Source organism: Bufo bufo, chromosome 7 (genome assembly GCF_905171765.1).
Source record: "Bufo bufo chromosome 7, aBufBuf1.1, whole genome shotgun sequence".
Lineage (NCBI taxonomy): Eukaryota > Metazoa > Chordata > Amphibia > Anura > Bufonidae > Bufo > Bufo bufo.
In genome coordinates, this window is record NC_053395.1 from 86,867,708 (window position 1) to 87,156,065 (window position 288,358).

At 45.3% G+C, this 288,358-nt stretch overlaps 3 protein-coding genes across 4 annotated transcripts; 2 read left to right on the plus strand and 1 right to left on the minus strand.

The window, feature by feature from the left end:
* Nucleotides 1-43,422: 43,422 nt before the first annotated feature.
* ARPC1B (actin related protein 2/3 complex subunit 1B) lies at nucleotides 43,423-91,728 on the plus strand. Its single transcript, XM_040439899.1, has 10 exons — nucleotides 43,423-43,577; nucleotides 50,714-50,779; nucleotides 62,583-62,687; nucleotides 74,500-74,722; nucleotides 75,236-75,343; nucleotides 76,638-76,844; nucleotides 79,197-79,272; nucleotides 80,659-80,855; nucleotides 88,500-88,590; nucleotides 91,303-91,728. Exons 2-10 carry the CDS (start codon nucleotides 50,716-50,718, stop codon nucleotides 91,339-91,341), a joined length of 1,110 nt encoding a protein of 369 aa, XP_040295833.1. The 5' UTR covers nucleotides 43,423-43,577; nucleotides 50,714-50,715; the 3' UTR covers nucleotides 91,342-91,728.
* A 1,513-nt stretch (nucleotides 91,729-93,241) lies between these two features.
* Nucleotides 93,242-172,924, minus strand: ZC3H15 (zinc finger CCCH-type containing 15). Of its 2 annotated transcripts, none has more exons than XM_040439900.1 (10): nucleotides 172,756-172,924; nucleotides 159,562-159,663; nucleotides 152,583-152,694; nucleotides 142,331-142,483; nucleotides 132,681-132,772; nucleotides 129,825-130,007; nucleotides 126,012-126,158; nucleotides 125,822-125,923; nucleotides 124,542-124,668; nucleotides 93,242-93,630 (listed from the first exon to the last, which is right to left on the minus strand). In XM_040439900.1, the coding sequence occupies exons 1-10, from the start codon at nucleotides 172,828-172,830 to the stop codon at nucleotides 93,452-93,454; spliced, it is 1,272 nt and encodes a 423-aa protein (XP_040295834.1). In that variant the 5' UTR covers nucleotides 172,831-172,924; the 3' UTR covers nucleotides 93,242-93,451. The 2 variants fall into 2 exon arrangements, with proteins under 2 accessions (XP_040295834.1, XP_040295835.1); XM_040439901.1 differs by having other exon boundaries at nucleotides 124,551-124,668; nucleotides 172,756-172,923.
* Nucleotides 172,925-234,567: 61,643 nt separating this feature from the next.
* On the plus strand, nucleotides 234,568-240,750 carry ATP5MF (ATP synthase membrane subunit f). The gene is made up of 4 exons (XM_040439441.1): nucleotides 234,568-234,693; nucleotides 235,821-235,928; nucleotides 237,141-237,257; nucleotides 240,641-240,750. Exons 1-4 carry the CDS (start codon nucleotides 234,678-234,680, stop codon nucleotides 240,667-240,669), a joined length of 270 nt encoding a protein of 89 aa, XP_040295375.1. The 5' UTR covers nucleotides 234,568-234,677; the 3' UTR covers nucleotides 240,670-240,750.
* Nucleotides 240,751-288,358: the final 47,608 nt, after the last annotated feature.

Consider the following 288,358-nt stretch of genomic DNA (forward strand, 5'->3'; position numbering starts at 1 on the left):
CCAGAATACAAATAGATTGTGAGGGCTTTACTGAACTAGATTTTTTCAAAATCTTCTCTGAAGATTTTGTAAATTTAATGGTGGCCCAAACCAATTTATACGCCCAACAATTCATTGCTCAAAATCCTACATCGCCATTTGGTAGACCCCTAGCTTGGACCCCAGTAAAAGCTGCAGAGATTATGAAGTTTCGGGGACTCGTGCTGCATATGAGCCTTGTTAAGAAGCCAAACGTTAGACAATATTGGAGTTCGGACATTTTCTACCAGACTCCAATTTACAGTAATACCATGACCCGGGTGCCCACCCCTTAACGACCCGACATTTGACCGTCTGTTCAAGGTATGGCATTAAGATTTATAAACTTTATGAGAGTAGCTCTGGGTACATCCACAAGTTCCGCGTTTACGAAGGAAAAGATTGCCGGATAGATCCCCCAGAATGCCCCCCCCCATCCTAGGAATTAGTGGGAAAATAATGTGGGACTTACTGCACCCACTGCTGGATAAGGTTACCACCTCTATTATACCAGCATCCTCCTATTCATGTCTTTAACTGCCAGAGGTACTGTGGCTTGCGGCAAAGTACGCAAAAATCAGCCCCAGTACTTAAGGAAGTCATAGTGCTCGTGTGGTACCAAGGCAACATTTTCCAGGTCAAGTCCCCCAGACAGCAAGAAAGGGAAGGACCCAAAAAAGATGCAGGGTGTGTTCCAAAAGGGGTATAAGGAAGGACACCATTTACTACTGAAAAACCTGGCCTGTGCATGCAGGATTGTTTCCGAATGTACCACTCATCCATGGAGTATTAATTTAATTTCATCTTTTATGTACCCTGTACTTTTACCACCTTATATCTCTGATTTAGTCCGAATAGCTTACATATCCACTTTTCACCAACCACTACATTTCCACCCCTTAAAATTTTTCGTACAAGAGTGCACTTTCCAAAACTGGGTCACTTCTTGGGGTTTTCAATTTCTGGGGACCTCAGGAATTTTTTAGATGTGACATTGCACCTAAAATCCATGTCTGCCAATTCAGGCCTGCAAAATCCATATTTTGCAGTTTGCCTCTAGTTCCCTGCTGTGCGCCCATACATCAGTTTTTGACCACATATGGGGTGTTGCCGTATTCAGGGGAACACAGGGAACAAAATGTGAGGTGCATTTTGTCCTGCTACCCTTTGTGAAAGTGAAAAATGTGGGCCTAAACAAGTTTTTCTTTAAAAAAAAATATTTTTTCATTTTCACTTCCAATTGTTTGCTAATTCTGTGACACTTTTGATGTCAAAGTGCTCACTACATACCTTCAAAGATTTCTTGAGAGGTGTAGTTTCCAAAATGAAGTCACTTTTTGGGGGTTTCCAATGTAGGGGTACCTCAGGGTGTCTTCATATGCGACGTAGCTTCCAAAAAACATTCCATCTAAACCATACGGCTCTCATTGCATTCTGAACCCTGCTGTGCGCCCATACATCGGTTTCTGACCACATATCATGTCTTTCTGTAAACTAAAGTATCGGGGTAATAAACATTGAAATTCAAATGGAAAATTTGCCAAAAAAATAGAAATTTAGAAATGTAGTCTCCATTTTCCTTTAATTCTTGTGAAACACCTAAAGGGTTAACGAAGTTTGTAAAATAAGTTTTGCATACCTTGAGGGGTGTAGTTTCTAAAATGTCATTTTAATATGGTTTCTAATATGTAAGCCCCACAAAGCAACTTCATAACTAAACTGGTCCTAAAAAAGGTTTTGGTAATTTGCTTCTAAAATTCTAAGCCTTCTTAATGTCCCAAAAAATAAAATGGCATTTAAAAAATGGTGGTAGGTTGTGGTGGCTCACTAGCAAGTAGTTAAGGTATGGTGCTGCAAGCTCATATAGAGGGAATCACCCCACCCTCTCTTAAAGGCAAATGTAGTAATAGGAAAATGAGCGAGCACTCATACACTTGGCAACCAGATTGACATATGCAGAAAATATTTATTAAATCCCCATAAAATACAAGTAATAAAATTTATAAGAACAATGTAGCAATAATATACAACATTACAGTCACATATATTGTGGTAGATATGATCGACACTATATTCATATGACTCAATAGTGTCGATAAATTCAATAGTATATATCTCACCAAAAAACTTCAAGTATATGCTGTTATTTGGGAAGAGGGGGTATTATCTTCTAGCGCTCTATCCCAATTTGGGAAACTGAATGTCACTGAAAATGTTGTAGGTGTATTCACTGGGAGCGCAACATGTTCATAAAGTGTCCACAGGAATCCTGATAATGTGAAAAGTCTCTTATAGCATATCCTTTTAGGCTCGATATGAGCTTTGGATTGAAGAAAACTTTAAATCGATGTTTGGCTTACCGTCTAGCGTCTGCTGTCTCCCTATTGCTTCAATGGAGCTTTAAATATTTGCCGGCTTATTCAGTCGCTCCATACAGCAAGCTGGTTTAAATTTCGCGGGAGTTCCAAAGATCGCAGGAGTTACCACTCTGTTCCGCAATTTCCTTTGGTGCAGCTTTCGACGATAAGAATAGTTAATCCTTTACTGTAGAGATTTTCTTCTGTATGGCCACACAGTATTATTGGAGGCTTTTCAATGCAGGTACATCACTTGTTTCACCATACGCGTTACGGGTAGATTCACTCTCCCTTCCTCAGCTGAGGAAAGTAAAGTTTTCTTCAATCCAAAGCTCATATCGAGCCTAAAAGGATATGCTATAAGAGACTTTTCACATTATCAGGATTCCTGTGGACACTTTATGAACATATTGCGCTCCCAGTGAATACACCTACAACATTTTCAGTGACATTCAGTTTCCCAAATTGGGATAGAGCGCTAGAAGATAATACCCCCTCTTCCCAAATAACAGCATATACTTGAAGTTTTTTGGTGAGATATATACTATTGAATTTATCGACACTATTGAGTCATATGAATATAGTGTCGATCATATCTACCACAATATATGTGACTGTTATGTTGTATATTATTGCTACATTGTTCTTATAAATTTTTACTTGTATTTTATGGGGATTTAATAAATATTTTCTACATATGTCAATCTGGTTGCCAAGTGTATGAGTGCTCGCTCATTTTCCTATTACTACATTTAAAAAATGACCTACAAATGAAGTAGAGTCACTGCCTGTCCAAAAAAAAGTCGCCACAAAGAAAAAAATGTGACACCGCCTTTAGCTTTGATTACGGCACGCATTCGCTGTGGCATTGTTTCAATAATCTTCTGCAATGTCACAAGATTTATTTCCATCCAGTGTTGCATAAATTTTTCACCAAGATCTTGCATTGATGATGGTAGAGTCTGACTGCTGCACAAAGCCTTCTCCAAAACATCCCAAAGATTCTCAATGGGGTTAAGTCTGTGAAGGTTCTCATTTATCCAGGTCATGGTATATCTGTAAAGAATAAATCAAGGCAACTGGACTTACTGTAGATTTCTTGAAAACATTTCACTCGTTCTTCCAACGAGCTTTCTCAATTCTGAGTGACTTACACTCACATACAATGCTATCTTGACACCTTTTTCTGGGAGGTCATTATCACCTACTGACTCCAATTAGGATAATGGAATCAACACCTTTGACCCCATGCTGGGTATAATGACCTCTGACCCCATGCTGGGTATAATTACCAGATTCAGTTACATATTTATTCCCAGAGAATTCTTGTGCAGTCACTCAGAAGTGAGAAAGCTCGTTGGAAGAACGAGTGAAACGTTTTCAAGAAATCTACAGTAAATCCAGTTGCCTTGATTTATTTTTTACAGATATCAATGGGGTTAAGGTCTGGACTCTGTGGTGGCCAATCCATGTGTGAAAATGATATCTCATGCTCCTTGAACCACTCTTTAACAATTTGAGCCCGATGAATCCTGGCATTGTCATCTTGAAATATACCCGTGCCATCCATTGATGGAATAACCTGGTCATTCAGTATGTTCAGGTAGTCAGCTGACCTCATTCTTGGAGCACATACTGTTGCTGAACCTAGACCTGACCAACTGCAGCAACCCTAGATCATAGCACTGCCCCCACAGGCTCACTTCATCTGCCTCTCTTCTTACCCTGATGTGCCCATCACTCTGGAACAGGGTAAATCTTGACTCATCAGACCTCATGACCTTCTTCCATTGCTCCAGAGTCCAATCTTTATGCTCCCTAGCAAATTGATGCCTTTTTTTCTGGTTTGCTTCACTGATTAGTGGTTTTCTTACGGCTACACAGCTGTTCAGTCCCAATCCCTTGAGTTCCCTTTGCATTGTGCGTGTGGAAATGCTCTTACTTTCACTATTAAACATAGCCCTGAGTTATACTGTTGTTTTTCTTCGATTTGATTTCACCAAACATTTAAGTGATCGCCGATCACGATCTTTCAGGATTTTTTTTCTGCCACATTTCTTCCTCGAATACGATGGGTCCCCACTATCCTTCCAGTTTTTAATAATGCGTTGAACAGTTCTTAACCCAATTTTAGTAGTTTCTGCAATCTTCTTAGATGTTTTCTCTGCTTGATGCATGCCAATGATTTGACCCTTCTCAAACAGACTAACATCTTTTTCCACGACCACGAGATATGTCTTTCGACATGGTTGTTTAACAAATGAGAAGCAACTCATTGCACCAGTTGGGGTTAAATAACTTGATGCCAGCTGAAAGATAATGGCCCATGCAGAAATTATCCAATAGGAGGCTCATAACTATTTACTTAGTTAAATCCAGGTGGCGACTTTTTTTTTGGACAGGTAGTTTATATGTGAAATGTAAAGTAATAACTATTTTTGGAGGTATCAATATCTGTTTTAAAAGTAGAGATTTAAATTTGGAAAGTTGCATATTTTTTAATTTTTGGGGTAAATTTGGGATTTTTTTTATAAATAAAAGTGAAATATATTGACTCAAATTTACCAGTCATGAAATGCAATGTGTGACAAGAAAATAATCTCAGAATGACTTGGATAAGTAGAAGTGTTTTAAAGTTATCACCACATAAAGTGACGCATGTCAGATTAGCAAAAAATGGCCTAGTCCTTAGGGGTTAATATGTGTTCTTTTTTTATTTTATTTTTTTCCTGATGTACAGCCTCAGTATGATTTTATTACAAGCAGTACAATTTTATAAACTACTTGACTAGACAGTCAGGCACGAAGATCATTTCTTTGTAAGTAGCGGATACAATGACTAGGAACAACGATTGCGCGACGCCCACCTCACCCCCCCCATCATTGATCTCCCCTCAGATGCCACATTAATCTCTGATTGTGGCATCTGATATCCATATTCAAACTTTTGCCTGTTTGCAAAAAAAATATATTACCTCATCCATTCGATCACAAATACTTCACAGTGCATGAGCTTTTGCACTGGATCTTCAAGCGAAATGGCTGCAGGGGTCTCTACATCTCAAATAGGGGAAGTATGATTTTTTAAAATTTTTACCGCCATTTCAGAGAAAATCGATTTACCATGAAGCACAGGAAAATTTGGCTGTGAATTCCACTTTATCAGCTTCGTTTTGCCCAACACTAGTACTCACCCTTCAGTTAGCCTGGGTTCGAGGAAACTAAACATCTCTAATAAGATAATACAGTAAAGTGGTCTTTACCTATAAGAACATATCTTGCGTTCGGCCCAAGGAACTTAAGCATATATCTAGTTGCTGATGTGATCTTTACCTATAGGACTTGTTCTACTATTTGACTTGGCTCAAGGAAACACATCAGTATTACCTCTAAAAAGGTCAGTCAAGTATATCAATTATATTTAAGGAAAATTAAAATAGTTCTCAAGAGCATAGAAAATAATAAGCTATACATCGATTGGAAGAAACCAGAATTGTCAAAGCTCTGGTATAAAACCTAAAAGTGAGACAACCCCGATAAACACATCTCTAATAAAATAATGATGTGGTCTTTACCTACAGGAATACATCCTTCACTTGGACTGAGCCCAAGTAACATAAGCATGTCTCTAGTAAGTTATTGACACGATTTTTACTTATAGGACTTATAGGAGAAAATTATGAGTGTGGCGAAACCAACCTCGCCACTGTGTTTTGGAGAGGACTGGCTGCTGGCCTCTTGCCCCAGGATTATGGGCCATATACTAACTTTTAAACCCCTGAACCTATTCAAGTGAATTTTGGATAGGTTTGTCCCAAAGTTATACTGTTTAAATTGATGTTAGATATATGTATGGCCAATGTAAACTCACAAAGTTGTAACAATTTATAAAAAGTGTAACTTGTCAGCTTGGGAGGAAAATGCTGGGTGTGTTTCTATTGTGCCATTGTCCCATTGTGTGTTTAAATGGTGATGTCTGTTCTGTTGTCCTCACATGTGTATTGGCGATCTCCCTTTGTCCTCAGAGATAATTGGATTGCTCCTCAGGTTGTCTCCGGGACAGAGAGGAGGAGACCATGATGCATTGTGGGGATATGTTGTATCTGTCCTATGTCACAGTCTTCATTCTGGTCCTCTAGGGTCGTGAACGATTGGTTGCTGTAGTTACATTGTATGTGTTGTAAATTACTGATTGGTTGTATTTCAAACCCCTGTGGGCAGTACTATGTTTGTGGTTTATGAATAAAAGAGGCTGTACGTGAAGTACAGTCAGACCACTGCTTGACCCTCAACACGGAGCCTTGTCTCGTTATTGGGGGGATCCGCTGTATGCTGTTAGAAGACCGATTGCCAGAAGTGTAAGCTGATTCCTGTTCGTCTGCTAGCAGCTATTCGTGAGGTTCCAGTTTGGAGTGCTACTTTGTATCCAGTTCGGGAGTTTGGTGTATCCTGCAGTAGCTGTGCCTGTCTCTCAGAAAGGGGCTTATCGCCTAAACGGATTTTAACCCATTGTCTGCTGAAACGGTCCGTTACAATGAGTACTACAGATTCATTGGAAGAAACAAGCATTGTCAATGTTCAAGTATAAAATCTTGATACTGTTCAAAGTTTCAAGACATTGGAAAAGATAGACGTATGAGCTACTTTTCTTAAATTATAAATAAAAAGCTTCAAGTTCACCTATTAAAAAAATAACAGCCTCCTCACACGCCCCTACAGCTGTCCTGTCCAGCACCATTATAGGTCATATTTCTACCAATTAGGTAGAAATAATCTTTTACCAATTTGCTTATAATTTAGGCAAAGTAGCAGAACAAACTCTATATTTCTGGATTATACACAATAAATTGAATTCTAGGTAAAACCTTGCTATTTCACAACCATAAGATTTTTCTAAGCATAACCTCATGTTTTTCTTTCTAAAAGGTAACCGCTATAGAGATATAGGAACCCATCCTTTATTTGGACTGTGTCCCAGGAACTTAAAGCGATTTTCTCACTTCTGCGACTCACATTTATCTTATAGATAAAGGCATTATAAGTCCTAATGTAGTACAAATAATCATATTGCTTCCTTTTGCTGCATTAATTTTCCCATCATATTATACACTGCTTGGTTCCACTGTTACAAACACCCTGCTATCCATCAGCAGTGGTCTTGCTTTTACACCAGGCATGCTCAACCTGCGGCCCTCCAGCTGTTTCAAAACTACAACTCCCAGCATGCCCGAACAGCCTACAGCTATCAGCCTATAGCACGGCATTGTGGGAGTTGTAGTTTTACAACAGCTGGAAGGCCGCAGGTTGAGCATGCCTGTTTTACACTATAGGAAAAAGCACTGGCCTCTCTAGTGGACAGGACCATTGGAGCTCAACTAGGCCTGTGTTTTGTCCGATATTGTACAAGCATGGCCACTGCTTGCGGATTGTAGGGTTTTTCATAACCATGGAAATGAGCACTGTATAATGTGCTGGAAAAATGAATCAAGCTAGCAAAAGTGGCAACTTAAAAAGTCACCATAAAATAGTAAATGCCTTTTATTAAGTTTACAATGCATGATAAATGCTCTTTGCTAAAGTGAGACAAACCCAATACATGTCTAATATGATAATGATGTGGTCTTCACCTATAGCACGGATGGCCAACCTGCAGCTCCCCAGCTATTGTAAAACTACAAATCCCACCATGCCCTGCTGTAGGCTGATAGCTGTAGGCACTAAGGGCATGCTTGGTGTAGTTTTGCAAAAGCTATAGAGCCGCGGATTGGCCATCCCTGATCTATAAGAATATATCCTTAGACTGGCCCCAAGGAACTTAAGCATGTCTCTAGTAAGTAATTGGCACGATCTTTAATTATACGACTTATTCTCCTCTTTGATTTTGCCTCAAGTAATTAAACATATCAGTTTTACTTCTAAAGAGAAGGCCAGTCAAGTATATCAAGTGTATTTAAAGAAAATAAAAATATATCTCAAGAGCAAAGAAAATGGAGTACTACAGATTCATTGAAAGAAACAAGCATTGTCAATGTTCAAGTATAAAACCTTGATACTGTTCAAGGATGCAAGGTTGGAAGATGAGGGGGATGTCAGTTCTGGGAGAGCACTGCTGCAGCCGGACCCTTCCTCTGCCAGTCAGGGGAATGTCAGCTCCAGTAAGCAGGGGACCAGGAGAGCAGGGCAGGCCAGACAGGTGCTGGTAGTGGGAGACTCAATTATTAGGGGTACAGATAGGGCGATCTGTCACAAAGACTGGGATTGTCGAACGGTGTATTGTCTTCATGGCGCTCGAGTTCGACACATCGGGTTGACAGATTACTGGGAGGGGCTAGAGAAGACCCAGCAGTCATGGTCCATATCGGAACTAATGACAAAGTTAGAGGAAGTTGGAGAGTCCTTAAAAATGATTTTAGGGATTTAGGTCAAAAGCTTAGGGCAAGGACCTCAAAGGTAGTGTTTTGCAAAATACTGCCTGTACCACGAGCCACACAAGAAAGGCAGCGGGAGATTAGGGAGGTTAACAAGTGGCTCAAGAACTGGTGTAGGATGGAGGGGTTTGGGTTCCTGGAAAACTGGGCTGACTTCTCTGTCAGCTACAGGCTCTATCGTAGGGATGGGCTGCACCTCAATGGGGAAGGGGCAGCTGTGTTTGGGGGAAAGATGGCTAGAAGGTTGAATGAGTGTTTAAACTAGGGACGGGGGGAGGGTAATTACGTTATAGGATGGGAAGATTTAGAAAATGTTGAAAGGATCGTCAAAACCGGAGAGGGGGAGGGGTCTGTCTTTTTGTATAATATATATTTATAGATATAAGTGAGGGACATGAACATGTGGAGTCACTGTTGGTAGAAATACATGGAGGCAAAAATAATAATAAATTACTAATAGGAGTTTATTATAAACCACCTAATATACCAGAGCCCACAGAAAATCTACTACTAAAAGAGATGGACAAGGCGGCAAATCATAATGAGGTGGTTATTATGGGGGACTTCAACTACCCAGACATAGACTGGGAAACTGAAAGCTGTACATCTCATAAAGGAAACAGGTTCTTGGCAATAACCAAAGACAATTACCTTTCCCAACTTGTTCAGGACCCGACTAGAGGGACGGCCATACTGGACTTAGTATTAACCAATAGATCTGACAGAACAACAGATGTGCAGGTTGGGGGACACCTGGGAAATAGTGACCATAAATTAATAACCTTCCAATTATCCTTCAAACAAGCGTTTCTACAGGGAGGAACAAAAATACCAAACTTCAAAAAAGCAAACTTTAGCCGACTAAGAGAGGCCATAGGCTTAACTGGGACAAAGTCCTCAAAAATAAAACTACAGCCACAAAATTGGATATTTTTAAAGCATCCTAAAATCTAATTGTGAGAGGTACATACCTTATCGGAATAAAAGGTTAAGGAACAAGAAGAAACCAATGTGGATAAACAGAACTGTAAAAAAAAAGCCAATAAATGACAAAAAGAAAGCATTTAAATGACTAAAACAGGAGGGTAGCGAGGAAGCACTGAAAAACTATAAGGAAAAAAATAGAATATGTAAAAAATAAAAGCCGCCAAACTAGAGTCCGAGAGATTAATTGGCATAGAGAGCAAAACTAACCCTAAAATGTTCTTCAATTATATAAATGGTAAAAAGTATAAATCTGAAGGTGTCTGCCCTCTACAGAGCAATGAGGAGGGAGTTGCAGAGAGCGACGAGGAAAAAGCAAAGTATTTTTTTCTCCACGTATTTACTGAGGAAAATAAACTGTCAGATGAAATGCAGAATATAAAAGTAAATTCCCCATTAAAAGTGCCCTGTCTGACCCAGGAAAATGTACAACAGCGACTTAAAAAGATTCAAATAGACAAATCGCCAGGGCCAGATGGCATACACCCCGGTATCCTAAGAGAATTAAGTAATGTCATAGCCAGACCCTTCTTTCTGATATTTACAGACTCTATACTGACACGGAGTGTTCCACAGGATTGGCGCATAGCAAATGTGGTGCCAATATTCAAAAAGGGTGCAAAAACAGACCCTGGAAACTATAGGCCGGTAAGTTTAACATCTGTTGTGGGTAAACTGTTTGAAGGTTTTCTAAGAGATGCTTGCTTAGAGGATCTCAATGAAAACAAGCAAATTACATCATATCAGCATGGCTTCATGAGGGATCAGTCATGTCAAACTAATTTAATCAGTTTCTATGAGGAGGTAAGTTCTAGACTTGACAGCGGCGAATCAATGGATGTTGTATATCTGGACTTCTCCAAAGCATTTGACACTGTACAGCATAAAAGGTTAGTATATAAAATGAGAATGCTCGGACTGGGAGAAAACTTCTGTATGTGGGTAAGTAACTGGCTCAATGATAGAAAACAGAGGGTGGTTATTAACGGTACACACTCAAATTGGGTCACTATCACTAGCGGAGTACCTCAGGGGTAAGTATTTGGGCCCTATTCTCTTCAATATATTTATTAATGATCTTGTAGAAGGCTTGCACAGTAAAATATACATTTTTGGAGATGACACTAAACTGTGTAAAGTAATTAACACTGAAGAGGACAATATACAGCTACAGATGGATCTGGATAGATTAGAGGCTTGGGCAGAGAAGTGGCAGATGAGGTTTAACACTGACAAATGTAAGGTTATGCACATGGGAAGGAATAATGCAAATCACCCGTACATACTAAATGGTAAAACATTGGGTAACACTGACATGAAAAAGGACCTAGGAATTTTAACAAACAGCAAATTAAGCAGTAAAAACCAGGCAGCTACTGCCAAGGCCAATAAGATAATGGGTTGCATTAGAAGGGGCATAGATGCCCGTGATGAGAACATAGTCCTACCACTTTACAAATCACTAGTCAGACCACTCATGGAGTACTGTGTACAGTTCTCGGCTCCTGTGAACAAGGCAGACATAGCAGAGCTGGAGAGGGTCTAGAGGAGGGCAACTAAAGTAATAACTGGAATGGGGCAACTACAGTACCCTGAAAGATTATCAACATTAGGGTTATTCACGTTAGAAAAAAAGACGACTGAGGGGAGATCTAATTACTATGTATAAATATATCAGGGGGCAGTACAGAGATCTCTCCCATCATCTATTTATCCCCGTGACTGTGACGAGGGGACACCCTCTGCATCTGGAGGAAAGAAGGTCTGTACACAAACATAGAAAAGGATTATTTACGGTAAGAGCAGTGAGACTCTGGAACTCTCTGCCTGAGGAGGTGGTGATGGTGACTACAATAAAAGAATTATAGAGGGGCTTGGATGAATTTCTGGACTGTAATATTATAGGCTATAGCTAATAGAGAGGGGTTGCCTTATTGGAGTCGGGAAGGAAAATTGGCTTGTACCTCACTGGGTTTTTTGCCTTCCTCTGGATCAACTTGTAGGATAACAGGCCGAACTGGATGGACAAATGTCTTTTTTCGGCCTTATATACTATGTTACTAGATGGTCAGCTCAGCAGCAGGCCCTCGCCAAAAATGTTTTAGATGGTCAGCTCAGCAGCCAGCCCTCGCCCATTATTTTTTAGATGGTCAGATCAGCAGCAGGCCCTCGCCCCTAATGTTTTAGAGGGTCACCAGCAGGCCCTTGCTTTTAATGTTTTTGAGGATCACCAGCAGGCCATCAATCATAATTTTTCAAGGGTGTGTTATGTGTAATAAAGGTTGTATTGGAGTGCCGGTTCCTTGTAATTTTTGACTGACCTTTCACTTATTGCATAGGCTTTATGAGTGTAGGAGTCCCACTACCTGAACAATTGTACCACAATGTGAATGAGGCCCTCCTTTATGTGATATACAGGTTGTATTGGAGTGCCGGTTCCTTGTAATTTTTGGCAGCACTTGCACTTTATATACAAGTGAATATACAGGAAAGAATGTTTCCTAACTATTTTCCCTCTAAAATAGATTTTATCTTCGGTTTGGTGCGTATTATTGTCAGTCTGTAGAAGTGGCGTACTACTCGGACAACATCGTTTCCAGCAGCGACCTGGGAGTCCAAGATGCATCCAGACATCCCCCCATGCTGTTCCCAAACCATTTCAGTGGTGTTTCCATCAATTTCTTACCTTTTCCTATGAACCAGACACCCTCCCCTCTTCAGAGCAGGGGGTGCCTGGTTTAATGCTTGGGTGCTCGGTAGAGCACCCGAGCTTCCCGAGGTGTTCTACTCGAGCACCTGAGCACTTTGGTGCTCGATCAACACTACTTGGTACACCTTTGCTCCTCCGCTCTGCTTAACTGGACACTGTCCCTCCACCTAAATGCATAAGGAGAGTCCAGGGAAGCAGAGTGAAGGAGGAACCCTTTTTTGCGGCTCAATACGATTACGTTGATGCCAAACTTGTATACAACTTTTTGATGATTAAGGGAAGTATAATACCATATTTTCCCCTCTCTGCTACATCGATGGTGTCATGGTCTTACCTGCTTGCTGCTCTCCTTCGTTTGACATGTGCTGGCGGCCATCTTGGTTTCTGGGTTTCTTGTAGCCTTCCACCCTGCGGCTCCTCCTTCCCCTGGGAGGAGCTGGATGCCTAGCTCATATATATAGGAGGTCCGTGGCTTCAGTTCCTTGCTTGGTCCTCTTGTGTTCACATGCTTCTAAGACTGCTGCTGCTTCTGGTTCCTGATCCTGGCTTCGTCTGACTACCCTGCTGGTTCCTGATCCTGGCTTCGTCTGACTACCCTGCTGGTTCCTGATCCTGGCTTCGTCTGACTACCCTGCTGGTTCCTGATCCTGGCTTCGTCTGACTACCCTGCTGGTTCCTGATCCTGGCTTCGTCTGACTACCCTTCTGGTTCCTGACCTCTGGCTTCGCAAAGACTCTGCTCGGTTTCACCATCCGTTTGGACATTTGCTTTACAGCTTTATTTTCAATAAAGCCTTCTTATTTTCACTTATCTCTTGTTGTACGTCTGGTTCATGGTTCCGTGACATTAGGACCAAGCCATGAATTCTGACGGTACAGGGCCATCCTCGCTACCCACGCTGGTTGCCAGACTTGATCAGCAGGATCACCTGTTGGGTCGGTTCGCTGTGGCGTTGCAAACCCTGCTTGAACGCACGGCTCATTTCGCTCCCGTTGCCGATGGGTCGGTTGTCGCTCCTGGGCTCGCTCCTACTGCCGCTCCGGTTGTTGCGCCAGAGTCTACCCCGACACCTGTTGTTGCGCCTGCGGTGTTTCGGGGTATGACCGGTTCTGCCCCTCTTCCCACAGCGCTTTGGGGGAGAGCCAACTCAGTGCCGAGGTTTCCTTAACCAGGTGGGCATTTATTTCGAGTTGCTGCCACATGCCTTTCCTACTGAGAGATCAAAGGTGGGCTTCTTGATCTCGCTGCTCTCGGACAAGGCCTTGGCCTGGGCCAGCCCTTTATGGGAGAACAACAATCCGGTGGTTGCCGAGTTTTCCGGTTTTGTTGCTTCTCTTCGGAAGGTATTCGAGGTGCTGCCTCTGCTGCGAAGCTCCTTATGTCCATCAGACAGGGTTCATGATCCGTAGCTGAATACGCCATTGAGTTTCGTACCCTGGCAGCAGAGGTGGGCTGGAATAATGAGGCTCTGGTCGCTGCTTTCTCTCATGGTCTCTCGGATGCCTTGAAGGATGAGGTTGCAGCTAAGGACCTACCAGTTGAGCTCGAGTCTCTTATTTCTTTCCTGATTTTGATTGACACCAGACTCAGGGAGAGACCTTCCTTTAAGGAGAACCTGCGGAGGTCTTCTAACAGATTGGTGCCTACGTTTGCTGTCCCACCCGTGCCTCCCTCTCCTCCCACGCCTCCTGGGGATGACTTGTCTGGGGGTGAACCCATGCAGCTGGGGTTTGCTCGCCTGTCCGAGGGGGAGAGGGCACTCCGGAGACGCGAGGGCCGATGCATGTACTGTGGTCTCGGTGGGCATTTTCGGTTGGCATGTCCGAACCGTCCAGGGAAACGCTCGTACCTGAGATCCTGTCGGGGGCAGATCTTGGGTGGAGTCTCCTCGTCCCCGGTTTCCCGTGTTGACAAACCACTGATCACTGTTGTCCTCTCCTGGGTCGGGGGCTCGGTGACGACCCAGGCGTTGGTGGACTCTGGTGCTGGTGGTTTGTTCATTGATAGTGTGTTCGCTGCCGCCAATTCCATTCCTCTGCAGGCTCGAGGTTCCCCACTGGCTCTTGAGGCGATAGACGGCAGACCCCTTCTGCCGCCACACGTGACTCATGAGACCCTTCCAGTGGGGATAGCCATTGGTGCCGTTCACAGAGAGTCGGTCTGCCTCCAGGTTATTTCGTCTCCACACTACTCGGTGGTCTTGGGGTACCCCTGGCTCCAGAAGCATAATCCGACTTTCGATTGGAGATCGGTCGAGATCCTCTCGTGGTCACCGCAGTGTGGGGCTAGTTGCATCCATGGGTCTGTCAAGTTGCTGTGTACTTCCTCGGACTCTCTGTTGCCTCCTGAATACAAGGAGTACCGGGATGTATTTGATAAGGTGCGCGCGGTTGCCCTACCTCCGCACCGCCCATACGATTGTGCCATAGAGTTACAATCTGGTGCCGTTCCTCCTCGTGGCAAAGTCTATCCACTGTCGGTAGCGGAGAATGAGGCCATGGAGGAGTACGTGAGGGAGGCGCTTTCACGCGGACACATTCGCAAATCTTCGTCCCCGGCAGGGGCTGGATTTTTCTTTGTGAAAAAGAAGGGCGGTGAGTTGAGGCCTTGCATCGATTACAGGGGTCTCAATCGCATCACGTTAAAGAACGCTTACCCGATACCCTTGATTTCCGAGCTGTTCGATCGCCTTAAAGGGGCCACGGTCTTTACCAAACTCGACCTGAGGGCGGCATATAACCTGGTAAGGATCATTTGGATGTGGTAGTCTATTTGGATGACATCTTGGTATATTCTGAATCCATGGAGGCCCACATTCTGGATGTCAGACGAGTGTTGCAACGGTTACGAGAGAACAAGCTGTTCGGTAAGCTTGAGAAATGCGAATTTCACCGATCCCAGGTAACCTTCTTAGGTTACATCATTTCCGCTGAGGGGTTCTCCATGGATCCTGAGAAGGTTTCGGCTGTCTTACAGTGGCCCCAGCCCAGTGGTCTTCGTTCCCTGCAGCGCTTTTTGGGCTTCGCCAATTATTATCGGAAGTTCATCAGGGACTTTTCCATGCTGGCCAAGCCTCTCACGGATCTGACCAGGAAGGGCAGTAATTCCCAGGTCTGGCCGCTCGAGGCCATCCGAGCTTTTGAGGCCCTAAAGTCCGCCTTTGTGTCGGCTCCGATTCTGTCGCATCCCAACCCTGGGTTGCCCTTTGTCCTCGAGGTGGACGCGTCTGAGACGGGAGTAGGCGCCCTTCTGTCTCAGCGTAGAACACCAGAGGGTCCTCTGCTTCCTTGTGGGTTTTACTCCCGGAAACTGTCTTCCGCGGAGTGCAACTATCAGATTGGTGACAGGGAGTTATTGGCCATCGTGCAGGCCCTTAAAGAATGGAGGCACTTGCTCGAGGGTTCGGTGGTTCCGGTTCTCATCCTGACGGACCACAAGAATCTGACCTACCTTTCTGAGGCCAAGAGATTGACACCACGTCAGGCCAGATGGGCTCTGTTCTTGTCACGTTTTAATTACGTGGTCTCCTACCTACCCGGTTCCAAGAACATCAGGGCGGATGCCTTATCACGGCAGTACTCCGAGCTGTCCAGGGAGGAGTCGATTCCGACTTCGGTCATACCTCCGAATCAGATCCTGGCCGCCATTCGCACCAGCCTGACCTCTCCCCTGGGTGAGCAGATTTTGGCGGCTCAATCTGGTGCTCCCTCTGGGAGACCCAACGGCAGATGTTTTGTGCCTGAGGAGTTGCGCACTCGGTTGTTGCGAACCTACCATAACTCCAAGACCGCGGGGGATCCTGGAAAGAATCAGCTGTCCTGGGCTGTTTCACGTCTGTTCTGGTGGCCTTCCCTACATTCCGACATCGCCGCATATGTAGCGGCATGCTCCGTTTGTGCCCAGAGTAAGTCCCCCCGGCACCTTCCGTTGGGCCTTCTGCAACCCATAGCCACCGGGGAGCGCCCATGGTCACACCTGGGGATGGATTTCATTGTGGACCTCCCTGCATCCCGAGGCCATACGGTCATTCTCATGATTGTGGATCGGTTTTCCAAAATGTGCCACTGTGTTCCTCTCAAGAAGTTACCCTCTGCACAAGAGTTGGCCACGATTTTTGCCAGGGAGGTCTTCCGGTTGCACGGTTTGCCTAAGGAGATTGTGTCGGATCGGGGGAGTCAGTTTGTGTCCAGGTTCTGGCGCGCCTTTTGCTCCCAGTTGGGGATTCATCTCTCCTTCTCCTCGGCCTACCACCCTCAGTCCAATGGGGCCGCAGAACGATCCAATCAGGCCTTGGAGCAATTCCTTCGTTGCTATGTCTCCGATCACCAAGACAATTGGGTTGACCTCCTGCCTTGGGCTGAGTTTGCCAGGAACACGGCGGTGAACTCTTCCTCTGGGACGTCTCCCTTCATGGCCAATTATGGGTTCCAACCTGCCGTGTTACCGGAGGTATTCTCTCCCCAGGATATTCCGGCTGTGGAGGATCACCTTTCCGTCCTACGTGCTTCTTGGGTACAGATCCAGAAGTCCCTTGAGGTCTCTGCACAGCGCCAGAGACTCCAGGCTGATCGCAGACGAGCGCCTGCTCCTTCCTACCAGGTCGGAGACCGTGTATGGTTGTCCACCCGCAACCTCAACCTTCGAGTGCCCACTCCCAAGCTGGCGCCTCGCTTTGTTGGTCCCTTCCGAGTGCTTCGCAGGGTAAACCCGGTAGCCTATGCCCTTGCGCTTCCTCCTGGCATGCGGATCTCCAACGTGTTTCATGTCTCCCTGTTGAAGCCACTGGTGTGTAATCGTTTCACTTCCTCGGTTCCTCGGCCTCGTCCGGTCCAAGTGGGCAATCGTGAGGAATATGAGGTGAGCAATATCCTGGACTCACGCCTGGTCCGCGGTCGGTTGCAGTTTTTGGTCCATTGGCGTGGTTATGGTCCAGAGGAGCGTTCCTGGGTTCCCTCCGCAGATGTCCATGCTCCTGCCTTGCTCCGAGCCTTCCACGCACGCTTCCCTCAGAAACCGTTTTGTGCTCCGCGGAGGAGGGGCCCTTGAGGGGGAGGTACTGTCATGGTCTTACCTGCTTGCTGCTCTCCTTCGTTTGACATGTGCTGGCGGCCATCTTGGTTTCTGGGTTTCTTGTAGCCTTCCACCCTGCGGCTCCTCCTTCCCCTGGGAGGAGCTGGATGCCTAGCTCATATATATAGGAGGTCTGTGGCTTCAGTTCCTTGCTTGGTCCTCTTGTGTTCACATGCTTCTAAGACTGCTGCTGCTTCTGGTTCCTGATCCTGGCTTCGTCTGACTACCCTGCTGGTTCCTGATCCTGGCTTCGTCTGACTACCCTGCTGGTTCCTGATCCTGGCTTCGTCTGACTACCCTGCTGGTTCCTGATCCTGGCTTCGTCTGACTACCCTTCTGGTTCCTGACCTCTGGCTTCGCAAAGACTCTGCTCGGTTTCACCATCCGTTTGGACTTTTGCTTTACAGCTTTATTTTCAATAAAGCCTTCTTATTTTCACTTATCTCTTGTTGTACGTCTGGTTCATGGTTCCGTGACAGATGGTTACTTTGATTAGCCTTTCCTACATTTATTCCAATTTTACTTATACAGCCATAATAGTACTATCAGTAGTTAACTGGTCTGCGGTATACTTTAAAATGGGGTGTGTGATTCAGATGCATCATATTTGGTCCCACATTTGTGGGAATTGTTATTCTTTTTGGCCATGAGAATTTCCATTATCATATGGACATTATTACAATAGTTTAATCTGATTCGCACACATATTATTGCCTCCATTGTTGTATTGTTTGATTTGTGGAGTTTTTCTGTTATATGTGGGGTCCTGATGAACTGACCCCAGAGAACGGTTCAGAGAAACGCGTCGGGACAAAGTTTGCATTCCTGGGACACATGGTATGTGCTCTTTTTTTCCACTGGTGATCATATTTGGACGCCACTGGTTTATTTGGGAGCATATACGTATTACATGCGATTATTTATCTATGTTGTGACTTTATTATTTTCTGATACATGCATTGACCAATGACATTACTGTTTGACTGTAGTCATAATAGGTCGCTTCTTGGGTGGCCGGTATGTATCCCTTGTCAGGGACATATAGGGCCTGTAGGCAGGGCTTGTAGTTTAATAGCACTAGTATGAGGGTTAAATATTTTTCCTTTCCTTGTTATGCCCAGCCTTATTGCCAATTGCTTTTATGGGCACAATCTGGGTGAGTTTTAATCATCATCAGTAAAGGTTACGTTTTGCACTGGTGAAGGTAGTCTGTGATTATGTTAATTAAATTACACTAGTGACTACCTGACATCTGATGTCTATATCTATCAGAACTGTGACAAAAATGCATTAGCCAATAGAAGCCTGGTAACATGACCCTTATCAGCCATTAGAAGCTTGCAGGCCCTTAGTCTCCACATACACACAGTTTTACACCAGGTTTCCATAACAACCCAGCCATTTTTCATCACTGTAGGTCAGCTTTAAAAGGGGCAGGGCGCTGTGGATGACACTGTTAAGGGAACGGAGTGCTGTGGAGGTCACAGTTAAAGGGGCAGGTAGGGTGGCCGTTCAGGCCACCCTCAAAAGATGGACCTAAAAACCCTGCCCCAAGGTCCTGATAAACCACGCCCCCGATATGGTTAGGCCATGCCCCCTCCCAATCAGCAGCCAACGGGGATTGAAAAAATGAAGGTAAAAATAAACTTCTGTCAGCTGCAGGGGAGGGAGGGTGACTTTCTCCCTGCAGCTCACGCTCAGACAGCACAGTGCTGCTGTCTGAGAGTGAACTCTTCAAAAATACATCCATATGTCCTTCCAGGCCTTGCGCCAGACGGTGGACAGGGAGTCTCTGCTGTGAAAGTCACTGATAAGGAGGCGGGCTGCTGTGGAGGTCACTGTTAAGGGAGCGGGATGCTGTGGAGCTCACTGTTAAAGGGGCAGGTGCTGTGGAGCTCACTGTTAAAGGGGCAGGTGCTGTGGAGCTCACTGTTAAAGGGGCAGGTGCTGTGGAGATCTCTGTTAAGGGAGCAGGGAACTGTGGAGGTTACAGTTAAAGGGACGGTCTGCTATGGAGGTCAGTGTTAAGGGGCGGGATGCTGTAGAGGTCACTGTTAAGGGGGCAGGGTGTTGTGGAGGTCACATTTTAAGGGAACGGAGCTCTGTGGAGGTCACTGTTAAGGGGGCGGGTTATTGTGGAAATCACTGTTAATGAGATGGAGTACTGTGGAGGTCACAAATAAAGGAGCGGCCAGTGTGGAGGTCACTGTTAAAGGGGAGGGGTACTGTAGATGTTATAGTGGATACTGTCGATATATTTTAACAACACACAAACATTAAATGAAATAGATGAAATATACCCATGCAAAGCCGGGTCCTTCTGCTAGTCTGATATATAAAGCTGTGTGTATGTATGTCTGCTAAAGGAATCCACGCAGTCGCATTTACAGTCACAAAATTTGGCACACAGGTACATCGGGGGTCCAGGAAGGTTTTAGACCGGGTCTCAGCTCTCTAGCACGTACTGTTCCTGAGATATTCCCAAAAAATGCATTAGCCAATAGAAGTCTGGTCACATGACCCTTATCGAAGCTTGCAGGCACTTAGTTTCCACATACACACAGTTTTACACCAGGTTTCCATAACAACCCATCCATTTTTCTTCACTGCTGTAGGTTAGCTTTAAAGGAAATCTGTCACTAGGATAATCACTATTGAAGTAAAGCCATAGCCTAATAGCACTTAGTACCTTATTTCCAGATGTGCCTTTGTTCCAGCAATAGATGTGTTTTATCCTCTGTAAATCCAGTTTATTTGGTATGCAAATGAGCTAGTAAGTTGCTCAGAGGGGCGTCATTCATGCAGGAAGGAGCCCAGGCACGCCTCCTGCCACAATGTGTCCAGCCACCCTCCTACATCACATTCAAGCCATAACTCTGCCTCCCTTTCCCCTGCTCCCAGCATGAGGGCAGGCTTGGGCATTAGCATGAGGCATGCCTGGGCTATTTACTGCAACAGTGATGCCCCTCTGGGCACCTTACTGGCTCATTTGCATACCAAATAAAGTGGATTTTCAGAAGATAGAAAACATCTATTGCTGAAACAAAGGCACAGCTAGAAATAAGGTACTAAGTGCTATTAGGCTATGGCTTCACTTCAATAGCGATTATCCTGGTGACAGATTTCCTTTAACCACCTCAGCCCCCCTAGCTTAAACACCCTTAATGACCAGCCCACTTTTTACACTTCTGACCTACACTACTTTCACGGTTTATTGCTCGGTCATGCAACTTACCACCCAAATAAATTTTACCTTCTTTTCTTCTCACTAATAAAGCTTTCATTTGGTGGTATTTCATTGCTGCTGACATTTTTACTTTTTTTGTTATTAATCAAAATTTAACGAAATTTTTGCCAAAAAATGAAATTTTTCACTTTCAGTTGTAAAATTTTTCAAAAAAAACAACATCCATATATAAATTTTTCTCTAAATTTATTGTTCTACATGTCTTTGATAAAAAAAAATGTTTGGGTAAAAAAAAAATGGTTTGGGTAAAAGTTATAGCGTTTAGAAATCTATGGTACAAAAATGTGAATTTCCGCTTTTTGAAGCAGCTCTGACTTTCTGAGCACCTGTCATGTTTCCTGAGGTTCTACAATGCCCAGACAGAAGAAAAACCCCACAAATAACCCCATTTCGGAAAGTAGACACCCTAAGGTATTCGCTGATGGGCATAGTGAGTTCATAGAACTTTTTATTTTTTTGTCACAAGTTAGCGGAAAATTATGATTTTTTATTTTTTATTTTTTTTCCATACAAAGTCTCATATTCCACTAACTTGTGACAAAAAATAAAAACTTCCATGAACTCACTATCCCCATCACGAAATACCTTGGGGTGTCTTCTTTCCAAAATAGGGTCACTTGTGAGGTAGTTATACTGCCCTGGCATTCTAGGGGCCCTAATGTGTGAGAAGTAGTTTGAAATCAAAATGTGTAAAAAATGCCCTGTGAAATCCGAAAGGTGCTCTTTGGAATGTGGGCCCCTTTGCCCACCTAGGCTGCAAAAAAGTGTCACACATCTGGTATCGCCGTACTCAGGAGAAGTTGGGCAATGTGTTTTGGGGTGTCATTTTACATATACCCATGCTGGGTGAGAGAAATATCTCGGTCAAATGCCAACTTTGTATAAAAAAATTGGAAAAGTTGTCAATGTGTTTTGGGGTGTCTTTTTACATATACCGATGCTGGGTGAGAGAAATATCTCGGCAAAAGACAACTTTTCCCATTTTTTTTATACAAAGTTGGCATTTGACCAAGATATTTATCTCACCCAGCATGGGTATATGTAAAATGACACCCCAAAACACATTCCCCAACTTCTCCTGAGTACAGAGATACCACATGTGTGACACTTTTTTGCAGCCTAGATGCGCAAAGGGGCCCACATTCCTTTTAGGAGGGCATTTTTAGACATTTGGATTCCAGACTTCTCACGCTTTAGGGCCCCTAAAATGCCAGGGCAGTATAAATACCCCACATGTGACCTCATTTTGGAAAGAAGACACCCCAAGGTATTCAATGAGGGGCATGGCGAGTTCATAGAATTTTTTTTTTTTTGGCACAAGTTAGCGGAAATTGTTTTTTTTTTGTTTTTTCTCACAAAGTCTCCCTTTCCGCTAACTTGTGACAAAAAGTTCAATCTTTCATGGACTCAATATGCCCCTCAGCGAATACCTTGGGGTGTCTTCTTTCCGAAATGGGATCATTTGTGGGGTGTGTTTACTGTTCTGGCATTTTGGGCAAGGCTAAATTGTGAGCAACCCTGTAAAGCCTAAAGGTACTCGTTGGACTTTCGGCCCCTTTACGCACCTAGGCTGCAAAAAAGTGTCACACATGTGGTATCACCGTACTCAGGAGAAGTAGGGCAATGTGTTTTGGGGTGTATTTTTACATATACCCATGCTGGGTGAGAGAAATATCTCTGTAAATGACAACTTTTAAAAAAATTTTATACAAAGTTGTCAATTTACTGAGATATTCCTCTCACCCAGCATGGGTATATGTAAAAATACACCCCAAAAGACATTTCTCTACTTCTCCTGAGTACGGCAATACCACATGTGTGACACTTTTTTGCAGCCTAGGTGCGCAAAGGGGCCCAAATTCCAATGAGAATCTTTACGATTTCACAGGGCATTTTTTACGCATTTGGATTCCAAACTACTTCTCACGCTTTAGGTCCCCTAAAATGCCAGGGCAGTATAAATACTCCACAAGTGACCCCATTTCTGAAAGAAGACACCCCAAGGTATTCCGTGATGGGCATGGCAAGTTCCTAGAATATTTTTTTTTGTGGCACAAGTTTTTTTTATTTTTTTTCTCTTACAAAGTCTCATATTCCACTAACTTGTGACAAAAAATAAAATTTTACATGAACTCGCCATGCCCCTCACGAAATACCTTGGGGTGTCTTCTTTCCGAAATGGGGTCACTTCTGGGGTATTTATACTGCCCTGGCATTTTAGGGGCCCTAAAGCGTGAGAAGAAGTCTGGAATCCAAATGTCTAAAAAATTTTACGCATTTGGATTCCGTGAGGGGTATGGCGAGTTCATGTGAGATTTTATTTTTTGTCACAAGTTAGTGGAATATGAGACTTTGTAAGAAAAAACAAAAACAAAAAAAATCAATTTCCGCTAACTTGTGACAAAAAAAAAAATCTTCTATAAACTCGCCATGCCCCTCAAAAGTGATCTTTTTATAGTGCCGCAGCGATTTTACTGTGTTTTTGCAGTGATCAGAAAAAATAAAATTCTGTCAGTGCGGTGGGGCGGACTGAACGCAAGTGTGCGCACAAGATCAGGCCTGATTGGGCGAACACTGCGTTTTTTGTAGAGCCTACAGAACATGTCCTATTCTTGTCCGCAATTGCGGACAAGAAAAGGCCTTTTCTATATAGTTCTGGCAATGTGCGGATCCGCAAAATGCGGAAAGCACATTGCCGGTGTCCGTGTTTTACAGGTGGGTGATCAATGACAGGGGGGTGATCAGGGAGTCTATATGGAGTGATTACCCCCCTGTAAGGCTCCATTTAGACGTCCGTATGTGTTTTGCGGATCTGAGGATCCGCAAAACACATACGGACGTCTGAATGGAGGCTTACAGGGGGGGTGATCAGGGAGTCTATATGGGGTGATCACCCCCCTTTAAGGCTCCATTCAGACGTCCATATGTGTTTCGCGGATCCGTGGATCCGCAAAACACATACGGACGTCTGAATGGAGCCTTACAGGGGGGGTGATCAGTGACAGGGGGGTGATCAGGGAGTCTATATGGGGTGATCAGGGGTTAATAAGGGGTTAATAAGTGACAGGCGGGGGGTGTAGTGTAGTGGTGTTTGGTGCTACTTTACAGAGCTGCCGGTGTCCTCTGGTGGTCGATCCAAGCAAAAGGGACCACCAGAGGACCAGGTAGCAGGTATATTAGACGCTGTTATCAAAACAGCGTCTAATATACCTTTAAGGGGTTAAAAAAATCGGATCTACAGCCTGCCAGCGAATGATCCACTCGATTACCTGCAGTTCCTGTGAACGCGCGCGCCTGCGTGCGCACGTTCACAGGAAATCTCGCGTCTCGCCCACTCGGAATAACAGGGCCGCCACAAAGATGCAATCCTGCGTACGGCGGTCCTGTAGTGGTTAAACAGCTAACGAGCAGAACCTGTGGAGAGGGTGGTATCCTGCCCACAACAACAAACAGAAGGGAAACACAGAAAGACCTGTCAGATAGACTCACGTGCTGCAAGTCTATCTGATCTTCTCAGATCTCTCACAGGGCAGGCAGTGATAGTACCCCCCCTTCTACGGGTGGCCTCCGGGCACCCAGGACCAACCTTATCCGAGTGCGCCCTGTGAAAAGCCTTCAGAAGACACCTAGCACTGATATCAGTTGCCGGAACCCACATTCTTTCTTCTGGACCCTAACCCTTCCAATGTACGAGGTACTAAAGGGAACCAAAAAGAATGCGCAAGTTAATTATTCTGGAGATCTGAAACTCCAGATTACCATCTACCAAGACAGGAGGAGGTGGCAAGGGAGATGGTTCAGCAGGTTCCACATACAGTTGTGTTCAAAATTATTCAACCCCCAATGCTGTAAAGGGTTTTAGGGAATTTAGTGTACATTTGTAATTGTGTTCAGAATGAAATCTTACAAGGACTTTTTAAAGAACCAAATGCAACTAAAATTGCATCAATTGTTTTTGTAATACAGTATTAAATGTTTTTTTTGTGATTTCTTCATTGACACAATTATTCAACCCCTTAAAGACTACCACTCTTAAGAACAGAGGTTCATTCAAGTGTTTTCGATCAGGTATTGAAAACACCTGTGGATGTCAAGGAGCAGCAATCAAGCATAATAAGCACCAATTAGGCAAATTTAAAAGGACTGTGATACTCAGCTCCTTCTAGACATTTACTGGTGTGTTTACAAACATGGTGAAGTCAAGAGAATGGTCCAGGAAGACAAGAGAAGAGGTGATTTCTCTTCACAGGAAGGGCAATGGCTATAAGAAGATTGCAAAGATGTTAAACATACCAAGAGGCACCATAGGAAGCATCATTCGCAAATTCAAGTCAAAGGGCACTGTTGAAACGCTACCTGGTCGTGGCAGAAATAAGATGCTGACTTCGACTGCTGTGCGCTACCTGAAGCGCAAAGTGGAGAAAAGTCGCCGTGTGACTGCCGAGGAACTGAAAAAAGATTTGTCAGATGTGAGTACTGAAGTTTCAGCTCAGACAATAAGGCGCACACTGCGTAATGAAGGCCTCCATGACAGAACTCCCAGGCGCACCCCCTTGCTGTCTCCAAAGAATAAGAAGAGTCGACTGCAGTATGCCAAAAGTCATGTGGACAAACCACAAAAGTTTTGGGATAGTGTTCTGTGGACTGATGAAACAAAATTAGAACTGTTTGGGCCCATGGATCAACGCTATGTTTGGAGGAGGAAGAACAAGGCCTATGAAGAAAAGAACACCTTGCCTACTGTGAAGCATGGTGGGGGATCAATCATGCTTTGGGGCTGTTTTGCTTCTACAGGTACAGGGAAGCTTCAGCGTGTGCAAGGTACCGTGAATTCTCTTCAGTACCAGGAGATATTGGATGAAAATGTGATGCAGTCCGTCACAAACCTGAGACTTGGGAGACGTTGGACCTTTCAACAGGACAATGATCCCAAGCATACCTCCAAGTCCACTAGAGCATGGTTGCAGATTAAAGGCTGGAACATTTTGAAGTGGCCATCGCAGTCACCAGACTTAAATCCGATTGAGAACCTCTGGTGGGACTTAAAGAAAGCAGTTGCAGCGCGCAAGCCTAAGAATGTGACTGAACTGGATGCTTTTGCCCATGAAGAATGGGCGAAGATACCCGTAGATCGCTGCAAGACACTTGTGTCAAGCTATGCTTCACGTTTAAAAGCTGTAATAACTGGAAAAGGATGTTGTACTAAGTACTAAGATTGAATGTCACTTGGGGGTTGAATAAAACTGATAATGATGTGAGCACAGAAAAGACATTTGTGGTTATTTCATTATAAATGTTATGTTATATTTGTCTGACTTACAAGTGCCTCTTTGATTTAATTGTAAACAAGATGACTGAAATGATCAAAATTAATGTCAAACTGGCCAAAACAATCAATTTCAGTGGGGGTTGAATAATTTTGAACACAACTGTAGTTTTTTAACAAAGACCTGTGAAACACATGGATCTTCCAAGTCTGCGGAAGTTCGAGACGAAACGCAACCGGATTAATAATGGCAGAGATCTTGTAAGGACCAATAAATCTTGGGCCTAACTTCCAAGAGGGTACCTTCAACTTAATGCTCTTAGTGGACAACCACACCAAATCACCCACACACAGGTCCAGACCAGTCATACGTCTCTTGTCAGCCATATGTTTATATCTTTCGCCCATTTTTTTCAAATTGGTTTTAATCTTCTGCCAGATAGATGACAATGAGGAAGAGAACCTTTCCTCTTCAGGTATACCAGAGGACTCAGTCCCAGAAAAGGTAACAAACTGAGGATGAAACCCATATGCCCCCAAAAATGGTCACTTATCAGTGGACTCCTGTCTACGGTTATTTAAGGCAAACTCAGCCAAAGACAAAAATGAAGACCACTCTTCCTGATTCTCGGAGACAAAACACCTCAAATAAGTTTTGATTCTGGTTAGTGCGCTCAGTTTGTCTGTTCGAATGAGGGTGGAAAGCCGAAGAGAAGGACAACTGAACTCCCAGACGAGTACAGAATGCCCTCCAGAACCTGGAAACAAATTGTGTCCCCCTATCAGACACCACATCAGAGGGAATTCCGTGTAATTTAACAATGTTATCAATAAACACTTGAGCGAGAGTCTTGGCATTGGGCAAACCTGATAATGGTATAAAGTGCTCCATCTTACTGAAGCGGTCCACCACCACAACGACCAAAATCACTGTCTTCCCAAAGGAACTAGGCAAATCAGTGATGAAGTCCATGGACAAATGCGTCCAGGGACAGAATAGGATGGACAAAGAAAGAAGAGATCCTGAAGGCCGAGTATGAGTCACCTTGGCACGTGCACAGGTCTCACAGGCTGCCGCATAACCCTCCACACCTTTACGTAAACCTGGCCACCAGAATCTCTGGGAAATAAGATCCACAGTGGATCTGCTCCCAGGGTGTCCCGCAAGGACAGTATCATGATGTTCCTTGAACACCTTGTGCCGAAGCCCAGAAGGAACAAACAACCTTCCTGGAGGACAGGAATCAGGTGCCTTACCTTGAGCTTCCAACACCTCCGCCTCAAGTTCGGTATAAATGGTGGAAACCACCACCCCATCAGCCAAAATCCGAATCCCACCCCCGGGAAAGCTATGCGACAAAGCATCCACCTTGATGTTTTTGACCCCAGGGCGATAAGTGACCACAAAATTGAATCTGGTAAAAAACAATGACCATCTGGCCTGCCTTGGGTTCAAACGCTTCGCCGATTGCAGGTAAGACAGATTCTTATGATCAGTAATTACCGTAATGGGATGAATCGCTCCTTCTAACCAATGATGCCATTCTTCAAAGGCCAATTTAATGGCCAGCAACTCTCTATTACCAACATCATAATTTCTTTCGGCAGAAGAGAGTTTTTTTGAAAAAAAAAAGCACAAGGGCACCATTTGCCAGAAGGACCCTGCGACAAAACTGCTCCGACTCCCACTTCTGACGCGTCAACCTCCATGAAAGGCTGAGACACATCAGGTTGCACCAGAATGGGAGCAGAAGCGAAACATTTCTTTATTGCAGAAAAAGCATGTAATGTCTCTTCAGACCAGACTGACTCCTTTCTTGGTCATATCGGTCAAAGGCTTGACAACAGTAGAATAATTCAGGATAAATTTTCTGTAGTAATTAGTAAACCCCAAACACCGCATCAGCGCTTTCTGATTCCCGGGTCGATCCCAGTCCAATACTGCACGGAGCTTTTCGGGATCCATATGAAAACCTTAGGAAGAAAGCAGGTAACCCAGGAACTGCAGCTCCTGAACAGCAAACACACATTGTTCTAACTTAGCATATAACTTATTCCCCCGGAGGATCAGTAATATTTGTCTTAAATGATCCTGATGAGTTTCCATATCGGGCTATTAAATTTGTATGTCATCATAAACAAACCTCCCCACCAAATGATGAAAAATGTCATTGATAAAGTGCTGAAAGACCGCCGGGGCATTAGTCAACCCAAAGGGCATGACCAAGCTCTTGAAGTGGCCCTCAGGGGTATTTAAGGCCGTCTTCCATTCGCCCCCTTCCCTGATTCTTCTCAGATTATAAGCCCCTCTTAAATCCAACTTGGAAAACACCTTGGCTCCGAAAATCTCATCTAGTAAATCCGGGATCAAGGGAAGGGGATAAGGATCACGGACAGTGATACGATTTAGCTCCCGGAAGTCTAAACATGGTCTAAGGGTCCCACAGCCACCGGTGACTTAGATGGTCTAATATGTCAGTTTGCCAAACTCTCGTTAATATACTCTCGCATAGCTACTCTTTCGGATTGGGAAAGATTATACAACCGAGACTTTGGCAATTTAGCTCCGGGAATAAGGTTGACCAGACAATCATACTCTCGGTGAGGGAGTAACTCCTGATCTCCACCCTCAGAGAATACGTCAGAAAAATCAGAAAGAAACGGGGGTAACATCTTAGTGGATACCACAGAAAGTGACGCGCCAAGACAGTTGTCTATACAGAAATCCCTCCAATTACTGATCTGTCTTGCCAATCTATAGTAGGATTATGTCTGGTCAACCATGGTAAACCTAGCACAAGAGGGGCAGGCAAACTCTTCAGTACAAAACAAGAAATGGACGCAACATAGGAATCACCCACCGTCAAATGAATATCATGCACCATATGAGTCAGACACTTTTGCGAGAGAGGGGCGGAATCAATAGCAAACACAGATATCCCCTTGTATAATGCGCTTGTTTTAAAACCATGACTCTGAACGAACTGATAGTCCACAAGGTTAACCCCTGCCCCACTGTCAAATACTTCCTGTAAGATCCTCACCTGTCTCGCACTCCGGTGTGACCAAAACGGGTCCTCGTGGAGCTGCGGGACAGGTTACGCGTGTCTCCATTGATACACCAGCTCCGACCCCTTTGCGAACCAACGCAGGGATGCGTTCGCATGTGCGCCGGAGGCTCTCGCAGAGCTGGTCACGCATCCGCATTTACGTTTGAAAACGGGTTCGCAAGGGGATACGCAGTGGCACTTCTTATGCGCTTTGCTGACCAGCTAATGGAATAGCACCTGGCCGCAAGTTCAAAGCAGATTAGGGGGCCGGCATTGGTCTAATTGACTAATGACCAACCAAAGCCTTGTACAGGGTGGGCCATTTATATGGAGACACCTTAATAAAATGGGAATGGTTGTGGATATTAACTTCCTGTTTGTGGCACATTAGTATATGTTAGGGGGGAAACTTTTCAAGATGGGTGGTGACCATGGCGGACATTTTGAAGTTGGACATTTTGAATCCAACTTTTATTTTTTAAATAGGAAGAGGGTCATGTGACTTATTGGGAATTTCACAATAAAAACAATGGTGTGCTTGGTTTTAACGTAACTTTATTCTTTCATGAGTTATTTACAAGTTTCTCTCTGTTTACAGCCATTGACATGTCGCCGAGGTTAACACGTGAGGAGCGGATAGAAATTGTGTTGATGTCTGGTGAACGCAGTAACTGGGTCATTGCAGCAGATTTCAATGCAGGACACCCTACAAGACCACCCATCTCCCATGCTATAGTTAGCAAACTGCTTGCTAAGTTTCGTGAAACTGGTTCAGTGTTGGATTTGCCAAAATGTGGACGCATGAAATCTGTCTCTAATGAAGAAACATCAGTGGCTGTCCTAGCTTCATTCAGCAAGAGCCCACAGCGTAGCACTCGCCGCATGTCACTGGAGAGTGGCATTAGTCGAACATCCCTTCGGCGGATATTAGCTACTCACAAATGGCACCCTTACAAACTGGGCAGAATGGGCAAAACAAAAATTGGAACAGGACCCTTAGTTTACGCAGAAGATTTTGTTCAGTGATGAGGCAAACTTTTATGTGAATGGTGAAGTTAACAAACAAAACCACCGCTATTGGTCTGACACTAACCCACATTGGATAGATCCCTCCAAGACTGTTGGAACAAAAAAATTGATGGTATGGTGTGGTATATGGGGTACAAAGATAGTGGGGCCATTCTTCCTCAATGGAAACCTCAAGGCCACTGGATATGCGAAATTGCTGCATGATGATGTGTTTCCCTCTTTATGCACTGAAGCTGGCACGTTCCCTGAGTTTTTCCAGCAAGATGATGCACCACCACATTATGGGTGTCAGGTCCGAGCATTCCTAGATGAACAGTTTCCTGGAAAGTGGATTGGTCGTCGTGGGCCAGTTGACTGGCCCCCAAGGTCTCCCGATCTGACCCCCTTAGACTTTTATCTTTGGGGTCATCTGAAGGCAATTGTCTATGCTGTGAAGATACGAGATGTGCAGCACCTGAAACTACGGATACTGTAAGCCTGTGCTAGCATTTCTCCTGCAGTGTTGCTATCAGTGTGTGAAGAGTGGGAGAAGAGGGTTGCATTGACAATCCAACACAATGGGCAGCACATTGAACACATTTTATAAGTGGTCAGAAACTTGTAAATAACTCATGAAAGAATAAAGTTACGTTAAAACCATTGTTTTTCTTGTGAAATTCCCAATAAGTTTGATGTGTCACATTACCCTCTTCCTATTGAAAAAACGGCCGACTTCAAAACGGCCGACTTCAAAATGGCCGCCATGGTCACCACCCATCTTGAAAAGTTTCCCCCCTCACATATACTAATGTGCCACAAACAGGAAGTTAATATCACCAACCATTCCCATTTTATTAAGGTGTATATAAATGGCCCACCCTGTACAAGGCTTTGGTTGGTCATCTGATGGATCTATTGAAGGAAAGTGAATGCGAGACAGGTAGGCGTCTATTCATGCCGCGTAAACCGTCCATTATCACTCCAACACTCAATCTCTTTCCTAACATCCAACTATTCTTTCAGGTCATGGTGGCGGAGATCAGGAAACTCCAAGTGAATAAGATCCACAACAAAAATCTGACCAAGGCAGAACTGGTGGCCATCCAGAATTTACAGAACAACGCAGATTTTGTCATCAAGGAGGCCGACAAAGGACGTAATGTTGTATTGTGGGAGACTGGACCATATACAGCGGAGGCTAGGAGACAACTAAATAATCATCATTTTTATACCCCATTGCCTACAGGCCCCACCATTACTTTCAAGAACAAACTAGATAGACTTCTTACCTCTGCATGACAATTCAACATTATCACTAAAAAAGAAAAGGAGTTCATGGAAGTCAAATATCCCATAATCCCAACCGTCTACATGCTCCCTAAGGTGCACAAGGATTTGACTGTACCTCCAGGACGCCCAATCGTGGCAGGGATAGGTGGGTTATGTGAACAGGCGTGCATCTATCTTGACTTCTTTCTACAGCCTTTTGTCTTAGGTCTTCAGTCATATCTCAGAGACTCTATGCAGCTGGTACAACATCTACAAGAGATCCAACTCCCCCCGGGCACAAGGATACTTACATGTGACGTGGAGTCCCTTTACTCGAACATCTCGCATGATGATGGTGTACAAGCCACCCAATATTTCTTTCAAAAATCAACCTTTGGAGATCCGGCACATCACACATTTTTGGTGAGCCTATTGGAGTTTGTCCTCCACCATAACTATTTCGTGTTTGATCGTGTCTTTTACAGACAGGTTTCGGGGACCATTGAGTTCGTCAGTATGTTGAATAATAATCCGTACAACATCTCCCTCACTTATAGGATCTCGGACACCACTGCTGACTTTCTGGATCTACGATAAAATTTAGATGACCAGAGTATCCGTACATCGTTATTCCGCAAGGAAACGGCAACTAACAGCCTGCTACACTTTGACAGCTTCCACCTGGCCCACCTGCGAAAAGGGATCCCCAAGGGACAATTCCTGAGATTGCGCCGCAACTGTACTACCACTCCCAATTTCAGTGAGGACTCTTGCGATTTGACAACCAGATTTCGAGCACGGGGTTACCCCAAGAAAGTAATTTCAGGGGCATTTGAAATTGCGAAGGCGGCTGATCGTCTGGAATTGTTGAAACCAAAATCCAAGTCTCGGAGTACCCAGGTACATCTCATCACCAAATACAACAACCCATGTCGTGATTTACAATACTAAATGTACGCTGGCATCTTCTACTGGCGGATCCCAAGCTGAGCGGGCATGTTAACCCAAGTCCTAAGATGATCGCACGCAGAGCCCCCAATCTACGGGACAAACTGGTACGTAGTCCTTTCCAGACGCCTACACAGGGGTTGGGGAGGGGTGTCAGGATGCGTGGGACATACCCGTGCGGGAACTGCAATATTTGTCAATATATGATCTGCACTGACTCCTTTTCCACTTGCAGGCATCCGGCCGTGATTCCCTTGGGTCATTACATTAATTGCCGGACTAGGAATGTGATCTACGCACTCATCTGCGAATGTGGAAAAATATATGTGGGCCAGACCGGTCAGGAGGTACGGAAGCGTATCCAACAGCACCTATCAAATATTGCCTTGGCCCGTCGGGATCGAATCCAAGCCAAGAAACCGCTGACTTCAGTCGCTGCGCACTTTCTGGATTGTCACCAGTGTATAACTTCTGGACTTAGGATTGCCGGCCTTGACGTGGTGCGCATGAATCTGAGGGGAGGGTCGCCCACCTCCCAGCACTACGTTTGGAGTCCAAATGGATTTTCAATTTGGACACAGTGGCCCCACATGGACTCAATGAAGAACTCACCTTTACTGACTTCTATAATTGAATCTGTGGTTCCGTATTTGAATCCCGTATAGGTGAGAAGTCATCTCTTCGTTTGAGGTCTTTGGACATATTGTCATCCCAGGAGGGATGGGGCTTGCATCATAATGGGCAATCAGCTCTGTGCTGGTTGGGTACCCGCACTGTCAGCTAACTCACATATACAATGACGGGTTGTGCGGTCTGGAAACAGTGTTGATGTGTGCAAGTTTTAGTGCTTTACATCAGCAGTCATCTGGTGTCGGCGAGCTCATGTTGACACAGGGGTTCAGGCTAAGGACTGCAGATCATATAAACTAGGCATGGCCGTTTGGCCTGCTCTCATATCCTGACTTCTAATTTAATAATCTTCTCATGTACTTATTAATTAACCAACTAATTCATTCCTCACAGGTCTCCTTTCTTCTATAGTTTTATTTTCACACACGTTGTGCACCTCTTTATCCACCATACTTTTCACTTCCACCGTGGTCTTTCCCACGTTATATTTTATTTAGCAAGTCTTCACCTCACTATTTCTTGTATTTCAGGTTTATAAACAAACACATCTTGGATCATAGATTAGGGTCCTCTTACGCTTATATCATTGTTCTTGATTATTTATTATCAAATTGTCCTGTAGGAATATATGTTGATGTTATGGATACAATATACATGTATATAGGTATTTTATCACTGATGACCGTTTCATATTTTGTATATAGGATTGGTATTATGTATCTGCTGTTCATTGCCTGACCCCTGACATATATGTATACACTCTTCTATCTGTATTTATGTCCATGCAGCTATATGGTTGCTCTATTATCAGCACTTGTGTATCTATCTAGGTACAACAAACACGTTTTTCAGTGTAGGCACATTCACACTACATCACACTGCATGATATTACATCATACATCACATTTATAACTTGGCCCCTTCATCTAATATGCCCTCCTGCATCCCTTCTGGCATACTGTGTTTCCCAGGCCCTCCCACCAGTGTGACGAACGCATCGTGCGCTCCACGATCCTCTGTGTAGCGCATCATGCGTTCCACTGCGGCATTTCACTTCCGGTCATGTGTTTCCACACATCCGGTTCACGATCCCTGCTCATACATGTCAACCAACTCAGTTGGTGCATGTGTTCTCTAACTGTGGGACATAATTTTCACATTTATACATGTTCATCGTTCTTTTTATTTTTTTTATTTTTTTTATTTTTTGTGCAGCTGTGATCTGACAGGTGGAACGCATATGCGTTCCACCTGCCGATCATGTGACCTCCACACTTCCGGTTTCCGGTCATGGATTCTTTGATATGCCTCCACACTGCTGCACAGGTGAATGTAATTTTGCTCTATTTATCATCCTATATAAAGTGATACCCCAACACATAGCTCCTTACCCCTGAGGAAGCCGGATTGCTCCGGCGATACGCGTTGGGTGTTCTCTCACTCTTCCAGGTCCACTGGACCAGCAGGTTTATGTAGGTTTGACTCTCCAATTTAGACCTCATCATGGTCTGTCTGCATTTCTAGTGGTCTCACCTCATTTCATATTTGCTATATGTTTTGTATCGGATTTTTATATGCTGGTTTATAGTGTATATGCCCATTCTGTGGCAACCCAGTGGACCTGTATGTGTCGGTTACATATATTATATTGCATACCGCACTTTGTTCTAACTGTATACAATTTTTAATATGTATCTGTTGGTGTGTCCAATATACTTTATATATATTTTATATTGACTGATTGTCGGATGTGCATATATGGGGTGGTTCTTGCGACTCTCTCTTGGGTCAGGTGATATTGTTTCATGCTTTTTTCACCACCCTTTGCACTCCGCGTATTATTTGGTGTGCCCCCTGTTTTCTCAATCCACCCTGTACACAGGTGTAGGGCAGGATCATGACCTATGGGGAGTGGACACTTGTGCCCTGGGATTTGTTAGCAGGCACATAAAAGGTGGTCTCCCAGGTCGGTCAGTGCCCACTGCTATCCTTCCTTATCCAGGTGCAGGTCAGTACTGCTAGCTACTGACTGAAGTTTGCTGGGACTCCGTCCGTTCCAGTGGGACCCAGGACCCGGGACTTTCCGTGACGCATCAGTTTACCTGGCAAGTTGCACAGAGACTCTTGCATGTATCGGGACTACTCCTGACTTTTTCTTTTTTTGTTTGCCCCCGTTGAAGTTTACCTGGACTTTGTTTATGTTGTTAATAAACCCCTCTTACTTCATCCTCACTGGTCTGTTTCGTTGGTGCCTTGCATTACACTTCCAATTCAATATTTTCGGAGTCTAGCGCCACCATGGCAGCCAGGAGAAATCGGGTACTACCGGTAAAAGACAAAAATACCTTCTCTGACTCCCCACCCACACTGCAAAGAGTAAGAGAACTGGACCCATTAGTTACAACCTTTTTTTTTTTTTATTATTATTCCTTTTTTACCTTGAGGTTTAAGATAAGGACATACGTTAATAAAAGGTTCTTCTTTACCACAGAAGAAACAAAGTCTTCTCATAACCCTGAAGTTCCTATTACCAGGGCATGAAGAGACCTGTCCCAATTGCATAGGCTCATCACCAGACACGAGCTCGAGTGTGTCTGTACCCCGCGGGACAGAAGAGGCTGTTTCCACATATGGTAGTGCATCCCGAGTGAGGGGAACCTTGCGCCTCTTTCTCAGGCGTCTATCAATCCATACGGCCAGGGACATAGCCGCCTCCAAAGAATCAGGGTTTTCGTAGAATGCCAGGACGTCTTTTAGTCTCTCAGACAGCCCTTGACAGAATTGACTACGGAGTGCTGGGTCATTCCACTCTGAATCAGTCGCCCATCTCCTAAATTCAGAGCAATATGACTCTGCAGAACGTTCTCCCTGACTCAAACTATGCAGCTTAGATTCGGCCAGAGAAACCCAGTCTGGGTCATCATAAATAAGGGCCAGGGCCCTGAAAAATGGGGTGTTGAGAAGGTGGGGAGGATAATGGAAAAGTAAGAAAGTAAGATGTCCGTTTGTTAAACTCTGGTCTGAAAGGAGAAGAAGATGAAAGAGAATATCTACATCAGAGGAGATGTCACTGGATGTGAGAGGTACATATGTGGGGCTGTATTATCCTGCATGTTCTGTAGCGCTGTATATAATGTTTTCCAAGTATGTCTTTAAAGGGGTTGTCCGCCTTTTTTTTCGTATGAGTACTGCCTTCTCTGCTCTGTTTACCTGCTCAGAACTGCAATTGCAGCAGTGAGCAGGTAAATAGAGCAGAGATAGCAGCTCTCAATTTTTGCCTCAGGCAGCAGAAAGGCTTGGTGCACCCCTACCCCTTGCCATAAAGCGCTGGTGGGGGGGGGGGGGGGCAAGCTAAACTGTTGCACGAAGCCCATGAGCGTTTAGCTATGCCCCTGTCAGTAATGGAATTTAGACACGGAGTGAAAAGTAGATTCATGTCTGGGTGTAGAAAACTGTACAAAGGAGTTGTAGTGGGTGTAGCTGCTGCAAACAGAGCAGTGTGGGTGCGTGGCCAGGCTGTGACTCATCTCTGTGCAGTGTAGCCAGGCTTGTGTATCAATAAAGTTATGTATTCAACAAAACAAGAAGGGGAGAAAGTAAACAGATCTGCCAGGATAATCTAATGCCCAGACAGGCAGAAGAAAAGCTCAGACATGAAAAACAGGTATTGGGGCATATGTATGGATGGTTTCACGGTGGGGAGTGGGTGGAAAACTCCCCACCGAACACCGATGTTAGCAGGAGTAGAAACTAGGCCTGGATTCTGGAATAAGGGAGCAGGTCACCTACTAAAGCATCCCTAATCCTTCCCTGACTCCTATCCGTATGAGCGAACCCAGATGGTAGGAGGGCTCATACACAGGAATCTCAGACACCAAGTCGCCCTGGAAAAGAGACAGGGCTGATACGACCTGTTCTTCCAAGACACGGAAGAACAGGAGTCTCCACCGGCTTAGATGCAAGGAAAGGGAAAGACAGAGAACAGCCACTGTATCAGCAGGTAAGAACCCAGAGCAACAAGCACTTACCTGCCACAGCAACAACGACTGGAACCCATGCATCTGTACTGGAACCCGAACACGAAACAGGATGCAGCACAAAATAACAAACACGGAATCCAGCAAACCAGTAACTGCCTGGACCCCCATGCGGACAGGGTGCATGGCGGCCCCCGGCAGAGCTGCTCACTGACTTGTTGTTCCCCTTCCAGGGAACCCAGTAACCCTCTCACCGAAGGCACAAAACAGACAGGGAACATGTCTAGCATCCATGCAGGACTATACACACCAAAGACAGACCAAACATGGAACAACAACTAGACATACAGCACCAACCCGTACATACCACACCACAAATAGAATAGGGAAGGTGAGATCGATGTCTTACTAGGTGGCCCTCAAGGACTGGGCAGATGGAACACCCAGGACAGGAGCATAGCTCCAGCACTAACAGAGGCCAGAGGACAACTGCACTTTAGGCTACCAGCCACAGGCAAGATGAGCACCTAGTGACCACACCCAGCCAGGTAGTTAACCCCACACGAACCAGACAGAGAAGGAACCAGGAGAAAGGAGGAAAGCACACACATGCTCCAAAACAACACATTGCCCTTGGCAATCATGGCGCACAACAACAAGACCATGACACAGCCATGACAGATGGTAAGGGGTGTTAGGAGCACATAAAAAGAATATGAATTTTTATACTGGACAACCTCTTTAATTTATTTAGGGCAGCACAATGGCTTAAAGGGTTAGAACTGATGCCTTTCAGTCCTGGGTTTGAATACGACCAAGGACAATATCTGCATGTTCTCCCCATGTTTGCCTGGGTTTCCTCCAACAATCCAAAGACATAGTGAGAGAACTTAGGGCTCTCACCACGCAAAACGTGGATCCGCAAAACACGATTCCCAGTCCGTGTGCATTCCGCAATTTGCGGACCGCACATTGCCGGCACTATGATAGAAATGCCTATTCTTGCGGACAAGAATAGGACACGCTCCATCTTTTTTACGGGGCCATGGAACGGAACTACAGATGCGGACAGCACACTATGTGCTGTCCGCATCTTTTGCAGCCCTATTGAAATGAATGGGTTTACACCCGTTCCGGAAAAAGAAAATTACTTCCTCGGGCACTCTGAGTGCCATACTGAAATCTATGGCAGCTCGGAGATACTATATATTTCAGTCATTATTTGCACCAGTTGCTGGCATAAATAATAATAAATGTGGCAGGGCCATTGGCCCCAACCATGCCTGTCCTCAACATGCTCCTTTTTTCGGAAGCCTCGCAGGAGCAGCATAAAAGTTGCAATTGAAAAAAGTCACAGTGGCATTTAAAAAGTCACAAAACCCGGTTTCATGACTTTTTGACACCAGAAAACGGGCGCTGGGGGAATGATAAATTCTCCCCATAATATCTATTTATCTCTTGAGGCCATGTTGATCTGTTTTCATACTAGTGATGTATTCATTGAATGAAGGAAGTCACAGACTATGACAAAGCCACACTATGCACTGACTGGTACTCCAATATTAAAACAATGACAGATTAGCCTCCTCTACACAGTTCACAAAGCTAATGGCACCAACTATGTGGTCTCAGGTGGTTTTTACATTGTCCCACTATGTTCCCTTCCATCAGCATCCAATAGCTATTTACTTTCCCAATCCCTTTTCTATCAAGTTAGCTTATCTCACTCAGGAGGCAGTATTATCTATTTGTCCTTCTCTGCTTTCTGCATGTCAAGTCACTGAATCTCTTGCTTGTTCCCATAACTTCATTTTTCATTGCGCTTGCTTAGCCAGTGCCCAGATAGCCCTCATACTAGGTATGTACAGTTGCAAGAAAAAGTATGTGAACCCTTTGGAATGATATGGATTTCTGCACAAATTGGTCATAAAATGTGATCTGATCTTTATCTAAGTCACAACAATAGACAATCACAGTCTGCTTAAACTAATAACACACAAAAAATTAAATGTTACCATGTTTTTATTGAACACACCATGTAAACATTCACAGTGCAGGTGGAAAAAGTATGTGAACCCCTAGACTAATGACATCTCCAAGAGCTAATTGGAGTGAGGTGTCAGCCAACTGGATTCCAATCAATGAGATGAGATTGGAGGTGTTGGTTACAGCTGCCCTGCCGTAGAAAAAACACACACCAGTTCTGGGTTTGCTTTTCACAAGAAGCATTGCCTGATGTGAATGATGCCTCGCACAAAAGAGCTCTCAGAAGACCTACGATTAAGAATTGTTGACTTGCATAAAGCTGGAAAGGGTTATAAAAGTTTCTTCAAAAGCCTTGCTGTTCATCAGTCCACGGTAAGACAAAGTGTCTATAGATGGAGAAAGTTCAGCACTGCTGCTACTCTCCCTAGGAGTTGCCGTCCTGTAAAGATGACTGCAAGAGCACAGCGCAGACTGCTCATTGAGGTGAAGAAGAATCCTAGAGTGTCAGCTAAAGACTTACAAAAGTCTCTAGCATATGCTAACATCCCTGTTAGCGAATCTACGATACGTAAAACACTAAACAAGAATGGATTTCATGGGAGGATACCACAGAAGCCACTGCTGTCCAAAAAAAACATTGCTGCACATTTACAGATTGCACAAGAGCGCCTGGATGTTCCACAGCAGTACTGGCAAAATATTCTGTGGACAGATGAAACCAAAGTTGAGTTGTTTGGAAGAAACACACAACACTATGTGTGGAGAAAAAGAGGCACAGCACACCAACATCAAAACCTCATCCCAACTGTGAAGTATGGTGGTGGGGGCATCATGGTTTGGGGCTGCTTTGCTGCGTCAGGGCCTGGACGGATTGCTATCATCGAAGGAAAAATAAATTCCCAAGTTTATCAAGACATTTTGCAGGAGAACTTAAGGCCATCTGTCCACCAGCTGAAGCTCAACAGAAGATGGGTGTGGCAACAGGACAACGACCCAAAGCATAGAAGTAAAACAACAACAGAATGGCTTAAACAGAAGAAAATACGCCTTCTGGAGTGGCCCAGTCTGAGTCCTGACCTTAACCCGATTGAGATGCTGTGGCATGACCTCAAGAAAGCGATTCACACCAGACATCCCAAGAATATTGCTGAACTGAAACAATTCTGTAAAGAGGAATGGTCAAGAATTACTCCAGACCGTTGTGCACGTCTGATCTGCAACTACAGGAAACATTTGGTTGAAGTTATTGCTGCCAAAGGAGGTTCAACCAGTTATTAAATCCAAGGGTTCACATACTTTTTCCACCTGCACTGTGAATGTTTACATGGCGTGTTCAATAAAAACATGGTAACATTTAATTCTTTGTGTGTTATTAGTTTAAGCAGACTGTGATTGTCTATTGTTGTAACTTAGATGAAGATCAGATCACATTTTATGACCAATTTGTGCAGAAATCCATATCATTTCAAAGGGTTCACATACATTTTCTTGCAACTGTATGTGGTCTTAGAGGGTAATTTGTAAACATATGTGAATTGGCGTATATCTATCAAAGATTGCGGCACAAAGGTTATTTGAGCCGCAGTCTGCAACTTTTTACACAGCTCACGCCAGGTCTGGAGAAGGGGGCATGGCGTGGGTGGGGAAAAGGGTGGGCCAGCAGGCCCGTATCATTTATCATTTTCTACAGCTGTTTAGGCACAGAAAATGGTCTAAATCTACACCAGCAAGAGAGCTGCGGTAGATTTAGACAAATGTAAAGTCTGCCTAAATTATATAGAGGCTGGTGATGATATGTAGACCTGTATAGATATAAAGCTATACAGGCATACCACTGCGCATAACTAAGTAACTACCTGGTCTTCACTAGAGCCTCTGATGGTGAGGATAGGTTTGGGCTGTTAGGGTAGTTACCAGGTACCACTCCAGAGCAGTCCCCGAGTCAGTGGCAGCTGACCTGGGGGTTAGAGGTACCGGTGCAAAGCTAAGACAGACCTGGTACTTTCAAAATTTTAATGTCTTTATCGGATTTGTGGTCGGATAGGCTATCAGAAAGGTGAACCTAACCTATCTAACCCCTATTTACAACAAGCAGTGGAGTTATGCCATGACTGCCATGGTAGGGCAGCCTAAAGGGGGCCACCGTAATGTGAAGTGACTGTAAGAAGGTGTGGGTGGGTGGGTGGGTGAAATCAGCTGAATCATCGTCAGCCTGGGCCCACAGGTGCCTATAAATAGCCTAGTAATCAGCCAGCCTGGGCCCACAGGTGCATGTAATTAGCCTAGTAATCAGCCAGCCTGGGCCCACAGGTGCGTATAATTAGCCTTGTAATCAGCCTACCCTCCCACAAATGCAGCAATATATTTGCTTAATACTTACGTGCGGTTGGCCACGTGTAAAACATGTCCTGCTGCTTGCAGCTGCTTGGTGCATGGAGAGTATAGTTGAGTAGCCGATTGCAGTATGTGTTTAACATATTTTACCATGTGTTACTATCTTCAAAATGTTAAAGAACCATAAAAATTCACAGCAGTTTAAAAAGTCCATAAACAATTGTGGATAAATGCACTATTACGCATGTGGTAACTGCACAGGGTCGGGCAACTGCGTTCCTAACTGTATCATGAACTCATCATGACTGCGCCGCGTGGTCGTACCCTACTCATGCCCATGAGCGCTAGGGCCCTGTGCCCGTATTGCAGATCATAAACGGTTGTTCCGTGATCTGCAACATTTGACCAAAGATAGGTCTTTACTTTTACTTTTCTTTTTGCGGAGTGGAGGCACAGATCGGAAGCCCACAGAAGCACTACGATTCGCTGCCATGGACTTTCGGGTCTGTGCCTCCTCACCACAAAATATAGAACATGTTCTATTTTTGGCCGCATCTTGTGGATCGGGGACCAATTCAAGTCATTGGGTCCACCTCCCCAAACAGTGTGCACACAGACAGTGCCCATGCATTGCGGACCACTATTTGCGTCCACAGCGTGGGCATGGTGCCCTTACGCTCATAAGCCTGAGCTCTAAGTTTATATTTGCCCAGCATCAAGAGAGGGGAATTAGTGTATTGTGATTATAAATTAGTTTTGGGAATCAGAACTTAAAGGGAGTCTGTCACCAGCATTTCACTTTTTTAACCTTTACCACTGCTCTCTAGCATGCTTACAGTTAATCAAAACGTTACCTCTGGCATCTTTCCTGCTCTTATAAATCCATCAAAAACGATCTGTATAAGATATGCAAACGAGGGCTCGCAAGTGCCCAGGGGCGGCGTTACTCTCTTAGGTGCCCTGTTTGCTCAGCCTTTTCATTGCGTTCCCCCGCCCCTTCCTACCCTCCGCCCGCCCATCCTTTCCCTCTGACCGCCTATCTACCAACTTGTTATTCCGCTGAGATCCCGCGTCTGCGCACTCATTCCTTTGGCCGGCGCATGCGCACTGCGATGCCCATACCTTGTATGGCATCACAGTAACTATTGCGCATGCGCCGGCTGACGACGCGAAAACACAACAAAGGAGGCGGTCCATCTGCGCATGCGCATTAAATACTGTGATGCAATACAAGGAATGGGCATCGCAGTGCGCATGCGCCGGCCGGAGTGCGCATGCGCGGGATCTCGGCATAATAACAAGCTATGAGAAAGGCAGTCAGAGGGACAGGATGGGCGGGCGGAGGGTAGGAAGGGGCGGGGGGACGCAATGAAAAGGCTGAGCAAGCAGGGCACCTAAGAGAGTAACGCCGCCCCTGGGCACTTGCGAGCCCTCATTTGCATATCTTATAAAGATCGTTTTTGATGGATTTATAAGAGCAGGAAAGATGCCAGAGGTAACGTTTTGATTAACTGTAAGCATGCTAGAGAGCAGTGGTAAAGGTTAAAAAAGTGAAATGCTGGTGACAGACTCCCTTTAAAATCTGCAAAACAGATCTTTTCAATGCAGCATTCTATTGACCTACTACGCGGCATTTCTATAGGCAAAATTGTGTACTGGTCACATAGCCCTGAAAAACTCCTGATCATGAGGAGCTGATGTCTGTATTGTCGTGTACTGAGACACTGTCAGCAGAATTTAAAATGCTGAGTATTTTCTCTAGTAGTCAGCTTTGGCAGTACATAAATAAATGAGCAAACCACAGGAATGTACAGAGAGAGTTTTCACCACACAAAATGAATTTACTTTAATAAACCAAAATTATATTATTGCTTTAGAATCCTTGAAAATAAAACCTTCTCGGGATCTCAAATCTGTTTTATCTGTGAGTAAAATACAAAGGGAGCACTGTTCAGAAATGTCCCTGGACCTCCTACCCCTCCCTGTTTGCTGACACAGAAGCCATTCTTTTTCTAGGAGTTTGGGGAAATTTGGTAATTTTAAACATCCAGATGTGAATGTGAATACGTCTGAGCTCAGTCTAGGAAGGAGCACAACAGAGAAGGGGGAGGGAGAAAATGTTGGCTTATTTCTGGTAATTTTTTTTTTTTTTTTTTTGCTTTAAGCACCTCCGCCCACATAAGGAAGTGGCTGCATTACTCAAAGAGGAAAAGAGAAGTTTTATGAAACTCTAACAGACTTTATACTTTGAGCTGCATCAAAATCTACAGTCAACAGACGGCACAAGGGTTGTAGGTAGGTGTAATAAGTCTAGAAATATATCTAGGCTCTGGAATAATTGTTACCTTCTTTACTATATAACATTTTGAGTTGGTTACAGAAAAATATTTCACAGTTTATGTATCACAAGTCAATTGTTTGTTAAATTACAGTTAAGCAGCAAATATGGCATTTGTAGTAAGGTTTTATATCATTTGTGCTGTCTCTTGCAGTGCTACTCAAGATATTTCCTCAGAATGTGGAGTGCTGTACCTGCACTATAGACACCACTAGCTCGAACACAGCGCACATTCAGATATCCACAGGAAGCATGGGGCATCACTGCCTGATACTCTCTGAATCATGTGACTGCAGCAAGTCTTGTGCAAGTCTTCCCTCCACTCCCTGCCTCAAACATTCATTTTTAATATAAATCTGTCTTATGGATCAGATGTATCAAGCTGCATTCCTTGAAAACAAACAAAAATTGCCCTCAAGGGAAAAAATGTATGAGAATATCTCCCCAACTACCACAACTAATTCAAATTGGAAAGACTGGTGATAGTTATCTATTCAAACATAAAGTTTATGAAATTCAGAGTTAAGAGAGCACAATCAAAAATATATTGCTAGATATGTGCACACCCCCAACCGTGCAACAAAAATCACCAACAAAAAACAGAATATTGCCATGGGTGCCCAGAGTTAACAGCACCAACCACACAGCAAAGTTACAAAACTTTGCAATCAGGTATGAATTCCGCAATATGTAAGGAACGGTCTTACCGGTAAAGGGGAGTAGTCTGGATACCGTCTTGAAGTTCCAGTGGTCAATCTTTCAGCAAGGGCAGGATCCTAATAAAAACCTCTGTCCCTGGAATGCCCTGTCAGGTCTAGAAGTCCCTGATGACCAGGGGCGTAGCTAAAGGCTCATGGGCCCTAGTGCAAGAGTTCAGCTTGGGCCCCCCCCCTTCCCTCAGTGCTTTGTGGCCAGGGGCAGGGAAGCACAAACCTTTGTGCCGTCCAAGGCAAAAATTGAAACGGCACACCCCCATGCCAAATTCTTGACCTAGCCCCTTCCCTCCAGCCAGAGGTGTAACTTGACCAGCATGCACTTTCTATAATGCTGGTGTCTTCTTATGCAGCACAAGGGTCTTTGGGCCCCCTCAGGCTCCTGGGCCCGGTAGCGACTGCTACCTCTGCACCCCCTATAGCTACGCCCCTGCTGAAGACCTCCTAATACGGAGTCATCACCCTGACAAGGGCGGCCCCATCCGGAACCTCTCCCTAAAATATTAGAGTCCATGGACGTCCATGCCTCAGGATACTAATAAGTAAAGGACCCCTAGAAGCAGAATAAATCCCTGCGCGTTTCGTCTACAATATTACTAGCCCTAGACTCATCAGGGGATTAAGGGCTGAGAAAGGGTTGGCTGTCTACAACTGGTATATATTTAGAGTGCCAACCACAATTAAGGTTAGATAAAAAGGATGGTGCCTAATGTAGAAATACTAGATTAAATGTACCTATAGATAGACTATGTTGAGACCAAGAGGGGTTAATTGGGGCATATGGCTCCCTAAAATATTCCCACCAGTGGCTCCAGATGCAGTCTTCTATCAGCTGGAGGACAAGCCTCAGTCTGTGTTGAAACAATAAGTCAATCAATCACACTTTGGTGATGCTAAAAGATGAGACGGCAACCAGACAGGGCTATGTATAAATGTGGGGTAATGTTAAATTCGAATACCCTCCAATGATGGATTAAAAGTATCAATGTGGTATACTTTCATCACAAAAAGAAAAGGACCGAGAGGATGGGAATAGATGAATGAATATAATGACAGGTGTCATGTATGTCATTATAACAATCAAAAGACAGAGTGAATATTCACAGCGCTCAAATAAAACAGCTAAAGTTCAGCTGTTCATTTAGTCCATTAGGACTAGGGGTATTCAATTTAAAGATCCACCAGGTCTCCCTCTGTAGGATACGTCTATCCCAGTCACCTCCTCTGGGTGACCTGGTGACGAGTTCAATTCCTTTAAATTTAAGCACATTCACTTGACTCTGACTCCCTCTTGTTTCGTACATCGTTGAGATGTTCACCAATATGACGGCGGAACTCTCTCCGTGTTCTACCGACGTATTGTGATCCACACTCACAGGTAATCAAATAAATGACTCCTGTGGTGCGAACAATTGATGAAGCTATTTATGTAATAGGTGAACCTTTTCTCTCTGTTAGTAAAGGTTTTACCTGTCTGTACACAGTCACAAAAGCTGCAATTGCCGCACTTGTAACACCCTTTTAATGGGTTATCAAGCCATGTTCTCAGGTTCTGTACAGTTGTAAAATGGCTATGCACCAAACGATCCCTTAGGTTCCTGCCCCTCCTATAAGTGATAGCCGGGCAGGAGCTCAAAACATCGCCTAAATCAGGATCCATCAACAACGTCTCTCAATGTTTAGAGATGGTCCTACGGATCTGAGTAGAGGCAGTGTCAAAGGTTGAATGCCTCTCTGAATGCCATCAGAGTCACGTGAATGATGCTTAAATTTAAAGGAATTGAACTCGTCACCAGGTGACCCAGAGGAGGTGAGTGGGATAGACATATCCTACAGAGGGAGACCTGGTGGATATATAAATTGAATACCCCTAGTCCTAATGGACTAAATGAACAGCTGAACTTTGGCTGTTTTATTTGAGCACTGTGGATATTCACTCTGTCTTTTGATTGTTATAACTAGTGTTGATCACAAATATTCGAATTGCGAATTTATATCGTGAATATAGGTACTTTAAAAATTCGCGAATATTTAGAATATAGTGATATATATTCGTAATTTCGAATATTCAAGATTTTTTATTTTTATTTTCTGAATGCAAATTTTTATCGTGAATTTTTCAATTGCCAAGTAAAAACATGATTTCTCCCTGCTTCTTGCTTGTGGACCAATGACTCATTGGCCCACAAGCAATAAGCAGGGAGGAATTATGACTTTAAATGGGAAAAATGATGAATATTCTAAAAAACAAATATATAGCACTATATCGAATATATTAGTTTTTTCGAACATTCGTAATATTCTAAAACAAGAATATATAGCAATATAGCGAATATTCAAAAAAAGCGAATATAGAGCAATTTAGCTAATATAGTGCTATAATACGTGACACCTGTCATTATATTCATTCATCTATTCCCATCCTCTCGGTCCTTTTCTTTTTGTGATGAAAGTATACCACATTGATACTTTTTAATCCATTATTGGAGGGTATTCTAATTTAACATTACCCCACATTTATACATAGCCCTGTCTGGTTGCCGTCTCATCTTTTAGCATCACCAAAGTGTGATTGATTGACTTATTGTTTCAACACAGACTGAGGCTTGCATTTTCTATTACTATAATACATCTTTTGTAACAAATGCCTCCTTTTTATACCTCATCTGTTATTTGTATAGCCTAACTGTCACCCCATTGTTTTGCCATTTGGGGATACAACAGCCTTAAATGTCCCTAGTTTGACATACTTAATAGATTATGACACTCTAAGTTGAGTAACTATCTACGGTAATATTACATCGATGTGCAGTTCTAAGCGCTAGTAATACAGCGCTCCCTGCACATCGCTGAAGCTGCGCCCCCTTAAGCACTTTCCCCGACTCTGCCCATGAAACTCTGATGACGTTACGGGGACTCCCGGCGGGGAGGAGGGGTTCGCGTCTTCCTTGTGCGCTTTTACACGCCGAGTGGCTAGACGCGCCGGCACACACTACACGTGCAGAAGGCAGGCCATACGCTGTCCTCCAGCTGATAGAAGCAAACTGCATATATATAAAAATGATTATAAAATCAAAACGCAAATTGCTTATATAATATGAATGAATTCAGAAAAATAGTGAGATCTATAAAGCTATTCTCTAATACAGTACTGCCTTCCTGTACAAGGCAGCGCATGTGGAGTGCCATTTGCCAAGTTAAAATGTCCTTACTATTAACCTTTGATCCCCCCCCATTTCATTATTAGTATATGAACCGAAAATAGGCCAGTGAGTTTTCTCATATATTTTATACCCATAATCATATTGTCTTTTACTATAACCTACATTTAAACATGTATAGGTAATAACTCAATGATGGCACTTCCTGTAAAATTTCTAAATGTTCATGACAACCTGTGTCTGGGAAGTAAAGCTGGAGGAGTGACTGCAACCTGCTCATCTCCCAATTCAGGAGGAACATTGAATATGTTCCCTGGAAAAACAACAAACTCTTCAAGTTAGTAATTAAATGTGCTTGTAAAGCTTGTCCTGCCAAATTAATTGTCCCCTAACCTGCTCACATCCTACTCGGCTCCGAAGTCAGCACACAAATTCTTAATTCAGACATTCCAGTGAAGAAAGTAAGTGACTTAGCTGGCAATGCCCATGGGCAGTATTCTCTCCATGTATTCACACCGAATGTTTCCAGGGTTAATGTGGACTATTATATGACTCAATAGTGTAACTACCATTTATGGGGCTGCAGGCCCTGGCGTTTACTTCAAGGGCTGCCCAAAAATTCTTTTTCCAAAATACAAATGTTAAAAAGTTAACAAAATGAAGAAAAACAGGGTTTATGACATGTTGCATATGGAAATGGACACAAATAAGAATTGTTAAATAGGGGCTGTGCAAAGGTGTCAAGGTTTCATGAAAAGACAGCATGTTCTGCTATATATTTTTTGCTTTCATTAGGTATATAGCTCCTAAACAGTGTGAATGAAGCTATTGTGTAATAGGACACTGAGCTATGGCTCAAATTTTATATCAGGGACCAACTTCAACTCACACCTGGGATTTACTCAGAAATCTGCTAAATTGCTATCAAATGTTGCAAAAATGAAATGCAATTTTGTCACAGCAATGCTATTATAAAGGGATTGTCCTAAGATCGACACATCCACAGACTATGCGATAAGTGTTTTATCCCTGGGGGCCCCATTGATCACAAGAACAGGGATCCTGTGTCCCTCATTTGAATGAAGTGGCAGTCAGACATGCATGCAACCTCTTCATTCAAAGTCTAAGGCTCAGTTCACACCTGAGCGTTTTACAGCGCGTTCCTACGCGCTGTAAAACGCTCAACAAGGAGAAACCAATGCTTCCCTATGGGAATGGTTCTCACCTGGGCGTTTAACAGCGCGTACGATCGCGCTGTAAAACGCCCGACGCTCACACAAGTACAGGAGCGTTTTTTTGGGCGCTTGTCGCGCGTTCCCGTACATAGACTTTCGGGAACGCGCGACACTGTGTGCACACTTGTCTCTGTATGCGCGCTTGTAAACGCCCGTACAATCGCGCATACAGAGCGCTCCTTTCAGAACGCTCAGGTGTGAACTGAGCCTTAGAGACTCATAGGGATAACCATGTAAAGCACTCAGCTATCATTGCGAGTTTCATAGACTTAGAATTGAGCAGCATCGTTACAAATTGCTATCATCCTGGTCTTGTAGGTTATACCAATTATGACATGTTGAGCACCATCAAACATGAGGGTGGGGGTATTAAATCCCCCCCCATGCCAGTTTTCTGGAGTAAGTCACAAACCTTGTGTTTGCAAATGTATTAATGTGCAGGAGGGTATTTTTTCAGACAAAAATACACTACTAAATACCTGTCTTCCGCTCTGCACCTCTGATACAGGAAAATGGATGAAGCAACATGCGAACAGGTTTATTTTTGAATGTTTCATAAAAAATTTAATAAATGACCGTTAAGGGGGAATGCCCACCCTTTACTGTTAATAACATTTTTTTTTTAAAGTAATACTTTCCTAGTCTACACTTCCTGGGCTCCCCAGCAGGTACATTGTGCCTGCTGGGCTCTGTAGGAAGAATCCACGGCCAGATTTAGCAACTGGGGAATGATTCCTGGCCTGTGCTCTCCTATACAGTCCAACAGAGATGATGTGTCACAGCATTATGCCTGCAGAGGATCACTGACCAGTGAATGGCGTAGCAGAGAGATGACGGCCCTCTGCTTCACCATTAGATTCAACTGTCTCTGCATCCTCAGGACACAGACACAGTTGAAATCGGGACATACCTCAGCCATTCAGGACTGTGGGACAGCCACCAAAATTTAGGACTGTCCTGCTGGATCTGGGACAGTATGCATGGAGTTATAAGAATAGATGCTCAAGAATTGTTATTACAAAGGGGGTGCAAACAGTTCCTACAACGGACATGTCAGGAGAGGTTATGAGTCATATTTAAGAAGGCCATACACTAAAGATTTCAGTTGCCCAAAAAGGCCAATTTTAGTCCCTTTTCTGTCTTCTATCTGCGTCATTTTGTGGTGTGAATAATCATGAAAAACACTGGTGTTCAGAAATGCTGACCTGTTATGTTTTTTGTTTGCCAAGGGCAATACTTGAAAGTTGTTCAGGAAATCAAAAGAAGCCCAGTCATACATAGATCAAGAGATTGCCGTTTACATATGATGTTGTTTAGAAATAGGTAGCTTTAGAGTCTTTATCCTGGAAGAGGCCTATAAGGCTATGTGCATTATACAGGGGTAACATAACTAAGGAGTTCTATCCTATCAGGGACGTAGTACAGGGGTAATGTAAGCCAGCGTTTCCCAACCAGCGTGCCTCCAGCTGTTGCAAAACTACAACTCCCAGCATGCCCGGACAGCCTTTGGCTGTGCAGGCATGCTGGGAGGTGTAGTTTTGCAACAGCTGTATGTAAGCTATATTACTAATGTCTGATAGCCCTCCTCAGTTATATTACACCCAATGTACCCTGATACCCCTTAATTATATTACCCCGGCACCAGGGGCGTAGCTGCAGGGGAAGCGGCTGCTTTAGTTTTTTCAGTAGTATGATTATCTGGTGAAAATTATTAGTGCCCCCCCCATTTTTGACTGTGTAACTTCTGTGCCCCCCGCCTATATATTGATCCTAGAGTTGCCACTGGATACAACATGCTATGACGTTTCAGTACAGCATGGGTCAGTGCTCAGTCCAGGTGCTGTCTGTTCTAGACTTGGACACCACCCGCTGGCATCATTGCTCATGTGAAGGCAGCCTAAGTGAATCTATTGCTAAGTCAACAATGAATAGGTGCAAGGTTTTGTTATTTCTTGTTTTATATCTTTTTTTTTTCTTCACATAGGAATGGCATTTCACAGCTTCCTCTTGGAACCAATAAGCTGCCATGCTTGGAATAAAGATAGAACTCGTGAGTTCTAAAATTACTATAGTACACAATATAGAGAATAAGTTTTATGGACTAGAACTGATGGGAGAAGGAAATGGAATACATCATCAATGTGATTTGCACACAATGAATATATAAATATATATAAGTATATGGTGTTGAAAAAAATTCTTCAAAATAAGTAAATTTACATTTTAAGCAGGATAATTGCATTAGTAAAGATGCCTTTTGGGTGTACAATATCGATGCTAGGATCATCAGAATAGGTCATCTAACTCTGAGTGCTGAGGCCTCCTCCCAGCTTACCAAGCAGTGCCCTGTACATTGGCATTGTGACTGTGCTTGGTATTGCAGGTCAGGTCCATTCACTTAAAGGGAACTTGTCACTGGGATTTTGTGTATAGAGCTGAGGACATGGGTTGCTAGATGGCCGCTAGCACATCCGCAATACCCAGACCCCATAGCTCTGTGTGCTTTTATTATGTAAAAAAAACGATTTTATACATATGCAAATTAACCTGAGATGAGTCCTGTCCCTGACTCATATCAGGGCCAGGACTCATCTCAGGTAGTGTTGAGCGAACTTGTGTTTTAAATTCGGCGTCTAAAGTTCGGGTTGTCGAAGGATCGCGTTATGGATTCTAAATTCCGTTATGATCCGTGGTAGGGGAATCCATAACGTGATTCTTCGATAACCCGAACTTTAGACGCCGAACTTAAAACACAAGTTCGCTCAACACTAATCTCAGGTTAATTTGCATATGTATCAAATCTTTTTTTTTTTTTTACAATAAAAGCACACAGAGCTATGGGGACTTGGGGACTGGGTATTGCGGATGTGCTAGCGGCCATCTAGCAACCCATGTCCTCAGCTCTATACACAAAATCCCGGTGACAGGATCCTTTTAAATGGGACTGAGCAGCATGTTGGCCCTGTGACCAATAAACGTGACATCACTGCCTAGGACAAGGCAGCAGTGCACAGGAACGCTGCAGCTTCTACAAACAGCAGATATTTAACTCCTGCGGATAGATCGTTGATTTTTTTTAACTCTCAGTAACCCCTTTAATTATAATAACCTGACATCTTACTGCATTTTCCATATAATAAGAAAATATAAGCAAAAATGTCTAACACAGCATCTTATGGGTGGGCAGGAAGTTGGTTTCTCAATGTATTCTCTCGGAAGCCTCAATGTTAGGCCTCTTGCACACGACCATATGGCTTTTTCAGTATTTTGTGGTCCGCAAAAAACAGATCTGCAAAAAATACGGATGCATTCATTTTCTTTCGGAACGGAACAGCTGGCCCCTGATAGAACAGTACTATCCTTAATAGGATAATTATCCTTAATAGGACATGTTCTATCTTTGAACGGAAAAAAGGAAATATGGATCCATTGAAATTAAATGTTCCGTATTCGGAACGCAAAAAACCCTGAACGGAAACGCAAAAAAAATGGTTAGAGTGCAAGAGGCCTTAGCCTCATAGGAATGAATAAAGAAGTAACTGACTTCCTGTCCTGTGTCAGTTAGAGATCAGAATGTTGGTCCCATGACACAGCTAAGGATCAGAATGGAGGTTATAACTCACAAATACAGTCACTGGTAAGAAGATTACCTTCACTACAGTTTACAACATATACCTTTCTAACAGGTCAGAGAATAATTTTTTTTTGTTGGAGTGCTTCTTTAACCACTTCAGCCCCCAGTGCTTAAACACCCTGAAAGACCAGGCCACTTTTTACACTTCTGACCTACACTACTTTCACCGTTTATTGCTCGGTCATGCAACTTACCACCCAAATGAATTTTACCTCCTTTTCTTCTCACTAATAGAGCTTTCATTTGGTGGTATTTCATTGCTGCTGACATTTTTACTTTTTTTGTTATTAATCGAAATTTAACGATTTTTTTGCAAATAAATGACATTTTTCAATTTCAGTTGTAAAATTTTGCAAAAAAAACTACATCCATATATAAATTTTGCTCTAAATTTATTGTTCTACATGTCTTTGATAAAAAAAAAATGTTTGGGTAAAAAAAAAAATGGTTTGGGTAAAAGTTATAGCGTTTACAAACTATGGTACAAAAATGTGAATTTCCGCTTTTTGAAGCAGCTCTGACTTTCTGAGCACCTGTCATGTTTCCTGAGGTTCTACAATGCCCAGACAGTACAAACACCCCACAAATGACCCCATTTAGGAAAGTACACACCCTAAGGTATTCGCTGATGGGCATAGTGAGTTCATAGAACTTTTTATTTTTTGTCACAAGTTAGCGGAAAATGATGATTTTTTTAAATTTTTATTTTTTTCTTACAAAGTCTCATATTCCACTAACTTGTGACAAAAAATAAAAAGTTCTATGAACTCACTATGCCCATCAGCGAATACCTTAGGGGCTCTTCTTTCCAAAATGGGGTCACTTGTGGGGTAGTTATACTGCCCTGGCATTCTAGGGGCCCAAATGTGTGGTAAGGAGTTTGAAATCAAATTCTGTAAAAAATGACGAGTGAAATCCGAAAGGTGCTCTTTGGAATATGGGCCCCTTTGCCCACCTAGGCTGCAAAAAAGTGTCACACATCTGGTATCTCTGTATTCAGGAGAAGTTGAGGAATGTGTTTTGGGGTGTCTTTTTACATATACCCATGCTGGGTGAGATAAATATCTTGGTCAAATGCCAACTTTGTATAAAAAAAAATGGGAAAAGTTGTCTTTTGCCAAGATATTTCTCTCACCCAGCATGGGTATATGTAAAATGACACCCCAAAACACATTCCCCAACTTCTCCTGAGTACGGAGATACCAGATGTGTGACACTTTTTTGCAGCCTAGGTGGGCAAAGGGGCCCATATTCCAAAGAGCACCTTTCGGATTTCACAGGTCATTTTTTACAGAATTTGATTTCAAACTCCTTACCACACATTTGGGCCCCTAGAATGCCAGGGCAGTATAACTACCCCACAAGTGACCCCATTTTGGAAAGAAGAGACCCCAAGGTATTCGCTGATGGGCATAGTGAGTTCATGGAAGTTTTTATTTTTTGTCACAAGTTAGTGGAATATGAGACTTTGTATGAAAAAAAAAATAAAAAATCAGCATTTTCCGCTAACTTGTGACAAAAAATAAAAAATTCTAGGAACTCGCCATGCCCCTCACGGAATACCTTGGGGTGTCTTCTTTCCAAAATGGGGTCACTTGTGGGGTAGTTATACTGCCCTGGCATTTTCCAGGGGCCCTAATGTGTGGTAAGTAGGTAAATGACCTGTAAAATCCTAAAGGTGCTCTTTGGAATATGGGCCCCTTTGCCCACCTAGGCTGCAAAAAAGTGTCACACATGTGGCATCGCCGTATTCAGGAGAAGTTGGGGAATGTGTTTTGGGGTGTCATTTTACATATACCCTTGCTGGGTGAGAGAAATATCTTGGCAAAAGACAACTTTTCCCATTTTTTTATACAAAGTTGGCATTTGACCAAGATATTTCTCTCACCCAGCATGGGTATATGTAAAATGACACCCCAAAACACATTCCCCAACTTCTCCTGAATACAGAGATACCAGATGTGTGACACTTTTTTGCAGCCTAGGTGGGCAAAGGGGACTCAATATGCCCCTCACGGAATACCTGGGGGTGTCTTCTTTCCGAAATGGGGTCACATGTGGGGTATTTATACTGCCCTGGCATTCTAGGGGCCCTAAAGCGTGAGAAGAAGTCTGGAATATAAATGTCTAAAAAATTTTACGCATTTGGATTCCGTGAGGGGTATGGTGAGTTCATGTGAGATTTTATTTTTTGACACAAGTTAGTGGAATATGAGACTTTGTAAGAAAAAAAAATAATAATTCCGCTAACTTGGGCGAAAAAAATGTCTGAATGGAGCCTTACAGAGGGTGATCAATGACAGGGGGGGTGATCAATGACAAGGGGGTGATCAATGACAGGGGGGTGATCAGGGAGTCTATATGGGGTGATAACCACAGTCATTGATCACGCCCGTGTAAGGCTTCATTCAGACGTCCGTATGCGTTTTGCGGATCCGATCCATCTATCAGTGCATCCGTAAAAATCATGCGGACATCTGAATGGAGCTTTACAGGGGGGTAATCAATGACAGGGGGGGTGATCAGGGAGTCTATATGGGGTGATAACCACAGTCATTGATCATGCCCCTGTAAGGCTTCATTCAGACGTCCGGATGCGTTTTGCGGATCCGATCCATCTATCAGTGCATCCGTAAAAATCATGCGGACATCTGAATGGAGCTTTACAGGGGGGTAATCAAAGACAGGGGGGTGATCAGGGAGTCTATATGGGGTGATCACCACAGTCATTGATCATGCCCCTGTAAGGCTTCATTCAGACGTTCGGATGCGTTTTGCGGATCCGATCCATCTATCAGTGCATCCGTAAAAATCATGCGGACATCTGAATGGAGCTTTACAGGGGGGTAATCAATGACAGGGGGGTAATCAATGACAGGGGGGTGATCAGGGAGTCTATATGGGGTGATAACCACAGTCATTGATCATGCCCCTGTAAGGCTTCATTCAGACGTCCGGATGCGTTTTGCGGATCCGATCCATCTATCAGTGGATCCGTAAAAATCATGCGGACGTCTGAATGGAGCTTTACAGGGGGTTGATCAATGACAGGGGGGTAATCAATGACAGGGGGGTAATCAATGACAGGGGGGTGATCAGGGAGTCTATATGGGGTGATCAGGGGCTAATAAGGGGTTAATAAGTGACGGGGGGGGGGGTGTAGTGTAGTGTAGTGGTGCTTGGTGCTACTTTACTGAGCTACCTGTGTCCTCTGGTGGTCGATCCAAACAAAGGGGACCACCAGAGGACCAGGTAGCAGGTATATTAGACGCTGTTATCAAAACAGCGTCTAATATACCTGTTAGGGGTTAAAAAAAACACATCTCCAGCCTGCCAGCGAACGATCGCCGCTGGCAGGCTGGAGATCAACTCTCTTACCTTCCGTTCCTGTGAGCGCGCGCGCCTGTGTGCGCGCGTTCACAGGAAATCTCGGCCATCGCGAGATGACGCATATATGCGTGACTCTGCGCAGGGCTGCCACCTCCGGAATGCGATCCTGCGTTAGGCGGTCCGGAGGTGGTTATAGAGGACCTGTCACCATGAAAAAGCAGTGCAATCCGCAAGCAGCATGTTATCGAGCAGGAGGAGCTAAGCAGATTGATAAGTGGAAAACATTCAATATAATCTGTATTTTATTCATTAAAATCTCTGCTCTTTCTATCAGTGATTGACAGTGTTTCCTTTAAATGTGCTTACAGATAGCTGTCAATCACTGTAAGACCACCCACTTGGTTACCAAGCTCAGAAAGGGTTTTACTGAATCTTTTCCCACAAAACTATATATCAGTCTGCCCAGCTCTTCCTGCTCTATAACATGCACTGCATTTTAATGGTGACAGGTTCTCGTTAATGGGAATTAGTACCTTCAGGGATGTAACTCAGGCAGAGAGAGTAGTAGTAGTAGAAGAGATATAGCCATGTACAGTCTGGTCTATAGAGCCTGACAGATATACAATCATACAGTACACAAAATAAATTGAAATCATGTGCAGATTTTTGTGGATCTTCCTAGGCCAGGCTTTGGAGAAGGAAAACAAGGAGGGAGATTTTTTTTTTTTTCTGTTCCTCCACTAGGAACGCAGATGTTTCATACTGTCTACTCTACGGCATCACTCTCTGCTTTCTCATGGTCTGTGACTGGGCACCGTCATGTACTTATTCAGTATTTGATTGCATCAGTGATGATTACGTGGAACATAAAACATTCACATGAAAAATGCACCATGTCGGACTTCCGGTTCCGGCGCCAGCATGAGCAGCAGCGTGTAGCAGGAGCTACGTGCCTGAAGCACCCTAGATATTGCTCCCCTCATCTTCCCGGTTGCAGGAATAGACGTGCAGCTGGATACAAACGCCACAATTCTAAATCCTCGGTCTATGGACCGATTCCTGATTCCCATTGGGGGCAAAGCAAAAAGAAATCCGGCAAAAGCTGACAAACAACACGCGGACCCCAAGATGGCGGCTCCACTAGCAGAACACGAGAGCGCACGATCTCCGGTACTCCCGGCAGACAACCCCGGCGATCTCCTACATGAAGGTGACAAGCCAAATATTGACTACAAACACCTGGCACTGGAAGTCACCACCCGCATAATACCAGATCTCTAAGAGGCTCTCTCCTCCACTGTGGCTCAATCCCTTGGGGCGCTTCAGGCTGAGGTCAAGCAACACTCGGCACACCTGGAGGATTTGGAGACAAGGCTGGTGGCGGTTGAAACAGATAACAGTGATTAAAAACCACCTCTCCCAGGCGGTGGAGGAAAGCACAAAACTATGGGCAAAAATTGACGACTTGGAAAATCGCACCAGAACGAGCAATTCGCGCATCGTGGGTCTGTCAGAACAGATCCCGGCAAAAGAGCTCATATCCATATGTGAACTGGAGCTCCCCAGGGTCCTGGGACTAATATCCTGCTGCAAGGTTGAACGAGCACACAGGGTGGGCCAGGGGATGCCTCCAGAGCCCTCAGGCAGATCAAACAGATCGCACTTGCATCCAGACCGCAATACAAGACCCAGACAGGTCATAGTGAAGTACCTGGATTACTCGGACAAGGCCGCACTGTTGAAAGCATATCAACAAAAGGGTACTGGAGTAATGTTAAGAGGCCAGCGCATTTTAATATTTGGGGACTTTTCAGCCGAAGTTACAAGAAGGAGACTATTCACTCCAATTTGTTCTGCGCTGTACAAGAACCAGACCTGCTTTGCTTTACTATACCCGGCCATCCTCTGGGTCTCTCTACCTGATGGTACATCTATATCCTGACAGCCCAGAAAAGGCGAAGATGCACCTTAGAGAAATTCTCCCGCAAAAACTACCCGCATTGGACTACCCGAAGAGGCCCTTAACTCCCAAACCGCACAGGCAGCCTAAGAAGGTATCAAGAGATGAACTATCTTCTCCTCGCCATAGTGAACTCCCTGCCAAAGAAGATATACAAGATTGGGGACAATCAAACACCTGATTCTTTATAGTAGGGCTCTTTGATTAGCCCTCAGGCTCAGCTCTACTTTTCCCCTTATTATTATGGGGTATTACCTACTCTGACCCAGAGTCTTCAAATTGACGGCTGTCGAAGTTTTCACATACCAAGCCATTAGTGGCGGGAACCACTCACACCCGCTCAGATCTTCATCCGAACTGTAAGTGTTCAATTTGACTCATATATTTTGGGGCTACGTTAAGATGGAGATTATAGTGGTTTCCGTTTACACCCATTCGACCCACCTCGTACACTCTGAAATAAGGGGGGAACAGATCGCTACGAGTTGTTACCCCCTGTTATATTTTATGGGGAGATCACCTTTAAATTGCCTTATGGTACACTGTTAATGTCACTATATTGTATTATAATATATCGTTATTAGCTAAAAGCCGCCACCACATTGAGCTCCTTGGGACAGTAATTATTAGTCTCATATGCATTTGACTTTCAATGCATGACTTATAATCTGGTGATGCTGGAGCAGTAGGACCACGTGACATTTCGATCCGGTTGCAGGTGGGATCGCGGGAACACCATTGGCTCCCTTTTTATGTTTAACCTTTGGTGTCCACGCGCATGACATCTTAGTTAGTAGCTGGAATTTAACCTGATTTGTATTATGATTGCTTCTGGGTGGAAATGTCTGTTTTTTTTCATTTAACTAACACGCATACTGCTATGCTGGAAAAAAGTGAAGTTCGAATCTTTAAGATATTGTTTTCTATCTTAGCTGTAATGGATGGGTTCGTCTCAGACAGTATGTTTTTGTTATGGTTAGGGAACAAAGTTTCGGGACTGGGGAGGGGAGAAAATTCTGGTGCCCACTTCAAGATCACAGGATTATACAATATATGAACCAGATGTGGGTTTTTTCGATGCCTTGGGTCAACGTGTATCCCAAGATCCATTGAGGCTACGAATAGTGGGGGGAGACATGAATGCTGTAGTAAGCCAAGTAGAAGATAGAAGGAGGGAAACAAATCCACAAGGCAGGAAGGGAGGGGAGAATCTAAATCTAGCACGCCTACTAACAGATGCTAACCTTACAGACATATGGCGCCTGATCCACCCTGAGGGGAGAGAGTTCACATTTTTTTCTGCCACCCATAAGTCCTGGTCCCGCATAGATTATATTTTGGTCAACAGAGAAAGCGTGGGCCATTTCACAGAACCAAAAATCGAAGATATGGTGATTTCAGATCACGCCCCGGTCTCGATATTATTTTAGGACAGAATACCCAGGGGATCAGATTTCTTATGGAGATTTCCAGAATGCTTGATAAAAGATGAAAACTTCTGTGATATGCTCCATGGCTAGTGGCTAGAGTATAAACAGGACTCCCAGTTGTTGTGGGATGCGGGGAAAGCTGTTCTCAGGGGAAAAGTCATGGCATATACGTACAACCAAATTAAAACTCACACAAATGATCGACGAGCTGAGGATATCCTATACAGCCTCCCAAAACAAACCTTCTACACTTTCACAGCATAAATGGCAGCAAGCCAAACAGACATGCGATACATGGCTTCTCCACTAGGAACAGCTGGCACAATCTAAATGGGAAGCTCATCTGTTCAAATATGGGAACAAGGCTGGCAAACTCCTGGCTAGATTGGCTACTGGCCAAAAGGGTCAAACGTACATTCATGGCCTTAAGGATGATACGGGCAAAACATGTTCACACCCCAAAGAGATCAATGGGATTCTAAAAGACTTTTACGCCAAGCTGTATGATACCTCAGGTTGCCAGACTACGTGTGTTCAGGACTGGTTAGGAGATGCTACTCTAACAAAAATATCAGAAGCAGATAGGAATACCCTCAATAACTAGCAATGAAGTTCTCCATACCATAAAAAACCTTTCCTTAGGAAAAGCAACAGGCCCGGATAGGTTTACAGGGGAGTTTTATCGTATTCTGGCACAAGATATAGCCCCTACGCTTTCTTGTATATACACCAATTACATGCAAGGTAAAGATATCCCTACCTATACGAAAACAGCCCATATCAAGGTGCTGCCAAAGCCGGGTCAAGACCTTACTCTAGCCTCCTCCTATCGCCCGATCTCACTAATAAATGTTGACCTGAAATTAGCTTCTAAGATCCTAGCGCACAGGTTGGCAGCTGTTTTGCCTAAGATAATCTCCCCCAGTCAAGTGGGGTTTGTCCAAGGTAGAGCGGGGATCACCAATATTCGTAAGGTGTTGGGGGTTCTGGATGAGGTAAAGATGCATCCGACAGCCCATCCGTCCCCAGCAATTGTAGCTATAGATGCAGAGAAGGCATTTGACAATGTGGACTGGGGATGGATGGGTACCGTGCTGGACTATGTAGGAATAAGCGGCCCCTTTAGACAATATCTGTCGGCCCTCTACACTAACCCACATGCTAGGATTCACACTCTGGGATATATTTCAACTCCTTTTACCCTACGCAAAGGCACTAGACGGGGGTGTCCACTTTCTCCCCTACTGTTGAATCTTGCCATAGAACCCCTTTCCCTTAAAATAGCCCTTGCCAAGAATATAGACGATATCAAGATAGGTAATATCACTACCAAACATGCGCTTTTTGCAGATGATCTTTTATTGTTTTTAGAGAATCCAGGGAGAGACCTGAAACATGTCTTTCAGCTATTGGGAGATTTTGGAAAGGTGTCAGGATATACAGCCAACCCTGCTAAATCAGAACTTCTCCTCTTAAACAATCGAGCCAAAGGACGTATTGCCCCTCAATTAGGTACTCCCATACAAATAGCCTCCACATCAATAAAATACCTAGGTGTGCATATTGGCAGGCGCCCGGAATCCCTGTATCTTCTAAACTACCCCCCACTCTTTAAATCGATTATGGCGGATCTAGATAGATGGAAGAAATATCCCTTATCTCTTGGGGGGAGAACTCAACTCTTAAAAATTATCAGCATCCCAAAATGACTGTACCATATACAAAGTATCCCTCTCCTACTTAAGCATTCTGACCTAGCTAAGTTGGAATCAGCATTCCGCACCTTTTTATGGGCAAATTACAACTACCTAAACAAAAAGGTGGGCTAACGTTTCCTCACATTCGTCTTTACAATCTGGCTGGCTTGTTGAGACATTGTGTGGATTGGATTTTTGAAACCAGTTTCTACACTAACAATAAACTAGAATCTCAACTGGTTCGCCCCTGGTCCCTAGGAGCATTACTCCATACTAAACTAACTGCTGCCCCCTCCTTGATAAAAACTAGCCTCACGATACGAGACACTCTGGCTGCCTGGAAGGAGATATGTAAAATACTCAAACTTCCCTTCATATTTTCCAAACACATGCCTCTCTGGGGCCACCCAGAATTGCCAGCCGGAACAGATTCCCATCATTTCACGAAATGGAAGGAAAAGAACATTAATAAGGTACAGGATGTATGGAAGGGGCAGGAAGGCAGTCTCTACTCCTTTTTGGAGATTAGGGAAAAATACCAGCTTGCACATTGCCAACAATTATTTTCTTATATACAACTTAAAAGCTTAATTGCTCATAGAATACAATCTCCAGTGGCAGTAATGGTTCCCAATGTCCTAGATCGTTTGTTAGGTCAAGGCAAAGTGAAAAAGTCCCTCTCAGATTTCTATAAAGAGATTAGAGAAATTAAACAAAAGCCCTTAACAGAATCCCTATTTGCGCATTGAAAAAAAGATTTCCCTCTTATGAACCTAGATAGCACAATACTACCAGGATGGGATAAAATTAGGAAAATAGTTTCGAATGAGGGATGGAGAGAGACGCACTTTAAGGTGCTCCATAAAGCCATATATGGCTTCCAGTACTCTGGGAAAGTTAAGGATCAGTCAAGACTTACTGCCTGCCCGAAATGTCACCTTAAGGGATTGGATATGTTAAGTTCTGGAAGATGGTGAAACACCATATCAAAACACATCTGAAAATAGTAATACCAATTACGCCAGAGCTCATCATCTTTAATGTTCCACCGGAACATAAACATATCTCACCGGTGTTACATATAGCAATCTTAGCAGCTAAGCATTGCCTTCTGAGGAGATGGCTTCATCCCCAAGTCCCAACAGCGTCTGAAGTATTTCTGCATATAAAGAAATGTTTTAACATGGAGAAAATAGAAGTAGAGCAAACTAAAGGGTTGTAGATCAAGCAGTTCTTCAAAAAATGGGAGACGTTTATTTCCGCGGTATCTTCAGACTCAGAACTAAAGATACTCATGAAACCATTTTTAAATTCCGAGTGGTACCTGAAAAAGAAATTAGCAGGTACTTTGGGGAGATTGCTAGTGGATTAGTTTACAACTCTTTCCTGTGTTTGAGGATTGGCACCAGGATGTGTGTGTGTGGGGGGGGGGGGGGGGAGGCATTGAGAAGTGATTTGTGTTATCAGTTGTGTAACATGATTTATGCAACATTCTTATGTCTTCTTTTCTAGATGATACTTACCAATATTATGTACACAGAACCCATGTACAACTTTTATGCATGATATCATACTATTTCATATGAATACTCAATAAAAATTATATTTAAAAAAAAAAAATGCACCATGTCACAGATCTTCTTACAATTTTCAACACATAATTATAATATGGTATAACATAGATGATATATGATATAGTATAATTATGAACCTTCTTTATGATGCAGCAGCATTGCACACGTCATTGTAAATATCTATAGATGTAGTAAAATGTTACATTCTGTGTGCTTTCATTTTTCCAGAAATTGCGTTTTGTCCGAACAGTCATGATGTTCACATTTACAAAAAGGATGGAGATAAATGGACCAAAATTCAAGAGCTGAAAGAACACAATGGGCAAGTGACAGGTAAGACTAAGGACTTATTCAAACGGACATAAGGGCTCTGTGCCCGTGCTTCGGACTGCAAATAGCAGTCCGCAATATACAGGCACTGGCCGTGTGCACTCTGTTCTCTGGATGCGGACCCATTGACTTGAATGGGTCCACAATCCGCAAAATATAGGATATGTCCTATCTTTTGCAATGTGGAAGCACGGACCCAAAAGCCCACGGAAGCACTTAGAGTGTTTCCATGGGTTTCCGATCCATGCCTCTGCTCCACAAAATATAGGACATGTGCACACGGCCAGCAGTGACCGTATATTGCTTTTGCGGCCCACAATACTGGCACGGAGCCCTTACGTTTGTCTGAATGAGACCTAAGGCTACTTTCACACTTGTTTTTTTTTTTTTTCACAATTCTTTATTGATTTTACATTTTTTCCTTATGTATGACATCATTGACATATCAATAATCATGTCAATTTTACATCAATATTTGACACTTGTATCAAGGAATTCAATAACCAGGTAACAAGCATATTTATGCTTTAAGTACAATTGTCGATGTAACAATATTGAAACATCCAATTACATGACCCCACCCGCCCCCTAACCCCCCCACCCTCTAATCCACCATAACCTATCACCTCCCCCCTCCCGACCCTCCCTGACCTCAGCCCAATACGAAGGATTCTACCTTGAAGAACAAGCCTAACTACCCTAAATACTTCTGTCAGGTACCAGGAGGTTAATTTGAATGGAGACATGATTCGAGGATATTCTGAAACAGGGATGTAAGCAGTCAGAAACTTCCTCCACCCCTGATAAAGTTTTCTACCTAGAAGTTCCTTGTTATTTAGTGCTTCAAGCCATTCTAGGTGAAATACATGTTTTAATTGAGAGACGACCATATCCCGTGATGGGACTGTCGATTCCAGCCATAACTTCAATATGCAACGCTTTGCTACCATCAAAAGTTTATGACCCAACAAAGCTAGATGAGAGATTCCACCTTCTCTGCTATCTCCCGTGGTTACAGTTGGCTGGACAATTGTGTGTGTGATGGCCAACATTGGAGAGATTTTCCCTTTGAAGCCGCTGACGTCACCTAAGATCTTACTCATCTGTGACCAAAACTCAACCAGTAAAGGACATGCCCAGAGCCCATGAAACAAGTCTGACCCCACTAATTTACACTTGGGGCAAGCCAACAACCTGCCTGTATCACCTTGTTTGGCTGGGATGTTAAAGCCATAAGTTGCATGGTGCAGTATTTTGATCTGCGTCTCACGCCATTGCTCATTAGTAACCGCCCGGTACAGGTCAGCCAAACCTGAACATATGTGCGAATATATATCCTCCTCACCCAACAGAGCTTTCCATTTGTCAAATATCTTTTTCCTATCCTTAGCTCTCCATTTGTCCCTTAGCAGATGATATAGTGAGGACATTGTGGGCCTGACTGAAGTTTTGAGGAATACATCAAACTCATTCCTGTTCCACTCCCTGGACAAATCACTAACAAGACTTTCGCTATAGCTCCTAATCTGCATATAAGGTAGGAAGTTTAGTTCCTGCAAACCCCACTTCTCTTCTAATTCCTGTAAGGTAGCCCAACGGTTCTCCCCTTCCTTGAACAGGTCTCCTGCCTTAGTTATCCCTCTCTGAATCCACATATTTAATAACCTACTGTTATCACTCGCTTGAAATCCTGGGTTATGAGATAGCGGGAGATGCTTGGAAAATTGATAAGACAATTGAAACAGTTTCCTCAAAATTTTCCATGTGAGGATCGTGTCTCTCAACATTAGCGACTTCTTGACAAATGCAGGAAGCTTGGGTATACTTGTGTGCACCAACGCCATGAGATCCCAGGGTGAAGCCAGTTGCATTTCTAATTTCAAATTGGAATAATAGGATGTTTTGTTAGCCCAATCGAGCAGATGACGACTCAGGCACGTTAAGTTATAGCCCCTAACATCGGGAAAATTCAGTCCCCCATGCTCCCTTCTCAGCTTTAACTTGTCTAGGGAAATACGTGGTCTCTTTCCTCTCCACAAGAATCTTGAGAAGCCCCTTTCTAATCGTTGTATATCAGCATGTCTAAGCAAAAGAGGGATGGTTTGCAGCGGGTATAATAATCTGGACATCCCCATAATTTTTATAAGATGACAACGCCCTACCAAAGAAAGCGGGAGGTTGATCCATCTATCCAGGTCTGTTAATATCTTAGTGATCAATGATGGAAAGTTCAGCTGATACAAAGAGTGAGGCTGCTTTCCTACTTTGATGCCTAAGCATGTAATATGTGACTTGGCCCTGGTGACAGGAAGTGTTGCTACCCAGTGCCGTGAACCCTTGGTATCCGGAAACAGCTCACATTTTGCCATATTGACTCGATACCCCGAATATGCACCAAACACCTTCAGTTCTTCAAAAATTTTCATTACACGCTCCTGTGGTTTGTTTAAAAAAAAGAATAATGTCATCCGCGAATAATGCTGCCTTCAGACATTTTTCCCCCACTCTAATCCCCTCAAAGAGGTCGGACTGGCTCAATCTCCTGGCCAGCGGCTCTAAAGCCAAATTAAAAAGGAGAGGCGATAAGGGGCACCCCTGACGTGTGCCTTTCTGTAGAGGAAAAGGATTCGAAAGAAAACCCTGCGTAAAAACTCTAGCTTTGGGGTTTTCGTAGAGCTTGGATAAGAAGTTCCTAAAATGCCCAACAAATCCCATTCTGCGCAGCCATGCCCACCTGACATTGTCAAAAGCCTTTTCTGCGTCAATGGTGAGCATGGCTGGGGTCTCTCCCTTCCCCAAATCCTGACTAACCCTATCTAAGACTGTCAACACAGTTCGTAAATTTGTGACTGCAGATCTCCCTTGCACAAATCCCACTCGTTCAGGGGCAATCAGGGTAGGTAACATGGTCGCCAAGCGATCTGCCATCACCTTGGATAGTATTTTTGTGTCCACATTAATGAGGGAGATGGGCCTGTACGACCCTGGATCCAGTGGATCTTTCCCTGCCTTTGGAAGCAGTTTAATATAGGACATGTTCTCTCTATCAGGGAGCTATTTTCCCGCTAACACCGTATTATAAAGACTCAAAAGAACTGGAGATACCTGGGCGAGCAACGCTTTGTAGTACTCCCCTGTGTAGCCATCAGGGCCTGGAGCTTTGGAGTTACCTAGGCTACGGATAACTGCCTGAAGTTCTTCTATGGATATTTTCGCATTCAACTGCGTTACCTGTTCTTGCGTGACTGATAGTAGTAGTACCTTATCTAAAAGGGTATCAACCAAACTAGGATTAGTCTGATCCACATACAAAGATTTATAATATTCTCCCACTATTCTACTAATCCCTTCCGGGTCAGTAATCACTTTATTATCAGAGTTTTTAAGAGCCGAAATGAACTGTGGGCGCTTCTTCCCCTTTGCCAGGTTTGCTAAAAGTCGACCCGCCTTATTGCCAAACTTATGTAAGATGGCTTCAAAAGCCGTGAATTGTAAAGATTCCCTCTCTTTAGTGAGCATGTCAAAGTCACGCCGCGCCTCCACCCAATTGTTCTTATTTGCTTCAGTGGGGTTCCCTATGAAAATTGTGTATGAGGTCCTAACTCTCACGCTAGCATTCTCCTGTTGACTCATTATCTTCTTTTTCATCCCAAACACATAATTCATTACCCTTCCCCTCATCACTGCCTTAGAAGCGTGCCAAAACAAACCTGGATCCTCCATATGTTCCTGATTAGCCTCCCGGTACTCCTCCCACCACCGTACTAGCTTATTCTGGAAGTCCTCACAGGATAATAACTGGGAAGGGAATCTCCACAAGTAGTCCGGGCCCCTTGGATAACCCTCACTTACGACTAATTCAACAGGCGCATGGTCTGCTATCACCAAATCTCCCACACTCGCCTGCTCTACCTTCCCTCTCAGAGAATTGTGCACTAGAATATAGTCTATTCGTGACCACGAGTCCCTCGCATGCGAATAAAAGGAATAGCATCTTTCATCAGGGTGGAGTTGTCGCCAGGGATCTACCATCCCAGTAGTCTGCAGCAATTTTGACATCACTCCATCCCGAGGACCGCTGCCTAGCCTTCCATTGACATTGCTCTTCTTGTCTTCCAGTGTATTGAGGACCGTGTTGAAGTCTCCTCCTACAATCTTATTGGGGCAATCATCTCGCAATATACGTTCCTCCAGCTCCCTGTAAAATCGTGTATTGCTATGATTCGGACCATAGATATTATATAAGCTATATTGAGTTTCCTGAACCTTCAACAACACATGAGCCCACCTGCCCTGATTATCGGACTCAGAATTCAGAACCTGGCAATTGAACTGTCCATTAATAAGGATCAACACCCCCGCTTTCTTGTTAATCGCCGGTGAACCCAGCACCTCCATGACCCATAGTTTTTTCATCCTGAAAAAATCCTCTTGACCTAGATGTGATTCCTGTATTAAGACTATATCGGGTTTCATCTTTTTGAGGTGCCTAAGCACTCTCCACCATTTCTGCGGTGAACGTAGGCCATTAACGTTCCACGACACCACCTTCATTGTATCTGGCTGAAGTAATTAGGGTAATAAATCTAGACTGAGCACTGCTTAAGCTGTTCTACTAAACTAAAATGAGTTTTCCCCTAACCTCTGAATATCAAAATAACACAAGCGTAAAATTATAGCACAGTTATAACCAATGCTTCTCCCCCCCCCGCACAACTATAACTTACAACTCCCTTTTTTCTGTACTGCAGGATCGTAACCGCCACCTCTCAGCAGCGTCTCCACACTTGTGTATACCCCAACACCAATATTCCCAACAAGAGCCGGTTGAGTCTAGCCTGGTCTCCCAGACCTCTGTCTCCGTACTTTCCCGCCTCCCTTCCCTTCAACACCCATGTAACTTATAACACAATACTGCATATTATCAGCAACCACAGATCATAATTATGCACTTATGAGAAACCTTGATTTTTGAGCTGTTAAGTCCCTCCATCACATCATAAAGCTCTGGACATCACGGCGGCATGTTGTATCACACTACATAGCTTCTCATACGTAGCACTAGCAGGTATGATTAGCTCTTCCTCGCCGCCATTTTGCGACTTCCCGGGGGTCTCTGATCCCTTGGTAGGTTTGCCCCCTCTTGTGCGTCCCAATTCTGATCAGGGGATGAGCCGTCCTCCTGCTTGCCCATGGAGTCTTTTGGAGATCCAGATCGAATAGACTCTACTCCCCGCCGATAGTCCCGACTCTCCTTGGAACGTAATAACATCTGTTCTGCCTCCTGGGGGTCACTGAAGAATCGTACCGAGCCATCACGCATAGCTACTTTCAAGCGAGCCGGATATTGCAGTTGAAATTGTATCTCCCGCTTGTATAGTTCCGAACATATTCGGCTGAAATCTCTGCGTTGGCGGGCAACCGCAGCTGAGTAACATAGTAATCAGCAAACAGAAGGAACGCATGTCCCCGAATTTTGAGAGGCCGTTTACGGGTACGGAAAGCACACAAAATCGATTCCTTATCACAATAATCCAAGTACCGCATTATCACTTGACGTGGCTTGCCCCCCGCGCCCGCCATATTGCTCTCCCTGCGATTCTTGCTGTCCGGCATTGGGCCAATTCGGTGCGCTCTCTCAACTTTATGCTTGCCCTCAAGACCAAGAGCCTCAGGCAACTCCCGCTCACATATTTCCATCAGGTCTTGGGGTTTGACACTTTCAGGGAGGCCCAGGAGTCTCAGGTTATTCCGCCTAGACCTATTCTCGAGGTCTTCTAGGCGGTCTTTTAGAATAATGTTCTGTCTAAACAGCTCTTGGGCCTCGCCATCTGTTCTTTCAAGCGCTTCTTCCACCTGCACTAACCTCTTCTCCACCTCCTCTATGCGTGAATCGTGCTGGGACAATGCCTCCCGGATCTCATGCAGGGATTGTGTTAAAGTCTTAGTCAGGGTCTCTCTGATATCTGGCGCCAAATGTCTCGCCACTTCAATCGCCAGCGTCTGGTAATTAATTGCCGGATTGTCCGGCTGGGATAAGACGGGTATTTGTTCCCCCACTTGTGAGCTCAACAGAGTCGCTGGTGAAGCTGAACGGGAATCCTCCATCTTGTCCAGGGTAGTCACCTCACATGTGCCTTTGCCGCCAGTCATAATTCTGCTCCCGCTCCGTAGAAGATAACGGTCCATGGACCAACTTGTGCCAGTGTGCAGCAGACTGGACCTCTCACGTTCCAGACCCTGTAATATGTCTCGGTGATGGAGCAGGGGCTCGGTTTCAGTGAACGGTGTCCGGAGCTCTAGCACTCCGTGTCCTGCATCACAGCGCCGAAACCGGAAGTCCCCACACTCGCGTTTTGTGCGTTCAGATAATACAACCGTCTGCATCCGTTTAGAACGGATCCGTTTGTATTATCTTTAACATCGCCAAGACGGATCCGTCTTGAACACCATTGAAAGTCAATGGAGGACGGATCCGTTTTCTACTGTGCCAGATTGTCTCAGTAAAAAAGTATCCGTCCCCATTGACTTATGTTATATTTTTTTTGCGGGGCCACGGAACGGAGCAACGGATGCGGACAGCACACGGAGTGCTGTCCGCATCTTTTGCAGCCCCATTGAAGTGAATGGGTCCGCACCCGAGCCACAAAAACTGTGGCTCGGATGCGGACCAGAACAACTGTCGTGTGCATGAGGCCTTAAAAGTAGGCTCAGAATGTGATGTGAACTTAGCCTCAGGGCTCATGCACACAACCGTATTTTCTTTCTGTGTCCATTCTATCTTTTTTGCAGACCATATGGAGAACAATTAATATCAATGAGTTCGCAAAAAAAATAATGGAAGTTACTCTGTGTGCATTCCCAGTCTGTCCTGCAAAAAAAATAGAACATAACCTATTATGGACAAGGATAGGACTGTTCTATTAGGGGCCAGCTGTTTCGTTCTGCAAAGTAAGGAATGCACACATCATACGTATTTTTTGCGGATGTGTTTTGCAGACCGCAAAATACATACGGTCGTGTGCATAAGTTGTAAACATTTTGCATAATTTCCGTCAGACAGCAGTTATTTTTGATAGGAGAAAAAGTCCTGTATACTGCGGTTCACCGCTGGAGCCTATTGACTATAATGAGAAACTGCTGGCATCTATGCCGAGATTCGGATGGACCACAACTGTTTTGTACAGCTATATCTATCCAGCCAAATCCCAGACATTACGCTGGGGAGCATCCAGACTTCTTCCAGATCCCATTAGAGTCTATGGGGTCTGGATGGCAAGTGGCACTACCCGGAAGCCTAAGAAGGATCAGTTATTTTTTCTTTTTCTGTTCTTCTGATGGATGTGAAATGCAGATGTGAAAGAGCCTTACATATCTGAAATCATAGCTGTAGAATGTGGGTGGGCACAGATAAGGACTACTACGTACACCTTTCAGTTTATAGCAAAAGATCCACATTAATGTTATCAAGTTAAATTTGTGTTAAACGACAAAGGTCTGCTATCCTGGCCATGTTTCCTACATAAATTCAGTGCACACGCAAATGTGAGTCAAAATTATATCCTTTTTAATTTTTGGCAAGTTATTTGTACATAATTTTCATTGTCTCCGCAAAAAGAATAAAAAAAAAAAAAGGGAGAACATTCATAATTTCAAGAATCGTTTCTCAGCATGATGATGATGACGACGTTTCGGTCATGGTGACCTTTTTCAAGTCTCATCTGTGCAAAGGAAAGAACTAAAAAATAAGGAGCATGGAAAAATAAGAACAGTACTGAGAAAACAAAAGAAAAATAATAGATAAAATTACTGGAGAGAGAATGGAAAGAAAAAAAGGATAAAAAGGGGAAAAATACTTCAATTACTCTTACCGGTAATATGTTTTCCATGAGCCCATGACAGCACCTGTGAGAGATCCTCCTCCTTCCGGACAGGAAACAGGAACTTCCCAGATCTTTAAATTGGTCCCATGCCTTCCACCTTCAGTATTTGACAAGATTCCTGGGACCAGCAACACACCTATATATAGTGAAAACTAACAACATAGGCGAGAAAACATAATAGAAAAAAATCTGCGCCAAATATATGCCAGGCATATCTCTTCTTTGGCACCATACTAAAGAGTAAATTTCTCTCTTTTTCTTTTTTTTTTTTTTAATTTAAGGGAGGGAATTATGTAGGTGCTGTCATGGGCTCATGGAAAACATATTACCGGTAAGAGTAATTGAAGTATTTCCATTACGCCCCATGACAGCACCTGTGAGAGACTAGACTAGATAACTATTAGGGAGGGACTACAGCCTGCAGCACCTTTCTCCCAAAAGACATATCCTGCACAGATGAAAGGTCCAACCTGTAGTGCTTGTAAAACGTAGAGGGGGAACTCCACGTTGCAGCCCTACAGATCTGTTCTATGGTAGCACACCCTTTTTCTGCCCAGGAAGAGGCTACTGCCCTGGTGGAATGGGCTGAAAAATCTGAAGGGACCTGACAATCTGATAGTGAATATGCCAAACCTATCGCTCTCTTGATCCATCTGGCTAAGGTACAGCTTGTAACCTTTGAGCCCCTGTTCTGACCCTGAAATTGAACAAAGAGTTGCGGGGTCTTTCTAAAGTCCTTCGTAGACTCTAAATACGCACAGACACACCTTCTAACGTCTAAAGTATGAAAGGATCTTTCTCCTTCATTCTTTGGGTCCTGACAAAAGGAAGGGAGAACTATCTCCTGAGACTTATGGAATACCGAGACTACTTTGGGCAGGAATGCAGGGTCTGGTTTGAAAACAATCCTATCCTCCAGAATCTGAGTATATGGTGGGGAAGAGGACAAGGCGGACAGCTCTCCTACTCGTCTGGCAGATGTAATGGCCACTAAAAATACGGTCTTATAGGACAACATCTTTAAGGGGATGTCCCCCAGAGGCTCAAACGGAGCCTTGGTTAGAGCAGAAAGAACCAGGTTAAGGTCCCATGGGGCTGACTTAGATTTAACTATAGGACATAGTCTAGAGGCCCCCCTAATGAACCTTTTGACCCAAGGATGAGTAGCCAATCGAAAGTCAAACAGGACACTCAGTGCTGAGACCTGCACCTTGAGAGTACTGGGTTTAAGCTTTTTGTTAAGGCCTTCCTGCAAAAAGTTCAAAATTAACGGGATGTTGGGTGAGTTCAAGTCTAAGCCTGGACCTGCAAACCGAAGGAAGGTTTTCCATACTCTCAGATAGATTTCGGAGGTGACTTTTTTCCTACTTGCCAGGAGAGTCCCAATGACTTGTTCTGATAGGCCTCTAGACCTGAAGAATGTCCTCTCAAAATCCAAGCTGTCAGGTGGAGGTTCTTGACTTCCGGATGACGTAGAGGGCCCCGATATAATAGGTCCTGTCTTTCTGGAAGCACCCCGGGATCGGCTATTGATAGTCTCCTCAACCAAGCAAACTAAACTCTTTTTGGCCAGAATGGTGCTATTAGTATCACTGTAGCCTGTTCCCTCCTGATCTTCTGGATCACTCTGGGCAATAGGGTGATGGGAGGGAAAGCATAGACTAGGCCCTTCAGATTTATCATCAGCCTGTTGGGCTTGGGGACCAGAAATGGGGTTGAATAAAAACCCTCTCCTTGTTCGTCCTTTGGGACTGGAACAAGGACTACCTTCTCCAGGAGGTTGTTTATTTCCTCCGAAGGTGCCACCTGTTTTGGAGGATTTTGGTTTAATGAAGTAATTTTGAAAGTCCTGGGTGGTAGTCTCTTGAAGTCTAGGCGATAGCCTTCCCTTATAACATCCTTTATCCAGGCGCTTGCGGTAATATTTCGCCAGGCCGGAAAAAATAAGGAAAGACGACCGCCTACTTGGGGTCTGGCGTCATTGTTGAGTGGAACTTGATGTTTGAGGTCTGGATTTATACAGCACACCTTTGGATTTATCAGAACTCCACTCCCTCCTTATCTTTTGATCCCTAAAACTTTTCCTTCTTTCATTGATCCGAAATGGCTTCCCCTGTTTAGGAAAGGACGGTGCTGGAAATCCTTTTTTCTTATCAGATGCCTTATCCAAAATATCATCCAAGGCTGACCCAAACAAAAAATCTCCTTGGCAAGGGAGGGCACAGAGCTTAGATTTTGAAGCTACATCGCCCTTCCACCCTTTCAACCATAACGACCTTCTGGCTGAATTGGACAATGCAGCCGCCCTAGCGGAAAGCCTCAATGCATCAGCAGAGGCATCAGAGATGAAATCCACTGCACTGGACATAGTTGGTATAGCCTCCAGAAGCTGATCCCTAGGAGTCTTGTTCTCTATATGAGACTCTAATTCCTCCAAACAGAGCTTTAATGACCTTGCCACCGAGGTAGTCGCTATATTTGGTTTAAAGGCAGAAGTGGAAGCTTCCCAATTCTTCCTTAAGTACGCATCAGCCCTTTTGTCCATGGGATCTGTAAGGGACCCTAAATCCTCAAACGGGAGAGCTGACTTTTTATTTATCTTAGCTACGGAAGCGTCTACCTTCAGTACCTCCTGCCAAGCTGATACTTCTTGATCGTCAAAGGGGTACTTTCTCCTGACCGCTCTAGGGATAAAGAATTTTTTATCGGGCTTCTCCCACTCGCGTTTAATCAGGTCCTTGATACAGTCCTGAATGGGGAACACCGTAGACTTTTTAGGCTTTAGGCTCTCAAACATTAGCTCTGGTCTAGACCTGGACTCCTTTTCTTCCTCAAGCTCCATCGTGGATCTAACCGCCTTCAATAGTAGATCTGTATTTTCCGCTCTAAATAACGGCTTCCCTGTCAAATCCTCAGAGGAGGAATCTGAGTCTGCAATAGCGCCCTCCTCAGACCCAGAGTCCATAGAATCCTCCACTATCGCCTTTTGGGCCCTCTTATGCCTGGATGAGCTAGGCAGGGATTTTTTAAACTCCTCCACAGAAGAACGTACTTCATTTTTAACTAAATCTTGGATACTTTGCAATAAAGATGGCGACTCCTCTGCCACTAACTTATCCAGACATGATTGACAACATGTTTTTGGGTAAGACGGATCCAACTTCCGCTTGCAAATTCCACACTCCTTAGCTCTTTTGTGGGACGCTTTCTTTGGGGCTTCTTTAACCTGCATTTAATAAAACAGCCCAATCAGTCTAACCCCTGGAAAGAAATCCTCCTGTCCCTGGACAGGAAACAGGAAAGAACTGAAGGTGGAAGGCATGGGACCAATTTAAAGATCTGGGAAGTTCCTGTTTCCTGTCCGGAAGGAGGAGGATCTCTCACAGGTGCTGTCATGGGGCGTAATGGAAAAGAAAATTAGACATATTGTTTGGCAAATAGTGTACATAACTCAAAACTAAAAAGCACCGGCAGAATGTTCATAGCAGGTAGGTAGTCTGATCAACAAATGGTGGCCGAGGGGCAGAGTAAAGGTGAATGGTGTGGTGTTGTATGTAAAAGGATAGTATAATGAAGTAAAGTAAAGGGTGGATGGTATGCTATGTTTATGTATCAGTGTATGGAGGGTGTATAAGTAGCAGGTAGCGTATGTCGGGAGAGAATACTATAGGAATAACATAAGAGGCATAAGGAGGAGGCCTGGGAATATGAGGAAAATGTGGAAATTATGTACAAATACCTTGCCAAAAATTAAAAAGAATATCATTTTGACTCACATTTGTGTGTGCACTGAATTAATATATTTGTATAGGGTTAAAGATCTCCTGCATGTGTCCTACAGTAATATTCCCAAATGATATCATCACCAAGTAATACTGGCTATGTACATAGGACTTGACTTTTAAAGGCATTACTCTGACACTTTACCCTAGGCATTGATTGGGCTCCAGAGAGTAATCGGATTGTGACTTGTGGCACCGATAGAAATGCCTATGTCTGGACTCTGCGGAACAACACATGGAAACCAACACTTGTCATCCTCAGGATAAACCGGGCTGCTCGATGCGTGAAGTGGTCCCCAAAGGAGAACAAGTTTGCAGTCGGCAGTGGTTCAAGGCTCATCTCAATCTGTTATTTTGAGCAAGAAAATGATTGGTGAAAATATTTTACCTCTTTTTATTTAGACATACATTTGGTCTTCCTTGTCACTATTCACATATTGTATAATAAAAAGTTAGGCAACTGATGCTTTCTCACCACTTTCAAGATCTCTGCTGGTCCCAGTAAATGGAAACCTCTTTTACATGCAGCGGCTGAAAACCTCTTGATTATGTCTGACACAAAAAAGAGGATTTCGGCTGGACAAGGTTAGATATTGCAACTGAGCCCCAAAGGTCTAAGCAGTGGTAAAGGTGGTCCATTGCCATATTTCACATCGTCTGCAGGGATATCTGTGCTGTACAGCTCAGAAGAAAAGACATAAGACCCATACACTCACATACTATATACCGGAGTTCCAATGGGGTATGCAGCAATATAATGAAGTACTGTGATGAAAATGTAAAAGTAAATGCTACCTATATTAATGTGAGAGACACACAGTAATGAAAAAAGTAATTTTGCAGTACCTGTGATTATATCATATTCTGTATTTTTTTGGAATCATAGGTGGGTCTGCAAACATATCAAGAAGCCAATCCGCTCTACAGTCCTAAGCTTGGACTGGCATCCGAACAATGTCCTTCTGGCTGCAGGCTCCAGCGATTTTAAGAGCAGGTAACAATCACTTTGCTGTGAAGTCCAAGCTGCATGTACTGTTAACATTTCATGATAATGCCCGGTCATTTTTTTTTTTATATTGGAGCAATTTGATTATAGAGATATTTGCATTTGATTAAACATATATAATATACAGCAAATAGTGAAAATGTTCGCTATTCAAGGGTGATGACTAAACTATCTGCAAATGCTCAGGTCCCCTCCAATGCTCCAGACCACAAGTGTCTCCATTTTTAATGATTGTGGCATAAAGTTCTGATATAAAATACAGTTTTTCAAACTAGTCTAAACCATAGGCACTTCAATAGATTTAATAATTCCTCCATCCCTAAAGCAAGAACTCTCCACCTCCTCTTATCACATCCCAATATTGTAACAGGCCATAGGGTAAAGGATTGTGTTGAACTTAAAGGGGTTCTGCAGTTTGTTTAAACTGATGATCTATCCTCTGGATAGATCATCAGCATCTGATCGGCGGGAGTTCGACACCCAGGACCTCCGCCGATCAGCTGTTTGAGAAGGCAGCAGCGCCGCGGCCTTCTCACTGTTTACCGCCGGCCCAGTGATGTCCCGACTAGTATCAACTGGCCTGGGCACGGCTAAGCTCCATTCAAGTGAACAGAGCTCAGCCCCGCCCAGTGATACTAGTCGTGACGTCACTGGGCCTGCGGTCAAACAGCTGATCGGCTGCCCAAAACAGACCTTTATCGCCGTTCAGATGCTGATGATCTATTCAGAGGATAGATCATCAGTTTAAACAAATTGCAGAACCCCTTTAAGTGATGAACAGTGATTTACTGTCCACAAAAAATCATATACCATTTACATTATTTATAGTTATAACCAATCAAGAAAGCATTAGATTACTTGCAAATATTGAGTTTCAATTTGAAAGAAAAATATGCAGGAGCAGAGTGGCCATAGACTCTACAGAGAATTTTCCCAGTGGGCGATACCCAGGGGACCACCCGAGCCCTCCTCACAGCCACCAGCCAGGTATATAATGATCACATACTCTCAGCATTAATTAATGCTAGTATGGTACAAAAGCACCCGTGCCTTCCTGAATTCAATGATATCACTATCCTCACAGTTGAACACTGATGTGGGGGCGGCAGTATTTGGTTCTGCAGGCCCCACTCCCTGCCTACATGTGTTGGATCCGCCTACTTGTGTTTTGACACCTTCTGTCAATTTGGACCCACCTACACCATGGGGCCAATTTAAGTTTTTTTTTTTCAGGGCCACTAAGTTCTTAGTCCGCCCCTGAAAATATTTCTCTCTTTCACAGGATTTTTTCATCATACATTAAAGAGGTAGAGGAGCGTCCAGCTCCTACCCCATGGGGTTCTAAGATGCCTTTTGGTGAACTGATGTTTGAGTCCAGTAGCAGCTGTGGTTGGGTGCACAGTGTGTGCTTTTCTCACAGTGGGGACCGTATGGCCTGGGTGAGCCATGACAGCACCATTTGTATTGTCGATGCTACAAAGAAGATGAGGTAAGAATATGACATGCTCTCTGGAACATGGCTGCTCAATGTGATGTTAGGATAGCACATCAACTTGACTGCACTGAATACATGTGTATGTGTATTTCCAAAGCTGGAGCAAAGGGGCTAAAAATTAAAATACAGAAAAAAAATAATAATAATCGCTCATGAGCCTAATAGATTCACTGTCCAAATACAATAGTACGCCATTATGCATTCAAAGTAAACGGAGACAATAATGATACCAGATATGGCAGCTTGTGGGACTGCCCAAAACAGACCTTTATCTGAGCTCCCACAATACACTCTTCTCACCATATTGGTGCATACGTTCCACATGTGGGCCCGGACGATGCCTCCAGAATGTACCACAGAACTCTATAGACCCCAAGGATGCCAAATCAGTGTCCTTTTGACATCCATTGGGCAGGTGTATGTCAGTGTACCTTCTTTTTAATTGTACAGAGAAGAGTGCATAGTGTGCTGGGCTTTCCTAGTTGGTTACTGCTAAAAGAATATATACACATGTATAGCCTGTTATCGTGACATACATTGGGAAGTGTCTGCATCGTGTACACTGAACGTAAAGGGAGAGCATGATGTAAAAAGAGCCTAACAGGAATACAGGAGAATTCTGAATGTATCTTACTGACTAAATAGCCATTAAAGGGGTTTTCCGGGATTTTAATAATGATAACCTATCCTCAGGATGGGTCATCAATATCACATCGGTGGTGGTCCGAAGCTGGTTGAAAAGAAGGCCAATGCCATGTTAGTGCAGGATTCCCTGCATTGTATACCTGCTCACCAACAGCAAAGCAGTGGTGAGCAGATGGAACTACAAGCCATCCCATTCATTTCAATAGGACGGTTCATCCCTATTCAAGTGTATAGGAAGGAGTTGTTCCGTTAAAGTGAATGGGACCCGCTTGTCACTGTGACGTCGATGGCGAGCAGGTAAACAACGAATGGAAGGTTGTGCTGGCATGCAGCCTTCTCTTCATCCAGCTGGGGTGCTAGGTGTTGGACCCCCGCCTATCTGATATTGATGACCTATCCTGACGATAGGTCAGCAAATATTAAAATCCCAGAAAACCCCTTTAAAGTATCATGGTACAAGATAAGTAAAGCAAACAGTTTACAACAAAGTGGCTCTTATTTTTATGTAGCATTAAATAGATTATTAGTGATATGTTGCTTTAGAGCAGGGCTGGCCAACCTGTGGCCCTCCAGCTGTTGCAAAACTACAACTCCCAGTATTCCCAGTCTGCCTACAGCTATCAGCCTACAGCAGGGAATGGTGGGAATTGTAGTTTTACAACAGTTGGAGAGCCGCAGGTTGGCCATCCCTGCTTTAGAACTATGTTTTCCATTTATCATTGCACAAGGGAAAGTTCTCACTTACTTTGAGTTTCAATTCCCAACCCTTTTCCAGATCTATACATTTATTGCTTCTGGATCCTTATTAGCCAAACTGTAGAGAGAAGACATGGATTGCATATCCACGAGCACTCATGTAATGTCTCTCATCACAATTTATAAGCATGAACATGTGATCAAAATGCACAGGTCCGCTCACTGTGTCAAGGTGGCTTACAGATCAAAGCTGACTGGGAGCAGTATAGTGTGGACGCTCATGCACACGACCGTAAGTATTTTGTGGTCTGCAAAAAATATGGAGGACGTCCGTATGCATTCTGTATTTTGCGGAACAGCTGGCCCTTCATAGAACAGTACTATCCTTGCCCGTAATACAAACTATAATAGGACATGTTCTACTATTTTGCGGAACAGAAATACGAAAACGGAATGCATACGGAGTAACTTCAGTTTTTTTTTGCGGACCCATTGAAATCAATGGTTCCATATACAGTCCACAAAAAAACTGAATGGACACGGAAAGAATATACGTTTGTGTGCATGAGGCCTAAGACTTTGCCTTGTTCACATTTCCATGTTCATTTGACGTCCGTGGAATATACATCTTTATTTCATTCATAATGATGTCTGTAAAGGATGCGTGTTTGATTCTTGTGTCCATTTTTGCCCTCCATGTGTCATCCGTATTACACGGATACTGCTCAGCTGAAAACTAATTACCAATGGTCCATGAAAAACAACTGACATAACATGGATGCCACCCGCGCTGTGAGAGTGTTTTTTTACAGACCCATAGACTTCAATGGACGGGTTTGGTCCACATCACGGAACAAAGTAGTGCATGTCTCCGTGATTTTTCCACTGTCTGTGAAAAATGGAAATGTGAATGAGCCCTGATTGCGTCAGATGAGAATGCCAAATAATTTGGGGGTTAGATTTCCCAGTATTTAATCTATGTTGCTGTTTTGGCTTGTTTTTCAGGGTCACTACTCTGATAACGGATACTTTACCTCTGCTGTGTGTAACATTTATCACTGAAAATAGCTTAGTAGCAGCTGTAAGTACATTTATCTTCTCAGTCTCTTCAGACAACGACCATGGGTGTACCATATGTAGCTGACCAGCCAGTGACCAGACCTTTTACAGCATCATATCCTGGTCCATGCCATATTTGCCCCATATTTTGCACCTTTTTACTTCTCTCGCCACTTTTCTAAAGTGGTGAGAAAAACGGGTAGGGCTTAGGCCTCTTTCACACGAGCGTGACGGATTAGGTCCGGATGCGTTCAGTGAAACTTGCACCATTTTGCAAGCAAGTTCAGTCAGAAAACTGAAGTTTTACAAACATCTCTTAGCAACCATCAGTGAAAAACGCATTGCATCCTCACTTGCTTCCAGATGCAATGCGTTTTTCACTGAAGCCCCATTCACTTCTATAGGGCCAGGGATGCATGAAAAACGCAGAACATAGAACATGCTGCATTTTGTACGCAACGCAGAACTGATGCGTGAAAAAAAAGGCTCATGTAAACAGACCCATTGAAATTAATGAGTCAAGATTCAGTGCGGGTGCTATGCATTCACGTCACGCATTGCACCCGCGCGGAAAACTCGCTTGTGTAAAAGGGGCCTAACACTGTATGCGGAAGATAGTGGATCAGCTGGGGACTCTACCAAAATGAAATGTACATAACAAATCCAAACAATTGGGGTCATTTATCAAACTGGTGTAAAGTAGATCTGGCTTAGGCTACTCTCACACTTGCAGTAGCTTTTTCCAACAGGCTGTTCCAGCAGGGGAACAGTGTGTCGGATCCGTGCTACCGCTAGCCCACCGTGCCGCCATTAGTCTGCTCCGGCCCCATTCACTATAATGGGGACAAGCCGGAGGTCCGGCCACAGCACGGCAAACAAGCAGAGAGGCGGCCGGGCAAAAACCACAGCATGTTGTAGTTTTTGTCCGGCTGCCTCTCGGCATGTTTGCCGTGCTGTGGCCAGACCTCCGACCCACCCCCATTATAGTGAACGGGGCCGAAGCGGACTTCTGGCGGCACGGTGGACTAGCGGTAGCACGGATGCGGCAGGCTGTTCTGGCGGGGGGGGGGGGGGGGGGGAAGGCTACTGCAAGTGTGAAAGTAGTCTTTCAATCAGATTCCACCTTTCATTTTTGACAGCTACTTTGGAAAATGAAAGGTAGAATCTGATTGGTTGCTATCGGCAACTAAGCCAGTTCTACTTTACACCAGTTTGATCAATGACCCTAAATATTTTTATTGCAATAGTACTTTATTTTAAACGCTTTATTCATTGCACATTAATACTTTTTGTGGGATTATGAAAAAAACTAATAAATAAAAAAAGGTTGGTCACAAAGAGGTTAAATATAAGGTGTTTTTTTTTCGTGTGTCAGTTAGAATGCTAATTCTATCCTTTGCCATATCAGGGCCATGACTGTTATCCTATCTTGTACACATATAATGAAGCCCAGGGGACCCTGAGCTTTGGAGGAAAACTGGATATTCCTAAGCAAAGTTCACAAAGAGGGATGACCGCAAGAGAAAGATTTCAAAATCTGGACAAGAAGGCCAGCTCTGATACCAACAGCTGTGCCCTCGAGTCCTTGCACAAGAACAGCATTAGGTAAGCAGGTTTCTGTTTGTTTTCCTGTATTAAACGCTAGAAGGTTCTGCAAATTGAGGAATTAGAAGATGTCAGTAAGATCTGCAAATGATCAATTTTTCAAGCGCCTAGCTCCAATCTGTGGCATGCGGGAGGAGCATAAAAAGCAGATTTAAAGCAAAGTTTTTTGTGGGATGAATAGTAATTCATATATATAATACCTAAGCCTACATAACGTTAAGAGGCTGCTATTTATGCAGGGAAACCATTACTAGTCTACTGTAACTGTCTTCCATGCATAAATAACACATTTTGACCATTTTAAATTTCACAGAAGACTCAATCCCTACCTTTCTTAAAGCACCAAATCTGTCAGAGACCAGAGCAGTACAGTATGCAAAACCAGGGCTGTGGAGTCGGTAGATAAATGTTCCGACTCCGACTCCTCTGTATTAATATGCGAATGTATTTTATACATTCCTTGAGGGAAAGAAACGCAACCTACCACAGGACTACTGGCTGGGAAACCAACAAGTTTTTATAGCCTTAGATAGTTTTTATAGCCTTAGCTAAATGACAGCAGTTTTTCCAATGGTTTACAGCTTCAGTCTTGAACTATTGGCCCTCCATTCCCTTCACTTATACAAGTGTCTCACTCTCTAGTCCTGCAAAAAACATATTTATTTAATCCCTTATCAGTGAGAGGCTAGGTTACACATGGACGCTGCGTTCCCTGTAAAAGCAGAACACAACACTATGGAAAGTATAAGTATTGCCGCTCCTAATTGTGCGTTGCGTGCCATATAGTGAAGCACATGAAAAGCATGCTTCTTCACGGTCACTTAACGTGTTCGTTTTGCGGTTACGTGAGGCACTGCATGCATTGGTCTTTATTCTTACAGTAGAGAAGTCATTAATTATAACTTTTTGTGAATTGGGACATTTAAACTTGCTTTTTTTTATTTTTATTCCAATCTAAATTTAGTAGGAGTCGGAGTCGGTGCATTGTTTGCCGACTCCAGGTACCCAAAATTTCCCCCGACTCCGACTCCACAGCCCTGTGCAAAACCGAACGCAATAAGGGCTCATAAACATGACCGTATGTATTTTGCAGTCCGCAAAACACAGATCCGCAAAAAAACTGATGACATCCGCGTGACATACATTTTTTTTGCGGATCCATTGTAACAATGACTGTCTTTGTTCACAAAATGGACAAGAATAGGACATGTCCTATTTTTTTCCGGACGGACAAGGAATGCAAAAGGAGTAATCTCTGTTTTTTTTCAAGCTCCATTGAACTGAATGGTTCCGCATACGGACCTGTATAAAAACGGAGCGGAAATGGAAAAAGAATATGTTCGTGTGCATGAGACCATAAGAATTTCATAGAGAAATCTGGTCTGGCAGGGAGAAGTGGTGGCAATGGGTTGCACTCTGGAAGACAAAATCAGAGTGGAGGACTGGAGGAAGCAGTGGGTGGCGTCTGGGGTGAATGCAGGCAATTATGGCCAAGTGATAAAGTACAGTCTCATACACTATATTGTGTCCCAGTCCAATATATTGTATATCTGACTCCTCCGTACTTTATATTCGTGAGTCCTCTCCTGCATAACAGAAACCGGACGGATCCATTATGCAGGCCATAGACTTCTATTATGACGGAATGCTTCTAAAGGCATTCCATTATGGAATTGAGTTATGGTCCGTGGTAACGGAATCCTTAACGCAATTCTGCTTGTACCACAACACGAACTCGAAGTTCAAAATATGAACTTCGCTCATCCCTACCTGTCACTATAAGGTCTCAAGCACACAACCATATCCGTTTTGATGTACACATATCATGGATGCGGTTAGTGACGCATTTTTCTGCAGACCCATTGACTTTAGCGGGTCTGCCAGAATAGGACATGCTCTATCTTTTGCTGCACATGGATGTCCTTATTTTGCAGATCTCAAAATGGATACGGTCATGTGCATGAGGCCTAATGGGGACAATATGGCTGTCATATCTGGGACAATCTATTGCCTATTTGTCAACCCTCCTTGGTTTTTCTGGTCTCCCTAAAAATGGAAGCCCTTCTTAGACCCCAGAAGCAGATGAAGGTAGCATTTCCTTGGCTGGCACTATTTATGGGGGTACACTCTCTAGCCATAGGTCAAGGTGAAAAGGGGGACCCCTTATATGGACAATGTAAACCAGTTATCTACTCTGATTGCTGGCAGGGGCACAATGTGGCTCTAATACTGTGGTGTAACTGGAGGATACACAATGGACATTGCTCACCTCCAATGTCACCATCATCTCCAACATAATCCCCAGGGGAACTCACCGTATGTGCTGTTTTCAGGGCCATTACTAAGCACAATCTGACCCTGTAGTCTTTTCTGTGCACTCCATACACACATCCACACTGAACAACCAGCAGCAGACAGAAGCCTGCAGGGCACAATGGGACTTGTGGTCTTACATCACCTGGGCACAAACCTGTCACTTTCTCATGGACTTTGCGCCACCAACCTTTCAGGGTGCCCATCAGAGGCTCTGTTCCTGCCATGCTCTCTCTGGCACTTCTGTCAACGGGCCAGCATTGGTGCGTGCTCCCTCATTTTTATAAAATTAGATGATCCACAATAAAGCAAAAAATAATATAAAAAGGGTGTTGAGTGCGCAGAGAAAAGGGGGGGGGGGGAGGTGTTAGAGGAGCGCCGAATGGTCCAGCAGCCTGCTCACTAATAACAAAGCTCTGTTCTGTACAGTGCTGCGTTACTGGATCTTTCATGCACCAGCACCTGCATTATTGCAATCTCTGGTGGAATGATTGTGCAATGCCTCCTGTTTGTTGATATGCCAGTAATCACCACGTGTCACAAACTGAGAGGTATAGAATCCTTGAACTGAGAGACCTTGGCTTATTACGCCGGCAGACCGCTACATGTGTAGGCCGAGATGTCAGTACTGTTCAGTGTTGTGTGTCGCGGTGGTTGGAAGAACAATGTTGAACTGGAAAGACAGCAAGAGGCACACAGAGGTGAACCTCTGCCGAGATAGATCTTCTGATTAGAAGAATGCTGCGTAGTGATCCATTCTGTACAGTAAAGGAAATTGGGCAAGATAGTGTCTACACAAACCATCAGAAGGCATTTGCACAACAGACATCCAGCTACAGACAACAACCGGTCGCATGTTGCTCATGCTGCTGTCAGCAGCCTGTGTGGCCTAAACATGCTACCATGGGCTGCAGTGTTTCTGGACTTTCCCATCAAGCACAGCTGGGACATCATTTGTCAGTAATTGCAAAGGGAGCTGCAAGCAGCAATCTTGATGATTTGCATGGCAGAATATTCTTCAGACTTGCATTAATAACCATGTAAGCGCATGGCGTTCATACTCTATACTGAATAAATCAAAATGTTTAGAATTTTTTCTTCTTTTTTTTTATCATTTGCATATCATTAACATGTCTATGGATCCTTGTGTTGCAATTTCAATGTTGAGGATATGATAAGACTGCTGGTATTTTAAAAAGGGAAATAACACAGGATATAGTCTATCATCTGTCTGTTGAAACAGCTTTATCTTCTCTATAGAAATTGTCACATCCTGGTCCCATTAAAGGGTTTCTGTCAATCAAGACAGAAGGGCGTTGAAATTAGGTGGGCGAACGGAGCCTCTAGGAGCAGGTGCAACGCCCCCCCTGCTCCTAGAGGCTCATTTGCATATAATAAAAGTAAAAATTACACAAAAACAGGGGCATACTTATAAAAAAAGAAACGCAGAGTTAGGCCTCATGCACACGACCGTTGTGTGCACCCGTGGCCGTTGTGCCGTTTTTTTTCGCGGACCCATTGACTTTCAATGGGTCCGTGGAAAAATCGGAAAATGCACCGTTTTGCAGCCGCATCCGTGATCCGTGTTTCCTGGCCGTGAAAAAAATATGACCTGTCCTATTTTTTTCACGGCCATCGGTTCACGGACCCATTCAAGTCAATGGGTCCGTGAAAGAACACGGATGCACACAAGATTGGCATCCGTGTCCATGATCCGTGGCCGTAGGTTAGTTTTTATACAGACGGATCCGAAGATCTGTCTGCATAAAAGCTTTTTCAAAGCTGAGTTTTCACTTCGTGAAAACTCAGAACCGACAATATATTCTAACACAAAAGCGTTCCCATGGTGATGGGGACGCTTCTAGTTAGAATACACTACAAACTGTGTACAAGACTGCCCCCTGCTGCTGGGCACCCGATCTCTTACAGGGGGCCGTGATCAGCACAATTAACCCCTTCAGGTGCGGCACCTGAAGGGGTTAATTGTGCTGATCACGGCCCCCTGTAAGAGATCAGGGCTGCCAGGCAGCAGGGGGCAGACCCTCCCCCCCTCCCCAGTTTGAATATCATTGGTGGCCAGTGCGGCCCCCCCCCCCCCCTCTATTGTAATAATAGGTTGGTGGCCAGTGCGGCCCCCCCCCCTCCCTCTATTGTAATAATTCGTTGGTGGCACAGTGTGCGCGCCCCCCCCCCCCCTCCCTCCCTCTATTGTAATAATTCGTTGGTGGCACAGTGTGCGCCCCCCATCGGCCCCCCCCTCTCTCTATAGCATTAACAACATTGGTGGCCAGTGTGCGGCCTCCCATCCCCCCCCTTCCCCCATCATTGGTGGCAGCGGAGTTCCGATCGGAGTCCCAGTTTAATCGCTGGGGCTCCGATCGGTAACCATGGCAACCAGGACGCTACTACAGTCCTGGTTGCCATGGTTACTTAGCAATAGTACAATAGTAGAAGATTCATACTTACCGGCTGCTGCGATGTTCGTGTCCAGCCGGGAGCTCCACCTACTGGTAAGTGACAGGTCTGTGCGGCGCATTGCTAAATGAACTGTCACTTACCAGTAGGAGGAGCTCCCGGCCGGACACAGACAGCGCAGCTCCCAGGTAAGTATGAATCTTTTACTATTGTACTATTGCTAGTAACCCGCTGCCACCAATGATCGAGGGGGGGGGGGTAGATGGGAGGCCGCACACTGGCCACCAATGTTGTTAATGCTATAGAGGGAGGGGGGGCCAATGGGGGGCGCACACTGTGCCACCAACGATTTATTACAATAGAGGGAGGAAAAGGGGCACACTGTGCCACCAACGAATTATTACAATAGAGGGGGGAAGGGGGGGGCACACTGTGCCACCAACGAATTATTACAATAGAGGGAGGAAGGGGGGGGGGCCGCACTGGCCACCAATGATATTCAAACTGGGGAGGGGGGGGGGGGGGGGGGGGTCTGCCCCCTGCTGCCTGGCAGCCCTGATCTCTTACAGGGGGATATGATAGTACAATTAACCCCTTCAGGTGCGGCACCTGAGGGGTTAATTGTGCTGATCACGGCCCCCTGTAAGAGATCGGATGCTGCTAGGCAGCAGGGGGCAGTCATGTACACAGTTTGTAGTATATTCTAACTAGAAGCGTCCCCATCACCATGGGAACGCCTCTGTGTTAGAATATACTGTCGGAAATGAGGTTTCACGATCTAACTCATATCCGACAGTATATTCTAACATAGAGGCGTTCCCATGGTGATGGGGACGCTTCAAGTTAAAATATACCATCGGATTGGAGAAAACTCCGATCCGATGGTAGAAAAGGGACTCCAGACTTTACATTGAAAGTCAATGGGGACGGATCCGTTTGAAATGGCACCATATTGTGTCAACGTCAAACGGATCCGTCCCCATTGACTTGCATTGTAATTCAGGACGGATCCGTTTGGCTCCGCACGGCCAGGCGGACACCAAAACGACTTTTTTTTTCATGTCCGTGGATCCTCCAAAAATCAAGGAAGACCCACAGACGAAAAAACGGTCACGGATGACGGGAAAACGGAACCCGTTTTGCGGACAGCAAAAAAATACGGTCGTGTGCATGAGGCCTTAAATTGACATTTTCACATCTATAATGTCAGCGTGTTTAATAGCGAAAATTGGGGTGACAGAAAACCTTTAAAAAGCTATACACTGACTTGAAAAAGTATTCATACCCCTTGAACTTTTCCACATTTTTCTTGTTACACCCACAAACCTAAATGTATTTTATTGGGATTATATGTGATAGACCAACAAAAAGTAGCAAGTATGTGTGAAGTAAAAAAAAATAAAAAATAAATGATAATGGCTTTCAAAATTTTTAAGAAATAAAAATCTGGAAAATGTGGTGTGCATTTGTATTCAGCCCCCTGTAGGACCACCTTTCGCTGCAAAGTATTTTGGGGTATGCCTCACACAGCTTTGCACATCTAGAATTTGTGCCCATTCTTCTTTGCAAAATAGCTCAAACCCAGTCAGATGGATTTCTTCTGGCCACCCTTCTATAAAAGGCCAAATTTGTGAAGTACACGACTAATAGTTGTTCTGTGGACGGATTCTCCCACTGTGGATTTCTGCTGCTCCTCCAGAATAACCATAGGCCTCTTGGCTGCCTCTCTAATTGGGATATAATAAAACCATATACAACTTTAGCCCTGACTTGTCTGGTGTGTTCCTTGGTTTTCATGATCCTTTTTGATCTAGGGTTGTTTCGATACCATAAAAAAAGTATTGAGATACTCTATACCACGCAGGGGGGAAGGGGGAGGAAAAAACAAAAAATACACACACCCCCCCCCCCCCCAAAAAAAAGCCGCGTGCATTCCGCATTTTATGCAATATCCAGCTGTAGCGCTGGCTAATCGAAGCACAGAGCTCACAGCCTGGGAGGTTTTTTCTCCCAGGCTATGAGCTCTGTGCTGCAATTGGCCAGCGCTACAGCCTGGGAGAAGGAGATGCCCAGGAGAACAAGGCCAGTGTCCGCCCAGTGTTCCCAAAGACACTGGAGGACATAGCGGGAGAGCGGAGCGGCGCCCAGGGATAAAAGTAAGTGCAGTGAGATCCCTGGGCGCCGCTGTACATATCATGATACTTAGTTTTGAATTTTTTTGCCAGATGAAAGGTCGTACACTTCCTTTCATTGGTGGTGCAGTGCGCCCGCCCCTCTCTCATCTTTGGTGGCAGCAGCATGGGGGTGAGGGAGAGAGTGCTTCCTTCTTCCCTGTGCTGCTAAGGAGAACATGGAGCACGCTGAGAGGAGCACGCTCATGTTCGAAGCCTAGTATCGACAGAAGGCAAATCCTGGTATCAAGGTCGATACCAGGCAAAAGTATTGATTGGGGATTGAAAATCTGATACAACCCTAGCTTGATCACTAATGTACCCTCTGATGCCTTCACAGAACAGCTGTAGTTATACTGAGAATAAATTAAACACAAGTGGACTATATTTACTAATTAGGTGACTTCTGAAGGCAATTGGTCACACTGGATTTTATTTAGGGGCATCAGGGTACAGGGATCTGAATACAAAGGCACTACACCCTTTTCAGATTTTTATTAAAAAAAATTGAGAACCACGTATTATTTTCTTTTGACTTACACATACTTGCAGCTTTGCGTTGGTCTATCACATAAAATCCCAATGAAATAAATTTATGTTTGTGAGTGTAACATGAAGAAACATGGAAAAGTTCAAGGGACATGAATACTTTTTCAAGGCACTATAGATCAAAAATATCTAAAACCAAAAGGTCAAGTATGAACTAGGTACACACTAAAAACTGAATGTATTATGTGCTTTACAGTCAACTCTCTGTGCTGACTGGAGGAAAGGCAAAATGTACAAAGTTCTGCACCACTGGGATGGATGGCGGCATGTGCATTTGGGACATCAAGGTAAGGAACATATTGCCATATCGTAGTATTAAAGTCCTATATCCTTATACCTTCCCTGTAACATAACATTAAAGAGCTTGTCCCACTATAATAACTAAGGGGCGCATTGATTAAGACCAGGGTACCTTGGTGGGAGTCTGACTGCTGGGACCCCCACAGATCATAAGAACAGGAGTCCCAATTTCCCCCAAGTGAACACAGTGAGGGTAACACACTTGTGGTGCATTCATCTCTATGGGTATAAGATAGCCAAGTATAGAACTTGGCTATTTCCAGCCGTCCAAAAGAAATTTAGGCTACATGCATACGACAGTGAAAAACGGCCATCACACATCCATTTTAAGATCAATGGTAGTCTATGGGGTTATTAACTGCAGTTTTATTTTAGTTTTTTACAGCCAGTGAATAACGGACTTCAGAAAATAGATCATGTTCTATCTTGTCCGTTTTTCGCTGACCAATTGCCCCCATATAATTGAATGGGGCAGTTTTTAACATGTTTCTCAGGAAGTCATCGGTGAAAAGAAAATGGCCGTTAAAAATGGACAGTTTATCAGTTTTTAACAGATTATTATATTTTTTTTTTAACTGTCATGCGCATGTAGCCTAATGCAGCAGCGCACATGCATGGCTGTCACCCCACTGAATGGGTGATAAGTTGTTATGGTGAGACAGCCTAAGCAGGAATGTTATTGGCTGGCTAATGGACCAAATTGTTGAATCATATAAAAACACCCTAAGATCCTGTAACATGTACCATTTGGAGTCAAAAGTGTCATATATAAAACACATAGGGGGAAATTTATCAAGATCAGCATGTGCTACGCCAATCTTGATATCCCCTGAGGTGCCGGAGGAAGTGCTTAATTTATGAAGAGGTGCACGCCTCATCATAAATTAAGTGCATCCTCTTGAAGTTCGTGCGTGTGATTTAAATCAAAGCCTGCTCACAGCAGGCAAATATTTCAGTCATCACTCAGGCCAGAAAATGATAAATGTACTGGGGCAATGGCTGTTCCCTACATTATTTATTAAACTGGCCAGGGAAGTATAGATATGTGAAATGCAAATGAGCCTCTAGGCGCAACAGGGATGTTCCTGTTAGGGTCCATTCACACATCCGCAAAATGGGTCTGCATCCGTTCCGCAATTTTGCGGAACGGGTGCGGACCCATTAATTGTCAATGGGGCCTCAAAAGAAGCGGACAGCACACTGTGTGCTGTCCGCATCCGCACTTCCGTTCTGCAGCCCCACAAAAAAATAGAACATATCCTATTCTTGCCTGCAGCCATGGACAAGAAAAGGCATTACTATCATAGTGCCGGCCATGTGCGATGTGTGGTCTGCAAAATGCGGAAAACACATGGCCGGCGTCCGTGTTTTGCGGATGCGCAATTTGCAGACCACAAAACAGTTGCAGACGTGTGAACAGTTGTGGACCCTTACTCCTAGAGGCTCAGCTCTCTGCAGTTTGATTGATCAGGCCAGGAAGTGTAAATGTAATCACACCTGGCCCTGACACCTAAAGTCTTGCGCTGCACGCTTCAGTATCCAGCACAGGCGTCGTACAGAAGAGAACTGCCGGCAAGCCTCTTTCCTGTACTGTGCTGGATACTGAAGTGCACGGCACAGTGCGAGACTTTAGAAGAAACCACGGTCAAGCGTGTTCACATTTACACTGCCTGGCCTTGTAAATCAAAGTGCAAAGGTCGCGGCAGTTGCAGAGAGCTGAGCCTCTATGTGCAATGCCTATTGCTCCTGTAGGCTCATTTGCCTATATTAACCCTTTCTACCCCAGAGGTTTTTCGTTTTTGTATTTTCGTTTTGCACTCTCCGCCTTCCCAAAGCCATTAATTTTTTCTTTTTCTGTTCACATAGCCAAATGAGAGTTGTTTTTTTGCGGGACAAGTTGTACATTCCAACGCCACCATTTAATATTGCATATGATATAGTGGTAAACAGGAAAAAAGTTCCAAATGGGGTGGAATTAGAATAAAAAAAAAAAAAATAATCAATTCCACCAGTTTTACGTTTTTTTAATTTTTTTTATTATTATTATTTACAATGTTCAATGTGGGATAAAACTGACCAGTTACTTTCATTCTACAGGTCAGTACGAATCCGGTGATACCTTATATGCATCATTTTTGTTGCGCTTTGATACGGATAATAACAACCTTGGAAAAAAGCTGTTTTATATTATTGTCGCTATTTTCTGACCCCTATAAAACTTTATTGTAGTTATGTGTATTGGAGACCATAGGAAACTAGTACATTTCTCAGAGTCCTGCTACATACAAGGGCTCCATAGGAAACATGATCACCGCCGTAGCTTCCGAGTTTGCACTCGCTCAGATGCTGTGGTCAGGTTTGACCACAGCATCTGAAGTGTTAAATGTCCATGAACGGCATTATCGCCAGTCTCGGAAATGAGCCGCAGGTGTCTGCTGTATGAAACCGCAGGCACCCTGTGGCTATGGCAGCCACTCCGCTCAGGAGTGAGCGCCATCTTTAAAGACCTGGCCAGCTAGCAGGGCGCTGGTTGGGAAGGGGTTAAAACTTCATTTCTCTCAGCAATGCGGGCACATATGAACACGGGTCAAGGTACAAATCTGCTGATACTCATTAACCACAAGGATCCAACAACTGTAGTCTGTATAAAACATACCTAGAAGGCTTTGTACAACCATATTTTCTGCTTTCCTCTTCAGAGCCTGGAGTCTGCAATGAAAGATTTGAAGATCATTTAGGCACCAAATGCAGAATATGAGCCACCAGCTTTTTACATCATCTAACTTCTATATGCAGCGCTTCAGTTGTAACTTGAGAATTCGATCAAGTCAGGCTAAAATGCTTTGTTTTTACTTAAAGGTTGTATGCCGACCAATGGGAAGTCAGCTTCTAATAGTTTAGTGTGGGGCATTTCAACGCATCCTCAAGGACCTCTTGAGGCAAAAACCCACAATAAAACCACCTGGAAATGCAGCAGCCAAACAACCGAAAATGTATTTTCACTATACTACCTTGAATGCTTCCTGTTCATTTTTTTCTTTGCTAAGCCTCAATTGACAGATGTTTACAAGCATTGCTACAAACTATAAATGTGCCAGTTAGAAATAAAAAGGCTGATGAAAAAACAAACACTGCCTGGCGTCTGAGTTTAGAAAAGAAAATCCGGGAAACCAAATCTTGATGACTGAATAAGGCTACTTTCACACTTGCGTTCAGAGCGGATCCGTCTGGGGTCTGCCCAGACGGATCCGCTCATATAATGCAGACTTGGGATCTGTTCAGAACGGATCCGTCTGCATTATATTGTAGAAAAAATTCTAAGTGTGAAAGTAGCTTCCGACGGATCCGTCCAGACTTTACATTGAAAGTCAATGGGGGACGGATCCGTTTGAAAATTGAGCCATATGGTGTCAAATTCAAACTGATCCGTCCTGACTTACATTGTAAGTCTGGACGGATCCGTTTGGCTCCGCACGGCCAGGCGGACACCCGAATGCTGCAAGCTGCGTTCGGGTGTCCACCTGCTGAGCGGAACGGAGGCTGAACGCTGCCAGACTGATGCATTCTGAGCGGATCCGCATCCACTCAGAATGCATTGGTAGCTGGACGGATGCGTTCGGGGCCGCTTGTGGGAGCCTTCAAACGGAGCTCACAAGTGGAACCCCGACGCTAGTGTGAAAGTAGCCTAAGCTGTGTTTTCTGCTGTACGGAGTGGACTTGTGGTTGTGAATGGATGGCTCTTTTCACTCACTTCTAGGGGAGCTCCGAAAATAGATTACTGAGGCCGATAGAACACTAGAGAGAGTCATACATGCACAAACCCTTTTCCATTCCAGAAGACTGCAATGTGATAATATTTTTCTGTGATTTGTCCACTTTCTTACAGCCAAATCACAGCTCTAAAATAGTTATGAAACAGCAAGCTTAAAGGGGTGGTCCAAGTTCTTTGTTCTAAGCCCTTTTCTCCTGGTTAGCTGAGGGTCACCTGCCCTGTGATGGCAGTTTCTTTCCCTGCTCTGATGACATTCCATGCACTAGCCTGAAGGAGCAGGTCTGTGGATGGAACGTCACTTTAAAGGAGCAACAAGCCACGCCCCCTGCTGGCTGAGGCGTCTGCCCTGCGTCTCCCCTCGCACTGGATCCTTCAAAGTTTAACCCCTTCTATCATAAGCAGCACAGACACAGGGTTGGAGTCTCTGCCTCAGGTACTGATATTGATCACCAATCCCAAGAAAATAAACTATAAACCAAAAGGTCGGAACCCTCCGCAATAAAAAAAAAAAAAAAAAAAACTCATCGCCATAGTTCTTCACAGAATAATAAAAATAGAGTGGAAAACCAATCACCCAAACTGTAACATATACATACATAGTGCACTTTATCTTACCTGTACTTGTGATCCACTAATTCTCGATTTACCCTTTTGCAAAATGGAATACAAAAATTAAGAATAGAGCGAGTCCTATAGTTAACATAAAATGCACAGTTATGAGACCTCCATATAGTCTACATAATGGGGTATCAGATTTACTTTAATACATCCATTATGAGATGTTGCCTTAGGCTTTTATTAAATCAATACACAATGTCACATGATAGACATAACGTATTAAATAAAGCAGATCATGTACCACTACATCCAAATAAGAAATTTATTTCTCATTCCTAGAGAGTCTGACCAATTTACAGTTGTCAAAATTACAACAGGAGAAACGGCTTTGTAAATTGTTTCTGATGTGCTCTGTAGAAGCAGGAAGGGAAAGTCATGTTACCCCATTAAAAAATCACGTTGAAAAGGCATGGCAGTCTGAATACCCCACTAATGATGTGAGGGATGGGCAGCAATGTTCATTCATCAAGGATATTCAGCTGTTCCTCAAGTTCATCTAGATCTTCTCCCGTAAAAAGATTTTCATCAACAGGGACAGCATCCTCAAGATCTTCTTGGTCATCTTCACTGTGTTCTTCGGAATCACTCTGTTCCCCATTTCTCATGTCACCTCCTGATGCTTCATTGAGCTTTGCATCTGTAGACAAAATAGGGGCTGTTAAGAAGTAACACATTACCAGAAGGCTGTATATTTATGGTCAAGTATTCCATGCACAGCATTAGGCTAGGTCTACACGACGACATTTGTCGCGCGACATTTTGTTGCACCAATGTCGCGCGACAATTTTTATAATGGCAGTCTATGGTGTCGCACTGCAACATGCGACATGCTGCGACTGCGACAGTCGCAGAAAATCCATTCAGATGGATTTTTCTGCGACTGTCGCGTCGCAGTCGCAACATGTCGCATGTTGCAGTGCGACACCATAGACTGCCATTATAAAAATTGTCGTGCAACATTAGTGCAACAAAATGTCGCGCGACAACTGTTGCGCCCTATCTGTCGCGCGACAAATGTCGTCGTGTAGACCTAGCCTTAAATTGGCTCTTCATAATTGCCAAGCTTTAGATGTGGACTCCATGTAATGCAGTCGACTTCCATCCTGACAATCTGCTGCTCATTGGTACTTAGAACTGTACCTTAAAAGCTGGCGGGGATCACTTGATGAACGAGCAAACGCTAGTTCATCGGAAGAACCTGTGCTGCATTGTTTCTGTGGAGCAGATCGTGCTGCTTAGAGAGTAATTAAACTTATTTTCTTTACATTTTTCTTTTAAACTGTTCTAAATAGCCTAAAAATCTTTTTTGTAATATACTTAATAATGCTGTTTTCCATCTTGAAAAAGGACCCAAAGTCCTGGATTTTACCGCTTCTTAAAATTCTGGTACAGGGCTGGCTTGTCAGCACTGTAACGGGATTACTGGCTGCCATGGAGAACGCTGCATAGGAAGGAGCACACATCACAGCATCTACCTGTGCTCCCCTCAAGCTAATTCTGACACAGCACATGGGTACAGGAGCCTTGAGCAGAGAGAAGCAGGCACAGGCAGGAGCCGGCTCAGGGCAGCAGAGCTTGTGGGGAGCACAGGCAGCCTTCTCTACGGCAGACAGTTCAATCTATACACCAAGCCAGCGCTGTACAAGAATGAGGATTTTAAAAAGCAGTAAAATTCAGCACTACGTCCTTTTTTTTTTAATATGGAAAACTGCATAATTAATTAATACAGTATATTATGAAAACTATTTTGGGGCTTTTTGGAACAGTTTAAAAGAAAATTGCTAAAAGGTTTAGTTACTCTTTAAACAGCAATCTGCTCTCCCAAAATAATGATTCTCCTTAGGGACAAGCAATCACTGTATCGATTGCTTGTCCCCATACAACAGAGGTGATTGTTGCATGTAAACGTATAGGGGGAGATTTATCAAACTGGTGTAAAGTAGAACTGGCTTAGTTGCCCATAGCAACCAGTTTCCACCTTTCATTTTTCACATCTCCTTTGGAAAATGAAAGATGGAATCTTCTTTAAACCAGTTTAATAAATCTCCCCCTTAGTTTGTTCCTGATAATTGCCTGATATATCAGGCCATTTAACAGGGCCTTTTTATTGTACAGCCCTCTTATTGTAATAAAGGAACATGCAGGGAGCTGTAACAGAGGCAATGTCTGTAAGAGGGAAGATGAATCATAACAATCACCTTTTACATAGTAATCAGACCCATAGCAAGCCATAATGGCATCAAAACAAAGGTGCTGCACAGACCTGGGAAAGAAAATGAAAAACTACTTCTGATTCTGGTGGGCATTAACACACTTTGTGGGGCTCACATAATAGAAACCACCCATAAATTACCCCATTTTAGAAACTACACCCCTCAAGTTATGCAAAAGGGACTTTACAAACCCTTTAAGTGCGCCACAAGAATTAAAGAAAAATGAAGATGAAATTTCATAATTTCACTTTTTTGGGCTACTTTCTATTTTAATCCTTTTTTTTCCTGTAACACATCAAGGGTTAACAACCAAACAAAATTCAATATCTGCTACCATGATTCTGGAGTTTACAGAAACACCCTGGTGTGGTGGTAAACTGCTGTATGGGTACACGGCACGGTTCAAAAGGAAAGGAGCCTCGCATGGTTTTTGGAGGACAGATTTTGCTGGACTGGTTTTTGACATTCGAAGACCCCCTGATGAACCCCTACAATAGAAACTCCCAAAAAGTGACCCCCATTTTGAAAATTACAGGATAAGGTGACCGTTTTATTAGTACTGTTTTGGGGTACATATGATTTTTGATTGCTCTATACTATGCTTTTTTGCAGCAAGGTAACCAAAAAAATAGCTGTTCTGGCACAGTTTGTATTTTATTAATATTTTTTTAAATGTTTACCTGACAGGACAGATCATGTGCCATTTTTATTGAGCAGGTTGTTATGGACACAACGATATTAAATGTGTCTACTTTTATTTTTTGTTTTAGTTTTACATATTAAAGGGCTTCTGGGGGAGGGTGGCCCTGTATGTGAAAGATAACCTAAAATCTAATTTGATACAAGTTAGTGAGAACAATTTAGAGTCAGTTTGGGTTACCGTGCAGCTTGATAATCATAAGGCAACTCGTGTAGGTGTGATATATAGACCACCTAGCCAAGTCAAAGAATTAGATGATCTACTAGTTGAGGAAATAGCTAAAATGACATTGAAGGGGGAAGTTATCATTATGGGAGACTTCAATCTTCCAGATGTAAACTGGAAAACCAAAATAGCTAGTTCTGCCAGGAGTACAGATATTCTAAATTCCCTACTGGGATTATCTCTACAGCAAGTAGTGGAGGAGCCAACCCGGAAGGAGGCCATTTTAGATTTAGTATTCACAAATGGGAATTTGGTATCTGATATTACTGTAGGGGAAAGCTTGGGATCTAGTGATCACCAGTCAGTGTGGTTTAGTACAGTGACTGAGTCACACCACACAAAAACAAAAGTTTTAGATTTTAGAAAAACAGACTTTTCTAAAATTAGATTAGTGGTATACAAGTCCCTATCAGACTGGAACAGTTTCATTGGAGTCCAGGAGAAATGGGACTACTTAAAAGTGGCACTATTGAAGGCAACAGAAAATTGCATTAGGCTTGTCAGTAAAAGCAAAAAAAGGAAGAGACCACTGTGGTACTCAGCAGAAGTGGCCAAAATCATTAAAAACAAAAAGATAGCATTTAGGAATTATAAAAAAAAACAAAACGAGGATGGACAGACAAATTTATAAGATTAGGCAGAGAGAGGCCAAACAAGTTATAAGAGCTTCCAAAGCACAGGCAGAAGAGAAATTAGCTCAGTCAGGAAAAAAAGGCCAGAAGGCATTCTTCAGATACATAAATGAAAAAAGGAAACTAAAACAAGGAATTACCAAATTAAAAACAAAAGAAGGAATGTATATAGAAGAAGATAAAGAACTAGCTGACTGCCTCAATGAATATTTCTGTTCAGTTTTTACAAAGGAAAATGAAGGAGAAGGACCTCAGTTAGGAAAGAAGTCTAATGAATCTTTTGATGCATGTGTCTTTACAGAGGAAGAGGTTCTAAGTCAGCTGTCTAAAATTAATACAAATAAGTCACAGGGGCCTGATGGGATACACCCAAAGCTATTAAAAGAGCTCAGCGTTGAACTAGCAAAACCATTAACAGATTTATTTAACCAATCGCTGGCAACAGGAGTCGTCCCAGAAGATTGGAAATTAGCAAATGTTGTGCCCATTCATAAGAAAGGTAGTAGGGAGGAATCGGGCAACTATAGGCCAGTAAGCCTGACATCAATAGTGGGGAAATTAATGGAAACCATACTTAAGGAGAGGATTGTGGAACATCTAAAATCCCATGGATTGAAAGATGAAAAACAGCATGGGTTTACTTCAGGGAGATCATGTCAAACTAATCTTATTGATTTTTTCGATTGGGTGACTAAAATAATAGATGGAGGAGGTGCAGTAGACATCGCTTATCTAGACTTTAGTAAGGCTTTTGATACTGTCCCACATAGAAAGCTTATCAATAAAGTGCAGTCTTTGGGCTTGGACTCCCATATTGTTGAATGGATTAGGCAGTGGCTGAGGGACAGGCAACAGAGGGTTGTAGTCAATGGAGTATATTCAGACCAAGGTCTTGTTACCAGTGGGGTACCTCAGGGATCTGTTCTGGGACCCATATTGTTTAATATCTTTATCAGCGAAATTGCAGAAGGCCTCGATGGTAAGGTGTGTCTTTTTGCTGATGACACAAAGATTTGTAACAGGGTTGATGTTCCTGGAGGGATACACCAAATGGAAAAGGACTTAGGAAAACTAGAGGAATGGTCAAAAATATGGCAACTAAAATTTAATGTTGATAAGTGCAAGATAATGCACCTGGGCCGTAAAAACCCAAGAGCAGAATATAAAATCAGTGATACAGTCCTAACCTCAGTATCTGAGGAAAGGGATTTAGGGGTCATTATTTCAGAAGACTTAAAGGCAGGCAGACAATGTCATAGAGCAGCAGGAAATGCTAGCAGAATGCTTGGGTGTATAGGGAGAGGCATTACTAGTAGAAAGAGGGAGGTGCTCATGCCGCTCTACAGAGCACTAGTGAGACCTCATTTGGAGTATTGTGCTCAGTACTGGAGACCATATCTCCAGAAGGATATTGATACTTTGGAGAGAGTTCAGAGAAGAGCTACTAAACTGGTACATGGATTGCAGGATAAAACTTACCAGGAAAGATTAAAGGAACTTAACATGTATAGCTTGGAAGAAAGACGAGACAGAGGGGATATGATAGAAACTTTTAAATACATAAAGGGAATCAACAAAGTAAAAGAGGAGAGAATATTTAAAAGAAGAAAAACTGCTACAAGAGGACATAGTTTTAAATTAGAGGGGCAAAGGTTTAAAAGTAATATCAGGAAGTATTACTTTACTGAGAGAGTAGTGGATGCATGGAATAGCCTTCCTGCAGAAGTGGTAGCTGCAAATACAGTGGAGGAGTTTAAGCATGCATGGGATAGGCATAAGGCCATCCTTCATATAAGATAGGGCCAGGGGCTATCCATAGTATTTAGTATATTGGGCAGACTGGATGGGCCAAATGGTTCTTATCTGCCGACACATTCTATGTTTCTATGTTTCTGTCATTTTTCATTTTTGGGCTAATTAAAATCCTTATAGTGCGATTATTCAATATATAGTGCTCTTACCTTTTTCAGGGGCTTAGTTTCTTTAAAAACTGCACTTCTATAATATGTTAATTACCTCGCTACCAGCAAGTAGGGTGGTTACTTGCTGGTAGCCGCCGCATCCTCCTTTCAAAAAAACGCCCCCTCCTCCTGTTGATTGACAGGGCCAGCGAGCGCTCTCCTCCTCCAGCTGGCCCGGTCTGCAATTCAAATCCCGCGCCTGCGCCTTACGTGTCTTCATTCGGCACACACGCTCTGAGAGAAGGACACTCGCTTCCTCAGTGCGCCGATGACGTCTTCTCTTTCGGGTTTAGAGGTGACGTCATCGGCGCAGGCGCACTGAGGGAGTGCTGAGGAAGCGAGCGTCCTTTCAGAGCGCCTGCGTCGAATGAAGACACGTAAGGCACAGGCGCGGGATTTGAATTGCAGACAGGGCCAGCCGGAGGAGGAGAGCACTCGCTGGCCCTGTGAATCAACAGGAGAAGGGGGCGTTTTTTTTAAAGTAGGATTTGGCGGCTACCAGCAAGTAACCGCCCTACTTGCTGGTAGCAAGGTAATTAACATATTATAAAAGTGCGGTTTTTAAAGAAAACTAAAAAACAGAAAAAGGTAAGAGCACTATATATTGAATAATCGCACTATAAGGATTTTAATTAGCCCAAAAATGAAAAATGACTTTTGGGGGGTGACAGAAGCCCTTTAAAGCGTTTAAAACAAAAAATGTTTGTCTCCATATTCTGAAAGCCATATTTTTTTATTTTTATGCCAATCATCTTGTGTAGGGACTAATTTTTTTGAGGGAAGAGTTGACATTTTTATTGGTACCGTTTTTCGGTACATAAGATTTTTTGATCATTCAATACTACACTTTATGGGGCAAGATGAGAAAACTTGGTTGTGCGGGCGCAGTTTTTTGTTTACCTAACATGTCTACTTTTTCTTAATTTATTTGACTTTTACACAATAAAAGCATTTTTGAAAGAAAAAAAAAATCTTTTTTGGGTCTCCATTTTCTGAAAGCCATGTTTTAAATTTTTTGGGGCAATTGTCTTATGAAGGGGCTCTTTATTGCAGGAGTACTATTTTGGGCTTTTTGATCGCTTGGTATTACACATTTTGTGATGTAAAGGTGACAAAGATATAACTTAAGTTTTTATGATTTTTTTTTTAAACAAGTCCACCTGCGGGGTGGATTATGTGATATTTTTATAGAGACAGTCCTTACAGATGTGGCAATACCCAATATGTTAATATTTTTTTACAGAGTGCACGTGCCGTCTCCCTTTTCTCTTCCTGCTCACCGCTGCTGTCTATGGTAAATCAGCGGTGAACAGAAAAAGAGAAGAGAGACCGCACGCACGTGGGCTGTCTCCTCATAGAGCTGATCCTGAAGTAGATCATTAATATAGGAGATCCTAGGGAATCCTTTTAATAGTCATTAACTTTTTTCCCAATAAGACGGGCAGACGACAGTTCACCAGATAGTCAAAAGAACATAACGGTTCATTGAACTGAACCAGAAAATTTTATATATTAAGGCTACTTTCACACTGGCGTTTCTGGGTCTGCTTGTGAGATCCGTTTCAGGGCTCTCATAAGCGGCCCAAAACGGATCAGTTAAGCCCCAATGCATTCTGAATGGATAAGGATCCGTTCAGAATGCATAACTTTGGCTGCGTTTGGTCTCAGTTACGTTTTTTAGACGATCACTAAAATGCAGCTTGCAGCGTTTTGGTGACCGTCTGACTATGCGGAGCCTAACTGATCCGTTTTCAATTGCACCATATTGTGTCAGTGAAAAACGGATCCATTTTGACTAAGACTTTTTTTTTTATGAATAATGCAAACGGATCCATTATTAACGGATACAAGCGTTTGCATTATTTGTGCGGATCCGTCTGTGCAGATACAAGACGGATCCGCACAAAACACGAGTGTGAAAGTAGCCTAAAAAAGAAATATATATATATATATATATATATATATATATATATATATTTATATTTGGGGTGCAAATGGGCCGAAAATGGGCCTAATCCATTTCGGCCGATATTGGTACATATCGGCAGAAAATATGATAGCCCCGCCGCTCCGGTATACTAATATAAGATGTCATATTCATTTATTGGTTATTAAACATGCCCCCTCAGTCCCATTACTACCTTACATCCTAATCGCATCTGTAGAATTCAGGCAGGCCAGGCGGGCGGCAGCGTAACTCTTGTCATGTGCCTGAATGAAGCCGGCGGCGCAGGCAAGTGACGTCAGTGAGAGACGCGCCGGCCGCCCGGCTTGGGCTGCCTGAATTCTACAGAAGCGATTAGGATGTAAGGTAGTAATAGGACTGAGGGGGCATGTTTAATAACCAATAAATGAATATAACATCTTATATTTGTATACTGGCGGCAGCAGGGGGGGGGGAGGCGGGGGCGATCTGTGGATGGCACAGTTATGGGCTGGGGGGGTCTGTGGATGTCACTGTTATGGGCTGGGGGGGGGTCTGTGGATGGCACTGTTATGGGCTGGGAGGTCTGTGGATGCACATATATAACAGTGCCACCCACAGATCCCCCCAGCCCATAAGAGTGCCATCCGCAGATCCCCTCCTGTAACAGTGCCAGCCACAGATTCCCCCCCCCCCCCCCCCCCCCCGTAACAGTGCCAGCCACAGATCCCCCTGTAACAGTGTCCGTCATCCACAGATCCCCCCGTAACAGTGTCCGTCATCCACAGATCCCCCCATAACAGTGTCCGTCATCCACAGATCCCCCCCATAACAGTGTCCGTCATCCACAGATCCCCCCCATAACAGTGTCCGTCATCCACAGATCCCCCCATAACAGTGTCCGTCATCCACAGATCCCCCCCCATAACAGTGTCCGTCATCCACAGATCCCCCCCATAACAGTGTCCCCCCCATAACAGTTGTTTTGTACAATCACTTGTGTATGAGGAAGCACCATGTAATATAATATGATTTATTAAATTCATGAAAAAGAATTATTAATAAAATCATTAAAAAAAAAGTATTTTAAAAGTATTTGGGCAAAAAGGCAGTTTCGGTTTTCGGTCAAGGGCATCCTGAATTTTCGGTTTCGGTACCAGAATTTTCATTTTGGTGCACCCCTAATATATATATATATATATATATATTAAAAAATATATAAATATTGTGACGCACAGGAGGAACCAGAGATCATATGAGGTGCTCAGTAGGCAACCACTGAGGAAGGGGTTATCCAATACCGCGAAACGCATCTGGTTTTAATCCCCCCAAAGGATCTCTTGCCAAGTGTGATGAAGAAAATCTATACGAAAGTGCCCACCTAATACCGTCTGCCGCACAGTAGGTGAGTGACTAAAATCTTGTTGAATTAAAGACCGTGTACAACTATCGAGGTCCACATGCAAACAAGTCACCGGCGTGGGAGTTTAGACGGAAGAAAGTTCGTAAGACTACGGTCGATTACACTTAAAGACCAACGTCCAGAGCAATTTTTGGGCACTTGCTCCATCAAATGGTAAGATCGTTTGATTTTTTTATGCCGGCTTATGTGTGCTGGGAACACACAGTTAATTGATTCAGCAGGACGCCGCTGAGATTTCAACATAGCGGGAGGCCGCTAGTACTGCTTGTTGGGGGAAGAGTTAATACAAGTTTTCATATGCAATTGAATTCCCATTAACCAACCTCATTAGATCCAATAGCGATTCTTATGGGATTCAGATTTCTCTTCATGCGTAGATTCATAATCGAACAAGCATCAATCCTCAAGATCTTGAGTTTTTTTCATTCCACACCATTGATTGCTGCTATTGTGTATGCTGTTTTACCAATTGTTCGAGTTATCAGTATATACACTTTGTTTCATACAGCGATTTTTTTATCGATTAGGTTATCGATTTTATTGTAGATGTCCTTGATTTTTATGTTCTATCCGATATTTTATTGTTTTTAGTTTACCCCCCATTTGGGTAGTAATAGGTATATCTAACAAATTCAGTATTGGTCGAGATATCAGAGAGTGCCCAGTCCATTTTGTTTATGATATATATATATAGATAGATATATATAGATAGATAGATATATAGATAGATATATATACAGATATATATATATATATATATAGATAGATATAGATAGAGATATATACATACACACACACACATATACAGTATACTACAGACCAAAAGTTTGGACACACCTTCTCATTCAAAGAGTTTTCTTTATTTTCATGACTATGAAGGCATCAAAACTATGAATTAACACATGTGGAATTATATCCATAACAAACAAGTTTGAAACAACTGAAAATATGTCATATTCTAGGTTCTTCAAAGTAGCCACCTTTTGCTTTGATTACTGCTTTGCACAATCTTGGCATTCTCTTGATGAGCTTCAAGAGGTAGTCCCCTGAAATGGTCTTCCAACAGTCTTGAAGGAGTTCCCAGAGATGCTTAGCACTTGTTGGCCCTTTTGCCTTCACTCTGCGGTCCAGCTCACCCCAAACCATCTCGATTGGGTTCAGGTCTGGTGACTGTGGAGGCCAGGTCATCTGGCGCAGCACCCCATCACTCTCGTTCATGGTCAAATAGCCCTTACTTTCAAAGTTTTCCCAATTTCGGCTGACTGACTTTAATTTCTTAAAGTAATGATGGCCACTCATTTTTCTTTACTTAGCTGCTATTTTCTTGCCATAATACAAATTCTAACAGTCTATTCAGTAGGACTATCAGCTGTGTATCCACCTGACTTCTCCTCAACGCCACTGATGGTCCCAACCCCATTTATAAGGCAATACATCCCACTTATTAAACCTGACAGGGCACACCTGTGAAGTGAAAACCATTTCAGGGGACTACCTCTTGAAGCTCATCAAGAGAATGCCAAGAGTGTGCAAAGCAGTAATCAAAGCAAAAGGTGGCTACTTTGAAGAACCTAGAATATGACATATTTTTAGTTGTTTCACACTTGTTTGTTATGTATATAATTCCACATGTGTGTTTTGATGCCTTCATAGTCAGGAAAATAAAGAAAACTCTTTGAATGAGAAGGTGTGTCCAAACTTTTTTGGTCTGTAGTGTGTGTGTGTGTGTGTGTGTGTGTGTGTGTGTGTGTGTGTGTGTGTATATTATATATATATGTGTAAGGATTGGGATCCGAAACGAGTAGATTTTGCACTTGTCTTGCACTGTATGGATTTTACAGCATCAAATAAAGGATATAGTTTTATCAGAAGTTGGATCCTCCTACTTTTTGCACGGTTTATTTCGGCCTTGTCCTAGCCACGTCCGTGCCTCAGATCTGATAGTGAGCGCTGCATGTCTTATTACTAGGGCTGCAACGATTAATCGAAGTTATCGATAATATTCGATAACGGGATTCGTTATCAACGAATCCAGTTATCGAATAATCGGCCGATTCGTTGCTATGCGGGGTGGGAACAGGCGGTCAGGGTCCTTAACCAGCAGTAACTTTTACTTCAACTTTAAATCGGCGCATCTTTACTAACTTACAATGAAGCTCCGGTAACAGGCAGAGCGGGCAGCGTTGTTACGTCACTTACTCACATGACGCGCTTGCTCCGCCTGCTTCATTCATAAAGTGGACGGAGCAGGCGCATCACGTAAGAGTGACGTTACGCCGCCTGCTCTGCCTGTTACTGGAGTTTCATTGTATTTGTAAGGTAATAAAGATCATAGAGCTGATTTAAAGTTCAAGTAAAAGTTACCGCCAGTTAAGGAATAGTCTGAATACTGATGTGGCCGGTGTATTGGGAGATCTGTGGATGGCACTGTTATGGGAGGGGGATCTGTGGATACAGTGCCATCCACAGATCCCCCTCCCCATAACCGTGTGCCATCCACAGATCCCCCTCCCCATAACCGTGTGCCATCCACAGATCCCCCTCCCATAACCGTGTGCCATCCACAGATCCCCCTCCCCATAACCGTGTGCCATCCACAGATCCCCCTCCCCATAACAGTGTGCCATCCACAGATCCCCCTCCCCATAACAGTGTGCCATCCACAGATCCCCCTCCCCATAACAGTGTGCCATCCACAGATCCCCCTCCCCATAACAGTGTGCCATCCACAGATCCCCCTCCCCATAACAGTGTGTCATCCACAGATCCCCCTCCCCATAACAGTGTGCCATCCACAGATCCCCCTCCCCATAACAGTGTGCCATCCACAGATCCCCCTCCCCATAACAGTGTGCCATCCACAGATCCCCCTCCCCATAACAGTGTGTCATCCACAGATCCCCCTCCCCATAACAGTGTGCCATCCACAGATCCCCCTCCCCATAACAGTGTGCCATCCACAGATCCCCCTCCCCATAACAGTGTGCCATCCACAGATCCCCCTCCCCATAACAGTGTGCCATCCACAGATCCCCCTCCCCATAACAGTGTGCCATCCACAGATCCCCCTCCCCATAACAGTGTGCCATCCACAGATCCCCCTCCCCATAACAGTGTGCCATCCACAGATCCCCCTCCCCATAACAGTGTGCCATCCACAGATCCCCCTCCCCATAACAGTGTGCCATCCACAGATCCCCCTCCCCATAACAGTGTGCCATCCACAGATCCCCCTCCCCATAACAGTGTGCCATCCCAGATCCCCCTCCCCATAACAGTGTGCCATCCACAGATCCCCCTCCCCATAACAGTGTGTCATCCACAGATCCCCCTCCCCATAACAGTGTGTCATCCACAGATCCCCCTGCCCATAACAGTGTGTCATCCACAGATCCCCCTCCCCATAACAGTGTGTCATCCACAGATCCCCCTCCCCATAACAGTGTGTCATCCACAGATCCCCCTCCCCATAGCAGTGTGTCATCCACAGATCCCTCTACCCATAACAGTGTGTCATCCACAGATCCCCCTCCCCATAACAGTGTGTCATCCACAGATCCCCCTCCCCATAACAGTGTGTCATCCACAGATCCCCCATAACAGTGTGTCATCCACAGATCCCCCATAACAGTGTGTCATCCACAGATCCCCCATAACAGTGTGTCATCCACAGATCCCCCATAACAGTGTGTCATCCACAGATCCCCCATAACAGTGTGTCATCCACAGATCCCCCATAACAGTGTGTCATCCACAGATCCCCCATAACTTGTCTTTTTTACATTGTAGTGCAAAATTGTAATAATTATGTAACTCCTAAATTTGTTTTAATATGGCCTTTGAACAGAATTTTTCAAGTAAAATCATATAAACCCCTTTTTTTTGTCATTTTGGTGTTTTTCCCCGATTAATCAATTAAATTATCGACAACTAATCGATTATTCAAATAATAGTTAGCTGCAGCCCTAATATATACACATACACACACACCTATACTATAATTAGATTCTTGCGCTTACCGTAAAATCCCTCTCTCGTTCAATTCATTGGGGGACACAGCACCATGGGTATATGCCCAGCTACTACTAGGAGGCGACACTAGAGATATCAAAAAGGTTGGCTCCGCCCATGTGGAATATACCCTCTCCACAGCCACTGGGCTAATCAGTTTGTACCAATAGCAGTTGGAGAGAGAAACAAAAATCGAAGAACCAACATGTCCTGGAACCAGGAATGAAACTAAAACAGCATCCCGGTATCAGGAAAAGAAATTAAAACAAGGGGTGGGATCTGTGTCCCCCAATGAATTGAACGAGAAAGGGATTTTACAGTAAGCACAAAAATCCAATTTTCTCGTTAATGTCATTGGGGGACACAGCACCATGGGACATCCCAAAGCAGTCCCCGAGGGTGGGAAGGAAAAGTTGGACGCACAGGTGCTGGAAAACCCTGTGACCCAACCAGACCAGGAGAGGCCATAGCATGAAATGGTTCCAAAGAAAAGAAAAAAATATGGGAGACAGTCAGGATCCCAAGGACAAGTGCCTGGCAAACAAGACCTGCAAGAAGGAACAAGGTAAACATCCAGCTCCACCCAAGGTGGGAAAAATAAAGCGCTAGAGGATAGGGAGTGGGGCTGGATGTCCTGCACTAGGACCAATAACTGAACAAGTGCGCACTAGAGAGTCCGAGGAAGGATCCGGAAGAACCAGGGCTCTCCCTGATGAAACAGGAGAGCAGCACAGCAACATCTGTTGTTAAAGACCTAGCACTCTGCATATAGAAGGATGCTCCAGGAGGAGAATCCATAAGAAGACAGACCCAAAAGAAAAAATAAATAGACTATGAGGGTGCCTGGCAGGAGACAAAATGCCTGGAAAAAGGACGGAAGCAGTCCTTAACCAAGGAAAAAAAACTTCCTGGAAACAGGCTAAAAGACCCTGTGGACCACCCCTCGGCAAAAGGAAGGCGATTCAGAAGGTCTGGAAGCAAAGGGACCCGACCAGTAAGAGGACCCAGCAGGGAAAAACCCTAAATTGTCTCAGTACCAAAAACACAGCCTGTCCGTGGCCAACCCATGTAAAGGCCAGGGTAGAGAGGTAACAAGGAAGCACTGAGGCTAAACGATTAAGAGAAATCATAGCAAGGACTCACCATGGGTAGGGAGCAAGCCTCCTTCCACAGCAAGGCAGGTGGGAAAAGAGAAACACCTTATGAGAAGGTGGAAACTCCATCCTGCTAGAGAAAGCAGCCAACCCCTGGGGGAGGAGGGGTCCTAGGTAATGGCCAGGAGAAGGGAACGTAAAGACCTGCTTCCCATAAAAAGGAGGCGAGCATCAATCCTCTGAAAAAACTAACAAAATATCGCTGTGAAATGCAAGACCAGAGATATCCCTGGCCACATGAAGTCTCAGGGAAAAGTAAACCTGTAGCAGGCCCTGGTAATACAAGCGGAAACACACTAGTCTGAGAGATAGTGGAGTAGAAGGGAGAGGACTAAGGAGGAACAGTTCTCAAAACTAGGGAAAGGTCTATCTCAAAAGTGACAAATACGATGTAAATTGTAAACCGTAGCAATAAACTCCCAGATACTAGGTACTTAACCTGGGGGAACGGGAAGAGAGGAAAGAATCTCAAGTGGGCAACAAGCCTATGGGGACCCAGGATGGAAAAGAACCAAACCGGGCCCAAAGAAGTAGCTGTCATACAGAGCATGTGTGGTCAGAGATGCTGTGAGTAGCTTCCTCAGAGGGAACCGGCCAGCTAGATGGTGGAAGAATCATTGGGGCAGGTTCAAGAAGGGTCAACAGAACTGGACCACCTGAGGACAACAATAGCTAGAAAATCAACCAAACCTCCCAAGTGTAGTGACTAGCAATCTATATAACTGTCCCAGAAGGGGCAAGTACAGCACCCTGTATTTTGTAAAAGAAGCACCAAAAATCCATGTCAGAAACTATGCAGAAGTCGCCAGGGAAAGCCGGGAGAGACTACAACTACATGTAGAAACCAGCTACCAACAGAGCACAATGAAACCCCCAAGGAAGGGGGAAGAAACTGACAGGTGCAGACAACGACCCAAGGGAACGGCATTTCTGTCATATAGAAGCACTAATCAGAAAGCATAAGGGCGTACCAGAACGCCTGGACCATGGGAGAACCACATGACCAAATCAGATACCAGAGCGAGCAGCGGAAAATTACACCCACCAGGTAGGTGTGTGGCGCTCACTAGTCCTGTCACAGCCATATCAGAGAGGACGTCCACCGATGACCCGAAATCTGCAGTAGCGACTGATGTCCGCAATGCTTCGTACCCCTGCAGAACAGAACATACAGTGGTGATCCAGGTACTCTGCCAAGACTGGGCCAAGTAACTCTGTGAAAACAAAGCAGAGAGGCAGTAACAACAACGTGAGTACTCCAAAGTGAAATGGAGTAACGCGGCTGTGCGAAATACAGTAGCACTTTATAGGGTTGACAAAGAACGAACTTAGCATGACAGCCAACAACCTGCCCATGGTGGAGGGAGTGTGGTTGTCTGGTGCATAACAGGACTGAGAAGTCTTGTTAAATAGTGCGTCAAGCAATAAAGTAAAAATCATGCCTGGTATAGAGACAATTAGACTTTGTGCACTCAGAGGGCCTGGTTCAGGAGGTACTGCACCGAGTGTCAGATCTGAACAGGCCAGCCATATACTGGATCTAACAATTGCAACTCTACTCCACCCAGGAAGGGGGGAGAACATATGGTTACCAGGTACATACTACAAACAGGATGGTATGTTGTAGACAGCGCGTGGAGATAGTACGAGTACACTGCCGAGCACGACGGTAATGGGGTACTAGATGCATGCCATAACCAGAAAAGAGTGATTAATACAGCGTCTGGGGAAGGAATCATCACTCCGCAGGAAGGGGGGGCCACATGATTGTCTAGCACAGATTAGAGCCAGGGAAGGGAATGAAACACCCAGTAATGCAGAAGCCGTATGGGCCACAGACTGTACCAATAGGGCACAAACACTTGGAGATACTACAAATACTCCGCCTATAAAAGGAGTAATCTGGCGGCGTGGTGCACAATATAATGAGTGGAAACATAGCTACCGCATCTGGAAATGCTACAGTATTTGGAGATCATAGAGGTACTCTACCTAATAAAGGAGAAATACAGCTGTCACCAGACAGGTTTAATGGGCACACTAGAACTAGAGGGGTGCAATGACTACCGCATTTGAAGATGGCATCTATACTTCACCTGGTAAGGGAGAAATAGGGCTGCATGGTGCACCATAGAACCAGACAGGTGTAATGACTACAGCATCTGGAGATTGTACAGGTACTCTACCTATAAAGGGAACAATATGGCTGCTTGTGCACACTAGAACCAGGCAGGTGCAGTGGCTACGGCAATTGAAGATGGCATCTATACCTCGCCTGGAGAGGGAGAAATACGGCTGCATTCACTCTGGTGAACCAGGGCTCCCCCTGTAATATGGTTGCGTTTCGCACGCTAGCACCAGAATAGTTGTACTGGGCACAGCATCTGGTGGGAACACTCTGACTAGGAGGGTGTGTTGAATATAGCCCCTGGTAAAGTGAAATGACTCCAGCTAAAAAGGAGAAACATAGGAACCAGGAAAGTCTGCCGGGTACAGCATTTGGCAGTGGTACAAATATCCCCCCCCCCCCCCCGTTAAGGGGAAGACTTACGTACCTGGGACACCACATAGGTGTGCCAGCATGCTAAACACGTGGCGGGCTGACTTACCTGTGTGCAGCCAGGGGAGTGCCATCCGAAAATCCACTAGAGAGGATACCAACCCTGGAGAGGAGAGGTTCCTCAGTGGACATTTGTATGGTGGAAGACCGCATGATGCTCTGTTCCGAGAGAGAATCGGTGCAGAGGTGTCCCCCGAAGTAGCAGATGGTGCGGCAGGGAAGGATTCGTCACCAGCCTCAGACCTGTCCTGGGAGTTACCCGAGGATGTCGAGGAGGAGCGAGACACAGTTGTGACAACCCGAGGTCATTTGCGGAAACTAGTGTCTGAACGTGAGCATGCCCCATTCGCGGAGAGGTGGCGACCCCCGAGGACATGAGGGCTGAGAGGGAGCCTGAAAAAGAAAGCAGCCAGCCGGAGGCTGCCCTACTGGGTCCCAGGTGCCGAGTCCCCAAAGAAGTGCTGCAGCAGCTGCAGAATCGTCCACGGAGGTTGCAGAGAGAAAGGACCCCCCTGCTGGCAAGATGGAGGCTCTTTCTTCTAGAAACAGAAGTTAGGTGAAAACCAGCACCCACAGGGTTAAAGCCTGCGCTTGGCTGGCAAAGGAGGAGGGGGTAACCCCTCCCAGAAGCAGAGAGGAGTGGGGAGGGGTCAAGCAAAAGCCCGGGAAGTGAGGGAAGGGGGCGAGAGAGAACGCGGCCTAGGCGTGGAAGAAGCCGGGGCCTTGATTAATGAGGTGGCCAGAAAAGGTGCACCGCCGGCAAGACGGAACCGCGGGAGTCCAGGGGCCCTCAGGAACGGAAAAAACGAGGCAAAAGGAGCACCTGGGGCCCGAGGACAGGCCAGAGAAGATGCGGCCTAGTCCCGGCAGAAGCCGGAAACTAAAGTAGCTGTGTCCCCAAAGAGGTGAGGGAAGGGACGGGAGTGGCATGGGTGGCCAGAGAGGAGAAGGATATCCAAGGGAGAAAGGGGAACCTACCCAGGTCCCTCTAATATAATGAATTCCATCCCCGGATCAGAAAAAAGGGGGGGCTAACCCAGGGACACAGGGGAGATACTTACCATGCGGCATCTTCAGGCGCCGCAGGGCCACCCCTTCGGCAAACTCAACACTTGCGTGGGATTGCTGGCATGCCACTGCGGATGCAGTAATGGGGGACTGGGTGACTGGCGAGGTGCTCAGAGTACGTGCCCGCAAGGGGTGCAACTAAAGTGGATACCCACGATGGTGCCCCATCCTGCAGCAGGCAGAGACCTGCAGAAGAAATGAAAACCAAATTACTTACCGGTAATTCCCTTTTCATGAATCCTCCATGACGGCATACCATGAGAGATGACCCGCCTCCAACCAGGTAGGGACAGGAAGTATAAATTTGACCCTCCTTCGGCTCTTCCTCAGTGTCTTTCTGGACCGACAGCCTAGAGAGTCTTATCCTCACATATAAAGGATTATTATATATCTATATATTTTTTTTTGCATTCACACTAACACTCCTTCACCGATTTATTGACCTATATGTGTGTCTCTATATACATATCCCTACATATATATCCATATACGTACTTTTGGGTGGGAAATCCGTGCCGTCATGGAGGATTCATGAAAAGGGAATTACCGGTAAGTAATTTGGTTCTTCCCTTTCATGCTCCATGACGGCATACCATGAGATAACAGAATAATACTCCTATTCAGTTGGGGACTATGGCCTGAAGCACCTTTCTGCCAAAAGCGAGCTCCTGACTAGCTCTAGTATCTACTCCATAATGTTTAATAAATGTATGAGGACTTGACCACATTGCTGCTTTGCATATCTGTTCTAACGAGGCGCTCGCCCTCTCAGCCCAGGATGCTGCAACAGATCTTGTGGAATGTGCCGTAAAGGATTTTGGTGGAGGAATATCTAACGCTTTATATAACTCCAAAATCGCCATTTTTATCCATCTGGATAATTCGTTTTTTGTGGCTTTCTGCCCTCGATGTGCTACACTGAATTGGACGAATAAATAGTCTGTTTTTCTAAACGTTTTTTTTGTAACCTCTAGATAGAGTAACACGGCCCTACGTACATCTAACTTGAGGAAATTCTCTTCCCCTTCTGTTTTTGGGTTTGAGCACAATGATGGGACAATAATCTCCTCCTGTCTGTGGAAGTTTGATACCACTTTAGGAAGAAAGGAATTGTCCAATCTGAATACAATTCTGTCTAGGAACACGATGCAAAAGGGTTCCACTATTTTTAGAGCTTGAATTTCACTTACTCTACGCGCTGAGGTGATTGCCACCAAAAATAAAGTCTTTAGTGACAAATATCTGAACGAGGTTTCTGACAAAGGTTCAAACGGGGCGTTTGACAGACCTGATAGTACCAAATTGAGATCCCAAGGGGAAACTGTAGGTCTAAGGAATGGTCTTAACCTATCTGCCCCTCTTAGAAAACGGATAACCCATGGATGCTCCGCAATTTTTTCTACAAATACTGCACTTAAGGCTGATATGTGCACCCTTAAAGTGTTTGGGCGTAATCATTTTTCGAAGCCTGACTGCAGGAAGCCTAGAAGAAGATTTTTTCCTGAATACACCAACAGCACAACTTACTCCACACCTTACGGTAAATTTTGGAAGTTACATCTTTTCTGCTGGCTGACATAGTGTTGATAATGGCTTCTGATAGACCCTTTGATTTCAAAATCATCCTTTCAGGTTCCAGGCTGTTAGGTGTAACCTTTCTATTTGGGGATGGTAGATCGGGCCTCGGGACAGTAAATCCTGTTGCCAAGGAAGAATCAATGGGCTCTGGACTGAAAGGGTCTTCAATAATGGAAACCCCGTTTTTTTAGGCCATAGAGGGGCTTTTAGAATCACATGAGCCCTGTCTAGCCGGATCTTTTTTAGAACCCTGGGAATTAATTGAAGAGGGGAAAAATCATAGGCCAGTTGAAAGTCCCATTTTTATGACAGCGCGCCTATCTTTATGTTTCCGTCGAACGGATTTAGGGAAAAAAAACTTTTTTAGTTTTAGATTTGTGGCTGAAGCAAAAAGATCTACTTGTGGTGTTCCCCACAATTCTGTTGATTTTAAGGAAGTTCTGCTTAAAAAGTCTGCTTTTATGTTTTGGGGCCCTTTTAAATGAATCGCTGATAGGGATCTTAAGTGAACCTCCGCCCAGAAGAATATTTTTTCCGTTAACTTGCTCAGTGCTAAACTTCTTGTTCCACCCTGATGGTTTAGGTAAGCAACTACTGCTGTATTGTCTGTTCTTACCTGAACGTCTTTGTTTTGTATGAGATGGGCAAACACCCAGACTGCCGTCAATTTTCTTTGATTTGAAGAAAGAGTGACAGACAATTTTCCTTGGGAATAGAGATGAGAACAGTACGCTCCCCATCCCCAAAGGCTTGCATCTGTCGTGATAACAATCAGATGTTCGGAGTTCCAAGGAACTCCTTTTTACAGATGCTCTGACTGTTTCCACCACTGCAGGGACTGAAACACTGGCGCAGGGATTTGAATTTTTACCTCTAAAGAATCCGGGCTTCTGTTCCAACACTAATATCTATTGTTGCAGGATCCGGGTGTGGAACTGTGCCCATCTCACGGCCGGGATGCATGAGGTCAGGGAACCTAGTAGCTTCATTGCTTCCCTGATTGTACATACGGATTGATTATGGAAATTTGTCACCTTTTCGCTTATTCCCATTACTTTCTGGGTTGTAAGAACTGTCTCTTGGCGAGTCGTATCTAGACTGACTCCTAGGAAGGTTATCTGTGTCCACCAATGCCTACTACGAGAAAAGGATTTTACGGCGAGTACAAAAAATCCAAATTTTCTTGTGCATGGCATTGGGGGACACAGCACCATGGGACGTCCCAAAGCAGTCCCAGAGGGTGGGAAAAGAACAGCCATGCCAGAGGGTGGGAAAAGAACAGCCATGCAAGAGGGTGGGAAAAGAACAGCCATGCAAGAGGGTGGGAAAAGAACAGCCATGCCAGAGGGTGGGAAAAGAACAGCCTGACGGGCCAGGGGAGCAAGGAAACATGGAATCACTGAAGGCCAAACGAGTGAGGGAAGCCATAGCAAGGCTCACATGTGAAGCGAGCAGGTCTCCCCTCACCGCAAAGCAGGTGAAGAAGTTAAGCGCCCTATTGAAAGGAAAAAATCCCAAAGGCGCTAAGGGAAACCGCCAACCCTTGGAAGGGGAGGGGGTTGTAAGTAAAAACCAGAAAAAGAGAAAAGATAAGACCTGCATCCCCAAACTAGGGGACGAGGAACGAGCCTCTGAAAACAAAATACCGCTGAGAAGCGCAAGACCGGAGAAACTCCGGCCAAATTAAGTATCAGGGAAAAAAGGGGACCAGATGCAGGCCCAGGAAATCTCAGCAGGGGGACACTGGAGTAAGGGAAGCCATAGTAAGGCTCACATATGAAGGGAGCAGGACTCCCCCCACCGCGAAGCAGGTGATGAAGTGAAGCGTCCTATTGAAAGGTGAAAACCCCAAAGGCGCTAAGGGAAACCGCCAACCCTTGGAAAGGGAGGGGGTTGTAAGTAAAGTCCAGAAAAAAGAAAGGATAACATAAGACCTACATCTCAAAAACAGGAGACGAGGAACGAGCCCCTGAAAACAAAATATCGCTTAGAAGCGCAAGGCCGGAGAAACTCCGGCCAAATGAAGTATCAGGGACATGGGAGAAGAAGAGCTCTCCCAACAGACTAAGGAGGAAGGTTCTACAAACAGGAGGAAGTCCCTCCCGAAGGAGACCATAAGGTGGAAATGCAGACCGTAGCACTAAACCACTCAACACCAGGTACTTGACGTGGGAGGATGGGAAGATAGGCACGAATCCCAAGAGGTCCACAAGGCTATTGGAAACCGCAAGGGGATCAATCAACCCAGGCCCCTCCCAAACAACGATCATACTGAATCCGTGTGGTCAAATGAACGTGGACAAGGAATCCAAAAAGGAGTACCCGCTCACAAGGAACCAGGAACTGAACCACTAGAGGACACAAAAAACAGAATATCCATTGGCCATGGACAACTAGCCATTCAAGAATAGTGGCTAGCAATCTGCATACATTGTCCCGGGGAGGGCAAGTACAGCGGCTTGGGTTGTACCACTAAAAACAACAGACACCCATATGCATAAGGAATGGCGAAGTCGCCATAAAAGAAACAAGAGTGACTACGCGAATTGTAAAAACCAGCTGCGACCGACATACAGAAGACTCCCAGGGGGGGGGGGGGAGAGTACCAGACGGGCGCAGACAATAGCAAGGTCCCTCTGTTAGACTGCCCTCTGTTAGATAGTACAACTAAGCAGAGAATATAAGGGAACACCCGGACCCAGAAGGAACTACGGAACCCTGTCCGATGCCAGAGCAATTGGCAGAAAATTCACCTACCAGGCAGGTGTGTGGCGCTCAGTGGCTCTGTCCCTAACTCATTAGGGAGGACGTCCAGCGAGGATAATGTCGCTGACCCCAGAAGGATTCCGTGTGGCGGAGGACATCCAGTGTTGGCCAAAAACTGCTGCAGCGGCCGGTGCACACCAAGCTACATACCCCAACACGGAGAAGATCCAGTGGAGATCACTGTACTCCACCAGGAATGGTCCGCCCTGTAATAGAAAACAATGCGGGTACTCCTTTATAACATGGGGAACGCGGAGTGCAGCAGACAGTAGTATTTGATAGGGATGGCAAGAGCAACCCTAGCACAAAAGCCAACAACCACCTGGCCATGGTGTAGGGAACGTGGTTGTATGTGGACCACCCATCAGATCAGAACAGATCAGCCCTATACTGGGCAATAGACTGACCAGGTGGAGGAGGAGGTTGGGCTGGCCCACCCCTGCCAGATATGGTTACCATATACATGCTGAACCAGGATGGCCGTTGTGGACAGTGCCTTGAGAAGTACAAGGAGCATGACAGTAACGGAGTGGCAGATGTATGGAAGAACCAAAAAGGGAAGTAACCTCCGCAGCACAGATTAGAGCCCGGGGAAGGAAGCACCCAATAATACAGCAACTGTATGGGCCACAGATTGCACCATAGGGCCCAGCACGTGGGTACTAAAAATACACACCTAAAACCGAGGTAAAGTGGCTGCATGTTGCACTCTAAGGAGGGTGGAAACAAAGCCACAGCATCCGGGAATGCAACCGCATTTGGAGAGAGCAGGTCCTCAACCTGTAAGGTAGAAATATGGCTGTGTAGTGTAGAGACACGACCAGAGAGGTGCAATGGGTACAGCATCTGGAGATGGTAGAGGTACTAGATTTAAGATTAGAGCGATGTGGCCGCATGGAGCACCCTAGGACCAGAGAAGTGCAACGGCTGCCCCATAGCAATGGTACCTATATTCCGCTCGGGAGGGGGAAAATAGGGCCGCACGGTACCACAAAGAACGACAGGTGCACACCACAATTAAGTAAGTGCAATGGCAACTGAAGGAGGCCCTCTATTCCACCAGAAAAGAGGGAAACAGGGCCGCAAGTACACCATAGAGCCAGACAGGTGTAACGGCTGCAGCATCAAAGACGGTGCAGGAACTCTACCTAAGAAGGGAGTAAGATGGCTGTTTGGTGCACACTATGATGAGGTAGGTGCAGTGGCCACAGCAATAAAAGGTGGCCTCAATATCTCGTCCGGTAAGGGAGAAATAGTGCCGCAAGGTACACCATAAGGCCAGACAGGAGCAACGGCAACAGCCTCTGGAGATAGTGAAGGTACTCTACCATGAAGGGACCAAGTTGGCAGCCTGGTGCCCACTAGAACCAAACAGAGGCAATTGATACAGCAATTGAGAGTGGCCTCTATATCTCACCGGAAAGGGAGAAATAGTGCCGCACAGAACACAATAGAGCCCGCCAGGGATATTGGATACAGCATCAGGAGATGGTGTAGGTACTCTACCCATGAAGGGAGCAAGGTGGCTGGAAACAGACAGTTGCAATTGCTATGGCAATTGAAGGCAGCCTGTATATCTCGCCCAGTAGGGGGAAATAGTGCCGCATGGAACACCATAGAGCCAGTCACTCTACCTATGAAAGTAACAAGGCGGCTGGAAACAGACAGATGTAATCGCCACGGTATAGAAGCCGGCCTGTATTCTCTGGTACAGGCACTACAAAAGAACCTTTAGAGGCCGAGAAGGGTTGCCAACCCTACAAGAGGCGTTTGCCTGAATTATCAGCTTGCCTAGAACATAGCCCCTGGATAGGGGAGCAAGGAAGGTCTGTCGTGTACAGCCTACGAGGGCGTACGTTCCAGAGACACCGCGTAGGTGTGCAAGTTGTTAAGCACAGAGACAGCTGCCTTACCTGTGCAGTAATTACCTGTGCAGGCAGGAGAGCGCCATCGGAAAGTCCACTAGAGGGGCACCAAACCTGGGTAGGGTAGGTTCCACCGTGCACGTTTGTCTTGACCTCACAGAGGGATTCTGCATGGTGGAAGACAGCCTGATGCTCTGTTCCGAGGGAATCGGTGCAGAGGTGTCCCCAGAGGCAACTGACAGAAGGCTTCGTCACCAGCCTCAGGCCGGTCCTGGGGCGACCCGAGGATGCCGAGGAGGGGTGGAAGCTAGTTGAGACCACCCGAGGAGGGTCCGTGGGCTACTCCTTGCGTGACCCTGTACCTGAGCGTGACCCATCTGTAGGGAGGACCCGCGGGGGGGGGGGGGGGGGGGGGTAGAGGAGACCGCAATTTGTAGGCAGCGCTCCAGCGACTCCGCCAGGGATTGGGCGAGTCAGGCAAGGATCCCATGGCTTGACATGAAGGGAGCCCATTCAGGGGGGACCTACACACAAAAGGGTGGGAGGGGGACAAGGCGACCACATGGAAACCTCCGTAGACAACGGACGCACGTGAAATACGTGGCGATCCAATAGGGAGGCTGGGAGAGGAGACCCTCATCGCAGCAGGGCTGTCCTATCTGTCCCCGGATGTCACGTTCCCCAAGAGGTGCTGCAGCAGCTATAGAGCAGGTGACAGGGCTGCAGGAGAATGCAGCAATCGAGAGGGGAGGGAGGGAAAAGAGCCTGCGGAGTAATTCAGCCAGAGGCTGCCTACCAGACCCCAGGAGCTGTGCAGCGCACCCCAATCAGGAGAGCAGAAGATGGCGACCGGAGAGAGCGGGAGCCGACAGCCGGAGGAAGAACCGCCCCCTCAGAGAGAGCAGGGAACCTGGGGCTGGATTGGCAGGCAGGAGAGGCCCCTCTCAGCCTCCCCCCACGGAGGGGAGGTGACGGAGTAAGGCCGGGAAGGACAGAAAGTGGGCGGGGAGTTACGGCCTAGTAGGCCCGAAAAGCTGGGGCCTAAATTAGTGGAGCGCGGCCGAGGAAGTGCCCCAGAGCTACCGCGACGAACGGGAGCCAGGTGGGGGAAAGAACTTAAGAAACGACGCCCAGAGAGTGAAAAACGGAAGGCCAGGGGGCTTCTGGGACCAGGATACAGCTGAGAGATAAAAGTTTCTGCTGGGGCCTGAATCCACAACCTACTGTATCAGAGGCAAGGCATTTACCCACACAGCAATGAGAGCTGTATTAGGTATCCGGGAAGGTAGGAGAGGGGGAGAACGCGCCCAGGCCCGGGAAGGAGGGTGGGAGACCCATATCTAACATACTCACCCTCAGACGTCTTCAGGCGCAGCAGTAACCACCCCTTCGATGGACTCAACACGGGAACCGTGGGACTGCCGGAATTCCACTGAGGAAGCAGATTTGGGGACTGGGTGGCTGCCAGGTACCTGAGTACGCGGCCGCAGGGGGGGGGGCAACTAAAGTGGAACACGATGGAGCCACCCCTGCCGCAGGCTGGAAACTGCAGAGAAGAGAAAAAGAATAATTGAAGAAAAAATAAAATAAAGTAGCAGGATGACCTGCACAAAAAGCAGGTCAGGTCTGCCTCCTACGGACACTAGAACAAGACTGATCTGCCTAGTGTCTGTGGAGAGGGTATAGCCCAACGGGGACGAGCCAACACTTTATTTCTAGTGTCGCCTCCTAGTGGTAGTTGGACATATACCCATGGTGCTGTGTCCCCCAATGCCATGCACGAGAAAGATTGTTTTCGAGCTATCTCTGAGTTGCCTATGATCAATAGGTCGTCTAGGTAGGGTATAATTAGGATGTTTCGTCTTAAGTGAGCCACTACCTCCAGCATTACCTTGGTAAACACCCTTGGGGCGGCGGTGATTCCAAATGGAAGTACTTGAAACTGAAAATGACAGTTTTTTCCCCCAAAAAAACGCTATGCGGAGAAATGTTTGAGATTTTTCGCATACAGGAATATGGAAATAAGCATCTTTTAGGTCTATTGATGCCAAGAAATCTCCATCTTTTAACAGATTTATTATGGATCTTATCGTTTCCATTTTGAACCTGACGTATTTTATAATTTTGTTTAATCTCTTTAAGTTTATTATTAGTCAAGATTTTCCGTCTGTTTTTTTTTACCAGGAAAATAGTCGAATAATAACCTTTTCTCTGTTGTGTTGTGAGAGAGCAACCGGAATAATGGCTTTTTGAGCCAACAGATTCCGAATCCCCTCTTCCAATTTCTCCTGTAAGACGGCCGATCTTTGGATGGGGGTTATTCTGAATACGTTTGGGGGAGGAGGAAGGCGAATGGTAATGTTGTAACCCTCTGAATATTTAATACCCAGGGATTTACTGTGATCTCTTTCCATTCTTCTATGAAAACCTTTAGTCCTCCTCCTACCTCCCTGGCGTCATTGTTTGGTAGAGTCTGTATTCCTTGGGGTAAACAGGAAACCTCTATTTCCACCCTTCTGATTTTTTCCTTTTGAACAAGGAGTCTCCCTAGATGCTCTTTTGGCCTGAAAAGAACTCCTTTTTTTAATTCTCCTTTTATTTATACCTTTAGGTAAGGACTTTTATTTTTTATTTTTTTGAGTCCGAGGCCTTCTCTAAAATAGACTCTAAGTCTTGGCCAAACAGTAGGTTTCCATGAAAGGGTAAACTACATAGTCTCGCCTTGGAACTGGTATCACCAGACCAGGATTTCGGCCAAAGAGCTCTCCTAGCTACTACTGCTAGGCCCGAGGTTTTTGCTGCCATTCTGACCGACTCTGCAGTAGAGTCCGACAGAAAATCTACAGCTTTCACGAGTAGGGGAAAGGAGTTTTTGTGTATCATAAGAGGCTCCCTCTTTTAGAAGAACTTCTAACTGTAACAGCCACCTTTTTAAAGATCTAGACACTGATGTGGCTGCCAGATTAGGCTTAAATAGCGCAGTGCTAGCATCCCAGGCCTTTTTTAGAACCTGATCAGCCTTCTTGTCCATGGGGTCTTTTAAAGTCCCCATATCTTCGAATGGGAGAGCATTAGCCCCTTTAACTAGTTTAGATAGAGATAGGTAAACTTTAGGGCAAGTTGTTAGTAGGGTCTCATCTTCTTCACAAAAGGGAAGGCGACGTTTCATCGTCTTTGGAATAAAACCGTTTCCTATCTGGAGATTTCCATTCTCTTTTAATTAATTCCAGCATGTTTTTATGGACTGGAAATACCCTCTTTTTCCTTTGTTCCAGACCGCTATATATTTGGTCTTGGACGGACCTGCACTTTTTCGTCCGAAAGCCCCATAGTAGCCCTGATAGCTTTTACTAACTCTTTTGTGTCCTCAGAGGAAAAAAGGAAGTTTTTATATTCTGAATCAGACCCAGATGAGTCCTCAGAATCCGATTCCTGCTCTGAGTCAGAGGATGATGATTCGGAGATGCTCATTTTAGTATCTGTGTTTTGAGCTAGATGTCCCAGGGGTAACTACGGGATTTTCTGTTATGGCAGATCTCATTTCTTCCCTTATTACATCTCTTAGCTCCTCTCTAATAGACGGGACTAAGTCCTTCACCATATTAGAGGTACATTCCTTACAGAGCTTTTTGTTATATGTGTCGGGCAATCTAACTGAGCACATAACACTTTTTTTTTTTTTTGGACGAGAAAAAAAGAAAGAGAAAGATAAAAAGAGAGAGTAGGTATATGCTGGGGTTAGCAAAAGGTAATGTAACCAGCATTCTCCTCCCCCCCCCCCCCCCCCCCCAAGGAGACCTTGATTTACGATAGAGGGTCCCTGAGAGGCTTCCATCTGACCAGCACCTTGTTCAGACATGTTTACACTATCTTCTCTAAACCCCTCTTAAATACTCTCACCTGCAGACCTCAGTTCAATGGGCGACTTCCGCCATGATCCAGCGCGCCGATTTGTAGCTCCGGCCCCTTAGCGTGCATTCCACAGACCGGAAGTACCTTTTGGAACGCACATGAGCTGCATACGACTTCCGGTGGCGTCATCGTGAGAGCCGAAACTATCGGATCACGATGAGGAGCTTGCGAACAGACTGGAGGGACTCCCTGAGTGTCCAGTCGCACATGGACCTCCGCGCCCGACATGCACTGCGGGAGGTAACGAGCAGCGATACCTCCTCAGAGGAAAAAAGGAAGTTTTTATATTCTGAATCAGACCCAGATGAGTCCTCAGAATCCGGATCCTCTGAAATCAGATTCCTGCTCTGAGTCAGAGGATGATGATTCGGAGATGCTCATTTTAGTATCTCTGTTTTGAGCTAGATGTCCCTCTCATGTGCAGATAAGGCATTCTTTTCTTCTTACCGCTCTGCCTGCCTGAAACAGAACAGGGTTATAGCATGTGCCATGAGGATAATCCTTCTCCTACCTGGAGGGACAGGAAGACACTGAGGAAGAGCCGAAGAAGGGTCAAATTTATACTTCCTGTCCCTACCTGGTTGGAGGCGGGTCATCTCTCATGGTATGCCATCATGGAGGATGAAAGGTGAAAAAAAAAAAAAAGAATAAAATAAAAATAAAAAAGCAGAAAGACCTGCAAAACACAGAGCAGGTCATGTCTGCCTTCTACGGACAATAGACTAAAACAGATTAGCCTAGTGGCTGTGGAGAGGGTATAGCCCACCTGGGCAGTGCCAACCTTTTTGATATCTAGTGTCGCCTCCAAGTGGGGTAGCTGGGCAAATACCCATGGTGCTGTGTCCCCCAATGACATTAACGAGAGAGAGAGAGAAAAAAAAAAAATACACAATACAAAAATAGTGCACTCCCCTTTGTGGATGTATTACAATTCATTCATTTGCCCCACATGTCAATATAGACAAACTAACAAACATCCTCTATATATACTGTGCTGTTGTGATCATACTATGCTTTCACCTTTTTCATAATCATAGTGCATGTATAAAGTGCCAATAAAAGTGCATAGTGCTGTTAAAACGTATTAACCTCAATACCTTGCTGGGGGTATATGAAATAAACCAGGTGGATGGCGTCTTAACTCGTGTGGACGCACGGTGATTCTCCGCGTCTCGTCCTCGCCAATGCGCATGTGTCAGCCCTTCCCCTGTTGTTAGGCGGTACATAACCGCTATGGGTCACCAGTGGGCGGAGACCAAGCGCCGTGACGTCCGGCATACTGCGTAAGCACGCACCGCGCGCATCACGTGCCCGCGATCCTGCCGCCACAGGCACCAGCGTCACTTCACTTGCCTTATCCGCCATTTTACTACAGGGCAATCTTTTGGGCAGTGACTATCTAACACCCTCCTTCTTCCTGTTGATTTCTACAATTCAAATTACCAACCCAGCAAGATAGGTCAACAATGATCCTGTCCGATAATAAAACAACATGAAATGTCGTATTGTAACATAATTAATCAACATAATTTCTACTAGGTTCACCCAATACAGCATTCTAGACATATGAGAAAGAGGGCAAGAGAGGAAGGGCACTAGCCCACCATCCCCCGTTACCCTAAACTCGACGTTTAATCCTTTGGGTTTCAAAGTATCCAAACAAAAGATCCATCTGAGTTCATTTTTCTTTAAAACAGTTAACCTATCTCCTCCTCTTTCTAATGGTTTAACATGATCCAAGATCATAAATCTCAGATCACTTTCTTTATGATTCTTTTCCACAAAGTGTTTTGACACCGGCAGATCTTTTCTTTTATTTCTGATGGATTGTCTATGGTTATTTAACCTGGTTTTCAGATCACATGTGGTTTCACCCACATAGAGCTTTTTGCAAGGGCACCATAACACATAGATTACCCATGATGAGTCACATGTGAGATAGTATTTAATATTAAATGTTTCCCCTGTTTCGGGATGCGCGAATACTGACCCCTTCTGCATGAATTTACAGTTCACACACCACCTATGATGGCATACAAAAGAGCAAGTAATATTAGGGATAAAGTAGTGCACTCCCAAGTCCGTGAAAAAAATCAGTCAAGACAAACTTTCCTAAAGATGAAACGTACAGGATGTTTCCCATGTTTGGGGTGTGTGAACTGTAAATTTATGCAGAGGGGGTCAGTATTCACGCATCCCGAAACAGGGGAAACATTTAATATTAAATACTATCTCACATGTGACTCATCATGGGTAATCTATGTGTTATGGTGCCCTTGCAAAAAGCTCTATGTGGGTGAAACCACATGTGATCTGAAAACCAGGTTAAATAACCATAGACAATCCATCAGAAATAAAAGAAAAGATCTGCCGGTGTCAAAACACTTTGTGGAAAAGAATCATAAAGAAAGTGATCTGAGATTTATGATCTTGGATCATGTTAAACCATTAGAAAGAGGAGGAGATAGGTTAACTGTTTTAAAGAAAAATGAACTCAGATGGATCTTTTGTTTGGATACTTTGAAACCCAAAGGATTAAACGTCGAGTTTAGGGTAACGGGGGATGGTGGGCTAGTGCCCTTCCTCTCTTGCCCTCTTTCTCATATGTCTAGAATGCTGTATTGGGTGAACCTAGTGGAAATTATGTTGATTAATTATGTTACAATACGACATTTCATGTTGTTTTATTATCGGACAGGATCATTGTTGACCTATCTTGCTGGGTTGGTAATTTGAATTGTAGAAATCAACAGGAAGAAGGAGGGTGTTAGATAGAGTCACTGCCCAAAAGATTGCCCTGTAGTAAAATGGCGGATAAGGCAAGTGAAGTGACGCTGGTGCCTGTGGCGGCAGGATCGTGGGCACGTGATGCGCGCGGTGCGTGCTTACGCAGTATGCCGGACGTCACGGCGCTTGGTCTCCGCCCGCTGGTGACGCATAGCGGTTATGTACCGCCTAACAACAGGGGAAGGGCTGACACATGCGCATTGGCGAGGACGAGACGCGGAGAATCACCGTGCGTCCACACGAGTTAAGACGCCATCCACCTGGTTTATTTCATATACCCCCAGCAAGGTATTGAGGTTAATACGTTTTAACAGCACTATGCACTTTATACATGCACTATGATTATTAAAAAGGTGAAAGCATAGTATGATCACAACAGCACAGTATATATAGAGGATGTTTGTTAGTCTGTCTATATTGACATGTGGGGCAAATGAATGAATTGTAATACATCCACAAAGGGGAGTGCACTATTTTTGTATCGGTTGATGAACTGATTGGTAACAACCTTATCATATATTTATATTGGCACCACTGCACTTTATGCTTCACCTGACTTGAGAAAGGTTCTGTGAGAGAACCGAAACATTGTCACTTGATATGTGTGAATAAAAGAGCACATTTTATCTTTCAAGGAGTGCTGCGAACTTTCTTTGTGTGTGTGTGTGTGTGTGTGTGTGTATATAAATATAAATATAAATAATCACGTGTGGAGTAAAAACAGACACTACAAATGTAAACATCATGAAAGGAATAGTGGTTTTCTCACCATCTTTACCTGTTGTTGTGACATATGTGCTGAAACGCTCCTGGCTTGCTACTGTAATGCCCGTTTCATCAACATCTTTTAGAACAAACCGACTCAGGTCAATATCTTTAACATCAGAAGTGTCCACCTTTTCGAATAAAGATACATTTAATAAGAAACCTAAAATAAGATTAAAGGAGCTGACCTACTTCAGCATTTATCATGTAGAGAAAGTTACTACAAGGCACTTACTAATGTATTGGGATTGTCCATATTGTCTCCTTTGCTCACTTGATTACTTTATCCATAACATTATACACTGCTCGTTTTCAGAGGTTATGACCACTCTGCAATCCAGCAGCGGTGGTCATGCTTGCTGCACACTATAGGACATAATCTCTGGAAATGAGCAGTGTATAATGTGATTGAGAAAGAAACCAAGCCAGCAGAGGAAGCAATATGGACAACCATCATACATTAGTAAATGCCTTGTATTAACTTTGTCTACATGATAAATGCCATTTGAGACAACCCCTTTAACTACTGTACCTTTTTCAGATTTGAATCAATTTCAGCAACAACAAAAAAACAACACCCAAATCATCTGAGGACAGATGGATTTTTAGTTGGCCTAGCTTGGATTTAATAGTAAACAACAGAACACCAATCTAAAAAATAATATTAATTTACTCAATATCCACAAATCCAATTTCCTGTGGAAAATCTGCAGCAAATTGGGCCAAAATCTCAAAGCTTTTTTCTCGACAAATGCATAGCGGTGTCCCAGAGAAACTGCTTACAGATCCTCTCTGCTCAAAAAGCAATTTGAGATCTCTCTCCATATTAGATGGAAGTAGCCACTTTTCTTCTTCGGATGACGATCAATCTCCATTATCAGCCTTTATTTCTACCCTGTAATATCTGCTAAAACATCAACTTCACAGTTGGTTTATAAGGGTCCATTCACACATCCGTGTGTGTTTTGCGTATCCGTAGATCCGCAAAACACGGACAGCGGCAATGTGCGTTCCGCATTTTGTGGACCGCACATTGCCGGCACTAAGAGAATATGCCTATTCTTGTCCGCTATTGCGGACAAGAATAGGAAATTATCTATTTCTTTCAGGATCGGAATTGCGGCCCGAAATGGATGGGTCCGCAATTCCGTTTGGCAAAATGCGGAATGGAATTGCGGATGTGTGAATGGAGCCTAATAGTGAAGGTCACAGGGTCTATACTAGGAAAGGGTTTTACTTCATAAAAATAAAAAAGGTCCAACGTGTCCACAATGGAAAACTTACTTCGTCTTCATCTAACTCAGCAATGTATTGTGTGTCATCAGCCTCTTCATCATCATCATCCACAAGTTCAGGTCTAAATTCAAATACTTCACGGCCGCTGATCTACAAAGGAAAAAAAACACAGGTTCACCATTACATCCATCTTGGGGCAGAAACAGCTGCAAATTACAACTTCAATAAAAAGAAATACCCCCAAAGATTTTCCTGCTTTAAAATCTGCCTTTCGCCTTTCCATATCCTCTTCAATTTTTAATATTCGATCTTGCCGCTTTGTTTTTTTCCAAGCGAGAAATGATTCTAAGGTGATCCTGGTAACATATAGTCCAAGGGCAGCACGCTACAGAAGAAAAGAAGCGAAGGAAGATTTACAAATATACACACACCATTGCATTTAATGACAGCCTTTCTGTATTGCTGGAGCCCCAGATATGACATAATCGTGCACAACCGGCTGCCCTAGGGCTACATGTGGACTTTCAGTCCCACACATGCTTGTCTGTGTCCTGCCACCTCCTCCTGATGCCATTAGACCACAGCTGACCTCCTTTTTCCTGCACCAATCATAGATATTAGCGCATTTTTGCAAGTCCAGGTGTATTTTCCTTGTCAGGTGTGCAGTGCGGGAGCAGGGACAGGTAAGTAGTAATGGTGCCCTGTGTGGCTGGCACAGTTATGGGGCTATATGAATTCTATTGTAAGCAACTTAAATAACCAGTCTAGGCAAAACTGCTACTGGGTTATACCTAGTGCAGAAAGTGACTGGTATTTTCTCTATAAAAGCTGTGTCAAGCACCAGCCCCCTCAGGCATAACATGCTACCAGCTTTACCCGAATTTTACACTGTATGGGTATTCCCACCTGAGACATTTATTACATGTCCAGAGGTAGTCTGTAAAATATTTTATTAGAAATGGTCGCCACTGCGACTTAGCAGATTACAACAAGACTTTTTAGTCTGGTCTCCATCTGTGACTGGACTGCTGCCACACACCATAGCTTAATACTGCGGCAGGGCACAGGAGCACAAAGTTCCTTGCCCCTCTGCCAATCACTGCCATAGGCTTCAGGCCTAGCAGGCCCGAGGTCTTTGCAGTTGTAAAATCCCAGTGCAGGTGGGCGTGATGACGTCATTGCGCATCTGTGTCGGGATGCAGCGCAGTGACGAATGTGCGCCTGCCTCACCATCCCAGCCCGTACTATCTGTGAGCGAGTGCCAGGCCAGGGGCGAGTATTAGATTTAGGTTTTTTTTTGTGCCAACTTTGGGGGACATTACTGGGGAGCACAGGAGGACATTACTACATAGGGACAGTGTGGAGGCAAACTACTACATGGGGGCAGTGTGGGGGACGTTGCTATTGGGGAGGAACTGTAGGGGCATTTCTATTACAGGGACGTATTAGGGGACATTATATTTGGGGACACTATACAGGCATTATTACCTGGAGCACAATATAAGGTGTTATTACTGGGGACACTCTAGGGGTCATTATAATTGCTGAAGACACTATAGGGACATTTTTGGCGATTTATCAAACTGGTGTAAAGTAGAACTGGCTTAGTTGCCCACAGCAACCAATCAGATTCCGCCTTTCCTTTCTCAGAGCTCCTTTGGAAAATGAATGGTGGAATCTGATTGCTTGCTAAAGGCAAATAAGCCAATTCTACTTTGCACCAGTTTGATAAATGACCCCAATTAGGTCTACTGGGGGTCACTATTATTTCAGCAGTATAGTACTTAGGGCATTGGGAAGCACAGTGGGCACAGTATTGGGAGTGGCAGCAGGATGACATAGTCAGGACATCAGGATGGGGAGGTTGATGGAAAAATCTAATGTGTGTGCAAATAAAACTCTGTAGAGACGAGATGCGGCTGAAAGTTAGTCATGGCAGTCTGGGTCCAACAGAGGAGAAGAGGAAAGAGAACGTCTGACCGGAGAGGTCACTGAATGTAAGAGGTATGCGGTGCTGTATTCTGCTATATGTAGAGCTGACTCACTACTGTGACCTGCGTCTCATCTTCTCCAAATTTAATTTGGCTCCTAAATTTTTCAGTTTAGGAGCCAATGACTGCAGCACTGATAGAGTCAGCATTCCAGAGGAGGAGATGAGGTGAAATGGTGGCCGTATGCAGTTCTCTTTATCAGTCTAAAGGGAACCTGTCACATTGAACATGGCGTATCAGCCGCAGGCAGCATGTTATACAGCAGGAGGAGCTGAACAGACTGATATATCATTTTTGGGGGAAAGATTCAGTATAACTTGTATTCAGTGATTGACAGCTATTGCTGTATGCACAGTCATAGAGGGAAGGCTGTCGATCACTGATAGGACCTCCTCCTTGACTTCAAAGCCCACAATGAGCAGGAATTTAAAGGGGTTCTGCACTTTGTTTAAACTGATGATCTATCCTCTGGATAGGTCATCAGCTTTTGATCGGCGGGGGTTCGAACCCCGGGACCCTGCCGATCAGCTGTTTGAGAAGGCAGCGGCATTCCAGCAGCGCTGTGGCCTTCTCCCTGTTTACTGCAGGCCCAGTGACGTCACGACTAGTATCATTGGTCTGGGCACGGCTAAGCTCCATTCAAGTGAACAGAGCTTAGCCGCGCCCACGCTAGTTGATACTAGTCGTGACGTCACTGGGCCTGCGGTAAACAGTGATCGGCGGGGGTCCAAGGTGTCGGACCCCTGCCGATCAGAAGCTGATTATCTATCCAGAGGATAGATCAGTTAAAACAAACTGCAGAACCCATTTAAGTGAATAAAATACAAGTTATACTGAATCTTTCCCCACAAAACTATATATGAATCTGCTCAGCTCCTTCTGCTCTGTAAGATGCTGCTGGCACATTACAGTGCATTTTCATGGCGACAGGTCCCCTTTAATGTTTGGCCGTTTCTAGAATTCCTATCACTTATAAAGATGACACTGATGTGCAGCCACCTTGCTAATACTCTTTGGTACGCTGAACAAAGGGAGCAGGAGATCCATACTATACCAACAGGAAGGAGCATCAGAGATGTACCCCAACATATCAGATATTTACGGGATATATTGTAGATCTGACATAAATGTCTCAGATGGGAATATCCCTCTCACTTTTATTGAGGCTCTTGGGTTAGAAGAGGCTGTGCTCCTGAGGACAGTCTGGGACATTTCTGTGTCCAATAACTCCCATTGATTGCAGCTGCAATAAAGCATACACATTGTGCTGCACTGTCAATATGAAGAACTCCAGAAGAATGCGTTTCTCCAATATGGATGTCCCCAGGGAAGTTATTTAAAAAAAAAAATGCAACTAAAATACACAAGACATTCCCTTCAAGTGGCATCTATGAAATATACAGAGCAGTGTGAAAAAGCAGTTTATAGATTTGTATATTCACACCTCTGTTTAACTCCAGCAGGCTGTTAATTGGACCCCATTAGAGTTCAAATCAAAAATGAGACCCTAGAAAAAGCTTGAGTGGCACTACGTGAATGTCATGACAGTCTTCTACTGATAGCGTCACAAATGCAAACCAAAGCATGTATAATAAAACATCCGGTGGTGCTCTGTATTGACAGGCAATATCTTCAACTGAACTGGACTGAGGCCAGAGGAAGCGCATACAAGCGCGAAACGGCTGTTGCCGATTTTTTACATTTGCATTCTTTGTTGTCTGTCCCGCTGACCCAGCTTTTAACAATGGAAGAATAAAGAAAGTTTTTTTTACATCCGAAGGGGAGTGCTGCAATTTCCTTTTTCTTGTGCACTGGACCCCACCTGTCTCCAGCTAGGCCGGATGCAATAAACTCCAACAGGATGTTCTCTGCCTAGAAAATCAGTTAAATGGCGGTGTGAATCTACTCTTAGTCAGAACCCCTCCATTATCTGTGTGCAACGGTCCTAACAATCTCAGTTACCTGTGTGTTTTGGTACATATCACAGTATAATACCCCCCTCACAAAACCAGGCACACAGTAATTGTAGAGAAGTCACCTGCAAAAGTGACATAACATACCTCCTTTTCTATCAAATCTTCTAATGAAATTTCCTCCTCCTTTTCTTCTTTCTTTTTGTCCTTCTTTAGTACAAAGCCAGGAGGCAGAGCATGGCGATACATGCAGGTGTCACCTCCACCAGGACACACCCAAAACCAGCCATATTTGTTGCCTTCTATTGCTTCTAGGAAAAATTTACAAACCTGTAACAAAAGTATAAAATGTCAACTTCTAAAAATATCTGTTTATTTTAACATGTTAGCAATGAGGTCCAACAGGTTACAGGACATGGGGTGGAGTAGCCACTCTATCAACACGACATGATGCTTGGTGATGAATATGGCGGACATTGTCTAGAAAATTAATACTGGTATACCCAGGCCCGTCGCTAACAGACAGGAAAAACAAGCAATTGCTTGGGGCCCCGAGCTGGCTCGGGGCCAAGCAGAGCCGATGCTTGTTTTGCGGCTGAGTAACTCAGAAGATCCGATGGTATATTCTAACCCCCAGGCGTTCCCATGGTGACGGGGACGCTTGCCTGGGGGTTAGAATATACCATCGGATCTGAGTTTTACGAGCTCAGTGAGATCGTAAAAACTCAAATCCGATGGTATATTCTAACCCCCAGGCGTTCCCATGGTGACAGGGACGCTTGCCTGGGGGTTAGAATATACAGGGCCACGCCGCTCACAGCAGTAGATTTATAAACTAATCAGTAACTACTTTAACTTTAATCATTGCTCATTGCTGAGCTCTTTACTTGGATTATAATTTATTTGGATATGGGATATCTTACTTTGTCTTAGCTCCGGTAATAGCAGGCAGTGCGGGGGGCGGCGCTCACTCACTGACGTCACGCGCCTGCTCCTCCCACTAGGCGGCGCAGGCGCGTGAAGTCAGTGAGTGAGCGCCGCCCCCCGCACTGCCTGCTGTTACCGGAGGAGCTAAGACAAAGTAAGATATCCCATATCCAAATAAATTATAATCCAAGTAAAGAGCTCAGCAATGAGCAATGATTAAAGTTAAAGTAGTTACTGATTAGTTTATAATATACTGCTGTGAGCGTCGGGGAGGGAGATCTGTGGCACATCATGGCACTGTTTAGGGGAGGGGGGATCTGTGGATGGCACTGTTTAGGGGAGGGGGATCTGTGGATGGCACTGTTTAGGGGAGGGGGATCTGTGGATGGCACTGTTTAGGAAAGGGGGATCTGTGGATGGCACTGTTTAGGGGAGGGGGATCTGTGGATGGCACTGTTTAGGGGAGGGGGATCTGTGGATGGCACTGTTTAGGGGAGGGGGATCTGTGGATGGCACATGTCCATTTTGCTTGGGGCCCCCAAATTCCTTCAAACGGCCCTGGGTATACCAGTATAAGTAAATATCCCCCTTATGTTGGTAAGATTTTACAGCTTTTTATTTAAAGGGGTTTTCCATCTTTTTTTACCCCTCTGGATCGGCCATCAATATCAGTGTGCAGAGGCTTTCCCAACATACTGCAGCTCAACTCCTATTCAAGTGAATGAGAGTATAAGTCATTAATATCTAAAAACTGAACAACCCCTTTCACACCAAACAAGTGCCATTGAAAGAAACTGTCAATGATCGTGGTTTCATCTTTAAATTGTAAATTTTGCCATAAATAGGTATTTTCTGCATTACAAAATTTCAAACTTAAAGAGGACCTTTCATCTGAATCAAGTAAGTAAACTGAATATACATACATGGAGAGCGGCGCCCAGGGATCCCCCTGCACTTACTATTATCCCCGGGCGCCGCTCCGTTCTCCGGTTACAGGCTCCGGTAAAGTCATAGTTAGGCTCCACCCATTTGAGCCTGCCGCGGTCTCCTTCTCCTATGCTGTAGCGCTGGCCAATCGCAGCGCTCAGCTCATAGCCATGCTATGAGCTGAGCGCTGCGATTGGCCAGCGCTACAACATAGGAGAAAGAGACGCCAGCAGGCTCAAATGGGTGGAGCCTAACTATGACTTTACCGGAGCCTATAACAGGAGAATGGAGCGGCGCCCGGGGATAATAGTAAGTGCAGGGGGATCCCTGGGCGCCGCTCTCCATGTATGTATATTCAGTTTACATACTTGATGCTGATGAAAGGTCCTCTTTAAAGGGGTTATCCAACCCCAATGCCTGGGTACCTTATATAGGTTATACTTACCCCACTCCCCGGCACCCACAGCGCTTCTGATCCCCGCATGGCCGCCGCTGCATCTCCCCATCACGTGGATCAAAACATCTGATGATGGGAGGGGGTTGGGCAGCCAACAGCAGGCCACGACGGGGAGGAGCCACCCTAGCGCAGCAGCGGGGGGGGGGGGTGGATTTAGGTATAATCTATATGAGGGGACCAGGCATTGGATCACCCCTTCACCCTAAAATGTCCTTAAAACTAGTTAGTGCGTTTTAGCTACTAAAGCAGTGCAGCCACTTCGTTCTGAATGAGGTCTATTCCATGGAAATGTTTTCTTCTAGAAACACTGAATTCAGTGCTTCTTGGAGAAAACTGTCCAATATACAGAACACCTTATTGAGAGCACCCTATACGTCGTGAGGTGTCATAGGTCATGTAATCGCCTCTGGAATTCTGGGAAGAATAGGCCTGGGCGGGGCTAAGCTCTGTTCACTTGAATGCAGCTTTGCCACACTCAGGGCAGTGATACTAGTCGTGACGTCACTGGGCATGCGGTAAACAGCGGGAAGGCCGAGGCGCTACTGCCAGCGCCGCTGCCCTCTCAAACAGCTGATCGGCAGGGGTTCCGGGTAACGGACCCCAGTCGATCAGATGCTGATGATCTATCCAGAGGATACATCATCAGTTTAAAAGAACTGCAGAACCCCTTTATGTATCTCAATATAACATACTATCTGTGTTTTAAGTTTCTTCTTTTCTGCTTCTCCGTGCTTCTTGTTCACCACTTCCTCCAGTTTTTTCTCATCCCAATTGTCCATTGTATCTACAAATAAGAATAGTGACAATAGTCATGATCAACTAAACAAACACAGACACCATTTTTAAAGGGCTTATCCCAGATCAGAAAAAAAAAAAACCCTGTCTGCTTTCATTCAAAAACAGCACCATCTCTGACTGGAAATGGCATCTACTTTGTTAATTTAGTTATTGTAATTGTAGCTAAGTAGTGCGATATTGTATACGGCTGTGTACTGTTCATTGATGTGGAACTACTTGTACTACTGATTTATATCTTCAATAAAGCATTGAAAATTAAAAACAAAAACAAAAAAAACAGCACCATCTCTGTCAACACGTTGTGTAAAGATACAAACACCCAATGTAAAAAAGCATATCTACTGTTTGAAGAGCTCAGTGGCACACAGCATCATATAGAAATTTTTAAACTCAGTTTTGCAGGAGTCTGTATTGCGGTAATTTGGGTCAACTTTATCAAATGATCCTTTAAGTTTGATAAATTTGGTGCTTCTTTAAGTCTAACACTTCTGTCTTGAGATGTACTCCATTTACTATGCGCATACCTTTAATGAAGTAAGTACAAACATTTTACAGGCTTCTTACGTCTCCGGGGGAGATTTATCAAACTGGTGTAAAGTAGAACTGGCTTAGTTGCCCATAGCAACCAATCAGATTCCACCTTTCATTTTCCAATGGAGCTGTCAAAACGAAAGTAGGAATCTGATTGGTTGTTATGGGCAACTAAGCCAGTTCTACTTTACACCAATTTGATAAATCTCCCCCTGTCGAAAAATTTGGCTTAAAGAGGACCTTTCACCGCTCCTGACATGTCTGTTTAATTAGCCTTATGCATTCCCCATGTAATAACAATTCTGGAGCATCTATTCTTATGTCTGTATGTTGTGCCATTCCTTTATTATTCCTACTAGAAGTTATGACTGAATTGCTAGCAGTCTGCAGTGAGGGTACAGATGGAAGGTAACATGTTGGGGGGGGGGGGGGGGGGGGTGTACCTGCACAGTCTGACAATGGCAGCACTGATTGGATAGAGCGAGTCTGTGCAGGTACACCCCCCCCCCCCCCCCAACATGTTACCTCCCATCTGTACCCTCACTGCAGACTGCTAGCAATTCAGTCATAACTCTTAGTAGAAATAATAAGGAATGGCACAACATAGAGCCATACGAAGAGATGCTCCAGAATGGTTATTACATGGGGAATGCATAAGGCTAATAAAACCGACATGTCAGGAGTGGTGAAAGGTCCTCTTTAAAGCAACTTGACAGCCTATCCATGCCCACTTTCCACACACTTTTCAAAACTGGAGTGAGTGAAGTAAAAATGAAAATGTCCCAATTTTTGATCAAGCAAGCCTAAAAAGTTTCAAAGACCTATAGAGACTTGACTTCTTGAAGCCAAAATTATTCTGTTCAGGGCTTGATTACCCCCTCCTCCAATCTATCACATTTGTGCTCTAGTTATCTGTACGTGCTATTACAGTCCTGATCAAAAGTTTAAGACCACTTGAAAAATGGCAAAAAATCATATTTTACATTGTTGGATCTTAACAAGGTTCCAAGTAGAGCTTCAACATGCAACAAGAAGAAATGAGACAAAACATTTTTTGAGCATTCAATTAATTGAAAAGAACGATTAAACTGAAATAGGCTGTTTTTCAGCTGATCCAAAGTTTAGGACCACATGCCTTTAAAAGGCCAAATCTGTGCAAAGATGTAGATTCATTGTCATTTTCTGTCAGGTAGTCACACGTTGTGATGGCAAAGGAAAAAAAAACTCTCCCTTTTTGAACGTGGTCGGGTTGTTGAACTGCATAAACAGCGTCTCTCACAGCGCGCCATCGCTGCTGAGGTGGGACGCAGTAAGACAGTCATTTGGAATTTCTTAAATGATCCTAAGGGTTATGGAACAAAAAAGTCAAGTGGAAGACCCAAAAAAATTTCATTAGCACTGAGCCGGAGGATCTAATTGGCTGTCCGTCAAGACACTGGACGATCCTCGACCCAAATTAAGGCCCTTACTGGTGCTGACTGCAGCCCCATAACCATCAGACGGCATCTGAGACTGAAGGGCTTCAAAAATAAAAAAAAACGTTTTCAAAAGACCTCGTCTCCTTGAACGCCACAGAACTGCTCGTTTGGACTTTGCAAGAGAGCACCAAACATGGGACATTCAAAGGTGGAAGAAAGTTTTATTCTCTGATGAGAAAAAACTTAACCCTGATGGTCTCCAACGTTACTGGCATGACAAGCAGATCCCACCTGAGATGTTTTCTACGCGCCACAGTGGAGGGGGCGCCATAATGGTCTGGGGTGCTTTTCCTTCAGTGGAAACAATGGAGCTTCAGGAAGTGCAGGGGGTCTTCAAAACGACCGCTGGCTATGTCCAGATGTTGCAGAGAGCATTCCTCATGACTGAGGGCCCTCGTCTGTGTGGTAACGACTGGGTTTTTCAACAGGACAACGCTACAGTACACAATGCCCGCAGGACAAGGGACTTCTTCTAGGAGAATAACATCACTCTTTTGGCCCATCCTGCGTGTTCCCCTGATCTAAATCCAATTGAGAACCTTTGGGGATGGTTGGCAAGGGAAGTTTACAAAAATGGACAACAGTTCCAGACAGTAGATGGCCTTCGTGCGGCCGTCTTCACCACTTGGAGAAATGTTACTACTCACCTCATGGAAACGCTTGGCACAAGCATGCCGAAAACTAATTTTTGAAGTGATAAACAATAAAGGCGGAGCTACTAATTACTGAGTTCATGTTTTGGAAGTTGGATTTCTGTTTGGGGGGAGTTTAGTTTTTTTTTGGAGGTGTGGTCCTAAACTTTTGATCAGCTGAAAAACAGACTGTTTCAGTTTATTCGTTGTTTTCATTAAATTGAATGCTCAAAAAATGTTTGGTCTCACTCCCATTTCTTCTTGTTGCATGTTGAAGCTCTATCCTCAAAGATTATCAAAAACGAGATTTTTGTATAACTTACCAGTAAAATCTCTTTTCTCGCTCTTTCCTTGGGGACACAGAAGACCTTGGGTATAGCTCATCTCCCTAGGAGGCGTGACACTAAGTGAAGACTGTTAAGCCCCTCCTCCACAGCTATACCCTCAGCCTGGAGAGAGAGACGCCAGTTGCGTGTCCAAGTAGTGAGAAAAGGCAAAGTCAAAAAAGTGGAACCAACAAGCCAACTACCCAAAGGGTAAAACAAACTCGGAAACAGTCAGAGAAGAACAAAGAATGGGTGGGTGGTGTGTCCCCCAAGGAAAGAGCGAGAAAGAGATTTTACTGGTAAGTTATACAAAAATCTCGTTTTCCCCTCGCCCAGTTTCCTTGGGGGACACAGAAGACCTTGGGACGTTCAAAAGCAGTCCAAAGGGGGAGGGACCACAGCACCAAGGCGAAGCACCCGAAGGCAAACAAAAAACCGCCGCCTGCAGACCAGGCGGCCAAGGCAGCATACGCCGAAGGCCGAGTATGCACCCTGTAGAACTCGGTAAGGTGTGCAAGGAAGACCAGTGACCACCTTACAAATGCATGGCCGAAGCCTAATGCCTCCGGCCCAGGAAAAACCGACAGCTCTGGCAAAATGAATGGTGACACCAAAAGCAGAACCCTGCCCTTGGTGCGACAACCACAGCAAGAGGCCACACTGAGAAAGCGGAGGAAAGCCACCCTGGAGGCCCTCAACCCCTGCGCGGACCTCCTGGGAACACAAGAGAACGAACGTCGACAAGAGTCGGAGATCTCCAAGTATAAAAACTGCAAGGCCCAAACAACGTCCAAATCGGTGAAGTGTCCGTTCCCGGGGGTGGGAAGGGGAGGACGACTGCCTCAATGAAATGAAGGACAAACACCACCTTCCGAAGGAAGGAAGAGGACGGAATGGAGAACAGCCCTGTCCTGGGGGAAGACAGAAGGCTCGGAACAAGAAGGGCCGCCACTCAGGCACCAGTCAGAGACACGATGGCTACAGAAACCCAACCGTACAGGACAGAAGGAGTAGAGAGGACTTCTGTAACGGCTCCAAGGAAAAATTGGAGCGCCAAGAGCCCAGTATGTGGTTCCCAGGACGGTAACGGAGGGCAGTACAAAGGAACCCAAGAGCCGCTCCATGGAAGAAGTTCCTGACAGGCCCAGAGGGTCGGGGACGCTGAAAGAGGAAGGACAGGAACGACACTTGATACCTCAAGCAACGGAGTCCCAGCCCCAGGTCCAGGCCGGGCTGGAGAAAGACAGAACCATGGAGAGAGAAAGGCAGAGTGGGGGAACGCCCAGCTTCCCACAGAACCCCAGGTAAAGTCCTAAGTCCTACCACAGATCCTGGACGAAAACTCGGCTAGAAGCGAACACTAGCGAGCTCACTAGAGTCGCCTGGGCAAGCGGGCGAAAACCCAATGATCAGTAACACGGGCAGAACGGTCGGTAGAACGGGTCCCGTCGGCCCCGAACAATGTTGTCCCGTATCCACCCGGAGTGGGGGAGCAGACGGACAGGAACCGAAGGGTCCGCCCAGCAACCGCCCGATGCCAGACAAGACAGGCTAAAGGCCCAAGCCGATGTAGCCACCACAGGAAGACGGACTAAATGGTAGTCCTCCCAAGTTACCGAGAAGGTAAATCCATAGCAGAAACATTGCCTAGAATGGAAAAAACGCAATCTGCACCCAGCGGGAGGACAGAACGCGGTAGACCCGTTAGATAGGTACACAGCTAGTACAGTCAGTGTGGACAAGACACCAGAACCATCCACCTGAACAACCATGCTCTTCCCAGAGGGGAGGGCAGAGAAGGAACATCCTCTGAAGCGTGGCCGGAACAGAAGCCACATCGGAGAGATCCGTACTGAGTGGGAGCCAAACAGAACCGGCGAGAAAAGGCAGTCGAGACAGAGGCCGGGATAACACCCTCCAAAAGAAAGGAGGAGTGGGCATAGAGAAGCCATAGGACAGCTCAAAAGCAGAACCCCGCTACACTGAGACGCCCGGTTCACCGCTTCGCAGAAGGCGAATATCCTGAAGAACTCAAGGTGGATGTCCTCCGGACCTGGGTAAGCGAGCACCCAAGAGAAGTTGGGTGACCTTTCCAAGAAGAGCGGCCCGAACCTGGTAGAAGGAAATAGTAGTAGGCGAGGGGACCGTAGTCCCGCCAGAGCCAACATAGAATGCGAAGGGCGCTGCAGACAGCACTCTCGACCATGTGACCACTAGCGCAGGGAAACAATGCTGCGGGAAGACGAATGGGTACGTGTCTAGGAACCACGAACACTCCCCGGCGGGAAGGGCCAACGAAATGAATGAGCACCGCCCAGCTCTGAGCAGTAGCGAGCAGGTAGAGGCCGTCTACTTATATATAAGGCATTCATTTATTGTTTGTTGGACAACACCTTAGGCTTACACAGGTGGACAGAATGATCTCTTTAGAGAATAGTGCAAGGCTTGCTGCAAACACCGTCTCCCAAGAGAAAAAAATATGTCGCAGGAGGAAAGGAGGGATACGTACAAGTAGCCCCGTAAGCAGTGAGAAGGCCAACCCATCTACGGGACGAGAAGGTATACACGGCCCAAACAACGCACAAAAACGTCCACTCACTGCCAAAATATCACTCAGCGAAGGCCAGCCAGAGTGCCACAGTATCTACGGAAGTGCAAAGTGCAAACTGAAAATGAGTTATGCACAAGACTAGTATGGTATGCGATGGAACGCAAAACTGACCGCCCGAAAGGGGGGAAATGTACCTGGCAAATTGCAGTCGGCAAGGGTGCAAAAAGCCCGCCCCAAAAAAGGGGGGAATGCCCAAGGCCGTACCTACGTCAGAGAAGTAGGGCATACCATACTTCGCCCCGAAGGGCGCCATGCACATAGCCACACAGTATCCAGCAGGAATGCAGGAGGTCCACCTAGTGAAAGGGGGACATGCACAGGGCTATCCTAGCATTAAGTGAGTGTGCAACAACTCACCCAACACCGAAACTTCGTGAGAGTGTAACTACTCCCAATGAAGGGGAACATGTGCAAGTCCAATACGGCACATACAAGGACAGCCTTGGATCTCGTGAGCGTGCAAAATTCCGCCCATGGAATGAGGGGTGGTCACGCACAAGGCCAGCACGGTATCCAATGGGAGCGCAAGCGTTCCACCCATGTTAGAGGGCCATGCTCAAGGCCAGCAACGTATCCGGTGAGAGGGTAGTATGCCGCCCAGAAAAGGGGGGGGGGGGGGGTCATGCACACGGTCAGCATCGCATCCAGGGAGAGTGCGATCAGTCGGTGAGAATGTGTGCATGTCACCTGAAGGAGGCGTGCCCATGGCCGGCAGCGAATCCAGTGAGAGTGCGTACACCGCCCACGGAAGAGGGGTCATGCATATGGCCGCAGCGGATCCAGTGAGAGTGCAAGCACCCCGCCATTTATGGGGTTCATGCACATGGCCAACAACGTCCGGCGAGAGAACATCACCGACCGAGGGAGTGTATGTATGCCGCCACAGGGAAAATCCAATGAGAGTGCATCATACCACCTATGGAAAGTGGTCATGCACATGGCTGGCAGTGAATCCAGTGAGAGTGCCAAATGCCGTCCACGGAAGGGAGTCATGCCTATGGGCGTCAGCGAAATCAGAGAGTGCAGCATTCCGCCTATGGAAGGGGGTCACGCACATGATCGGCAACGAAGCCAGTGAGAGTGCAGCGTTCCACCAATGGAAAGGGATCGTGCACATGGCCAGCACCGTATCTGGTGAGAGTGCAGTATTCCGCCTAAGAAAAAAAAAGGGGTCATGCACAGATCGCAACGAATCTAGTGAGAGTGTAGCGTTCCGCCTATGGAAGGAGGTCGTGCACCATGGCCAGCACCGTATCCGGTGAAACTGCAGTAGTCCGCCAATGAAAGGGGGATCATGCACAAGGCCAAACCGTAGCCAGGGAGAGTACAGTATCCTCGCCCAGAAGGGGGTCCCGCACATGGCAGTACCATAACTGAAGAGGGTGACGAATGCTGCCTACAGAAAGGGCCGCATGCACTTGACCAGCGCCGTATCGTGAGAGAGGGCTAGGAGGGTAAAATGACCCTGGCAGCGCCGCAGCCGGGGGGTGCGACATGCCGCCTAGGGAAGGGGGGCATGTACTGACATGAGGCTGCAGCGTCCTGCGCAGCCCACAAGTTATATATATAAAAAAAATTATTATTTTTTTTTTATATATATATATATATATATATATATATATATATATATATATAAATATATATATATATATATATATATTATATTATTATATATATATATATATATCTATATATATATATATATATATATAAACAGAGAAGGGGAGCCACCTACAGGAGCACTGGGGGGTTCCATACAGGCCCATCTGAAGCCGGTCTGTACCCAAAGGGTTAAAACAGGGATCCGGCCAGGAGGGCGGGGCGCTGCGATCCCCCTGGGGGCACCCATACAGGCCATCTGAAGCCGGCCTGTACCCAAAGGTTAACAGGGATCCGGCCTGGAGGGCGGCGCTGCGTTCCCCTGGGGGCGGGGGAACCTCCCGGCGGGAAGAATTCCGCCTGGAGAAGTTCCAGCCCCCTCCAACAGAGGCCGGAATTTTGCGGCCTAGTAATTGTAGGCCGTGAAGCCGGGGCCTGAATTATTAGCGGCGCCCGGCTGACCGGGGCCGCACAGTATTCAAGTACCGGCCGGGGAACGAAGCGGGCGCATGCACATGCCGGCCGCGGGTGCCCACCCCGCGGGCCGGAAGGAGCCGGGGACCCGGATAGAGCGCCGGGATCGCGGCCGTAAAGCCTGCGGTGCCCGGCCGACCGGAATGTTCCGACGGTCGGCCTGGGCTGTTGAAGCATAGCGCTCATATTGCAAGGCCGCGGGTGCCCACCCCGCTGCCCAGAAGCGAGGACCCTGCGCTCGGCAGCCATTTTACCCATGGAGCGGGCCCCTGGCTTATAACAGCGCACCCATGTGGCCAACAGCCACAACCACCTGCCCTTGGGCCGGTGCCCGTGAGGGCAGAGGAGGGTCAGGAGCAGCAAGGCTCTGGCCCTGAAGCAGTAGCCGTAAGAGGGGAGGGGGACCCTGAGACCGGGTGCCTGTGAGGGTGGGATGCCTGCATAACCCCTCCGTCAGGGGCAGCTAGTTGCGGACCACTGCAGCTCCCCAGGCATTCTTCTTGTAGGGAGAAGGGTGCCAATGACCTATGGAGGGCCAGAGAGAGGGAGCAGAATGTCGCCCTGCGGCAGCCCAGGGGCCAGCCTAGGTCTAGCAGGGACAGAAGGGTCCATAGGCCCAGTATAGGGTCAGGCACGCAGGAGACCGGGGGGGACGGGGACGTTGGGCTGGAGCAGCCAATCTCTCACCATAGACGTCTTCACCCTCGGTCCGTTCCAGCAGGGTCGCCCCTTCAGCTACTGGCACCGTAGTGGCAGGACGCTGGAAGGGGGACTTGGCGTGCGGGCGACCCTTGCGCTGGCGGGATGTAGGGGAGCTAGGCTGCCCCTGATCCACCTTGCCTTCTGTGGGGGAGGCAGCCGTGCGGGTGACCGGCACTGGCGCAGCTCAACCCCGGGAGAAACAGAGAGGTCTAGTGCGTCTCTGTTGTCCCTGATGATCTGGAACAAAAAGAAAAGAAAAAAGTAAAAATCTAAAATTTAAACAAGGAGAAACCAGCCCTGCAGAGCAGGGAGTGTCTTGCCTCCTTGGACACTAAGCAAAAACTGGCAGTCTCTCTCTCCAGGCTGAGGGTATAGCTGTGGAGGAGGGGCTTAACAGTCTTCACTTAGTGTCACGCCTCCTAGGGAGATGAGCTATACCCAAGGTCTTCTGTGTCCCCCAAGGAAACTGGGCGAGAAATTAGGGTTATTCACTTTAGAAAAAAAAAAAAAAATGAGGGGAGAGCTAATTACTATGTATAAATATATCAGGGGTCAGTACAGACATCTATCCCATCATCTATTTATCCCCAGGACTGTGACTGTGACGAGGGGACAGCCTCTGCGTCTGGAGGAAAGAAGGTTTGTACACAAACATAGAAGAGGATTCTTTACGGTAAAAGCAGTGAGACTCTGGAACTCTCTGCCTGAGGAGGTGGTGATGGTGACTACAATAAAGGAATTCAAGAGGGGCCTGGATGTATTTCTGGAGTGTAATAATATTACAGGATATAGCTACTAGAGAGTGGTTATTGAGCCAGGGAGTTATTCTGATTGGAGTCGGGAAGGAATTTGGCTTCTACCTCACAGGGTTTATTTTTTTTTTGCCTTCCTCTGGATCAACTTGCAGGATGACAGGTCGAACTGGATGGACAAATGTCTTTTTCGGCCTTATGTACTATGTTACTTGGAACCTTGTTAAGATTCAGCCATGCTAAATATGATTTTTTGCCATTTTTCAAGTGGTTTTAAACTTATGATCAGGACTGTACATGTGTTGAGCAGAGCAATCCATGTAACAGAAGAAGCCATGTCCGATAATCATCGTCCAGGGAAAGACATCTGGAACATATGTAATTGCCTTCCCCTGGCTGCCACTAGTTGGACATCACAGGTGTAGATGGCCATTTTTACCTTTTTCAAGCTCATCAACTCTTCCATCAAAATAAACACTTCTCTTCTCACATTTTCTTTCTAAGGACAAGTCATGGGAGAATTTGCACTTGTCGCCCTTCGTGCACTGTCCTTGCTTGAAGAAAGCACATACTACAGACTTTGGATCAACACCTAACACCCAAAATGAGAGGGACAAAATAAATTAAATACAGTTATTTTGTTTTGTAAAAGAAATATTTCTCGAAAGTGCCCAATATCACATAATCAAAAGGAACCAAAAGTATTTAAGAATAAGAGAAAGAAAGTTTAGAAACCAGTTCTCCAGCAAAACCAGGCTCGGCTAGCACCTTTCATTGCAGCAAAAGGCATCAGTGTAAGGCTACATGCACACGACCGTATGTGTTATGAGGTCCTCAAAAAAAAAAAAAAAAAAAAACGCATGACATCCGTATGCCATAATTTTTTTTGCGGATCCATTGTAACAATGCCTAAAACGGACAAGAATAGGACATGTTATATTTTTTTTGCGGGGCTACGGAAGTGACATACAGATGCAGATAGCACACGGTGTGCTGTTGGCATTGTTTGCGGACCCATTGAAATGAATGGGTCTGCATCCTATTCTCAAAAAAACCAGAACGGACACGGAAACAAAATACATTTGTGTGCATTAGGCCTAAGGCACATCTTACAGGTACTACAGTTAGAACTTCACACAAGCAGTGAAGCTTACAGTTTAGTGGGAAGCCGGAAAAAACATTCCAAATAGGGTGGAATAGGAAAAAAAAACAAAAAAAAAAACGCTATTCTGGCACAGTTTTATGGGTTTTGTTTTTAGGACGTTCCTATATAGAAAAATTAATCTGTGCCCTTCATTCTTTGGGTCAGTATGATTACGATACCACATTTATCGTATGTGGTTAATCTTGTGTTTGAATACTGAAAAAAATAAACTTTGGAATTCTTTATTTTTTTTTGCATCACCATATCCCGACCTCTAACTTTTTTACATTTAGGTCTACGAGCTGAGTGAAGGCTTTTTTTTTTTTCCTGGAGGCAATTTGTAGTTTTCCGAGATTCCATTTCAGAGTGTTAATGCATTTTTGATCATTTTTTTCTGCAATTTTTTTGTGGAGGTGAAGCGACAAAAAAAAGGTGAATAGGCCATTTTTTTTTCCGGCATTCACTATATCCATCTATATCTATCTATATATACACACACACACACACACACACACACACACACACGGTGGGCCATTTATATGGATACACCTTAATAAAATGGGAATGGTTGGTGATATTAACTTCCTGTTTGTGGCACATTAGTATATGTGAGGGGGGAAACTTTTCAAGATGGGTGGTGACCATGGCGGCCATTTTGAAGTCGGCCATTTTGAATCCAACTTTTGTTTTTTCAATAGGAAGAGGGTCATGTGACATCAAACTTATTGAGAATTTCACAAGAAAAACAATGGTGTGCTTGGTTTTAACGTAACTTTATTCTTTCATGAATTATTTACAAGTTTCTGACCACTTATAAAATGTGTTTAATGTGCTGCCCATTGTATTGGATTGTCAATGCACCCCTCTTCTCCCACTCTTCACACACTGATAGCAACACCGCAGGAGAAATGCTAGCACAGGCTTACAGTATCCGTAGTTTCAGGTGCTGCACATCTCATATCTTCACAGCATAGACAATTGCCTTCAGATGACCCCAAAGATAAAAGTCTAAGGGGGTCAGATCGGGAGACCTTGGGGGCCATTCAACTGGCCCACGACGACCAATCCACTTTCCAGGAAACTGTTCATCTAGGAATGCTCGGACCTGACACCCATAATGTGGTGGTGCACCATCTTGCTGGAAAAACTCAGGGAACGTGCCAGCTTCAGTGCATAAAGAGGGAAACACATCATCATGCAGCAATTTCGCATATCCAGTGGCCTTGAGGTTTCCATTGATGAAGAATGGCCCCACTATCTTTGTACCCCATATACACCACACCATACCATCTTTTTTTTTGTTCCAACAGTCTTGGAGGGATCTATCCAATGTGGGTTAGTGTCAGACCAATAGCGGTGGTTTTGTTTGTTAACTTCACCATTCACATAAAAGTTTGCCTCATCACTGAACAAAATCTTCTGCGTAAACTGAGGGTCCTGTTACAATTTTTGTTTTGCCCATTCTGCAAATTCAGTGCGCCGATCTGGGTCATCCTCGTTGAGATGCTGCAGTAGCTGGAGTTTGTAAGGGTGCCATTTGTGAGTAGCTAATATCCGCCGAAGGGATGTTCGACTAATGCCACTCTCCAGTGACATGCGGCGAGTGCTACGCTGTGGGCTCTTGCTGAATGAAGCTAGGACAGCCACTGATGTTTCTTCATTAGAGACAGATTTCATGCGTCCACATTTTGGCAACTCCAACACTGAACCAGTTTCACGAAACTTAGCAAGCAGTGTCCCAACTGTAGCATGGGAGATGGGTGGTCTCGTAGGGTGTCTTGCATTGAAATCTGCTGCAATGACCCGGTTACTGCGTTCACCAGACAAACACAATTTCTATCCGCTCCTCACGTGTTAACCTCGGCGACATGTCAATGGCTGTAAACAAATAGAAACTTGTAAATAACTCATGAAAGAATAAAGTTACGTTAAAACCAAGCACACCATTGTTTTTCGTGTGAAATCCCCATTAAGTTTGATGTGTCACATGACCCTCTTCCTATTGAAAAAAACAAAAGTTGGATTCAAAATGGCCGACTTCAAAATGGCCGCCATGGTCACCACCCATCTTGAAAAGTTTCCCCCCCTCACATATACTAATGTGCCACAAACAGGAAGTTAATATCACCAACCATTCCCATTTTATTAGGGTGTATCCATATAAATGGCCCACTGTGTGTGTATGTGTATGTGTATGTGTATGTGTATATATATATTTATTTTTTTATTTTTTTTGTTTTATTCAACGAAGGTACACAAGGTATACAAAAGTACACACAATAGTATGCACAACTAAAACAAGCCAAGCCGTGTCATGTCATGTTTATATTACAAGTAAACAATGTTTATACATAATATTTGTATTGCATTATACAAGATCACACTATATTATATTTTAATAGTATGTACATTTTGGGATGCGGCAATGCAAATGATTATAGTTTATTTTTATTATGTGGAAAGGGGGATGATGTGAATTTTTACATTTTAAAAATGTATTTTTATTTTTTATACACTTTATATTAACTCCTCTTAAGCGGACTGCAATGAATTACAGCCTATAAGCGGACTTCACTGAATTGCAGCCTACAAGCCATTCAGTACATTCCTATGGTGCTCTGCTTTCAGAGGGACCGAGGCTACAACAAGGAACGGTTTCCACCGAACGTGGATGGGGAGTCATTTGGGCCCACAACTGAACACAGCATCTGAGGGGGTTAAACGTCTGCAATTGCCATTATCTCTAATCATGCACATTAGCCCTAGGTGTCTTTACATGCATGGCAGAGGTTAAATGAATGGCCAAACATGTAATGCATGGATAGGACGGGTCTTCCACAGCAGTTCTATGCTCTAGCTCAATCCACACAATAAAGGGCCTTCTTAATTGTTTACACAGGCACTGTGTTCATACAAGCAACTAAGCCTATGTATTCAAAAAAATCTGTTTCTTGTTCAATGCATTGGGGACACAGCACCATGGGTATATGCCCAGCTACCACTAGGAGGCACTAGATATCAAAAAAGGTTGTCTCCGCCCGGGTGGGCTATACCCTCTCCACAGCACTAGGCTATTCAGTTTGTACCAATAGCAGTAGGAGAGAAAAACAAAAGCGAAGAACCAACATGTCCTGGACCGGGAAAGGAAAAGAGAACCGCAGCCCGGTGACAGGGAGAGTAAGTAAAAACAGAGGGTGGGATCTGTGTCCCTCAATGCACTGAACGAGAAACGGATTTTACGGCAAGTACAAAAATCCAATTTTCTCGTTAATGGCCTTGGGGGACACAGTACCATGGGACGTCCAAAAGTAGTCCTCGAGGGTGGGATAGAAAACTCATGCAAAACGAAGGGTGCACAGGTGCAGAGGAATCATGTGACCCAACAGGACCAGGAGAGGCCCTAGCATGAAATGGTTCCAAAGAAAAAAATGGGAGACTGTCAGGATCCCAAGGACAGGTGCCTGGGAAACAAGGCCTGCAAGAAGGAACAAGGGGAAACACCGAGCTCCACCCAATGTGGGAAAAAGATAAAGCGCTAGAGGATAAGGGACAGGACCAGATGTCCTGTGCGAGAATCAAGAGTGCACTAGAGAGCCCAAGGAAGGATCTAGAAGAACCAGGGCTCCCTCTGAGGAAACAGGAGAGTAGCACAGCAACAGCTGTAGGTAGCGACATAGCGCTCTGCATATGGAAGGATTGGAAACAACCTAGAGCTCTGCATATATAAGGAAGCTCCAGGAGGAGAAGCCCCAAGAGGACAGACCCAACAAGACAAAAAAAAGACTATGAGGGTGCCTGGCAGGAGATAAACTGCCTGGAAAAAGGAAGGAAGCAGTACTAAACCAAAGACTAAAACTTTAAGTTATCACAGACCAAAACAAGGCCTGTCCATGGCCAACCACATGTAAAGGCCAGGGTAGAGAGGAAACAGAGAAGCACTGGAGGCCAAACGCTTGAGAGAAATCATAAAGACCCACAAGGAAAGGGATCGAGCCTCCTTTCACCGCAAGGAAGAGGGGGGGGGGGGGGGGGGGGGGGGGGGGGGAGAGAAACACCCTATGAGAATGTGGAAACCTCTTCCTGTCAGAGAAAAACAAACAGCCAACCCCCGGAAAAGGGGAGTCTTAGGTAATGGTCAGGAGAAGGGAACGTAAGGACCTGCCTCCCATACAGAGGAGGCGAGGAACAAGCCTCTGAAAAACATAATATCGCTGTGAAATGTAAGACCAGAGAAAACCCTGGCCACATAAAGGGAACCAGTCGCAGGCCCTGGTAATACAAATGGAGACCCACTGGTCAGAGATATTGTTCTCCAAACGAGAGAAAACTCCATCCCAAAAGTGACCAATACGATGTAAACTGCAAACCATAGCACTAAACAACTAGGTACCAGGTATTTGACCTGGGGGGATGGGAAGAGAGATTAGAATCTCAAGAAGGCAACAACCTATGAGGACCCAGGAGGGAAAAAAGACCAAACCGGGCCCAAAGAAGCAGCTGTCATACAGAGCCTGTGCGGCCAAAATGCCATGGGCAGCTTCCCCAGAAGGGAGCGGCCAGCTAGATGTCTGAGAAAGAGTGGGGTCAGGGACTCTAAGCAGGATAAGGGTCCAAAGAACCGGACCACCTAAGGACAACAATAGTCCGAAAACCAAGGAAATACCATCGCCCATGGGTAACCAACCATCCCAACTGTAGTGACCAGCCAGCTGTATAACACTGTCCCAGAAGGGGCAAATACAGTAGCCTGGATTTGGTAAAAGAATTTGCAAACATCCATATGTTAGAAAGAATGCAGAAGTCAGCAGGGGAAGCCGGGAGAGACTACACCGACATGTAGAAACCAGCTACCAGCAGAGCACAATAAAAAAAAAAAAACAGGGAAGGGACTGACAGGTGCAGACAACGGCCAAGTCCAGGGAACGGCCCTTCTGCCATGTAGTACAACTAATCAAAGAACATAAGGGAGTACCAAGAACACCTGGACCATGGAAGAGGTACGGGACCATGTCCGATACCAGTGCAAGCCGTGAAAAGTCCACCCACCGGCAGTAGTGTGGCACTCACTAGTCCTGACAGAGCCATATCAGAGAGAGCGTCCATCGAAGACGCATGTCATAGACCACCCAGAAGGATTCTGTATGGTGGAGGACATCAGCGATGACCCAAAACTGCAGTAGCGGGCTGGTGCTCACAACGCTGCGTACTCTTGCAGGATAGTCCAGTGGAGAGCCCTATATTCTGTCAGGACTGTGCCATGTAACTCTGAAAAGAAAGCAAGGAGCAGAAATAAAAACGCCAGTACTCCATCAGAAATGGGGTAACGCGGCTGTGCAGCATGCGGTAACAATTCACAGGGTTGACAAAGAACAATTCTAGCATGCCAGCCAACAACCTGCCCACAGGGGGAGAGCAGTTGTCTGGTGCACAACAGGACTGGAAAGTCTTGTAAAATAATGCGTCAGACAATGAAGTAAAAATCATTCGTAGTACAGAGGCAAAGAGAAGACTAGAGGGCCTGGTTCAGGAGGAACTGCACCTGGTGTCAGATCTGAACAGGCCAGCAATATACTGAAACCAACAAAGCAACTCTACTCCGCCCAGGAAAGGGGAGACATATGGATACCAGGTATGCCATGTATGCTAGAAGCAGAAAAGAGTGATGAATACAGCATCAGGAGATGGAAACACCACTCCACGTGAACGGGGGGCCACATGATTGCCTATCGCAGATCAGAGCCAGGGAAGGGAGGGTACACCTAGTAGCCGTATGAGCCGTAGATTGTACCAATAGGGCATAACCCCTGGAGATACTGCAAATACTCCACCTATAATAGGAGAAATGTGGCTGCATGCTGCTCATTATAATGAGAGTGGAACATAGCTACAGCATTTGGAAATGCTACAGTATATGGAGGCTGTAGAGGTACTCTACCTAATAAGGGAGAAATACGGCTGTGAAGTGCAGACTTAAAACCAGACAGGTGTAAAGGGTACAGCATATGGAAATGGCACAGGAACTCCACGTCAGAGGGGAGCGATGCCTGCATGGTGCGCACTAGAACCAGAGAAGTGCAATGGCTACCGCATTAGAAGATGGCCTCTATACCTCGCCTGGTAAGGGAGAAATAGGGCTGCATGGTGCACAATAGAACCAGAGAGGTGTAATGGCTACAGCAAATCTGGAGATGGTACAGGTACTCAACCTCTAAAGAGAGCAATGTGGCTGCTTGGTGCACACAAGAACCAGGCATAAGAAATGGCTACAGCCTGTGGAGATGGAGCACCAGAGAACCAGACAGGTGTTAGACTACAGCGTCTGGAGATGGTACAGGTACTCTACCTATGAAGGGAGCAATGGGGCTGCTTGGTGCACATTAGAACAAGAGTAATGGCTACAGCCCCTGGAGATGGAGCACCATAAGACCAGACAGGTGTAATAACTACAGCATCTGAAGATGGTACAGGTACTCTACCTATGAAGGGAGTAATGTAACTGCTCGGATACGGCTGCATATTGTATACTGTACTGTAATGGCTCCAGGTTGTATACTGTACTGTAATGGCTCCAGGCACTCTGGTGAACCAGGGCTCCCTCTGTATATATGATTGCGTGTCGCAAGCTAGCACCAGACTGGCTGTTTTGGCTACAGCGCCTGGCGGGAACACTCTCCGACTAGGAGGGTGTGTGGAATATAGCCCCTGGTACGGAGAAATAGCTGCAGTGCTGTGTACAGCATTTGGCAGTGGTGCAAGTACCCCCCCTGTTAAGGGGAAGGTGTATGTACCTGGGACACCACGTAGATGTGCCGGTGTGCTAAACACGTGGCGGGCTAACTTACCTGTGTGTAGCCAGGGGAGCGCCATCCGAAAATCCACTATAGGGGATACCAACCCTGGAGAGGAGAGGTTCCTCAGTGGACATTTGTCTTTAACCACCCAGAGGGAATCTGCATGGTGGAAGACCGCCTGATGCTCTGTTTCCGAGAGAGAATCGAAGCAGAGGTGTCCTCCGAAGCAGCGGATGGAATGGCAGGGAAGGGTTTGTCACCTGCCTCAGACTTGTCCTGGGAGGGACCCGAGGATGCAGAGGAGGAGCGGGACATGGTTGTGACAACCAGAGGTAGTCTGCGAGACCTAGAAGAGTGTGCCCCATTCGCGGAAGGGTTCTAGGAGGGCAGAGGTGGCCGCAATTTTTGGACAGGCAGTCGGAGCAGCGACTCTGCCATAGGCTGGGAGAGTCGGACAGGGTTCCCTATGGCTTGGGACAGGGAAGAGGCCCAGTAGGGAGAGACAGACCGAGAAGTAGGTCAAGGCGTCATGAGAGGGCCTGGTAGCGAATGCGCACAAACAGGGACAGGCTGACCGCGTGGCAATCCTTTATCGCCCCGGGCGCACCCAAATACATGCGATCCCCGAGGTGGGCTAGGAATGGGAGTCCTCAGAAAGAGGACATGAGGCCTGAGAGGAAGCCTGAAAAAGAAAGCAGCCAGCTAAGGCTGCCTACTGGGTCCAAGGGGCCGAGTCACCAAAGAGGTGCCGCAGAAACTCAGAGAGAAAGGACCCCCCCTGCTGGCAAGATGGAAGCTATTTCATCAGAAAACAGCGCCCACAGGGTTCAAGCCTGCGCTTGGCCAACGTAGGAGGAGGAGGAACCCCTTCCAGAAACCGAGAGGAGCAGGGAGGGGCCAGCAAAAGCCCGGGAAAAGAAAGAAGGGGGCGGGAGCGAATGCAGCCTAGACGTGGAGGAAGCCAGGTCCTCGATTAATGAGGAAAAGGTGTGCCGTCGGCGGGACGGAATCGCGGGAGACCAGGGGCCCTCCAGAATGAAAAAAATATATAAAAACCTGTGAGGTGGGGGGGGCTCCTGAGGGGTAGCGACGCTCAGGGAGGGGAAAAGCAGGGAAAAAGAAGCACCAGGGGCCCGGGAGCAGGCCGGAGAAAATGCGGCCTAGTCCCGGCAGAAGCCGGGGACTCAAGTAGATTGGAGGCCGGGGAGTGGGCCGGGGGCGCAAAGGAAGTGACCAAGGAGAAGGGAAAAGGAGCCGGGGAAGGGAGAAAAAAGGGTCCCCCTCCCTCTCCCAGAGAGAGAAATTCCTCCCCGCCTGGGAGAGAAGGGGTAAAAGAAAGAGGAATTGCACCCCCAAAAAAGTGGATCCCACCCCCTGGCCACAACAGGGGACCTCACCCGGGACCGCCACTAACTCTGGGACAGGGACGGAGGGGAAAATACTCACTGTCCGATGTTTTCGGGCGCCGCAGGGTCACCCCATCGGCAGACAACACGGGAACCGTGGGAATGCTGGCATGCCACTGCGGATGCAGTCAATGTGGACTGGGTGACCGGCGACGTACCCGAGTACGTGCCCGCAGGGGGTGCAACTAAAGTGGCAGCCCACAATGCAGCACCCGCCTGCAGAAGAGAGAAAAAAGTTAAGATGAAAAAATAAAATAATAAAATATCAGCAAGACCTGCAGGAAAAAAGCAGGTGAGGTCTGCCTCCTACAGACACTAGACAAACTGAATAGCCTAGTGCTGTGGAGAGGGTATAGCCCACCTGGGCGGAGGCAACCTTTTTTGAAATCTAGTGCCTCCTAGTGGCAGCTGGGCGTATACCCATGGTACTGTGTCCCCCCAATGCCATTAACGAGAAAAAAGCTTGTCAACTACTGATCATACATTGATGGCCTGTCCTAGAGAAAACCCTTTTAAGGCAGTGTAAGATATGGGTATCCCGATGTTACAGTGGATACAGTCTGTGACTGCTACCGGCCCATACTCATGAATTTTTACATCTGCCTGATAAAACAAACACTCTATTAAATGACATACATTAAAATATATCTGCAGAAAAGGGATTTTTTTCCATGTAGTAAATTCCTCCCATTGTTCTACAGGGAATTTCTTGTCCAACAGCTAAGGTTAAATGCTGAAAGTTTTTAGAAATGGACAAATAAAGCGGTTGAAGCCTAGCGATATTAATACGATTATCACCTCCTCTGATCGCCTTCTGCTGCTCTGGTCTCTGCTGCTCTCCACTTCCTGTCCTGGCTTGACATGCCAGAAAGGCCAGGTAAAGCCTACTCATCCAATCATTGGCAGAGGTAGGTCACTGTCAGAACACCAGTGAAGAAAGGTCGGTGGAGGTATGTAACGCTTGTTATTTTTCTGCCCGTTTTATACGTGTTTTAACTGCAGAGGGATACAAAAATAAAAAAAAAAAAAAAAAAAACATAATGCCCTGAAACGCTCATGCAGTCAGTGCCTGAGCTGTTCACAGTGGCTCACGTTTTTAGAGGATCCGTAAAGGATACGAGATATTATAATAGGTTTCTCCCCACAGATCGACTTAAAGACCAACAGTAACCTGACTGAAACGATGAACAGAGCCTAAACATTCTGATGAAGACTTTGGGAATAAAATCGGTGTGTGAATGAGGCCTTATAGTGGACAGAGAGTCAGAAACAGCAAGTTTCCATTCACACACACACACACACACACACACACACCCTGGGAGTTCCAGAGATTACGTGCAGTTAATCTACCTTTGCTGACCTTTTGCGCAGCTACTACCGGTTTAAAGAGTTCATTTAGCTCTTGTAGTTCTTTCTTTTTGTCGTCCTTTTTATTTTTCTTGTCGCCTTCAGCTTGTGCCACCTAAAGACAGAAAAACATGAAATCTTTCATCACTAAGGCCTCTTTCAGACGGGCGTCCCGGATTTGCTCCGGATGCGTCCCGGGAGCATTGCGGGAAACCCGCTTGAGTGCACACACAATTTGAGTCAGTTCTGACTGCGATTGTGTTGTTCAGTTTTTATCGCGCAGGTGCAATGCGTTTTGCACGCGCGTGATAAGAAACTCAATGTGGTACCTAGACCCGAACTTCTTCATTGAAGTTTGGGTTCGATGTTGTTGTGTGGATGTTATTATTTTCCCTTATAACATGGTTATAAGGGAAAATAATAGCATTCTTAATACAGAATGCTTAGTAAAATGTTGCTTGAGGGGTTAAAAAATAATAATAATCTCGCCTCATTCACTTGATCGCGCAGCCGGCATCGTCTTCTTTCTTCATCTTTCAGGACCTGCAAAAGGACCTTTGACGACGTAATCGCACTCACCACGTGGTGAGCGCGATTACGTCAAAGGTCCTTTTGCAGGTCCTAAAAGACGAAGAAAGAAGACTATGCCGGCTGCGCGATCAAGTGAATGAGGCGAGATTATTATTTTTTTTTAACCCCTCAAGCAACATTTTACTATGCATTCTGTATTAAGAATGCTATTATTTTCCCTTATAACAATGTTATAAGGGAAAATAATATAGTAAATTGACATCTCCTAGCAACCATGCGTGAAAATCGCATTGCATCCACACTTGCTTGCGGATGCTATGCGTTTTTTCACGCAGTCCCATTCATTTCTATTGTCTATAGTCTGCGTTGCATGAAAAACGCAGAATATAGAACATGCTATGATTTTCACGCAAGGCACAAGTGATGCGTGAAAATCACTGTTCATCTGCACAGCCCCATTGAAGTAAATGGGTCCGGATTCAGTGCGTTCACCTCATGCACTGCACCCACGCGGAATTCTCACCTATGTGAAAGGGGTCTAAGCCTTGTGGTGCTCTTCAGGAAGCAGTGCCACATCACACATCATATGGTAGAGCTAACAGTATGAAATTAAGCCATGACTGACAGCTTATCTGGAAGGGACACTGACTTGGGCTGAGACCCTCACCAATAGGCAAAATAATCTAATTAACTTGAATAGCACCACTTGAAAAAAAAGCATACGTAAAAAGGTGAAAAGTTGGATTTTTTGTACTCACCGTAAAATCCTTTTCTCGTAGTAGGCATTGGGGGACACAGCACCATGGGTATATGTCCAGCTACCACTAGGAGGCGACACTAGACATAAAAAGTGTTGGCTCCTCCCCGTTGGGCTATACACTCTCCACAGGCACTAGGCTAATCAGTTTGTACCATTAGCAGTAGGAGAGAGAAGAAAGGCAAGGAACCAAAAACTCCCATACCGGGAAAGATCAAGAGACCAGCCCGGAGAAGCGGAAGTAGAAAAAAAAAAAAAAAAAAAAAAAAAAAAAAAAAACATAGGGTGGGATCTGTGTCCCCCAATGCCTACTACGAGAAAAGGATTTTACGGTGAGTACAAAAAAATCCAACTTTCTCGTGCATGGCATTGGGGGACACAGCACCATGGGACGTCCCAAAGCAGTCCCCGAGGGTGGGAAATGAACAGCCATGCCACCGGTTGGGCATACAGGTGCAGGAGAACAATGTGACCCAACAGGAGAAAAGCACGGAATGGGCAAGAGGCCTCATAACAAGGGAGAAACCCCAAGGAAGCAACAGTGAAGACTGCCAGCACCCCAGGACAAATGCCTGGGAGAAAATCCCAAATGCAAGAAGAAGGCAAAGGGGAACACCCAGCTCAGCCAAAGGCTGGAGAGAAAGTAGGACAGCACCGCGTATTGGAGCTACCTAACATTCTTATTGTCTCAGGCCAAAGCACAAACACCCTGTGGCCAACCCTTGACAGGCCAGGGGATCAATGAAACATGGAATCACTGAAGGCCAATCGAGTGAGGGAAGCCATAGCAAGGCTCACATGTCAAGGGAGCAGGTCTCCCCTCACCGCAAAGCAGGTGATGAAGTTAAGCGCACTATTGAAAGGTGAAAACCCCAAAGGCGCTAAGGGAAACCGCCAACCCTTGGAAAGGGAAGGGGTTGTAAGTAAAGGCCAGGAAAAGAGAAAAGATAAGACCTGCATCCCAAAACCAGGAGACTAGGAACGAGCCTCTGAAAACAAAATATCGCTGAAAGAAGGCCAAACGAGTGAATCTCAGCAGGGACACACTGGACTGAGAGACATGGGAGGAGAAGGAGAGCACTCCCAACAGTCTAAGGAGGAAGGTTCTACAAACAGGAGGAAGTCCCTCCCGAAGGAGACCATAAGGTGGAAATGCAAACCATAGCACTAAACCACTCAATACCAGGTACTTGACGTAGGAGGACGGGAAGATAGACATGAATTCCAAGAGGTCCACAAGGCTATTGGAACCCACAAGGGGAACAATCAACCCAGCCCCCCCAAACCACGATCATACAGAATCTGTGTGATCAAATGAAAGGGGAAAGGGACTCCAGAAAGGAGTACCCGGTATGGGCTCACAAGGAACCAGGAACTGAACCACCAGAGGACAACAAAAGCCAGAATATCCAAGAAAAAGTGAAAAGAACCACCATAGGGGAAGGAAATCGGCCACGGACAACTAGCCATTCCAAGAATAGTGGCTAGCAATCTGCATACATTGTCCCGGAGAGGGCAAGTACAGCGGCTTGGGTTGAACCACTAATAATCGACAGACACCCATATGCATAAGGAATGGCGAAGTCGCCATGAAAGAAACAGGGTGTGACTACACGAAATGTAAAAACCAGCTGCGACCGACATACAGAAGACTCCCATGGGGAGAAAGTACCTGACAGGTGCAGACAATAGCAAGGTCCAAGGGGACTGCCCTCTGTCATATAGTACAACTAAGCAGAGAATATAAGGGAACACCCGGACCCAGAAGGAACTATGGAACCCTGTCCGATGCCAGAGCAATTAGAAGAAAATTCACCTACCAGGCAGGTGTGTGGCGCTCAGTGGTTCTGTCCCTGACTCGTCAGTAAGGACGTCCGGCGAGGATAATGTCGCTGACCCCAGAAGGATTCCGTGTGGCGGAGGACATCCAGTGATGACCGAAAACTGCTGCAGCGGCCGGTGCACACCAAGCTACGTACCCCAACAAGGAGAAGATCCAGTGGAGATCACTGTACTCCACCAGGAATGGTCTGCCCTGTAATAGAAAACAACACGAGTACTCCTTTATAATATGGGATAACGTGGAGTTCAGCATACCGTAGTATTTTATAGGGATGGCAAGAGCAACCCTAGCACAAAAGCCAACAACCACCTGGCCATGGTGTAGGGAGCGTGGTTGTATGTGGACCACCCACCAGATCAGCTATATACCGGGTACATTTCACAATTTATACAGATACGTAAGTAGACGTTCCTTAATACTAATAGATTCACAGCCTGATGAACGTTTAAAATGAAATAATAAAAACTTTATTAAAGTCCATTTAAAAGGAGGGCAAAAAGCCTATATGTCACAGTCTGTGACCATCAGGCAACCAGACCCAACAATGTACAGAGAAGGAATATAAATAAATCCTCTGTACAATTATAGGTCTGGGCTAGAGACCTGACTTGCTAGCAAGTGGTTGCTAATCGATTGCAAGCCGGAAGTTAGGACACGGTTTACACTATGAATGGACACTAGTATGTTTGTTGCAAGTGACCCTATTGGATATGTGCTCAAGTATGGCTAATCCAGCTAATTCCTGGCCGTATAAGGCTATGTTCAGCTTATCGCACTGACTATACTAAGTACTGCACCCTTGGTCTGCGATTAAGATCAGTGTATCCAGTACATATACCTATACCTATATTCCGCTCAGGAAGGGGAAAATAGGGCCGCACGGTACCACAAAGAACGACAGGTGCACACCACAATTAGGTAAGTGCAATGGCAACTAAAGGAGGCCCTCTATTTCACCTGAAAAGAGGGAAACAGGGCCGCATCAACAGTATCTGGAGATGGTGCAGGAACTTCAGCTATGAAGGAAGTAAGATGGCTGTTTGGTGCACACTATGATGAGGTAGGTGCAGCGGCCACGGCAATACAAGGTGGCCTCAATATCTCGTCCGGTAAGGGAAAAATAGTGCCGCAAGGTACACCATAAGGCCAGACAGGAGCAACGGCTACAGCCTCTGGAGATAGTGTAGGTACTTTACCTATGAAGGGAGCAAAGTGGCAGCCTGGTGCCCACTAGAACCAAACAGAGGCAATTGCTACAGCAATTGAGAGTGGCCTCTATATCTCGCCCGGAAGGGAGAAATAGTGCTGCACGGAACACAATAGAGCCCACCAGGGATATTGGATACAGCATCAGGAGATGGTGTAGGTACTCTACCTATGAAAGGAGCAAGGTGGCTGGAAACAGACAGGTGCAATTGCTACGGCAATTGAAGGCGGCCTGTATATCTCGCCCGGTAGGGGGCAATAGTGCCGCATGGAACACCATAGAGCCAGCCAGAAGCAATGGCTACAGCATCTGGAGTAGGTGTAGGTACTCTACCTATGAAAGTAACAAGGCGGCTGGAAACAGACAGATGTAATCGCCACGGTAAAAGAAGTCGGCCTGTGTATCTCTGGTACAGGCACTACAAAAGAACCTTTAGAGGCTGAGCAGGGTTACCAACCCTACAAGAGGCGTTTGGCTGAATTATCAGCTTGCCTAGAATAGGGACCCCCTGAAATGAGGTAGATTGGCGAACACCAGCACCAGGATGGAGATCCTGTGGGAACACTCACAAATGTGTAGAACATAGCCCCTGGTATAGGGGAACTAGGAAGGTCTGTCGTGTACAGCCTACGAGGGCGCACGTACCAGAGACACCACGTAGGTGTCCCAGTTGCTAAGCACGGTGACGGCTGCCTTACCTGTGCGGAAATTACCTGTGCAGGCAGGGGAGCGCCATCGAGTAGGTCCCTCCGTGCACGTTTGTCTTGACCTCACAGAGGAATTCTGTATGGTGGAAGACCGCCTGATGCTCTGTTCTGAGGGAATCGGTGCAGAGGTGTCCCCAGAGGCAACTGACAGAGAAGGCTTCGTCACCAGCCTCAGGCCTGTCTTGGGGGCGACCTGAGGATGCAGAGGAGGGGTGGAAGCTAGTCGAGACCATCCGAGGTTGGTCTGTGGGCTACTCCTTGCGTGACCCTGTATCTGAGCGTGAGCGTGCCCCATATGCAGGGAAGACCCGGGAGGGATAGGGGGAGGTGACCGCAATTTGGGTAGGTAGCGGTCCAGCGACTGCGCCAGGGATTGGGAGAGTCAGGCAAGGTTCCCATGGTTCGACAGGAAGAGAGCCCATTCAGGGGGGACCTACACAAAAGGGTGGGAGGGGTAACGCTGGAGTCTGGGAAAAAAATACTGAACAAAAAAGCAGGGACAAGCTGACCACATGAAAACCTCCGTAGACAACGGACGTACGTGAAATACGTGGCGATCCGATAGGGAGGCTGGGAGAGGAGGACCTCATAGAGCAGCAGGGCTGTCCTATCTGGCCCCGGATGCCACGTTCCCAAGAGGTGCTGCAGCAGCTATAGATCAGGTGGTCAGGGCTGCAGGAGAATGAGGCAATTGAGAGAGGGGGGGGGGGGGGGGGGGTGGGGGGGGGGGAGCCTGCAGAAGCAAATCAGCCAGAGGCTGCCTACCAGACCCCAGGTGCTGTATCCCAGCGCGCCCCATGCAGGAGAGCAGCAAGATGGCGACCCGGTGAGAGAAGGAGCCGGCAGCAAGAGGAAGAACCGCCCCTCTGAGACAGAGCAGGGAACCCGCAGGCAGGAGAGGCCCCTCCCAGGAGGTGACAGAGCAAGCCCGGGAAGCTCAGATGTGGGCGGAGAGTTGTGGTCTAGTAGGCCCGAAAAGCCAGGGCCTCGATTAGTGGAGCGCGGCCGGGGACGAACGCCCGCGATCGCGGAAGTGCTCCGGAGCTGCCGCGGCGAACAGGGGCCAGGTGGGGGAGAGAACTGGAGAAGCGACCCCCAGAGAGAGAAAAACGGAAGGCCAGGGGCTTCTGGGGCCAGGATACAGGCTAAGAGATGCAGGTATCCGGGAAGGAGCAGTGGAGAAGGAGAACGCGCCCAGGCCCCGGGAGGGGGAGACCCTAATCTAAGGGAACATACTCAGCCTCAGACGTCTTCAGGCGCAGCAATAACCACCCCTTCGGTGGACTCAACACGGGAACCGTGGGACTGCCGGAATTCCACTGCGAAAGCAGATTTGGGGACTGGGTGGCTGCCAGGTACCTGAGTACAGGCCCGCAGGGGGGCAACTAAAGTGGAACACGATGGAGCCACCCCTGCAGCAGGCCGGAACCTGCAGAGAAGAAAAAAGAAAAAAAATGATTGAAGAAAAAAGAAAATAAAAAAGTAGCAGGATGACCTGCACAAAAAGGGGAGGTCAGGTCTGCCTCCTACGGACACTAGAAGAAGACTGATTAGCCTAGTGCCTGTGGAGAGGGTATAGCCCAACGGGGAGGAGCCAACACTTTTAATGTCTAGTGTCGCCTCCTAGTGGTAGTTGGACATATATACCCATGGTGCTGTGTCCCCCAATACCATGCACGAGAAAGTTGCCTGTCATCGAATTAAAAGGTGCCCATACACACACTCTACACCCGTTGGTCGCATGCCTCAGTCTATATCTACACTGCTATTTACAATATGGGAGTCTGTTTGGAATAATTTTGAATACAGAGAAAATGCTGTTTTAAGTATAAGGTTGCTGTGCCCGATGGGTATCTAGGCTGGCAAAGGACTACGTGTGGATTCATAGTACAGAAACTAGTCGCAGACCACATGGGTTGTATACTACTGATACATACCAATCGAGGATTGTTCTGCCCAGATTTAACCTGTTGCGTGACATTCTTTATAAATTTCTGCTGCTTGGCACCCTTTTTGTTCTTAAGGCCGAATGTCTTGTCCTTCAGAAAAGAAAAAAGAAAAAGACAATGTAATTTAGGACAAATCAATCATTTTATCGAATGATATGGTAACCACGTGACTATTAGGGTCCATTCACACGTCCGTTTTTTCTTTCCTGATCTGTTCCGTTTTTTCAGGAACAGATCTGGACCCATTCATTTTCAATGGGTCCTGGAAAAAAAAACGGACAGCTCAATGTCTGATTTTTTTCAGGACCCATTGAAAATTAATGGGTCCAGATCTGGTCCTGAAAAAATGGAACAGATCAGGAAAGAAAAAACGGACATGTGAATGGACCCTTACACTGCAATTTTTAGGCAAATTATCGGGAAAGTCTTCATGGGAACACTCATTATAAATAACCGGCTGGTAAAAGGACAAATGCTTGTATGTCAGCTGATGCGTATCCTTCATCGGAATGAAAGGTTTCCGATCAGCAGCACATCTCCTTGTGTAATCAAGAACGCGCGACTAATAAATCAACAGAACTAATGGAGAAGGAACAACTGCAGCAGTAATTGTCCAGGTTTGGAAGAAACAGCGCGGCCCTTGCCTTTATTAGCTCCACGGCGGGTACATATCACGGGTATAACTTAATACACACAAACCAGCCTACGGCCATTTCACATCAGGCGACGCTTTCTCAAGACCTTTGAGGTAATCAGTAGTAATTGTTCCTTCCCCACATACTTTGCATCAGAGTCTGTGTAATGTCGCTCCTCATTTATACAGGTCAACTGACAGAGCAATTATCAGGGATGAACTGTACATGCCCAATGTCTGCTCATCAGAGGAGGGGAGAGCTGTATTTACATACAGCAATCCCCTCCACTGTATGGGAACAAGCAATCTCTACAGTAGGACAGGTATTCACATCAGCAATGCTTTCACCCAATGTACCTGCCTGTTCATTTAGTGATCGGCAGGCAGTTATCAGGAATGAGCATTTATTCCTGATAGTTGCTCAGATTTTCAGTGCATGTAAAAAGGGCTTTACCATCAGTAAAGTTCTTCTTACATAGAGCTATATTCCAGCCAATTATTGGGGATGAACATTTGCAGAGACAATAGCTCCCAATAATTGCTCTGCATAAAGGGTGCCGCCCATCACTCAATGATCATTCATTAGGTTAAAGCATAATTGATGAACTCAAACCCTATCACTTCTGTACTTCAGGTCATCCGATGAAAATAGGGATCAGCTGTCCAGAAACAATGATTTTCCATAGGGATGAGCAGAGGTCGCAATAACGCCTGTACAAGCGTCATAGACGCCTGTTCAGACCATTTTACTCCTTGAAAAAAGTCTAAGGTGTACCAATACGCCTTAGACTTTTCCCCTACATTCAGCAGCTCAGGGCGCGCAGTGGACAGCACAGGCAGCGCAGTAATGCTGCCTGTGCCTGACATAACCAATAACAAAGCTCCTCACAGCAAGGAGCTTTGTTATTGGTTGCTTTGAGCGGGCTGCCGACCATTCGGCACGCTACTGTAAAGATGCAGCGCGCGATCTATCTATATGTGCACACCATCTGCCCACACTCTACAACACTCGGAGCACCATGCGCAGAAACTAGAGCAGTGTTCGTCCTCCGGTCCCAGCTGCTGCTCAGGATGAGCCCAGTAAGTTAGCTCCTCTTCTCTTGCAGTGAGACGCGCTGTAGGGGGGCACCAGGTATCTTCTCTACTATGTGTGCCACTGACAATGCGCCAAAAGAATGTTCTGAGGATTACCGGATGCTGTGAACTTGTATAATACCGGACTGTGCCAAGCTTTTCATCCTGTGACTGGGTGACATAAAGGTATAGCTCTATCTCAGTCAAAACCTGGGCCGATTTCCTGCTCAGGGTGAGCCCAGTAAGTTAACTCCTCTTCTCCTGTGGTGAGAGGCACTGTGGGTCCAGTGGCACCAGCTGTCATCTCTACAGTGTGTGTATTCATCCGTGGTGTATGGGCACAGAAGGAGCTGTGGCACTGCAGCCTCCAGTGTGTGCATGCTCTGAGGGTGTTCTGAAGCTGCCCTGTTCTGTACATGTGGTGTTAAGTGGGAGGCAGGCAATGGCAGGAAGGCCTGTGCCCTGCTGGGTCTCTCAGGCCTTTCTGAAGTACTTAGGCTGGAAGTGAAGCTCTGCTTCACTCCCGTGTGACATGTCATGTCATAGGATCCACTGGTTTGGACAAGGACAGGGTCCCAGTGCTAATGGGACCCTGCCTGTAGATCACATAGACCTACATGCAGCAGTATGCCACCTATAACCAGAGGGCTGTTGCGTAGATCACATAGACCTACATGCAGCTGTATGCCACCTATAACCAGAGGGCTGTTGCGTAGATCACATAGACCTACATGCAGCTGTATGCCACCTATAACCAGAGGGTTGTTGCGTAGATCACATAGACCTACATGCGTCTGTATGCCACCTATAACCAGAGGGTTGTTGAGTAGATCACATAGACCTACATGCAGCAGTATGCCACCTATAACCAGAGGGCTGTTGCGTAGATCACATAGACCTACATGCAGCTGTAGGCCACCTATAACCAGAGGGCTGTTGCGTAGATCACATAGACCTACATGCAGCTGTATGCCACCTATAACCAGAGGGCTGTTGCGTAGATCACAGACCTACATGCAGCTGTATGCCACCTATAACCAGAGGGCTGTTGCGTAGATCACATAGACCTACATGCAGCTGTATGCCACCTATAACCAGAGGGTTGTTGTGTAGATCACATAGACCTACATGTGTCTGTATGCCACCTATAACCAGAGGGCTGTTGCGTAGATCACATAGACCTACATGCAGCTGTATGCCACCTATAACCAGAGGGCTGTTGCATAGATCACATAGACCTACATGCAGCTGTATGCCACCTATAACCAGAGGGCTGTTGCATAGATCACATAGACCTACATGCAGCTGTATGCCACCTATAACCAGAGGGCTGTTGCATAGATCACATAGACCTACATGCAGCTGTATGCCACCTATAACCAGAGGGCTGTTGCATAGATCACATAGACCTACATGCAGCTGTATGCCACCTATAACCAGAGGGCTGTTGCGTAGATCACATAGACCTACATGTGTCTGTATGCCACCTATAACCAGAGGGCTGTTGCGTAGATCACATAGACCTACATGTGTCTGTATGCCACCTATAACCAGAGGGTTGTTGCGTAGATCACATAGACCTACATGCAGCTGTATGCCACCTATAACCAGAGGGCTGTTGCGTAGATCACAGACCTACATGCAGCTGTATGCCACCTATAACCAGAGGGTTGTTGCGTAGATCACATAGACCTACATGCAGCTGTATGCCACCTATAACCAGAGGGCTGTTGCGTAGATCACAGACCTACATGCAGCTGTATGCCACCTATAACCAGAGGGTTGTTGCGTAGATCACATAGACCTACATGCAGCTGTATGCCACCTATAACCAGAGGGCTGTTGCGTAGATCACATAGACCTACATGCAGCTGTATGCCACCTATAACCAGAGGGCTGTTGCGGCATACTCTGTCAGGGAAGCCGTCACTTTTATGACTGACCTGTGACTTGTACGGGGAAGATCCACTATATTGAACTGTACTTTATCACTTCGCTATAATTGCCTGCCGTAACAAGTAATAGTACCCTGGCATAAATACCCACCTCCGAGGGCACGTTCACACCACCACTATTTATTTCTGTTGTTCTGCTCCGTTAGATGAGCAGAACGAAAATAACGTAAGTGATGGATTGGACACATAACTGACCGAACGAAAACTGAACAGACTCCATTGACTATTATGGAGTCCATTCAGTTTTTGTTCAGGATTCTGTTTACCATACAAGAAAGTCCAGTCTGACAGAATCTGCGACAGAGCCCTGTACAATGCAGATGTGGACAAGCCCTTAACATTATGTAGGCCTATGTATTAGTTATTTCTATTACTGCAAATTTCACACTCCTCCTTGCCTAAAAATACTCCTCAAAAATGGTAAGAGGAGTATTTTTTCTCTTCCGGAAAAAATATAGCGCGACCTCTGGGGATGAGTGATCACTGCATGTAAATACAGCTCATATCTCCCTCACAGCAGATCAAGTAATTATCAGGAAGATCTGTTCGTTCCCAATAGTTACCTGCTATAGAATACTGGAAGTTATATACAACATATTGCTACAATAGAAAACAAAAGGAAGAGGTTAGAGTATACTACACATCAGCAAGACGCCCCTCTCAGCACTGTGAACCGGGCAGAAAAATGGGAGGTACTGTTGGTGATCCACCTGCATATCAGGGGGCCAGGTAAAAAAAAAAACTATTTGGGCTAAACCTAGCTTGGTGACAGCAATCTCCTCCATTGCTAGTCCCCATACAGACTCGTCCCCTTTGTCGGCAGCAGATCATGTTCACACAGCACTGTCTGCTGCCGCCAAAAAGACTATTTAGGTGCCTAGACAAACATTTCCCTCGTTCATCGGGTAATCGCGGCACCTTTACACCGCCATATAATTCCTATAAACGCTTGTTAGATTCTCGGCTCGTGTAAAGGGCCCTTTAGCTTACACAGTCTACACAGATTTCTCTGCTGTGTTCCTATGAGTCAGTAGGAGGTAGAACACATGGTGACTAGGGGGCCACCGTCTCTTCTGTAACATACACCCTGCAGGTATCTGCACTAGATCAGACAGTGGTTTCAGCCCCAAAATAGCGCATCTCTACTAACGCTGTCTAAACTTATGGCCCCAATAGTGTATAGTCAGCAAAACCTGCCAGTCTAATGTTATGGGGAACTCCTGATTCTTCCCCGGAGAGGAGGACTGGGTGAAGGGAATATTTTCACCCAATTACTTTGTTCTCCCAGGAATTAAGTCAACGTGAAAAGCGTCTGTCACTTATATCTCCTCTCTCCCCATTGACAACACATACACACTTGACTGAACTGTTCTGGAAGAACTCGTTTTTGGCCGAACTGACAGCTACTGAATAAGAATGGCAGGCTTCACACCAGGCACAGGATGCTGCAAATCTATCACAAGGGTGTGCCAACCCTTCACACGGGCGAGAATTCCGTGCGGTGGAATGCGTGAGGTGAACGCATTGCACCCGCACTGAATCCGGACCCATTCACTTCAATGGGGCTGTGCAGATGAGCGATGTTTTTCACGCATCACTTGTGCGTTGCGTGAAAATCGCAGCATGTCCTATATTCTGTGTTTTTCACGCAACGCAGGCCCCATAGAAATGAATGGGGCTGCGTGAAAATCGCAAGCATCCGCAAGCAAGTGCGGATACGGTACAATTTTCACGCATGTTTGCTAGGAGATGATAGGGATGGGCAACCCCGGACCCCATTAAAGTAAATTCACTGTTTTATTATGACAACTTTATCTCACTGTGATTTCGTAGTAAAGAGATCACAGAGAGGCACGGAGCATTATCAGTCATGTTAATGCTCCGTGCTTCTGCTGTCCGCATCGGGTCTTGGCGGTCATTCACGCAGCGGATGTCACGCACGGCATCCGCTCGTGTGAAACAGCCCTTATACCATGGCTATAAGGGAAAATAATAGCATTCTGAATACAGAATGCTAAGTAAAATGTTGATTGCACTTGATCGCGCAGCCGGCATCTTCTTCTTTCAGGACCTGCAAAAGGACCTTTTATGACGTAATCGCGCTCACCACGTGGTGACGTCAGCGCAGGTCCTGCTGAATGAAGATAGAAGGATCTGCGATCAAGCGGATGAGACGAGTTAATTATTTTTATTTTTTAACCCCTCAAGGCACATTTTACTAAGCATTCTGTATTAAGAATGCTATTATTTTCCATTCTAACCATGCTATTAGGGAAAATAATAAAATCTACAGAACACCGAACCCAAACCCGAACTTCAGTGAAGAAGTCCGGGTTCACGTCTGGGTACCACATTCAGTTTTTTATCACGCGCATGCAAAAAAGCATTGCACCCGTGCGATAAAAACTGAACGCAACGCAAACAAAACCGACTGAAATTACATGCGCAGTCGCGCGGGTTTCTCGCAAAGCACACGCAACGCATCCGGAGCCAATCCGGGACGCCCGTGTGAAAGGGGCCTTAGACTATTAATTTGCACCTAAAAACTGGTGCACGCCAATATCAAACCACTTTGCCCGAAAAATACCATAAATGATGCCATAAAAAGGTGAAAGGTCCTGAGTAAATGTGGGCCAGTGCTTCACCCAGAAAGGCCAGGCTGCAAGAAGAAGCAGTATAAATGAGGTGCCTACTTTCATACTGGCGTTTTGGCTTTCCGTTTCTGAGATCCGTTTTGGACCGCTTCTAAGAGCCCTGAACGTATCAGTTTTGCCCTAATGCATTCTGAATAGAAAAGGATCCGCTCAGAATGCATCAGTTTGCCTCCGTTCAGTCACCATTCCGCTCTGGAGGCGGACACCAAAATGCTGCCTGACGAAGTGGAGCCAAACGGATCCGTCCTGGCACACAATGTAAGTCAACGGAGACGGATCCATTTTCTCTGGCACAATCGAAAACGGATCTGTCCTCCATTGACTTTCAATGGTGTTCAAGACGGATCCATCATGGCAATAGAAGACATAATACAACCGGATCCGTTCATGACGGATGCATGCAGTTGTATTATTGTAACGGAAGCGTTTTTCCAGATCCATGATGGATCCGCAAATAAAGCTAGTGTGAAAGTAGCCTAACACCCAGAGTCATTCTCGTGTGACTCACATGGGCTGCGAGCACCAGAAGAAAAAGGGCAATTACGTCAGGAAATACAGACAGCTAAAATCTGAGAGCAAGCCCTGAAATCCAGACCCCTCATGCACACGACCGTATCCATTTTGAGATCCAGAAATCTGCAAAACACAGATCCCAACCATATGCACGCTGCCATTTTCCTTTTCACTTCAATAGAAAATGTCAAATCCTTGCACGCAAAATGGAGAAGTATAGGACATGTTCTATCTTTTTTGTGGGGCCGGGGAACGGGCAGGCAGATAGCAAACGGGGTGCTGTCCGCACATTTTGTGGCCTGATTGAAATGGATGGGACCACATGTGATCCGCAGATTGGATGCGGACCAAACATTCGGTTGTGTGCATGAGCTCTAACGCACAGCAAGCCTCCACAAAACCTTTACATAAAGCTCATGGATGATAAAAAGAGCAATGACAACTAGAGTTGTTGCGATACCAAATTTTTGATTCGGTTTCGATACCATGAAAAAGTATTGCGATACTCGATACCATTCGATACCACGCGAAAAAAATAAACAAAAAAAGCCACGTGCATTCCTCATTTTTAAAAATGGCGAATCGCGCAGTTTTTATTTTATTTTTTCTGTTCCGGCATTCACCACCTAGATTTTTTTTTTATATTTTAATAGTTTGGACTTTTCTGACGTGGCGATGTAATATGTTTATTTATATATTTTATATGTGAAATTGGGAAAAGGGGGGTGATTTATACTTCATATTTTAGTGTTTTGTTTTTTTTCACTTTTTATTTAATAACTATTTCCCCCCTTAGGGGCTAGAACCTGGGATCTTTCATCCCTTTTCCTATTCACCCTGATAGATCTCTATCAGGGTGAATAGGACTCCACACTGTCCCTGCTGCTCTGTGCTTTGTGCACACAGCATCAGGGATGTTACCATGGCAACCAGGGCTTCTGTAGCGTCCTGGCTGCCATGGTAACCGATCGGAGCCCCAGGCTTACACAGCTGGGGCTCCGATCAGAAGCTGCCACTGCACCACCAATGAGGGGGAGTGGAGAGGTCCCTGTGGCCACTGCCACCAATGATTTTAATACTGGAGGGTTGAGAGGGGCCGGCGCACTGTGCCACCAATGATTTTAATGGGATGGGGGGATTGAGGGGGGGGGCACACTGCACCACCAATGATTTTACCCCTTTATACAGGAGGCGGGTACTAGCAGATCAGCGGCAGTTAACTGCCGCTGATCGCAGCTCCCTGTCAGGGGCAGGGTGCCGGCAATGCGATTCTGCTGCCGGCACCCGCCTCCTGTATGTGTTAAAGACTGACTACTGTATATGAGTCCAGACTTTCACTATTAGGCCACACAGAGCGGCGCCCAGCGATGTCTCAGCACTCACCATTTAGTCCTGGGCGCCGCTCCGTTCGCCCGCAGTGCCCCATTACTGTCTCCTCTCCTGCTCCACATGCTGCTGATTACTATTGGAGCGATGGGAGGAGACATCAGCTTCACTAGTGGGCGTTCCTTCTCCCTGGCTGTAGCGCTGTCCAATCGCAGCGCAGGGAAAAGGAACGCCCACTAGTGAAGCTGATGTCTCCTCCCATCGCTCCGATAGTAATCCTATCATTGGTGGCGCAGTGCGCCCGCCCCTCCTCCGCCCCTCTCTTCTCATTGCCGCCCCTCCTCCACCCCCTCTCTTCTCATTGCCGCCCCTCCTCCGCCCCTCTCTTCTCATTGCCGCCCCTCCTCCGCCCCTCTCTTCTCATTGGTGGCAGCGGCAGCAGCACAGGGGGGAGGGAGGACAGCTTCCTTCTCCCCGTGCTGCTGAGAGAGAACATGAGCGCGCCGATAGCAGCGCGCTCATGTTCAGAGATACTAGACTGCGCAGAAGCGCAGCCCAGTATCGAAAAAACGGAAATCCCGGTATCGTATCGATACCGGGACAAAAGTATCGATTGGGTATCGAAATTTCGATACCCGCAACAACCCTAATGACAACCGCTCTGTATCGGAGAAAATACACGGATTCTCTACCCGTACATCAGAAAACTGGAGGTGACCACAAAGGCAGCAGTACCTGCACACGTTGCGGTGGATTCCTGTGCGGGAAAAAACGCTGCCAAGTACAGAACCATCAGTGTATGAAATTGCTGATTTTTTTTCCGTGTGGTTTTAAGCGTTGATTTCACCCTTTTCAATGGAAGGGCGAGATCTGCAGCAAATCAGCACCAAAAACCTGTTAGAAATTGCAGATTTGGGGGCAGAAAACCTGCAGAAAGGCACATAACTGCGCAGGAATTTGTGCCGCTCTTATGTGTGTTTACTTGCACCATGTGCAGAAGGCCTAAAAGGGGTTGTGATGTTTTTGCTAGGGCATTTTTTTATACCCTCCTAGTTAGTGTTCCTTACGGTTTCAAATTGCCGATAACGCCTAGACCTTACCATAAAGGAGGCTACATAAATGAAATAAGTAACTTCTCAATATACTTACCGATCTCTTACCATTCCCTCTCCACCACCAAGGACGCATGACCTGATCCAAAGGACCAACAAGCCCACCCACCTGAAAGCATGCACTGGGGCCTGAGGGGACACCAAGGTTTTCCAAACAAGTATATGAAGAAGTTTTGCAGTTCCTACCAGGGCTGTGGAGTCGGGGGTCGAGGAGTCGGAGGCAATTTTGGGTACCTGAAGTCGGAGTCGGCAAAAAATGAACCGACTCCAACTCTGCCTAAATCTAAATTGGAATAAAAAGTTTAAATGTCCCAATTCACAAAAAGTTATAATTAATTAATTACCGTATTTTTCGCCCTATAAGACGCACCTAAGTTTTTGAGGAGGAAAATAAGAAAAAAAATATTTTGAACCAAAAGGTGTGCTTTTGGTGGGTTTTGAACTAATGGTGATCTGGGGATGGCACTCTTGTGGGGGCATCTGGGGATGGCACTCTTGTGGGGGCATCTGGGGATGGCACTCTTGTGGGGGCATCTGGGGATGGCACTCTTGTGGGGGCATCTGGGGATGGCACTCTTGTGGGGGCATCTGGGGATGGCACTCTTGTGGGGGCATCTGGGGATGGCACATATATAGCATCTTATCTCATGTGTCATCCACAGATCCCCCATAACAGTGTCCCTGTGTAGTGAATGGGGGCTGGCATCTGGTTCTGTAATGGCAGTGGGGCCCGATGCAGTCACTGTATTCTACTACACCTGGCCCAGCTCACTGTAGTATACGGTAATCATATCTAACTTGTGGGTATTGTTAAAGTATTCCAATCATCTTAAATCTAGCGCTGTACTGCTTACTACTAACTTCTTGGCAGTCAGGAGGCCGGGTGGGCGCTCATAGCGTAGCTCAGGGCTTGACAAATTTCCTTGGAATCTAGGAGCCAGCTAAAAAAGTTAGGAGCCAGGCGGAGCCGCGTCATAAAGCCCCTAGTAGGTGCCCCCATAGTGCTTCCCCCCCCCCCCCCCACTTGTCCATAGAACCCCCCCAATAATGCTGTATGCCATGTTACATATACCGCCGCTCCGTCCCCGGACCCTATTGACTATAATGGGGACGGGGTGGAGCTCCGGCACAGCACGGCAGTTCGCGGTGAGAGGCCGCCGGACTAAAAAGTTGGACATGCAGTACTTTTACCATGCACTGCGCCAGAGCTCTGCCCCCATTATAGTCAATGGGGATGGAGCGGTGGTCCGGCGAAACAGCGGAAGGACGGATCCGACAGGGCGAACAGCCTGCCGGATCCGACAGGGCGAACAGCCTGCCGGATCCATCCTGCCGCAAGTGTGAAAGTACCCTTAGTTCTATAGCTACTGAATGAGACAGAAGAAGGGATGCCTTTAACATATAGATCTCCTTGAGAAGCCAATTTGATCCTAAAGGGTTAATTCAAACTGTAATCTAAACTCTGTGTCCTGTCACTTCTCTCATATCTCTGCTGCAAAAGCATCAGCCTCAGTGTAAACTGTTCTAGAGTCTGACTGACGGTTCTTTTAACTCAAAGAATCGAATGAGTCGGATCTTTAGATTCTTTTAACTTGTGACTCATTCGATTCATTTCTATTCTAACTCCCTGTACGACTCAGAGCTGCTGGTGCTTGCCTTGCCTCAGCTCTGATTGGTTGGTGGGCGGGGAGGGGAGGGGCTGGCAGAAGCAGCTTCCACTCTAGGATCAGATTCCACTCCTCCCGAGCCCCTCCCCTCCCTGCTGCCGGCGTCTCTGCTATTGTGTGCTGTGACGGAGCTGTTTCACACGGTGCTGCCTCCGGACAGAACGGCAGCTCCGCACCCATCGCCCGGGCACCTTTGAAAACGGGCTGACAAATACCCAAGCGCCAGGACTAAATTCCTAGTCGCCATGGCGCCTGGGATTTGTCGAGCCCTGGCGTAGCTCACTACGTCACGCGCCTGCTCCGCCCACTTTATGAATGAAGCAGATTGTTAGCTTAAAGGGAGTCTTTCACGCAGATCCACCCTATTAACCTAATAACAGTGTTATGTCCACGGCATCCCCCCTATTAAAACTGTGCTTACCGTTAGTTCCTTGCTAGCATCGTTGTGCAGAAAAACACTTTTAATCCGTATGCAAATGAGGCTGTGAAGGTGCCCGATGAACGCCATAATGGACGGTAAACTGCGATGCCCCGGCCCGACTGTGCTCGTTCATCGGCGCATGCGCGGGATTACGGACGGGAGGAGGGAGGTTAGAGCAGAGACTAAGGGCGGGCAGACGCGGCGGAGGGGGAGTGGCTTTGTATGAAAATGACGCAGGGGCCTGGGCACCTTCATAGCCTCATTTGCATACGGATTAAAAGTGTTTTTCTGCACAACGATGCTAGCAAGGAACTAACGGTAAGCACAGTTTTAATAGGGGGGAAGATCAGCACAGAAAGGAGAAGGCAGCAGCTTCCTAGCCAGTAGTTCTGTGGTAATGACATGTATGTTGCCTTTCTTTCCTTCAAGGAATGTATAAAAAAATACATTTGCATATTAAATACAGAGGAGTCGGAAGTACCAAAAACTGAGTCGTCTGATTATTTATCTACCGACTACACAGCCCTGGTTCCTCGGACATGGGAAATGTGTATGGACAACCTGCAGCATTTACTCAGATGTCACAAGTCTCATCCACAGAGCAGGCGGCAGTGCAGGTGCTTCTTGAGGATCTGGATTTCGGCTCATGTGTCCTAACCCTGCTCTGCTATGACTCGTTGGGGTGTGCTGGGTGGAGCAGAAGGCATCAGACAGGCCCGTCCCCCTCTATAGAGCATTTATCAATGTATTCAAACCCTTCAACACATTTACTCACTGGTTAATATGCCAAGACTCATGACCAGCATGATGTGCCTCACAGTCAAACATTAAAGGGGTATCCTGTCAACTACAAGTTACCTCCGACAGGAGATCATTGATGGATCAGTGGGTATGTGGCTTCTGTGACCCCACCAGTCCGCTGTCCCAGTAAGTTACCTCCGATAGGAGATCATTGATGGATCAGTGGGTATGTGGCTTCTGTGACCCCACCAGTCCACTGTCCCAGGAAGTTACCTCCGATAGGAGATCATTGATGGATCAGTGGGTATGTGGCTTCTGTGACCCCACCAGTCCACTGTCCCAGGAAGTTACCTCCGACAGGAGATCATTGATGGATCAGTGGGTATGTGGCTTCTGTGACCCCACCAGTCCACTGTCCCAGGAAGTTACCTCCGATAGGAGATCATTGATGGATCAGTGGGTATGTGGCTTCTGTGACCCCACCAGTCCACTGTCCCAGGAAGTTACCTCCGATAGGAGATCATTGATGGATCAGTGGGTATGTGGCTTCTGTGACCCCACCAGTCCACTGTCCCAGGAAGTTACCTCCGACAGGAGATCATTGATGGATCAGTGGGTATGTGGCTTCTGTGACCCCACCAGTCCACTGTCCCAGGAAGTTACCTCCGATAGGAGATCATTGATGGATCAGTGGGTATGTGGCTTCTGTGACCCCACCAGTCCACTGTCCCAGGAAGTTACCTCCGATAGGAGATCATTGATGGATCAGTGGGTATGTGGCTTCTGTGACCCCAGCAGTCCGCTGTCCCAGTATGTGCACTACCCCTCCTTTTACTGTCTATGGGAATGCTGGAGCCTGGGGCCCAGGCCTGTCAGTTCCACAGGCAGTGAATAGGGGTCTCAGGACCACCCAGACCTCACAGCCCTCCCTGACCCAGTGGATCGGGGACACCCCTTTAATGGCCTCTACATACTGGAAGCCAGAGGCAATTATTGGCAGTGATGTAATGACCGCGGGCTCTGACACACATGACAGCCGGCAGGCCGGGCACGTGGTCAGCCGCCATGGGGCAGTATGGAGTCACCTCTATGACCTTCTCCTTCTTCTTCTGCTCCGTCTTCTTCGCGGCCTGGGGAGCTGCGACTTTCTTAGGCGGCATTGCGTTGCATGCAGTCCTAACCGTGCACCCTCGCTTTACGGCTGGAAGCTCAGCAGTGACGTCATCACTCGCAGACTCGCCGGAGACACAGGAACCTCGCTGTCCAGATGCAGCAGTCGCCGGACTCGATCCTCCCAGGATGCCGTTCGGTTTTCAAGCATCATGGGACATGTAGTCCTGAACAGAAGTAGTATTTCTCCAGCTCGCTACTTCAGAGGGACCTGCTCCTACCATTTTATCGAGAGCTGGCTATACCGCGTCATCTGTAGGAACAACGTTTGCCAGAACATCTGGAGATTGTTGAGGCAGGGTGACATTAATACTGGGTGGCATCTCCCCTCGCTGTGATACAGATGCTGTATATCCTCCTGTGGTATTCTGTCAACTTGGACCTGTAGCAGACCTCCCTAGTGTCCCTCTTTTGGACCCCAGTCCCCCTTTCTCCTTAAATGTCCCTCTTTTTGATCTGAGGTATAGATTTATAATTGAATACGGTCTGTAGGACCAGGAAATCCCTTTAGGGGTCCCTAACTAATAATAAAATCTTCTCTTTATTTCAATCACTTAAAACAAAACAATCACAAGAAAACCTATAAAAAAAACAATCACAAGAAATGCCTATAGGGTGCACTACTGTTGCCACTCTCCAGGGCCACCTTTGACAGTGGAAGCAGGTATCCTTGTGTACAGCGGGTACATTCCAGCGTGAGAACTCTGAAGGATACCTGCTTCCACTGTGAAGGTGGCCCTGGAGAGTGGCAACAGTAGTGCACCCTATAGGCATTCATACAGGATTAGTTAGGTTGCCCTGAGCAACCAGGGTCAATAAAGTATAGCCTTTCTTCTACCTCACTGATACTCTGATAGTTTTAACAATAGGTTTTCTTGTGATTGTTTTGTTTTAAGTGATTGAAATAAAGATAAGATTTTATTATTAGTTAGGGACCCCTAAAGGGATTTCCTGGTCCTACAGACCGTATTCAATTATAATTCATATCCCGAGGGTCCCTAAAAGGGACTTAGAGTATTTCCTTGAAGTATAGATTTGCATTGTTAGGCTACTTTCACACTAGTGTTAATATTTTCTGGTATTGAGATCTATCACAGGGTCTCAATACCGGACAAAAACGCTTCAGTTTTGTCCCCATTCATTGTCAATGGGGAGAAAACGTAACTGAACAAAACGGAAGGCTCCAAAATGCTGGGGTTTGCTTTCCGTCCTGGGATGCGGAGCAAGACGCAAGTCAATGGGGACGGATCCGTTTTCTCTGACACAATAGGAAACTGATCCGTCCCCCATTGACGTTCAATGGAGTTCATGACAGATCCGTCTTGGGTATGTTACATATAATACAACCGGATCCGTTTATAACGGATGCAGGCGGTTGTATTATCAGTAATGGAAGCGTTTTTGCTGATTCCTGCGGGATCCAGCAAAAATGCTATTCTGAAAGTAGCCTAACATTTACAATATTGATCAAGAAAGTGTTTGGTTCCTATCTCTATATTAGAGCCCGCCTTGTATATTATTTCATTATTTGATACAATTTAGATTTTAGAAATATCTCTATTCAGATTTTTCAGTTTTGCACTATTGTGCACTAAGAAAACTATTAAAGCGAACCTTTCACCAGGATTTCACTTAATAAACTATCACCAGTACCTTATAGATTATCCTCATTGTGGTTCAATGCATTCTTGTGCTGCTTTCCTGGGATGTATATTCATGAAAAAAACGACTTATAAAGTCCTCGTCTCCAGCTCCTGAAGTCACGCTAGAAGTCAAGGGGGTAGCCCTTCCCTCACTCCGGGCTGTAACTCCCCTGCCCTAACCCCTCCTCTAAGTGGTGTAACTGACACCCGGCTCAGTCGCCGGGACCGCGCTTGTACAGGCGGCGCATGCGCCGTCGGACTCAAGCGCGATCCTGTAACTGAATCGCGCATGCGCCGTCCCCGATGCCTGCCTGTCTTCTCTTCCTCACGCGCGATTCAGTTACAGGATCGCGCTTGAGTCCGACGGCGCATGCGCCGCCTGTACAAGCGCGGTCCCGGCGACTGAGCCGGGTGTCAGTTACACCACTTAGAGGAGGGGTTAGGGCAGGGGAGGTACAGCCCGGAGTAAGGGAAGGGCTACCCCCTTGACTTCTAGCGTGACTTCAGGAGCTGGAGACGAGGACTTTATAAGTCGTTTTTTTCATGAATATACATCCCAGGAAAGCAGCACAAGAATGCATTGAACCACAATGAGGATAATCTATAAGGTACTGGTGATAGTTTATTAGGTGAAATCCTGGTGAAAGGTTCGCTTTAAAGTGTATAAAAGAACAGGAAAAATAGACTTTAACAATGAACCATAAGGCTAGGGCTACTCGGCAACCTAGATTTCTCACCAGTGATGGCCAGTTCGCAGTGTTAGCCAGCGAACACATGCCGGCTGCCATCTTAACTCACAAGTCCGGCGACTTGTGCCTGTGCGCGAGCCGGTCTGAAACAAATGCGGTCACTGGGAGCAGGCAGTTCCGAGAACAGCCAGATGAAGGCCCCCGGCAGCTGTTCTCGGAACTGACTGCTCCCGGTGACCGCATTTGTTTCAGACCGGCTCGCGCACAGGTAAGGACTTACCTGTGCATCGCCGGCCTTGTGAGTTAAGATGGCAGCCCGCATGTGTTCGCTGGCTAACACTGCGAACTGGCCATCACTGTTTCTCACAACTGTCGCAGTGATCCCATTCAGTTCTATGGGATCACCGCAACTCAGCGATCCTGGCCTTCACAGCTGTTGCACGACCAGTGTCGCCGTGTGGCCCTAGCCTAAGTGTCATTCTTTGACCGTCCAAAAAGTTGGGAGGTATTCTGTTGTACAGGCAAAGAGTAACTAAACTGTTATAATAATTTGTTAATATGTTGTCCCTAATCCGCTAATATACTTTATTAATTTTCTATTTTAACTATACTTTTAAGTCCCTAAAGCGCACCATTCAGTGTGCGCTTAAAGCTCAGATCTCCGTACACCGATGACAGCTCAGCAGAATACGGAGTACTAATTTTAGCAATGGGCAGCAGAAGCGCAGGGAGTACGGGCAGAAGTGCACATTGCTGCTCCTGCCCGTGCTCCCTGGAGGATTACTAACTCCTGGCATAGCACATGGACCCCCTTTACCCATGTACTATGCCAGGATTAGCTGAGCAGAGCGGTCTCCTGCTTCTGCCTGCTCCGCTAAGCTAAGAGAACTGTCATGCAGTAAATAAAGTATAGTAGAACATTTTTTTTTTATGGGATTAGGGATGGAGGGGTGAAGATGGGGATATGTCTGGGTTCAGCTCTGATTCTGGACAACCCCTTTAAGGTGGTTGTTGTTTGACTGGTATGGGTGATCAGTCATCCTATCCAGTGCCAGACATTCATGATTGGACAGAGATCTGGTGATGGAGCTGGCAGGGGAGCTGCTGGATACTCTGAAGTTGTGTAGCGCGGCCAGTGTGTGGGCGGGTGTTATCTTGTGTGTAGGACTGGTTCCATCATGTTGTGGACACACCCTTGAAATGACAACATAACACAGGATACCCACATCTGTATGATGGTACCATGCCAGAATAGTATCCTGTATCGCAGCAACGGGAGATGCCACCCAGTATTAATGTGACCCTGCCTCAACATATACCCTGCTGCAGAACCCAAAATAAAGGGTGTGTTCATATCTTCAGGATAGGTCATCAGTATGTGATTGTTGGGGGTCCGACGTCCAGCACTCTGCTGATCAGCTGTTTGAAGAGGCTCCCTCAAAGCATAAACAGCACAACGCCATCCACTGGATAGTGGCTGTGCTTGGTATTGCAGCTCAGCTCCTTTCTCTTGAAAGGGAATGAGCTGTGCCCAGGACAAGTAATCAATGAACATGACGTCACTGACTTAGGTCCCTTTCAGATGAGCTCCAGACTCGCATCCTGAGTATGCTGAAACTCCCGTCCTGACCTCCCAGCACTGCCGGGGTCGCAATATGTCAGTGTTATCCGATACATTCCAGAACTCTAAGGCCCCTTTAACACGGGCGAGTTTTCCGCGCAGGTGCAATGCGTGAGGTGAACGCATTGCACCCGCACTGAATCCGGACCCATTCACTTCAATGGGGTTGTGCAGATGAGCGGTGATTTTCATGCATCACTTGTGCGTTGCGTGAAAATCGCAGCATGTTCTATATTTTATGGGGCTGCGTGAAAATCACAAGCAAGTGCGGATGCGGTACGATTTTCACGCATGGTTGCTAGGAGATGATAGGGATGAGCAACCCCGGACCCCATTAAAAAAAATTCACAGTTTTATTTTTCCTTATAACATGGTTATAAGGGAAAATAATAGCATTCTTAGTACAGAATGCTTACTAAAATGTCAATTGAGGGGTTAAAAAAAAAACTCACCTCATCCTCTTGATCGCGCAGCCGGCATCGTCTTCTTTCTTCTTCTTTGAGGACCTGCAAAAGGACCTTTGATGATGTAATCGCGCTCACCACGTGGTGACGTCAGCGCAGGTCCTGCTGAATGAAGATAGAAGGATTACATCAGCGCGATTACATCATCAAAGGTCCTTTTGCAGGTCCTGAAAGAAGAAGAAAGAACACGATGCCGGCTGCGCGATCAAGTGGATAAGGTGAGTTAATTTCTATTTATTTTTAACCCCTCAATCGACATTTCAGTAAGCATTCTTTATTAAGAGTGCTATTATTTTCCCTTATAACCATGTTATAAGGGAAAATAATAAAATCTACAGAACACCTAACCCAAACCCGAACTTGAGTGAAGAATTCCGGGTTCAGGTCTGGGTTAAGTTTTTTATCACGCGTGTGCAAAACACATTGAAAACTGAACAACGCAATCGCAGTCAAAACTGACTAAAAATGGCGTGCGCACTTGCGCGGGTTTCCCACAATGCACACGCAATGCATACCGAGCAAATCCAGGACGCCCGTGTGAAAGAGGCCTAAGGGTTAAATAGCATCAAATTACTAAGCCACCCCGGCAGTGCTGGGAGGTCAGGACGGGAGCTGCTGTATACTCACGCTGCAAATGGGTGTTCTTTTTTTTTTTTTCTGGTAGTGTATTTAGCTACTTCAAAGTGTTGTGGCTAAATCCCATTCTCAGTAAGGACCTGGTCATTATCTTACAATTGCAGAACCTTTTCTTTCTTAGGCCCCATTCACACGGGCGAGATTTCCGCACGGGTGCAATGCGTGATGTGAACGCATTGCACCCGCACTGAATCCGGACCCATTCATTTCTATAGGGCTGTGCACTTGTGCGTTGCGTGAAAATCGCAGCAGGGTCTATATTCTGCATTTTTCACGCAACGCAGGCCCCATAGAAGTGAATGGGGCTGCGTGAAAAACTAATTGCATCCGGATGTATTGCGTTGCATTTTTCACGCAAGTAACTTAGCAACACTCATGGGATTTAAGACAGGAAGTAGGAGTTTCTCTGCGTCTGGCTGTGTCTGTTTTGAGCCTGCACAAGAGGGAGAAGTTGGCTGCATCACTTTTCAGCCCTTGCGGAGCCCAAACTGAGCAAAAATGCCCAAAACACCACACGCCATGGACGTCGAAAAGCTCATTGTCCTGGTGCAAGACAGGCCCTGCCTCTGGGATCTTCGGTCTGGGGAGTACCAGGACCGTTATAAAAGGACACCACCTGGGTGGAGGTAACCCAGGATCTGTTTGCCCCAATCTGGGAAAAAACCAAAGGGCAAAGTCGCAAGAATTTAAGTAAGTACACAATGTATACATGTTTGAGCCTTTCTGTACTCCCTAGTATATAGGCCTAGTTATACGTTAGTGTTCCTAGTATATAGTCCTAGTTCTACGTTAGTGTCCCTAGTATATAGTCCTAGTTCTACGTTAGTGTTCCTAGTATATAGTCCTAGTTCTACGTTAGTGTTCCTAGTATATAGTCCTAGTTATACGTTAGTGTTCATAGTATATAGTCCTAGTTATACGTTAGTGTTCCTAGTATATAGTCCTAGTTATACGTTAGTGTTCCTAGTATATAGTCCTAGTTATACGTTAGTGTTCCTAGTATATAGTCCTAGTTATACGTTAGTGTTCCTAGTATACAGGGAGTGCAGAATTATTAGGCAAGTTGTATTTTTGAGGATTAATTTTATTATTGAACAACAACCATGTTCTCAATGAACCCAAAAAACTCATTAATATCAAAGCTGAATATTTTTGGAAGTAGTATTAGTTTGTTTTTAGTTTTAGCTATTTTAGGGGGATATCTGTGTGTGCAGGTGACTATTACTGTGCATAATTATTAGGCAACTTAACAAAAAACAAATATATACCCATTTCAATTATTTATTTTTACCAGTGAAACCAATATAACATCTCAACATTCACAAATATACATTTCTGACATTCGAAAACAAAACAAAAACAAATCAGTGACCAATATAGCCACCTTTCTTTGCAAGGACACTCAAAAGCCTGCCATCCATGGATTCTGTTAGTGTTTTGATCTGTTCACCATCAACATTGCGTGCAGCAGCAACCACAGCCTCCCAGACACTGTTCAGAGAGGTGTACTGTTTTCCCTCCTTGTAAATCTCACATTTGATGATGGACCACAGGTTCTCAATGGGGTTCAGATCAGGTGAACAAGGAGGCCATGTCATTAGATTTTCTTCTTTTATACCCTTTCTTGCCAACCACGCTGTGGAGTACTTGGACGCGTGTGATGGAGCATTGTCCTGCATGAAAATCATGTTTTTCTTGAAGGATGCAGACTTCTTCCTGTACCACTGCTTGAAGAAGGTGTCTTCCAGAAACTGGCAGTAGGACTGGGAGTTGAGCTTGACTCCATCCTCAACCCGAAAAGGCCCCACAAGCTCATCTTTGATGATACCAGCCCAAACCAGTACTCCACCTCCACCTTGCTGGCGTCTGAGTCGGACTGGAGCTCTCTGCCCTTTACCAATCCAGCCACGGGCCCATCCATCTGGCCCATCAAGACTCACTCTCATTTCAACTATCTCTACGATTTATAAGCGCCTGAAATCCCCTACCTCCATTATTAAACCTGCAATTGTGGGTAAATGGGAAAAAGACTTACAAAGGACACTGACCCCTCAAGAAACTTCTAAAATACTAATCTTACCACACAAACTATCTAGATGCATACGCATCCAAGAAAACAGCTATAAGATTCTTACGCAATGGTACAGAACCCCAGATAAAACTTATAGATATAGCAAAACAGCTACCGATCTGTGTTGGAGATGCCATAAAACTAAGGGAACTTTCTTACACATTTGGTGGTCATGTGACCTGATTAATCCATGGTGGCACACAATTATCAAACTATGCAACCAGATATGTAAATCATCTCTCACTAGCTCCCCAGAATTGGCTTTGTTATCTCTCGGGATGGAAGGTCTGGGCCCACATAAAAAATCCCTTTTTGCCCTCTTATTGGCAGCGGCTAGATTACTCTTACCAACCCACTGGTTATCTTCAGAAATTCCTAGTATTGAACACTGGACCAACAAGGTGGACCAGATATACAGACTAGAAGAAATCTCACACTGGGAGTCACACTCTAGACCCTCCTTCCTAAAAACATGGTCACCTTGGAAGCTATACAGGAATTTTCCCTAGATATAGAGTCCAATAACTATCTTCCATTGCCTCACCTTGTACACCCCTAGACAGAGGCTCACTTGCCTATCGTACCACTCCCCCCCCCCCACTTACACACTCATACCATAGATATTTGAATTTCATTTCCACGCTATCTTGCTCATTCTGCCATTGCTGTAAGACTTATATTTCTTGCGGATACCTGTCATGTTGGGCTTAATTGCCCTTTGGTTACTCATTTGTATTTGTGACACCTCACAATAGGTGATTTTCGCTTATGTTTAAGTCACTTGTATTGTTGTACGCTTTAATTATTGGAAAATGTACAAAGCATTGAAAAATTGAAAACAATAAAAACTTTCAATATAAAAAAAAAAAGTGCAGCGGGAGCAGCGCGAACAGATGAGGCAGTTCAGGGTGCTGCAGATGCGCAAGATAAGGGAGCTGAAGCTCCAATTATCCCACCAGCTCGGCCTAATGGAGGAGGCCAACCAAAAGGCCCTTGATGAACTGCTCCAAGAGCAGAAAAGAATGAAAAGTTTACCCTAATTTTTTCATTATTTTTTTTTGGGCTTCTGTTATTTATGTTAATTAATATTTATCTTTATTTAAAGATTGTTTTATTAAACTTTATTGTTCTATCAAAAAAAAAAAAAAGACTCACTCTCATTTCATCAGTCCATAAAACCTTAGAAAAATCAGTCTTGAGATATTTCTTGGCCCAGTCTTGACGTTTCAGCTTGTGTGTCTTGTTCAGTGGTGGTCGTCTTTCAGCCTTTCTTACCTTGGCCATGTCTCTGAGTATTGCACACCTTGTGCTTTTGGGCACTCCAGTGATGTTGCAGCTCTGAAATATGGCCAAACTGGTGGCAAGTGGCATCTTGGCAGCTGCACGCTTGACTTTTCTCAGTTCATGGGCAGTTATTTTGCGCCTTGGTTTTTCCACACGCTTCTTGCGACCCTGTTGACTATTTTGAATGAAACGCTTGATTGTTCGATGATCACGCTTCAGAAGCTTTGCAATTTTAAGAGTGCTGCATCCCTCTGCAAGATATCTCACTATTTTTGACTTTTCTGAGCCTGTCAAGTCCTTCTTTTGACCCATTTTGCCAAAGGAAAGGAAGTTGCCTAATAATTATGCACACCTGATATAGGGTGTTGATGTCATTAGACCACACCCCTTCTCATTACAGAGATGCACATCACCTAATATGCTTAATTGGTAGTAGGCTTTCGAGCCTATACAGCTTGGAGTAAGACAACATGCATAAAGAGGATGATGTGGTCAAAATACTCATTTGCCTAATAATTCTGCACTCCCTGTATAGTCCTAGTTATACGTTAGTGTTCCTAGTATATAGTCCTAGTAATACGTTAGTGATCCTAGTATAAAGTCCTAGTTATACGTTAGTGTTCCTAGTATATAGTCCTAGTTATACGTTAGTGTTCCTAGTATATAGGCCTAGTTATACGTTAGTGTTCCTAGTATATAGGCCTAGTTATACGTTAGTGTTCCTAGTATATAGGCCTAGTTATACGTTCGTGTTCCTAGTATATAGGCCTAGTTATACGTTAGTGTTCCTAGTATATAGTCCTAGTTATACGTTAGTGTTCCTAGTATATAGTCCTAGTTATACGTTAGTGATCCTAGTATATAGTCCTAGTTATACGTTAGTGTTCCTAGTATATAGTCCTAGTTATACATTAGTGTTCCTAGTATATAGTCCTAGTTATACGTTAGTGTTCCTAGTATATAGGCCTAGTTATACGTTAGTGTTCCTAGTATATAGGCCTAGTTATACGTTAGTGTTCCTAGTATATAGTCCTAGTTATACGTTAGTGATCCTAGTATATAGTCCTAGTTATACGTTAGTGTTCCTAGTATATAGTCCTAGTTATACGTTAGTGTTCCTAGTATATAGTCCTAGTTATACGTTAGTGATCCTAGTATATAGTCCTAGTTATACGTTAGAGTTCCTAGTATATAGTCCTAGTTATACGTTAGTGTTCCTAGTATATAGGCCTAGTTATACGTTAGTGTTCCTAGTATATAGGCCTAGTTATACGTTAGTGTTCCTAGTATATAAGCCTAGTTATACGTTAGTGTTCCTAGTATATAGGCCTAGTTATACGTTAGTGTTCCTAGTATATAGTCCTAGTTATACGTTAGTGTTCCTAGTATATAGTCCTAGTTATACGTTAGTGATCCTAGTATATAGTCCTAGTTATACGTTAGTGTTCCTAGTATATAGTCCTAGTTATACGTTAGTGTTCCTAGTATATAGTCCTAGTTATACGTTAGTGTTCCTAGTATATAGGCCTAGTTATACGTTAGTGTTCCTAGTATATAGGCCTAGTTATACGTTAGTGTTCCTAGTATATAGTCCTAGTTATACGTTAGTGTTCCTAGTATATAGTCCTAGTTATACGTTAGTGATCCTAGTATATAGTCCTAGTTATACGTTAGTGTTCCTAGTATATAGTCCTAGTTATACGTTAGTGTTCCTAGTATATAGTCCTAGTTATACGTTAGTGTTCCTAGTATATAGTCCTAGTTCTACGTTAGTGTTCCTAGTTATATAGTCCTAGTTATACGTTAGTGTTCCTAGTATATAGTCCTAGTTATACGTTAGTGTTCCTAGTATATAGGCCTAGTTATACGTTAGTGTTCCTAGTATATAGGCCTAGTTATACGTTAGTGTTCCTAGTATATAGGCCTAGTTATACGTTAGTGTTCCTAGTATATAGGCCTAGTTATACGTTAGTGTTCCTAGTATATAGGCCTAGTTATACGTTAGTGTTCCTAGTATATAGTCCTAGTTATACGTTAGTGTTCCTAGTATATAGTCCTAGTTATACGTTAGTGATCCTAGTATATAGTCCTAGTTATACGTTAGTGTTCCTAGTATATAGTCCTAGTTATACGTTAGTGTTCCTAGTATATAGTCCTAGTTATACGTTAGTGTTCCTAGTATATAGTCCTAGTTATACGTTAGTGTTCCTAGTATATAGTCCTAGTTATACGTTAGTGTTCCTAGTATATAGTCCTAGTTATACGTTAGTGTTCCTAGTATATAGTCCTAGTTATACGTTAGTGTTCCTAGTTATATAGTCCTAGTTATACGTTAGTGTTCCTAGTATAATAATAATCCATATGTAAGTTTATTTTCCTAGTATATAGTCCTAGTTATACGTTAGTGTTCCTAGTATATAGTCCTAGTTATACGTTAGTGTTCCTAGTATATAGTCCTAGTTATACGTTAGTGATCCTAGTATATAGTCCTAGTTATACGTTAGTGTTCCTAGTATATAGTCCTAGTTATACGTTAGTGTTCCTAGTATATAGTCCTAGTTATACGTTAGTGTTCCTAGTATATAGTCCTAGTTATACGTAAGTGTTCCTAGTATATAGGCCTAGTTATACGTTAGTGTTCCTAGTATATAGGCCTAGTTATACGTTAGTGTTCCTAGTATATAGTCCTAGTTATACGTTAGTGTTCCTAGTATATAGTCCTAGTTATACGTTAGTGTTCCTAGTATATAGTCCTAGTTATACGTTAGTGTTCCTAGTATATAGTCCTAGTTATACGTTAGTGTTCCTAGTATATAGTCCTAGTTATACGTTAGTGTTCATAGTATATAGTCCTAGTTATACGTTAGTGTTCCTAGTATATAGGCCTAGTTATACGTTAGTGTTCCTAGTATATAGTCCTAGTTATACGTTAGTGTTCCTAGTATATAGTCCTAGTTATACGTTAGTGATCCTAGTATATAGTCCTAGTTATACGTTAGTGTTCCTAGTATATAGTCCTAGTTATACGTTAGTGTTCCTAGTATATAGTCCTAGTTATACGTTAGTGTTCCTAGTATATAGTCCTAGTTATACGTTAGTGTTCCTAGTATATAGTCCTAGTTATACGTTAGTGTTCCTAGTATATAGGCCTAGTTATACGTTAGTGTTCCTAGTATATAGGCCTAGTTATACGTTAGTGTTCCTAGTATATAGTCCTAGTTATACGTTAGTGTTCCTAGTATATAGTCCTAGTTATACGTTAGTGTTCCTAGTATATAGTCCTAGTTATACGTTAGTGTTCATAGTATATAGTCCTAGTTATACGTTAGTGATCCTAGTATATAGTCCTAGTTATACGTTAGTGTTCCTAGTATATAGTCCTAGTTATACGTTAGTGTTCCTAGTATATAGTCCTAGTTATACGTTAGTGTTCCTAGTATATAGTCCTAGTTATACGTTAGTGTTCCTAGTATATAGTCCTAGTTATACCTTAGTGTTCCTAGTATATAGGCCTAGTTATACGTTAGTGTTCCTAGTATATAGGCCTAGTTATACGTTAGTGTTCCTAGTATAAAGTCCTAGTTATACGTTAGTGTTCCTAGTATATAGTCCTAGTTATACGTTAGTGTTCCTAGTATATAGTCTTAGTTATACGTTAGTGTTCCTAGTATATAGTCCTAGTTATACGTTAGTGTTCCTAGTATATAGTCCTAGTTATACGTTAGTGTTCCTAGTATATAGGCCTAGTTATACGTTAGTGTTCCTAGTATATAGGCCTAGTTATACGTTAGTGTTCCTAGTATATAGTCCTAGTTATACGTTAGTGTTCCTAGTATATAGTCCTAGTTATACGTTAGTGTTCCTAGTATATAGTCCTAGTTATACGTTAGTGTTCCTAGTATATAGTCCTAGTTATACGTTAGTGTTCCTAGTATATAGTCCTAGTTATACGTTAGTGTTCATAGTATATAGTCCTAGTTATACGTTGGTGTTCCTAGTATATAGGCCTAGTTATACGTTAGTGTTCCTAGTATATAGTCCTAGTTATACGTTAGTGTTCCTAGTATATAGTCCTAGTTATACGTTAGTGATCCTAGTATATAGTCCTAGTTATACGTTAGTGTTCCTAGTATATAGTCCTAGTTATACGTTAGTGTTCCTAGTATATAGTCCTAGTTATACGTTAGTGTTCCTAGTATATAGTCCTAGTTATACGTTAGTGTTCCTAGTATATAGTCCTAGTTATACGTTAGTGTTCCTAGTATATAGGCCTAGTTATACGTTAGTGTTCCTAGTATATAGGCCTAGTTATACGTTAGTCTTCCTAGTATATAGTCCTAGTTATACGTTAGTGTTCCTAGTATATAGTCCTAGTTATACGTTAGTGATCCTAGTATATAGTCCTAGTTATACGTTAGTGTTCCTAGTATATAGTCCTAGTTATACGTTAGTGTTCCTAGTATATAGTCCTAGTTATACTTTAGTGTTCCTAGTATATAGTCCTAGTTATACTTTAGTGTTCCTAGTATATAGTCCTAGTTCTACGTTAGTGTTCCTAGTATATAGTCCTAATTCTACGTTAGTGTTCCTAGTTATATAGTCCTAGTTATACGTTAGTGTTCCTAGTATATAGTCCTAGTTATACGTTAGTGTTCCTAGTTATATAGTCCTAGTTATACGTTAGTGTTCCTAGTATATAGTCCTAGTTATACGTTAGTGTTCCTAGTATATAGGCCTAGTTATACGTTAGTGTTCCTAGTATATAGTCCTAGTTATACGTTAGTGTTTCTAGTATATAGGCCTAGTTATACGTTAGTGTTCCTAGTATATAGGCCTAGTTATACGTTAGTGTTCCTAGTATATAGTCCTAGTTATACGTTAGTGTTCCTAGTATATAGTCCTAGTTATACGTTAGTGATCCAAGTATATAGTCCTAGTTATACGTTAGTGTTCCTAGTATATAGTCCTAGTTATACGTTAGTGTTCCTAGTATATAGTCCTAGTTATACGTTAGTGTTCCTAGCTATATAGTCTTAGTTATACGTTAGTGTTCCTAGTATATAGTCCTAGTTCTACGTTAGTGTTCCTAGTTATATAGTCCTAGTTATACGTTAGTGTTCCTAGTATATAGTCCTAGTTATACGTTAGTGTTCCTAGTATATAGGCCTAGTTATACGTTAGTGTTCCTAGTATATAGGCCTAGTTATACGTTAGTGTTCCTAGTATATAGTCCTAGTTATACGTTAGTGTTCCTAGTATATAGTCCTAGTTATACGTTAGTGTTCCTAGTATATAGTCCTAGTTATACGTTAGTGATCCTAGTATATAGTCCTAGTTATACGTTAGTGTTCCTAGTATATAGTCCTAGTTATACGTTAGTGTTCCTAGTATATAATCCTAGTTATACGTTAGTGTTCCTAGTATATAGTCCTAGTTATACGTTAGTGTTCCTAGTATATAGTCCTAGTTATACGTTAGTGTTCCTAGTTAGTATATAGTCCTAGTTATACGTTAGTGTTCCTAGTATATAGGCCTAGTTATACGTTAGTGTTCCTAGTATATAGGCCTAGTTATACGTTAGTGTTCCTAGTATATAGTCCTAGTTATACGTTAGTGTTCCTAGTATATAGTCCTAGTTATACGTTAGTGATCCTAGTATATAGTCCTAGTTATACGTTAGTGTTCCTAGTATATAGTCCTAGTTATACGTTAGTGTTCCTAGTATATAGTCCTAGTTATACGTTAGTGTTCCTAGTATATAGTCCTAGTTATACGTTAGTGTTCCTAGTATATAGTCCTAGTTATACGTTAGTGTTCCTAGTATATAGGCCTAGTTATACGTTAGTGTTCCTAGTATATAGGCCTAGTTATACGTTAGTGTTCCTAGTATATAGTCCTAGTTATACGTTAGTGTTCCTAGTATATAGTCCTAGTTATACGTTAGTGATCCTAGTATATAGTCCTAGTTATACGTTAGTGTTCCTAGTATATAGTCCTAGTTATACGTTAGTGTTCCTAGTATATAGTCCTAGTTATACTTTAGTGTTCCTAGTATATAGTCCTAGTTATACTTTAGTGTTCCTAGTATATAGTCCTAGTTCTACGTTAGTGTTCCTAGTATATAGTCCTAATTCTACGTTAGTGTTCCTAGTTATATAGTCCTAGTTATACGTTAGTGTTCCTAGTATATAGTCCTAGTTATACGTTAGTGTTCCTAGTATATAGGCCTAGTTATACGTTAGTGTTCCTAGTATATAGTCCTAGTTATACGTTAGTGTTTCTAGTATATAGGCCTAGTTATACGTTAGTGTTCCTAGTATATAGGCCTAGTTATACGTTAGTGTTCCTAGTATATAGTCCTAGTTATACGTTAGTGTTCCTAGTATATAGTCCTAGTTATACGTTAGTGATCCAAGTATATAGTCCTAGTTATACGTTAGTGTTCCTAGTATATTGTCCTAGTTATACGTTAGTGTTCCTAGTATATAGTCCTAGTTATACGTTAGTGTTCCTAGCTATATAGTCCTAGTTATACGTTAGTGTTCCTAGTATATAGTCCTAGTTCTACGTTAGTGTTCCTAGTTATATAGTCCTAGTTATACGTTAGTGTTCCTAGTATATAGTCCTAGTTATACGTTAGTGTTCCTAGTATATAGGCCTAGTTATACGTTAGTGTTCCTAGTATATAGGCCTAGTTATACGTTAGTGTTCCTAGTATATAGTCCTAGTTATACGTTAGTGTTCCTAGTATATAGTCCTAGTTATACGTTAGTGTTCCTAGTATATAGTCCTAGTTATACGTTAGTGTTCCTAGTATATAGGCCTAGTTATACGTTAGTGTTCCTAGTATATAGTCCTAGTTATACGTTAGTGATCCTAGTATATAGTCCTAGTTATACGTTAGTGTTCCTAGTATATAGTCCTAGTTATACGTTAGTGTTCCTAGTATATAGTCCTAGTTATACGTTAGTGTTCCTAGTATATAGTCCTAGTTATACGTTAGTGTTCCTAGTATATAGTCCTAGTTATACGTTAGTGTTCCTAGTATATAGTCCTAGTTATACGTTAGTGTTCATAGTATATAGTCCTAGTTATACGTTAGTGTTCCTAGTATATAGGCCTAGTTATACGTTAGTGTTCCTAGTATATAGTCCTTGTTATACGTTAGTGTTCCTAGTATATAGTCCTAGTTATACGTTAGTGATCCTAGTATATAGTCCTAGTTATACGTTAGTGTTCCTAGTATATAGTCCTAGTTATACGTTAGTGTTCCTAGTATCTGCGTCCGTAAGTCCATTCTACACACTGACCACTACATGTGAAGCTATACACACTGTATGTAGAATACTTATGTACTGTCAATGTTTTGAATTTGTCAATGTGAGATGTTATAGTTGCCGATAGCAACCATTCACATTACTCCTTTATTTTGCCAAATTTGGAGACTGAAATGACCATTGGAGTTATATTTATGGTATGGATATCTAGGTTACAGATGTAGCAGGGTAAACACACATGCTTTATGAGACATGTGATGTTAACTAAATGCTAATAAATGCATTATGCAATAGCTTTTCTAGGCATTTTGCTTAAAGATAACACGATTATAGACATTCAAGTTAAAGAGTGTGTGTGTTATTCCTGCTACATCTGTACTTATAATGTTAATAAAGTAGTGAAATTACAACATATGGTTTTTTTTTCTAATTCATTTTGTAGAACTAAGGACAACCTAGAGGAGGAAGGTGAGGAGTCGGCCTCGCACCTTTCAAGCGCATGTGAGGAGTAGTGATGTCGCGAACATAAAATTTTCAGTTCGCGAACAGCGAACGCGAACTTCCGCAAATGTTCGCGAACTGGCGAACCGGGCGAACCGCCATAGACTTCAATAGACAGGCGAATTTTAAAACCCACAGGGACTCTTTCTGGCCACAATAGTGATGAGAAAGTTGTTTCAAGGGGTCTAACACCTGGACTGTGGCATGCCGGAGGGGGATCTATGGCAAAACTCCCATGGAAAATTACGTAGTGGACGCAGAGTCGGGTTTTAATCCATAAAGGGCATAAATCAACTAACATTCCTAAATTGTTTGGAATAACGTGCTTTAAAACATCCAGTGTGTGTATACGATCAGGTATGATGTTGGCACTGGCAGTGGGCACACTACAGTCAGTGGAAGAGGGCCTGACACACTGACTGGCAGCAGGCAAGCAACTGAATTTAGACTACTGTCTAAAAATTAAATGCCTTATTTATCGGCAAGCTACTGTGCCACCCGGTATCAGTGGTTGGCACTGGCAGTGGGCACACTACAGTCAGTGGAAGCGGGCCTGACACACACTGGCAGCAGGCAAGCAACTGAAATTACACTAAAGTGTAAAAATTAAATGCCTTATTTATCGACAAGCTACTGTGCCACCCGGTATCAGTGGTTGGCACTGGCAGTGGGCACACTACAGTCAGTGGAAGCGGGCCTGACACACACTGGCAGCAGGCAAGCAACTGAATTTAGACTACTGTCTAAAAATTAAATGCCTTATTTATCGGCAAGCTACTGTGCCACCCGGTATCAGTGGTTGGCACTGGCAGTGGGCACACTACAGTCAGTAGAAGCGGGCCTGACACACACTGGCAGCAGGCAAGCAACTGAAATTACACTACAGTGTAAAAATTAAATGCCTTATTTATCGGCAAGCTACTGTGCCACCCGGTATGAGTGGTTGGCACTGGCAGTGGGCACACTACAGTCAGTGGAAGAGGGCCTGACACACTGACTGGCAGCAGGCAAGCAACTGAATTTAGACTACTGTCTAAAAATTAAATGCCTTATTTATCGGCAAGCTACTGTGCCACCCGGTATCAGTGGTTGGCACTGGCAGTGGGCACACTACAGTCAGTGGAAGCGGGCCTGACACACACTGGCAGCAGGCAAGCAACTGAAATTACACTAAAGTGTAAAAATTAAATGCCTTATTTATCGGCAAGCTACTGTGCCACCCGGTATGAGTGGTTGGCACTGGCAGTGGGCACACTACAGTCAGTGGAAGAGGGCCTGACACACACTGGCAGCAGGCAAGCAACTGAATTTAGACTACTGTCTAAAAATTAAATGCCTTATTTATCGGCAAGCTACTGTGCCACCCGGTATCAGTGGTTGGCACTGGCAGTGGGCACACTACAGTCAGTGGAAGCGGGCCTGACACACACTGGCAGCAGGCAAGCAACTGAATTTAGACTACTGTCTAAAAATTAAATGCCTTATTTATCGGCAAGCTACTGTGCCACCCGGTATCAGTGGTTGGCACTGGCAGTGGGCACACTACAGTCAGTTGAAGTCGGCCTGACACACACTAGCAGCAGGCAAGCAGCTGAAATTACACTAAAGTGTAAAAATTAAATGCCTTTTTTATGCAAAGTCCTGTGCCAGCCGGTATGAGTGGTGGGCACTGGCAGTGGGCACACTACAGTCAGTGGAAGTCAGCCTGACACACACTGGCAGGCAACTAACCTTAGATTAAAGTGTAAAAATTAAGTGCCTATTTTTTAAGCAAAGTCCTGTGCCACTCGGTATGACAGGGGTGGGCACTGGCAGTGGGCACACTACAGTCAGTTGAAGTCGGCCTGACACACACTAGCAGCAGGCAAGCAGCTGAAATTACACTAAAGTGTAAAAATTAAATGCCTTTTTTAAGCAAAGTCCTGTGCCAGCCGGTATGAGTGGTGGGCACTGGCAGTGGGCACACTACAGTCAGTGGAAGTCAGCCTGACACACACTGGCAGGCAACTAACCTTAGATTAAAGTGTAAAAATTAAGTGCCTATTTTTTAAGCAAAGTCCTGTGCCACTCGGTATGACAGGGGTGGGCACTGGCAGTGGGCACACTACAGTCAGTTGAAGTCGGCCTGACACACACTAGCAGCAGGCAAGCAGCTGAAATTACATTAAAGTGTAAAAATTAAATGCCTTTTTTAAGCAAAGTCCTGTGCCAGCCGGTATGAGTGGTGGGCACTGGCAGTGGGCACACTACAGTCAGTGGAAGTCAGCCTGACACACACTGGCAGGCAACTAACCTTAGATTAAAGTGTAAAAATTAAGTGCCTATTTTTTAAGCAAAGTCCTGTGCCACTCGGGATGACAGGGGTGGGCACTGGCAGTGGGCACACTACAGTCAGTTGAAGTCGGCCTGACACACACTGGCAGGCAACTAACCTTAGATTAAAGTGTAAAAATGAAGTGCCTTTTTTTTAAGCAAAGTCCTGTGCCACACGGGATGACAGGGGTGGGCACTGGCAGTGGGCACACTACAGTCAGTTGAAGTCGGCCTGACACACACTAGCAGCAGGCAAGCAGCTGAAATTACACTAAAGTGTAAAAATTAAATGCCTTTTTTATGCAAAGTCCTGTGCCAGCCGGTATGAGTGGTGGGCACTGGCAGTGGGCACACTACAGTCAGTGGAAGTCAGCCTGACACACACTGGCAGGCAACTAACCTTAGATTAAAGTGTAAAAATTAAGTGCCTTTTTTTAAGCAAAGTCCTGTGCCACACGGAATGACAGGGGTGAGCACTGGCAGTGGGCACACTACAGTCTGTGGGCCTGCAGCTCCTCACACACAGGCAGGCCAGGCAACTGCAATATGTATATAAAGGAAAAAAAAAAAGCAGACTAATGTTGCAGCCCTAAAAAGGGCTTTTTGGGGTGCTGTCAGGACGCTGTCCTTACAGCAGAGATCAGATGAGTCTTTCAGGACTGGAGTGGACACTGAATTCACTAGCCTAGCTATCGATTTCCCAATTAAATCAGCAGCAGTTACAGTCTCCCTCCTCTCACTAAGACTGCAGCTTCAGAATGAATCTAAAATGGATGCTGTGCAGGAGGTGGGAGGGTCTGGGAGGGAGGGTATGCTGCTGATTGGCTGGAATGTGTCTGCTGACTGTGAGGTACAGGGTCAAAGTTTGCTCAATGATGATGTATAGGGGCGGACCGAACATCGCATGTGTTCGCCCGGCAGAGGCGAACGCGAACAAGCTATGTTCGCCGGGAACTGTTCGCCGTCGGATAGTTCGGGCCATCTCTAGTGAGGAGGACACAACATCGGCACAGCAGGAGAGTGGACCAGGACCCAGCACAGCACCATCAAGGCCTCCTGCAGCATCTGGCGCCGATTTCCCCCCCCCCCCCCCCCCGGCTCTACCCAGCAGGGCCAGACGACGAGCAATGCCTCCTGCCAACTCCAACATTAATGTGCAAGTTCTAGATTATTTATCTAGAGCACGGCAGGAGGATCATCATTTGCCCGTAGTGTCATATATCTTCTATATGAAAAAGAATCTTCATATAAAAGAGAGGATAAAAAAAATACAAATATATTATCCTTCAGGCGGACATAAAAAACGCCTCTACGTTCTTTTTATCAAGTATCTAAATTTGATTTGTGCAAGCAGTGAAACAAAGGAACAATTGATTATGCAAAAATATATAATCGTTTATTATAAAAACAAAGAATATAAAAACAATACGATTGCAAAACAAATGATGAAGTTACAACGTAACACCCAAAGTGTACCACACGGTGGTGTTAACACACCTCTATCTGATCAGCACAGCATGATTTATTGATTTATGACAACCAGTGTCAAACGGACTCATATACCAAGAGAAACTTAGGATCTTCTGTTATCAAACAGGCTATAACAATAAAACACGGATTTACAGGAAAATTAACTGTTATCCCTTGACTCTGTTTTCCTATGACCAATGAAAAATATATGATATTAATATGATAAAATATTCAACTCGGCAATCAGACTAGGGAAAATAACTTTCCAAGGGTTTAGTCCTCTTTTCAAATAATGTCAGATCTTCCATTAACAATATGCATCTTTGCTAAGAGAATAATCAGCATTATGGAGGCACCTAACACTATATATTCCCACAATATGGGAACTCTTGGCTATATACCGAGAGAAATATCTTATTAATATCACGAGTAGTAGACAAAATATACGTTACCGGGTCAAAGGTAGACGGAGTTCAGATGGGACCAGTTCTGAAGAACTTTCCTAGTAATCCAAAAAGAATAATCCAAGTTTCTTCTGGTAAAGTTTTTCTTTTTGATTGAATGAATGGATGGATCAATGGATATATGGATCTTTTTCTCTAGCTCTCTTTTTTTTCTCTTGCTAACTTCCCATGCTACTCCGCACACGAGTAATTATTCCCCCCCTTATCTAAGAATCATCCCCTTTAGATTAGGAATTCCCAATCAGGTAGGGTGGGTGTATTCACATGCTAATAACATCATGACGTTATCTCAACTCCTAATATGGTATAGAACAAATAATGAAATAATATAATGTCCATCTGCCTCCAGATGGCACTGCGGTATTGTAGATGAACATAACAACTTTTAAGCATTAAAATTAAATATCTAATAATATGTTCACATGAACTTGTTGACCTTTCTTACCATAAATCATTGAGGAAGGTCTTTTCCTGACACTTTTAATTACCTATATCCTGGACTTGTTGGAGTTGACTGTCTTCTCCTATCTTCTTGAAATATAGGTTGACTTGATGAAAATTTTATATAGCGGCTTTGATGCTAGGCATCGGAACTTGTACATTTCACTTATCTACGTCCATGAATAACTATTATTTTGAAATCCAATTAACATAAACTTATCTGTTTCTGTACCTTCTACAATACCTTCTAAATGGTAAATACATACAGGGAGTGCAGAATTATTAGGCAAGTTGTATTTTTGAGGATTAATTTTATTATTGAACAACAACCATGTTCTCAATGAACCCAAAAAACTCATTAATATCAAAGCTGAATATTTTTGGAAGTAGTTTTTAGTTTGTTTTTAGTTTTAGCTATTTTAGGGGGATATCTGTGTGTGCAGGTGACTATTACTGTGCATAATTATTAGGCAACTTAACAAAAAACTAATATATACCCATTTCAATTATTTATTTTTACCAGTGAAACCAATATAACATCTCAACATTCACAAATATACATTTCTGACATTCAAAAACAAAACAAAAACAAATCAGTGACCAATATAGGCACCTTTCTTTGCAAGGACACTCAAAAGCCTGCCATCCATGGATTCTGTCAGTGTTTTGATCTGTTCACCATCAACATTGCGTGCAGCAGCAACCACAGCCTCCCAGACACTGTTCAGAGAGGTGTACTGTTTTCCCTCCTTGTAAATCTCACATTTGATGATGGACCACAGGTTCTCAATGGGGTTCAGATCAGGTGAACAAGGAGGCCATGTCATTAGATTTTCTTCTTTTATACCCTTTCTTGCCAGCCACGCTGTGGAGTACTTGGACGCGTGTGATGGAGCATTGTCCTGCATGAAAATCATGTTTTTCTTGAAGGATGCAGACTTCTTCCTGTACCACTGCTTGAAGAAGGTGTCTTCCAGAAACTGGCAGTAGGACTGGGAGTTGAGCTTGACTCCATCCTCAACCCGAAAAGGCCCCACAAGCTCATCTTTGATGATACCAGCCCAAACCAGTACTCCACCTCCACCTTGCTGACGTCTGAGTCGGACTGGAGCTCTCTGCCCTTTACCAATCCAGTCACGGGCCCATCCATCTGGCCCATCAAGACTCACTCTCATTTCATCAGTCCATAAAACCTTAGAAAAATCAGTCTTGAGATATTTCTTGGCCCAGTCTTGACGTTTCAGCTTGTGTGTCTTGTTCAGTGGTGGTCGTCTTTCAGCCTTTCTTACCTTGGCCATGTCTCTGAGTATTGCACACCTTGTGCTTTTGGGCACTCCAGTGATGTTGCAGCTCTGAAATATGGCCAAACTGGTGGCAAGTGGCATCTTGGCAGCTGCACGCTTGACTTCTTTTCTCAGTTCATGGGCAGTTATTTTGCGCCTTGGTTTTTCCACACGCTTCTTGCGACCCTGTTGACTATTTTGAATGAAACGCTTGATTGTTCGATGATCACGCTTCAGAAGCTTTGCAATTTTAAGAGTGCTGCATCCCTCTGCAAGATATCTCACTATTTTTGACTTTTCTGAGCCTGTCAAGTCCTTCTTTTGACCCATTTTGCCAAAGGAAAGGAAGTTGCCTAATAATTATGTACACCTGATATAGGGTGTTGATGTCATTAGACCACACCCCTTCTCATTACAGAGATGCACATCACCTAATATGCTTAATTGGTAGTAGGCTTTCGAGCCTATACAGCTTGGAGTAAGACAACATGCATAAAGAGGATGATGTGGTCAAAATACTCATTTGCCTAATAATTCTGCACTCCCTGTAGTACATTGTTACACATAGATAACACATTATATGAATTATTAATTAACATATGTTGTAAACTAAATATACCATACAGAGATATATATATAATATAATTATGAATATATAAATTGAACCTCATACAGCAGGTGTGCGATAAGGACATGAGTCCTTATCAAGTAACCTTGTTCCCTCCAGACAGACATGTTTTAGGGAGTTGACTTACTCCTTAACAGATGGTCTCATATCTTTAGCACTAACTTTTAATACAATGTCCGTTTATGTTCACAATTATTATTATTTTTTTTAATATAAACTGAACTTGCCATGAACTCATCTTGGCTTTCTCAGCCATATAATATAACTTTGTTTCAGGCTGATCTTATTCTTAAAGGCAATGAGATGAGCATTTATTTTGATTATAATGTCATTAGATAATATTGTATACGTATGAAAATGCACAACAGTAGTCTGGCCCATTATATGCGTCAGCTACATCCAGATCGAGTTTTGAGAACTCTAAATGCTCTTGAAATCGTTCTGGAGGTAGCAAATCGCCCACAAGAGCCAACACAAATGTATGAGGCGCTCGAAAGCCTGCGCTGCCATTGGCACATGTTTATCCCCCACCACCCCCCCCCAGTTTGTCAGCCCTCACAGGGCCCCCAACAATTTCCTCCCCAAAGGGATGATTATGGCCCACCAATTGTGCCATATGTGCCCCAGTATCAGGGGGAACCCAGCTATGGTCCGCAGGGCCCATCGTCCAGTCAACCTGGGCCAAGCTAATACTCTGGGCCCCCTTCCCAGCAACAATACTCTGGCCCTCCTTATCAGGGACCCTCCACCAGTCAACCTGGGCCGAGCCAATACTCTGGCCCTCCTTATCAGGGACCCTCAACCAGTCAACCTGGGCCAAGCCAATACTCTGGGCCCCCTTCCCAGCAACAATACTCTGGCCCTCCTTATCAGGGACCCTCCTCGCCATCAAGGTGTTATGTTAAATTATAAATATTTTGTTTACTGAGTATTTTATTTTTACAACCCAGAGTATATTTGAATATTGTGTGCAATAAAACACTTTTATTTTTCAAGTTTATAATTGTTCACATTTGTGTTTATGTTGCAGCAACACACACAATACAATATAGATTTATGCTTGGTGTAAAACCAAGCCACAAAAGACCCATAATTTAATTTTTTTTTATTCACAATCAGTAACACACACATTAATGGTAGGATTTTCAGGTCATAGATTAAAATGTTTGGAAAACAGATTTATTGACATCATGCTTTATTACTATCACGGTCGGCGTGACTATCACATACGTGACACAGAGGGAGGGAACAAGGAAGGCCCTGCCCAAGTGAGAGGGAAGGTGGTGACCCCTGACTCACCTAGCGGCTGGCACCTGGCTGCCCTGACGTCCCTAGACGGGTTCCTCACCCGTACGCCGATCACGTGCCTAAAGCCCTGGCTTTCCCTAAGCTGAGCCCTAGATAGTGAACAGGGCGGTGGGAACACTAGTCCGCACCACTAGCTCTAAAGGAAAACACCAAGGGAAGGACAGACAATACAAACTCAACATATAATCCCAGGTGGGCGACAACTGGAGACAACAAGAAGTCCAACAGGGATCCGGAGGGTAGCACTCTGGAACGACAACCAGGATTCACAACTCCAGTGGGTCAGTATAGATGTCCAGGCAGGAAGCTCTATAACTGGCAACTAGAGAAGTGTGAGGGGAGAATATAAGGAGGTTGGGAGTGGCAGACAAGAAACAGCTGAGGAGGAGAAGCTACGGATCCCTGATTGAGACAAAAAAGATAGCAAGGCAAACACAGAAAACAATCACTAAGAAACAACGTGATCTTTAGATATAGAGCGCGCAGCCACCCGCTGCGACCTCCTGACCCCGGGTATAACGGAGTCAGACGTGGCTCTTGATACCCTCGTGACAGTACCCCCCCTTTCACAAGGGGCCTCCGGACACTCAGAACCAGGTCTCTCCGGATGAGAGGCATGGAAAGCCTGAATTAACCTGTTGGCGTTTACCTCTGACGCTGGAACCCACATTCTTTCTTCGGGACCGTAACCCCTCCAATGCACCAGATACTGAAGAGAGCGGCGGACCCGACGAGAATCAACAATTCTGGCTATTTGAAACTCCAGATTACCATCCACAATAACAGGAGGAGGTGGCAGCGGTGATGGTTCTAGAGGTGGAACATACTTCTTGAGTAACGATTTATGGAAGACGTTATGGATCTTAAAAGTCTGAGGTAGCTCCAGGAGAAAAGCCACAGGGTTAATGACGGCTACTATTTTATAAGGACCAATGAACCTAGGGCCCAGTTTCCAAGAGGGAACCTTCAACTTAATATTCCTAGTAGACAACCACACATAGTCATTCACCCCTAGGTCTGGACCTGGCGACCGTTTCTTATCGGCCATGCATTTATATTTACCACTCATCTTTTTCAAATTAACTTGCACCTTCTGCCATACCGATGAAAGAGATGAAGAAAACCTTTCCTCTTCGGGAACCCCAGAAGACCCCCCCTCTTTGAAAGTACAAAATTGGGGATGAAAACCGTATGCACCAAGGAATGGTGACTTGCCAGTGGACTCCTGATAATGATTATTTATGGCAAACTCAGCTAACGGTAAATATGATGACCACAACTCTTGGTTTTCAGACACAAAACACCTTAAATATGTTTCTAGGTTTTGGTTGGTACGCTCAGTCTGTCCATTCGACTGAGGATGGAAAGCTGAGGAAAAGGACAAGTGTACCCCCAAACGGGAACAAAAAGCTTTCCAAAACTTAGAAATAAACTGGGTTCCCCGATCCGAAACCACATCGGAAGGGACCCCGTGAAGCTTCACGATTTCACTGATAAACACCTGAGCAAGAGTTTTAGCATTAGGAAGTGCGGGTAGCGCAATAAAGTGTACCATTTTGCTAAATCTGTCTACTACTACCAAAATAACTGTTTTACCCGCAGACAACGGTAAGTCAGTGATGAAATCCATTGACAGATGTGTCCATGGCCTATTGGGGATAAAAAGTGGCAATAAAGACCCTGCTGGACGTGTATGAGAGACTTTCGCGCGTGCACAAGTAGAGCAAGTAGACACGAAATCCATTACATCCTGACGCAACCTTGGCCACCAAAAATGACGAGATAATAGCTCCAAGGTTGCTTTACTACCCGGGTGCCCAGCAAGTGCCGAATTATGATGTTCTTTTAATAATTCAAGACGCAGGTTTAACGGTACAAACAATTTCTCTGAGGGGCAAGAGGCCGGGGCGTCCCCCTGGGCCTCTAACACCTTCCCCTCTAGAACAGAGTGTACAGCAGAGACAACCACTCCTCTTTGTAAAATAGGTACCGGATCACTAACATTACCCCCTCCAGGGAAACTACGAGATAACGCGTCTGCCTTGATATTTTTTGCCCCAGGACGATAGGTGATTACAAAGTTAAATCTGGTAAAGAATAGCGACCACCTAGCTTGTCTAGGGGTGAGACGCTTAGCCGATTCTAGGTACAGAAGGTTTTTGTGATCCGTAATCACCGTGACGGGGTGGATTGCTCCCTCTAAGAAGTGACGCCACTCTTCAAGCGCCAGTTTAATCGCCAACAGTTCCCTATTTCCAACATCATAGTTCTTCTCTGCAGAAGATAATTTTTTGGAAAAGAAAGCGCAAGGGCGCCATTTGCCAGGAGACGGACCCTGAGACAATACAGCCCCCACTCCCACCTCTGACGCATCTACCTCAACAATAAAAGGCTGGGAGACATCAGGTTGAATTAGAACAGGTGCCGAGGTAAAACTCTCTTTTAGAGAGGAAAATGCATTTTTAGCGGCGTCAGACCATTTGGAAAAATCAGTCCCTTTCCTAGTCATGTCGGTAAGGGGTTTAACGATCACTGAATAATTTTTAATGAACTTTCTATAGAAATTTGCGAAACCCAAAAACCGTTGTAGGGCTTTAAGGTTCTCAGGAAGATCCCAATCTAAAATTGCCTGGACCTTCCCAGGATCCATACGGAAACCTGAAGCAGATAATAGATATCCCAGGAACTGTATTTCCTGAACGGCGAAGACACATTTTTCAATTTTCGCATATAATTTATTCGTCCGTAGGACCTGCAGTACTTGCCTGACATGCACCTCATGTGTTTTCAGATCAGCCGAATAAATTAAGATATCATCTAGGTATATGACTACAAACCTGCCGATGAGATGACTAAAAATATCATTAACGAAATGTTGGAAGACAGCGGGGGCATTGGTCAGACCGAAAGGCATAACTAGATTTTCATAATGCCCCTCAGGGGTGTTAAAAGCTGTCTTCCACTCATCCCCTTCCCTGATACGAATCAGATTGTAGGCCCCCCTAAGATCAAGTTTGGAGAACCACCTAGCACCCGCAATCTGATTAAAAAGGTCAGGAATGAGAGGAAGAGGGTATGGGTCTCGGATGGTTATCTGGTTTAGCTCACGGAAATCTAGGCAAGGACGCAGGCCCCCATCTTTCTTTTTAACAAAGAAAAACCCTGCAGCCACGGGTGAAGAAGAGGGTCTGATGTGTCCCTTAGCCAGACTCTCGGAGATATAATCTTTCATGGCTTGTCTCTCGGGACCTGAAAGATTATACAACCTGGACTTGGGTAATTTTGCACCGGGAATCAGGTTAACCGGGCAATCATAAGGACGATGAGGTGGTAGCCTCTGACAACCCTTTTCAGAAAAAACGTCCTCAAAGTCCGAAATAAATGTAGGTAGGGAAGCTATGGGGGCGATTAAGCAATTGTTATTTAAGCAATTCTCTCTGCAATGCTCACTCCACTCCAATATCTCCCTGGCCTGCCAATCCACCACTGGATTGTGCGCTACCAACCAGGGAAGACCTAATACCACAGGAGAGGGAAGGCCCTCCAGAACGTAACATGAAAGACACTCATTATGGTGGTCCCCTACCCGAAGGTGTAAATTATGAACAATGTGGGTGAGGTTTCTCTGAGACAGAGGAGCCGAATCTATAGCGAATACGGGAATAGGTCTCTGCAGCGTACAGAGAGACAAACCCATAGTGCGGGCAAAATGGGCATCTATCAAATTTACCCCTGCTCCACTGTCTAGAAAAAAAGAAATAGACTCCGTCTTAACACCAAAAACAATAACCGCTGGTAACACAAATTGAGATGTTCGTATGGAGGAAACGTATACCCCCCGGCTGACATCCTCCGCACAGCCTGGGGTTAGTAGTTTTCCGATGGTCTTTTGTTTTTGAGAAAGGAGGGACAGACATTAATGAAATGACCCTTCCCCCCACAGAAAAACAAGCCCCCCCCCTACGGCGAACCTCAGGAGGACGGACCTGACGAGAAGTTCCGCCTAGCTGCATAGGCTCATCTAAGTCAGTACAGACTAATTTTTGCTTGGGAGAGGTAACCAATTGCTCAGGAATTTTCGATCTCTCCCTAAGACGCCTATCTATTCTGATAGAGAGGGACATAACAGCATCAAGGGAAAGGGGGGTCTCATACAGCGCCAGTGCATCCTTAACCCTTTCAGATAACCCAGAGCAGAACTGACTCCTGAGAGCCGGGTCGTTCCACTGAGTATCCGTAGCCCACCTACGGAACTCTGAGCAATATTCCTCTGCTGACCGATCTCCCTGTAGGAGTCTCCGTAACTTCGACTCAGCCAGGGCGACTCGGTCAGGGTCATCATAAATGAGACCCAAAGCCCCAAAAAATCCCTCCACTAACCGGAGAGCCTGGGAACCAGGGGGTAACGAGAACGCCCAGGATTGTGGGTCCCCCTGAAGCAGGGAAATGACAATCCCTACCCGCTGTTCTTCATTACCTGAGGAGTAAGGGCGCAACTTAAAGTATAATTTGCAGGCCTCACGGAACGTTGCAAATTTGTCCCTTCCCCCAGAAAATCTGTCAGGAAGAACAACCTTGGGTTCTGTAACAACCTGGTTACCCATAGCAACCGCTGGGGGTGCGGTCTGCTGCATTTGCTGCTGTTGTTGGAGGACAGACGCCTTCAATCCTGCCACCTCAAAAGACAGGCCTTGAAGCTGTTTTGCCAAGGCAGCAATAGGATCCATATTGGATTCTAAGTAGAGAAAAAAAAAACAACAAAAAGAAATTTTTTTTTTTTTTTTTTCTCAAAAAGTAATGGCCAGTTATAATATCACGGTCGGCGTGACTATCACATACGTGACACATAGGGAGGGAACAAGGAAGGCCCTGCCCAAGTGAGAGGGAAGGTGGTGACCCCTGACTCACCTAGCGGCTGGCACCTGGCTGCCCTGACGTCCCTAGACGGGTTCCTCACCCGTACGCCGATCACATGCCTAAAGCCCTGGCTTTCCCTAAGCTGAGCCCTAGATAGTGAACAGGTAGGTGGGAACACTAGTCCGCACCACTAGCTCTAAAGGAAAACACCAAGGGAAGGACAGACAATACAAACTCAACATATAATCCCAGGTGGGCGACAACTGGAGACAACAAGAAGTCCAACAGGGATCCGGAGGGTAGCACTCTGGAACGACAACCAGGATTCACAACTCCAGTGGGTCAGTATAGATGTCCAGGCAGGAAGCTCTATAACTGGCAACTAGAGAAGTGTGAGGGGAGAATATAAGGAGGTTGGGAGTGGCAGACAAGAAACAGCTGAGGAGGAGAAGCTACGGATCTCTGATTGAGACAAAAAGGATAGCAAGGCAAACACAGAAAACAATCACTAAGAAACAACGTGATCTTTAGATATAGAGCGCGCAGCCACCCGCTGCGACCTCCTGACCCCGGGTATAACGGAGTCAGACGTGGCTCTTGATACCCTCGTGACAATTACACACATATATATATATATATATATATATATATACATAACATGTTAGACATACCAAAATTTACTCAAAGTGTCACAGTCGTTACCTCTGGCTGTGACCTTCTGTCTATGCTCTCGCTGCAGCTCCGTTCCTGTGTGTTATTTGTGGTTCTTTATGGGTTAACTCCCCTGTGTGCCTATTAGGAGTTAATCCTCTTTGTCTGCTCCATGGGTGTGGCCTCTCTGCTGCACCCATGGAACCTGTATTTAAGGCTGAGGTTTCCTCAGTTCTGTGTCAGCCCTACTGCTCCTTGTTTGTACTCACTTTGTACTCACTCTCCCATGCTGCTGACCCATGGGATCCGCGTCTGTCTGTGGGTTTCCTACTTGTTCATTGACGTCCTCTTTCCTGTGTTTCTGTTATCTGTTCTGCAAGTTATATTTTAGTTACCTTGTGTGTATTCATATGTCTCTGTTCAGCAAGCCCTTGCTGCAGAGTGCTATGGGCGGAGCTGCAGCGAGAGCATAGACAGAAGGTCACAGCCAGAGGTAATGACTGTGACACAAAGTACACCATATAAAAAACATTTCACATGGATTTTATTAGCTATTACACATATACTCATATTTTGGTACTAATGAGAATGAGACCCACTTATTATACTTGAGAAATTTTGTTAATTGAAAACATGCATTCCTTTGGTAAACAAATTTCCGAATTATATAAATGAGGTATTAGTACATATTTCACATACTGTGTTGAATAAACTATCTGTACGCAAAATATGTAAGCTCGCAACCCACGTCAAGGGTCCTCATTATCTTGCGAGTCCCTAACTAAAAAATAAAAAAACTAACTAAACTCAAACCATCAGGTTAGGAAAATATACTGGCAAACACAAAAGTCCATGAGTAGAGGACTACTGCTGAAAAGTAAAAGAACCGATAGGGGACATAAAATAATCTGAAAATAATTCCTGCACTCTCAGTCCAGCAGATCCAGATCACCCAAGTAGTAAAGTGTCTCTTCCTGATGGTGTACTGTAGACTTGGGCGTCTTCATCGGGTGTGGCCTCATAGGTTTGATGACCACATTGACATTTTGTAGTGCCAGCTGTATTGCCGACTGGAAAACACGCCATTAATTAGAAAAAATACCGAATGTGCACTCCACAAACCTTCTGGCTCTACTTAAGCGATAATTAAAATTGCGCCTCTTGGCATCCAAACCTCGTCGAGGAAAAGGACGCATCAGGTGGCTAGAAAGGGCAAATCCCTCATACCCTACAACCACATAAGGCGCTGGTGGCCCAGTAGAGCCTGGAAGGTTTGCTGGCTGTGGTACGTCCAGTTGGTTGGACTGAAGCCAGCGACCCATTCTGGAAGCCCTGAAGATGCGAGCAACTGCAGAACTTCCATAGGACCCAATATCTACAATTATAAACCTGTAGTTTGTGTCAGCCAAGACCAACAAAACTACAGAGAAAAACTGCTTATAATTATAGTATTGGGACCCTGAGTTCGGTGGCTTTTTAACCCGTATGTGCTTCCCGTCAAGGGCACCAATACAATTTGGGAATTGAGCCCTCTCCAGGAAGCCGTGGGCTATATCAAGCCACTGCTGCCTGGTTGGAGGTGGCAGCACTGAAGCCTTCAGTGTCAACCAAATGGCGGAACATGTAGCCCGTACCACGCCAGCAGTTGTGGAGGTGCCCATTCGAAAATCAAAATGTAAAGACGAAAAAGAAATTCCAGTCGCCAGATATTTGAAAATAAAAATGATACACTTTCATAGCATACGTTTATAAATCAAGCACATTACTTGACATTATTTAATAGCAATGTGGCTGGTAAGTATAAATGAAACCAGCACATAGTGGTAGATTTTAAAGCTATGCTTTATTTTCTTAGATAATACTAAATAAGGAATAGCATTTACCTTCATAAAGTTCTAGACAATTAACATATACACACAGGTGGAGTGTCCTCATCATTACAGGCTGCATTTGAGTTATTAACCCCTGCGGAACTGGATTCTGGTGTGACTATCACTACAAATAAACGAGTTTAAATACAGGTCTACTAAATTTACTTAGGCATCGAAGATGAAAAGTTTAGAAGACATAGGCCATTGACCAAACAACTATGTATTTGAAAACAGGGTGTCATTCAAGTATTAGAGAATATATAGTCTTACCTTAAAGGGGTTATCCCATGTTTTCAAGTATGCCTAATTGTGTTGCTTTTGACACCATCAACAACTTACCCAATCGATGTTATTACCGATTCCTCCTCCCTTGTTCTATATTTCACATTCATGTTTCGCTTTGTTTACTGCCGGTTGTCAGTAGTTACGGCCACCCCAGCTACACGGAAGAAAAGGTCGCGCCTGCGCGCCATCCTCCTCTTTTTTTCCTACGCAGCCCGACCTAACTCACGGGCTTGCGCATTTTCGCGCATGCGCGATGGATTCTTTTCGTCCGTGGTGTATTTTTTTTTCTTATCTGCAAAGTCACTGTTGCGCACGCGCGACGTCTCCTGCGCTTTTCAGTACAGGTTATGGATGGTAGATGAACTTGTCATATGACAAGGAAGCAGGCTAGGATAGAAGAGCGCAGATAAATCAATTCCAGTGAAAGGAAACAGATTCAGGGGCAAATTATCTTCCAAAGCATTTATGTTTTTGTCCTTATAAATTCACCTGTAAGTAATGAAAGGAAATAATAATAATTGAAATATAATTTCGAAAAAATGTATTTATGTGCATCCATAATTAGGTATATTTTTTATGAATATACCATAAAAAATATAGTATTCATAGAAAAAATTTATTCAAAAAACGACAATGCAATAACAACACAGCAATAAGTCTTGCTTGTCATATAATCAAAGGTCTGTGAATGTTGTGTTGCACTTTGATATATCCTGATAGAACTACAGGCCACATAAATTGAATTTTCTTGGAATGTTATTGCAATGTGATTTTTTAACATGCTGCAATTACTTCACAATAATTGTAAAAAAACGTTGTAAGTACGATTACTGTGCGACTATCAAGTTTCTTTACCAGCTCATGATATAATAACGAGTGAACCTACAAATTAGTTTCGGATAATTATGTATTACATAAGTGTTGCATGACACATCTTGCAGTGTGGTGAAACTAAACTTGACAAATGTCATCTTGATCCAATATCCTTAGGCTACATTCACATGGACATTGTTGTTTCCATCCATGAATTGGGGACTGCAATTTGCATGTATGTGTTCAATTATTGACAACACCGTCCATTGCACAGCTTGTCTAATGTATGCAGTTCTTGAACAGCTGTTCGAGGGGGCATATATTATTTTAAAATGTGAGGAAATAGTTGTTTTCGAATCGCCAGTAGAGTATCTAAATGGACGTGTTTCCTCACTGAGAGGCGTTAAAAAAAAATATATATATATAAGCTGTTCACTTGAGCAAGCACTGTATGGGGTACATGTGAGGGAGGGTAGTAGCGGCTGTCTACCACACACAGGCCCCTCCATCAATTTTCTTTTATTTTTTATCCTTATGAAGACGCTGCGGTGCTTCGTGAGCGCCAAAGTCTCTTCCCAGGCCATATGACATCATATTCCTGGTTCACGTAGCATGGCTGCGGCACAGTACCATCAGAGTGATTTAGTCTGATCTGTAATACTAAGCACAGTGCTATCAAATGCACAGCGATGAGCAAAGAGGCTGCGGCACTCACTGGGCCATCGCTGTCTCCTCAAACAACTGATTGTCGGTTGTGCAAGGAGTCAGACACCCACTAATCTCCTAACTCTCTGAGTATAGTTGTTACCTGCAGTCCTATGTAACAGTCCACATAACACATTGAATTATTTTGTTATGTGACTTTTTAACTATGACTGCAGAAAACATCTACTACATTATCTACACACAGAAGGTTAGCACTGTTATATGTGCTTTTACATAGGACTGGTGGTGACCTCTACAAATTTAAAAAATTTGTCCACACTACATGAAGAAGAATTCAGCACCACATACGTCTTACCTCAAGTGACATCTAATGTCATGTAGATCTTATCTATCCTCTTCTCCTCATTTTCTTTCAGCCGCATCAAATTTCTCCAGAGTTTGTTATACTATTATATTATATTTCACATAATTGTGTTCATTTATCAAACTGGTGCAAAGTACAACTGGCTTAGTTGCCCATAGAAACCAATTAGATCCCACCATTCATTTAGCAAAGAAGCAGTCAAAAATGAAGGGTGGTATATGATTGATTGCCATGGGCTAATTAACCTGTTCTACTTTATGTTCTACTTTACACCAGTTATAAAAATTATTACAAAGGTCCCTGTCTACAGCAGTTATAATGTCCCTTAGAGTGCACACAGTAATAATAACACTATATATTGTGCTTCTTGTAATAATGCCTGTATAGTGTCACCAAAAATTATGATCCCTAATGGAAACGTCTTCACAAGAGCCCCCATAAGTGCCCTCCACAGAGCCCCCATAAGTGCCCTCCACAGATATCTCCATAAGTGCCCGCCACAGAGCACCCATAAGTGCCCTCCACAGAGCCCCCATAAGTGCCCTCCACAGATATCCCTATAAGTGCCCTCCACAGATATCCCCATAAGTGCCCTCCACAAAGCCCCCATAAGTGCCCTCCACAGATATCCCCATAACAGTGCCCCCCCCACAGAGGATCCATAAGTGCCCTCCACAAAGTCACCAGAAGTGCCCTACAAACACCCCCCCATCAGTGCCCTCCAAACACCCACCATAAGTACCCTCCACAGAGCCCCCATAAGTACAACACCGCTTATGATGCGAAACAGAGAACGAGGCAGTGGGTGTCAGGGCAGCGCAGCGGATACATGGGACATAATAAACTACTCCACGAGCCGGCATCTCTCACTGAGCTACCTCCATCATGCGCCTCCTGCCCTGCCTGCCTGCTTCATTCATTCAGTAGGTGGAGCAGGCTTACGGGGCAGGAGAAGCATGAGGGAGATTTTTCAAAAACTGAATGCTGGGCACTGGCATTTTGGCAGCAGCATGATGCGGGGGGTGGGGGGGGTTCAACAGGCGGCCGGTCCACCATGAGTTCCGGGCACGGTCGCAAATGTGAATACTGTATGTACGCCACTGGTTACGGCGTGTTTGCTATATTGAATATCATGCCGCATGACATTCAATATAGCAAACACGCCGTACCTCTACACAGGATTGAGTATACAGAACAGACAAACATATATGAAATACTTACCATTGTTATCTAGTTCTAGGGAGGGGATGGGAGATGAGAATTGTAGCTGCGGCAGCTTGAATGATTTCCGGCTAACACGGGAGCGCGCACGCAAAGTAAGGAGGCAGAGTCAGCAGTCAATCAATAGAAATGTAAACGCCCACCAAGTGAGCAGTTTCTTGTACAGGAGAGAGCAGCAACGGCATGGTAAGGAGGAGGTGGGATAACCCCTTTAAAGTAATAATGAGACGTTCTTCAGGTGACACACTCCGCCGCATATCGGTGTCCTGGAAAGTTAAGGAAGGCCTCAACTCCTCCAACAGCAGATCAAACGTAGACACCGACATGCGGCAATAATTGAAGAACTTTGGAGGGTGCACACGGAGCTCAGCGTACAAGCCAACAAAGAGACCTTTGCTGGCCCGCTGCGAAAGTATAGGATGCACCCACATACGCTTCCTCCGCGGTTCCTCCTCAATCATTCCTGGCTGCTCTCCAAAACAGCGGGAGACCATCCAGTGCAAAAAGACATGGTCAGTTGATGACAGGGTGAAAGTGGACATCCTGCAAAGGAAAATCCAATAACAAACACACACACACCAACCACTCCACAAAAAAATGGAGCTGTCCAACAAAACACTGCATGCTGGGGGTATTTATATGTGTTTGCAGTCACAGGTGAATGTAGTGGATGGATCAGCTTTTTTTCCCGCACGTGAAAAAGGCATGCCATCCGCATGTCACGCGCACGGGAAAAACGCAAGAACGCGACGCAATCGCATACAAAACTGACAGCACTCGCATGAAAAATCGCACGCTTTTTCCTGAACGCATCCGGACTAAATCCGTGATGCCCGTGTGAAAGAGCCCTTAAGGGCAGTGGAATTTGCATTTGCACAATAAAGTCATACAGGTGAATGGTAGAAATGTTTACTTCACTTTATTTCTCTCAATTAGTTAACCCCTTGTACCCCAAGCCATTTTTCACCTTCCTGCCCAGGCCATTTTTTGCAAATGTGACTTGTGTCACTTTATGTGGTAATAATTTTGGAACGCTTATACATATCTGAGCCATTCTGAGATTGTTTTCCTGTGACACATTGTACTGCATTACAGTGGTAAATTTGAGTCAATGTATTTCACCTTTATGTATTAAAAAAAAATCCTAAATTTACCAAAAATGCAATTTTTGCAATTTTCTGTAACACAGCAAGGGTTAACATCCAAACAAAACTCAAAATCTATTACACTGATTCTGCAGTTTACAGAAACACCCCATATGTGGCTGTTAACTGCTGTATGGGCACACAGCAGGACACAGAAGGGAAGGAGCACCATATGGTTTTTGAAGGGGAGATTTTGCAGGACTGGTTTTTAGACACCATATCCCATTTGACACCCCCCCCCCCCCCCCCCCCCCCCCCCGATGCATCCCTACAGTAGAAACTTCCAAAAAGTGACCCCATTTTGTAAACTACAGGATAAGGTGACAATTTTTTGGGTACTACTTTGGGGTATATATGATTTTTGATTGCTCTATATTACAAAAAAATTGCTATTCTGGCACAGTTTTTGTTTTTTATAGAGCAAGTTGTTACAGACGCGATATATCTACTTTTTTTCTGCCGATCGTCTTGTGTAGGTGCTCGTTTTTAGCAGGAAGAGTTGGCGTTTGTACTGGTACCATTTTTGGGTACATACGATTTTTTGATCACTCAATAATACACTTTATGGGGCATGGCGACCAAGAAATAGTTTTTTTCGGCACAATTTGATTTCATTTTTTTGACGGCATTTACCTTAGGGGGTAGATCATGTGATATTTTTATAGAGCAGCTTGTTATAAGATTCAGTGATACCTAAAATGTCTACACAATACACAATAAAATAATTTATGAAACTAAATGGTGTCTTAGTGTCGCAATTTTCAGAGAGCCATATATTTTAGCAGTTGTCTTATGTAGGGGCTCATTTTTGGCGGGATGAGGTGATGGTTTGATTGGTACTATTTTGGGTTACATACTGTATGATTTTTTGATCATTTGGTATTGCACTTTTCTTTAATCTTATCGGATACATTATGTGATATTTTTATAGAGCCGGTCATTACAGACACGGCAATACCTAATATGTCTGTTTGTCTTTCTTTTTTTTTCTTTTTTACAACTTTATTGAGGTAATTTATCAAACTGGTGTAAAGAAGAACAAGCTTAGTTGCCCATAGCAACCAATGAGATTTCAGCTTTTATTTTTCACAGCTCCTGTGGAAAATGAAAGGTGAAATCTGATTGGTTGCTATGACAACTAAGCCAGTTCTACTTTACACCAGTCTGATAAATTACCCCATATTTGTTTATGTTAGGGGAAAGAGGCGTTTGTTTTAGTTTTTTTTTTCTTAGTTGAAACTTTTTTTTTAAATTATGAAAACTTTTTTTTACTTCTGTTTTTTTGCGTAACGGATGCGGACCTATTCATTTCAATGGGGCCTGCAAAAGATGCGGACAGCACATGTACTTCCGATCACAGCCCCACAAAAATATAGAGCATGTCCTATTCTTGTTCGCAATCATGGACAAGAATAGGCATTTTCTATATACCAGTATCTGACAAAAGTGAGTACACCCCTCACATTTTTGTAAATATTTTATTCTATCTTTTCATCGGACAGCACCAAGGATAAGGTAAATTTGGTGTGCCCTTAAAATAACTCAACTCATTAACTCTTTCTACCCCAGTTTTCACCTTCTTGCCCAGGCCATTTCTTTGCAAATCTGACGTGTCACTTTATGTGGTAATAACTTTGGAACACTTTTATTTATCCAGGCCATTCTGTTTTCTTGTGACACATTGTACTTCACGACAGTGGTAAATTTGAGTCAATATATTTTTCCTTTATTTATAAAAAAAAATCCCAAATTAACCAAAATTTTGGAAACATTTTCTAAATTTGAATTTCTCTACTTTTAAGACAGATAGTAATGCCTCATAAGATAGTTATCAGTCATCATTCCCTATATGTCTGCTTTATGTTGGCAACATTTTGTAAATGTCATTTTATTTTTTTAGGACGTTACAAGGCTTAGAAGTTTAGAAGCCATTTTTCAAATTTTCAACAAAATTTCCAAAACCAATTTTTAAAGGGAACCTGTCACCGGGATTTTGTGTATAGAGCTGAGGACATGGGTTGCTAGATGGCCGCTAGCACATCCACAATATCCAGTCCCCATAGCTCTGTGTGCTTTTGTTGTGTAAAAAAAACGATTTGATACATATGCAAATGAACCTGAGATGAGTCCTGTACGTGAGAGGAGTCAGGGACAGGACTCATCTCAGGTTCATTTGCATATGTATCAAATCGTTTTTTTACATAATGAAAGCAGACAGAGCTATGGGGACTGGGTATTGCGGATGTGCTAGCGGTCATCTTTTGATGGATTGGTTTATGGGCGCCATTGGTTTATATTTTTTGAGTAATTTTCTTATGTGGGGGCTCATTTTTTGCGTGTTGAGGTGATGGTTTGATTGGTACCATTTTGGGGTACATAAGACTTTTTGATCGCTTAGTATTAAACTTTTTGTGAGGCATACCCAATATGTCTATTGTTTTTATTTTTGTTAAGTTTTACACAGTGAAATCATTTTTGAACCGAATAAGATCTTGTTTTGTGTTGCCATTTTCTGACTGCCCTATTTTTTCTTTTTTGGACGATTGTCTTAGGTAGGGGCTCATTTTTTGCGAGATGAGATGGCGGTTTGATTGGTACCATTTTGGGGTACATAAGACTTTTTGATCGCTTGGTGTTAAACTTTTTGTGAGGCAAGGGGACAAAAAATGGCTGTTTTGGTATAGTTTTGGCATAATTTTTTTACAGCATTCACCTGAGGGGGGCATCTTATGTGATATTTTTATAGAGCAGGTTGTTACGGACGTGACCATACCCAATATGTCTATTGTTTTTATTTTTGTTAAGTTTTACACAGTGTAATCATTTTTGAACAGAATGAAATCTTGTTTTGTGCCATTTTCTGACTGCCGTATTTTTTTATTTTTTGACGATTGTCTTAGGTAGGATCTCATTTTTTGCAGGATGAGATGATGGTTAGATTTTTACCATTTTGGGGTAGATACTCCTTTTTGATCACTTGTTATTACACTTTTTGTGAGGGAAGGAGACCAAAAAATTGCTGTTTTGGCACTTTTTTAGTTTTTTTTACTGCATTTACCTGACACGGTGTATCATGTGATATTTTTATAGAGCTGGTCGATATGGACATGGCAATACCTAATATCTTCAGTGTTGTCCCATGAAAAGATTTACAAAAATCTGAGGGGTGTACCCACTTTTGTGAGATACTGTAGCTCTGCAAAATGCGGAACACACACGGCCGGCATCTGTGTTTTGCAGACCCGCAATTTGCGGACCAAAAAACACTTACAGTTGTCTGAAAGTAGCCAAAAGCAACACCTTACCTTAATCAACATTTTGTTTCCGATCACAAAGGCTCCATGTACACAACTGTATGCATTTTGGGATTGGCGCGTGTGTAAGGCACCATTGTTTTCCACTTCCTGTAGAAATGTCCTATTCTTGTATTTGCAAAATGGAGAAGTATAGGACATGTTCTAACTTTTTTGTTTAGGGCTGCGGAACAGACATGTGGATGTGAACTGCACACGATGTGCTATACGCATTTTCTGCAGCCCCATTGAAATTAATGCGTCCGCATCCAATCCGCAAAAATGCAGATCAGAGAGAGAAAGCAAGTCCCTACATGTCAGGAATAGATACTGGAAGCCGTAAATCACTTTCTATGATGAGGACAGGAGCTACTTCAGAGTCCTGTACAGTGGACCAGAAACATAAAATTCAGCCGCCCTCACCTGATATCTAAAGGAGGAGATCATCCTGGCACAGACAGAGGGCAATACAGGAAATGTAATACCGCACTGTACTGTAAAGAGGAGTTACCAGACAACCCATTCAGGGGTTTTACCAGACATATGACTATGCTGACTGGATCTGAATCTGAAGTATTGTATGTTGAGTCTAGTTTTATGATGGCCCATAAGAGAGGACTGTAAGTTGAAAACACTGTGTCCTAAGGCCATTGTATCTTAACCCCTTGAGGACCGGGCTCATTTTCACCTTAAGGACCAGGCCATTTTTTGCTAATCTGACGTGTCACTTTATGTGGTGATAACTTTAAAACTCTTTTACTTATCCAGGCCATTCTGAGATTGTTTTCTCGTCACGTATTGTACTTCATGACAGTGGTAAAATTTAGTCAAAAAAAATAAATTTTTATTTATAAAACAATTCCAAATTTTACCAAATATTTGGAAAAATTTGCTAATTTCCAAATTTCAATTTCTCTACTTTTATAATAGATAGTAATACCTCCAAAAATAGTTATTACTTTACATTCCCCATATGTCTACTTCATGTTTGGATAATTTTGTGAATGCCATTTTATTTTTTGGGGACGTTAGAAGGCTTAGAAGTTTAGAAGCAAATCTTGAAATTTTTCAGAAAATTTTCTAAAACCCCCGTTTTCATTTTACAAACTACACCCCTCAAGGTATTCAAAACTGATTTTACAAACATTGTTAACCCTTTAGGTGTTCCACAAGAATTAATGGAAAATAGAGATAAAATTTCAAAATTTTACTTTTTTGGCAGATTTTCCATTTTCCAGTTACAAAGCAAGGGTTAACAGCCAAACAAAACTCAATATTTATGGCCCTGATTCTGTAGTTTACAGAAACACCCCATATGTGGTCATAAACTGCTGTACGGGCACACGGCATGGCGCATAAGGAAAGGAATGCCATACGGTTTTTGGAAGGCAGATTTTGCTGGAATGTTTTTTTGACACCATGTTCCATTTGAAGCCCCCCTGATGCACCCCTAGAGTAGAAACTCCAAAAAAGTGACCCCATTTTAGAAACTACACCCCTCAAGGTATACAAAACTGATTTTACAAACTTGGTTAACCCTTTAGGTGTTCCACAAGAATTAATGGAAAATAGAGATAAAATTTCAAAATTTCGCTTTTTTGCCAAATTTTCTATTTTAATAATTTTATTCCAGTTACAAATTAAGGGTTAACAGCCAAACAAAACTCAATATTTATGGCCCTGATTCTGTAGTTTATGATTCTGTAGTTTATAGAAACACCTCATATGTGGTCGTAAACTGCTGTACGGGCACACGGCAGGGAGCAGAAGGAAAGGAATGCCATACGGTTTTTGAAAGGCAGATTTTGCTGGACTGGTTTTTTGACACCATGTCCCATTTGAAGCCCCCCTGAAGCACCCCTAGAGTAGAAACTCCAAAAAAGTGACCCCATTTTAGAAACTACAGAATAGGGTGGCAGTTTTGTTGGTACTATTTTAGGGTATATGATTTTTGGTTGCTCTATATTACACTTTTTGTGAGGCAAGGTAACAAGAAATAGCTGTTTTGGAACAGTTTTTATTTTTTGTTATTTACAACATTCATCTAACAGGTTATATCATGTGGTATTTTTATAGAGCAGGTTGTCACAGACACGACAATACCAAATATGGTTTTTGGTTGTTTGTTTCAGTTTTACATAACAAAGCATTATTAACCTCTTCCCGACCGCAATCTGTATATATACGTGATAGCTGCACATGCCCCGTGCAGCTATCACGTCTATAAACGTCAAGACAGTTCTTTAATCCAAGCGCTGCAAAGCGCTTGGATTAAAGCTTCTGCCCCTGCCCTGGTGCTGTCACGGACAGCATACAGTGCAGTAATGCCGGCAAGGGACCAATCAGAGTGGCCCCTTGCCGGCAATCGATCCGATTGGTTAGTCTGTGCAGACTAACCAATCGGATCGCGGCAGTGTTAAAATGCCAGTTTCAGGCTCTGATCTGCGCTCTGCAGATCAGAGCCTGAAAGCCGATAGTGTTCCTCATGCCCCCCGATCTGTGCCACTCCAAGCCCTTGGTGCCCCTCTGTGCCCCCCCCCCCCCTCCGATCTATGCCCCGCCGATCTGTGCCCCTCTCCTGCGCTCATCTCCTTCCTGCCCTGATGGCATGCGATCCGCCCCCTCCCCGCCCCATGCATTAATTTTCTAGCCGCCCCTCCTGCCCCATTGTAGTCTGTACCCCCCGACCCCCCCCCCTTCCAGCGCTGCCCCCGATTCCTCATTCTGTGTGTGATGGCGGCGGCTCCATTCCTGAGCCGCCGCCATCAGCAGAGAGTGTCAGCTCTATGCTGACACTCTCCTGTAACTCCATAGATGCTGCGGTTGCGGCATCCATGGGGTTAACAGAGGGAGGGAGCTCCCTCTCTCCACCATCGGGGCTGCAGCGTTGTGATTGCAGCACCCGATGGTTACCATGGCAATCGGACGCTTTGCAAAAGCGTCCGGTTGCCATGGCAAATGCGTCCAGTGCTGCCACCTACAGGCAATCTGGAAGTATTATACTTTGCAATGCAAGAGCATTGCAAAGTATAGTACAGCTATCAGCGCCACTGGATCTTCATGATCCAAGAGGGACTTGATAAAAAAAAAGTGAAAATAATAAAAGTAAAAATAAATCAATAAATAAATAAAAATGTAAATAAATAAAAGACATTGCCTTTTCCTATAAAAAAATGAAAAAATAAAATAAAATACACATATTAGGTGTCACCGCGTCCGTAACGACCGTCTCTATAAATATATCACATGATGGACCCCGTCCGATAAACACCATAAAAATAAAATAAAATAAAAGTGCCAAAAAAGCTATTTTTGTCACCTTACATCACAAAAAGTGCAACAGCAAGCGATCAAAAAGGTTTATGACCCCCAAAATAGTACCAATCAAACCGTCACCTCGTCCCGCAAAAAATGATACCCTATTTAAGACAATCGCCCAAAAAATAAAAAAGCTATGGCTCTCAGACTATAGAGACACTAAAACATCATTTTTTTGGTTTCAGAAATGCTATTATTGTGTAAAACTTAAATAAATAAGAAAAAGTATACATATTAGGTATTGCCACGTCCGTAACGATCTTCTCTATAAAATTATCACGTGACCTAACTCCTCAGATGAACGCTGTAAAAATAAATAAATGAAAACTGATCCAAAACAGCCAATTTTTGGGTCACCTTGCCCCATAAAGTGTAATAATGAATGATCAAAAAATCCTATGTACCCAAAAATGGTACCAATAAAAACCTCAACACTTTCTGCAAAAAACGAGCCCCTGTACAAGACGATCGGCAGAAAAATAAAAAACATATGGCGTTCTGAAAACCAATCCAGCACAATCTACCTTCCAAAAACCGTATGGCATTCCTTTCCTTCTGCGCCCTGCCGTGTGCCCGTACAGCAGTTTATGACCACATGTGGGGTGTTTCTGTAAACCGCAGAATCAGGGTAATAAATATTGAGTTTTGTTTGGCTGTTAACCCTCAATGTGTTAAAGAAAAAAAATATATAAAATGGAAAATCTGCCAAAAAAGTGAAATTTTTACATTTCATCTCCATTTTCCTTTAATTCTTGTGGAACGCCTAAAGGGTTAACAAAGTTTGTAAAATCAGTTTTAAGTAACTAGAGGGGTGTAGTTTCTATAATGGGGTCATTTATGGGGGTTTCCACTATGTAAGCCCCACAAAGGGACTTCAGACCTGAACTGGTCCTTAAAAAGTGGGTTTTGGAAATTTTCTTAAAAATTGTAAGAATTGCTTCTAAACTTCTAAGCCTTCTAACGTCCTAAAAAAATAAAATGACATTTCCAAAATGATGCCAACATAAAGTAGACATATGGGGATTGTTAAGTAATAAATATTTTATTAGGTATGACTTTCTGTTTTAGAAGCAGATAAATTGAAATTTGGAAAATTGTGAATTTTTCTAAATTTTTGGTAAATTTGGGATTTTTTCATAAATAAAGGTGAAATATATTGACTCAAATATATGACTATCATGAAGTACAATGTGTCACGAGAAAACAATCTCAGAATGGCGTGGATAAGTAAAAGTGTTCCAAAGCTATTACCACATAAAGTGACACATGTCAGATTTGTTAATTTTGACCTGGACACTGGGGCATCAATGACCCTTGGTCATGAAAGGGTTAAAAAAAAAAAAAAGATTCTTTAGTGTCTCCATAGTCTGAGAGCCATAGTTTTTTCAGTTTTTGGGCAATTATCTTGGGTAGGGTATGATTTTTTTGGGATGAGATGACGGTTTTATTGGCACTATTTTGGCATGCGTATGACTTTTTGATCGCTTGCTATTACACTTTTTGTGATGTAAGGTGACAAAAAATGGCTTTTTTACACTGTTTTTAATTTACTTAAAGGGCTTCTGTCACCCCACTAAAGTGATTTTTTTTTTGGGGGCTAGTTAAATTAGTTATATAGCGATATATGAAAATATAATTGTGTTACTTACATTGATCCAGCAGTTTATTCAAAAAACGATCATATGCAAATTCGGTCTCTACCAGCAAGTAGGGCGTCTACTTGCTGGTAGCTGCTGCAGAAATCCGCCCCCTCCTCTTGTTGATTGACAGGGCCAGCCGGGATCTCCTCCTCCGGCCAGCCCTGTCAGCGTTTCAAAAATCGCGTGCCTGTGTTGAATCGGCGCAGGCGCTCTGAGATGAGGAGGCTCGTCTCCTCAGAACTCCCTCAGTGCGCCTGCGCCGATGACGTCACCGAAATAGAAGACGTCATCGGCGCAGGCGCACTGAGGGAGTTCTGAGGAGACGAGCCTCCTCATCTCAGAGCGCCTGCGCCGATTCAACACAGGCGTGCGATTTTTGAAACGCCGACAGGGCTGGCCGGAGGAGGAGATCCCGGCTGGCCCTGTCAATCAACAAGAGGATGGGGCGGATTTCTGCAGCAGCTACCAGCAAGTAGACGCCCTACTTGCTGGTAGAGACCGAATTTGCATATGATAAAACTTCGTTTTTTTAATAAACTGCTGGATCAATGTAAGTAACACAATTATATTTTCATATATCGCTATATAACTAATTTAACTAGCCCCAAAAAAAAAAATCACTTTAGTGGGGTGACAGATGCCCTTTAAGTTTTACACAATAACAGCTTTTTTAAAACAAAAAAAATGATGTTTTAGTGTCTCCAAATTATGAGCCATATTTTTTTTAAACTTTTTGGGCGATTGTCTTAGGTAGGGGCTCATTTTTTGCGGGATGAGGTGATGGTTAGATTGGTACTATTTTGGTGGGCATACGCCTTTTTGATCGCTTGCTGTTATACTTTTAGTGATGCAAGGTGACAAAAAAATAGTTTGTTTAGCACAGTTTTTTTTTTGTTTTGTTTTTTATGGTGTTCATCTGAGGGGTTAGGTCATGTTATATGTTTATAGAGCGGACGCGGCGATACCTAATATGTCTACTTTTCTTTTTTTTCCTTTTTTCTACTAATTTATTTTTTACTTTATTTGGGGAAAATGACGCGTGTTTTTTTTACTTAAAAATTTTAATTTTTTTGGGGAAAACTTTATTTTTTAAACTTTTTTTCTTCACTTAATTTTTTGTCCCACTTTGGGACTTCAACTTCTGGGGGTCTGATCCCCTTTACAATGCATTCCAATACTTCTGTATTGGAATGCATTGGCTGTATGAGTAATACAGTGTGTATTACTCATACAGCTTCCTGCCTGTGAGATCCAGCCTCAGCCTATCAGAGACCCAGGGAAGGGACACGCCTCTCCCTCTCTTGCCCCGCTGCAGCACAGCCATCTGTATCGCTGTCCTGAGGAGAGCGATACAGATGACTATGGAGATAAGCGCTTCCACAATGGAAGCGCTCATCTCCCTGTGCCCTGCCGCCTCCCCCTACTTTTCACCAGGGCCGCGCCGCCAGCTCGGGGGCGGGGGAGGCAATTGCCCTGTTTCCCCCCCCTGGATCCGCCAATGGGCCGAGGTGGCCTAGCGGGCTGCTGGGCCTATTTTCACGCAGGGGCCTGGAGCTGCAGCTCCATCCGCCCCTACGTTAATCCGGCACTGTTCTTTACTAGTGAATAGGAGTGCACTGGAGGATCTCTCCCAGTCCTCCCTTACATATGCCTGCTTGGCCATTGAGCCATACATGTGAACAGGGAGAAGGAAGAAGGTCTGTGTCAGATACCTCTGGCAGTGTGAGATTGTGGAACAGCTCTGCCTGTATAATGTTTATGCCTAAATTGTATTGGAACTGTCATTTGGCATTCCGGGCACTAGAGGCCACTGTTTTGCAGCTACAGCCAGCACACTCTGCTTCTGAGAAAAATCAGGAAGTCTGAGCTGATCTGACATGGTGGAAGGATTGTGCTGTGAGAGACTGAATCCGTTTACACCCTGGCTTGCGGATGTCCGGCAGTGAATGGACACTCAGAGGAAGGAGAGTAGCTGTTGTCCCCTGACTGGATCCAGCTCTTTGAAAGAGAGGTTGACCCAGGAAGACCATTTCCAGTGTGTGTGGACAAGAAGCCTTATTATCAAGCAAGGCCGCACGGTTGCTGAGAGGTTGGTGGCCATCCCCGGTAAGCGGCATCCTCGGGTCCAGAACGGATGCAGGTCAGAACACCTGGTTACTGATTATATGATACTGTGTGGCGCCTGAAGTAACAGAGACTAGCCTAGGCCTTGTATTAGTTAGATAGCTAGTGTTATATCTTTTGATAGGCCTTACTGTACTGGACTGCAGCGTGGTAATTGACTTGCAGGCTCTGCTGCGTCTGCCACCGGTTAGGTGTGTCCTCTGTAGCGGCACAGCACGACTTTCAGGCTCTGCTGTGTGCGCCAACGGGCTGGGCCTGTCCCTCGGACAGGGACGGTGACTGTGGGCCTGGGGTATTACTTATTCTGTTTATACTTGTGTTATTACTATTGTCAAAGTAAAGTTTCTGTTCTTGCATATAAAGCTGGTGTCAGTGTCGCTTTCCTTGTCTGTGACTTCGCTGTATCCTGGGGAGCCCACCCCGGTACACGGCTTACAACTTGGCGTAGTCGGCAGGATACAGCGACTGTTATGAACGGGAATGCGGCGGGAGACCGTCCCCCAGCGCCAGTGGTGACGGATCAGGACCCAGCCCAGGGTGCACAGGCACAAGTCCAGCTTGCCCTCAACAATATGGCTACCCTAGTAGGATACATCCCTGTAGGGGCACTGATGCGTCATCTGCCAAAGTATGACGGTAGAAACATAACATTGCAGGACTGGACTGAAAGGGTGCGAAGTGCGATTAAAATGTGTAACCTGACCCCCGAACTGCGGGCCGAGGTTGCGTTCGGAGCCCTAGAGGGTGACGTCAGGCGGACAGTGATGGTAAGGCATGACTCCGAGAGAGATACCCTGGAGAAGATATTCTCCCTGCTAGAGAGAGCCCAAGGGGGAGGGCTGAAGTGGTACAGTTACGGAGCCACTTCTTTAACTGACCCCAGTGAGAGGGCGAGACCCTGATGCAATATTCCAATGCTCTACAGGAGACGCTGAATGAGATACAACGACGAGACCCTAAGGCCATGGGCGCCTTCCGGGAGGTGGATCGGCTTCTACGAGATCAGTTCATAGTGGGGCTCTCCAATAAATTCTTACAAGATAAAGAGATGACCCGAACAATGGCCGACAAACCATTCTACAGCGTCTACTTAGCCGCCGTAGAGAGAGAGAGGAAGAGCCCATACCTGCGGCAGCGAGAGTAGTGAATAGCACGCATGTTACAAGGGACCGGCCGGGGTCTGAAGAATCGGATTCCTTAAAGGATGTGGTCCAGACCCTGAAGGCAGAATTGAAAGAGCTTCGGCTGGAAGTGTCCCAGATGAAGGCAGAACTGTCTTGGCCTCTGGAAATGGTCCCCGCACTTCGTGCCACTCCACCCAGGACAACCCCGGTGAGGGGGCCGGTCAGAAGAGGGCCCCTCTGTTGGGCTTGCCGAAAGTACGGCCATATGGCCAGAGAGTGCCCAGAACAGGTAGCGTCTGAGCCGACGTTAAACTTCCAACCGATGCAGTAGCTGGGCGTCCTGCGGCGGTGCTCCAGAAGTTAAGCCCTCTGCGTGAAGAACGGGATCTGTATGCCAACAGCCCCGTATTAGAAGCCGAGTTGGAAGGCCGAAAGGTCTGCTGCCTAGTTGATACAGGGTCACAGTGCACCCTAATGCCTCCGGAGTTCTTCGAGAGACACTTTGGGCATATGATGGAGTCCGAAGACGGGAGGGTCATCAGTCTGACGGATGCCGATAATAGAGAGATGGATGTTCGAGGGATAGTCTGGATGCGGGTCCGACTGTTTGGGCAAGACATCGATGTAACTGATCTCCTGGCAACCCGACCGGGTACCTCCGTTGATGGATGCTCCTAGCGCTTTCCGAGGACTCCAAGCACTCCACTCGACACCGATACCACCACAGGAACAAGGAACAGGAACAGCTCTTACAAGAGCTAGCGGTTATAGCCAGGGGAGTATACAGCGTATAGCAATCCCCACACACATGAGACGAGGCTCTATGTTGAAGGTAAAACAGGAACTCTTTATTGAACACACAAGCATTGACTTATATACACTGCGTGCAAAATTATTAGGCAAATGAGTATTTTGACCACATCATCCTCTTTATGCATGTTGTCTTACTCCAAGCTGTATAGGCTCGAAAGCCTACTACCAATTAAGCATATTAGGTGATGTGCATCTCTGTAATGAGAAGGGGTGTGGTCTAATGACATCAACACCCTATATCAGGTGTGCATAATTATTAGGCAACTTCCTTTCCTTTGGCAAAATGGGTCAAAAGAAGGACTTGACAGGCTCAGAAAAGTCCAAAATAGTGAGATATCTTGCAGAGGGATGCAGCACTCTTAAAATTGCAAAGCTTCTGAAGCGTGATCATCGAACAATCAAGCGTTTCATTCAAAATAGTCAACAGGGTCGCAAGAAGCGTGTGGAAAAACCAAGGCGCAAAATAACTGCCCATGAACTGAGAAAAGTCAAGCGTGCAGCTGCCAAGATGCCACTTGCCACCAGTTTGGCCATATTTCAGAGCTGCAACATCACTGGAGTGCCCAAAAGCACAAGGTGTGCAATACTCAGAGACATGGCCAAGGTAAGAAAGGCTGAAAGACGACCACCACTGAACAAGACACACAAGCTGAAACGTCAAGACTGGGCCAAGAAATATCTCAAGACTGATTTTTCTAAGGTTTTATGGACTGATGAAATGAGAGTGAGTCTTGATGGGCCCGTGGCTGGATTGGTAAAGGGCAGAGAGCTCCAGTCCGACTCAGACGCCAGCAAGGTGGAGGTGGAGTACTGGTTTGGGCTGGTATCATCAAAGATGAGCTTGTGGGGCCTTTTCGGGTTGAGGATGGAGTCAAGTTCAACTCCCAGTCCTAGTGCCAGTTTCTGGAAGACACCTTCTTCAAGCAGTGGTACAGGAAGAAGTCTGCATCCTTCAAGAAAAACATGATTTTCATGCAGGACAATGCTCCATCAAACGCGTCCAAGTACTCCACAGCGTGGCTGGCAAGAAAGGGTATAAAAGAAGAAAATCTAATGACATGGCCTCCTTGTTCACCTGATCTGAACCCCATTGAGAACCTGTGGTCCATCATCAAATGTGAGATTTACAAGGAGGGAAAACAGTACACCTCTCTGAACAGTGTCTGGGAGGCTGTGGTTGCTGCTGCACGCAATGTTGATGGTGAACAGATCAAAACACTGACAGAATCCATGGATGGCAGGCTTTTGAGTGTCCTTGCAAGGAAAGGTGGCTATATTGGTCACTGATTTGTTTTTGTTTTGTTTTTGAATGTCAGAAATGTATATTTGTGAATGTTGAGATGTTATATTGGTTTCACTGGTAAAAATAAATAATTGAAATGGGTATATATTTGTTTTTTGTTAAGTTGCCTAATAATTATGCACAGTAATAGTCACCTGCACACACAGATATCCCCCTAAAATAGCTAAAACTAAAAACAAACTAAAAACTACTTCCAAAAATATTCAGCTTTGATATTAATGAGTTTTTTGGGTTCATTGAGAACATGGTTGTTGTTCAATAATAAAATTAATCCTCAAAAATACAACTTGCCTAATAATTCTGCACTCCCTGTACACATTTTCCAACAAGGGTACCACCCCCGTGGACCTGGTTGGGAACTGAGGACATGACATAGCAGCCAATCCTTTACAGCTTTACAGTTTAAACACAAAAACTAACCCTATTCAACAAACACAATGGCATTGTCTCTGACGCAATTAACAAAAACAATGGCATTGTCTTTGACGTAATCAACAATGAACAACATGAGTTTAAACACAAAAACTAACCCTATTCAACAAACACAATGGCATTGTCTCTGACGCAATTAACAAACACAATGGCATTGTCTTTGACGTAATCAACAATGAACAACATGCAAACAGACATCTTCACCCCCTCCATAATGAATGAATAGGGGGCGAGGAGACACATGTGATGGAATTATCTCCTGAGTGTATCATAGGGTGATCTACTCATCTAGGAGTCGGCTGCTCTTATAGCTATCTTAATCCCATCACTAACACAATCAGTGCGAGTCTCAGTGCAGAGTTAACCCTTTTTATGTTGCTGAATCCACACCATGCACCTTTAATGGGCAATAGCAAATATGTGGCATATAAATTCCACACATAAATCCGGGTTCATAGTTTCTTGTAACCCCAAAAGGTCTGAGGGGTCTCCATAGTTCTGGGTCCATAGTCCGTAGGAAGGAGGCTGGCCCTCAGGCTTCTCCAGCAGCCCCAGTGACGGTTCAGTCCATCACAATCGGCAAGAAAGGGGTCGTGCTGGTGGACCATTCGTCCCGGAAAGGAATGGACGTGACCCTGGGCATGAATATACTGAGAGACCTAGACCATCAACTCTATGCCAAGGAAGGGCCAAAGTACTGGCAACGGGCCACCACACACCGGCCTACCCAGAAGGTCTTACAACAAATGCTGAGAAGCTGTAGCCTGCAAAAGCGTAACCTGTTCGGTCGGACCATTGAAGATGTGAGGGTGCTTCGGAGGACCCCGTTAAAGATCCCACCTCGACAAGAGTGAATATTGATGCTGCCAGTGGGGGCTGGACGACGACTGAATGGACTGGAGGTCCTAATCGAGCCAGCTTATCAAGAAGAAATGCAGATTCGCCCACTGGTAGCCCGGGCCCTTGCCATTGTGAAGGACGGATGTGTGCCTATACGCTGCTGTAATGTTGAGGACTGTGAGTTAACCGTCCCTGCAAACACCCTGCTGGCCAAAGTTTATGTGTCGGAAGGGGGTATCGCTCGACGAAGGGGTTTCACGCTGCAGTCGGATAGGAGATCAGCCTGGACCTATGCTGTGGATATCCATTCAAGGGAAACCCCGACAGCAGAGTGGAACGGTCGAGTGATCATGGCCCGTATGGGGGTGGACTGCAGAACCCTGACCCTGGGGGAACAAAAGCTGCTGGAAGACACCCTCTGGGAATTTCAGGAGGCCTTCTCAAAACATGATGAGGACTTTAGCTGAAAGTACTAGCTTCAAGTACTACATTAAGTACTAGTAAAGAGATATTGCAGGAGATAGTCAGGAGGTAGGCTGGAAGGTGGAAACAATACAAAAAAAAAAGGTAAGATTTGTTTGATTTAAAGTTACAAATTTATTTTTTTATTTTTTTCTCCTCTTTAAAATGGCAGACTTGGTTCAGTGCAGGAATTGTTGTGCATTTATTTCATGTTCCACTCTTTGGAGATTCGGATGCTGTCAGATCTGTAGACAGTTCTCCTTACTGCAGCAGGAAATTGCATTTTTGAAAGCTGAAATATTTAAATTATCTGTTAAACAAACTCCAGCTAGGACTGCTGCAATGCCACTGCCACAGAGGACCCCCAGAAATGGCAGATGGGTTAATGTAGGTTCTGGAAGTCTTAGAGTGGTGGATAGAAGACATGTCCCACAGTCGGTGGTTCTCCATAATTCATTTGCAGCACTCTCAGAATGTAAGGACAACATGGATATGGACTCAAGCACAGAGGGTGAGAAACCATCGACTCCTATGTCTAATGTATGCAACAAAAAAGATAAAGTGAAGTCTCAAAGGATGCAGCTGTTGCTGGGTGATTCAATCATAAGAAGTGTGGAGCTTAAAGAAAATGGTTTTGTGAGATGTCTCCCTGGGGCTACTGCTAGAAGAGATAGAAGACGTATTATTAATATTGTTAAGCAAGCAAAGCAGGAAGGGGACGTGGATGTTCTTGTCCATCTAGGGACAAATGACCTGGCTTGCAATGAAGTGTCAGAGGTGAAAAAATCTTTTATCACACTTGGTAATGACGTACAGGATTTTGCATCCACCATTTCATTTTCTGAAGTTCTGCCTGTGCATAATGTTCAGAATGATAGGCAGAGGCGCATAAAGGAGTTCAACATATGGCTTGGTAAATGGTGTCAAGAGCAAGGATTTGGCTTTGTTTCTCATGATAGCTCTACTTGGAATAGAAAGGAACTGTACAAAAAAGATGGTTTGCATCTTTCTCTCAAAGGAACAAATGTACTTAGTGAACAACTCCAAGAATTTGCGAAAGAGTATTTAAACTAGGAAGGGGGGGCAAAAGAGTGAAAATAAAAGAGTCCAATTGCCCCCCGAAACAATGCCAGAACAGGCCAGAAGCACTGAGGTTAAGAAATGATAAGCTCAGAGTCCTGTATACAAATGCTCGCAGTTTAGGTAAAAAAATCAATGAACTTGGGTCAATAATGGCATCTGAGAATGTAGATTTAGTGGCTGTTACGGAGACATGGTTTAATGAAAGAAATGACTGGGACATAACCATACCAGGGTACTCTTTATACAGAAGAGACAGAGAAGGCAAGAAAGGAGGAGGAGTGGCCCTGTATGTGAAAGATAGCATTAAATCTAACCTAATACAAGTTGGTGAGGCCAACATAGAGTCAGTTTGGGTTACGTTGCAGTTTGCTAACCATGCAGTAACTCGTGTAGGTGTGATATATAGACCACCTGGTCAAGTTAAAGAACTAGATGATCTACTAGTTGAAGAAATAGCTAAAATGACAATGAAAGGAGAAGTTATCATTATGGGAGATTTCAATCTTCCAGATATAAACTGGAAAACCAAAATAGCAAGTTCTACCAGGAGTACAGATATTCTAAATTCCCTACTGGGGTTATCTCTACAACAAGTGGTTGAGGAGCCAACCCGGAGGGAGGCCATTTTGGATTTGGTATTCACAAACGGGGATTCGGTATATGATGTCATTGTAGGCGAAACCTTGGGATCTAGTGATCACCAGTCAGTGTGGTTTAATATAAGAACTGTGAAAGAGTCCCACCACACAAAAACAAAAGTTTTAGATTTTAGAAAAACAGACTTTTCAAAAATGAAATTAGTCATAAATGAGTCCTTATCAGACTGGAACGGATTACATGGAGTCCAGGAGAAATGGGACTACTTAAAAGGTGCATTATTGAAGGCAACAGAAAATTGCATTAGACTCGTCAGTAAAAGCAAAAAAAGGAGGAGACCAATGTGGTACTCAGCAGAAGTGGCCCAAATCATTAAAAATAAAAAGCTAGCATTTTGTAATTATAAAAAAACCCAGAGCAATGAAGATAAGGAAATCTACAAGATTAGGCAGAGAGAGGCCAAGCAAGTTATAAGAACTTCTAAAGCGCAGGCAGAAGAAAAACTAGCTCAGTCTATGAAAAAAGGGGATAAGACATTCTTCAGATATATAAATGAAAAAAGGAAATTAAAACAAGGAATAACTAAATTAAAAACAAAGGACGGAAGGTATGTAGAAGAGAATAAAGGGCTAGCCGACTGCCTTAATGAATACTTCTGTTCAGTTTTTACAAAAGAAAAAGGAGAAGGACCTCCACTAGAAAGAATGACTATTAAATCGTTTGATGCATGTATCTTTACAGAGGAAGATGTTCTAAGTTTGCTGTCTAAGGTGAAGACAGATAAGTCACAGGGGCCTGATGAGATACACCCAAAATTATTAAAAGAGCTTAGTGGTGAGCTGGCAAAACCGTTAACAGATTTATTTAACCAATCATTAGTAACAGGAGTCGTCCCGGAAGATTGGAAATTGGCAAATGTCGTGCCCATTCACAAGAAAGGTAGTAGGGAGGAATCGAGCAACTATAGACCAGTGAGTCTGACATCAATAGTAGGCAAATTAATGGAAACCCTATTAAAGGATAGGATTGTGGAACATCTAAAATCCCATGGATTGCAAGATGAAAAACATCATGGGTTTACTTCAGGGAGATCATGTCAAACAAATCTTATAGATTTTTTTGACTGGGTGAATAAAATAATAGACGGTGGAGGTGCAGTAGACATCGCATATCTAGATTTTAGTAAGGCTTTTGACACTGTCCCACATAGAAGACTTATCAATAAACTGCAGTCATTGAGCATGGACTCCCATATTGTTGAGTGGATTAGGCAGTGGCTGAGTGACAGACAACAGAGGGTTGTAGTCAATGGAGAACATTCAAAACAAGGTAATGTTACCAGTGGGGTTCCACAGGGATCTGTACTGGGACCGATTTTGTTTAATATCTTCATAAGTGATATTGCAAAAGGCCTCGCTGGTAAGGTTTGTCTTTTTGCTGATGACACAAAGATATGTAACAGGGTTGATGTTCCTGGAGGGAAACGCCAAATGGAAAAGGATTTAGGAAAACTAGAAGAATGGTCAGAACTCTGGAAACTGAAATTTAATGTGGATAAGTGCAAGATAATGCACCTGGGGCGTAAAAACCCAAGGGCAGAATATAGAATATTTGACACAGTCCTGACCTCAGTATCTGAGGAAAGGGATTTAGGAGTAATTACTTCAGAAGACTTAAAGGTGGGAAGACAATGTAATAGAGCAGCACGAAATGCCAGCAGAATGCTTGGATGTATAGGGAGAGGTATAAGCAGTAGAAAGAGTGAAGTGCTTATGCCGCTGTACAGAACACTGGTGGGACCTCACTTGGAGTATTGTGCGCAGTACTGGAGGCCATATCTCCAGAAGGATATAGATACTCTAGAGATAAGCTACTAAACTAGTACATGGATTGCAGGATAAAACTTACCAGGAAAGGTTAAAGGACCTTAATATGTATAGCTTGGAAGAAAGAAGAGACAGAGGGGATATGATAGAAACTTTTAAATACATAAAGGGAATCAACTCGGTAAAGGAAGAGAGCATATTTAAAAGAAGAAAAACTACCACAAGAGGACACAGTTTTAAATTAGAGGGGCAAAGGTTTAAAAGTAATATAAGGAAGTATTACTTTACTGAGAGAGTAGTAGATGCATGGAATAGCCTTCCTGCAGAAGTGGTAGCTGCAAATACAGTGAAGGGGTTTAAGCATGCATGGGATAGGCATAAGGCCATCCTTCATATAAGATAGGGCCGGGGGCTATCCATAGTATTCAGTATATTGGGCAGACTAGATGGGCCAAATGGTTCTTATCAGCCGACACATTCTATGTTTCTATGTTTCTATGTTTCTATGTTACTGCCATCAAACATGAAATCCCAAACAGCGATGCTGCGCCGATCAGGGAACGTTACCGGCAGATCCCCCCTAAAATGTATCAGGAGGTAAAAGATATGGTGGCCAGCATGTTGGAGAACCAGGTGATCCAGGAGAGTCAAAGTCCGTGGGCTGCTCCGGTCTTGGTGCGGAAGAAAGATGGGAGTCTCCGGTTCTGCGTGGATTATCGTAAGCTGAATGCTCAGACTGTCGGGATGCCTACCCCCTTCCGTGGATTGAGGAGTCATTATCAGCCCTAAGCCAAGCAAAGTTCTTCTCAACTCTTGACCTGGCTAGTGGGTACTGGCAGGTGCCGGTGGCCAAGAAGGACAAAGCCAAGACGGCCTTCATTCTACCTATGGGACTCTACGAGTTCAACCGGATGCCCTTCGGCCTCTCCAATGCTCCGGGGACATTCCAGCGATTTCTGGAACACTGTCTGGGGGACCTCAACTTCGAATCAGTATTGATATACCTGGATGACATAGTAGTGTTCGGGGCTTCCTTTGAAGATCACCTCCAGAAGTTGCGACAAGTCTTGGTACGGCTACAAGACCATGGGCTCAAGATCAAGCCAAAAAAATGCCAGCTGTTCCGACAGCAGATAGAGTACTTAGGAAATGTGGTCACCCAGGAGGGGGTAAAACCGGCCCCCAGCAAGGTGGAGTCCGTTCAGAAGTGGCCCCGGCCAAGTACGCTACGAGAGGTACGGGCATTCGTGGGACTGGCCAGCTACTACAGGAGGTTTATACCCAAATTCGCTTATCTGGTGGGCCCGTTAAATGAGTTGCTAAGAGGCACAGCTGGGGGCCTGAAGAAATGCCCCGTCGACTGGGGGCCCCGGCAACAAGAGGCCTTTGAAGTGGTGAAAGAGGCGCTGACCAATGCCCCGATCCTGGCTTACGCGCGGTTTGATACCCCATTCCTGCTGTATACTGATGGAAGCCTACATGGTCTGGGGGCCGTATTCTCCCAAGTCCAGGATGGACGGGAGAGAGTCATCGCCTATGGGAGCCGGTCCCTAAGAGAGTCAGAACGCAACCCTGATAACTATAGCTCCTTTAAACTGGAACTACTGGCATTGGTGTGGGCCATGACTGAAAGGTTTGCAGAATACCTGACTGGTGCAGAAGTGACCGTGATGACGGACAACAACCCGTTGGCACACCTGGAGAATTCCAAGCTCGGTGCACTCGAGCAAAGATGATTGGCCCACCTTTCTAAGTACCAATACTGCATCAAGTTCCGATCCGGTAGGGAGAATGGCAACGCCGATGCACTCTCTTGAGTTCCAGTAGGACAGTCGACTCAGAGAGCCGATGAGGAGTTAGAGGACACTGAAACTCCTGACCTTGGTCGCTTACCTCTGTTCCCGGGTGTGGCACATTCAAGTGGGGTGGCGTCTGGAATGACGCTGGTGCTGGGGAAAACGTTGACTGATTGGGAAAGAGTCCAGAATAGCTGCCGGGATTTGTGGAAAGTGAAAGAATGGGTTCGGAGCAAGATCTGGCCTCGGCCAGAAGAACGAGCCCGTCTGACCCCAGAGGGTCAGAAGTTGTTAAGGCAGTGGGACAAGCTGATAATTACCCAGGGCCTCCTGTGCCGGATCATATACTTACAGTCAGAGCTGCAGTACCGGCAACAGATTGTCATTCCCATGTCATTGGGACCGGAGGCCGCCAGGGAAGCTCATGAAAAGGGAGCTCATTTTGGGAGCGACAAAACGTTCAAATGGCTCCAACAGCTGGTATACTGTCCAGATCTGGCCGACATGGTGGCCGCGGCAAGTGTCGATCCTGCGGGTTGAGTAAGAGTACTGAACAGCGGGCTCCTGTGCAGACCATCCGCACCTCAGCGCCCCTAGAACTTCTGATGATCGATTATATACAGATTGGATACTCTACCTCGGGACACTCATACTGTCTAGTCATGACAGATCACTTTACCAAATATGCGGTGGCTGTGCCCACCAGAGACCAAACCGCAGAGTCGGCTGCCAAAGCTGTCTGTAAACACTTTATACAGGTGTTCGGGTGTCCACGGAGGATACATTCTGACCAGGGAGCATGCTTTCAGGGTACTCTAATGAAGGAACTGTACCAACTGTATGGGATTGAACGCTCCACTCCGTATCACCCACAAGGAAACGGGGTGTGTGAACGCTTCAATAGCACCTTGCTTCAGATGCTGCAGACTGTGGAAGACAGTCAAAAAGCCCAGTGGCCCACGTACCTACCTGAGTTGATGTGGGCCTATAACAACAGAGTACACAGTACCACCGGATACTCTCTACATATGCTCATGTTTGGACGAGCCGGACGGGAGATTGAAGATCTCCACATGCCTAATCCGATGGAGCCCCCACCGAGAAGTACCACCGCATGGGTGCAGGAGCACCGCCGCTGGCTGAGAGCAGTCCACAAGGTTGTGGGGGAGCGCCTGGCACAGGTGGTACACCCTAACCCAAGACCAGTGCAGAAAGATGGGTATGTCCCGGGTGATCGAGTGATGGTCAAAGCCAAACGGCCATCTGGGAAGTTGGATGGACGGTGGGAGGCGGTTCCATACACGGTGAAGAGAAGGGTAGACCCCGCTATCCTGGTCTATGAGGTAGAGCCAGTAGGGACAGGGGGACCCTCACGGAACTTACACCGTAATATGTTGAGACGTTGCAATTTTAATGAGCCGTGTGCGTGGAGGGGGTGCCTCCTCACGCTCCAAGTATGGAGGAAAGTCCCTCTGATGAGGAAGAGGAGGAATGGTGGGTTGTCCCTGCCCAGGTGTCCACAGAGGTTCCGGCTGTGACAGGTTTGCCACCCAGGTGCAATGCTGAACAGTCAACAGCTCCTCTCTCGTCAAATATGCCTGATGTCCCCAGTATTTCTGAGACCCTCAATCTGAGAAGGTGAACGAGGCCCAATGCTGGTGTGCCTCCACAGTGCTAGGCCCAGGATAAGTTTGTATGGGGAGAGTTGCCGAGGATGACAACTTCTAGTGGGGTGGCATGTGAGATTGTGGAACAGCTATGCCTGTATAATGTTTATGCCTAAATTGTATTGGAACTGTCATTTGGCATCCCGGGCACTAGAGGCCACTGTTTTGCAGCTACAGCCTGCACACTCTGGGATTTACATATGCAAAGCAGATAATGACTCATGCAGGCTGCTTCTGAGAAAAACCAGGAAGTCTGAGCTGATCTGACATGGTGGAAGGATTGTGCTGTGAGAGACTGAATCCGATTCCATCCTGGCTTGCGGATGTCCGACAGTGAAAGGACACTCAGAGGAAGGAGAATAGCTGTTGTCCCTGATTGGATCCAGCTCTTTGAAAGAGAGGTTGTCCCAGGAAGACCATTTCCAGTGTGTGTGGACAAGAAGCCTTATTATCAAGCAAGGCCGCACGGTTGCTGAGAGGTTGGTGGCCATCCCGGGTAAGCAGCATCCTCGGGCCCAGAACAGACGCAGGTCAGTACACCTGGTTACTGATTATATGATAGTGTGGCGCCTGAAATAACAGAGACTAGCCTTGTATTAGTTAGATAACTACGGTTATATCTTTTGTTAGGCCTTACTGTACTGGACTGCAGCGCGGTAATTGACTTGCAGGCTCTGCTGCGTCTGCCACCGGTTAGGTGTGTCCTCTGTAGCGGCACAGCACGACTTTCAGGCTCTGTTGTGTGCTCCAACGGGCTAGGCCTGTCCCTCGGACAGGGACGGTGACTGTGGGCCTGGGGTATTACTTATTCTGTTTATACTTGTGTTATTACTATTGTCAAAGTAAAGTTTCTGTTCTTGCATAGTAAGCTGGTGTCAGTGTCGCTTTCCTTGTATGTGACTTCGCTGTATCCTGGGGAGCCCACCCCGGTACACGGCTTACAGCAGCAGCTTTTCCCCTAAGAACAAAAAGACTGGGTCCCGTTGGGAGGCCCCATACTCATTATATGGTCGCCAAACCTGCCAAAAGCATGATTAGATACCTTGCTCTAACAGAGACACTGTTGTTAAATCTAACTGATGCTGCATAGACGATCAAGCCCCTCTGGTGACCTCTGCCCCCGCTCTCTCTATATATACTGTATACTGTATATATAGACCACCACTTTCTGATTTTCTTATTGGTGGAGTCAGAAACTACACTGTTCGTACACTATTAGCTTCCAGTTCAGCAGCTGCCCAAAATAGCTGATTGTGGGGGTGTCGGGGGTCGGACTCTCACTAAAATGATATTGATGACCTCTAGTGACAATAGGCCATCAATCTCTATAGCCCTGAGAACCCCTTCAAGTGAGAATAGGCCATCAATCTCTATAGCCCTGAGAACCCCTTCAGGGCTGTGCAGTGTCCAGGTCCCTTCACTTCTGGCCTCAACCACAATAGGAGAAGATATAGGAAAACTCTGAAATAAACCAATTGTCTTAGGCAAAACATTTATCTTGAAGTCTCAAACACAACGCATTTCAGGCAGGCCTTGCATGTGCTGTATTTGAGACCGGTAAATAAAGTTTTGACAAACCCTTATGACTCAGGGCTCTTTCACACCTGCGTTCTTTTCTTCCGGCATAGAGTTCCGTCGTCGGGGCTCTATGCCGGAAGAATCCTGATCAGGATTATCCTAATGCATTCTGAATGGAGAGTAATCCGTTCAGGATGCATCAGGATGTCTTCAGTTCCGGTACGGAACGTTTGTTGGCCGGAGAAAATACCGCAGCATGCTGCGCTTTTTGCTCCGGCCAAAAATCCGGAACACTTGCCGCAAGGCCGGATCCGGAATTAATGCCCATTGGAAGGCATTGATCCGGATCCGGCCTTAAGCTAAACGTCGTTTCGGCGCATTGCCGGAGCCGACATTTAGCTTTTTCTGAGTGGTTACCATGGCTGCCGGGACGCTAAAGTCCTGGCAGCCATGGTAAAGTGTAGTGGGGAGCGGGGGAGCAGCATACTTACCGTCCGTGCGGCTCCCCGGGCGCTCCAGAGTGACGTCAGGGCGCCCCAAGCGCATGGATCACGTGATCCATGTGATCACGTCATCCATGCGCATGGGGCGCTCTGACGTCATTCTGGAGCGCCCCGGGAGCCGCACGGACTGTAAGTATACCGCTCCCCCGCTCCCCACTACTACTATGGCAACCAGGACTTTAATAGCGTCCTGGGTGCCATAGTAACACTGAAAGCATTTGGAAGACGGTTCCGTCTTCAAATGCTTTCAGTACACTTGCGTTTTTCCGGATCCGGCAGGCACCTCCGGCAACGGAAGTGCATGCCGGATCCCAACAACGCAAGTGTGAAAGAGGCCTAAGGGTACTTTCACACTTGCGGCAGGACGGATCCGACATGCTGTTCACCATGTCGGATCCGTCCTGCGGCTATTTCGCTGTGCCCCCGCTCCGTCCCAATTGACTATAATGGGGACGGGGGCGGAGCTCCGGCGCAGCACGGCGGTGCACAGCTTAAGGCTGCCGGACTAAAATTACTGCATGTCAGGTTTTTTAGGCCGGCGGCTTTCTCCGTGCACCGCCGTGCTGCGCAGGAGCTCCGCCCCCGTCCCCATTATAGTCTATGGGGACGGAGCGGCGGCCCGGGGGAACGGCGAAATAGCCGCAGGACGGATCCGACATGGTGAACAGCATGTCGGATCCGTCCTGCCGCAAGTCTGAAACTAGCCTATTTGGTGTTTTATGCAACTCTGATATCCTGGCAAATCTGCCCCTGGCTCTCTTCTCATAAGGAGAAAAATTAAGGCTTTGTTCACCCTAGCATCATTTTGTGTCTGGTTTCACAAAATCAATGACAGATTCACCACATTCTGGATCATGTTTGTTTTAGACCTCTTTGTTGTGCTGTTCCTCTTTTATCACCCCTAAAAATGTATGAATTAGGCTGGGGTTACCCTGAGGTCTTTTTGTAGTGTTAAGTGTTAGCTGTGGTCCGCAACATTGCATACAACTCTGTGTATTCCTTTGGACTGCAGTCATAGTTAAAGAATTGAAAAAATCAGTAAGTCTCCATGTAGCCCAGGCCTTCAAAGGGTTGTCCATATGGTTTAAAACAGAGATATTTCTTGAAGGAGTAAATTAGGGAACACAGAAAAGATGCTCCAGAAATATAATCTGGGGAATAATAGGGCTATCTAGGTAATTTTGTAGTAGTGCGATTAAGGTTGTGGATCTTGTTCATCCCATATTTGCCACTTGTACAAATTGAATTACATTTTGATAAGTCAAATAAAATGGATTGCTGATTGCTTGCTTCAGTCCTTTTCTACTGTGTGCTGCTGTCATGAACATAAAATGACAGAGAGAAAATGTATTCATTCAGCGTCCACTACCAATATGGAGGATACAAGTTAATTTGCCTCCAGCAATATGGAGGATACCTTGGTATGACCGGATGTGACGTCACCGCCCGGCTTCCTGTTCTTCCCCTTTCCCGGAGGTAGATCTGTCTCTGTTTCTTCATTCCTGTGCGTCAGTGTCATTCCGGAGGACAAAATGGCGGACAAGATCGGTAAGTGAGCGCGGCGAGCCGGCGTCTATTTCCCCGTGGTTCTGCCCGGACACTGGAGCAGCCGTCGGGCAGCAGGACCATGAAGCGGCCGCCGGCTGCCCAGTAGCTGACGCCGCTAGAGTACAGACGTGTGCTGGCCTTGTGCACATGCACGTTGTAATGCCGCATCTTGTCTCTGTACAGTCCAGCACGGGTATGGGGAGGCTGCATACAGTGGGTTATGGGGCCCCTGATTGTTACACCGGGAAGGGCCCTCCGCCTGACCTCAGGGACGTTGGGCTCGGCATAGGAAGGGGTCACCTTGTCCTGTCCTCAGTGTATCAGCCTGTGCAGGAGGGCTCTGCCATCACACCTGATGACTATGTGGTGGTCCTATGAATTACCTGTCAGGATTCTCCTGTTTGCTCAGATCTGTTGGGTTTTCCTATCTGGGATACTGACGTTCTATCGCTAGGATATCCCATTGGTGTCGGGCGCAGGTCCGACCCCTGCACCTCTCTCCAGAAGGAGTGTGCGCTGGTCATGCACCACCATGGGAGTCCCATAAAAGCCAAGCACTGGTGTGCCTCCCTCCTGTAGGACCTGCTCCTATCTTACATTGATAGTGTACCCTAATAACATACCCTCAGTGTCCCAGATGGGAATAGCCCTCTGATGCTCACAATTTCCCTGGAGGTGTGTGGCCCCTGAGCTCAGCGGTGCATTGGTATATACAGGGGCTCTCCTGGTAATATCACATGATACAATTGCTGTGTACTCATACCAACGGATTTCTTTTCTGTGGCTGTACCATTTTTTTTGCGGCCCATATGTGGAACTATTCACTTCAATAGGGCTGCTAAAAACTGGAAATGACTCCGTGTGCATTCTGTGTCCGCATGGCCGTTCCGCCAGAAAAATAGAACGTCTTATTATTGTCCGCATTACGGCCAAGGGTCGGACTGTTCTGCAAAACGCGGGATGCACACAGCTGGTATCCGTGTTTTGCGGCTGTGCATGAGCCCAAAGGGAATATACACATTAGGAGAGCCCACACGGGTCGGGCCCTTGGTGATGACATTATTAGGCACAGTGGGATGCCACGTAGTTCTGTTTCTAGATCTCGCTTTGTATACTTGTATTTTCAGTTCCCTTGGCAGAGAAGCGCCTCCTGGATGTCAAGCTCGGACAGCTGCCCAACTGGCTCGCCACATGTAACTTCACTCCAAATGGAATTTTTGCTTCCCTTCGCAGAGGTCAGAATAAGAAGGTTCTTCTTTTGTACAGTTGAATATTATTCTTTGGGCCCCAAGAAGCCCTGTTATACAGACACACCATTTACCCGAAAATCCTGTATCCACCTCAATACTGTTAAGACACGTGCCTCTGAACACCCACAGATCTTGAAAACGGGACGGCGGGGGGTTCTTTGTTACCTCACTCTTGGTGCAGATCTGGCCACACATTTGCAGCCGTTCACCTTCAAGGTGATTGGAGGTTCTGGGACATTCTAAATCAGGCATGCTCAACCTGCGGCCCTCCAGCTGTTGCAAAACTACAACTCCCAGCATTCTCGAGCTGCCTACAGCTATTAACCTACAGCAGGGCATTGTGGGAGTTGTAGTTTTACAACAGCTGGAGGGCCGCAGGTTGAGCATCCCTGTTCTAAATGATAGCATGCCGAGATTTCTGTAACTCCCATTCATCTCATAGATGTTCAGCTGCCTCTTCGCTAGCACATCCACCATCACTTCTAGCTGGAGAATGGGCGTCCCCCTAACTAGCTTGCTTATAAGACGGCTGCATCCCGGTGGAGGGTAAATGAGAGGTGGCTACATCTGTGCTTGGCTCTCTGTGTTCACTTCTATTGGAGTCATAGAACCAGGCAGGTCGGGGGCTGGGGGAACCACCTCTGTCAGACATTTATGGTCGATGTTGGCCTATGAAAATTTAAAGGGGTTTTCTAGGAGTACATCATTTCTAACAGGTGCCAGCCGCCTGCTACCCAACTGCTCTCTGCCACTACTGTCCTCCACACTGGCTCCAGCGTCTCCATCTTGCTGTCCAGGGTTTGTGTTCTTCCACGGCATGCGCATATTCAGCGGTGACGTGTCTGTGGACCAGAAGATGGAGACGAGGGAGGCGGCATAGAGGACCAGAGCATCACTGTAAGTATAATCCTTTCAAGGCAGGGGGGGGGCAGGCTGTTATGTATTCCAGGACAATCCCTTTCAGTCTTATCTGCCACCCGATCCTCCAGCTCCTAAGTCTACAATGTCCTTGTAGAGTTAAATACCGACCGTCTGGATGTCTATAGGTACTGGGTGGTCTGCAAGTGGTTAAATTCAGGACTGAAGCATTATGCTACAGACACTGTAATACACCGCAGATTGTCCACCCACATATCAGGACAGAAAAGGTGAAGGCATATCCGGTAGCTGAAACCTGTCTTCTTTTTAATTACTTAGGTCACGATCGATACTATAACAAGTACGTCAATGTGAAGAAGGGAGGAATTGGAGGCATTGCCATGGTGCTTGCTGCTTACATTGTATTGAGCTACACCTGGGAGTATGATCACATCAGTAAGTGGCTTTAAAGAAAACTCTACTGTAGGGGCAGAATAAGGCCCTGTTCTCACACCCCGCCGACACTGCTGCAAATAGGTGAACGACCTGTACAATGAATCTACTGTAAGGGCAGAATAAGGCCCCCATCTGAGACAATGGGGGCATATCGCTAGGATATGCCCTCATTGTCTTAAGTGCGGGTCTCACCTCTGGGACCCACACCTACACTGAGAACAGAGCAGGGGAAGGTGGTTGTCCGGAGGACCCCAGATTTCACCGGGTCTAGCCACCACTACGCACTCTCCCCATAGTACTGAATTGGGAGCGCACCGCTCTTGCGCGGCCACCGCTCCCATTCATTTCTATGGGGTTGGCGGAAATAGCCGAGCTATTTTCGGCAGCCCCATAGAAATGAATGCAGGACAGGTGATCATTTGCACAACTTTAGGGCCTCTGTATACTGAGATGGGAAAACCCCTTTAACCCCTCAATAGTCAAATTAAATTGGACAAATCTTCCTGAAAATGTCACTTTTTACTGTAGATTTTTAATTTATGTCTGAAGTTAATTTAGTTGGTGCACAAGGGCATTTTTTAACCCCCCTAGTGACATGACTAATTTTAGTCTTAAAGAGGTTATCCAGGAAAAGATATTGATGACCTGTTCTCAGGATAGGTCATCAGTATCAGATCTGCAGAGGTCCGACACGCAGGACCCCTGCTGATCAGCTGTTGGAAGAGGCCGGGCACTGTGTCTAGGTCATTATCTTTTCCAGGATAACCCCTTTAAGGACCAGTAATATTTTTTCCCCCTCTGTGCTCCAGCGGTCATAACTTAATATTTTTTTTTCTCTAATTTAGCTGTATGAGGCCTTGAATTGTGTGTCTCTGCCCATCCTTGCATCTACAGCATTGTACTGGCATAATGATGCCAGGGGGTTAAAGAGGGGTTCTTGGAGTCTGGCACAAAAACCTTTTAAAACTGTTTCTTCTACCCAACACAGGTAGTAGAAGCAGTAGCTTTATCCACTACACCAGTGATCAGCAACCTTCGGCACTCCAGCTGCTGTGAAACTACAACTCCCAGCATGCTCTCTTACTTGTCTGTTCTTGTAACTTCCATAGAAGTGAAAGAAGGATTCTGGGAGTTGTAGTTTCAGTGGAAACTGGAGTGCCCAAGATTGCTGATCCCTGCACTACACAATGGCCAGAGCTACTGCAGAACGTGTGTGGGATGCTGGACCCCCACCCAGCAAATATTGACAGCCTGCCCTGAGGATAAGCTATCCATATAAAGGTAGCAAAAAACCCGGTATTCCAGTGTGCACTAGACAGATGACTTACTGATGATAGGCCATCAATATGAAAGTCAAAACAAAAAAAAAACTTATCATTCTAATAGCTGCGGATCCACAATACATGGGCACTGTTCCGTGGGCATTCCGCATCACGGATGTGTACCCATTCACTTCAATGGGTTCACAAATCTGGAGATGCGTAACAGAAGCACGGAGCGGAAGCACTACTGAGTGCTTCCGTGGGGTTTTGTCCTGTACTTCCGTTCCGCAAAAAGATAGAACATGTCCTATCTTTTTGCGGAACGGCTGGATCGCGGACCCATTAAAGTGAATGGTTTTGCGATCCATTGCGGCTGCCCCACGGACAGTGTTCGTGCTTTGCGGGCCGCAGCATGGCCACTGGGCGCACATGTTCGTCTGCAGGAGGACTAAATCTGTTAGTGAGCACTTCTCCCTTGCTGAGATAATCATCCCACCTCACAGGTGTGGCATATCAAGGTGCTGATTAGACAGCATGAATATTGCACAGATGTGCCTTAGACTGCCCACAATAAAAGCCCACTCTGAAATGTGCACAGATTTGCCTTACTCAGAAAACCAGTCAGTATCTCGTGTGGCCACCATTTGCCTCACACAGTGCAACACATCTCCGTTGCATAGAGTTGATCAGGTTGTTGATTGTGGCCTGTGGAATGTTGGTCCACTCCTCTTCAATAGCTGTACGAAGTTGCAGAATATTGGCAGGAACTGGAAGACGCTGCCGTATCCACCGATATAGAGCATCCCAAACATGCTCAATGGGTGAGTATGCTGGCCATGTAAGAACTGGGATGTTTTCAGCTTCCAGGAATTGCGTACAGATCCTTGCAATATGGGGCCGTGCATTATCATGCTGCAACATGAGGTGATGGTCGTGGATGAATGGCACAACAATGGGCCTCAGGATCTTGTCACGGTATCTCTGCATTCAAAATGCCATCAATAAAATGCACTTGTGTTCGTTGTCCATAACATACACCTGCCCATACCATAACCCCACTGCCACCATGGGCCACTCGATCCACAACCTTGACGTCAGCAAACTGCTCACCCACACAACGCTGTCTGCCATCTGCCCTGAACAGTGAAAACCGGGACTCATCCTTGAACAGAATGCTTCTCCAACGTGCCAGACAACATCGAACGTGAGCATTTGCCCACTCAAGTCGGTTACGACGACAAACTGCAGCCAGGTCCAGACCCGATGAGACGACGAGCATGCAGATGAGCTTCCCTGAGACTGTTTCTGACAGTTTGTGCAGAAATTCTTTGGTTATACAAACCGATTGTTGCTGCAGCTGTCCGGGTGGCTGGTCTCAGAAGATCATGGAGGTGAACATGCTGGATGTGGAGGGCCTGGGCTGGATGCACTGCCAAATTCTCTGAAATTCCTTTGGAGACGGCTTATTGTAGAGAGAGGAAACATTCATTGCACAGGCAACTGCTCTGGTAGACATTCCTGCAGTCAGCATGCCAATTGCACGCTCCCTCAAACATTGCGACATCTGTAGCATTGTGCTGTGTGATCAAACTACACATTTCAGAGTGGTCTTTTATTGTGGGCAGTCTAAGGCACACCTGTGCAATATTCATGCTGTCTAATCGGCACCTTCATATGCCACACCTGTGAGGTGGGATAGATTATCTCTGCAAAGGATAAGTGCTCACTAACACAGATTTAGGCTGAATGCACACGGCCGTGAGCAGTCCGTGGTATACCGGCCTGGCATCCTGCTGAGAGCAGGAGCGCACGGCGTCATTGGTTGCTATGACGCCGTGCTCTTCATGCTGCCGATGCACAACAGTAATACACTCGTATACGATGTCACTGCTGTAGATGTCACCGTTATAGTGGATAGTGTTTATCATTTAACGACACACACAAACATTAAATTAAATAGATTAAATATACTCGAGCAAAGCCGGGTCCTTCAGCTAAAATAAATATATATACCGTATTTTTTTGGTGGAAAAATTGCGTCTTATGGGGCGAAAAATACGATATATTAAAATCCTGTGATTCGCCTATATCCTATAGTTACTTTGTTTGCTTCTTTTGTAGAGCACGACCGCTGGAGAAAGTACCACTGACCACAAGAGTCCTCACAAAGTACACAAGAACCTTCTCTATCTGCTCTGTATTAAATCTATTAAAGCAATTCTGGCTGTGTAGTCTTTTCTCTATGCTTGATCGCGTGCTAATCAAGTTATTCTTCTAAAGGAGGGTCAATACATTCAGTCTTTAGAAGTGTCCATTAACCCCTTAAGGACCATTGCCATCATGTACGTCAAAGCTGAATGTGACTTAAGGACCAGCAACGTACATGTACAGCACAAGGTCCGCTGGGTGCTGGGAGGGAATTGAGGGCAGGATGGCTGCTCTTACTGGCAGGCAGCCATGCCGGGTAAGGGCAGCATGGTGTAGCACCGCCCCCCTGCAGCCCCAAGCGCTGCGATTGGCCGATCAATGAAGACCGGCATATCGAAGCGGTATGGAGTTACGTGGATGGGGGTCTGGTGCTGAACCTGTCTACACCTGTCTCCTCCGAGGTGAGGCCAGGGGACACCAGTGTTTGGTGTCCCCTGCCAGCGCTGCAATCGGCTGGAACAATGCTCCAGCCAATGGCAGCGCTATAGCTGCACAGGAAAGGGCTGAACCTCCCTGCATGCAGGCATTCTAGCAGGTGACTGCATGCAGAGAGGTTCTGTGCTGCTTGCTGGGACTTGTGGTGCACCACCACTGTGATTTCAACTTTTCCTGCTGAAAGCAGAAAAGAACATCTGGAATTTCTGCACTGATTTTATTTTATTTTCTCACCCATATTCATTGGGGGACACAGGAACCATGGGTATAGCTATGTCCTCTAGGAGGCGTTGACACTAGTAAAAGCTGTTAGCTCCTCCCCTGGCAGCTATACCCCCTCTAGCCTGGAGAGAGAGCTTCAGTTTTTTCTAGCGTCAATAGGAGGCAAGACCTCCCTGCTCTGCAGGGAAGCTCCTGAAGATTTTTTGTTTTAGTTAATTTTTTTCCTTCTTTTTCAGATGGGAAAACAGTGGACGCCTCGCCTCCCTGTTCTCCCGGGGTCGAGTTGCGCCAGCGCCGGTCACAGGCAATGCTGTCTCCCCCACAGAAGACAAGGTGGACCAGGGCAGCCTCGCTCCCCTGCATCCCGCCAGCCAAGGGGTCACCCATCCAAGCCCCCCTTTTCCAGCGTCCTGCCACTACAGGGCCAGTAGCTTAAAGGGTGACCCTGCTTGACCAGAGGAAGGGTGAAAATGGCGTAGGGAAGAGGGAAATGAGGTGAATACACTAGACTAGGTGATTATGTTTAACCTCCCCCTTCCCTCCTCTGACCATCCCCTTCCATTCTTGGTTATCAGGGACAGCCTATGACTCTATCCAGGGACCGCTGGGGTGCTGCCAGTGTCAGAGTGGTGAGACACTCGCTTCTGTTCACTTCCTCTGAGAGTAAGTCGTGCTGGCGCTCTCTGGCCTTTCCTCATTCACAATCACTGGGCGCACATTGGGGGTTAATGGCACTGTAAGCAGGAGACCGAACGCCCCGTTGCCTGGGTGCGCTCGGTCAGACAGCAGCGAGGGGATCGGAGGAGGCCCCGCTCCCCGACACCTACCACCATCATCCACCCCTTCCGGGAGCTGATGCGCTGCAGTGAGAGAGCGCCGCTCCGGAGGGGGTCTGCTCAGCTAGCGTTTGTATGATAGGGGGCCGAGAAGGAGAAGGGAGAATCAGTGTCCTGTCCGCCGCGTGGACGCCCCTCCTCCAGTTAGTTGTGGGCGCATTCACTGCTCTGCGACCTACGGCTCCGGTGTGCGCAACATGCAAACCCGACCACCCCTGCTGCGAACCGGGTGCATGCACCAGCAGAAAAAAAAAACAGGAAATGGAGCGGAGAGGCTCCCCCCCTATGTAGATCGCTGCTGTCAGGGCACTAGGGGGTTAATAGGTGCAAATTCTTCCCGCCACTCATCCCCCCCCTGAAGTCACTTCGCCCCACCCCCCTTCCTCAGGGCAGCTTAACCCCTTCTGGCCAGCCACCTGCGGCCGGCCCCAGATTTTCAGAGGATTCTATCTTCAGTACAAAGTGCCGGAAAGTTAAGTTAACCCCTTCCTGCCTCTCTGCCCACCTGTCGTTGGGCATCCTAATTTCTTTAAAAAAAAAAGGGAGACAAGACAGATGCTCATTCATAAAGGCCTCATCACCGCAGGACACGGGCCCAGCTTGGTACCACACAAACGGGGGCTGTTTGTGTGGTGCCAAGCTGGGCCCGTGTCCTATACAGACAAAGGAGGACCTCTCATAATTCCCAATCCGCCCCCCAGGGTCGTTGGTTGATAATCCTCCACCTGCGCAGATCCAGTGAGGACAGCTGAAGTATTCCAATCCACCCTCTGGGTCGTGTGGTTGATAGTTCTCTAGCGTACTTCACAAGGATCTCTGGGTTCCCAATCCGTCCTTCGGGGCCGTATGGTTGATCATCTCCACCTGCGCCATCCAGCGCAGAACCTCTGGAATTCCCATTCCATCCTCCGGGGTTGTCTGGTTGATAATCCTCCACCTGCGCGATCCAGTGGAGAACCTCTGGAGGTTTCCATCCATCCTCCGGAGTCGTTTGGTTGATAAGGCTGCGCCTATGCACTCCAGTGGATGGACCTCTAGTTCACACTCCACCCTCTGGGTAGTTTGGTTCATGTATTCCCACCGGCATGGTCTACAACTGCCACGGACAAGCTTCTAAACGGTAAAACTGCATGCAAGAGGGCCAGAGCAGAACATTCTCCTCGGCCACCTCCGCACCCCCACCTTCCTCCCTAGGGTCTCGCTCAGACATACCCTTCCATTTCCGGAGAGGTTCGGTCCGAGGGGGGGGGGGGATTGTGATTCGGGCTCTCACTCGAATCCGTTGCAATCTTTGAGATTGCTTCCACGGTAGCCAGCAGTCCTTGTCGTCTGCATTACCCCCCTCCTTCAGGCGGAGTATTTGCACCACTGCTGCATACAATACTTACCGTAGGCATTATAGGTGAACTAAATGCTACAGCGCTGTTCAGTGACGCCAGTAGGTGTTTCCCCTTTCTTAGGGGACGGTATTGCATTCCACTGGGTACAGTACATACCGTATGCATTAGCCTCTTCCATAGGTGGCATTCTGGCATTATCACTGGTTACAGTTTTACAGGCGTAATCTCTCTACCGTTGCATTCTGTTCCTGCCGTAAGCATGACCACTTCCGCTGGCAGCACTTGTGTGCATCACCCCTTAGGCGGAGTAATTGCACTACTACAGTTAAAGTACTTGCCTTCTGTTCTGCCCCCTGCGGTAGGTGGACTAAGTACAGTTACAATGGTTTTAGTGCTGGATGTATGCATCCCCCCTTGGGTAGGTGGCGGCATTGCATCTCCACTGGGTTTTGTACCTGCCGTATACATTAGCCTTTCTCCCATCACCGTACTTCCTGTTGCATTCCCCCTTCCACAAGTGATCCGCTTACGGAGGAATACATAAGCATCTTAGATTGCTACAGTTCAACTACGCCACGGCTCTAAATGCCTTAGCTTCTTCAGAGGGGCGTGGCAACAGTCGATACCCGCGGATGCCGGTGCTCTGCATCTGTGGTTTATGGGTGCTGCCAGTGGATACGGTCGCTGTTTCCACTTGGTACCCTTCTTATCTTTCGGTGCTGGTTTGGAGCATGGTTGTGACATCCTCTGTCTCTCAGAGGGGTTGCCTAGCAACACTTATGTGTCCTAGAGACCACTCTTCTCCATGGGCCTCCTCGATTCCAGTCGGTCAGGACATTGTCCTCATCACTGCGTAGTGCATATGCCATTGCGCATATTATAGGGAGTACATTTCAGCGAGTCGAGTGTTCACTGACTCTGTAGTTCCCCCTCAGCTGGGTGTTCTACTCTGAAGCTAGCTTGCTGTTACTCCTGTTCAGAGCCCTTCCAGGTAAAGTGTTAAAGCTAGCTCTTAACTGGGGCAGTATGGTGCCATGGCTTCTACGGGATAGCCCAACGGCTCCCCTTTAGTTTTGTGCCGACTGGGCAGGCGCTGGTCCTTACTGCACAGCTCCTTCGTCAGGCGGCAGATTCTTCAAAATCTGAATTTGTGGCCTCTGTGGTATGGTCCCCTCCTCCGCTGGGGTATGGGCTAGCGATACAGTTGTGGCTCCCCTTACTTGGCTTCCTCCTCAGGCAGAGTTTTGTCACAGCCACTAAATCCCTGGCTACATCTGCATTTGCATGGTGTATTCTTTAGTGGCCTTCTATTCTAGAGTTCCGGACCCGGCTGGTGGGATGTGGCGCGCTCCACATCTCTCCTTCTACAGGTGAATCCTTCCATTGGTCCTGGGTGTGCTACCTGTATATATTTATATTACCTCTCTTAAGACATGACTAGTGTCGAGGTCGCATCAGCCCTCTGATGATCATACTTCCTGTAACGGACCGTTTTGCACACAACAGTTTAAAAACCGTTTAGGCGATATTCCCCTTTCCAATGCACAGGAAGCTACTGCAAGCACCAGTCTGCCGAACTGCAAACTACACGAATCCTTCAACTCGGGAACAGGAAACACACGAACACTGGAAACAGCTGAACAGGAAAAGCATACAATCAGCTTACACTCCTGGCAATCAGCATACAATCCAATTCCCCCAATAACGAGACGACACTTCGTTTTGAGGTCAAGCAGAACTGACTGTACTGGCACATACAGCCTCTTTTATTCACAATCCACAAACATAGTACTGCCCACAGGGTTTTGAAATACAACCAATCAATCCGTACAATAGACACAGACACTCCCACACAAAATCCTCCCCTCTGCCTGTGATATGATTACTGAACACAATGGGTAATATAATTATCACAGGCAGAGAAATACAGTTTTATAAAACATATCACAGGAACCCCAAAACATGCAATAACCCCATAACAAGTATATCCTCGGAAACGGGAGATCTGGGTGAACCACAGATTCGTTCAGTAGTTTGGAAGATACAGTTTAATGCAGATTCCGCAGAACATATACAGGCTATATAAAAAATAATTACTGTATAATGTGTCCCCTGTTGTATAGTTTAAAACTACTGCCCAATGTCTTTGTGCACCAAATACCGGTGAGATGGCACCGTGTAGAAAAGTCCAAACAGTGTCTGTGAGTTAAAATGGCCGCCTTTCATTGTTCTCACCATGTGCTTCATCCATTGTTCTCACCATGTGCCTCTGATACATGAAATGGTGGCCATCCAATAACTCCACAGTATGTCCCCAGATGGTTCCTAAAGGGCCAGCAGCAGCATAATAAAATACAATATGCCCAAACCTCCCAGGGACCATAATCACATGGCAAGAGGCTGGCAAGCAGTCCTCTCCAGGCACAAGTGGCGGAGCTGGTTCCGCCACACTTCCCACCCCCCATTCTGGGGGTAGACTACGAGTCTCCCCACACCAGACGGAGGGAGGTTGCTGTCACGTCTTGCCACGATGATAGACGTTCCTTCCTGGTATGGAACACCCTTCTATTTCTTCTTCCCCTTCGAACAAATGGCTGCTGGCCTCTCCCTTCTGTATTCCTGGACTACAGAATGTGTTTGAGGCGGTCTGTCTGCGTTTGAGTCCCGTACGTGGACATGATGGTTCAAGACTGTCTCGGAAGCTTCCCACCTTTCTCTCCCGAGCAGAAATCCGGAAGCTTGCGGCGTGGTTGCCCTGATTCCCCTTGGCAGGGTTCTCCCTCCTTGCGTCTTCCCCTCTTCCTACCCAGAGTTCTACGGAAGATCAGGATGGAGGGTATTCAGACTATCCTAGTCGCCCCTGGGGATTGGCCGTCGCACGTGGTACACCGTCCTCGTCTCCTTCTAGGGGACGTCCTGGTCACTGCCACTGAGATGACCTTCTTTCGCAGAGTCCGGTCTTCCATTAATATTGTAGGTCTCTTCGTTGCCGGCGTGGCTATTAAGACCGCCATTCTATGCGAAGAGCAGCCTGCATCGTCCAGGATCTATTCAGGACCTGGCGGTCCTTCCTGGTTTCTGTGGAAGCCGAAATGTTTCGCCACTTCGTTTTTCTCTCCACTGTCCTTCCTACAATCAGGAGAAAAGGGGAGAGGACCCTGGGTGTCCCAAGGGGAAGAAGAGGCAATGCCCACCCAATATAGCCACAGAGGGCACCCGTGGGAGGTGACTCGGTACAAGCTCCCGAGTACAATAGCAGAAAAACAAAGAAAATGGAGCTCAGAGTACCAAATAATCAATATTAAATTTTATTTAATTATAACAAAACATGATTAAAATTACATACATGTGATGCCAAAGGACAAGGTAGATGGGAGCAGGCTAAAGGAAAGAACGGCGCCACCCTGGGAGAGCACGCAGGTCAAAAGTACATAAATATGGAGGTCAAAGGGAAGTACTTGGTACAATGACCAGCCCATGAGCCAAATACATATACAAATGAAAGGTGAGTGAAGGGTCAGCAGCGAGACCAACCACGGAAATAGAGCAAGGTATGTTGAGCATGAAGCTATAAAGGTAAAAGATGAACAATAACCAGCATACCAGAAAGAATAAAGACCAGGTGAAATGTAGAACACCAAAGTCAAAAAACCGTGGAGATAAGGCTGAAACCAGGACTCACCTAAAATAGACCATAAGTGAAACAACCCAGGATGGCGCTACCCCAACGCGCGTTTCGGCGTGCCTTCGTCAAGGGGTAACGCCATCACTGTAGATCGGATATTTGAAGTCTCTCTAAGCCAATCAGGAGTAAGTACTCACTCGTCCCCAGGTGTGTATGCTGATTGGCACGCAAAGAATCCAGCACAAGCGCATCCGGCTTCCCCGCGGCCAGCGTCCCGCTGGCACGCCCACCTCACGTGACAGAGTCACCTGATCGGGCGGAGATGACGTGAGGACGCACAGGCGCGGGGCGCTGGATGACGCGCGCACGCATCATAGAAGGGGAGGAGAGACGGACGCCAGCATATCAAAACTCACCCCCCTAAATCTGAGTATCTCCATCGTATAAATGCAAAATAAAACCTACACAGGGCGCATCTGTATATATATCCATGGTAGAAACACTAGTGATTGATGCAAGTATATGCATCATATGGTGTGGAATAGATGAAACCCAGATATAAAATATATGCCCAGATATATGCATGTATATATAGACAGTGATACACACATATATATATATATATATATATATATATATATATATATATATATATATATATAAACAATAAAGATGTGAAAGTGCATACAGATAATAATAATAACAATAACTCGTATATGATCACAATGATCAGTGAATCCATGATTCGGGTAAGGGACATACCAAGATTAAGAAAAAAAGTCCACGACATAATCATAATAATTGATATATCCATAATTGTATTAATAAAAGTCATACAGTAATTGTGAAAGATATGCACACAAGAAAAACAAGTGTGCAAGGGTCAATAATCTATAATGGACCATAAATGACCATAAATATATACACAAATACATACATGTATAGGCAATAAAAACATATGTATCAGACAATGAATGATAAAAATAATAAATGATGATAAAGAAAAAATTGCATACAAATAATTAGTAACTCATATGGTCACAATAATCAATAGATCCATGATTGCATAAAGGGGCATACCAAATAGAAAAAAGATCAAAGACATAGTCAGGGTAATCAATGTATCCATATATGTCGAAGAGACATGCAGTGACAGTGGAGAACGCAAAATGTGGGTGCGGTGAAAAGGTGTGTCAAACACATACAGTCGTGGCCAAAAGTTTTGAGAATGACACAAATATTAGTTTTCACAAAGTTTGCAGCTAAACTGCTTTTAGATCTTTGTTTCAGTTGTTTCTGTGATGTAGTGAAATATAATTACACGCACTTCATACGTTTCAAAGGCTTTTATCGACAAATACATGACATTTATGCAAAGAGTCAGTATTTGCAGTGTTGGCCCTTCTTTTTCAGGACCTCTGCAATTCGACTGGGCATGCTCTCAATCAACTTCTGGGCCAATTCCTGACTGATAGCAACCCATTCTTTCATAATCACTTCTTGGAGTTTGTCAGAATTAGTGGGTTTTTGTTTGTCCACCCGCCTCTTGAGGATTGACCACAAGTTCTCAATGGGATTAAGATCTGGGGAGTTTCCAGGCCATGGACCCAAAATGTCAACGTTTTGGTCCCCGAGCCACTTAGTTATCACTTTTGCCTTATGGCACGGTGCTCCATTGTGCTGGAAAATGCATTGTTCTTCACCAAACTGTTGTTGGATTGTTGGAAGAAGTTGCTGTTGGAGGGTGTTTTGGTACCATTCTTTATTCATGGCTGTATTTTTGGGCAAAATTGTGAGTGAGCCCACTCCCTTGGATGAGAAGCAACCCCACACATGAATGGTCTCAGGATGCTTTACTGTTGGCATGACACAGGACTGATGGTAGCGCTCACCTTTTCTTCTCCGGACAAGCCTTTTTCCAGATGCCCCAAACAATCGAAAAGAGGCTTTATCGGAGAATATGACTTTGCCCGAGTGCTCAGTAGTCCATTCACCATACTTTCTGCAGAAGATCAATCTGTCCCTGATGTTTTTTTTGGAGAGAAGTGGCTTCTTTGCTGCCCTTCTTGACACCAGGCCATCTTCCAAAAGTCTTCGCCTCACTGTGCGTGCAGATGCGCTCACACCTGCCTGCTGCCATTCCTGAGCAAGCTCTGCACTGGTGGCACTCCGATCCCGCAGCTGAATCCTCTTTAGGAGACGATCCTGGCGCTTGCTGGACTTTCTTGGACGCCCTGAAGCCTTCTTAACTAGAATTGAACCTCTTTCCTTGAAGTTCTTGATGATCCTATAAATTGTTGATTGAGGTGCAATCTTAGTAGCCACAATTCCCTTGCCTGTGAAGCCATTTTTATGCAACGCAATGATGGCTGCACGCGTTACTTTGCAGGTCACCATGGTTAACAATGGAAGAACAATGATTTCAAGCATCACCTTCCTTTTAACATGTCAAGTCTGCCATTTTAACCCAATCAGCCTGACATAATGATCTCCAGCCTTGTGCTCGTCAACATTCTCACCTGAGTTAACAAGACGATTACTGAAATGATCTCAGCAGGTCCTTTAATGACAGCAATGAAATGCAGTGAAAAGGTTTTTTTGGGATTAAGTTAATTTACATGGCAAAGAAGGACTATGCAATTCATCTGATCACTCTTCATAACATTCTGGAGTATATGCAAATTGCTATTATAAAAACTTAAGCAGCAACTTTTCCAATTTCCAATATTTATGTAATTCTCAAAACTTTTGGCCACGACTGTAGATGGTGGAACAAGAGCGATATTATATAAAAAACCAGTAATTCATAAATATTAATAAAGTGCAAAGTGCTGAGCAGAATAACTGCATAAAATGTATACTGTATACATAATAGTGAAATAGCCAGCGAAATAAACGCCGAAAAAGTTTTTATGTACACACACCAAGAGAATGTCACGTCTGTATGTGAGCAACAAGAGCATACACAGTGAATAAGCTACTGACCGGACCCAAACTAGGGAGGATAAAGGGTGACCCCTGTCAGACCCTAAAAGCTCTCCCTATGCTGCTAAGCACATGTCCAGATCCAAATGGTGGATCGAGACATGCCCGCGTACCTAAGGCTGATGACCACTGTAACCCCTACAATAGTGGAAGGGGCACGGCCACCGGTGCCCTGCTCAGAATATGGACGGAACCGGGGTCGCCTCGGATCCAGTCAGAAAACAAACATAAACACACAATGTCTGCACACTTAACTGAAGGAGCTGCAGCAGCAGTGAAGACAGATCCAAAGTCAGCAGACACTTATCCGAAGTACTTGCTTCAGCAGAACTCAGGTCCATAGAAAGATAACACACAAGTGAAGATACTCAAGCGAGAGATACAGCTCAAATGAAAAGTATAATCCACACCCTACAAAGGAGGAGGGGTGATTTAAAGGCAGAGAAATCAAACACAGGAGGGACAGCTGGGAGGAAGTAAAGACCTCAACACAGGGGCGGAGAAACAGAGCAGAGGGAACTCCTCCCAGCTCTAGTAGTGACATCATCACAGGGGTGGAGAAACAGAGCTGTGAGAACGTCTCAAAGCTCTGGTAGTGACAGTACCCCCCCCTCTACGGGTGGACTCCGGACACCCAGGACCCACCTTCTCAGGATGAGCCATATGAAATGCCCTGATGAGGCGAGTGGCTTTAATGTCCGACACCGGGACCCACATCCTCTCCTCAGGACCATAACCCTTCCAATGAACGAGGTACTGAAGAGAACCGCGGACAATGCGAGAGTCCAAAATTCTGGAAACCTCAAACTCCAGATTGCCATCAACCAAAATCGGAGGAGGAGGCAAAGAGGAGGGTACCGTGGGCTGGACATATGGTTTTAAGAGAGATCTGTGAAATACATTATGTATCTTCCAAACCCGTGGAAGATCAAGACAGAAGGCAACAGGATTGACGGCTGACAAGATTTTATAAGGCCCAATAAACTTGGGACCCAATTTCCAGGAGGGAACCTTCAGTTTAATATTTCTTGTAGACAACCTCACCAGATCACCCACATTCAGGTCCGGACCAGGCACACGTCTCTTATCAGCCACACGCTTATATTTCTCACTCATCTTTCTAAGATTACTCTGAATCTTTTGCCAAATGGTAGACAAAGACGAGGAAAATCTCTCCTCCTCAGGCAAACCAGAAGGAGCCCCTCCCGAGAATGTCCCAAACTGCGGATGGAACCCATATGCACCAAAGAATGGTGACTTATCAGAAGATTCCTGACGACGGTTGTTCAGAGCAAACTCAGCCAGAGGGAGAAATTAACACCAATCCTCCTGGTTCTCTGCCACAAAACAGCGCAAATATGTCTCCAGATTCTGATTGACACGTTCAGTCTGACCATTCGACTGCGGGTGAAAAGCAGAAGAGGACGACAGCCGAACCCCCAGGCGAGAACAGAAAGCCTTCCAGAATCTGGACACAAACTGCCTGCCTCTATCGGAAACAATATCAGAGGGAATGCCATGCAATTTAAGAATATGGTCGACAAAAGCTTGCGCCAACGTTTTAGCATTTCGGTAAACCAGGGAAGGGTACGAAATGAGCCATCTTGCTAAAACGGTCCACCACCGCCAGGATCACCGACTTCCCTGAGGAACGAGGAAGATCCGTGATAAAGTCCATGGACAGGTGTGTCCAAGGACGGGAAGGTATGGGTAACGGGAGAATGGGACCTGAAGGCCATGAACGAGGCACCTTTGCGCGAGCGCACGTCTCACAAGCAGCCACAAAACCCTCCACCGACTTACGAAGAGCTGGCCACCAAAATCTCCGAGCAATGAGATCTACCGTGGCTCTACTCCCGGGGTGACCAGCAAGAACAGTATCATGATGCTCCTTAAAGAGTTTGTGACGTAACTCCGGAGGCACAAACAACTTCCCAGAAGGACAACGGGCAGGTGCCTCAGTCTGGGCAGCCTGGACCTCGGCCTCCAAATCAGAATACAGAGCAGAAACAACTACCCCCTCCGCCAAAATGGGACCCGGGTCCTCGGAGTTTCCTCCTCCCGGAAAACAGCGAGAGAGAGCATCAGCCTTCACATTTTTGATCCCAGGGCGGAATGTAACGACAAAATTGAATCTGGAGAAGAACAGAGACCATCTGGCCTGTCTCGGATTCATACGCTTGGCCAACTCCAAGTACGCCAGATTCTTATGGTCGGCAAAAACGGTGATAGGGTGCCTGCCCCCCTCCAACCAATTCTTCGAAAGCCAACTTGATGGCCAACAACTCCCTATCTCCCACATCATAGTTTTTCTCTGCCGGGGAGAGTTTTTTTGAGAAAAAGGCACAGGGTCGCCATTTGGCAGGAGAAGGGCCCTGGGACAATACCGCACCTACACCCACCTCGGAAGCATCCACCTCAATAATAAAAGGTAAGGAAACATCGGGATGCACCAAGATGGGAGCAGACGCAAAACTCTCTTTAATCTTAGAAAAAGCTGCAAGCGCCTCCTCCGACCAAGAGGAAAAATCCGCCCCCTTTTTTGTCATGTCAGTGAGGGGTTTGACAACAGAGGAATAATTCAAAATGAACTTTCTGTAATAGTTCGCAAAACCCAGAAAGCGCATCAAAGCCTTCTGATTCTCAGGAAGCTCCCACTTAAGCACCGCACGGACCTTCTCCGGATCCATGCGAAAACCAGAAGCAGAGAGGAGAAAACCCAGAAATTGAATCTCCGATACCATAAAAACACATTTCTCCAGCTTGGCGTACAATTTATTTTCCCGCAGAATCCGCAGAACCTGAAAAAGATGATCCTGATGGGTCTGAACATCAGGGGAAAAAAATCAAAATATCATCAATATACACCAATACAAATTTCCCCATTAAATGGTAGAAAATACTGTTAACAAAATGCTGAAAGACGGCCGGAGCATTCATCAGGCCGAAAGGCATAACGAGATTCTCGAAATGCCCGTTAGGGGTATTAAAGACCGTTTTCCATTCATCCCCCTCTCTGACCCTGACTAGGTTGTACGCGCCTCTCAAATCCAATTTGGAAAAAACCTTGGCCCCAACAATTTGGTTGAAGAGGTCCGGGATCAGAGGAAGGGGATAGGGATCGCAAATCGTGATACGGTTCAGCTCCCTAAAATCTAGGCAAGGTCTCAGAGAGCCATCTTTTTTTTTAACAAAAAAAAAAACTGCGGCAACAGGTGATTTTGAGGGACGAATATGCCCCTTATCGAGACTCTCAGAGATATAGGTTCGCATTGCGATTCTTTCCGGTTGTGAAAGATTGTAGAGGCGTGCTTTTGGCAGCTTGGCGCCGGGAATGAGGTTAATGGGACAGTCAAACTCCCGGTGAGGAGATAGCTCCTGAACACCGCTTTCGGAAAACACGTCCGAGAAATCAGAGAGAAATGATGGCACAGTTTTAGTAGACACCTCTGCCAAAGTCGCTGTGAGACAATTCTCTCTACAAAAGTCACTCCACTCATTTATTTGCCTTCCTTGCCAATCAATAGTGGGGTTATGTCTAGTGAGCCAGGGTAACCCCAAAACTAGAGGAGAAGGCAATCCATTAAGGACAAAACAAGAAATATCCTCCACATGAGTGTCACCTACAGCTAACCGGATATTGTGGACAATGCCCTTCAGGGATCTCTGTGAGAGTGGAGCAGAGTCAATAGCAAAAACAGGTATATCCTTTTCTAATGTGCAAACCTGAAAACCATGCATGGCTACAAATTGAGTGTCAATAAGATTGACGGCCGCTCCACTATCGACAAAAATTTCACAAGAAATGACTTTGCTCTCTAGCGCCACCTTGGCAGAAAGGAGAAAACGGGAACTGCAGGTCAGAGGAAAAGCATCAATTCCTACATCAACTTTGCCCAAAGTAGCAGATGAAGCAGAGTTTGATGATTTACCTTTTGAGGTTTTTCTCTTATTATCACTCTTAGTACAGTTCATGAATTTCCTAGACGGACAAACATTTGCCAAATGACCTATGCCCCCACAACAAAAACACACCATTCTCTGAGGATTAAATCCTCCTTTATCAGGGGCAAGTCGACCTAGCTGCATGGGCTCCTCCTCAGAGGGGACCGAGACAGGATGAGGCCCCTGCACACTGAATGAGTCCGCACCACTGCCCCTAGACTGACAATGGCTGGACAGAGAGGTCTCGTTTCTTTCTCTTAGACGCCTGTCAAGGCGTACCGCCAATGACATGGCAGACTCTAAGGACGTTGGTCTCTCATGGAAAGCAAACGCATCTTTCAATCTCTCTGAGAGACCATGACAGAACTGACTCCGGAGTGCAGCATCATTCCAACCTGAATCAGCTGCCCATCTCCGAAATTCAGAACAATAAAGCTCCGCAGACAGTTTGTTCTGGCATAAAAAACGTAAGTTGGATTCAGCCAGAGCAACACGATCCGGGTCATCATATATCTGCCCCAGGGCCACAAAAAATCTTTCCACGGATCGAAGGGAGGGATCCCCTGATGGCAGCAAAAAAGCCCAAGTCTGAGCATTACCCCTGAGCAGGGAGATGACAATCCTCACCCTCTGCTCCTCATTACCAGAGGAATGGGGACACAAGCAAAAATGGAGTTTGCATGCCTCTCTGAAGTGAACAAAATTCTCACTGCCCCCGGAGAACGTTTCTGGAAGTGAGACCTTTGGCTCGCAACAGACTCCATGGGCCGGAGCATAGCCCAATGCATGAAGCTGAGTCATAGATTGACGGAGATCCGCTACCTCCAAAGAAAGACCCTGCATACGGTCAACCAGGTTAGAAAGCGGATCCATGTCAAAAAGGACGGTTATGGTGGATTATAATGTCACGTCTGTATGTGAGCAACAAGAGCATACACAGTGAATAAGCTACTGACCGGACCCAAACTAGGGAGGATAAAGGGTGACCCCTGTCAGACCCTAAAAGCTCTCCCTATGCTGCTAAGCACATGTCCAGATCCAAATGGTGGATCGAGACATGCCTGCGTACCTAAGGCTGATGACCACTGTAACCCCTACAATAGTGGAAGGGGCACGGCCACCGGTGCCCTGCTCAGAATATGGACGGAACCGGGGTCGCCTCGGATCCAGTCAGAAAACAAACAGAAACACACAATGTCTGCACACTTAACTGAATGAGCTGCAGCAGCAGTGAAGACAGATCCAAAGTCAGCAGACACTTATCCGAAGTACTTGCTTCAGCAGAACTTAGGTCCATAGAAAGATAACACACAAGTGAAGATACAGCTCAAATGAAAAGTATAATCCACACCCTACAAAGGAGGAGGGGTGATTTAAAGGCAGAGAAATCAAACACAGGAGGGACAGCTGGGAGGAAGTAAAGACCTCAACACAGGGGCGGAGAAACAGAGCAGAGGGAACTCCTCCAAGCTCTAGGAGTGACATCATCACAGGGGTGGAGAAACAGAGCTGTGAGAACGTCTCAAAGCTCTGGTAGTGACAGAGAATCATTGGGTAAAGGTGGGGGGATGGAAGGGGATGAGAGACGGGGGGGAGAAAGAAGGGAAGGGTGGGGGTGGGAGGGGTAGAGGTAAGGTAGAGGGGGGGAAAGGTAACAAGGCGGGGAATGGGACAAGGAGGGTATATACCAGGCCAACATAGAAATGCATCAATATAAATACAAATGTGAATACAAATGTGCAACAACAACTCCAATGAAGAAAATATGACCAAATAAAGGAAATCCAATGCAATGGTGGATCAGAAGGAAGGTAAGTAGATATGGCGTTCTGCAAGAAAATTGATGGGGTGCTGGAGAGAGAGACAAAATTAAAAAGAATCAATAAAATTTGTAAGCTAATAAACACACATACTGTTAAAAGAAATGATGGGATCCACAGTTGTGGGCCCAGCGGCTACAAAAAAGCTGAGAAACCCAAGTTATCATTAAGGCCCCTGGGACGTAAAGTCCCCAGGGTCCAGATCCAACGGCTCTCCCGTTGGGCTAGCCTCTTGGATACATTGCCTGCACGGAGGTCCACCTGGATACAGTCAATCCCCCTCACCTTGAGGAGTCTCGGATTACATGAATGAAATTCCTTAAAATGCCTCGCGATAGGTTTGAGAACCTCAGCCTCCTTTAGTTCCTGTGCATTCAAAATGTCCCTCACATGCTCCCGCACGCGGACCCTCAACTCCCGTGTTGTCAAACTCACATAAATCTTGGGGCATGGGCATTGGGCATAGTATACCACCCGCGTGCTGGAGCACGTGAGGGACTGGTTAATCCTGAACGACTTGGTGCCGGAGGAATCCACAAAATCGAAAGAGCGCTCCATGTTAGGGCACGGAACGCACCTGCCGCATGGTCTGAACCCAGTCCTGGGACTACCCTGTCCAACAAAGAGCTGGGGAGGAGCCGGTTGTAAATACCCTCTAACCAGGTTATCTCGCAGGGTATTAGCCCTGCGCGACGTAACAAGGGGTCGTGTGGACAAGAGTTTTGCCAGGACTGGGTCAGTTAGTAAAATGGGCCAATGTGCGGCCAAGCAATTCCTCATTTCATCCCAATATGAATGATAAGTGCTTATGAATCTGACTTTTTTGTCAGGTACCCTCTCCTTTTTAGTTTGTAACAATTGAGGCTGGCCCTGGATCTTAGTCCGCCAATAAGCCTTTTTGATGGACCGGTGACTATAGCCTCTCCTGAGGAACCGTTCCCTCAAATCACTGGCCTGTCTTTCAAAAGTCGCATCGTCGGAGCATATCCGACGAATGCGTAGAAATTGGCCAACAGGGATTGCAGAGATGGTACTTTTGGGATGTAGGGAAGTTGCGTGCAGGTACGCATTTTTGAGTTTGTCAAGGCTCAATCGTTGGTCCCTGTCAAGGTTGTCGCGTCGAATAGACGTCGGGATTTGTTCAAAATCCCTACTGACCATCTTGACAAAGAGATCAATCGCCGGACATAGCGACAAGGGGGGAAATTTTGTGGACTTTTTCCTGATCTCCGATGGTATTACGTCGGTGACATTGGCAGCCGGTCCTGCCTGTTCTGCCAATAAATCCTCTAGCACACGGAGAGCCCGTTGCTCATCCTCGGTGTCAAGGGCCCCGGCGGAGTCACCCCTACCATACCACCTCTTCATCATCAAGGAGCGCCCAAAAAGGTGCAAATCCTTGATGGCGGTAAAACGGTCAAACCTGTAGCTAGGTGCATACGACAGGCCTTTCTCCAAAAAAGAAATATCTAAATTGGAAAAAGTATGACCAGAAAAATTAATTACCTTAGGTTCATTATCTGGCCCTCTCACGTTCACGGATGGCTCAGGTTGTCTCTTTCTGCCGGGTCCATTTCCCTGCTCCATCTTTCTCTTGTTACAAGTCAAGCGGGTAGGGTTAGTACCTTGTACCTGGGAGTCTCCAGCTGATGATACAGAGGATACTGAAGATGATCTACTGCGAGACCTATTTTTGTTTTTGTTGTTGTTGAGTCCTCTGTTTTTACATTTATATAGACGGTTTTGTTGTGCATCATTACTGTCCCTGGAGAACTTCTGGATTTTTGCTTCCTGAATCTCTTTCTCCCAGATCGGGTATTTTATATCTAATTGTTCTTGGAAGCTTTTCAGATTTTCTACGCTGCAGTCACTCGATAAACGTGCCTGCAGTAGATGTATCTGTGTTTAGAGATACTAGTGGCCATCTTAGGACTGACGTCTTCCGTAGGGACAAAAAATGATAAGCAGATGTCTTCCGTAGGGAGACGGCTGTCAATGCGTACCTGCACGCAACTTCCCTACATCCCAAAAGCACCATCTCTGCAATCCCTGTTGGCCAATTTCTACGCATTCGTCGGATATGCTCCGACGATGTGACTTTTGAAAGACAGGCCAGTGATTTCAGGGACCGTTTCCTCAGGAGAGGCTATAGTCACCGGTCCATCAAAAAGGCTTATTGGCGGGCTAAGATCCAGGGCCAGCCCCAATTGTTACAAACTAAAAAGGAGAGGGTACCTGACAACAAGGTCAGATTCATAAGCACTTATCATTCATATTGGGATGAAATGAGGAATTGCTTGGCCGCACATTGGCCCATTTTACTAACTGACCCAGTCCTGGCAAAACTCTTGTCCACACGACCCCTTGTTACGTCGCGCAGGGCTAATACCCTGCGAGATAACCTGGTTAGAGGGTATTTACAACCGGCTCCTCCCCAGCTCTTTGTTGGACAGGGTAGTCCCAGGACTGGGTTCAGACCATGCGGCAGGTGCGTTATGTGCCCTAACATGGAGCGATCTTTCGATTTTGTGGATTCCTCCGGCACCAAGTCGTTCAGGATTAACCAGTCCCTCACCTGCTCCAGCACGCGGGTGGTATACTATGCCCAATGCCCATGCCCCAAGATTTATGTGGGTTTGACAACATGGGAGTTGAGGGTCCGCGTGCGGGAGCACGTGAGGGACATTTTGAATGCACAGGAACTAAAGGAGGCTGAGGTTCTCAAACCTATCGCAAGGCATTTTAAGGAATTTCATTCATGTAATCCGAGACTCCTCAAGGTGAGGGGGATTGACTGTATCCAGGTGGACTTACGTGCAGGCAATGTATCCAAGAGGCTAGCCCAACGGGAGAGCCGTTGGATCTGGACCCTGGGGACTTTACGTCCCAGGGGCCTTAATGATAACTTGGGTTTCTCTGCTTTTTTGTAGCCGCTGGGCCCACAACTGTGGATCCCATCATTTCTTTTAACAGTATGTGTGTTTATTAGCTTACAAATTTTATTGATTCTTTTTAATTTTGTCTCTCTCTCCAGCACCCCATCAATTTTCTTGCAGGACGCCATATCTACTTACCTTCCATCTGATCCACCATTGCATTGGATTTCCTTTATTTGGTCATATTTTCATCATTGGAGTTGTTGTTGCACATTTGTATTCACATTTGTATTTATATTGATGCATTTCTATGTTGGCCTGGTATATACCCTCCTTGTCCCATTCCCCGCCTTGTTCTCTTCCCCCCCCACCCCTCTACCTTACCTCTACCCTACCTCTACCCTACCTCTACCCCTCTATTTTTTTATTTTGCATTTATACGATGGTCTACGACGGAGATACTCAGATTTAGGGGGGTGAGTTTTGATATGCTGGCATCCGTCTCTCCTCCCCTTCTGTGATGCGTGCGCGCGTCATCCAGCGCCGCCTCCGGCACCCCGCGCCTGTGCGTCCTCACGCCATCTCCGCCCAATCAGGTGACTCTGTCACGTGAGGTGGGCGTGCCGGCGGGACGCTGGCCGCGGGGAAGGCGGATGCGCTTGTGCTGGATTGTTCGGGATCCAATCAGCATACACACCTGGGGACGAGTAAGTACTTACTCCTGATTGGCTTAGAGAGACTTTAAATATCCGATCTACAGTGATGGCGTTACCCCCTGACGAAGGCACGCCGAAACGCGCGTTGGGGTAGCGCCATCCTGGGTTGTTTCACTTATGGTCTATTTTAGGTGAGTCCTGGTTTCAGCCTTTTCTCCACGGTTTTTTGACTTTGGTGTTCTACATTTCACCTGGTCTTTATTCTTTCTGGTATGCTGGTTATTGTTCATCTTTTACCTTTATAGCTTCATGCTCAACATACCTTGCTCTATTTCCATGGTTGGTCTCGCTGCTGACCCTTCACTCACCTTTCATTTGTATATGTATTTGGCTCATGGGCTGGTCATTGTACCAAGTACTTCCCTTTGACCTCCATATTCATGTACTTTTGACCTGTGTGCTCTCCCAGGGTGGCGCCGTTCTTTCCTTTCCCCTGCTCCCATCTACCTTGTCCTTTGGCATCACATGTATGTAATTTTAATCATGTTTTGTTATAATGAAATAAAATTTAATATTGATTATTTGGTACTCTGAGCTCCATTTTCTTTGTTTTTCTGCTTTCCTACAATCAGGGTTGGACCTTGGTCTAGCCCTTGGTCCTTGCAGAGTCAGGCGTCGATGCCTTCTATCCTTTTCCCGCGCTCTCTGGTTCCCTGGGGCCTGTAAGGACCCTCTTCAGTGAGTAGCATATATGGTTTCGCCGTACCGTTCTCCTTTACCGCCTTGGAATCTGAGTTTAGTCCTCTCAGCGCTCCAGGCTTTCCCTGAAGCCCTTGTGGGAGATTTTCTCTGACTCCTGTCTTGGAAGGTAGTTTTTCTGGTCGCCATCACTTCTATCAGAACGGGTGTCTGAGTTGGTGGCGCTCTCTGCAGAGAACTCTTCCTGGTTCTTCATAGGGACAAGGTGGTTCGCTGGCCTGTCCCTTATTTTCTTCTGAAGGAGGTCTCTGACTTTTATATTAACGAGGAAATTGCCCTTCCCTCACTGTGTCCATTTCCTTTACCTTAAGGAAACAGAGTTACACCATTGGACCATTTTCAGAGCTCTGAAGATCTGTTTAGCAGCCTCCGGTCCCTTCCGCCGTACGGTGTCCCTTTTTTGTCATTCCGGAGGGTCCTCAAAGGGGATTGGCGGCTTCCAAGGTGGCAATCGCACGCCGAATTCGGTCTATAATTGCTGAAGCATACCGTGCCCGAGGCAGGGTTCCGACCTTAGGTGTCACGTCTTACTCCACCGGAGCGGTGGGCGCATCTTGGGCTCGGAGGAATCGCGCTTCGTCTGCTCAGATTTGTAAGGCGGCTATTTGGTCCTCCTTACACACATTCACAAATTTTACCAGGTGCATACTTATGCATCGGCGGACGCTGCTTTAGGCCCCATGGTCTTGCAGGTGGCGGTTGCTTAGATACCTGCTGGGACGCTTGCTTCCATGGGTCTGTGGTTTTTCCCTCCCTGTGGACTGCTTTCGGACGTCCTACGGTTCCTGTGTCCCCAATGAACATGGGCGAGAAAAGGAGATTTTGTATAACTTACCAGTAAAATCTTTCTCGATCTTCATTGGGGGACACAACACCCACCCAGTTTTGTTGTTCGTTGCTGGTTTGAACCCCGTTGGGTTTTTGGCATGGTTGATGTTTTTTCTTTGGTTGGCTTGCTTCTCCTAATGCTTGTACACAAACTGAAGCTCTCTCTCCAGGCTGGAGGGGGTATAGCTGCCAGGGGAGGAGCTAACAACTTTTACTAGTGTCAATGCCTCCTAGAGGACATAGCTATACCCACGGTTCCTGTGTTGTCCCCCAATAATGAGAGAGAGAAAGTGATTTTTCTGGTATGTTATACAAAATCTCCTTTTTTTTTCATTTGCAGCTGTTCCAGATCCCTTAACCACCCTCAGTCCCATCGAGCCTTTTTTTAACTGACGTTATTTGGTCCGTGCTCTTTTTATTTGGTCATTTATTTATTTTTATTTTTATCTTATTTTTTGCAATTCTCCAGCTCTGCACCACTTTTTCTGCTTGCGAACTGTGACCGCCAACTGCTTTTCAATGCATACCTGCCCGATCAGCACATGGGAATTATTCTTTGTGTTTTGTTTTTTTTTGTTTTTATTTTCACATCTGTTTTTATAAAAAAAAAATTGCCAATTTTTCCTTTTTGTTTTGGTTCAAAAAAAAGAAATTGTAGTTAGGGCTTTATATCAATATATATAGAGTTCTATATATACAGTATATATATATATATATATATATATATATATAATGTTAATTTTTAGCCAATGTTCATTTTTTTAACACTGTAGTGAATTTTTATACTACAGTTTTTGCATGCATGCACAATCTGTGTGCAGCAGACCACCGATCAGTAGTGTGCTCCTTTACATCTGCACATTTATTTATTTATTTTTTTACTTTTTTTGTGTGGGAAAAAAACTGCAGTTAGTGGTAGTTAGAGATATATATATATATATACAGTCAGGTCCATAAATATTGGGACAACGACGCAATTATAACATTTTTGGCAATATACACCACCACAATGGATTTGAAATGAAACGAACAAGATGTGCTTTAACTGCAGACTGTCAGCTTTAATTTGAGGGTATTTACATCCAAATCAGGTGAATGGTGTAGGAATTACAACAGTTTGCATATGTGCCTCTCACTTGTTAAGGGACCAAAAGTAATGGGGCATAATAATAATCATAAATCAAACTTTAACTTTTTAATACTTGATTGCAAATCCTTTGCAGTCAATTGCAGCCTGAAGTCTGGAACGCATAGACCTCACCAGACGTTGGATTTCATCCCTGGTGATGCTCTGCCAGGCCTCTACTGCAACTGTCTTCAGTTCCTGCTTGTTCTTGGAGCATTTTCCCTTCAGTTTTGTCTTCAGCAAGTGAAATGCATGCTCAATCGGATTCAGGTCAGCTGATTGACTTGGCCATTGCATAACATTCCACTTCTTTCCCTTAAAAAACTCTTTGGTTGCTTTTGCAGTATGCTTTGGGTCATTGTCCATCTGCACTGTGAAGCACCGTCCAGTGAGTTCTGAAGCATTTGGCTGAATATGAGCAGATAATATTGCCCGAAACACTTCAGAATTCATCCTGCTGCTTTTGTCAGCAGTCACATCATCAATAAATACAAGAGAACCAGTTCCATTGGCAGCCATACATGCCCACGCCATGACACTACCACCACCATGCTTCACTGATGAGGTGGTATGCTTAGGATCATGAGCAGTTCCTTTCCTTCTCCATACTCTTCTCTTCCCATCACTCTGGTACAAGTTGATCTTGGTCTCATCTGTCCATAGGATGTTGTTCAAGAACTGTGAAGGCTTTTTTAGATATTGTTTGGCAAACTCTAATCTGGCCTTCCTGTTTTTGAAGCTTACCAATGGTTTACATCTTGTGGTGAACCCTCTGTATTCACTCTGGTGAAGTCTTCTCTTGATTGTTGACTTTGACACACATACACTACCTCCTGGAGAGTGTTCTTGATCTGGCCAACTGTTGTGAAGGGTGTTTTCTTCACCAGGGAAATAATTCTTCAGTCATCCACCACAATTGTTTTCCGTGGTCTTTCAGGTCTTTTGGTGTTGCTGAGCTCACCGATGCGTTCCTTCTTTTTAAGAACATTCCAAACAGTTGTATTTGCCACGCCTAATGTTTTTGCTATCTCTCTGATGGGTTTGTTTTGTTTTTTCAGCCTAATGATGGCTTGCTTTATTGATAGTGACAGCTCTTTGGATCTCATCTTGAGAGTTGACAGCAACCGATTCCAAATGCAAATAGCACACTTGAAATGAACTCTGGACCTTTTATCTGCTCATTGTAATTGGGATAATAAGGGGAATAACACACACCTGGCCATGGAACAGCTGAGAAGCCAATTGTCCCATTATTTTTGTTCCCTTAACAAGTGGGAGGCACATATGCAAACTGTTGTAATTCCTACACCGTTCACCTGATTTGGATGTAAATACCCTCAAATTAAAGCTGACAGTCTGCGGTTAAAGCACATCTTGTTCGTTTCATTTCAAATCCATTGCGGTGGTGTATAGAGCCAAAAATGTTAGAATTGTGTCGATATCCCAATATTTATGGACCTGACTGTGTGTGTGTCACGACCATGGTCATGGTCGCGACTCCCCCGAATGCAGTTGCCTGCGGTTATATAGGTCTATTGTACAATCACTGGTGAGTGCTGTTAATATGTGGCCCCACGTGTGGTTGCCGCTGGCAACATGTTGTATTGGCAGTATAGCGGCCTGAGTGGTTGCTAGGCAGCTTGCTGTCAAGTGCATGCGGTTGCACCTGGCTTGGTGTGTTTTTATGTGTGCACTTTCTATGTCTGGTGTGCCCGGGGTTTGTTATGTGTGCACTCTGACACTTTCCTTCACTTGTGGTTGCCCGTGGCAACGTGTGGAGTTGTGTGCATGTGGTGGCAGTGTCTCGGCCTTTTGGCTGATCCCCAGGACATGGTTGCCACGCATGCCGTTGCCGGTGGTAACAGGTGGAGTGTGTGCTTCTTTGTGCTTTTCCCCTTTAAGTAGTTTCCATCCCTTGCCTGGTATTGGAAGGGTTAATTCCCTTCCTTGTGTGTGAACACTGGGTGTGTCTGTCTGTGGGTGTGGCTACTTGGGGCTATTTAGCTTCTGCTGGATGCCAGTATCTGAGGGGTACTTCAGCCATGGTTAGCTGGACTCATCCTCCTGGTTATATACCATCTGCCAGTGAGGGCCACCCTTGTGGTCATAAATAAACTTTATGTCTGATGTTAGATGATGTCTTTATGGTCTATCTGTTTATTGCAACTATGGATGTCCTGGTTACCTGTGTGATATGTGTTGTGTGCTGTGTCCCTTAGTGTTTTGTGGACATCAGTAGTCATGCACGGGTTCCAGTCAGCGTGGCTGTGGCAGGTAGGTTTGGAACAGCTTGAGTTCTCCTGCCATATCAATATGTTGTATTTGTTTCCCTTTCATTGCAGCTTGGCCTGTGAGACTCCTGTTCGTCCGCACCTAGGAGGAACAGGTCGTCTTACCCTGCTCCTAGTTCAGGCCCACCCTGAGGGCTAGTAGGGACCCCAATGTTTCTGGTGTATGAGCCCTCTCACCATCAGGGTTGGCTCATACGGCTAGGAGTCAGGGTCAGTATTAGGGACGCGATAGGAGGTGACCTGCTCCCTGATCCTGTGGTCCTGGCCGAGCAGCGACCAAACATCTTCTGGCATCGCACGGCTGAGGGTTTTTCCCATCCTCAGCCGTGACAGTGTGTGTGTATATATATATATATCTCTATCTATATCTAATTTTTTTTTCAGTTAGTGTCAGTTTAGAATTTTTCACGAACCCACCATCTGCATATGTGCATTTTGCAACCACTAAGCACCTATCAGTAGTGTTCATTACTGATCTCGTCTGCTCCGTTAGCACATTATTACAAGCTCCTTCACGTGTGAAAACACAAATACACACCCCTCACAATAAATAAAGGTTTACACATTTCACACGTCACACCCCAATAAAATAAAAATGGCTTATCCATCCAACGAGTATACTCAGCTGTAGAGGCATACGCCACCCTACCCCTCCGATACTGAGTCTGCCAGTGAGGGAGAAGAGGATGCCACTCTCCGCTACCCCCTCATCATCATCTGCTGATGAGGGACACTCTGGAAGATGCCCGAGGGTAGCAGCAGAGGCAGCCCCCCAGAGTGAACCCTTATGGACCGCACCCCCTGACTATTATCAGCCCCAAATTCTGGATTTTGTGGGCATCTCTGGAATACAGATAGACTGTGTGGGCTTAGAAACATAGAATGTGTCAGCAGATAAGAACCATTTGGCCCATCTAGTCTGCCCAATATACTGAATACTATGAATAGCCCCTGGCCCTATCTTATATGAAGGATGGCCTTATGCCTATCCGATGCATGCTTAAACTTCTTCACTGTATTTGCAGCTACCACTTCTGCAGGAAGGCTATTCCATGCATCCATGAACTAAGCTAGATTTTTTCAAAATCAACTTCTCTGAAGATATTGTAAATGTAGCGGTGGCCCAAAGTAATTTATATGCCCAACAATTAATTGCTCAGAACCCTACATCCGCATACGCTAGACCCCTAGGTTGGACCCCAGTAAGTGCAGCAGAGATGATGAAGTTTTGGGGACTTGTGCTGCATATGGGCGTTGTAAAGAAGCCAAACGTTAGACAATATTGAAGTTTTCTACCAGACTCCAATTTACAGTAAGACCATGACCCGGAAACGATTTGAGTCAATTCGGAAATTCCTACACTACAATGACAATGCACAGTGCCCATCCCAAAATGACCAAACATTTGACTGTTCAAGGTTAGGCCTGTCATTGACCACTTTAACACGAGGTTTGCTGAGGTGTACAACCCAAAAAAAAATGTCTGTGTAGATGAGTCCCTATTACTTTTCAAAGGGAGGATTAGATTCCGCCAGTACCTGCCTAGCAAATGGGCAAGGTATGGCATAAGGATATACATACTTTGTGAGAGTAGCTTCGGGTACACCCATAAGTTCCGCATTTACGAAAGGAAAGATTCCAGGATAGAACCTCCAGAATGCCCCCCGCCCCATCCTAGGAGTTAGTGGGAAGATCGTCTGGAACTTACTGCTGGATAAGGACTTATGCACACGACTGTTCAGTTTTTTGTGATCCGCAAACCACGAATCCGCAAAAAACGGAAGCTGCCTGTGTGCCTTCCACAATTTGCGGAACAGAACGGGCAGCCCATTGAAGAAATGCCTATTCTTGTCTGCAAAATGGACAAGAATAGGACATGCTATATTTTTTTGGTGGGACCTCGGAACGGAGCAACGGATGCGGACAGCACACAGAGTGCTGTCCGCATCTTTTGTGGCCCCATTGAAGTGAATGGGTCTGCACCCGAGCCGCAAAAACTGCGGCTCGGATGCGGACCCTAAAAACGGTCGTGTGCATGAGGCCTAAGGGTTGCCACTTTTATGTGGCTAACTATTATACCAGCATGCCCCTATTCATGTCCCTAACTGCCAGAGGTACTGTGGCTTGTAGCACAGTGCGCAAAAATCAGAGAGGCCTCCCTAGATCCCTGGTAGGACAACCACTCAGAATGGTTGAAAGTAGGGCTCTCCTCCATGAGAACATGCTGGTGGTTAAGGACCAGAGGGTCGTCCTTGTACTGACCACCATTCACACTAACACCAGCTCCCCTGCTGCTGTACAAGGTACCACAACCACTACCCCCAAACCAGTTTGTATCCTGGACTACAACAGGCACATGGAAGGGGTGGATCTTTTAGATCAACTTCTGAAGCCCTACAGTGCCACACGAAAAACGAAAGTGTGGTACAAAAAGCTGTCCGTAAACATTGTACAGATGGCACTGTGCAATGCGTACGTGCTATTTCAATCTGCAGGACACACAGGAACTTTCCTTCAGTTCCAAGAGGTGGTTATCAAGGCTCTAATTTTTCAAAGCCAGGCTGGGGAGGGTTCCAGTACTTCAGCAAGTCATGGTGCCAATGTTGTACCAGGGCAACATTTTCCAGGTCAAGTAGCCCAGACAGCAAGGAAGGGAAGGACCCCAAAAAGATGCACGGTCTGTTACAAAAGAGGGATAAGGAAAGACACCATTTACCACTGCGAAACCTGCCCTGAAAATCCTGGCCTGTGCATGCAGGAGTGTTTTAAAATCTACCACTCATCCATGGAGTATTAATTTAATCCATGATGTACCCTGTAGTTTTACCACCTTATATCTCTGATTTAGTCCGCATAGCTTACATATCCACTTTTCTCGCCCATATTCATTGGGGACACAGAAACCGTGGGTATAGCTATGTCATCTAGGAGGCATTGACACTAGGCAGGAGTTGTTAGCCCCTCCCACTGCAGCTATACCCCCTCCAGCCTGGAGAAAGAGCTTCCGTGAAGATTTTTTATTTTAGTACATTTTTTTCTTTTTCAGGTGGGAAACAGTGGTCGCCTAGCCTCCCTGTTCTCCCGGGTGGGGGGGCATGCAAGTGTTGGTCCGCCACACTGCCTCCTCCCCCACAAGAAGACAAGGTGGACCAGGGCAGCCTCGCTCCCCTGCATCCCGCCAGCCGAAGGGTCACCTATCCAAGTCCCTCTTCCAGTGTCCTGCCACTACGGTGCCAGTAACTGAAGAAGTGACCCTGCTGGTGCAGAAGAAGGGTGAAGATGGTCAGCAGGACAAGATAAGTAATGCCTGCTCCCACCATCGGCCATTCTCCGATGGAGAGGCAATTCTGGGTGGGTATCTGGGCGTCCCGGTCCCTTCTGGTCCCCCCATTTACCACAGTACAGGGGAGAGCGCTCTGCCCTCCAGAGGGCAGCCAGCTGGCGGGGTGTCGTCGCAAGCTCCAGTGGAGAACGGTGACAGGCGGCGCTGCGGGGGTTACAGGACAGGCGCGTGCGTGCACGTGTGCTGAGGCAGCAGTGAGAAGGCCAGAGGTGGAGCGGGGATTATCGCGGGACCTGAGTAGAGATGTCGCGAACATAAAATTTTCCGTTCGGCGAACGGCGAACGCGAATTTCTGCAAATGTTCGCGAACGGGCAAACCGGGCGAACCACCATAGACTTCAATAGGCAGGCGAATTTTAAAACCCACAGGGACTCTTTCTGGACTGTGGCATGCCGGAGGGGGATCCATGGCAAAACTCCCATGGAAAATTACATAGTTGACGCAGAGTTGGATTTTAATCCATAAAGGGCATAAATCACCTAACAATCCAATTTTTTTTGAACAACGTGGTTTAAAACATCCAGTGTGTGTATACGATCAGGTATGATGTTGTATCGATCAGGTAGTGTAAGGGTTACGCCCGCTTCACAGACATTGACAGACCAAACTCCCCTTTTAATGCACCGCAAACAACCGCAAACAGTCCATTTGCCCAACCGCAAACTTCCCATTTGCACAAGGTTGGATACCAAGCTAGCCATGTCCCGTCGATGTCATTGAAGGTTTCTTCCTCCACCCAGCCACGTACAACACCAAGGGTCCCCGAAAGGTGAATTGAATTGATTTTTCGAACGGGGAGATGGTTAAAAAAACACTGGCTCCCTCCCCTTTGTTTGAATCCACGCCACGGTCACTGCGTCTGCGTTGTGCAATTTACTGTCACACCCGTGAGTGACACCCTGTAACAGTATGAGTGGAGGCCTAGCCAGTGGCCACAATACAGTCTGTGTGGGCCTGACACACACGGGCTTGCAACTGTGATTAGATCACAGAAAAATATTAAATATAATTTTTTTTATCTGAAAGGTATTTGAGTGAGTGACACCCTGTAACGGTATGAGTGGAGGCCTAGCCAGTGGCCACAATACAGTCTGTGTGGGCCTGACACACACGGGCTTGCAACTGTGATTATATCACAGAAAAGTATTACCGTATTTTTCGCCCCATAAGACGCACTTTCCCCCCCCCCAAAAATGGGGGGGAAATGCCCCTGCGTCTTATGGGGCGAATGCTGACAGTTTAACATCGCTGGATGCGATGTACGAGCGAGCGGGGGCCGGGGAGGGACTGGGAGGAGGAGCTGGGGGCCAGTCAGTGTACTATAGCCCCGCCTCGCCGCTCCGGTATAGTAATATAAAATGTCTTATTCAATTAAAATTTATTACATATGCCCCTCACTCCTAAATTCCTAATAGTACCTTACATCCTTTTCCTAATAGGTTCTGTACAATGCCGGCAGGCAGGCCGGGCGGGCGGCAGCGTAACTCCCTGATGTCATGTGCCTGCGCCGCCTACTTTATGAATGAAGCAGGCGGCGCAGGCAAGTGACGTCAGTGAGTGACGCGCCAGCCGCACGGCCTGCCTGCCGGCATTTTACAGAACCTATTAGGAATAGGATGTAAGGTACTATTAGGAATTTAGGAGTGAGGGGGCATATGTAATAAATTTTTATTGAATAAGACATTTTATATTTGTATACTGGGGGGCGGCGGCTGATCCGTGGATGGCACAGTTAAGGGGTGGGGGGGGGGGTCTGTGCATGGCACTGTTATGGGCTGGGGGGGGTCTGTGGATGGCACTGTTATGGGGTGGGGGGTGTCACGAGGGTATCGAGAACCGCGCCTGACTCCGTTATACCCGGGGTCAGGAAGTCGCAGCGGTTGGCTGCACGCTATATTTAAGATAGGGCTGTTTTCCTTATGGTAGCTTTCTGGGTTTGCTTTGCAAACCCTTTTGGCTCACTCAGGGATCCGTAGCTCCTTCTCCTCAGCTGTTCCTTGTCCAGCACTCCCAAACCTCCTTATATTCCTCTCTCACACTTCCCTGGTTGCCAGATATAGAGCTTCCTGCCTGGACATCTATTCTGACCCTCTGGAGCTGTGTTGCTGCGTTCTCTGGTAGTTGGTCCAGAACGCTACCCTCCGGATCCCTGTTGGACCTTTGTGGTCTATTGTGATCGCCCACCTGGGTGTATGTGTTTGTCTGTTTTGTCTGTCCTCTCCCTGGTGTTTCCCTCTTAGTGACAGTGGTGCGGACTAGCGATCCCACCGGCCCGTTCACTATCTAGGGCTCATTTTAGGGAAAGCCAGGGTTTAGGCACGTGATCGCCGCACGGGTGAGGAACCCGTCTAGGGACGTCAGGGCAGTCAGGTGCCAGCCGCAAGGTGAGTTAGGGGTCACCACCTTTCCCTCTCCCTTGGGCAGGGCTTTCCCTTTTATCCTCCCTGTGCGTGACGTTGGTCATTACATTATCTCTGGCCCTTATTTTGTGTAGGTAAAAAAATATATATATTTTTTTTTTTTACCTACTTAGAATCCAGTATGGATCAAATTGCTACTCTGTCCAAACAATTTCATGGCCTGTCTTTTGAGGTGGCAGGATTGAAGGCGTCGGTCCTCCAGCAACAGCAGCCATTACAACTGACCGCAAGCCCAGCGGTTGCTACTGGTAACCAGGTTGTTGCGGAACCCAAGGTCCCTCTCCCTGACAGATTTTCTGGGGGAAGGGACAAGTTTTTGACATTCCGTGAGGCCTGTAAGTTATATTTTAAACTGCGCCCTTACTCCTCTGGTAATGAAGATCAGCGGGTGGGGGTTGTTATTTCCCTGCTGCAGGGGGACCCGCAGTCCTGGGCGTTCTCTTTACCTACTGATTCCCAGGCTCTCCGGTCAGTGGATGAGTTTTTCGGGGCTTTGGGTCTCATATATGACGACACTGACCGAGTCGCACTGGCTGAATCAAGATTACGGAGACTCTTACAAGGAGAGCGGCCGGTAGAGGAGTATTGCTCTGAATTCCGTAGGTGGGCTACGGATACCCAATGGAACGACCCGGCTCTCAGGAGTCAGTTCTGCTCTGGGTTATCCGAAAGGGTTAAGGATGGGCTTCCATTATATGAGACCCCCTTTTCCCTTGATGCGGTTATGTCCCTTTCTATCCGTATAGAGAGACGCCTTAGGGACAGGTTGAAAAAACCGGAGCAATTGGTAACCCCTCCCAAGCAGCAGCAGTTAGTCTGTACGGACTTAGACGAGCCTATGCAGCTAGGAGGAACTACTCGTCAGGTCCGTCCTCCTGAGACTCGCCGTAGGCGTGGGGTTTGTTTTTTTTGTGGGGAGAGGGGTCATTTCATTAATGTCTGTCCTTCTTTCCTCAGAAACAAAAGACCGTCGGAAAAACTAATAACCCCAGGCTGTGTGGAGGATGTCGGCCGGGGGGTATACGTTTCCTCCATACGTACATCGCAATTTGTGTTGCCAGCGGTTATTATTTTTGGTGATAAGACGGAGACTATTTCTTTCTTTCTAGACAGTGGAGCAGGGGTAAATTTGATAGATGCCCATTTTGCCCGCACTATGGGTTTGTCTCTCTGTACATTACAGAGACCCATTCCCATATTCGCTATTGATTCTGCTCCCCTGTCTCAGAGAAACCTCACCCACATTGTTCATAATTTACACCTTCGGGTAGGGGACCACCATAACGAGATGCTTTCAGGTTATGTTCTGGAGGGGCTTCCCACTCCGGTAGTGCTGGGGCTTCCCTGGTTGGTAGCGCACAATCCAGTAGTGGATTGGCAGGCCAGGGAGATATTGGAGTGGAGTGAGCAGTGCAGAGAAAACTGCTTAAATAGCAATTGCTTAGTCGCCTCCATAACTACCCTACCTACATTTATTTCGGATTTTGAAGATGTTTTTTCTGAAAAGGGTTGTCAGAAGTTACCACCTCATCGTCCTTATGATTGCCCGGTTAACCTTATTCCCGGCGCAAAATTACCCAAGACCAGGTTATATAATCTTTCGGGTCCAGAGAGACAAGCCATGAAAGATTATATCTCCGAGAGCTTGGCTAAGGGACACATCAGACCCTCTTCTTCACCCGTGGCTGCAGGGTTTTTCTTCGTTAAAAAGAAAGATGGGGGCCTGCGTCCTTGCTTAGATTTTCGCGAATTAAATCGGATAACCATCCGAGACCCATACCCTCTTCCTCTCATTCCTGACCTGTTTAACCAGATTGCGGGTGCTAGGTGGTTCTCCAAACTTGATCTTAGGGGGGCCTACAATCTGATTCGTATTAAGGAGGGGGATGAGTGGAAGACAGCGTTTAACACCCCTGAGGGGCATTATGAAAATCTAGTTATGCCTTTCGGTCTGACCAATGCTCCTGCCGTCTTTCAACATTTCGTTAATGACATTTTTAGTCATCTAATCGGCAGGTTTGTGGTAATATACCTAGATGATATTTAAATTTATTCGTCTGATCTGAAAACACATGAGGTGCATGTCAGACAAGTACTGCAGGTCCTACGGACGAATGAATTATATGCTAAAATTGAAAAATGTGTCTTTGCCGTTCAGGAGATACAATTCCTAGGTTATTTTTTATCTGCTTCAGGTTTCCGTATGGATCCTAGGTAGGTCCAGGCAATTATAGATTGGGATCTTCCTGAGAACCTCAAAGCACTACAACGGTTCTTGGGCTTCGCGAATTTCTATAGGAAATTCATTAAAAATTATTCACTTATTGTAAAACCGCTTACTGACATGACTAGGAAGGGAGAATTCACAGTAGTATCATCATTCTAAAATATAACTTTTAATATTAGTGTAATGCAAAGCACCAACAAACAGACCAGTGATGAAAGCAAAAAGGTGTTTATTCACCAGAAACATAAACGTCCAGGACACTTGCTGGTAACAAGGAATAATAACAAAAAACCAGGCAAGGAGAATCCAGGAATAGTCCCAACAAGTGCTGAATGATGCTGTGCACTTGGCAGTCGAGTCACTCCAGATCTTGGGTCCGCTGCAAAGGACAAAGTTCCTGGCAGTCTTCAGTCACTAGGAGTTGTGACCTATACCTGGTTGAGGGAAAATATCAGTGGGCACTGATCACCCTGAGAGACCTCCTTTTAAATGCCTGCTGACCAATCCCAGGGTGCCAAGTGTCCACTACCATAGGTGAACAAATTGCCCTGCACCTGAGTACATGGCCTAAGGCAATCACAAGTTGATTAACCCATGGCTGGCTCCCTAATCCACTTTGCTCTTGTGAGTCAGTATATTATGCGCCACTGGTCGACGAAGCGCATAAGAAGCGCGTACTCGCGACCGTGTATCCCTTTGCGAACCTGCCCTCGTGCGTACGCACGGACGCATGATTGACTCAGCGCGAGTATGCGAGCACGTGGACCCAGATGCGGAAACGGAAGTCGCAGGAGACACCGGAGACAACCCTGGCCGCGGCGTCTTGTCACTCGCCTGGCCACTCTGTCCCCGGGACTCCGACGGTCCTCCCCTCCGATGTCCACGCGAACGCATCCCCGCACTGGCTCGCAAAGGGGTCAGCGCTGGTGCATCAGAGACACGCATAACCTGTCCCGCAACTCCACGAGGACCCCTCTTGGTTCCCCTGGAGTGCAAAGCAGGTGAGGATCTTACATTACCCCCCTCGAGGAGGCGGCTCTGAAGACTCCAAGCAAGCTTTCCCCGGATTATCCCGGTGAAAGGCTGCCACCAACTCATCCGCATGCACCTGGCGAGCAGGTATCCAACATCTCTCCTCTGGACCAAAACCCTTCCAGTCCACCAAGTATTGAAGAGACCTTTGGACAAAACAAGAGTCCAAAATTCTGTTCAGCTCGAACTCCGGTACCCCTTGGACCTCCAGCGGGGATGGGGTCTGAATGAAGGGAGCGGAGTCGGCTGCCGATTTGAGAAGTGAAACATGAAAGGTGTTCACTCCTCGGATCGACGGTGGAAGAGCAACCTTGTACGTAACTCGGTTGATCTTTTGTGTCACTGGGTATGGGCCAATGAATCGAGGACCCAACTTGGAAGATGGCTGACGCAGCGGAATGTTCCGGGTGGAGACCCACACCTGATCTCCCACCTTAAACTTTTGCTCTACGGTGCGATGACGATCAGCAAATTTCTTCTGTTGTGCCACCACACTGCGGAGATTCCGCTGGGCCGACGACCAAATGGGACGTCTATCCTTGAACCATTGATCCACCACCGGTGAGTCAGTGGAGGGTCCGGCCAAAGAAGAGAGTCTTGGATCCCTGCCCCCCACGCACCTGAACGGAGACATCTTAGTGGAAGCATGCTCAGAGTTGTTATAAGCCACCTCCGCAAAGGGTAGATACGCTGTCCATTCCTCCTGGCAGTCTGACACGAAGCACCGGAGATATTGCTCCAGGGTCTGGTTAGTCCTTTCCGTCTGACCGTTGGTCTCTGGGTGAAAACCAGAAGAAAAAGACAAATTAATACCCAATCGGGAGCAGAAAGAACGCCAGAAGCGAGAGATGAATTGCACTCCTCTGTCTGAAACAATGTCATCCGGCGCTCCGTGTAATCGAAAGACATGATTCAAGAACAGATCTGCCAATTCTCTGGCCGAGGGCAATCCAGGGAGTGGGATAAAATGGGCCATTTTACTAAAACGGTCCACCACTACCCAGATTACCGTACTTCCAGAGGACCTTGGCAAATCTGTGATGAAATCCATGGAAATGTGAGTCCATGGAGCCTGGGGAATTGGCAGTGGGAGTAAAGTCCCAGAAGGGCCAGACCGGGACGGTTTACATCTGGCACAAACAGTACATGCCTGGATATAGGCCTTAACATCCACGGACATGTTGGGCCACCACACGTGACGTTTAACAAGGGCAAGTGTTTTCTTAACACCCAAATGCCCGGCAGACTTTGAGTCATGAAGCTGTTGGATGACCTCCAATCGAAGGTTAATGGGTACAAACCATCGACCCTCGGGTTTGTCAGGTGGACTCTCTGCCTGTGAAGGCTCAAGAAGAGAGGACAAGTCCTCCATTACTTCTGCGGCCCCCAGGGCAGCAAGAAAACATTTAGTTGGGAGAATGGTTTCTGGCTCAGAGTCCAGGACGGAAGCAGCCTCAGGGAAGCAGCGGGACAGGGCATCTGCCTTCACGTTTTTGGAACCTGGTTTATAAGTGAGGCGGAAATTGAAGCGGGTGAAAAACAATGCCCACCGGGCTTGTCGGGAGTTGAGTCTTTTGGCACTCTCTAGATACTCCAAATTTTTGTGGTCAGTGTAAACCGTGATGGGATGTTCTGCACCCTCTAGCCAATGTCTCCACTCTTGAAAAGCCAATCTTACTCCCAGAATCTCTCTATTGCCGATATCATAATTACACTCGGCTGGAGAGAGCTTCCGAGAGAAGAAGGCACAGGGATGTAACCTCTCAGGGTCCCCAGAATACTGTGAGAGAACTGCCCCTACACCGACCTCTGAGGCATCGACCTCGAGAACAAAAGGTCTGGAGGTGTCTGGATGAGTAAGAATTGGTGCCGTGCAAAAGGCCTGTTTCAGCGTCTCAAAGGCTCTGACTGCCTCTCTCGTCCACTTAGAAGGATTAGCTCCCTTCTTAGTGAGGTTGGTGAGAGGTACTACTATCGCAGAAAAATTCTTAATAAACTTGCGGTAGAAGTTGGCAAAGCCTAAGAAACGCTGCAACCCCTTAAGATCCTTAGGCTGAGGCCAATCCAAGACAGCAGAAAGTTTGGATGGGTCCATAGCCAATCCCTTTTCTGAGATAATGTACCCCAGGAAAGGCAACTCCTTCACCTCAAACAGACACTTCTCAAGTTTGGCATAGAGGCGGTTCTCCCTCAGCTTCTGGAAAACCTGACACACGTGTCTCCGATGAGAGACCAGATCCGAAGAGTAGATTAGTATGTCATCTAGATAGACAACAACACATCTATCCAAGAAATCTCTGAGAACATCGTTGATGAACTCCTGGAAGACCGCGGGAGCATTACAGAGACCGAAAGGCATCACGAGATACTCGTAATGCCCGTCTCTGGTATTAAATGCGGTCTTCCATTCGTCACCCTCTCTAATGCGAACTAAATTATAAGCACATCTTAAATCGAGTTTGGTGAAGACTCGGGCCCCTGCCACCTGAGAAAACAGATCATCAATCAGAGGCAGTGGATACCGATTCTTCACCGTAATCTGATTAAGGGCACGATAATCGATGCAAGGTCTCAAGCCTCCATCCTTCTTCTCCACAAAGAAGAATCCAGCTCCAGCAGGGGAAGTGGATGGACGAATGAAATTCTTCTCAAGGTTCTCTTTAATATACTCCCGCTGAGCCTGAACCTCAGGCCCAGTGAGATTATAAAGATGCCCTCGTGGTGGCATGGTACCTGGCAACAGGTCTATAGGACAATCATATGACCTGTGGGGAGGTAATACATCAGCCCCCTGAGGACTGAACACATCTCGGAAATTATGATACTGCTGTGGTAAAGTACTTAATACTTCCATGGAGGCTAGTGACAGGTCGGGACGAATGCACTTAGTAAGGCATTCCGTACTCCACTGACAAATAAGACCCGAGCGCCAGTCCACTACTGGATTATGGAGCCTTAACCAAGGGAGACCCAAAATCACGGGAGTGGATGGCATGTCAAGGACAAAAAGGCTTAAGGTCTCCCGATGATCAGCCCCCACCGTTACCTGTATTCCCGGAGTCATCCACACTGCACGACCATCTTGAAGAGGGGAACCATCAATCGCGGTCACTGACATGGTGGTTTTCGGCTGGATCAACGGGATGCCAAGTCGACGAACCAAGGTTGAGTCCACAAAATTCCCAGCGGCCCCAGAATCGATTAGTGCTGAAAACTCATGGACCTTGTCTTGCCACCGTAAGGATATGGATACCATCACCCGGCTTGGAGGAGGGATAATAGCACCTAGGGGGTTCTCCTCTATGCCCCCTAGGTTCATTCGTTTCCCGCCGGCAGGAGGGGACAGGTTTTAACGAAGTGTCCAGACTTTCCGCAAAATAGGCACAGGCCTTTCTGTTGGCGACAAGCTCGTTCTGCCTGTGTGAGATGGGAGGATCCAACCTCCATTGGCTCTTCGGCCGATTTAAGAGGCCCTGGATGTGGTCGAGAGGATGAAAACCGAGACGACCGTTCCACTCGCCTCTCACGGATTCGCCTGTCGGCATCGATTGCCTGAGAGATAGCCATTTCCAACGAGAAGGGGGTAGGCAAGGCCAAAAGAAGATCCCGGACCGCATCCGAAAGTCCCAAACGGAAGCGATGGCGTAGGGCTGCGTCGCCCCAGGTGGTGAAAGCTGCCCAACGCCTGAATTCTGCAGCGTATTCTTCAGCTGGGCGGCGGCCTTGTTGAATATGCTCAAGATTGGTCTCTGCGGTGCGAGTACGATCCGGGTCATCGTAAATCACAGCCATAGCCTCAAAGAAGGCGTCCACTGACGAAAAAGCTGTATGGTCTTGAGGCAAATTAAATGCCCAACGTTGGGGGTCTCCACGTAGCAGTGACATTACAATCCCAATTCTCTGCCTGAGAGTGCCAGAAGCCATCGGACGCAACTGGAAATAAAGGAGACAGGAGTCCCTGAAGTTTAAGAACTCCTGTCGCTCTCCTGTGAAGGGGTCAGGCAGAGGGATCTTAGGTTCTGTTTGATGCCTTGCGATAGTGACGGGTAGTGCTGAGGCTCCCTGGATAAGCTGCTGAACCTCCTCCATCACAGTTGTCAGTTGCTCTTGGATTTGCGCTGCAGCGGCTGCTGGTATATTTGGGCGTCGTTGGAACAGCAGGTTAACGGCTCCCGTTAATTCACTCAGCTGCTGCTGGATCTTGTCCATGGCAACTGTTAGTTGGGCCCACTGTTCTGTAATGCAAGGCACCAACAAACAGACCAGTGATGAAAGCAAAAAGGTGTTTATTCACCAGAAACATAAACGTCCAGGACACTTGCTGGTAACAAGGAATAATAACAAAAAACCAGGCAAGGAGAATCCAGGAATAGTCCCAACCAGTGCTGAATGATGCTGTGCACTTGGCAGTCGAGTCACTCCAGATCTTGGGTCCGCTGCAAAGGACAAAGTTCCTGGCAGTCTTCAGTCACTAGGAGTTGTGACCTATACCTGGTTGAGGGAAAATAACAGTGGGCACTGATCACCCTGAGAGACCTCCTTTTAAATGCCTGCTGACCAATCCCAGGGTGCCAAGTGTCCACTACCATAGGTGAACAAATTGCCCTGCACCTGAGTACATGGCCTAAGGCAATCACAAGTTGATTAACCCATGGCTGGCTCCCTAATCCACTTTGCTCTTGTGAGTCAGTATATTATGCGCCACTGGTCGACGAAGCGCATAAGAAGCGCGTACTCGCGACCGTGTATCCCTTTGCGAACCTGCCCTCGTGCGTACGCACGGACGCATGATTGACTCAGCGCGAGTATGCGAGCGCGTGGACCCAGATGCGGAAACGGAAGTCGCAGGAGACACCGGAGACAACCCTGGCCGCGGCGTCTTGTCACTCGCCTGGCCACTCTGTCCCCGGGACTCCGACGGTCCTCCCCTCCGATGTCCACGCGAACGCATCCCCGCACTGGCTCGCAAAGGGGTCAGCGCTGGTGCATCAGAGACACGCATAACCTATCCCGCAACTCCACGAGGACCCCTCTTGGTTCCCCTGGAGTGCAAAGCAGGTGAGGATCTTACAATTAGCGTATAAAAAGATCAATACACCCTTCATATATAATAGATAATAAATGATGAAAAAGAAAAGAAAATAATAACCTCGGGGCAGGTAAGATGTTAATTAGTGCAATGTTAGTAATCCGGTTAGTAGATGTAAATAAACCTGCTAGGGGCAGTAGCCCTAGTCCTGGCCCTAATTGTAGTAGCCCTGCCTAATTACGGAATAGCCACCCCGATAGGGGCGATCCCGTCTCTCGTACCTCCTGGTGTCCCTAATAGAACCTGGAACGGGAATGACTATCTAGTAGGGAACCCTGAGTGAACGCCTGGGCTAATCTACAACAAAGAAAATAATAAATGTATAGAAATACCAAAAAAAAGGTGACAAGGACACCCAATTACCATATGTGATATGCAAAAATAATAAATCAAAACAGTCAATTGTCCAATAGCGTCCCTACACGTTTCGCCTGGTTGGTGTCAGGCTCATCAGGGGACATATTTGACAGACAGTACCTATCACCGTGAAATGCTACAATTATTATTAAACATATATAAATTTATTTTCTTTTTGATATATTTTATATATTTCTCTATGGAGATATTCCGAGAGATCTAGAAACATATAATAAAACCGGCCAATAGCTAAAGGGTGCTGGTCAATCAATTTGATACAATGATCCAGACAGTTAATATTAGCAAGAAGATAATGAATAAATAAATAAATGAATGGAGCAGGTCTCAATATTATTGTGGGAGACCAAAACACCCCTCACATCTCCTGCTAATACACTATGGCCAATGCTGAAGTATACCACACCATATATTCAGGTATATAACCTTCAGTCAATTTTAGTGCAACAATGCCTCAATAATCAAACCAGGCCAAGTAAATGACATATAAAGCGCAAGTCCATATTAATGATACAACGATATGGACTATTTAAGTCATAACTATCACTCCACATCACTCTGATATAGAGTCACTGATGAATGTGTGATACTGTATAGCATCAGATAGTTTTGTCATTACTACTTGCGTGCCCCCTTGAGATGAAAGCGGCTGATAGTGGTCCCCATGGGTCAAGATGTTAGTGGCACACGCAGCGTCCTATGTGACCGGCATTCGGTGGTGAAGCGGCGAGTCGCTGCCGGCGTTCCTGCCTTTTAAAGCGCCACTTCCGGGTATCGGGTCACATGGGGAGATCACATGATGATGACGCGTCTGACGTCACACGCTGACACGTCATCCACAGTAGAGGATGAAGCGACCAGCGTCCGTCTTGAGACGCATACACGTGACCACTGTGCCGGTCATGTGATTGATTACATCAGCCCGGTCACATGATTCAGTCGATGACAGGACATTTCAACCATCAGGAGGGGACAAAGTATATACAGGCAGGACGTTGGCTATAAGATTTTAATCTAGATGTCCAACTCTATGTTTGTATGTGTGTATGCCGCCAATTATACAAAGTATATGCACCAGTCACCGGCCTGAATATCTGAATAGGTATATGTTGAATTATATTAAACTATTGAATTGATGTTTCTATAACCAATTTTAATACTTGAAAGGTGATTCACAATAATGTATATGCGGGGTAAAATCAGATGCAATTAATCCCCTACTTGATATTAATTATGATATATGGGATATGATAATCCAAAAGATAGATAGCACGTCCTAAATAAAGCACGCAAAGTCTATGCATTCATTTAAACCAACTGGTGTGACAGTATTCAACCTAAAAATCCATCTGGATTCTTTCTGTTTAAGCAATTTGTCCAGATCACCACCTCTTTTAGACATTTTGACTACCTCAATCATCAAGAAATGTATGGTTTTGACAGACCCAGCATGTCTGCTCCACACGTGTCTAGAGATAGGTTTATCCCGTTTGTTACGAATATCCCCAATATGTTCAAGGATTCGTTTTTTAAAAATCCTTTTGGTCTTACCTATATATTTTAGTCCGCATTCACATTGAGCCATATATATAACACCGGAGGTGTTACAGTTGGCAAAGTTACGGGAATGAAATGTCTGATTACCCGCACTGTTGGAAAAGACATTTCCCTGAGCAATAAATGCACAGGCTTTACATTTTCCACATTTAAACGTGCCCATCTGTCTATTAGACAGCCATGTGTTCTTTTCTGGAGGCTCAAAGTGACTGTGGACCAACGTGTCGCCAACATTGCGCCCACGTCTATAGGTAATAGCCGGATTCTCAGGTAATACTTGGGCTAAATCAGGGTCTGTTTTTAACAGAGACCAGTACCGGTTCAAAATATCTCTGACCTGTTGGGACTCTGAATCAAAAGTACCAACAATTCTTATTGGGTCTGGGGAGTTTTTGCTCTTAATTTGTGGATGTAATAAAGCAGTACGGTCCTTTGATTTAGCCCAATCCCAAGCTTGATACAGACACGGACTTGGATAGCCCCTTTGTTTGAAGCGATCGAAAAGTTTAAATGCTTCATGTGAGAAATTGGTATTGTCCGAGCAGTTTCTACGGATTCTTAAGAACTGTCCCTTTGGGATACCCCTTTTGAGGGGGGTAGGGTGAAAACTCTCCCAACGCAAAAGACTGTTGGTTGAAGTCTTTTTTCTGAAAAGGGTCGTCTTAATACAGTTCTGTTTATCTCTCTCTAGACAAACGTCCAGAAAGTTGATGGTATTACGATGAATTTCAGAGGTGAAAAATAAACCGATATGATTGGAATTAAGTGTATCCATAAACTGCTGGAACTCGCCAGCTGTCCCAGACCATATAAGAAAAATATCATCTATGAATCTGGACCAGATTGTGATGAACCTGGTCCAAGATATCATAGATTCGGAAAAGACGACCGTGTCCTCCCACCAGCCCAGGAGCAAGTTGGCATACGTAGGTGCACAAGGGCTACCCATCGCAGTACCCCTGAGCTGGTGGTAGAAGCGGTCCTCAAAAATGAAATAATTATGTGTCAGAATGAAATTCAGAAGTTGAAGGATGAATTGATTATGTTGGTGTAAATCCACAGATCTAGAATCCAAAAAATATTTGACTGCTGATAGACCTTTGTTGTGAGGGATAGAGGTGTAGAGGGCTTCTACATCTATGGAAGCAAACCAACTATCAGGTTCTATGGTAATACCCTCAACTCTTTGCAGTAGATCAGTCGTATCTCGTAGATATGATGGAAGTGTGGATACAAAGGGACGTAAAACTTTATCGATATATACACCAGCATGATGAGTAAGACTCTCAATCCCCGATACTATGGGCCGTCCTTTTAATGGACTTGTGCCCTTATGTATTTTTGGCAATCCATAAAACGTTGCTGTTTTTGGGGTGGTAGAAAAAAGATATTCAAATTCTTTCCGATCAATACATCTGTTTTCCAGACCATCTTGTAATATCTGAACTAAATCTCTCTGGAATCTGTCAGTTGGGTCCCCCCTCAGGATTGTATAATTGTTCTTATCTAAGATAAGGGAGAGGCACATGTCTCTATATTGTTGTATTGAGAGAACAACAATGTTCCCCCCCTTATCTGATGATTTAATTATAATATCCCTGTTTATACTTAGATTTTGTAGTGCGGTCATCTCTGCTGAAGTGTAATTTTTAACCAAGGTGGTGTGAACAATTTTTTCTAGGTCCCATGTCACTGATTTTAAAAAAATGTCAATGTTAGCATCATTAAATGACTTGGGTGGCATCTTGGTGCTTTTGTTTCTCAGGGCGGTGAAGGGCCCCTGACCCTTAGGTCGTTCGCCTTCCTCTAACAACTGTACAAGGGTGTCAATGCCCTCCAGGTCCCCCATTTCCACACCTAACTCCTGGCATCTCTGTTTGTCAGATGATACAAAAATTTTATGCCAGCGCAATTTCCTTGTGAATAGTTGTATATCTTTAATCCAGTCGAAGCAGTTAAATCTCGTGGTTGGTACGTATGTCAGTCCCTTTCTTAATATAGATAACTCATCAACAGACAGGCTTTTCCCTGACAGGTTTATAATTAGGGTGTCATCAGTGGGTGCCCCTTCTATTTTTTGTTGTTGACATGCGGCTGAACGGGTTGGCGGTCCCTGATCAAGTACGTTTTTGATTGAGTTTGACCTAAAAAAGCTGCAGTTGTAGTCATGGGAGAGGGTGATGGAACTGGTGTGGTATAGGAAGAAGATGGTCCAGATGTATATCCCTCCTGTTCTAATTGTTCCTGGCTTGTCCTCTCCCTGTCTCCTGGCCCTCCTCTGTTTCGGGGTCCCCATGATCGAGATGGATAGCCACCCGTGAAGGGTTCGTTCCTCCAATTCGATCTGGGGGCTGAATACCTGTTACGTCCCCTATATCGACCTCTACCTCTCCAGTTGGATCTTGGATTAGGATATTGTGGTCGGTAAGTGGAGGACTCAGGATCCGAGCTTTCTGGTTCCGAGGCTGATGTATCGGTATTAGAACCCCTTTGGCCCGCCCCTGTAGTAATATAGGCTGTGTTATTTCTAAATTCAGTTAGATCATTAGTGAATTGTCTGTGTTTTCTTTCCACTAGACTAGTTCTGAATTTTTCAATGTTGTTCTGTAATTCAAGTTCTTTCTTGGAAAAGTCAGTATGATCTTTGAATTTCAATGCTGTCTCTGTTAGAGTGATTTTTTTCTTTTCTAGTTGTTCAATATAAATTTTTTCTTGCTCCAGCAATAGTCTCATAAATCTGACTGAGCTTGCTGTTGCCTCACTTTCCCATTTGATCAGCAAATCAGGGGTACTAATCCGTGCCGCTGGTCGTATATAAATTCTAACGCCACTGGGAACAATTGAATTTTTTATGTAATTGTCAAGAGATTGAATCTCCCACCACGTCTTTATATATTCCTTATGAATATCATAAAGATCTTTAAAAATGGATTAAATTGAGGGGCTCGTTATGCTAGAGAGGGTAAATTCTTTGTCTGAGAATATTTCACTTGCTTCTGTTAGCCACCTGTCTTCATTAGTTTGCGTGCTCAAAAAGCCGGCCATCACAAAGATATTATAATGACTAAGTAATTGATATATATATTTTTCTTATTTATTAAACCAAAAATTTATCACAGATTGAACATAGTCCTGTTCAGGGAATACTATAATAGAACGTGATCAAGATTAATATTAGCGTATAAAAAGATCAATACACCCTTCATATATAATAGATAATAAATGATGAAAAAGAAAAGAAAATAATAACCTCGGGGCAGGTATGGCTCAATGTGAATGCGGACTAAAATATATAGGTAAGACCAAAAGGATTTTTAAAAAACGAATCCTTGAACATATTGGGGATATTCGTAACAAACGGGATAAACCTATCTCTAGACACGTGTGGAGCAGACATGCAGGGTCTGTCAAAACCATACATTTCTTGATGATTGAGGTAGTCAAAATGTCTAAAAGAGGTGGTGATCTGGACAAATTGCTTAAACAGAAAGAATCCAGATGGATTTTTAGGTTGAATACTGTCACACCAGTTGGTTTAAATGAATGCATATACTTTGCGTGCTTTATTTAGGACGTGCTATCTATCTTTTGGATTATCATATCCCATATATCATAATTAATATCAAGTAGGGGATTAATTGCATCTGATTTTACCCCGCATATACATTATTGTGAATCACCTTTCAAGTATTAAAATTGGTTATAGAAACATCAATTCAATAGTTTAATATAATTCAACATATACCTATTCAGATATTCAGGCCGGTGACTGGTGCATATACTTTGTATAATTGGCGGCATACACACATACAAACATAGAGTTGGACATCTAGATTAAAATCTTATAGCCAACGTCCTGCCTGTATATACTTTGCCCCCTCCTGATGGTTGAAATGTCCTGTCATCGACTGAATCATGTGACCGGGCTGATGTAATCAATCACATGACCGGCACAGTGGTCACGTGTATGCGTCTCAAGACGGACGCTGGTCGCTTCATCCTCTACTGTGGATGACGTGTCAGCGTGTGACGTCAGACGCGTCATCATCATGTGATCTCCCCATGTGACCCGATACCCGGAAGTGGCGCTTTAAAAGGCAGGAACGCCGGCAGCGCCTCGCCGCTTCACCACCGAATGCCGGTCACATTGGACGCTGCGTGTGCCACTAACATCTTGACCCATGGGGACCACTATCAGCCGCTTTCATCTCAAGGGGGCACGCAAGTAGTAATGACAAAACTATCTGATGCTATACAGTATCACACATTCATCAGTGACTCTATATCAGAGTGATGTGGAGTGATAGTTATGACTTAAATAGTCCATATCGTTGTATCATTAATATGGACCTGCGCTTTATATGTCATTTACTTGGCCTGGTTTGATTATTGAGGCATTGTTGCACTAAAATTGACTGAAGGTTATATACCTGAATATATGGTGTGGTATACTTCAGCATTGGCCATAGTGTATTAGCAGGAGATGTGAGGGGTGTTTTGGTCTCCCACAATAATATTGAGACCTGCTCCATTCATTTATTTATTTATTCATTATCTTCTTGCTAATATAAACTGTCTGGATCATTGTATCAAATTGATTGACCAGCACCCTTTAGCTATTGGCCGGTTTTATTATATGTTTCTAGATCTCTCGGAATATCTCCATAGAGAAATATATAAAATATATCAAAAAGAAAATAAATTTATATATGTTTAATAATAATTGTAGCATTTCACGGTGATAGGTACTGTCTGTCAAATATGTCCCCTGATGAGCCTGACACCAACCAGGCGAAACGCGTAGGGACGCTATTGGACAATTGACTGTTTTGATTTATTATTTTTGCATATCACATATGGTAATTGGGTGTCCTTGTCACCTTTTTTTGGTATTTCTATACATTTATTATTTTCTTTGTTGTAGATTAGCCCAGGCGTTCACTCAGGGTTCCCTACTAGATAGTCATTCCCGTTCCAGGGTCTATTAGGGACACCAGGAGGAACGAGAGACGGGATCGCCCCTATCGGGGCGGCTATTCCGTAATTAGGGAGGGCTACTACAATTAGGGCCAGGACTAGGGCTACTGCCCCTAGCAGGTTTATTTACATCTACTAACCGGATTACTAACATTGCACTAATTAACATCTTACCTGCCCCGAGGTTATTATTTTCTTTTCTTTTTCATCATTTATTATCTATTATATATGAAGGGTGTATTGATCTTTTTATACGCTAATATTAAAAGTTATATTTTAGAATGATGATACTACTGTGAATTCTTGTGTCCTTGATCACGTTCTATTATAGTATTCCCTGAACAGGACTATGTTCAATCTGTGATAAATGACTAGGAAGGGGACTGATTTTTCTAAATGGTCTGACGCCGCTAAAGTTGCTTTTTCCTCTCTAAAAGAGAGGTTTACCTCAGCACCTGTACTGGTCCAACCTGATGTCTCTCAGCCTTTTATTGTTGAAGTCGATGCGTCAGAGGTGGGAGTGGGGGCGGTGCTGTCTCAGGGTCCGTCTCCTGGCAAATGGCGTCCTTGTGCTTTCTTTTCTAAAAAAACTATCTGCAGCAGAAAAGAATTACTATATTGGCAATAGGGAACTATTAGCTATTAAACTTGCGTTTGAGGAGTGGCGTCACTTCTTAGAGGGGGCAGTCCACCCCGTCACTGTGATTACGGACCACAAAAATCTTCTGTACCTCGAATCAGCTAAGCGTCTCACCCCTAGACAGGCTAGGTGGTCGCTATTTTTTACCAGGTTTAACTTTGTGATTACCTATCGTCCTGGGGTAAAGAACACCAAGGCTGATGCACTATCTCGTTGTTTCCCTGGAGGGGGTAATGTGAGTGATCTGGTGCCCATTCTTCAAAGAGGAGTGGTTGTTTCTGCGGTTTTGGAGGGGAAGGTGTTAGAGGCCCAGGGGGACGCCCCGGTCTCTTGCCCCTCAGAGAAATTGTTTGTACCGTTAAACCTACGTTTCGAATTATTAAAGGAACATCATAATTCGGCACTTGCTGGGCACCCGGGTAGTAAAGCCACCTTGGAGCTATTGTCTCGTCGTTTTTGGTGGCCAAGGTTGCGTCAGGATGTATTGGATTTTGTGTCTTCTTGTTCTACCTGTGCGCGCGCAAACGTTTCACATACACGTCCTGCAGGGTCTCTATTACCACTCGTCATTCCCAATAGACCGTGGACACATCTGTCAATGGATTTTATCACTGACTTACCTTTGTCTGCGGGTAAAACAGTTATTTTGGTAGTAGTGGACAGGTTTAGCAAAATGGTACACTTCATTGCGTTACCCGCACTACCTAATGCTAAGACTCTTGCTCAGGTATTCGTCAGTGAAATTGTGAAGCTTCACGGGGTCCCCTCCGATGTTGTTTCGGATCGGGGTACCCAGTTTATTTCTAAATTTTGGAAAGCTTTTTGCTCCCGTTTGGGGGTACACTTGTCCTTTTCCTCAGCTTTCCATCCTCAGTCGAATGGACAGACTGAGCGTACCAACCAAAACCTGGAGACATATCTAAGATGTTTTGTGTCTGAAAACCAAGAGTTGTGGTCATCATATTTACCGTTAGCTGAATTTGCCATAAATAATCGTCGTCAGGAATCCACTGGCAAGTCACCATTTCTTGGTGCATATGGTTTTCATCCCCAATTCTGTACTTTCAAAGAGGGGGGGTCTTCTGGGGTTCCCGAAGAGGAACGGTTTTCGTCATCTCTTTCATCGGTATGGCAGAAGGTGCAAGCTAACTTGAAAAATATGGGAGGTAAATACAAATGCATGGCTGATAAGAGACGGTCGCCAGGTCCGGACCTAGGAGTGAATGACTATGTGTGGTTGTCTACTAGGAATATTAAATTGAAGGTTCCCTCTTGGAAACTGGGTCCTAGGTTTATTGGCCCTTACAAAATTGTAGCCATCATCAACCCCGTGGCTTTTCGCCTGGAGTTACCTCAGACTTTTAAAATTCATAATGTTTTTCATAAGTCGTTACTCAAAAAATATGTTCCACCTCTAGAACCGTCACCACTGCCACCCCCTCCTGTTGTCGTGGATGGTAATCTAGAATTTCAGATATCCAAAGTTAATTGTCGTCGTGTCCGCCGCTCTCTTCAATATCTGGTGCATTGGAGAGGTTACGGTCCCGAGGAAAGAATGTGGGTTCCTGTGTCTGAGGTAAACGCCGACAGGCTAGTTCGGGTTTTTCATGCCTCTCATCCTGAGAGACCTGGTCCTGAGTGTCCGGAGGCCCCTCGTAGAGAGGGGGGTACTGTCACGAGGGTATCGAGAACCACGCCTGACTCCGTTATACCCGGGGTCAGGAAGTCGCAGCGGTTGGCTGCACACTCTATTTAAGATAGGGCTGTTTTCCTTATGGTAGCTTTCTGGGTTTGTGTCACGAGGGTATCTAGAGCCACGTCTGACTCCGTTATACCCGGGGTCAGGAAGTCGCAGCGGGTGGCTGCGCGCTCTATATCTAAAGATCACGTTGTCTTTTAGTGATTGTTTTCTGTGTTTGCCTTGCTATCCTTTTTGTCTCTCTCAGGGATCCGTAGCTTCTCCTCCTCAGCTGTTTCTTGTCTGCCACTCCCTACCTCCTTATATTCTCCCCTCACACTTCTCTAGTTGTCAGTTATAGAGCTTCCTGCCTGGACATCTATACTGACCCACTGGAGTGGTGAATCCTGCGTGTCGTTCCTGAGTGCTACCCTCCGGATCCCTGTTGGGCTTATTGTTGTCTCCTGTTGTCGCCCATCTGGGAATATATGTTGAGTCTGTGTTGTCTGTCCTCCCCTTGGTGTTATCCCTTAGAGTTAGTGGTGCGG

Excerpts from the sequence above, each read along its gene's own strand:
- ARPC1B (XM_040439899.1), top strand. The coding sequence starts at position 50,716 with ATGGCATTTCACAGCTTCCTCTTGGAACCAATAAGCTGCCATGCTTGG. Across the intron at positions 75,344-76,637 it reads TCCAGCGATTTTAAGAGCAG|GATTTTTTCATCATACATTA; the intron begins GTAACAATCACT and ends TCTCTTTCACAG. Across the intron at positions 76,845-79,196 it reads GATGCTACAAAGAAGATGAG|GGTCACTACTCTGATAACGG; the intron begins GTAAGAATATGA and ends CTTGTTTTTCAG.
- ATP5MF (XM_040439441.1), top strand. Across the intron at positions 235,929-237,140 it reads TTTTGCTTCCCTTCGCAGAG|GTCACGATCGATACTATAAC; the intron begins GTCAGAATAAGA and ends TTAATTACTTAG. Across the intron at positions 237,258-240,640 it reads CTGGGAGTATGATCACATCA|AGCACGACCGCTGGAGAAAG; the intron begins GTAAGTGGCTTT and ends CTTCTTTTGTAG.
- ZC3H15 (XM_040439900.1), bottom strand. The coding sequence starts at position 172,830 with ATGCCGCCTAAGAAAGTCGCAGCTCCCCAGGCCGCGAAGAAGACGGAG. Across the intron at positions 159,664-172,755 it reads AGAAGGAGAAGGTCATAGAG|GACAAGACATTCGGCCTTAA; the intron begins GTGACTCCATAC and ends TCTTTTCTGAAG. Across the intron at positions 126,159-129,824 it reads AAGATTTGATAGAAAAGGAG|CGTGCTGCCCTTGGACTATA; the intron begins GTATGTTATGTC and ends TTTCTTCTGTAG.